Source organism: Mesoplodon bidens, assembly GCF_964165515.1.
Source record: "Mesoplodon bidens genome assembly, chromosome: 14".
NCBI classification, from domain to species: domain Eukaryota; kingdom Metazoa; phylum Chordata; class Mammalia; order Artiodactyla; family Ziphiidae; genus Mesoplodon; species Mesoplodon bidens.
Genome location: NC_138170.1, coordinates 87,829,119 through 88,055,899, shown reverse-complemented (window position 1 = coordinate 88,055,899; position 226,781 = coordinate 87,829,119). Strand labels below are relative to the sequence as shown.

The 226,781-nt window shown below is 48.9% G+C and overlaps 1 protein-coding gene across 7 annotated transcripts; it reads right to left on the bottom strand.

Annotated features, from left to right (window-relative positions):
* Positions 1 to 15,417: 15,417 nt before the first annotated feature.
* On the bottom strand, positions 15,418 to 151,127 carry MYT1L (myelin transcription factor 1 like; the record flags this gene model as incomplete). 7 transcript variants are annotated; one of them, XM_081255098.1, is made up of 20 exons in its annotated part: positions 15,418 to 15,558; positions 15,873 to 16,016; positions 18,982 to 19,091; positions 26,855 to 26,946; positions 42,585 to 42,806; positions 44,110 to 44,193; positions 50,612 to 50,674; positions 82,097 to 82,165; positions 83,041 to 83,162; positions 84,914 to 85,150; positions 87,450 to 87,697; positions 94,670 to 94,881; positions 98,417 to 98,524; positions 100,157 to 100,247; positions 104,393 to 104,527; positions 109,087 to 110,064; positions 125,388 to 125,743; positions 150,586 to 150,648; positions 150,880 to 150,913; positions 151,073 to 151,127. In XM_081255098.1, the coding sequence occupies 20 exons, from the start codon at positions 151,125 to 151,127 to the stop codon at positions 15,418 to 15,420; spliced, it is 3,564 nt and encodes a 1,187-aa protein (XP_081111224.1). The 7 variants fall into 7 exon arrangements, with proteins under 7 accessions (XP_081111224.1, XP_081111225.1, XP_081111226.1 ...); XM_081255099.1 differs by having other exon boundaries at positions 18,988 to 19,091; XM_081255100.1 differs by having other exon boundaries at positions 18,988 to 19,091; positions 109,093 to 110,064.
* Positions 151,128 to 226,781: the final 75,654 nt, after the last annotated feature.

The window sequence follows — 226,781 nt, the reverse complement described above, 5'->3', positions numbered from 1 at the left end:
CCAAGCGCTTGCTAGAGTTTTCTCTCTGTCTCTCTCTCAGTCTCCCTTCCTATCTCTTCTCTCTCTCTCTCTCTCTCTCTCTCTCTCTCTCTCTCTCGGCCTCTCCCCCTCCGCGTATCTCTCTTGTCTGTCTGACATGTACAAACACCCGCTGCAGCAGGATCGGAGCCAGGGGTCTGAGCCCGTGAGGCCTGTTAAGCACCCAGGTCCTGGGCACTGCTGACCCCAGGCCACTGTTGGGAGCGCAGAAGACGTTTGCGTAGAGACCTGGGCGCAGGGCTTGGCTAGGTGGACTCTCAGTGTCCTTTAGTCTCCTCCTTTGTGGCCACACCCGGAAGAACCCCACCGGGCTTCCCCCAAGGGGGCCTTGCCTGGAGCCACCAGAAGACACAGGGGGCCGTGGGAAGGAGGTTGAGGCAGTCCCACGTTCTTGTGTCTGTCTGCAGCCCCATTCTAACGCTTCACTCGCCAGGATCCAGGCTCTGCGTGCCACAGTTGAGGAAGTCCAGGCTGTCCTGTGTCCAAAGACACATGATCACCAAGTCCCAGAGTCAGAGAGGAGCCTGGGTCTGTTCTGACCTCCACACTGTCGTGTGACCAGAGGGGCGTTCTACCTCAGGCATGCTTCGGCAGGACTGGGGTGACAGGGCGCTGTCCCGCTGCTGTGTCAGTAAACTCCTGTACCTACACGGTTCCCAGGGTCTGCCTCTGCGGGCAGCTGAGCTGGGGTCTGGCTCAGGCCCCTCCAGACGCTGCACGTTTGTCACGGAAGCTGTCATTCCTGTTTCCACAGGGAGAAGCCTTCCCAGTCCTCCAGCGACCCGGACCACGCCAGCCAGGGGTCCCGTGCTAACCAGTCACAAATCCCCCCAGGGCTCCACACTCCTTTACAAGTGCTGCCTGCTTGCCCCACAAGAATTTCAAACTTAAATGCAGAAATCCAAAACCTTACTTTCCCTGAAAGATGTCTGTTTTCTTCTGGATCGCTGATGTGATCCTCCAAACTGCTTTCTCAGACCCTCCAACCCAGAAGTGGCCTGTTTGGTGCTCACCACATGTAGGGAGTTGAGAAACCCTGTGGATTCCAGTTGTTCCTTGTGGCTCAGTCGATTTCTGTTCCTCCATCTTCCGTCCCATAACCGCTGACGGTCCTGGCCCTGCCCATCACCCTGGACCACCGCCAAGACGCCGCCCCCCACCTGTCTACCAGGTCCATCCTCCCTGCAGCAGGCAGAGAAGGCGCCACTGCTTTGACCCTGCCCACCCCCCCCCATCCGAATGTCTCTGGACCTCTCCAGTGTAAGTGGGTAAAGATCGAATTTCACCCACCACCTCGACCTCTGCCAACCCAGGCGCAGGCGTCCTGAGCAGCGCACAGTCTTAGCCTCTCTTTTCAGTTCAGCACGAGCTGCTGCTAATTTTCTGTGTCCAGTCTGCTGGGCTGTCACACCCCGTGATTTGATCAACCACTAATCCAGGTGTTGTGCTGAAGGTATTTTGTGGATGAGATTGACACTGGTGAACTTCGACAAAGAGGAGTTTCCTCCATAATGTGGGTGAGCCTCATCCACTCAGTTTAAGTTCTTTAGAGTAGAAACCGAGGCTTCCTGGAGAAGAAGTTCTATTGCAAGACCTCAGCATCCACTCCTGCCTGGGTTTCTAGTCTCCTGACCTGCCTGTACAATGTAGGACCTGCCAGTGCCCACAAGTGCGTGAGCCACGTCCTTAAAATCTGTCTATCCCTCCCTCCTCCTTCCCACCTTCCCTCCCTCCCTCCCTCCTGTCTCCCTCCCTCCCTCCCTCCCTCCTCCCACCTTCCCTCCTTCCCTCCTTCCCACCTTCCCTCCTGTCTCCCTCCCTCCCTCCCTCCCTTCCTTCCATCTTTCCTTCCATCCCTCCATCCCTCTCTCTCCACCCAGCCACCCACCCACCACCCTTCCATCCATCCCTCCAGCCGTCCGTGTGCTGTCTCCCTGAACATGTCTGTCGGGTACACAGCCACCTCCCGGACTCTGGATGGAGGTGTGGCAGCAGCGGCCAGGGCGATGACTGACGCTCAGGCCTGAAGGAATTCATGGTTTAGTAACGAATCTCTTACATGGAGCTGAGTGCGCTTCCCGCACCTTTTGTGCAGCACCTCCTGCGTCTGCCCTCTAGAGGCCCACGGAGGCCTCACACCTCCAGGAACTCAACCTTCCTGGGGAATCACGTGCAGACATCAAAGCCCCTCAAGTTTTCTGTTGCCCAAGGCCCTGGTGACTCTTCGCATTTCTCTCTGATGACCACTCTCCAAACCTCATTGTCTGCCCACAATCCTGTTATCTGTCCTACAGCAAACAGCCCTTTCAGGTGTGATTGTGCCGGTTGACAAGCTCTAGTTGTTCAGATGGGCAGACAAAGGAGCCAAGATTACGGCGACCGTCTGTTTTCTGTCGACAGTATCGCTGAGCTCTCCAGTGGACCAGGCAGCCGTGGGGACAGGAGATCCATCCTCCCGGTGTCTGAACACAGGCTCCGAGGCAGGGCCTGCTCACACCGCGGTGCACAGACACCTGAGCCTCCAGACATTCCTGAGGAGGTGTTACTATCCTCATTTTGCAAATGAAAAAAAAAAAAAAACCATATATACACTACCAAACGTAAAATAGATAGCTAGTGGGAAGCAGCCGCATAGCACAGGGAGATCAGCTCGGTGCTTTGTGACCACCTAGAGGGGTGGGATAGGGAGGGTGGGAGGGAGGGAGACGCAAGAGGGAGGGGATATGGGAACAGATGTATATGTATAACATTCACTTTGTTATAAAGCAGAAACTAACACACCATTGTAAAGCAATTATACTCCAATAAAGATTAAAAATAAAGAAAGAAAGAAAGAAAGAAAAAACCGAGGCTCAGCAGAGAGAGTAACATGTCCGAGGACCTGTCACTCATCCAGGGAGGGAGGGAGGGGAGGGGACAGGACGCTGACTGACCTGCGAGCCTCACCTACTGCACTGGACGGGGTTGGGGACGCCCCCAGACGTCACTGGGCCCCTGCATGCCCCCCCACCCCCCAGTGGCTGCCGACCTTCTCCGGAGACCTGCTAAGGCTGCGAGGGCTACGGGGCCGCGCTCCTGGAGGTGCCGGGCACTCTGCCCCCTTGTGATGCCGCCCGCAGCTGCAGACACAAGTCAGCCCTCAGACTGCAGGGCTTCCTGGGCCTCAGGCGATCGATGGCCAGTGTCTCCCCTGCTCGGTCGCTGTCCTCACCCCGAGAGCCCCTTGTGCACCAGGCTGTGCTGAGAAGACACCTGCGTCTCCTCCGTAGCGCCACGGGGTCCCCCAAGGACAGGACGGTCCGCATTTTCTGCCACTTCTGGAGTGACGTTGCTCCTGTCTACCGGTCTGTCTCCCCATCTGCCTCTCCGAGGATTTATGAGGAAAAGAACGTGAGGTTTGGAACAAGGGAAGCCGGGAGGCAGCCCCCCCAACCCCCGGCTCTGTGACTCCAGGCGACTTTCTCGCCCTCTCTGGGCCTTACTTTCCTGTCTGTAACAGGAGAAGACCAGTCCCTACTCGAAACGCAGGCTCTCTTGAGGACTGAGTGAGGGCTGTCGGGGGTGGGGGGCCTGCCTGGGAGCCGTCGGCCACGCCAGGGTGAGTGTTCTCCTTACTGGGGAGGCTTTCCGGCTCTGGGTGGCCCCCAGTCTGGAGGCCTAGGGGCCATTCCCAGACGGTGAGTCACCCCTGAGAACCTGGCTGTGCCTGAGGCAGCTCCCCTCCCCCCAGTCCCAAGGGCCTCTGCCTGCATCTCCCTGCCCTGAGCCCGCCCACTCGCTGGCAACCCAGGGGAGCAGGGCCCCCAGCTGACCTGGGTGTAACTCCAAGAGCCCTTTTTGGGGCCTGCTGCCACAAAGCATCACACTTGGTTGCCGCTGACCAGCAGAAACCTGTTCTCCCACAGTTCCGGAGGCCAGAAGTCCAAGGTCAAGGTTCCTTCTGGAGGCTCGGAGGGAGCACCCGTCCCAGCCTCCCTCCGGCTTCTGGTGTTGCCAGGAGGGCTGCCAACTGCCAGCCCGGCCCCGGCCCCGTCGCCACAAGACCTTGCCCCGCAGTTGTCCTCACCCGGTGTTTCCCTCTCCTTATGAGGACGTGCTGGCTTAGGGCCACCGTAATGCCGTCCTCCTGACTCTGGCTACGTCTGCAGCAGCCACATTTCCAGAGAAGGTCACATCCCGAGCTCCAGGGCGGGACTTGGGTTCAGGGGGACAGAGGCCGGGTGGTGATGAGCCCTGACACTGTGGCCTGGGGTCCTGCTCACCTAGGCTGCTCCTGGCTGGCGGAAGGGAAGGGCCCGGACCTTTATTCAGCCAGATTAACTTGAAACTCTAGAACGCAGAGCTGGTGTGAGGACCACAGGCAGACGCAGTAGCCCGCACACTCGTGCCCTGTGCCCTACCTCCAGATAAGGGCGTCGGGAATGCGGGGTCCCCGTTCCTCCTTTCACGACAGTCTGAAACCTCCATCCCGGGGATGAAAGCACAGCCGTGAGGACATGATTTCATTTTATCGTCATGAACTCGGAGACAACTTCTCAGCCAAATGGGTGTAAGATCAGCTTTTCCCAAGTTAAAGCCATTCCTGTTGACAAACGCCCCCGTGTTTAGTTGTAACCCCACACGGCACCCTTTCCTGCACCCCTTTTATCTTGAAGCTTTGATCAGCGAGTTATACTGTTTCCCATTAGGTCATCTGGAGCCTATTTTTTTACATTTAAATTTTGAAAAGAAGGCAGATGACTAAATACACCCACTTAGAGCTGTTTTAGACCGAAATCGGCACAGCCGCCAGTGAGCTCACACCCCTTTGGGAGCTGAAGTGGACGGAGGCACCATCCAGTAGGGCTGGGGCTTGGCCCTGAGCAGGCCGCAGGATGCCTCTGTGGGTCCCGGCACCCTGCGGGACCCCGCCCACCACAGCCCCGCCGTCACCAGGCCCAGGTGAGCACCCCGCCTGGCGGCACATCCCCACTGCCCAGGGCTGAGGCAGGGGTGCTCAGAAGTGGGCCGAGGTCGGCTGCAGATGAACCTGCTGGGTCCTGGCTGCCTTCAGCCCAAAATAACCCACATGCCAAGGCAGTGCATTTTGGGGTGTCACGGTCTGCCCGCCTTCACCTGCTTAGGCATGTCCTCCAACAGGAGCTACAGTATCTTGGGTCCCCACCCCGAGGGTTTCACCGCCCAGGATGACTCCTGTCACGGGACTGGAGACGGGGCAGCAACCCCACACCCAGACGAATCGTCACAAACCATCACCCCCATCCCAACTCCTAAGATCATCTTTTCTTTTTTTTTCTAAATTTTTTTTTCGGTACACGGGCCTCTCACTGTTGTGGCCTCTCCCGTTGCGGAGCACAGGCTCCAGACGCACAGGCTCAGCAACCATGGCTCGTGGGCCCAGCCGCTCCGCGGCACGTGGGATCTTCCCGGACCGGGGCACGAACCCGCGTCCCCTGCATCGGCAGGCGGACTCTCAACCACTGCGCCACCAGGGAAGCCCAGATCATCTTTTCTTAAAGCTCTCCCCTCGGAGGCCTGCATCCTCTCCTCTCCTCAGCGAAGACGCGCATAAACCCTCACGTCTCATTCACGCTTATCCTGTGAGGCCCTGTTCACGTTATATTAAAAGTTAACCGACGTCTGTGCCTCTCCTCCTGCTATAACCCGCCTGCGGTCCGTTCACTTCGCAGACTGGCCATCAAAGCCAGGAGGGCAGAGGGCCTGGTTTTACTCCCACCCCGGCTTTGAGCCAGGATGCGATGCCATAACAGGCCACCTGCTCAGAGGCCACAAAGCCGAGGAAACCTCAGCTCTGTGTGGCTGACTGCGTACAGCCCACTGCAGTCTGGAGTCTGGAGACCATAGGCCCATCTCCTCCCAGGGGTCTGGACAGCAGGCCTGGGTCCAGAGGGTCACAGTCAGAGAGATGCTCTCATGTCCTGGGGAAACTGCCAGGAGGGCAGAGGCTTACTTTAGCCATTAGGAAGATGTACACACATTTGAAAAGGCCCGAGAAAGATTTCTGAAAGAAAAGGGAGACGGGAAGCCGTTGTCTTCCACAGGGAGAATTATGCCTCTGGTTCTACCTCGTGTTCCCCTGACCCTGGAGCTGTCACAGTACAGACTCCAGAGGGCTCTGCCCAGCGTCACTGGCACACCCAGGGGGGCAAGTGCAGCCTCCACCCCATCACCTACACTGAGTGGAAGCCCTGTCTCTGGGTGGAAAGCATCATACTCCACCCTGCTGGACACCTGAGGAATGTTCCAGAAGGAATGCCAGTGTGGCTGCATGGGGAGGAGTGGACGGAGAGCTCCCGCTGGAGAGCTGGTGCCGAGGGGGCCCAGGCCCAGGCACGCGAAGAGCCCTGAGTGGGGCTGGAAGCCAGCCTATCAGTTGGCCTTCAGGTCTTTTTGAGAAAAATCTTAACAGGGCTCAGCAGGGTCATCGTCTGCTGCGAAGAACCAGGGTTGGAGCAGACTTTCTCTGGCTTCGCTTTAGATGTCGCTTTCCTAGGCTCCCCTTCAGACTGCTGCTGCCCCTGATTATTTCAGGGTCCCAGACAGGGCCTGTTCTTAGGACAATTCTCCCTCTGCCCTTCTGTTGCAGGTTCGTGTGCCTGACACACAGTGAGGCCAAACGAACTGAAACGTCGGAGTTTGGAGCAGAGAAAAAGGTTTATTGCAGGACCATGCAAGGGGAACGGGTGGCTTGTGCTCAAAAACCCCAAACTCCCCAATGGTTTTCGGGAAAGCGTTTTTATAGGCAGAATTTGGGGTGAGGACTGCAGGATGTGTGACTTTCTTCTGACTGGCTGGTGGTGAGGTAGCAGGTGGGGCTCCAGGAATCTTGAGCTAAGCCTGAAGTTACCTTCCTCCACCTGGGTGGAGGCCTTGGTTCCTGCAGAAGAACTCAAAGGTACTGTTATGTGTCTTCCCTGTGGAGGAGCCAGGACCCTGCCCCAAGGCTGCACTGTCGTTTGCTGACTGCCCTTCGGGTGCCCCTCCCTTCCTGGATTAGTAACTGTTGGAATCTACCCTTTGGAACAAAGGGAAGGTCTGGGAGGCTGAAGCCTTTTTCCTATTGTTACCGAGTCCAAGCTCACTCTGCTGGCCACACAACAGGCCAATAAATCAGGAGATGAGGTGTTGAGGCAAGGAATAGTGACTTTATTCAGAAAGCTGGGCATCCGAGAAGATGGCAGATTAATGTCCTAGAGTACTATCTTATCGGGGACTGGATGCCAGTTTCTTTGATAGAACAGAGAGGGGGAGGAGGTGAGAATGTAAAGTCTTGTAAAATATCTTCTGGCTTGGCCAGCATCAGGGAGGGGATGTATTAATTGCTTCTTTTCTGCAGCCATTCACAGGTGGGCAGGGTCAGGGTGTTTCCCTGTGAGCTGAACAAAGGCACTTTAGTTTAACATTCAGGCAGAGGGTCAGGGTTCCCCAAGGGAGGTCATTATGTATGATTATAATAACAAAAGCAAGGAGAAGCAACGGTTAAAGTCAAAGAAACAGATCCAACATGGAGTCAGATTTTGTTCTTCCCTGTTACACTACGAAGAACTGGGGGACTCGGAGAGGCTTTTGTACCTGGCAGGGCCACACAGGGTCCTGCTCGGTTTCACTCCTGTGTTCTTGGCTGGGGGCCTTGTAATAAAAGACTAATGAACAAGAGAAAAAAAAATCAAAAGTTTATCCAAGGGTGTGCCTACTGTACTCAGGGGTGACACCCAGGGAAGTGAGCATCTCAAAGAGGTGGTTTAGAACTCAGGTTTAATTACCATCTTCACCTAAATCTGAGGAAGAAGCATGTGGAGGCCAGTTATGGGAAGGGGACCCAGAACGGCAAACAGATAAGGCTGTCATGCAGATTTAAGTCAGGACTTCCCCGTGGATGAGGGTCTCTGGTGATTTGGGATGATCCTTCTCCCCAGGCTCAGAGAGGAAACCCCCTTACAAATGGAGATTTCCCTTGTCAGTGAAAAATATCACTGCCATATTAGTGAACAAAGGATGCTACAGCCATCCAGCCACTAAAGCTACCCCTATGCCCTTATGGTGAGCCTTGAGGGAACTCAGGATGGAGACAAACAGGCTAGGAATTATGGTTTATTGGGTGGACTTGCTGAGGACTTAAGCCGAGGACACAGCCTCTCAGATGCTCTGAGGGACCGCTCACAAGAGGTCGGGGGGAGCCAGGATCTACAGGGGTTTTTGCCACAAAGGCCAGGCAGTCGGAACACCGAAAGATTACTGTTAATTAAAGAAGCCCAGACATCTCAGGTTAAGGAATTTAGGGCTTTTCTATGTATGGGAAGATGTAAGAGTCCAGGCTCATTGCAATCGTCCCTTTGATCTGCACCTCAGCCACCCGGGGCCAGGGTCCTGTGCCTTCCCATCCTGAGTCCCCGCAGGGGCCACCGCGAGGGTGGCTGCAGCCCGTTTTGCCTCCATCCTGAGTCCTCTCTCAGTCCTCACCTTCGGGGCAGTCTCAGTGGCAGGATGGCTGCAGAGTCCTTGGTTTACTGATACGGCAGCAACGTTTTTCATTCACAACCCCACGAACATAGTTTTGTACCAGGGAGGTGAGATGCTGAGAACAAAGGCTGTGCTTCTGGAGATGCTCCAGACCTTTGCTCAAAGCCTGTCAACCCCCGCCTTTACATGGGGTGAACGTAAACCTTTAAGTTAAAGGGTCCAGAGACAAGAAAGGAAGCTACAAACAAATGAGAGAGAGGAAAAAAAAAGCAGATGGAACTGCTGCAGAAAAGAGTGGGGTGTGAGAGGATGGTCACGTTCCAGGTCACGTCCTGGGTCTCCTGGGCACGGCCGCCAGGTGAGGGTCCTTGGCTTTGTGCAGGAAAGAATTCAAGAGCGGCCATAGTAAAGTGAAAGCAGGTTTACTTAGAGAGATACACATTCCATGGATAGAATGCAGTCCAGCTCAGAAAGTGAGAGCGGCCCTGGGAGAAACACAGACAGACTGTGGTCCATCTCAGAAAGCAAGAGGCCCCCAAATATGGGGTGGTTAGTTTTTATGGGCCGGGTAGTTTCATAGGCTAATGAGTGGGAGGATTATTCCAACTATTTTGGAGAAGGTGCAGAGATTTCCAGGAACTGGGCCACCGCCCACTTTTTGGCCTTTTATGGTCAGTCTCAGACTGTCATGGCACCTATGGGTGTGTCATTTAGCTGATATGTTGCAATGAGCGTATACTGAGGCTCAAGATCCACCTCTTGGACCTAGTTGGCTCTAATCAGTTCATGTCGTGTCCTCAGTGGCTGTCATTCTTTTAAAGGTTGTGCCCTGCCCCCTTCCTGTCTCAGAACAAGGGCCCAGATGGAGAGGAGTCTGACCTCCAACAGAGCCCCAGTCTCCTTATACACTGATTTTACTACATTCGCATATAAATGACACACCTACAGGGTGGGACATGATCAGACAGAAAGGACCAGAAAAGGATAAAAAGGGGATGGCACCCCGCTCCCTTGGTTGGGGGGGAACCCCACCTCTTCCCCCGGTAGGCTAATGCATACACCTCCCCATCATCAGCCTCACCCCGCTTCCCTTTGTCTTTATTGGTTAAAGTAAATCTCTCTGGCCAGGTGGGCAAGAAGCTTATCTGTGAATTTAGTTCGTCTTCTCCATATAAAGCTTGTGCTGTGTTGATCTCAACTTTGGTTTTGCCTGCTCCACCCTGAAGGGAAAAAGAACCCTCTCCTGCTAAGGCAGGGAGCCTGGCTGGGGCCTGAGCAGGGTCCATACAAATCACTTTGGTAACACATGGAGGACAGCAGCCAGAGGAAGGACCAGAGATTGGAGGAGAGGCAGCTTCAGGTGGGGCTAAGACACCAAACCCTTTCATGTATCAGAGAATGAGACAGATAAGATTCATATCCAGACTTCAAATCCAGAAATCCAGAAAGGCTTTCTCATTCTGGAAAGTGAAAGGGATTCTCCCCTTATTCAGCAGGAATAAAAGAACTTTAAAAATGTGACCATGAGCTAATCTTTGCATCAGATAAGCCTAAAGTATTTAGGAATATTTTCGAATCAACACTTCATTGGGCTCCGGGAAATATTTTTGGCAATACAGCAAATGATAAGATGTAATTCACCAAGCAAGTGAACTGCAGAGCCTTCCAGCTCTTCTAACCCTCAGGATGGGAACGAGGAAGCTGGAGGTCTGGCTGCTTCTAGTGTAATCAACCAGTCCGGTCACAGCAACGTTGAACCAGATGGAAAGCAAGGTGAGTCAAAAAAGAAGCTTTCAAAAAAAAAAAAAATAAAAAAAAAAAAAAAAAAAAAAAAAAAAAAAAAAAAGAAGCTTTCAGGGAGGTGCTCTGGGGTCAGTACTGGCAGATACAGCTCCAAGGGAGCTGTGAATATTAATGTGGAATAAAACTCATATTTTATGGCAAGACAAGAAAAATTTAAACCTAAAAAATGTTCTCTACCTTTTGGCCACCTCTTTCCCCTGACTGTGCATTGTGTATCTGCATTAGGCGTCAACCAGACCTCCCCATCGGGAGCAATACCTGCTCAACCATAAAAAGCAGCATTCTCGCAGCATCACCTAGAGAATTCCTTAAAGAAAGCAGTTTTTCTTGATTTTATAAGGGCTCACATGACCCTCCACGAAGATGATGCTTAGATTTGATTATGTCGATTTTACACCTCAAGAAAACTGGGGAAAAATGAACCCTATAAAGCAGGAAATGAACAAGGCTCATAATCTGATCACACGGAGAGAATCTGTATGATGGTTTTTGCGAATAAACTTCTAGATCTAAGGCTGTGTGAATGCAAAAGAAAAAAGACAATGAATAAAGTTTGTTTTTCTTGATGTATATTTTAAATTGCTTAAGGCCCAAGGCTCTCCTGCTTTGCTCTGCATTGCTGAGGAGTCCACACGGACTGGAGCTCAGGCTGTGGAGGGAGAGCTCTACTCATGGGAGCCCTGAGCGCACCCAGGTCTCCCGCAGCAGAAATGGCCCCAGATGAACGGTGCAGGGACTTAGGCCTTCGGGGAGCTGAGATGCTCTGGCCATCAGTAAGGGCTTCTCCTGCTCCTGGAGAGGCTATCTCCCGAGGAAGAGGGGCATCACTTTCCTTCCTGGTGATGGGGCTTCCGGGAGGAGACCGAGGACAGAACTGGACAGACGCCCCTTCCACAGGCTTGGGGGCGGGCTGGGCCACGAGAACTGTGGGTCTCTCAGTCACTAACACAAGTCGACCTGGCCCAGCCTCCTGCCACTCAGCTGCTCCTTAGCGTGTTTTCTGTACTGTTCACTTGCTTTATCATAAGCATCTTGTTAACGAGTCTTTATAACCAGCGTTTCTAGGAACACCATAGCGTTCCGTAAGGTGCATTTGCCATCAGCTGCTCAAGCCTTCCTCTGAAATAGGACTTTGGGGTTGTTTTCACTTATTTCAATGCTTTTACAGTTGCTTTGGTGTTTTTAGGGGGACTTCTGGAATTACTGGGTCAAAAATTTGAATTTTATAAGATCTTTGGTATTATTGATAAACTGCTTTCCAAGATGTTTATATCAACTCTCAGGCAAGGGCAAAACGGCTTTCGACAATCAGGTTGAAAGATTTCAGTCACTGCCAGCAGCTCCTTGACGCACCACCATCTGCTTTAACTCCATTTGATCCTGAAGGCGGGGCTTTTCACCGAGGTGCGCCCCAAGGTATGGAGAGACAGAGGTGGCAGGGTCCTAAAAGCATCCCTCCGCCCTCCCCCTCCGTCAGCCCGGATGCAGCTGACCAAGCTGTTAGGTATAAAATACCAGCAACACTCGCTAGGAAGAGGGGCTCAGATGGCCTTGAACCAGCAGAAGACGCCACTGGGACTCTGTTGTGGAGTTAACAGAGTATGGCGGGGCTCTAGGGGACTGTGTCTAGCACAGGTGAGTGTTTCTGGAATTTTAGGGGTTACTTTTACTAACGAAGGTGATGGGCAGCTGGGTAACTCATCGTTTTTGGATCACATTTGGGGGGTAATTCAAGGGCTGTGGGCGATCCTTGCTGATAGCGTGGAAGGAACGGTGGTGATGATGCTCCCAGGGGACCAATCACAGGGCGAGTGGCCCCAGGAACCCCAGGTGGGAGGTGCTGGGAAAGACGCAGCGTCTTCCTTGGAACTGAACCATCGCACAAAGCTGACCAGCTGGACACCTCTCAAACCTCTGTGTCCTGCAGACCCGGGAAGGCAGGGGAGTGAAGGGACCAGGGGTGGGAACGTGGTAACTGGAAGCAGCCTGTGAGCCCTCGTGACACCAGATCTGTAAAAATCCGTACAGGACGTTCTTGGCTCAAGCGGGAACTTTGGGACGTGGATGCGTGTTACGCAATGACGATGTCATATCTAGGGGGATAACTGTAGTAGTGAGGATGTCCCTGTTCTGGGGAGATGCCTGCGTGTGACGTGACCTTGGGGGAGAGAGCGGGGTGACGGCAGATGTGGCAGAGCGGCTTCCAGACAAGCTCCATGCAGGCACCCCCTGAACTGCTTGCATCTGCTCTCAGGGGCCTCGGAGTAGAGAACTAAACCTCCAAAAACGTTACAATAAAAGCATCCAGCACTGGGGAGAAATGTTCCCCGGGGGTCCCGCTGGGGGCCCCGGACACCAAGCACTTCCAGACTCCAGTGAAGATGCACAGCTGGTTAGAGACCCATCGTGCTACAAATGTGGTAACACCTTTTTTATTTAGAGTAAGATGTGTTAACATCCAGCATGACAAAATTTGTACAAAGTTCACAATTTAAAAATGAATATCACCGCAACTTGTGATTCCACACATTTATAGCAAAATTAAAGTGTCAACAAACCCATGCCGTGTAGTACAAAAATAAATCAAACTTCAGTTCCACAGAGAGCACGATAAATATTTATACAAAATTCTGTCTTAATAAATGATTACTTAAATTAACTTAGAAATGAATATGAACAATAAGTTATAATAAATAAACTCTGATGACTCACAATAATTCCATATGAAAGGTCAGCATTCTAATATGTGACACTTTTGTGATCCTTATATAATAGTCACAGATAACTTTTGATTTGATATTATGTACCAACGTTAGATGAGCAGCAGATTTGTGCTTAAAACCCCTTTCCATTGTACATAGGTGAGAACAATTAGAATCCCAAACTGATACTACCTATTACTCTACCAAAAGCATCACTATATTGGCCAAGAAGCTGCAGACACGACGGGGCGGGGAGATGCATGTGCCGATATGAACAACGGGGGCCCCCCCGCAAGGAGGCCGGGGCCCTGGATGGGACATATGGCCGCAGGTGACGCGGAGCACCTGGCTTCAGTTCTCAAAAAGGCAATTCTGAGCAGGGCAGCTACAACTAATCACACGACAGAAAGCGGGCTCTCCAGAGAGGGGCTGCAGAGCCCAAGTCATGACGTAGTCTTCTCCCAGCTGATTATGAAGGTCCTCCTGGAAAACTGTAAGCGTTTGTACAGTGAGCAGTCTAAAGTGCCGCTGGGATGTACATAGATTTATACATATATATATATATACCGAGGTTGAGTATTGTATCAGAGTTATTTGCTGTGAGGTCCCTGTAATCTCCCTTAGCATCATCGGGTCAGCCGGGAGGCCTCCTCAGATTCCTCCAGGGTCAGTGTCACGAGGCTACTGACACGGGAATTGCACACCTCCGTACGGATATATAGGACAAGGTAAGTGCAAATAGTCGACTGGCACGTGTGGGGACAATGACCCTGTAAGTCCTGTTCTGCTAAAAATATTTTTTTTTATTTTTACAAAACCCATCTTTTTTTTTTCATAACAAAATTTTAAGTACTTTTGTACTTCCTGCATAACATCAAGACATGGAAGGAAGAATGCTATTACATGTAAATCAAGTCAACGGCAATCGGAAAACACGACACACGTCGTCCCAGGGACGAGCGAGCGGGGGAGAGTGCAGCCGTGGAAAGTGGTCTTATGCATCACGTAGTGCAGTCGTCGGGTAAAACAATCAATCTCCAGGGTGCAAATGAGTCTAAGATGATCTAGTGTAAAGCAAAAAAGTGCTGAAGTATATTTAGTTACTCTCAACATCTGATTGCATTCATTCTTAGAGAAGGTCATGACAGATCAAACAAGGCTACGCAAACGTTCTATGGTCAACTGGTCTCCAGCGGACGGGACGGGACAGTGGAGCACACGCGTCCTGACTCTGAATACGACCCGGGCTTATTCAAAGTAAGCGTGGGGTGAGGGCACTTCTCGGAGCTGCTGGCCCACGCAGGCCAGCAGACAGATCAGCCCAGTCACTCGAGGACTCACAAATCATGTGCCTTCATCCCCCATACGTGAAATCATAACAGCAAACAACAACGGTAAGAATAATTCTTTTAAGGTGGAAGGGGAAATAAATAGTCTTAAATGATCTTTGAGCGTAAATGAAAACACACAGATTCTGTTAGACAGTTCAGAGGGGCACGGAACTCTTGGGGAGGTAAAAGAAGTTTGTTCCAAAGGGTACTGAGAATGGAAGAGGAAGTCTTCGGGTCATCCACCTCTAACAGGCCCCTGTCTTAACTGAAGGTCCCATAGTCACACCATGTAAGTAATGCTCAGGAGTTAGTTTAAAAAGTGCTGTTTAAGCTGCTTTGAATCTTCTGCCAAGTTTCCATGGCTTGATGCTGTCTTACAATAAATTACTTATCTCATTTCTTACAGTTAATCCATATGCCATTTCCTTGGAATGCAAAAAACCTCATTTATTGCCCCACCATACACCATCCTCCTAAAACAAACAAACAAAAAAATCACATAATATTTCCAAGCATTGTTCAAAAATAAAGCATTTGTTTTTTGCAACCAATTCTTGCTATGAAACAATATGCACACGAAATGTTTTTCTTAAATTCCGTAAAATCCTCCAACATGAGGCAAAATGATAACATCTAAAAAGTGGCTGCGGGACCACCAAATGATCATTCAAAGCTGTTTTTGTTTTTTGTCCATTTCAGTCCAAAATACTAAAACATTTAATCACTAAAGCATTAAAAAGAATTTACACTCTATTTATTTTGATCGGCTTACCTCTTCAGAAATATATATACCCTCAAATGTGCATACATTAGCAGCTATAAACATTACATGGCATATCACACTATGTCAGCTTATATGAAAACGTACAAAAATGTGAATGTATTCCAAAACTATTCTGCAGGTACTATCTTTAAAGCAAGACATAAAATCATTATGAAGTCTTGTAAGCATAACACTGTTTCAAACAGAAATAAATATATAACACTTTCTGGTAAATTACAGCAGCAAAAAACAAGAGGCATCCTTTTTTTAAGCAAGATTCCATCACTACAGCAGCTGTTCAGACCTGAATTCCTCTCACAGCCTGCTTTATATTTTCCAGTAGAGCTTTATTTTCTGGGCTCTGATAACGATCTTGATTTGTATACATGTCCGTCAAAGTAGTCACGTATGCATCAAAATTTTGTTCATTGATTGGATCCTACGAGATATTAAATAGTAGTTCATATGCAACTTTTAGTTTCTTAATAGGATATTCACATCAGCATAAAATAGTATCATAGCATAATGCCACTGTCCTTAGTTAAAAGGCCTTTTCAGAGAGACTTAATCTTAGGGGATTTACTGGTTCAGCCCCGCCAGAGTCTCTAGCAATTAACGTTATGGTTTGGGGGAGGTAACCGCAAATATCCAAAGTTTGAAGAACGGTGAAAATAGGAAAGAAAAAGGCATCTACTCTGGGATGCGCACCGCAGGAGGCCTCCGGTGGCCTGCTCTGGGCGGTCAGTCACTTACCATGTGCGGGAGCTGGATGTTGGCGAGGCTGTGGATCAGGGACTGGCTCAGGTTGGCGAGCTCGTGGAGGAGGGACTCATTCTGCTGCTCAATCACTTTGTTCTCCTCCTCGATGGTCTTCAGGCTGCTCTCCATGGTGGTGATCTGAAACGCACAGACGCGTGGGACATGTAACACAAGCCGGCCTGGGGAGCACGCGCCCGCTCCCACGGGGAGAGGCCCCAGCTCCCGAGGCAGAGGGAGAACCTCTCTGCTTAAATCAAGAGGCTCCCACGTGAATGACAGGTCATTTTCAGGGTCATCGTCTTGTGTGCATTGAGTCATCACACTTGAGCACGTGGCAACTGGACTCTAAGGGCTTGTCTTTCTGAAAAGGGATTCATGCATTAGGGTGGGCTAGGTTCCTGGGCTGTGTCGACGTTCACTCAATTTTTTAGAAAGTTCTGCTTGTCATTGTGCATACAGGATCACATGACGACCATGTCCTTGTCCCACCCTGGCCTTTCCGCTGGAGTGATGGGATTATTTATTTGGATTAGTATCTTATGCAGTGCGGGGGCTCATACGCCTTCTTTTTAGCCTGAACTTAATTCTGCACAGATAAGTCTTGAAATATTGATTTATTTGTGAGGCACGTCACTGCCCTCCCCTTAGGGTCGAGGCAGGTGTCTCTACCGGCAGGTATGACATCTCTGCATCCCTCTGTCGGATAAAGGTTGACCGTGGCTTCCTGGGCAGCTCTTCCTTCCTCTAATACTCCAGAGAGAATTTAACAGTTGCCGTGGCGCCTTCTGGCCTCCACCTGCCACCAGACAACCAGCACTTACTACACGGCCCTGCAGGAGAGCTGCCCCCATCTGCATGGGTTGCAGGGACACAGTCGTGGAAGCGAATAGGCGGCTTGGATGCTGTAGTCAAGGCTGGTTACACGGGTGCAGGGGCTCCCGGCAACCACAGAGTGTGTGCCAGGCTCTGTGGGTCCCCTGCACCTGTGTAGCTTGGCAGTCGCAGACCAGCATCATAGGGGATGCACAGAAACAAGACAGAATTGCCAGACGTGCACCAAGCTCACAGCCTTAGCGCCCTCACACTGTAACCACTGGCTGCCCCGAATCACCTGAATCTCTGCTTCATAAACTCTAAACTCTGATGTCTCAGGTAGGGTTTCCCTGCTCATAGCCAGGGGGAGGGCTGGGCACGCAGCTGGTTCTGTGCCCCGGGCCTTGGCTCACGGCCCTCCGCCCCGGGGATGGGGAGCTTCCCCCCCTCCCTGCTGTTGGCAGCATGTCCTCCGACTAAGTGTTTGTGGGGCATCTCGTTTCCGGCAGTGCAGGGAGGAGGCCGCTAGGATGGCGTGTGTGTGTTTATACGAAATCTAGACCTGGCTCAGGATAAAGATACGATTTATAAGAGACAAACATAGAGCTTAGCAATCACTGATTTGATGATATGAAAAAAATATATAATTCTTCATACTGTTCTGAGCATTTTGTTTTATTTTTTATTGTTTTGGCCATGCTGTGCGCCTTGTGGGATCTTAGTTCCCCAGCCAGGGATCGAACCCCTGCCCCCTGCAGTGGAAGTGCAGAGTCCTAACTACTGGGCCACCAGGGAAGTCCCCAGTTCTGAGCATTTTCGATGGAGAGACCGTGAACTCTGTCCAGGCTCTGGACCTGGGACCCTGCGAGGACCCTGGTCTCCCTCAGTTTCTGCAGTTGTAAAATGAGAGAGGTGTGGGTCAGACTGACCATTCAGTGCCTTTGAAGCAGCAGAATCAGAATCTATTTTTACACTGAAGGCTCACTGGAGCCCTCAGGTAACACAGGTAAGAGTGGGGCTCTGACCGCTGGGGCCTGGGCTCCGGGGCTCTCAGGCGCGGTGACCGTCGCTCCCTAACTATCCCAGCGGCCGTGCTACAGGGCTTTTGGGGGCCATGCACGTGCCCTGTGTGGCCGGCGTGTGCGGCCTGGAGAGCTCTGTCTTCACCTCCAGTCACTGGACAAAACGCAGCAGCACGGTCCTCTCCCTCCCGGTATCGCTGACCTGGCTGGAGGTGAGGGGTACCAGAAAGCCCAGCGGCAGGGCCTCCACCCCTCCCGCTGTGGTTTTGGATTAAAGGTAAGGAAAACCCTTGCCTGTCTCAGGCACGCCTTGGGCTGCAGCACGGCCGGAGGTGGGGCTGTGGTCAGCAGGTGGGCTGGTGTCCAAACAAGTGGACAGACGGCCAGGCAGAGAACCTCAGCCTCACATTCGCCCGAGGGCACGAAAGGGTAGCCCTGGAGTTCCTGTGGTGACCCTGGTGGGGGCATAGCTGGAGGGCTCCCCTACCTGGAGAGGCTGTGCCCGCAGGGATGGGGACCAGCAGGGACCTGTCCCTGCCCCCTAAGCCCATGGGCAAAAATCCCACGAAGGCTGTGATGCCCCAAGGGGATGGCTGGGGCGGGACAGGTCCAGGCCACAGAGGGCGTGGGTTCGAACAGGACAGGAATCCCTGGCCTCGCCTGTGAGTGGCTGCAGTGCTTCCCCATTCCCAGAGCCTCCGGAGCCGGGGCGGGGAAGGCCTTTGGAGAGCCAAACTGGGTGCGCTGGGCCCACGGCCCTGGCTGAGCCGCTCCAGATCTCAGGTGCAGCGGGAGTTGTGGACACTTACCATGTGGACCGCTGTGGGCACCTGGGCTATAGGACCAAAGCCCCTAGGATGGGGCATCTAGTAGGTGCTCAATAAAGGCTCCACCCCTCCCCTCCCAGCAGGCTCGTGAGGCCACGGATAGCAGCGGCCCCCGGGAACCCAAGGAACAAGCTCCCTGTTCCTGTTTACCGAGTGATAACCTTAGGGCCTTTGCATCCCGGGGGGAACGAGCTCACCCGCTGCAGGAACAGCACTCCTTGGGACCGTCTACCATAACCACGTGTCATTAAAAATACCAACACAAGAGGGAAAACTAGTGGCCGGCGGCCCCTCTGTCACAGCAAGAAATGATCTCAGCAGAAGACTGAGAAAACAGGTGAATAAGTAAAGGGAAAACTGGGCAAAGAAACAGGCAATGGCGGCGCCCCTCGTCTCCCCGGCATCAGCGCAGGTGACGGCTCGATTGAGGGCCTCAGAAACTGTTACCTGAGTTCTGAGCTTGATCATGTCGGCTTCCATCTGGGAGTTGGATTCATTCAGCTCCTTGATTTCCTCATCCAGCTGCTTGATCTCCTCATCATTCTCTATGCCTGTAAGGGCGGAGGGGAGGGGGTTAGAGACACGGCACCTGGAAACACTACAGGTGGAACCTGGAGGTGTCGTTCTTTCTAGATTTGGAACCGAATTTGCTGGGAGAGTGTACTGTTGAATTAAACCATACAGTCACAGTTTGTGTGTCTTCTATCCCCACTGCCATCCTCCTTACAATTAAGACACCTAAAAACAGAAAAAATCAACTGGGGGGGACACAGGCCCCCCAAACTGAAAGGCTCCATCTCCCTGGGACGATTAACCAGAGCCTCAGGGTGTGACCCTCCGACTCCAGCCGAAACCATCTTTGTCCTGGACGTGGATTTACCCGGTGCAGCCCATGAATTGTCTCCTCTGTTTATTCTCTGTCCCTCTCCCTCGCTCTTTCTCCCCCATCACTCTGGGAAGGAGCCTGCTGACATATCTGAAAATGAGGCCAACAGGGTCCCTGCCCTCCCCAAGCCTAGATTTTGGGTAGTAACCAAAAACCCGACTCGGTGGGTGCTGAGGTAGCCATCCCCTGTGGGAGGATGAGGCGGCAGTGACAGACTTCAGGCGGGTGGTCACAGAGGCTCTCTGAATATTGACAGCTAACTAATAAACACGCCCCCCCATCTGAATGGCCAGGGTGTGAAGCTTGGCTGGGCCGCGTCCTGGGGGAGAGGGGCTGTGCAACTGCCAGCTGGGGCCCTGGCTGGGCTGCAGGGGCGATTGTTAGGGTTTACAAGGGGCGTTTTCGAGGCCAGTTCGCTTGGCTGACTGCTGGCAACCTGGCCTCGCCAGTGTCAGAAAGATCCCGATCCTCCTTGTGTTTGACACCGGTATCCCACGGTTGAGCATCCTTAGGGCAAGAGCAGAAACCCGGCAAGTGCAGGTACGGGACGACCACACCTGTCACTTGCACGGCACCTGGGGGAGCTTGTGGGGCCGCTGTCCAGCTCTGTAGAGAGAGGGGTCCAGTCCGCCTGGGACGGAAGGCCCCAGACAACCTGGAATGCTGCAGACCCTCCAAGGAGGGTTCCTCCCCTCCCAGGACTCGAGAAGACAAAGCAAAGAGAGACTGGGGGTCTGAGTCTTAGCTGCTGTTTTCAGTGAAATGGAAAAAAAAAAAAAAAGATTCGCAAGAGTAAAGCATCTTCCTGCAAAGAATCACATTTCTTCCACGGCATTATGTTTCCTCATAAAAGTAGTCAGGAGGAACATGCCATTGTGTTCGATTTAATTTCCCCTTTAATAATCCTTCCTTCTGAATCGTTTCTCCCCCTGGATCTGTCTTAGGTGGGAAGCGAGGCTCACGGACGAGCTGGTCTTGAGCACCTGCCCGAGTCTTCCCTCCTCCCCCTGCTGTGCTCCCACCGTCACCCAGGGGGACCGGGGGGGACCTTAACCAGAGTCATGGCTCTCTCGTCCATGACCCCTGATCAGCCTCTTAGGTCCTCAAGGTGCTTCTCTGCCAGAGTCTTACAGGGTCCAGAACATCAACAACAAAGTCTTCCTTTTTATCAAATGCACCCCGAAGCCAGGTCAAGGATATAATAAAAAATACTGCCAGGAGTGAAACGAGGTTCACCCTTTCTCAGGTGTAGGCTGCTATTCCCCCACTTTTTATATGTGACCAGGTCTTCATGGCAATCTCTCACAATCAGGGGATAGGATTGACGGAGTTAGGGTATATAAAATCCCGGCACGCGGGAGGGTCTCCATCAAGGCTGTACACGGGAGGCCTCCATCAAGGCTGTGGCCAACGCAATTATTCTTCCGTAGTTGAAGTTCAGGTACAGCTCACGATAAGAACGCATAAAAATAATTAAGATAAGTGCATAAAAACCCTGACTTGTAAGACAACTAAATCATGAGTCAGTTTATCTTTTAACAAGGATTCGCCACACATTCCTCTAAATTGTCAGTCTTCCAACCGCACAGAGAACATCTCTTGTGTTAACTGAATCCTTGGGCTGTGAGGGTCGTCAGGTTTTCCAAGTGAATTTCTGTTAAGATTTCTGGACAAGCTCTTCATGTCATATTTCTTCAGCTTTTTAGATTTGAACAATTTAAAACTTTCTCTTTTTCCGGGTGTGTTTTGCAGTTTCTGTTGAAGACCAGCCTTGTGAAGAGAGGGTTATCACATTTTTCTAAGAAGCACAGAAGTTCTTCCTCTGTTCTCGGGCCCTGAGGTGCAGCTGCCTTTTAAGATTTCCCGATCTTTGTTTGGATTCAGGCTCTTTTTGAAGCCACTGTTACAGGTTCTAATGTTCTGCCGTGCGGGCGCTTGCTGAGAGAGGGGGCACGTCTCCACAAGGCCCCTTAGGCAATGGCTCTGATCCTCTCTGTGGTGTAAGAATACATTGTGCAAAGGAAACGCATCGGTTAATATAGGAGCAGTCTTCTCTCACATATTAAATAAAATGTCTAATTCTTACTTGCATATGGCACTGAAAGTGTCAAAGAGCAGACCTGACTGCGTGTCACGAAGGTAACTCCTGCCAGAGTCTGTATGTGAGGCTGGGGTAGCTCTTCCTGGGGAACTACCCCCTGTGCATCCCCAGAGCTATTTGATCAAGAGATTTGATTTTGGATAATCATGATAAGAAGGGTGAAAAATGTGCTCCGCAACTGCCTGATTCCAACACCGAGATTTCATGTTTCCCTTGAGAAGTGAGTGGAATTGGGACCAAAACAATCCATTTCAGGGTTGGCGGTTTGAAGATCACTACCCTATTATAAAACCCAGAGAATGGTGGGAAAGAATAGCACGCCTCGAATTTCCAATTAAATCACCTTAATTTGCTTGTCAGGAGCACTCCATCAGCGGTACCTAATATACAGTGAAGCATATAAAATCCACAGTCATGTCAGCATCTTTGTCTTGAGGCTAGATTCCAGCAAATGGAAACTTAGAAGAATTTTGATAAAATTATGAGACAAGAATGCGGTCTTTCTGGAATATAGGTGAAATCTTGGGAGCCCATTTCACTGGTTTGAATTTTCATGAAAGAGTTTCCAACAATTATTATGTTCTGTTTAACTTTTGTGGAAAACCAACGTCTAAGCAGGGGACAGAGATCACGGTACTGGGAGATTTCCTGAAGTCTGGCGGCATTGCTTTTCTTTTCATTTTTTTTTTTTTTAACATCTTTACTGGATTATAATTGCTTTACAATGTTGTGTTAGTTTCTGCTGTACAACAAAGGGAATCAGCTGTATGTACACATATATCCCCACATCTCCTCCCTCTTGCGTCTCCCTCCCACCCTCCCTACCCCACCCCTCTAGGTGGTCACAGAGCATGGAGCTGGCGGCATTTCTGAACTGCCTTGATGGGAGGTTTTAGAAGTCTGAGGTTTAGCGCTGGGTTTGGAAACATGACAGACCTGGAATCTGAATCCATATCTTGCTACTTAAGAGCCCTGTGATGAGTACTTTCCTTAACTCCTAGAAACCTCAAATACCTCCATCTAAAAAGGTCCCTATCTGTCACAGTGGCTGTAAGAAATAAGCTAACTATATAAGATACCTGACCTATAGCGAGACTCGCCAAACAGGGGCCAAAGAAAAATGTTAAATGCTGTGTTGTCTGAGCAGCCCGACAGCACCGGGGTGTCTGCAGGCTCATCTCTGCTCCAACCGGAAAGTAGCACAAACTGGTTCTGTCCTGCTGACCCGGTCCATGTGAGTCGACAAACAGTTAAAAGAAAAGACAAAATACTGTATGTGGTCTAGTGCAGTGGGCTTCGATACTTGTTGAATTAAAGAATTTAAGAAAAGACACACCTCTCCCTCACAAGTCCTGAAGTTGCCATCTGATGGTTTTTACTGTGACTTTAGTTGACAAAAATGTATATATTTCTAGAAAATTGTATGTTGCAGAGTGCTTTCAGTCTATTTTCATCAAAGCCTTGGACTGAGCGTTTAATTTATGAAAAAAATCTACTGTGTAAACTAAGTGGCCAATCAGGCTTCATTATCAAAACGATCTGCAGATCAGATCAACCTTCCAACAGAGGTCACCATAAATCCAACAAAAGCACTAGCCAGGGCCCCCATGATGACCTTTCCATCTCTAAATTTTATTCTAGGAGATGGACGGGTGGATGGATGGATGAAGATGTGAGTTTTGGTCTGGATGAACTAAGGAGCACAGGCTGCAGCACTATTTCCTCCTGAAGCTCTTGGACCTGCCCTCCTGCCCTCTTGGGAGACCCCTCAGGAGCCCAGCATTCGCGAATGGTTCCTTGTTAAATGCCTGCACGTGTGTGAGTCCAGGACTCAGGAGCAGCCTTTCTTCCGTGACGGTGGGGAAGCTGGGGAAGAGCTGGCAGATGACAGATGGATTCTCAGACTGTCGGATTCTAGTGAGTCAGGTGGAATTCGAGGGTCTGGAATTAAAGCCATCCCTGTGGACGTGCCCCCAGGTCACCCTTGAGAGCCCCAGGGCACAAGTGCCTGGCTGTGAAGCCCACTTCTGCAGAGGAGAGAGCGCCAGGTATGCTCATTGGTCCCTCTGTGCCACTGGGGTACGGCGGGGCCCTGGCTGCAGGTGTGCCCTCACAGGTCGCCTGGCACCGCTTTCACCTCTTCACCGCTTTGAGTTTCCTCTTCCTTCTTGGTAAAGGGGAGCGTCAGTACCCACTCTTGGGGCTGCTGGGAATGAATATAAATGAATAAGTGCATGAAACTCCCACACAGAGCTGCAGGCAGGGGAGGGGGCCTTCCCTCAGCTCACCATCCCAGACAGTAGATGAGAAAGGCAGAAAAACGTTATTTCTTTTCCTTCTCTCCTGAAGGCTTGGCCAAAAACGAAAAACAAAAAACAAAACCCCAAAGCCGCCTGCAGCCCAACTCCGGGCAGAGACGCTCACAGGCCTGGAGTGACCATGTGCAGAGGGTCCCGGAGGAGACCCCTGGTAACTGCGCAGAGCCCCGGCTGCTCGGAGAGCCGAGAGCTGACCGACACTGTGAGATCATTCGGGGGAGACACAGAAGAGTGAGCGTCTTTGCGGGGAAGAGATGGGAACAGACTCTTCTCCAAAGTTCAGAAAGAAGAAAGAACCTTGGATTTTAGAGCCGGAAGGAAACCTCAGAGACTTTTAGATGCACTCCTTTCTCTTCAGATAGACACTCGGGAGAAAAAGCCGGATCCCAGGACAGGAGCGGCCCGGCCCGAGTCAGCCCTAGGGCTTCAGGTGGTCCCTTGGCCGCGGTGCTCAGTCACCGTTAAGAGGACACATTGCACATGGAGGGTGAGTGACCTCGGGTAAGGTCTGCACTCAGGATGTTCAAGAGATGAGAGGGTGAGGGATGGTCTCTCCCTCACACAGGGTGAGGGCCACGCCTTTGGCCGTGAAGGTTGGGCACAGCTGCAGGCGGCAGTGACCACTGAGCTCCCGTCCCCCAAAGAGCAGAAGTGAAGTTCCCACAGTCCTGCCCTTTGGTCAGACACACACAGGGATGAGGCCATTTATCCACGGGATGACTTGTGCTCTGGGTTTACTAAGAAGTGCCCTGATCTTGGCAGAAAAGGTGTCCCGACAGGTGAGAAGCGAGGGGACTGCCAGCCCTGGGCTCCAGCATGGACTGGGCTTGGGAAGGCCTGGGTTTGACCCTCTTCTGCTGCTTCATCTCCAGGTGACCTGGGCTTCCCAGGGTCCTCGTCTGTGGACAAGCAAGTGACAGAACCTACAGCAGGAAGAAACATTCCGAAGCCTAAAATCAGGAAGCTGAGCTCAGATGCAGAGAGGTGGGTGGATGGCGACTCCACGGGCGACCCCACTGACCAGGGTGGAGCCGGGAGCCGGGTGCCCAGCCTGGATGAAGGCTGGGGTTGCTTCCTCTCCCAGATGCCATGAGTCCTTTCTGGTTAACAGCTGTGACTGGCAGTTACAGAAGGAGGACTCTGAATGTTGGATGCCCCCATGAGAGATGCCAGCCCGGGGGACTCCCCGCTCTCCCCGGCCCTCCCGCCCGCTGGGAAGCCTCCTCCTCTGGGTGTGCAGACCTGCCCTCTCCACTTCTCTCCCTGCTGTGTCTGCACTGCCCTCCATCTATCCGGAGTCATAAGCTGGCACAGACTCCCATCAGTTTGCAGAAGGAGTTTTGCTTTAGCCCTGGGGATGTTTTGCGGGTGAAATGTCACACTAAATATTTTGGAAAGAGCTCAGTGGATATTGTTTTCTCTCTGGCAACGTGCCCTGCCGCTCGATGGCTGAGTGAGAAGTGACATTGGTGACCCTGGCGTCTCGGGATGGGCTCCTCACGCTGGCGGGTGAGTCTGACAACTTCCGTCTAACTGGTGCCCGCCCCCCATCTCCAGCCCCCGGGCTGCCTTGAGCGGAGGTGGGGCTCACGGGACTTGAAACTTCAGGTGGAAGCGTCGTGGCCCTGACTGTCTTCCTGGTAAATGACGGGGGCCAGGATGACGCATGTTTCCTGCTGAACCCCTCGTGCTGTCCTCAGGACCGAGAATGAGTGTCCGGTGAGCCATGGAGGCTTCAGGACAGCGGCCGGGCCCCAGGTGTCTCCAGGCTAGGAGCGCATCAGGGCTGGGTCCTTGTCTGCGTGGATCCTGGTTGCGGGTCAGCCCAGGAAGTGGAGGAGGAGGGGTCGGCCCTGTCTGCCACCCAGTCTGGGGCCCGAGCTACCTGTGGCGGGTCCAGGCCTCCAGCACGGGGATGACCCGTGTTTCTCGGCACTTGGTTCCTCGGGGAGCACGGAGTTCGGGAGGCGCCTTGCCAGGCTTCAGTGTTTTCACCGCAGGTCCCGCTCTGACCGAACCCCGTCCCTCACAAAGTCCCCCGAGGGGCTGGGCGGGGGCGGCTCCCACAGGCCATCCTGCTGAGGGATTACGACTGCACTGGCCTCCGTAAGCGTGAGCTCTGTCCTCCCGATCGCTGCAAACACTGCACTAGTGACCACCGGACCTCAGCCCCCAGGGACACACGCGGTCACGGCCCTGCGAGCCTCTGGTGGCAACACGGGCGCCAGCGCATCAGCGTGTGTGTTTCTGTGAAAGACACGTCCCCACTTAACGTGCGTACTGATTCATTAACACTGGAGTCTCGGCCAGCAGCCTGTCGGACGCGGGTTTCCTCCCTAAGGCATGTCATGGCCTCCTTACGCCCAGGACACCAGACGGCACCCCTGTCCTGCTCTGGGGGCCTTTTCAACAGTGGCGTCTCCAATGGGAAAACACAAAAATTCAACAAATGCAGCGCCCCACAGACCGTGAAGGGGACCCTTATTTATGGCTGAGCCACGAGGAGAAGGCAGAGAGGCTGGGCATCGCGGGAAAGTGGCTGGAGAGTCAGGCTCTCCTCCCCTCCCCGCGGCCCTGAAAGCACCGCGAGCGCTGGTCTGGGGTCACAAACTGACTGTAGCGTGGACCTGGGGCCCTGAGGCCGGGCTGGGACGGGCTCCGAGGCCCGAGCCCCCCGCATGCGCTCCGCCAGCATCTTTGCGCACCTCCTGCGGCGGGCCAGGGAGCGTCTGGAAGGAGGGCTGCGCAGACAGACGGACTCCAGCTCCCGCCCCAGAGTGAGGGCGAGGGAGACAGCCGTGGGCTGCGTGTGGCCCGAGGGCCCCTGACTCAGCGCCCGGCGCGGAGGGCCGTGGGGAGACCACCTCCCCCCGGGTGGACCGGCTTTGCCCGGGCGGGAGTGACCGCTGCCCCCTCCCGAAGGGACGAGGCCGTGCTGGGGCTCCGCTGGGGCCGCGAGGACGGCCGGGCTGTGGCCGCGGCCCTGACGCGCTGGGCGCACGCGGTTACCGTTGCTGGCCCGCTGCCGGATGGTCAGCATCTGCTCTCCCGACAGCTTCGCCTTCTTCATGGCCGACGTGGCCCGCGGACATCCTGACAAGCTGGGGACGAGACGGGAGGTGGAGTTAGTCGCAGGTTCGGGGGGCCCCCGGGCCTGCAGGGAAAACTGCCGCGAGCTGCAGGTCCCCACGTCACCCGACTGGGCTGGTTGCCGGCAAAGGGCCACCTGCACATGGGAACCAGAGCGGAAGGTGGGCAGGGCCGGCTGTGCCCACAGGCAGGTGTCTGTGGATGGTGGACTTCTGGGCGGACACGCAGCACAGGGCCGCAGTGTGGCCTGGGGCAAGGTCTGACCGCTGGGGATCGGGTGGGAGGGAGATGAGCCCTCTGAGGGCCCCTGGGACTTTTAGGGAGCACCCATCTCACTTTAACAAACTTCCTTATTGGGACTCCCCTGGCGGTCCAGTGGATAGGGCTCCTCCGTTCCACTGCAGAGGCTGGGGTGCGATCCCTGGTCGGGGAACTAAGATCCCACATGCCGTGCTGCGCGGCCAAAAGTAAATAAAAATATAAAAACTTCCTTATTGTGGAAAGTCGCAAACTCACAGAAGGGTTGGATTCAAAACTTAATGTCAAACGTGCGAAAGTAGAAAGGGCAGAGTGATGAGATACCACCCAGTCTCACATCCTGACTCACCAGGGCCCCTCCCCGTAGTTATTTGGGAGAAACCCCCAAACAGAGCCTCAGCCTCAGTGTCTCACCTGAGGGTCTGAAAGGTGTGCCAACACCCTCACCTGTCGGGGTCCACACGCCCCCATCTGCTTCCTAACCTCGTGAATGGTCGTCCGCCCGGGTCCGCCTGTGCTCTGCGTCCTAAGCTGGGACCTGGTCTGAGCAGCGTCTCTGCAGGACGCCTCCCTCCCTCTTTCTTTCTTTCTGGGTCCATGTTGAGGACAGCGATCTGAGCACCTTCCACGGGGGCCAAGCCTGGGCCTCTGCACCCCTCGCCCCTCACCTGGCTACGACCTCAAGTGGCCACACAGGAGGACCCCACTACACCGTTGTCAGGGTCCCTCTGGTGCTTCATACGCAGGTGAAACGTAAACCAGTGTATATGTACAGTATTTTACGTATATTCATACCATGTGTATCATTTTGTATTTCGTCTGCATTTTCAGGGCTAGATGGACCCTGTCCTCAGAGAGTGACACTTACACGGTCACTAGGCAACATCCGTGGGACATCTGTGTTTATACAGGGAGGGCTATGAACGCCTCTTCAGATACATTTTCTAGTACTTTTTCTGATGGGGATTTTAGCAGGTGTTTTGGGGGAGGACACCTTCGTACAACAAATGTTTTCACGAGGAAGTTCTGAGGTGCTGGTTCGAGGAGACGTTTGCATCTGGCAACTGTGCAGGACTCTCCTGAGAGGCCGAGTAACCGCTGTGCCCACTGCTCTTCCCGGAACCTCCCCGGGCCCTGCGCTCGCTCGCGGAGCTTCTAGGTTTACAGGGGACGGGGCAGTGGGACGTCACCCCAGAGGGTGACACAGCATCCTGTTAGTGCTCATGGGGCCAGCATCCCTGAGGCCTGTTGCTCGGAGGCCAGCACGTCGCCAGGCGTGCCCGGGGGCTCCCGGATGCTTGTGGATTGGAAGCTGTGCACAGTGGGGGACTGCGCACCCCGATGCTCCTACCTGAACAGAAGTGGGAGGGGGGCTACAGAACAGAGCGAGGGTGGAAAGTAACGAGAGGGAAGCCCAGTCGCGTGGGAGCCAGCGCGTGAGGGACTCGGGTGTCTCCACGAGTCATCCTCCTGTCATCACCAGGCTGGCGGGGCCCAAACCCGGATGTGCAGCAGCAGGATGGCCTGGAAGCAGTTTAAAACACAGACTCCCGGACCCACGTTGAGGGTCAGAACTGGATTTCAGTCTCCAGTTGCTTCTCCTTGCTTCCAGTTAACTGAACTGCCAGCCGAGAATGACAAACAACGATGTCCTTCAGCCAGAGCTGGGAACTAAATTAGGAGACACAGAAGGATGTGTTCTGTGCAAACACGCCTGCACTGTGTTCCTCCCATTCCGATCCAGTGACTGCATCCCAGCCTGGGTCAAATTTGGAAGTGTCCAGAGCCGGCCGGGCGCCCGTGCCGGGCGGCGGGTGCCCGACGAGGGCGCAGTGCCATCTAGTGGCGGCCCGAGCCAACCGCACCGGGTGCCCTGGGTCTGCGCTGGTCCAGGATCTCAGGCCAAAGTCCCCTGCCGGAGTCCTGCCAGGGAGCGACCCCGGGGGGATCTCGGTGTGGTGAGAGGAGAGTCCTGAAGCGGAGACCCAGTGGCCCTTATGGAGACGCTTCTAATTAAAACCAGACTTCAGGCTCCAGGCAGCAAAGAGTTAACCTGTGTCTGCACCAGCACCCACCTCTGGGGCCCCAGACGTCTGGCCCAGGCTCCACCAGGAATTCCTGGGAGGCTCCGGGCAGACACTGCCAGGGCTTCAGAAAGGGACAGAGGAGATGCAGGCCCAGCGTTTTATGAGGACATCCCCCCGAGGGGCGCTTCCTGCAGGAGAACATCACCCCTGAAAATAGCTCAATAAGCAAAAATTTCTGGGAGGGGGTGGTTAGAAAGACTCTGGAGTCCACTGGGAAGAAAGTAAGTCGAGAGCACGTGGGGTGTCTTGCTCTGGTGTTTGTTCACGGCCCAGAGTGGCTCGGGAATCGAGAATACAGGACCCCGATGTGAAAGGCCCCTGTGACTCAGTCTCTCTCCCGAGAAGTGCGGGTGGGCCGTTATGTACCTTGTTTTTTTCACTATTTACGATTTCACCATTGATGTTAAAATCCTCTAGTAAGGATGTGATACCTCCCTGTACAGCATAAATTCCTATGCTAATGCCACCCTCTGTATCGTAGCACTGTGGACATGTCACCAGCTGATTCCTGGTGACGGGCACTGCACTACTGTTACGCTCTGCGTCATAACATTGGGGACTCTCGGGGGCGGGCACTGCAGGCAGACGCTGAGCGAGGGAACCGGCGTTAACACGGAGGGCACACGTCACGCTCACCGGAGCAGCCAATTTTGAATTTGCTTCCTGAGACCACAGGAGGATGTGTTGGGCGCACAGGGTGTCCTCTGACACCCATGGAATTTCTGCCCCCAGATTATTTGTCTGAACTGCTCCCATCTGAGTGCGAAAGGGTGTCCTTGTGGTTCCTTCTCAGCCCAAGATGTGGATTTTGAGTTTATCCCCCCGCAACGTTCTGAGTTTCTCCAAAAACATATTTGGTGTCGAAAGCATGCCCTGAGCCATGGAGGGAGGGAATCGTTAGGGCAGGAGCCTCTGTGCCCACCTGGACCTCAGGACAGACGGGGGTCTCCCAGTCGCAGGTGTTCATTTGCAGGGGCTGTGGGTCAGACAGGAGAGTAGCAGGCTTTGCAATCGCTTTATTTCTCCTGCTTGATTCCGCTCCATCCATGCATTTTGATAGCATTATGGAGGAATTAGGCTTTAGCGGGCATCTGGGTCCCAGCTGGTGGGTATCACAGGATCGCTGGGGTCTCTCCCCGCCGAGGATGCGGGACTGAGTGGCTCACGCGCTCCTGGCAGGGGCCGCTGTTGCTCATACTCTTCTGACCCCCTTTCTTGCTTGGAATTACTGCTGAGCCTGAGGGCGCTCAGTACCACTGCTGGGCAGGTGAAAGCAGGTATGGAGCCAGACAACCTACAGGGATGGCCCTTAGGAGGGTCTTTCCTCAGGTGTTCTTTTCCTGACAGTGTTGTGACCGACACTGCTGAATCGAGGAGGCTCCAAAGTTCATCTCTTGGGCGAGTGTCCCTCTGGTGTGGCTGAGAATGACGTTTGTTCATGACAGCGAGGCTGGTACTTCCGGCAGGGAGGCCTGGGTGCTGGGGAGGGCTGGTCCTGCAGTGCCCAGGAAGCGCCCAGGCTTCTTCTGTGGCCGTTCCTCTGGGGGCAGCTTGGCCGATGGGGTACCTTCCCTTCACTGCACTGGTTACTCGCGAGGTCTTTCTCAAAACTCAAAAACCCAAGATCTTCTCAAAACTCAAAACTCTCAAGCTCTCAAAAACTCAAGACTTTTGGTCCTGGAGGTTTTTCTGGTTTCCTTCTTCCATTTTCTCTCGTCTCTCTACTTTTTCAGAAACTCCTAGTTGTTGGTTATTAAATCACATGAATTGTTTCTCTATTTTTAAAGTATTATCTTCTTTTCTCACCTCTTTATAATTTAAGGGAGAGTTCCTCAGCTTTGTATTCTAATTTCTATGTGGATTTTTAAGTCTTACTTACCTTTTTTTTCCAAAGAGATCTTTCTTGTTCTCTGAATGTTTTTTGAATTATGAATATCATAACTTATAATATTCTTTCTATCCTTTTCTGTCTGATGACAAATCACAGTTTTTTTTTTAAAGTCTTCTCCTTCCAGAAATGTCTGTTTTCTCTGAGCTTTTTTTCCTTTTCTGTCTTCTTCTAAGTGTTCTTTATTTTGCTTTCTGTTCTGTTACCTGGCGCATCCCTTAAATAGCTGGAAATCCTAGGCTGTTCATTCCCATTCTCCAGACATCACACCTTTCTCTGGGACCCACTGGTTTCGGGGGTGGAGCACCCCCCTGTCTGAATGGGCTCGAGTGGCCACAGCGGCTCTGAGACAAGCTGGGGGGTGGCGGGGCCTCCACATTTCACTTAATGCCCCTGAGTCCAGCACAAGGGACACCCCTGTGTCCAGATGCTCCTGGGGTCCCAGGCCAGAGCTTCCCACTCCACTGGGGTGACGGGGGCATGGGCTGGACATCTAGGGGTCAGGCTGCTTCTTATGGAGACTTTGAACTAGTCCTCTGTTTTCAAGCCTTCTCTGAACCCCCCCACAGAGGGCCCACTGGTCTGTGTGTTCCGTGGGATCCGCAGCCCCCCGAGCTCCCCCTTCACCCATGTCCCCCGCCACCCCTTCCTCTCCCGGAGATGCAGGTCTGAGTCATTTGTCCGTCAGCTTTGGAGCTCCCAGGACTTGGTGGACGAGATGGAATTCACTTCTCTTTTAAAAATTTTTTACCGTTTAAAAAAAACTTTCTGGGTTTATAAACTGAGAGTAGGTCACTTCAGTGGAGCTTTGAGATTGGCGGAGATGACTGTGTTCTCAGCCTGTGGCGTCTGACCAGGACTTTCCGTAGAGATGCCCACTGCGGTCCGGGGTCCATGGGCGCTTTGCTGTGACGTGCGTGCTCTTGCCGCCCCTTTCCTGGGGGCCAGTGTGGCGGTCTCTCTCTCCTGGAGTGACGGTGGCCCTGGTGGCCAGATCCTAGGCACACCTGGTCCAGGGGGCGGAAGCTTGAGTGTTGCCATGACACCCGGGGGAGCATCCTCAAAGACAGACCTGTTCTCCATCCAGCGACAGAAGCAGCCGATGCTCCCAGGGTGAGCGGGGTGGGGGTGGGGGGTCAGAGGGCAGAACCACGGGGGATGGAGCCGGGAGCCGGGTCAGCCCTGCCGGCCTGGGCCTAGTGACGTGGGATCACACCTAGTGACCTAGTGTCCCCACCGCCCTGAGCCCCACTCGTTCTCCTCCCGCATCCTCGCAGACGGCAGGGACCCTGCTTCTCTCTGTGTTTCTCCTTTTGCTTGTCTCTAGGAAGCCCGGGGCTCACATTCCTGTAAATCATTGCTGGGGGCTGATTGTGTCCCCAGAGAAATGCTGACACCTTAACATCCAGAACCTGTGACAGGACCTTATGGGAAATGGGGCCTTTGCAGATGCAGTTGAGTCAAGATGGAGTCGTGCTGGGGTGGAGGGCCTCGTCCCGTGACTGGGTCCTTACGAGAGAGACACAGAGGAGGCCGGTGACGACGGGGCAGAGACTTTGGGTGACACCCAGGATTGCCGTCCCCTCACCCCCCTGCCCATGTTGTGACCTCTGTCTTCCGACGCCAAGAGGATAAATCCTGTTGTTTTAAGCCACCAGTTTGTGGTGTGTGCCAGGCAGCCTAGGAAACTGATCCCATCATACGTGTTAATTAACTTTGGACTCCTAATCCAGATGTTTCCCCATCTCCTATGATATTTCTATCAGTTTTTCGATACGTGAACATAACTGTTCTGTAAATATATGAGTTTTTGCCATGAGCTCAGGCGGCACTGACGCGTTGCGGGGGTGACAGATGATAACAGAGGAGACCCCCCCCGGCGCTAAGAGCTCAGGGTAAAGGCGCCGCAGGAGAGGGGTCCCGGGGCCCGGCCCCCTGGCCAGTGGTGAGAAGTGTGGCCAGGTGTGTCCTCATCCAGATGGGCCCCTGGCTGCACAGGGGGACTGTTCAGGGTACGTTCCGGGAGGGAGGACCCGGCATGAGGACGGCAGAGGGGGACCCCAAGGGACACGGAGCCACAGAGCTTTGGAAGGGGGACCGGCCGCAGTGGGTCGGGGCCTGCAGGGCGTCCAGGGTGGGAGCCCCCAGCCCGCGTGGGTCACATTTCAGCTTGTATTAACTGAAATCAAACAACGTTAAGTGTCATGGGGACTGAACGTCAGCCGTGGGCCTGGCAGCCTCACACGTCTGGTGATGACAGAGCAGCCAGAGGGACACGGCGGCCGGTCACGCATTCTGTGCCGGGGGGCGGCATCGGCCTTCAGAGGGGCTGTCGGGAGAGCCCCGGAGTGTGTCGTCATCGGTTCTTCAGAGGAAGCGAGCCTTCTCTGGGGGCTCGGGCAGGTTTTTGGAGACAGGGTCTTCTTGCAAAGGGAATTCAAGGAGGAGCGGGCGACCGTGGGCAGACATGTTAAACTCACCTTATGTCTAAGACTCTGTAGCATGTGCAGCAAGGACTGGAGTGGCCCCGCAGACTCTCTCAGGGGTCTGAGGTCACGGGGGCATTTTCTCCCCATTTCTCTAGAGTCACGGAGGCTCATGACCTGCCAGTGACACCACCCGCGGGGCCAGTGCACAGGGCTCTGGCCTCTTGTGCTATTTGGTTCCCAGGACGTTTCTTCCAACTCCACGCTGTTCAGGGGATGAACAGAGGACACGACGTGCCGGGTCCACGCAGGCCTGGACGGGGCGCCCGGGGGGCCGGGGCAGCTCGCAAGGAGGACACTGCCTTTAGAGGGATGAAGACATGATGGGCTCGGGGCCAGCGCTGCCTCCCAGCAGGCCTCGGCAGGAACACACCAACGAAGACAGTCTTAGTGTGAGCGTTTCTCAAACCGTCGTGAGGACCGGAGCACGGGGGTCACAAGTTGTGTCCAGGGGAACGAGGCCAGGAAGGAGGCGGGGGGCTCGGGGGGGTTCTGGCCCAGCTGCCTGGCCCTCCTGCTATCAGCACGTGGAGGGGACGCTCCCTCTGCAGGGTGTGGGCCTGGTGACTCATCCCAGCCTCATCTTTGTGCCCTCATGTCCCTGCGGCCCTAGTGTCTGGACCTCAGGGGTGCGGGGAGGCCTGGCCATGTCGGGGTGCCCCCGAACGCTACCCTGCTGACCGGGTGGGGCTGCACGGCACCCACCAGCTGGGGGCTGGGGTCACTATGGGAAGCCGTGCGTGGGAACCATTGTTCCTTAGCTGATGCGTTTTTTTCGTTCTTCCTCTTTATTTCACCACCGGCTTTGCTAGAAGGAGAAGCATGTGCTGCCTTAGAGCTGGAAGCAGAGAAAGGGCTTGTGAGTTTCAAAGTCTCAGTGTTTTGGAGATGCCGGATCCCAGAGTCGGAAAGAAGTCAGCGCACAGGCTGTGGTTCTGGAAGAATTCATCCTGGCGAGATAAAGATTCCTAGAGAAGGGGAAGGAGAAGAGATGGAGGAGCGAAGAGACCTGAGATGCTGGTGGTCCGGAGAGGAGACCCACGCCCGACAAGAGACGGGGCTGCAGCAGAGACCCGGCTGCCGGCGACAGACTCCCCGGCCCCTCCCCCGAGAGCAGCCTGGCTGGGAGAAGCCCCCAGAGGCCCCACCACCTCTGCCCTTCAGAGGCCTGGGGAGGCGGATGCTGGGGGGAAGCTGGCTGGAGAGGCCTGGCGGTGCCAGGAATACCGAGGGCCAGCCACGTGGGCTGACGGCCAGACGAGATGACCCGGGAGGCCCCAGGCTGCCCGCTGGCCGGCAGGGACACCCTTGGTGGATGCAGGGGCCACAGGTGCTGGAGGCCCCAGGCTAGGCTCTCGTCCCACACTGAGGACAGGATGGAGAAGGTCACAGAAAATGGGCGGATGTGTGGACTTTGGATTTCTTACAACACAGTCACATTTTAGAAACTGCTGAGTTCCTGAAAACCTACTTCAGGTTCGCTTAAGAATTGAGGGCGAAGCTGTCCTGATCGGAAATGATCGGAAGAGTCAAAAGTTCCACGTGAGTCTGTGTGTAACTGAGATTGAATCACACTCTGGACCTGAAAGCTTTGAAGACTTCAGTTTCTCCATCTGTTTGTCGGAGAGAAGAATGACCTTGTGTGTTCATATTGTTAATTTTTTGTTTGTACATTGCTTTTCCCTATAAAACTGTGACAGGCCAAGCTTCTTGGGGCAGGACTGTATTAAGAGATTTATTTCTCCACAGACCCCTGCACTGTGGCCAAAGTAGCAAGCTTGTGGGAGGCCGAGTTCTAAACCAGCCCTTGGGTCCCTGCGAGGTGCTCAGGCCAGGTTAGCCCCATCCTGGAGAGAGAGGTGCTGGCGATGGGGTGGCCCCTCCCATGACCAGGTGACGGGGCGGCCCCTCCCGTGACCCGGCGATGATGCATAAACAGCCCTGGACGGCTGGAGGGGCCTCTCCCCCTGCCGTATTGTGGGCCGTGTGGCCAGCACCTGAGGGAGCCTCCAGCACTGAGAGCCACCCTGGTCAAGAGCAGGAAGATGGGGCCTCGGTCCTGGAGTCTCGAGGAGGTGAATTCTGCCAAGACCCGGGTGAGCTTTGGGGTGGGCCCTGGGCTGTGCGCTGGCTGGGGACGCACCTGCAGACACTTTGGTTCCAGCTGGTGAGGCCCGATTCTCCACCCTGCAGAGTCCGATGGAGCAGCAGCGTGGTGTGACTTTGAGCCCCTGCATTTGTGGTTCTCTAGGGAACTGGTGAGAAAATGTCCAGAAGCCTGTGGGGGAAGCAGCCTGGGCGCGTGTGCCACGGCGAGCCCAGCTCCAGGTGAGGCGGATGCTTAGGTGTGTTCATCCAGTCTTTGTCGGCTGCGTCCCAGGCCCGGGAGAGACAGGCGGGGGGACGTGGATGCGCTCCGGGAGGAGGAGCCTGAAGAACATCGAACGAGGTGGTGCTTCCCCAGCAAAGCCTCTGCTCAGGGCCGCCTGTGGTCTCAGGCCCAGGACGCTGGCAGCTGTGACCCCGGCTCCTAACCTTCATGGGCCCTTTGGGTTTCACGGTTTGGAACAGAGGTTGGATCTGAGCTTTCCCCTCCTTAGTGCTTTTCGTCAGATATTGGGATGCGGAGATTAAACAGTCGGGACGCCTGAGCTGCTTTCGGGGACAGTGGTCGGTGCAGGGTGGTGCCCAGGGGACGGGCCGAGCTGTCTGATGTGGGGCCTTTCCCAGGGGGGCACCTGGACCAGGGACCCGGCGGGAAGCTGGGCTTTTAAGGGCAGTGGATTCAAATCCCCTGAAAGCTTTCCCATACAGTTGTGGGACCAGTAAGGCCAGTGGTCCAAGGAGCAGCTCCAAGGAAGCGGGTGAAACGGGGGCAGTGAGGCGCGTGGCCGTGGTGACCGTGGTTTCTTGGTGCCGGCGGCTCAGCCCTGTGCCCCTCCTCTGGGGGTGCCGGCTCCGTCGGGGCAGGAGGCCTGCAGCCCCGGGAGCCTCTCCACGGAAAGGCTTGGTCCCTCCGCGGGGCCTCACTGCACCCCTCCGCTTGGGGGTCCCACCCCCGCGCAGAGCAGAGGGCAGCCCCCTGCGGGGGGCAGGGGGTGCCGCGTGCCCGGCCTCTTCCCGCATCAGAACCAAAGCAGAGCACAGGGCTGCTCAGTGTCCCTCTGTCCTCCTGACGGGCAGCCTGGTCGGACGACTCAGGCTTGCGGAGTGAAATGGGGGCCCAGCTGGCTGAGTCCCGCAAACGCACCAGAGCAGCACGAGGTCTGCTCTGCATGCAAACGTTCTCCACCCCCGACAGCATCTACTCCTCTGGAGGGGCCGCCTCGACCCTCCACCCTCCTCACCTACTGCAGCTCACAGAGAAATCCGAAATGGAGACGTTTCCTGTCGTCGCAGAGTGAAGTATGATGTTTCCAATATGCTTTTGTCAAACAGAAGACCACCCGCGGGTCCGGGGGGCCCTGTCCATGCCTCCTGTCCACCCCCCTCTGGCCAGGAGGCAGCAGGAGCAGGAGGGTGGGGTTCAGAGAGGGCGCGAAGGGGTGCATGACAGCCCCGGGGGCTGGACGAGAGCCCAGGAGGCAGCAGGGGCAGGGCTGGTCTGCAGCCGGATCGCAGCTCCTGGGCTGCGACACTGTCGAGTCTGGATTTACCGTCAGCGGGTCTTGAGTGAGGAACTCTGGGGCTGCTTCAGTGTCCTCCATCCCCACGTGTGGCTTGGACGAGCATGGCCCTGGTCTCAGACTGAGAGGGAACGCAAGGCCCACCTCCATGCTCCTGGGCAGACATGGACCCGTCCTCAGAGGCCAAGGGCAGTGGGCAACCCTCCTGGTGGGATGGCTGGGCGGGACGAAGAGGTCAGCCCTCTTCACTCCCTCTCCCTGGGCTCCAGCCCATGAGACCTGATTTCTTCAGTACCTGCCCTGCGGCAGTCCTGTGTTTGGTCTTGCAGATGCACAGACAGACAGACAAACAGACTGGGATACAGATGGTCCACGGATGAAGCCCCCAGACAGTCCTTGGCTGAATCCAGCTTTCTCCTTACTGGCAGTAGTGTTCTCCTGTCTAAAATGGGAACTATGCAGATCTCAGGGAGCTGTGGTTGCCTGTTTATGTAGGTTTTGGTAAAAGCTATGGCTTCCCCACATTACAGAGAGGCAGGTGCCTAAAGCCTCGCTCTTCTCCTTGGGCTCACAAGGACTACCTTCCCCAGCATCCCACATGAGCAACATTTCCCAGCATCCCAGGTAGACTGCATTTCCCAGCATCCCTTGTACTAGGTGATGCTATGAACCTGCTTCCACCTGTCGGATGTAAAGGAAGTGATCCGTGCTCCCACATCTCCTGGGTGGATCCTGCATGTTCTTTCCCTCTCTGGCTGTGGAATGAAGACCACCCTTGGAGAATGTGCTGAACGTGGCCGAGCCCTTTTCTCCTGTTGCCTCATCCAGTTCTGTCACGTGAGCAAGAGGTAAACTTCCACTCTTTGGAGCCAGTTTGGGTGTATCTGTTAAGGCAGGTAGCCTATCCAGCTCATATTTACATTAGACAGGATGGTTGATTGCAAAAACACCTCATAGTAAGTACTCAATATGGTGACTCATTTTTACCACCGTTCTCTTGGAAAGTATCAAGCACAATAAACATCCTAAAAAAGCCTATCTACTCATTTATAAAGAACTGTAGAGGAACTGAAAATAAATAAACTAGGTCATGTGGTTCAGGTGGAAGAGGTTTAAGGGGGTCTGGGAGGTAATTTTTAAAACAATTATCTTGGTCAAGCTCAGTGAGAGATGACTTGCTTCTAGGATTATTTATTTCTTTGTGAGGGTTAGACTCATGGCTTTCATCTGGGAGACTCTTCCTGACCTACATAAAGTGGTCAGACTGGGGTGATGGCACAGTATGATCAGCACACCCGCACACAGAGAAGCGGTTCCACAGGCAAAGACCCCTGCCCACGCCCTCCCTCCACCCCACCTCTCCCTCCTGCCTGCCTCCCTCCTGCATCACTGGCCCCCTAGTGCACACAGCCCTGACACCTGCACCCAGGCTTGGGGGCTCTTCCCGGCCAGCTGAGCCATTGCCCCCTGAGCCAGCTGAGACCCTGGAAGAGCATCGTCTCTCCTGTCCTTGCTCCTGACACCTCTAACCCTGACCCTGGAATCCCGAGTCCCTGTACCCTTTCGGGCACCTCATCGTGCCTCTGAGGAGACCCCAGTGCCTCGGTCTGCCTCGCAAGATCTGGCCTCATCAAGTCCCCGTGACCACTCTGTGCCTTTAATTCTTTTCACCCCTTGGTTTCATTCCTTCGGGTAAATCTCGTATCCAGATTCACCCCTCCTAGAAAACCCTCCCTTGCTCCCGAGCCCCTACGAGCTACTCCCAGGTGTTGTCTCCCACCCCACCGCCGTTTGTGACACAGCCAATCCTAACCATAGTGTAAGCCAATCCCTAGTCCTTTATAGCAGATCTGTCCGGGAAACAGGGACCGGGAGGAGGTCCTCCCACCCATCCTTACACGGAAGAAATGAGTGGAAATGATTTTGCAGCCAACAGGGACTGTGGGAGCTCAGGGCACTTGTCACCTCTCAATGTCCTTTTCCCAGAATATCCGTGTGGTCACCTCTCAAAGAGGAAAGTGGGGCGAGTGGGCTTCCCGGGACCCGGAAGCCAGGGCGGGTGCTCCCCCTTCATCCACGCACCTTAGGAAGTGATCCTTTATCATCTCGCTGGGTGGTCACAACTTGGAGGGAAAAAGGCAATAAAACAGGAATTTCTGTTTCCTTCTACTCTTTTCCTGATTCTAAAAGCTGCTTTGCTTTCATGGCACATGGGTTGTACAAGGAGCCCTGCATCTCAGGGTACCACCCATGTCTTTCTGGGATGCCCCTCCTCACTGAGGCCTTAAAGGTCTGGGGAACCAGACGTCCGACGGGTCCCGGGCCTCCGGGGGAAGAGGCGTACGGAAACCCTGCCAAGCCCGTGTTTGTGCCCAAGCCACGTTCCTGCCCAGGATTTCGGTTCTTACACCTCCAGGGAACAACGTTTCATCTACACAATAAAATAAATGAAAACTTGTTCAACAGTTGAAAACTGCAGGCTGATGTGCAACAAGACATGATTCAGCCTTAAAAGGCAGGCGATTCTGGCACAGGCTACAATGTGGGGGGACCCCAGGACGCTATGCTGTGCGAGATAAGCGATCACGGGTCAGACACCATGTGATTCCACTTAGGTGAGGACCAGAGAGTCAGATCTGCTGGACAGTGGGAGCCAGGGGCCGGGGGCGGGAGCTGAGAGGGCGTGTCTCGTGGGGGCAGGGTTTTCCTGGGAAGGTGAAGGGCTCCAGTAGCAGTGGCTGCACAGCAGTGAGACTGTGCTCACTGCCCCTGAACTCACACTTAAACATGGGTAAGACGGTAAATTTTATGTTATGTGCTTTTTAGCACAATTAAAAAAATGCAGGTCAGCTGTCTCAGGGTCCTGATCGTCTCTCTAACCACTCCACCCCACGCCCGCGCCCTGCCAGACAGATTCACACGCGGAGGGAGGGCACCCGCCCGTCACCCGACACCCCTGGGTTCCCAACCATTTCCACGCAGCATCTACATAATCTTCCTCCTCAGAGGTGACAGGTAGCAGGTCAGACTGTTCTGATTAAGCTTCACAGTGAAATAAAGTATCAAAGTCTCTGCGCGGCTCTGCCCACCACAAGCAGGGCCCCCATGGAGCTGTTTCTGAGATGCTCTGAAGGTCCACCCTCCAGCTCCATCTCACGGTGGAGCTGTGGTGCCCTGGACCAGAGTCCCGCCTCTCAGAACAGGCTGGGCAGACCAGGCTGGTTGGTTGTTCCCTGGACTCGGGGAGCTCCTCCCAGGCCCCTCCTTGGGGCTCTGGGTGAGCTGTCTGCAGACCCAAGGGTGCGTCACGGGGAATTCTAGGTGAGAGAGATTCTGCCCAAGTCACAGGAGTCACCGGCTGTGCCTGTCTTCACTAGACCTGTCCAGAGATTCCCTCCAGCTGCTCAAGGCAAAGGCGCCTTTGAATCAACACCCACCTCCTGACCAGAGGCCCTGGGGAGATGTGTCCCTTGGGGGAAAAGAAACAGAGAAGGCCAGGAACAAGGAAAGCCTGGGTGTCTTTACTAGATCACCTCTGTCCTGGCACTTGGGTGTGAATCTGGAGGGTGATCAGGTGTGTGGGGTGAGCCCAGCAGCATGGGGGGGAGGGGTGAGCCCCGAGGGTCCTGCCTGGTGGTAGCAACTTGAGTCTGGGGCCCTCGAACTGTCCTCCCTGCGAGCCCTGAGGACGCGCTGAATAACCAGCCTGCGAAGGCGAGTAGGATCTGCTGGGTGGCTCTGAACAAAGGGTTATTCTTCCGACTCTAAGGCAACAATCCAATCAAAGGCTTGGAAACGAGCAAACGCCACACAGGTGGCAGTTACGCGTACGCCCCCCTCTTCTGCTGTAGTTTCTGGAAACTGAGTGCTTACGTTTAATCAGAGAAGTGGAGCTTGTCTTCATTTGTGTCAGATTAGCCAACCAGGTATACCCTCATCCATAGGTCATGTGGGCAGGAATTTTAAATTTTTAAAAAATTTTATTGATTGCCCAAGACTTAAGGAAGTAGGCAGTTTTTGGAGGACATTTTGGCACTTCCTATCAACATGTAAAAACTAGCATTTTTGCTTCTAGGACGGTACCCTGAAGACACTCTGGCACAGGGACACTCTGGTACAGAGGTCAGCAGAAGGGAGTTCCCTGCCGGGTAACATCCCGTCTAGAGTGGAGACTGGGGGCCGCAGGCCGAGCCCTCCCTCTGAGCAGGAGTGAGACGTTTGCCGGCCAAGGACACGCCTGCTACCAGCTGGGCCCAGGGCTGTTCTGGCGAAGGGCCAGCCCTTGTCCCATGCAGACGCCTAGGAAACACTGGGATCTATTTCTATCAGAAAGAAGAAACCGGAGTGCCATGGGGGTCAGGGGTCTCTGTGCCCCTGGGCACGTTAAGCCGGGCTGCGTGCCTCTTTGCTCAAGGGCGCTTTCTGATGGGGGGACGCGGGGACTCCCCGCCTTGGGGAGAGTCAGGGAAAGACACTCACGTCTCTCTTTAGGCCCCTTCGTCCCGTCTGAGTCTCTACCCGAGCAGGAATTTCATTTACAATAAAATCACTTCCTAAAACTGTTAAGGCGCATCGTCATGCATCATTCCGTTTAGCTCATTGTGTATTCCATGCAGTTTTTCAGATGGAGGCAAGGCGCACGGGGTTTGTGGTCGGAGAGGCTGAGGGAGCCCCGTGGGTTTACGTTGCATGTGTGATGCTGTGTCCCCCCACCTGGATCCTGGGAAGCTGGGGCACGCCTGTGATTTGTCCACGTCAGTCACTCATCCTGACTTCTACAGGGAGCCACGTGCTTCAACAGAGCAAGCCTCTTCTTCTAAGGCAACGTAATCGCATATATAGATATTTTACAATTAAGCAAATAACAATCAATGGCGATGATTGGCCCTTCTGTAGGTTTTCTGATGTATCTGATGAGGCCCCTGTAACCAAGTGCCACCCACTTTCCTCGAGTGGGACCTGCCTGCAATATTCAGCCAAAACGAATAACTAAATCCACAGGTACTCCTGTGAGTGTGTGTCGCGCACGTGTAAAACGACAGCCTATTTCTTTCTGCGGATCCTGATCAAAGACATTCGGAAACCTCTACGTACATACAGACGTGGTAGGACCAGTGTGTGCTTTTCAAAACAAATTTGTTTGTTTCTTCCTTTCCCGAGCCTCAGAATGTCATGAGTTGGTATCATAGTCTCCGGGGTCTCCTCTCTCAACCTGAGGGGTGGGCGTGGCACCATCGCGGGCCAAGCGGCGCCCCCGGCCTCCCCACGCCGCCCCCGGCACAGAGCCTGGGCGGGCGCACTCACCTGCGGTGCGTGAGGAAGCTCCCACTGACGTGCCCGGAGCCGTCACAGCCCGGCGTGGGGCAGGACATGCCCTCCGTCTTGACGGACTTCCAGGAGAACTGGGAGCCGTTGAGGTACCCGTCCTTCTGCCTTTTGGCCGCCAAGGGGCAGCCGGACGCGCTTCGGTGTGAGGCGTACTTCCCGGTGATGTGGCCCTGGCCATCGCACCCGGGCACGGGGCACCTGGGGGACAGACGGGCAAGCTTGGCTGTCTCGCCACCCTACGCCTGGTGGCCCCCCAGCAAGGTCAAGTTAACCTGACAGGAGAGACAAACCAGCATCCTCTACTGCAGCAGAAGGAAAGAAAAAGAAAAGTCACGAGAAGACACCACCTAGTGGAGCCGTGCAGTAGTTCACCCTCCTGGAAACCCTGGTCCAGGCCAGGTGGGAAGGTTTCCGGGAACAGACAGTCCAGGCTTAGTGAGGGATGCAGATGCCGTGCGTGAAAAGGAAGAACCAGTTTGTTGGAGCAAGTGAGATGCGGGCATCTGTTCAAGAGGCGAGTCACAGCTTTTATGGTGGAGATGTGCAAAGTCAATGGGAAACTGCAGGATTATTTTTAAAAGATTGTCGTATAAACCTGTGTTCTTCTCAGGAGTTAGAGAATATTCATTTGTTTGGCTATGTTTTCTGAGACCACAGGATACCCCTCCAGCTAGATAGGTTTTTGAGCAGCAGAGGTGGTATTTAGTTAAGTTTCCTGGCATAGCTTTGTCACGAGGTACCCCAGGAGCACCTTTTTTTTTTTTTTTAATAAATAGGAAAATCATTGCTTGGAGCTAAGGTTCAACAACAGGGTAATTAAATCGTGCTTCTGAAACTTCTCTATTGCAGGTTATGGCAAAGGGCTGAGGACTCACAGCCAAACCGCAAACACATTTTAATTTTAATCAAAACTTTGCTCCAAAGACACTGAATGAATGAGATTAAAATTTCAGGAAGATGGCAACAGGTTTATCTCACAGACTTTTGAGACCCAGGCTCACCGGGCAGCGGTTCGGGGCAAATGCCTGTGGGGAGGGGGAGGGGGCTAGCCTTCTATCCACCGTGCTCTCCATCCCCCCTTAGCGAGAAGCAGAGTACAGACAGCTAAGCCACCTTCCTAAGCTGGAAGTCAGCCAAATGTTCACTTTAGCTGTTGTAGTTAATAACTTCCTATGCTCTTATGGACCTGCCTTTCCCAGTAAATTACACTGCTTTTCCCATCCAAGGTAGAGGGAACTTTCTTATACTTAGGTTACTCAGAGCATCGGATGGATGGATATTTGGTTATCACCTTACCTGTCATTTAGAGGATGGTTTTGGTCAGTTAGCAGGTGTGCATGGTCTGGTTTCAATGCTGTGACCTCACGCTTGACCGACCTCTCCAAGCCTGACCTCCCCGCCAGCCCCCAGCTTCTCCTGACCCACCCCCAGGCCCCCAGCTTCCACTGACCCCGCCCCCCAGCCCCCGGCTTCCCCTGACCCCGTCCCCTGGCCCACACACCTGATGGGCTCCTGGTCTTCCTTGTCCTCTTTGCTCTGTGCTATCCTGATGCCGCTCTTCTTGGCTCTCGGGCAACCTGAAAGGCTAAGGAAGAAGCGTGATTTCAGGAAGCGCCCACGCTGTGCACCCTGCAAGCCCCTTTCACTGTGGATGGGGCTTTGACGCAGTTTCCTCCAGCAGTTGGTGCTTCTTGGCATGAAAACGATATCCTGGGGGCAGCTCCTCTGTGCTCCCCCTAGGCCTTCAGACACTGTCAGGCCCCCGCGAGGGCGCCCAGAGCCTGGGTGGGAGAAACTGGTGTCAGGAGTCGCCAGGAGAAGCTGGGCTGACTTGCCAGAGGGGGATGAGCTTTCTGCACAGAAGGGGCCACGGGGAGGAAGAAACACACACCTCCCCATTCCTTCTTAGTGGCGTTCCTGTGGCCAGATTCCAGAGCCCTTCGTCTTGGGAGGGGGCGTGTCTTGGGCATCCGTCCCCATTTACCTGAATAGGGCTTCCCGTGGCATCTGCAGAAGATGCAGTGCAAGTTGACCAAGCTTATTCTAATTAATTTTGGAATTTTGGAAATAGTGGCTCACGTTGTCTAAAGGAACTCTGCCAGCTGGAATGTCTAGATATGAGTTTTTATCTGTTCAACAACAGCTAACTGTAGGCTATTAAGCTATTAGATGTGAGATTATATAGAATAAGCGGGAATTTTTGCAGAGAACTGGAGAACCAGGCACTGGACCGTTTCTGGAGCCCCCAGGGAAGTGTGGCGGCAGAGGCCCCAGGGCTGAGCCAGGGCGGGATGTGCCATCCGCTCGATCGTCCTGACCTCAGTACGTGCTTTCCCGCCGGGTCTGGCTTCTCTCTGAGCACGCTGGCCTCAGGCAAGGGCCTGGCTGTCTTGGGGGGCACCCCCATCACCCCGTCACCCCATCACAGCCGTCTCCTTGGTGCTGCTCCACGTTTGTGCAGGCGCCTGGCTCCTCTCTGTAAAGTTGCAGCTCCCGGCAGGGGCGGGGCAGGGTCCGGAGCCCCCCGCCCCTCACGTCCCCATTTTCAAGCGCTCCATCTCCCCTGGCACGTGGCCTCCCTCCTCCGCTGCTTCACCTGTCACCCTCTACAGGACAGCAAAAGAGACAGGGTGCGTGCGCCTTGATTCACTCTCTCCCGCTCCCTCCATCTCTCTCCTCCTTTTTTGGATAAAAATTTAGAAAGTGGGGGCTGTGTTTTCACGCCTCTGGCCCCTCCGGGGTCTTCTGTGAGAACTGCTCTTATCCGGGCGGGTCACGGGGGCCCGCGGGAGCCGGGACGCTGCCTTCACACTGCAGGACCGGCTGCAGCTCCTGCCGCCCTGCTGGGGCCCGCGTCCGGCCTCGGCTCGATGGCTCCGCGAGCTGGAAACTCCCTGGTCCGCTTGGCTTGCTCTGCTCGTGCCGAGCCGGTCCCCCCGCCAGACCCTCCTCTGTCCTCTTGCTGCCACGGCTCCTTGGTCTCCAGGTGCCAGGCGGCGATGACTCCCAGCTGCCCCTCTGCAAACCGTGCTCCTATGGCCGTTCCCGGGTTTTCTCTCCCACGAGTCCTGTGGCTCTTCCGTCCTGAGTGCCTTCTGAGTCGATGTCACTCCTGCTGGTAGGATGAGGTGTCAGAGCAGCAGGGCTCAGCTGCACGCACGTGCGGTCTGCTCAGTCTCCGCCCGCTTCCGACTCACTTCAGGATGGGCCCACACCCCTGCACGCAGCACCCAAGGCTCCTGGTTCGGGCGCCGCCAGCCCTGCTGTCCCTGCCCCACGCGGGCCTCATGGAGGCTTCCGGCACGTCCTGGTCCCGGCCAAGCCATCCTCGGGCCTCACATCCCTCCCCGTCTGCTTGGCCTCAGCCTGGACGGTCTTCCTCCAGGAAATCTTCTCTGCCCACCTGCCATCCTGACAGCAGCCCTGGGGCTCTCACGGCCCCCGGACCCCGTGGCGTCTCTCACTCCATCCTGGTGACTGTCCATTCGCTCGTCCACACGAGTGTCAGTTCCCTGTGTGTTTATTTTCCCTTCTTCCTCTGATTCCCAGGCCAGCGCCTTGCGCAGAGCAGGTCATTGTTAGATGTTTGTCGTGAGTTAATCAGTGAATGACAAGAAGGGGTGGGTGGGACTCGCGGATCCCGCCCGGGAGCCCGTCTTTCCTGCCTGTCCCCAGACGGGGACCTTAGTGGTGAAGGGAAGCCACAGGCCGGGACGCTGGCCAGGGAGCCTGGCCCTGTCCTGCCCCCGCCTCCTTCACCCTGAACTTGGGAGAGAGGTGAGGATCTGCGTCCTCACCGACACGGAGCTGGGAGTGAAAATAAACTGGAACAGAACCAAAACCGAACAAATAGCACAGCAGGGAACTTAGTGTGGACCCGACTCTGACTCTGAGGAAACCTTGGCTCTGACACGGGCTGGCCTGGAATCCCGGCATCCTTGTCTAGGTGAGGAAGTCCACAGCCAGCTCTCGCAGGCCAGTCTGGGGTCACCGTCACCTCTGAGCGTGGGTCCCGTGCGCTGGCCCCTCACATGCCCTTAGGAGAAAAGCAATACTCGGAGAGTGAGATTATACATGCAGATGCTCTTGGTACATAGTGAGTGCTCAGTACAGCTTGTCTTTTGTTGTCAGAGAACATTCTGGAGCCCGAGGGGTGCCACTGCTCTACGAGATGAGGAGGGGTCCCGAGGGAGTCAGATTCGTGCAGCATCACCATTTGTGAAAAACCTGGGTGCCACCTCTGCCTCGGAGCACCCGCTCCAGGCCGTGGGGTCTGCTGTTATTTGCAGGTGGGAGGATGGCATCGGAGGAGGCCTGGGGAGGCCACAGGAAGGACCTGGCCAAGAGGTTGCTGTGCCAGCCTGTCTGGAAACTGCAGAAACAAGCCAGCCTGGAGAAGGGTCAGGAGAAGAGAAAAGAGGCCTGGAAATAGGATCCTTGAGGGAGAGAGCTGAAGCAATGGGTTTTTCTATCGTGGTCTGAAGACACGAAGACCAAGACACAGCCTGAACTCCTCTGTGTGCGATGCTGAGTGAGGTTTCTTTGCTGAGGACAGAGGGGAGACAAAACTTCTGAGGATGGGGATTTTTTGATAGAACATCAGAGATGGTCAAAAATATTGATTAAAATGGACTTAAAAAAGCTTCAGAGGTGATGTTGAGACAGAAAACCACATCACCATTACAGCCCAAACAAGAGCAAGGCAGACCAGACCCCGCCCTGGGGGCGGTGGGGTGGCCCTCCTTTCCCTGTGTGAACTTCGCAGGCCTCCCAGGTGCAGAGGTCCGTCCACGACCAGACGTGTGACACTGGCGGTGGCCACTCGGCTGAGTTCTCTCTCCGACACGTAATCGCTCAGAGCCTGTTTCCTCCAGTGCAGAGAGAAATGAAATTACCTGCTGCTCAGGGTGGCTCTGAGGCTGTCAGGGCCAAGTAGACTTTCCTAGCTCCCGGGACAGTGCCTGGGACACACAGTCCTCGGTGGCAGCTACAGCAGGGAGAAGGGACCTCCTGTAATGTAGAGAGCATCTGCATGTGTGCATTCGGCCTGGGGGCCGGGGATGGGGGAGTCCCAGCCACAGTTGCTCAGGGGGACCCAAGGGTCCTCGTGCTGTGACTGCTCTTCCCCCTGGAGCCTGAGGATGGGCGTGCAGACCTCTTTCTGTTGCGCTTCGCAGACCTTGCCTTTCTCACCAGCTGAGGGTTGTGGCCACTCCGAGTCAAGCAGGTTCTTTTGGCTCCATTTTTCCAACAGCACTCGCTCACTTTGTGTCTCTGTGTCACATTTCAATAGTTCTCGCACTTTTCAAGCTTTTCTATTATTGTTATATCTGTTATGGTGAGCTGTGATCAATGATCTTTGACGTTACTATTACAAAAAGACTACAGCTTGCTGAAGGCTCAGATGATAGCTAGCATTTTTTTAGCAATACAGCATTTTAAAAACTAAGGTAATTACGTCATTTTAGACATAATGCTATTATTGCACACTTAATAGACTACAGTATAAACATAACTTTTATATGTACTGGGAAACCAAAAACGTGTGTGACCCGCTTTATCGTGGTCTTCGCTGTATTGCAGCGAGTGGTCTGGAACTGAACCTGTGGTATCTCTGAGGTGCCTGTGGCTGCCAGGTATCCTGGCACAATTTAGCAGAAGGCTGAGGAATCGGTCCCTGAGAGGAATTTCCCTGTGGTTTGCATGTAGGTAACATCGCCTCATGTTCCTGGGAATGGATCAAGTAAGAGTAACCCTGAAAGGCGTGTTTCTATGTGTACTTACGACCTTCAAGGGTCATCGGGCCTGGGGGGCTGCTTCTGTCTTTCTGCAGCGTCCAGTGTGCAGAGGACTGTTACCCTAGCTCCACTTCTGCTCAGCCAAGAGCTCAGGACCACTCTAACTTCTATGCGTGGAAGGTATTCTCGGATAAATGATACTGCGAAATGTGCTCTACTTTTAATATGCCACCCCCTGTAGGGCTGTATGTAGCACTGAAATGTGCTGAAAGCCAAATCAAATTTACTTTCCAAATGTACAGAGCAATCCTGGTGCTATTTAGTCCAGGCACAGAGTATAGCTTAAATTACGTTTCATTCACAAGTTTACGCTATATGAATATACCCACCATTCTAAGATGTACGTTAAATGCATGCACATGTTTAAATTATGAATAAATTTACATGATGTCAAACCAAAGAAAAGTAGTAAAATAGACATTTGGATATGAAATGACCAGTAAATGTTCACTTTTAGTTTGCAGGCATTATTCAGTGCTGGAAATTCTAAGATAAATTAAAATAAAGAGTAGCATAGAATGTGCTTGACTTAGATACTTAACTAGAGCTTTATTTTATTTTATTTCATTTTCTCTAAACCAGTGATCCTACTCTGGGGATCCCTTTTGGAATGTATTCACCCTGGTTCTATATTCACAATACAGCAGCTGGCTCTGGGCCGCCCAGTAAAACCAGCAAGACAACCTGGCAAGGCTCCTCTCGACCCTGTGGTGCATGGCAGTGGCCCTGGGAACATTCGGACATGTCTGCAGACACCTAGTTGTCACGAATGGGGATGGAGGTGCCACCGGCATCTAGTGGGTGGAGCCAAGGATGCTCCCCACCATCCTCCAACACATGGGACGGCCCCCAGAGCAAATAATGATCTCACCCCGAGTGCCCACATTGCCCAGGTGGACAGCCCTGGTCTAGAGAATGCGGCGTTTTCATCAAGTCAGGGTGAAGAATCCACCCATAAATCGAATAATCCAGTTCTCCTTGTTGGTCATCATAATCCCTACTTTCCCCAGACCTGAGCCACAGAAATGATGCTCCCACATGGTTGGAAAGTGAACACAGAAGCCTGTGGCCTTAAGGAGGAAAGAGCCCACCCTGCCAGCTCCGTCTCTAAGCCACGCTGAGCCAGGCAGCCCGGGGGCACCCCCTGCTCTGAACGCCGGGATCTGGTCACTCGGGCGGCCACACGGTGTGGACGCCCCGTGACCCACACAATCCACTCTGCTTGTGGACGGTGCACGGGCTGTGGGGTGACCCACACCACCTGTCCTGACTCCCTCCCTCCCTCCCTCTCTCCTCCCCACTCCTTTCTCTCTTCTCTTCCTTTTTGTTGCTGTTTGTCTTGGGGAAGCATTTAAAGCCGAAGGGCTCACCCACATTCCGACTGCCCACTTTATAGTCTGATTTGAGAGGCTGGCGAGGAGACAGCTGTGCTGTAACAGGGCTTGTTTGTTCGCTAGACGCAGTGCCCCTTCCCGCACTGGAGACCTCGAGTTACGGGGCTCTCCGTTCAGAAAGGCTCTTGTCCTGACCTTGGCTTGTGGATCCTGACTGAACACGACAAGGAATTCTGGCTCCTGCCCGCGGGGTCTAGACCCAGCTTTGTGCAGATGTTGTACCAAAAGGCTCTTTCAATCCACTTCTAACGTAGGGCCTGGTGTGCGACAGACGTTTATAAACTATTCAGCGACCGTGGGCCGCTTGCCGTCTCGTACGACTGACTCCTCACTCTGTCCTTAGCAGCTCCCTGCTCTTTGGGACCGGCGGGGCCTGGGATTTGTAAGGTCAAGCATTTCTGTGTGTTCAGCTCTGCTGATCCATGCTTATAGTAACCGAACGGCTTTGGGGCTCAAATCTCAATACTTAAGGGATCCACTCTCAGTGGGATTAGCATGCTTTCTCTCAATGGCTGTTCTCTGGCATCTTATAACATCCTAGCTCTTTTTCTAGTCCCTTTTCAATTTAGAAAGACGTGCTCCTGGGTGACCGGAGAGACGTTTCTTGCAGATGGAGCCGGTGGCACCATGAGGAGGACGTCAGAGGGGGGCCGTGGTCCCGAGAGCTGGTGTTCTAAGTGAGGCCCCTGGGGACAGCCCCGTTTTGTGGGCGAGGGTCTCTAGACCCTTAATTCACCAGTGGAGGCAACCCGAGCCCCCGTTAGGGGTCCCGAGCATGGAGGGGGTGTTTGCGGGAGCGAGCCGTGCATACCTCCGATGGGAAGCATAGTTGCCGGTGATGTGCCCGGAGCCATCGCAGCCAGGAGTGGGGCACCTGCAATTACAAAGGCACATTGAAAGGCATCAAACCCCTGAACAAGTCACTTACTTATTTATACAGTTCCAAAGTCTCTTTAATGCTGAGCCTCCCTGGGTGAGGAGGTGAGATGGAGCTGGAGGGTCCCCACTGGGCTCGTGGGGCGTCCCCATCCTCGTCCACCACCAGGTGCGGCTCGGACCCCTTCTCCCCTCCGCGCATAGCGGTGCCGTCCAGGGACCAGTGATCTCGGGGCAGCTGCCCCTCCTCCACAGCCGTGCAGCACCTTGGTCCCCAGGTGTTCACCCCACGTTCCCACCCCTTCCGTTATTACTTTAAGTTCAGTGGAAACAGTCACCGCAGGGCCTCCCCACCATCCGAACACAATGCGAGACTGTTCGTGAAAAGGCACACACGGTGGCCCGAGGCTGGTCCCCGTCTAAACTCAAAACAGCAGCGTTGCAACAGGCCCATCACAGTGACCCCTCCCAGCCCTGCTCCTGGTTGGCCCCGGAGGCCGGTGCGGGCAGCCCCCTGTGCCAGCCCTGGGAATTAGACTAGCTGTCTTTCAGACCATCATCGGGCACACAGGTAGCTTTGATTTACCTTAAACTCCTTGTTACTTTTAACTGACTTGAGTAGGGAGTAGGGCACAGATCTCTCTCAGTCAACAAGCCAAGTCAGCTGACACGCTGAGATTAGTTTGGGCACCTACGCTGCCTGTGCTTAAACCTTTCCAGGAAACTCCGTGCAGCCTCTTAACTACCACATTGCCACTGTGCTAATGGGAGCAGATGTTCTTAAAAAGAGTTTTATGATCATTGCCCTCCGTGGAACTTCTTAAATACGCCATCTCAGGAATAAGCCGTCCTACAAAGACACTTTCACTTCAACCTACATCAGCTGCATTTGCACCCACCAGGAATGTAAGAATTAAGGACAAAAATTAAGAAAAAAAATTTTTCTTTTCACTAAATTTTAACTCTCAATAAACCAGGATGAGATGATTTAGTGACAATATTACCACCCAGCAGTAACACTCAGATCATGCCCTGTGCTCCTCCCCACCCCACTCAATGAGCATCTGAATTCCTGGCAAGGACAAAAATCACAAATTAAAAATGGTTAGTAAATGTGAATGCTTCTAAGATAGTTCAATTTGCTTTCCACTCAGAAAGCCACCCTGGATATTGGATGTTGGGTTAAGGCCAGCAGATTACTTGCTTACAGACAGACTTTCTCAAAATCAGTGAGAGTGTCAGGGAGTATGCTGGGCATTCATGCAGCTGGGCTGAGTTCAAGGGTGTGAGTGTCACAGTTTGACAGTTAGATGTGCAATCAGTTGTTGGTATTTAGAAACTGCCAATTTTCATTTAGTCCTGAGAAAAGGAACATGATTACAGATCTCAGGTATAGAGTTGATACTTGGCATAGCCTATGAAGGGTTTAAGTTTATAGACTGTGCTGTGGGAGAATAAAAAAGGCATTGAGGGAAAAAGGGTTGAGAAATTGATGATGTGTGTAAGTGGAATCAGGGTTTAAAAGTAGGAGTTTGAGGCAGAAGGAGTTTGACGCTGTCCTTACATCAAAACAATACCCTGAATCAGATTGTTGGCCTGACTGTCAGTAAAGTAACAGCTGTTCATGAACTGAAAGTTTGATCTCAAGACTATTCCCTCAATAATGACTTAAATGACTGAATTTAACTGATTTCCCAAATGGCACCTCATGTGGAGACACCCCTAACCCCAGAGGGAGAAAATTTTGAAAGGAATAAAATCATTCTAAGAGAAGCCAATCTCCGTGCGCATTTCTGTTTCGAAAATGTATCAAGAAGCAGAAATGTTTCCTACCAGCCAATAATATACATGTGGCCTTGCTTTTTGGTCAAAAGAAAAAAATCCTTAAAGTCTTCTTAATTTAAGCGCCTAGTGCAAATTTATTTAAAATTTTTTTATTTAAACACGAGTAGAAATTTTTTAATGTCTTTTTTTTTGATAGAGGCAGGAGGAGGTTGACATATTCTGTTCAAATTTAAGTAGGCATTTTAATCAAAATCATGCAAATGAAAACCAGAATTTACTAATTATAAACAAAAGGAGAAAAGGATTTTGGAGTAATTTATGTGTGTTTAAGCCATTTACAAATGCATCATCTGATAAAAAAGAGGCTTTTAAAATGTCCTTTGTCACCATGAAAACAAAGAAAATGTTATTGGCTCATTTTCAGAGCTTTCACAGTGTCAGGAAAGAATAAACATTCCCAGAAAGAGGCCTGGCCTTCTTGAAAGGTTTGTTATTATTTTCAGGGTTTCAAGTTCGACTGATGGGGTTCAATCCCTGGCCTGCCAATTGCTGGCTGCGAGAATGTGGGGAAATTAAACCTCCAAGGTCACGCCCCTCAGCCGGGGGCAGAGGATGGAGGAGGGGGCTTGTCGGTGCTTGTTCGGACCCTGCCGTCCCCTGGAGCTTCAGGACCACAGGGCTCCGTGCAGGCTGTGAACGCACGCTCACAACACCCACCCCTGAAAGAGCCAGCTCTGGTTTCTCGAGGGTGTTAAGTTGGCGTTTTCATCTTTAGATGGTGCTTCTGGACCACACGAGGCAGCCCTGGATGGGCCCTCAAATATTCTTTCTTCTACCAGCTCTATGGTGTTCATTTTCATGTTCCTGTTCAAGACTTGAAGGCTTTTAGAAACTCTGAGATGTACACACAAATGTCCTCGCTTTAATAAATCTCATCGTTCAAAAATGCACAGTTTCCTGAAGTCGTGGATGTGACAATTCATGCAACAAAAGGGGTCTTTGCTCCAGGACCCTTGGTAAGAGGCTGCTGTAAAATCGATGCACAGAAATTCGATTTGCACCTCCCCATCTAAGAGCACGTCTTTTGCATGAAGGGAGGCCCCTGTGGGATCTTCCATATCCCCCGTGGATAAAATCAGAGAGCAGCATGTGCTGCACAGCTTGGGTTTAGAAATGGCAGCAGAGATTGACTGGGTTTCCATGGAAACTCCCGACAAGGCAGGCGCTGGTGCTCGGCGCTCGGCGCCTGGCACCTCGGGGAGGCCACCCGAGCTGATGGTCCTCCCTGTTCCCTGCCAGTTGTCACCGATACTCGCACCAGGTCTATTTTAAGTTCCTATGGTTAGAGATGCAAAGTTGTGATAAATAAAACACTTGCTTCTTCATTTTTTCCTCTCCACTCCAAGGGTAGTATTGGTAAAAACACTCTGAGACAGGAAATGATGAATACATAATCTTAGAATCTCTGGAAATTCCAGACAAAAATATTGGTGATCCTTTGCCTTGTCTGAGATCTTGCATTTGCCTTGGAATTTAAGCAATATCGAGAGAAAGTAATTTGGGGGTAGTTCATGTTACTATGTGGCTGGAAAAATTGGTCTTGTATAGACATTTAAGAACATCGATAGAAAAATCATAATAAAATGCTTTAAGCCATGTTTACATTTTTGCAGAATCCAGGCAAAAATCTAAAAAAAAAGAAATCAGGACCACTGACAAACTTCTGGATTTCTGATTTCCTGGAACTAGCCCTTCTCAGTAGGAACAGACTATATTTCTGTGGCTTTTGTAGGTCTAGGACGTCAGAAACATCTCTGAGCCCGAACATCCTGGAAGGCCCTTTGTGCTCATGACTTTCTCTTAACCACCTACCCCCAAGAGAATCATTGCGGCTCACACCTCCACAGGGGTCTGAGACGTATCATCAAAGGGGAACTTACTATGTGCGCATTACAGTACGTACCGTGCAAATCCTCCGATTTGCACAGGTGCACATCACACAATGTGGCCACAGACCAGCTTCTCCCCTGTGCCTCTGACTCATCCTTCTGTAAGACAGATAACCCCTTCCTGTGATTTTTCTCCCGTCTACAAAACCACGAGCCTGACACAGGGTAGCAGAGATGGAAACAGTTCCATCTACTGACTGAAGTCCTGAGATCACCTAAGTATCACATTCCGTCATCCTCTCTCTCTTTTGAAATGAAATGAGGATTTGATAAGTAGTTGTATTAAGGCATTTAAAGTACAGCTTTTTTTTTTTTTTTTTTTTTTTTTTGCAAGAGGAGGGCCTCTCCTTAAGCGATGCACACACTGTGCCCTTGCTGCTGCCTGTCCTGCGCTGACACAGGTGGGTTGTCACATCGGGCCATCGACAGGGAGGCAGCGGACTCCCCAGGAAGGCGTCCAGGGCAGCCTCAGATGCACGTCCATTTGTTCTCAGCAATCAGGGCTGCCGGACATGATGTGGGCAAGGAAGGACCCAGAGCCGGGCAGTCTCTCTCCACCCACCTGGAGGCCAGCCTCGCCGGCCACGCAGCAGGACCCCTGAGGGTGTTCGGGCCTGGGAGTGGTTGTGGTCCGGTGTAGTCCTGTCTGCCCCATTGCCTGCTACACCGGCAGGATGGGGCAAGGGTGGCCGGTCTCCCCCAGAGCCGGTTTGCAGGGAAAAATGTTTTGAGGACACTCATGTTCTTTCATCTTGATAAAGTCAATTGCTTATTTTTAAAAATCTTACAAATAAAGGGTGAAAGCACTGCTGCAGGTTTGAACTGTCCCTGGGGCTCACCTCGCCCGTTTGAACCCACCCTACGAGGTCGACCTGCAAACGTGCCCTGATTCTGAGTGTAGTAGCTGAAACAGACAGAAAAGTGCTCACTGAACATGTGGGATAATAATTTAAAAGGTCACACTGAGATTCTGGGAGTTCTTTGAAGAATTTCATGGTGCGCTGCTTTAATAGCCTTTTTTGTCCCTTTCTTTCATGACCACTCTAACAGGAGAACTTGTTAAATAAAACACAAAATACTCTCAATTTTCAATACTCTCAATTTTAAAAGAAACCATGAAAATGTAAAATTAGGCCTCGTCTAGAGTAGGAAAATATATTTGTAATATGATTCAGGTCACCTACGTAAAAGACTTGTCCCGTTTATATAAAAAGTTCAATTCAAAAACATTGTTTTGGCTTAAAGAGATGTGGTCCTAAAAATTTATATCTTTGTTGTGAATTTTTTGTCATATAAATGGGAAACAGTAAAGAAATGCAGAGGAGTGCAAGAAAAAGGTACTTTTAACCGGAAAACTGATACACGCTGATTCTTACGCGGCTCCTCTGCAAGTTTCTCTCCAAGCAGAAGGAAACCGGGTCACTTACAAGCAGTATACGTCACTTCTGTCCAATTTCCTAGGTATATGACCAGAAACTCTGAGGAAAGCCAAGATCTCGAAAATCACTTCTCAGTTTGTACAACACCCAGTAGGTTTCTCTTTTTTTGGCATTCGGTATTGAGTATGCATACTTTGACCTTTCTCCCCCTCTGACCCCTGCCAAGCACATCTCACTGGGAGCCTCCTGCTGTCCACGCCCCCCCCCCCCCAGGCCCCATGTTTCACCTGGTCCCTTTTCCCGCCTCCCGTTAAAAGTAGCAGGTGACACGGGAGCACCGAAGACACGCGCTGAGGGCGTGGGCACAAACCCATGACGCCACTGCGGGTTTCTGGGATGGCAGCTTGTGGGGGACAGGGGTCCTGGCCAGTGTTATACCACCTGCACGGCCACTGCTCGCCTGCAGGCGGGTGCCCCTCCCTCCCCGGCCCTTGGGAGAGGTCTGGGGGAGGCTTCTACAGACTGGCCTCCCACCTTCCTCCCCAAGACGCACCCCAGTTTCTCCTGTTCCCAAGAGTCAGGTGAGGGCCTTTACCCGGGATGCTTGCAACCTCCCAGGATTTTGAATTTCTACACATTTCAAGTTCTGATATTAGTAGACTTTGGGTGAAAGTCTTGATTGCAGATAGGACATGTAAACCCAAACCACCTTTTTCTTTTGGTTCCAAGTACTTTTCTTTTTAAGCAACACTCAACTACAAACAAATAAATGAAAAAGAATTATAAAAGTACCCTCAACATAATGTTTTTTTAAAAATTTCATTTTGGTGATTCAGATACCATTTTGGAATGGGTTGGACCTCAGGTTACTAAGAGAGCAGAGCGTCATCCTACAGATAAAGTTCAAAGTTGTGGTTATAGGGGACCCAGGGCTGCTAGAATGCCCACGGAGCCGTGGGGTGGGCATGGGTGGTGGCTTGGTGGGTGCAGGGGTTTCACCAGAGCCACGACGCCCGCTGCCTGCACTCACCAGAGCACAGGCTCCGTTCTGCAAAGACCATTTGGGTGATACGCTTACCATCCAACCCGCTGATAAGCGGTGTTCACTAGTAGGTTTAAATTCTGACTTAGAGGCTCACACGCCTGCCATCAGCCTCGGGTCACCTCTAACGAGAGCCGCGAGCACCCTCTCCTGCCCATGCCCCCACTCAGGCCCCAAGGATGCCCTTGGAGTGTGGATGCTGCCCAGGCCCTGGCTGTCAAAGCTGGACCATAAGGGCTCTGGGGTGCTGGCCCCGGCCAGAGCGGGGGCTGGGCCTGGCCCTCTCCTGGGTCCATTTCCGGGGGCCACTCGAGGTGCAGGTCTGGCTGTTCGGGCAGCGGGGCGGGAGCTGCGACGCCAGTTCTGCTGTCCATGCTGCATGCAGTTCTGCACTTTCGATTCATGCACCGGTGTTGCTCATGCCTCCCTGTCGGGGCGGGAGCTAACTTGGACCCCTGGGCACCACACTGAACCACTCGCTGCCCGCTGCCCGGCGTCCCAGGTACATCCAGGGACAGGCTCCTGTCCAGGGCGGCCAACGTACCTAGCAATCCTGACGTCCCTCTCAATAACGGGATGTGTCCATGGGGCACTGCTGCCGGAGCACATGCACGTCCAGCAGCAGGGGAGCGGCTAGACCAGAGCTGGGGCAGCCGCGGTCAGAATTGGAATTGGACGCGGAGGACCCATGCAAAAAAGAACATACAAAAGGTGACTGTTGGAGAAACCGCCGCTCCACCCCGCCAGCCGTCCACGCACCTTGGGGCCGCCGCGCTCGCCGTGACTGTGCCGCGGCTGGGGCTTCGCGTCGGGCATGCAGGGGCCTGGGGGGCTGGGTGCGGGCTGGGCCGCCAGGGGTTACTCACCTTCCCCGGTTACACTGAGCGCTAGGGCAGTCACACCATTTACATGGCGTGGAAACCGGGCGTTTAGAGACTCGTGTGCCCTCGGGGCGGGGGCTCCTTCTGGCCCCAGAGCGGGATGGGGATGTGTGAGGGTCCCCGCCGCTGCCCTCACAGCCTCCTCACCCATGTCCCCCACCTCTCGGGCGAGAAAGTCCGTGACCATATCCAACTGGTCTTTAGTGGCAAGAAGTCGACCCTGGACTGGTGAGTGGCCGGTGGTGAAGCCCACCGACCAGGATGGGGTCGGGGGGAGCTGCTGGCTCGTCCAGGATAATCTTCTCAACACCACGAACCAATGGGATGGCACCTGAGACGGAGACGGATGGCCACTGCACCCGGGGAGGCTCCAGGCTTCATGCACAGGTCACGCCCCACTGCCCGAGGCCACGGGGACAGGAGGGGCGGCTCAGGACGCCAAGGCCAAGTGTGAGGCCCAGCGTCGCCTGCCAGGCGGACACGGACTTCAGTGGGACCGCGCCACGGGGCCACGTGGCTGTTACTTGCGGACGGTCACAGCCACGCTGACTCTGTGGCCTCCATCAGCTCACTTCCCTGTCCACAGACGGTTTAGAACTCCTCTCGAGGTATCGGAGGAAGGAGGCTGATATAATTTAAAAGCAGGCCCGTTTCCTAAGCTGTTGATGGCAGCAAGCATCTGGGAGGCAGGTCGTGCGGGGCAGAAGAGGCGCGGGGACCGGCCACGTGCTCCCTTGAAACTGCAAGCTTGTGCCTACTTTTTGTGTTCTCACTTTTTTATGGTTGTCATGGTTATAGATCTTTTACTTTTTAAAGCCTCTATGTCTTTTCATAGAGAAAGTGTTTTTTTTCTAAGCAGGAGAAATTTAAAAAGATTCCATGCTCCGTCTGCTACCTGAGTAATCCTGGGATTCTCTGTAATTTCTCACGTTTTATGTTTTCTCTCTTCTTGTCCGCGAGCCTCGCCTCCTGCCCTGTCCTCCTGTTTACGGCTATCTGGTTTTAAACCCTTTTCCATTTATTTTCTCCTCTCTTAGTCTCTCTGGCATGTCCTCCCTTCTTCTGTGGAATCTGCCTTTTCCCCTGTCTCACATCTTATTTTTGGTCAAATTTTAAATGATTTAATAGAGACACTTAGTTTCGCAAAAGTTTTTAGAAATAGATTAATCAGATATCCTTGCTCTAAAGGTAAGAAGACAAATCCAAACAGGTGAACTATGTGTTTAAGGTCACGCAAAGAGGGACACACCTGAGATTAGAACAGAAATCTCTCCTCTTCTGGTGCTTTTTTACTCAAATAGACTCTTTTTAAATGTCCTCTTTGTATCAATAATTCCTAGCCTACGACTGTATCGTATGGTATAGTGCTTATTTGGGGGGAAGTTCATTTGACTGTAAAGACACAGGAGTTCACTTGTTCCCCTATTTGCAGTTCACTGACCCACAGGGACCACTCAATGTCTCCTAAACGGGGCAGAGTGGAGGGTGGAAACACATTTCTATGATCTCTGTATCCAGGGCACAGTCACAAGTGGTATCTAAGAGTCACCGATTGTCCTAATTTCCCTCCGACTACGAGGAGGGACAAGAGCGGAAGGGGCCTCAGAGCATCGACAACCCATGTGGTCCTGACGTGCTGACCCCGTGTGCAGGTCTGGAATCGGGAAGGTTCGTTCCTCTGAGGAAGAGCCCAGAATAAGTCAGGATGTTCCTGGGCAAGTCAAGAAGGAGAGGCCTGAGACTGTGGGGACGGGCAGAGGAAGAGAAGGAGGGCAGAGGTGAGGAGGAGCTGCTGTGCAGGGTGCGAACGACCCAGGGTTCCTGGACACGCCTGTGTCCAGCCCAGGGCCACCACGGGTGGTCAGGTAGGGGGCCCTGGGGGCTGGGCGGACACTGTCCCCTCTCTGACCTCCGCACGTCTGGGCGGGGCGCACTGTTCGCGGGGGTGGGGGAGCACAGAGGGGAGCCTCTGCTGCCTTAGGGCCACTGAGCCCATGAGCAGGCGTCCGCGCCAGGCGCCTGCTGGAAAAGCAGGGGGTCCCCCACCCGGACGTGTCTGAAAGGCAAGTAGGGAGAAGCAGCCGGAGTGAAGGGAGAGAGAGATGCCAAGAAGGACAGAGGCGAGAAGTGGACTGAGATGAGCCGACGGCGTGAGTGAGACGCGGCCGCCCCGCGACCCGCCACCCTGATAGGCCGCCTCCCCCAGGGCCAGGCTGTGGGCCCAGCCATGGACCCCCTGCGCCCCGAAGACCCTGGCACTGCACAGACTCCTGGAGGGAAGGTCCTCCATGTGTTCTGAGGGCGACGAGGTCATGAGGCCTCGAGCCAGGTCACCTGGGAAAAAGCACAAGCATTTGGAAACATTTAGCTTGGAGAAGGCTCTAGGAAACAGTCCTGCACTAGAAAACCCAAGAGGCTTTCTTGAGGAGGACGGACCTCTGGTTCCGAACTTTCAGGAAGAGTTTTCTCAGGGGGCTGCTGTAAGCACAGGCGCTCCTGGGGGCCAGAGTGGCCACGGGGAGCAGGGGGCCCCCCTGGGTGGGCTAGGCTGGGCCTGCCCGTGACCGTCCTGAAGGCCCCAGGGCCGAGGTCCCAGGTTTCCTCCACGGCCTGGGATGGCCCAGAGGGTCCGCGAGTGTCCACCCCTCAGGGAGACCAGGACCCCTCTGCAGGGGTTTCCAGGGGGCCAGCCACTCTCCAGGTGATTGCACACTCAGGAGAGGTCTTCTCCAAGCCCCTGGCAGGAGGACGCGGGTCCGGGTCTCCTGGCATCCCTGCCCCGGGCTGCCCGTCCCCACCGGCCCCTCTACACCATCTCCTCTGTCTGCTTGAGCCACAGTCTCACCCACCGTGGGAGCCTGCGCTCCCCAGCACGCCCCCCAGGTCCAGACCCTTCAGTCCTCCCGGGCATCACGGGGCCGAGGGTTCCCGCCACCTCCTCCTGCCAGGGGTCTTCCCGGCCACCCTCCCGAGAGCTGCCCCCTCCTCTGCCCCTGGGTGCCCTCAGCACGTGGAAGCAGGGCGCTGTCCTCCGTGTTCCTGTCTCTTGCCGGTCTCAGGGCCCAGCAGCCGGCGCTCCCCGTCTTGGGCTCCGTGTCCGTGGCTCAGGTGGACGTGGCGAGGGGGCGTCTGGCTTCTCCTTCCCAGCCTGGACCTCGGCAGCCGATCCATGCAGCATTGCTGTCCTTCTCAGGTTTCTGATTAGCAGACTAGGTGCTGAGCGTCCCAGCGCTGGTGTGGATGCTTCGGTGTGCGGGCGTGTGGGCTCGAGGGGCCTGTCCCAAATGCCCTTCCTGGTCTCAGCGGGTCTCAGTAGCCAGGGGACCGTTCAGCTGTGGCTCAGGATGCGAGCCCGTCCTCCACGTAAGCGCCGGCTTTCTTTCCAGCCAGAGTTGGTGAGCTGCCTTATCCTCTCCTTGGTCTGTGGGCCCCGGCACTGCCCGCCCAGCTACTCTTGTGGGGGAGGAGGGCTGAGGATGCTTTCTGGGGGGGCGTCAGCCTGCTGACCAGTAAGGCTGTGGCACTGACCAGGTCATAGGTCGGGAGCATCTTTGTGTGCAGTGCTGGGTGGGGGATTCTGCGCAGAGGAGAGGCGAGCCCAGCGCCCGGCCCCTCCCCTGACCCCGGCCCTGAGGTCCAGCTCTGAGGCAGAGGAGGGACAGGATGGACGGTGCCCAGCAGCACTCAGGACCTTCGTCAGGAGTAAAGAACCAAAGTAACACAACTTAGCTGTTTTTTTTTTTTTAAAGGTGGGCTGGGTCACAGAAATCCTGCATCTCTGTGAGGCTGCTGACCTTTTGCCACTGGCATGGAGGACAGGCCCGGAGCCCACTTAAGCTTCAGTGCAGTGTGGTTGTTAAGAATGGCCACTCTCACTGACCCCCATAGTCCCAGGCCATTGCAGGGCGAGTGCCAGCGGCCACTAAGGCCTGCACGAAGCAGCGGATGATCTAACTGCTCACCTAGGCTCCCCAGCAGCCCCGGGTGCTGGGTTCCGCTACCTTCACCCAATCTCACAGATGAAGCAGGCACAGAGGTGCCCAGGATCGGCCCCAGGCTGGGCTTGGTTGCGAGCTGCTGGCTCGAGGGCCAGTGGGTTTAACCTGCAGCTGGTCTGATGGGATGCGCTTATGGGACCGTGGCAGCAGGTGCAGCCGGAAAAGTAAGAAAGGACGTATTTGAGGGAGGCTCGGAGTGAGCCTGGGAGGGCAGACTGGGGTCGTGTGGGGATAAGCACCCATGGGGCCCCAGGAAGGGGGAGGGAGGCGGGGAGGGCTGGGACCTGGTGGGCGACAGGGAGGGACCCCTCACAGCGGGCACAGTCACGTCCCCTGGACCAGTCACTGGGCGAGAGAAAGGGAGGTGCAGGTACAGGTCCCGCCCTCCAGGCGTGGCAGGCTGAGGGGACGTGTGGGCAGCAGCCCTGGAGGGTCCGCACGCACGGCCGCCGGTCGCTCGGTCCGGACGCCCCTCTGCTCGGCTCACAACCATCTCTGTGCCTGTATCCTCCTGTCACAGGGTCTGGTTTGGACGCGCCGGGTCCTCCTGAGCGCTCATCACCAGCGGGGACAGGGGTCCTTGTCCTGGGGTGTGGCATTCTGCCCGGGGCAGGTCCCGGGGGGCGCCTGGCTGTCCTGGGAGCGGGCCTCAACTTGCAGGGGGCTCCGTGGACAGTTCCACTCACACCCAGGACGCCGCGCGGAGCTGTGGGCAGGGAGGTGAGCTCAGAGGCGGAGGTGCTCGTTAGGGAGATAAACAGACCCCAGATCCAGGTCACTGTGGACGCATTGTCACTGCATATTCTCCATTATTACGTGCATGGAAAGCTCTTCCAAATGAAACCATGTTGTGGAGTCTGCCGATTGTGGAAAAAGTAAATGTCAACAATATCTCTGTGTGTTTAACGGAAGGCAACCTGGATCTGATTTTTAAGAAAATCATTTAAAAATATGGTTGTTCCAGAGCATATTTTAATGGAAGCTTCACTTGCCCAAAACCAAAAATGTGTTTCATAGGAAATGAATCACATTTAAAAATGATTTTTGTTATGTAAGCTGTAAAGGAAGAATCAGAATTATTTTTTGTTAAAAGGAAGGAAGGAAAAAGAGAAAGAAGGAAAAAGAGAAAGAAGGAAAGGAGAGGACCTTCTTAACTGGGAACTTTTAGAAGACCAGAGGAGTGCAGTAATTTTTAATTTTCCCGTTTCATCAGCAATTGCGTGGGGAGATCTCTCGGGGGGGTGGGGGGCATCCTTCAGCGCAGAAGGCAGGGCGAGTGTCACCAAGCTGGGAAGAATGCTGTCTGGAGGACATTCCGTCCCCCCTGCAGCATTGCCCTTCCCCACCCTGCGGCACTGCAGGGTTGCCTGACACTGGGAGGGACCGCAGGATGAGGGAGGGAGTTGCCATAGCAACTCCCTCCCTCAGTCATCCCCATGTTGCTACTGGTTCTCTGTGTGCAGGAGAATTGGGAAAACCTAGTTCTGAGCAGGGAGAGCTGAGGGGGAGGGGGAGGCTGCCCCAATGGCTGGGGAGGGGTGGGGATGCCGGAGAGGCAGGGAAGGCCTTTCACAGGGTAGGGCTCAGCTCAGCCAGCCTCTCGCCCGGATGGCAGCACACGACCAGAGCCAGGAACTGTTGGGACACACACTGGCCTTCAGAGCTTCAGGAACCAGGGTTCTGAGGGCCTGGAGGGCCGGGGGCCTCCCTGCAGCCGGCACCCCTCGGAGCCACCGGGACCGTCTGAGTCACAGTGACTCAGGGCTCGGTTGGCACTTCTGTGTCCCAGGACGTAGATCAGAGTCCTGCGCTGCTACCATCCTTTCCCTTCAGGCTACTAAGGACGACACACTGGGCTGGGTGTGCACGTGTGTGTGCAACACACCCACAGGCTCATGGAGGACAAGCTCCCGTGGGGCTGAGGGGAAGCGTCTTCTCCACAGGTGGGAGGACCACGGCGTCCTCGGGCTCTGTGGCCTCTGTGCTCCGCAGCGGGGACCTGCACCCACCAGGCTCTGACACGTCCCCCCTCTTGTCAGCCCTTCCCAGACTTACCCCGTGGCTGCTGTCTACCTGGGTCTAGAGATAAAAGATGTCGGGTCAAAAAAAGCCACGTGACTAGTCCAGGCTGCCCGGCTAGTAAGTGGCCAAAGTGGGCTGTGACTCTAATTTGCACGGACCCGGAGCCTGTGTTTGCCTCATTATGTGGCAAGGACACTCACTTCTTATATCAGGAAAAGAGCTCTCGACCTAATAAGCTGTTTAAATTTAAAGGACATTAAAAATAAACGAGCTTCATCCTTTGCTTGTCGAAGTAAAAATAAACGAGCTTCACACTTTGCTTGTGGAAGAGGCCGTGGGGGGCCTGGTACATTCTTGCCTCACATGCTTCCAGGCCGAGGTGTCAAGCATGGGGGTTGTTTCCTCCACCTGTAGGATGCCAGTTCTTACAGAGGCTCCCGGACATACTGAAGCCCAGTCATAAGACTTTGTTCATTGAGGTGATTCACTGAAATTATTTCCTGGCCCAGAGAAGACTGGCTCCCTTGCCAGAAAAGCGCCGTGAATTCCAGGAAGTCCTCACGCTCTGTCACCATTTGCCGCCTGGGGACTGGCCTTTCTCTGGCTGTTCTCAGCTCCACTCCCCTCTGTTGGACGAGGGACATGGAGAGGTCACGGCTTTTCCACCTCCTGGGGTTCCCCAGAGAGAAGCAGCCTCCCAGCTCCACGGGGCCCCTCCCCGGCTGTGCCAGGAGCCTGCTGTCCGCTCTGGGTTGGGGGGGGCTCTACCTCCGCAGAGGGTTGCCGAAGCATCCCAGCCCTCGCCTCTGCCGCCCGTGGCTCTCCAGCTGTCTTTGGACCAGACTAGCCACAGGTAGAAGACAATGAAAGCAGCTTTCTTCTGGACCTGGGCGCCAGCCTTGCCTCAGATGCAAGTCCACCGTCAACTCTGAATCACCTGCTCTGGTGGGATTCTGACAGGGGCACTTTCCATGACTTTTATCTTTCATTTGTGCAATTTATCAGCGCCTACCACACACCAGAAACGCTGGTCACATCATTTTCTCCTCTGGTTTATGGGCGATTGGACCGAAATCCTGTCTGTGCGAAGAGCGGCTTGGAAGTTTCAGCTGAAGTGTGATACTCCAAGTCGCGCAGCATTGGAACTGCTTCCTCTTGGTGGAATAGTTTCCAGCATGTGGAAACCCATTCCCTCAAGGTACACCTGGGTTTTAGATGGTCGTTTCTTCTCCTCTGGTCTTACCATTTTATTCACCCTGCCCCCCGCTAGAGCTATTTGTTGGTGAAATGGATACATTTGGTATTTTGAGTCTGCACCGAAGGGCAAGAAAAGGGCAGCGAATGGCTATTAGAGGAAACAGTAGATGAGGAGCTACCAGGTATGAGACGGTCCCTTTATTAATCCTGCAGCCCTGCTCGGTTTCTGGAATCAGTGAACCTGCTTTCCAAAGAGTGTAATTTAGCCTCACCCAAAACTCGTTATTTTGATGAACTGAAAACCACATGCCTTAGAGTCTAAATGGAATCCTCCTCTATTAGGCAACTTCCTTAACCCCGAAGGCCGACCCCTTAAAGCGATTTGGAAATCTGGACGTGCCCCAATGGAGGGTCTGCTGGGGGCTGCTGGAAGGGACACCGGCCTGGCCGACAGGTCCCGGTCCGTTAGCTGAGTCTCTGTGATGCTGGGAAGGTCGCTCAGCCTCCCTGCCCCCTACAGCCTGCCCTGTAGGAGGGTCGTGAGCGCCCCTCCTCTGCTGAGCTCAGCACCCCCAGCCTTGCACCAGCACCAGGCGCAGCGTGACCTCGGGGGGCCCACACACACATCCTGTAAGGTCGATGGAAGACATCACACTCACTTTTTCTAGATAAGAAAACTGAAGGTCAGAAGTCTAATCAACTCCCTGAAGACCACGCCGCTAGACAGAATAAAGGATCTGAACCGACGTTCTGTGGCCCCAAGTCCCGTTCCCCCCTCCTCCCTCTCACCTGGCCCCGACGCGCCGCTGGCCTTGCACCCTGAACGCAGCTGCCTGCCTTGTGTGCCTTCAGCCTCTCAGGGCCGCCATGGATGCCGAGATCGTCGGCTGAATGACAGCAGAGCGCTTGGAAAGAGCTCAAGTGCCAGAAAGTGTACGAGATGCTATGAAGTGTCAGAGGGCTTGAGAGGTCGAGCAAGGCTTCAGTTCTGATGCTCCCCAAAGGCTCCCTGGAGACCACGCCGGAGACAGAAGTCCAGGGAGAATCAAAGTGCGTCTGCATGAGATGAGGTGTTGGGGGGAAAGCTACAGCACGGTCCGTGGTACGCTGGCTGATAACTAGTCCAGGGGACGGGGGTGCAGCCTCACCCAGGTGGAGCCAGCATGTAACTAGGAAAGTTGAAATGCTATCTGTTGTAGACTAGACTGCCTAGGACATCGGGGTCTAGTCTGCTTTAGATCTACGAAACGGGGAGACAAAAAAGAGAGGGCTTCTCAATATCTCTGGCACTGTTCTGACCCACAACGATGCCCAGGGAATAGAACTGCCTCTGTTTCCACCATGTGCTCATCTTAAAACACATGTCATCCAAAAAAGGCAAGGGAACTGAAGCAAGTATTCAAGGCACATTGAAAAATAAAGAAATGACAGAGAAAAAGATGATCAAAATATGCCAGTTGGGAAAATGTTTTAGAATTCAGAAAGTGGGGAGAAGAGAGTGAAATGAGTAAGGGGGGTGAGATCTGATGTGAGTTTGATGGGCTGATGGACATTTTTATTGGATGATTTTAAACCTGATTTGCAAGTCTGATATGAGCATTTTAAAACAATACCATATTAGACAAGAGAGAGAAAAAGACATATTAGGAAAATGGAATCCTTTTATCTTTGAAATATTTTGATCTCAGTTGTTGGAGTTTCAAACATAAGAGGTTCCGTTTCATTCATTTGTTGCTGGAATTGGGTCAGACTTTGGGGGTTGATTATCTTGGTCTTTCTTCCCCTGACCTCCCTTACCCCCAACCCAGCTGGCCTCACGTCTGCGGAGACGCCCTTGGCCTGGCCCACCAGGCCCCCATGGGCCGTTCCTGCTTTCCTGTTTCCTCTCAGACCTCAGCCCTTCACGAAGAAACTCTTCTCTCTCTTTACTCTGGGAGCCGGCGCTGTCCTGAGACCTCAACAGACAGAAGCCCGTCTCGTCCTTACCGTGAACCATCAGGTGGCTGTCCGCATTGCCCGGCTCTGGATGTAGACGGGAGAGGTCACCCCACGGTGGGCGGCAGGGCTGGGCCCTGGAGCCAGGAGGCCTGCTGGGGGTCCTCGCCGCTAAGCCCTGGCCCTGCCCCTGAGTCCCCGGAAGGGTGCCCGGGACCACCCAGAGGTGGGAGGAGGTCACCTCTCGACACTTACTGCCCTTCTTAGGTCGCACTTGTGAAAACCCGAAGGTGTGAAAATGTCTGCCGGTATCTGAGGGGCCTTTATCAGTGCAACGCGAATGTCCCGCCTGGACTTTTAAAAGGGTTTTACAAAGAAAGCAGTTAATCGACAGACCTCAAATACTCACAATGAAGCAATAAACAAGATTTTAAATTATTTCTACTTAAAAACTGGCTCCATTTGATAGCCCCGAGGAACTAAAAGCCAGAGACAGGCATTTTCAAGGGCGAAAAAATCTTGTCATGACGTGACACGGGGAGAAAAGCAGAAGCACCTGAGAGAGAAGGCAGACACCTCAAGTATACGGCGAGAGCGTGACCAAGTCACTGCGGGATGATTCTGACAGGAAGATGTGGCTGAACCGAAACAGACGTCCCTTTGGAAAGAGGCCAGAAGTAGCAAAAATGACTGGAGTTCACTTCACTTCACTTCACCAAGGACCTGTCCAGTGCCGAGCGTGACCCAGGCCCCGTCCCAGGTGCTGTGCTTGCCCCCAGCCCAGCCCTTCTGAGCCCACCTGCCTGTGGCCCCCAGGGAGCCCTGACCTCATGCGGTGAGAGAGCTAAACTGAAAACACAGCCCATTCCATTTTAAAACAAACAAACAAAAATGGAAAGTCCAGTGAACAGATACAGATTCCTTGGGAGTCAAAAACTTTGGAGAAGAGAGCATACGCAAGGTTATTTGGCCTAAAAATGTACGAACTGAAAGTCTCGGAAAGGGCAAATCTCTTCAATCTAACACACGTCACAGGTGCTGGAGAGGGACCGCCAGGGACGGCCAGAGATGGCAGAGGGGGTGGGGTCTATGGGGGGGCTTGGCAGGAAGAGAGAAGCTACAGTCAGGAGGGAGGAGGTGGGGGGGGGACCACGGGAGGCGCCCCGATTCCCCCGGCGAGAGGATAAGCATCTCACTGCCTTCCACAAACAGCCATGTCTTGCAAGCAGGTAAAACTCACTTTCTTTTTCTTAGACAGGTCTTAAACGTGGGGTGGGTAGACGTGGAATAACGCAAGCTGTCCCTTCCCGTAAGTCTTAGGTCCTCAGCTGTAAAGGGGTTGTCTGCGCCCCTCCTCGCTGCAGACTAAGTGGTCTGGTGGTCGGGAGAGAGGAGTGCTTCTTCTTCCCCTTTGCAGAGTTGTGCTCAGGCCCTCCAGCTCCACTGACCTGTGGCCAGTGCTGGCCGGGCCTGGCTCTCGTCCTCCGCACCCACCCCTGCCCCCCGCCCCACAAGGACGCTGCGAGTCTGCACAGGGCTCAGGGCACAGCTGACGGGCGGCTTGGCCTCCCGCTGGACAGTGATGCTGCTTCCTCCCCCGCTTCCCATCCAGTGGCCAAAAAGGTATGTCTTTCCTCCATTCCTCACTTGGAAATCGCCGTCCTGGTGCAGGAGACGCCATGTGTGTCTGGCAGCAGAACGTGTGCAGAGCCGTGCCATGCATGTGCCACCAGGCTTTCAGCTCCACACGGCCCTGCCACTGATGCCGCCCACGTGCGGCTCTGTCCCCTGTACAGAGGTGACCTCATAGGGCTCGCCCGCCACCACTGCCTCCTTTGCACCCAGGGCAACAGTGTTTCCGAATTCACCGGAACCTTCTAGGTCATCTGGCCGAATCCCCTCCCTCCACAGTGGAGGCCTGGGGCTCAGAGGCGTGGCTGCATCTGCCCAAGGTCACCTGGCTGACCTGCCTGCAGACCCCACTGCTTTCCCTTTGCAGTTCTCCCTGCAGAATTCCTGGGCTTTTTACCGGGCTGTGTTGTACAAGTCAACTTGTTCTGATTCGTTGACTGATTTACTCAATGGCTTGGGTTCCCAGCACAGTGCAAAGTGCTGTTGAGCAGGAGCCGGATGCTGAAGGCCCGAGGGGTGTCCTCAGGAACCTCCGCTCTGTGTCTGGTCCACGGGACCACACAGCCACAGCGTAAGATGGAACATGATGTCTGCAGAAAGAAGCCAGGGCGCCGGCGTCCTGGGTGTGGGATCTAAACCCAGGTGAGGGGATTAACCAGCTCAGCGAAGGGCTGACCTGGCTCCATGGCTGGGCTCCTGTAGACAGGGTGGATTTGGATGGAGAGGAGGGTCAAGGAAGGTCACCTCAAGGGGACGTGCCTGCTTTGCAAAGGGCCAAGAGGGGGAGGGCACCAGAAAGTTCTTGTACCATGAAGTATGCATACACTGTAGACAGTTGTTTGAAGAATTCAGAAATATGCATCTCAGGATCTCTCAAGCCATCTTTAAGCCTCAAGGTGAAACAGTCTGCAATCTACGTTCAGGGTGAAACCAAGGCTAGTCTCCCACGCAAGGGCATCCAGCCTCACCGTCCTCCCTCCGTGCCCGGCGCAGAGCTGGGGGTCACCCGCCTGAAGTGTGGATGTGATCCTCACGGCAGGAGTGGAAGCAGCACCATTTGATAATCAGATCATCGCCGGAACCAACTTCTCCGAAAGGCCCTCGTTTTCTCACTTTCCCAACTTTCTCCCAGTGCGTCCGTTCAGCCTCAGTCTGACTCATCCAAGGAGCCCGGCAAGATGCGTGAGCGTCAGGGGAAAGTGGGCAGGTGAGGCCCCTCCCCCGATGGAGGTCCTGTCGCGCTGACAATGTGTTAAGGAAAAATCACATCATCACAGTCACATTTAAATAGTCCCCAGTGGTTACACTATCTTCACAAGTCAGATATACTGTTTCCGTCTTGAAATGTCGCTCCGTCCAAACACAGCCCATGGTGAGATCTGAGGGCTGGCTGCCACCGTCAGGAAGTGGGGAATCCTTGGTGCTGCCCTATTCTGTTGGGAGGAAAGGGGCCTGCCAGACATCGGAGGGAATGTATTTGTGACGGGACTTGGAAGTTTTGTGATAATTTCCGTTTCCAGGAAGTGACCAGGTTATCCCGGGGCTCCTCCCACTGAGTTAAAACAGGAGACCCAGCGGCTGGGTTGTGGTCCCGGTCCTTGTCGTCTCCGCCGACCCTCACTCCTGGTGATTCATTCTGCTAGTTGGGCAGCTTTAATCGCCATGTGTATGTTGACGACCTCCACATCCAGGTTTCCAGCCCCCGTCTCTCCCGAACTCTGCGGGTGCTCACACGACCGTCTCCTGACCGCCGAGGACATTCAACCCTCGACAGCCTGGCCCCCGACTCCCCCGCAGGCTCCTCCTGTTTTCAGAAACTGCAGATGCAGGGGGCACCTTTGGGTGGCGCTCATGCTCTCACACTCACGCCACATCGCGTTCCTCGGGCAGAGCCCCCAGATTCTGACCGCTCCTGCAGCCGGCTTTGCTCCTGAGCTCGCCTGTGGGATCATCTCCAACCCGGACGGTCGCCAAGGCCTCCCAATGGGCCTTCCTGACCTTCTCTTGGCAGGAACTGGAGCGATGAGTGGAAGATGTCAGGTGGTGTCTCTGCTGTGCCGAAACCCAGCCCCCTCAGAGTGGAGATCAGAGTCCTGCCAGGTCCTGCAGGCCTGATGGGATCTGACCCCTGACGCTCTGCTTCATGTTCTGGAACATTCCCTTGGCTGTCCCTCCTCGGACCCCCGGGTGTCCCTGCCAGCATGCGGGGGCCGTGCTCCTGCTGTCTCCCCACACATGGGGGTTTACACGCAGACCCCAGGAAGAGCACACGCCCTTAGCCTGTGGTCCTTGTTTCAGGCTCAGCTACGGGAGCTGTCGGGTCTGTAAAGTGAGCCATATACGCGCAGAGCTCATCACCTCACTTCACAGGGTACCGTCCGGTCCCGTCTGTGATCCACCCGAGATCCTAACTGGGCGGAGACGCCCTTGTCAGCTCACGGGGCCGAGGCCCCGGGGGACCGTGCACGCGCCAGCTGCCCGCGTTCCCGGGGCTTGGGTCTGTGTTTGCTCGTCGTTCCAGGCCAAGAGGGAAGCTACAGAAACATCCCCTCCCGCCCCAGGAACATTATGCAGCTATTAAAGATTCCATAACCTACACAGTACACAAAGAAGCAGGCTTCAAGATCCTTGAGGGATGTGATTAATAATATAATTAATAATAAATAATTAATATTTATCAGAGAGATGAGATTATACATAATTTTTCTTCCCCCACTTTCTCAATTTTTGGAGCTTATGGTAGCTTTGTTTCCAAAAATGTCATCTAAAAATGCCCTGGTCTTGTTAAAATCACACTCTCCCCCTCTTTGCCAAGAGCCCCCTTACATGTGCCAGCGATGGGCGATTGCACATCACAGTGCAATTCATCTCAGCAGAAGGCAGCATGTAGTAAAGCACCACCACTACCTGACCACAGGAGGACAAGAGCAGAGGGCATGCGAAGCCGCCATTCACGTGCCCGTGGCGGGGGCATGAAGCAGGGAGGTGCGTGGCCCTGTCCCGCGGAGGCCAAGATGGAGCTGCCCTCTGCGGCCCTGGGGCTGAAAGCGAGCTAAAAGAAGCCACCAATTTGAGCCCCAGACTGTGCACCGTACTTTGTGGTGGCATCCTCAGGATCCAGTCGCTAATGGTAATTGGGATGGGGAGGGCCTGAAGGTCACTTCCGTGGAGCGGCTTTCCCCACAGGTAGGCTAATTAAGGGCAGAAGCCAGCTTGAAAGAGAAGTATTCCAGCTACTAGTGGCGAGCAGGCTTCTAACAACTTGGATGCCCCACGTATTAAGAATGCGTATGCTAATTATAAGCCAGGCTTACTTAGTCCTTGGGGGGCCTAAGGAGCTCTCTTTGGTGACACCTGCTTTACTAGATTTGAATCTCTGTACAAGTTTGGAAGTAATAAAGTCAAACATATTTTTAAAATAACATAACAGAGGCTCTCCCCTACCTTGTATTGAATACTGCCCAAATGGTCCGAAACAATGAGGTTTTGGTGTAACATGCAAATATTCTACTCTGAAGACACACTGTGAAGCTTATATAATATTTAGTTTTAATCTGTCTATAAATGGCATTAAATTAAAAAGAGGACAGCATGTAAATATAAAAGGGCTAACCTCTCTGTCAATGGCTTAATAATATAACAAAAATGTTGAGGACACAGACGCTAAAAAAATCATAAACTTTTCAGTTGTAGGACTAAAATATTCCTGAATGTGTATTAAAATGGAGTAAAACTATATATGATGAACAGTATCCATGAAGTCTAAGGTTCTGTGTGGCACTGTCCACTAAGAATGTCCGCTTGACAGTGGGGCTATTTAAATCTGAATTCATAAAACGAAGTGCAATTAGAAATGCGTTCCTCAGCCCCGGTGGCCTCACGCACTCAGGAGCCACGTGTGGCTGAGGCTGCCCTCCTGGACATCCCCATCACCCCACAAAGTTCTGCTGGACAGTCGTGTAAGTGTAGAAACTCATTTTGTAAAGCCAGATCACATTTTCATTTTGATTATTAAGAAAGTATTTGCACTTAATTTTTTTTTCCTTAAAAAGGTCAGGTAAGAGTGGGACTTCTCATCTCTCTCTACTATCACAATATTCTCTAATTCTCTTTGAAGGTAGCAGGATTATTGTGGACAGAGAACAGGATTAAGCACCCGGACCACCTGCAGACAGCTAAACAGAATCCACAGGTGTCTGGAACACGCCTCTCTTTGTAAAAATACAAAAAAGAGAGAATAGAATAGAAGGGATGTGATTTTCCTTGAATTGTGGCTCCTGGAAGATCAGGGACCATGTTCAGGGACAAGTACACAGGTACGTTACGTACACAGACGGGTCAAATGTGCAGACAGGTGGGATGGTTCCCTACAAGCATCTCGGCTCCCCAGAGCTCCCCGGCCCGTCAAACGCCCCCCTCACACGCTCAGAGCCGGTCTTTCCAATCAAGAAAGAAACCCAAAGAGGATGGTTCTCTTTCCTGAAATTGCTACCAAAAAATGCCCTCCAAGATCCTTGCTGGTAATTTCCCAAAGGGAACGTCTACTTTATTTCCAGTTTCGCTCATTTTGCTCCAGGGAACTATAAATTAGTGAAGTGTTTACGGGAATAAAACCTCAAATTTACAATTAAAGGCCGACGTAACCTGCTCCTGGCTGGTCAGACCTTCATTCCCTTCACAGAAGCAGCTTCTCCTGTAGCTCAGGGCTGGGGTGGTGACCAGCCGCTGAGCTTGAAGGAAGGCCATTTGTCAGAACTGCCCCAGAGGAGCCCAGAATGAAATGAAAGTGGGACCAGATTCCCAATCATTAGGAAAGGCCAAATTTAACTAGATGTAACGTATGGAGAAGGCTCAGCCAATTCAACATGTTTTGTGAAGGGCCATGTGTCTGGCTTTGAATCCTGGCCTGACAACACAGGCAACAAAATACATGTATTCACATAAGTGTGTGTTGACACATTGACATACAGCATATTTAAATACATATGTCCATACATTTAAAATACCTTTAAAATGGCAGTATTTAAAATTGTAAGGAAAATATTTTTTTCCTTCTGTTCACATGCACCAAATATGCTGTATGTTTTATATTCTTAATTGTATAAAGAAAAGTAATTTTGCAGTTAGAAATTAAATTTATTCAAAGAGTCATTTTCAAATAGTTTGTATTAGGTGGATTATTTTAGCTTGGATTAGATGACAAATTGTGTTCTACTTATTTAGAAATAGTATGATTCAGTACTGTCTGGTATCTGTATTAAAATTTCACCATTTCAAAACGGAGGAATGGAATGCTAAGAAATATTTCGTAAGGAAGGCCTTTTTCATGGCCTTGTTCTGGATTTAAAACCTTCCCCAAGTTTGTCACAATAAAAAAAACATGAAAATCTCAAGGCCAGCTTTAAGTTAGCTATTCAGCGCCATCCCCAGGAGGGCTTCCTCTCAGGTCAGACACAGTGGCCACTGCCAGCTGGCCTTTAAATGGCCAGTGTATGGACTGTTCAGGTGACAGGAGAGATTGGTTTAGCCCAGAAGACAGCAAGTGAGGCAGGTTGAAGGTGAAGTGAAACACGGATGCCAGCTGAATCCACACCTGAGTTAACAAAAAAGGACGCTGCCTCTCCAGGGCCAGGGAACAGGGGTTGCCGCAGTGAAACCCCTCGACCAGGAGCCCTAAGGAGGATGGTTCGGATCTACAGAGCTTTCACACAAGACTTTAATTAGTTTGTGACCTGGCTGATAGTGGATCGGGGATCTGGTCCACATTCATCATGTTTCAATGAAAATGGATGATGAGGCACCAATGAACAACTTAAAAATTCAGTTTCTACGAGCCGACGAAGCCCAGATTTTAGGGCAGCCTTTCGGCTCACCCAGCAAATCCCTCATTTTGAGTGAGAGAAGGGATCCCTAAGAGCGCAGGGGGCCAAGCCAAGGCACCTTCCCGTGGGGCGATGCTCGGTATGACAGACCGCCTGCAATGAGCCTTGCTTCGGCCTGGACGGCTGGCTCCCCTCTGCTTCCACCCCCATTCTGGCTGAGTGGGGCTCGGGGCTCCGGTCCCCTGCCCGGACCATGCTCCCCGCAGCCAGCTCTGCCCGGCCCCTCGCTTGCCCCTCCGCGGCCCCGACCGCACGTCCTCCTCCCGTCCTCAGTGCGTCCATCTGCTGCCCGCGCCTGGACCAGCTGAGCTCAGGCCCCGGCCCACGACCTCTGCTCCCCAGCCGCCCCCCAACCCCGATGGTCGCCTCCCAGGATGCCCTGCACGGGACTGGCCACGGTGCCTTGAGAGCAGAAATGGTGTCTTATCTCTGGGTGCGGATTACAAGTTTTTAAAACGAAAGAATGAAACAGCTCTGTTTATGGTTTTCCGGGAGATGCCCTCTCCCGGTTTTTGCTTCTCACTCGAAGCTCAGGGACTTTGCAGAACATCCCTCTTTACTGAGGGGGTGTGAGCACAGAGGGGCGGAAATGATTCCTGGGGCAGCAGTACGCTGCCCACACGCTGATGGCGACAGCCAGACGTGAGAACACCTGTGCTGGCCCGCAGATGAACACGTGCACACCTGCATACACGCACGTGCACACACGCACACATGCACACACATACGCACAGGCACTGCAGAAACATGGCAGGGAGAGCCCAGCACACAGGCACCCCTTTCTGCAATCACCGCCCACCCCCGGGGTTCCAACGGATGTAACTGCTGCAGTGTCTTTCTTCTCTTTATTTTTCTTTCTAAATTAAAGGACTTGCTATAAAGTCCTCCAAAGCCAGAGGCTCAGAAGATTCTGGAGTGAATTAAAGTTCTCCTTATTTCAGGGGGGTCACAGAAGTCATTAAGTAAACGTTAAACTAACGCTTACATTTTCCTCCTTTGAATTCTGTTTAGTGTTGGCACAAAACCCAGCAGTTTAACAGGAGCTGTGGGACTTGTGTGTGTTGCCATGGTGACGATGACACTAACTGAACATCTACAGTGAGCTGGGTACCAGGACTCTCCCATTTCCCAGATGAGGACTTGACGCCCTTCTGACGGGAGAGGCCGGTCTCTGTGTTTTGTTTTGCACAAAGAGTTTATTGACACAAAGCTGTGTCTTGATTAGTCAACTTCCCTCCTACACCTGTGCCTTTCTTTGACGACTGAAGTCTGTTTTTTCACTCTGCAAACCTCCTCATAACCTGCACCCAAACCTGGAAGATGGTGGAGAATAAACAAACCAAAGACAAACACACCTAGACTGCATTCAAATACTGCCAGAGAACTCTACAGATGCTTTTGTAAAGCACAGATCCCTTTATAAAATAAATTAAATATCAATGCTTTTCTTTTTTTTTTGCTTTGTTTTGTTTTTCATTGATTTGCATGTGAATATGGTTAAAGGTGATTAAAACATAACCCCAGACTCAACCCCCTGGAACTCTCCCTTAATAATCTGGGTCTAGGGACTTCCCTGGTGGCGCAGTGGTTAAGACTCCATGCTCCCAATGCAGGGGGTCCAGGTTTGATCCCTGGTCAGGGAACTAGATCCCACATGCCGCAACTAAGAGTTCACATGCCATAACTAAGGAGCCCGCAAGCCGCGCGAAGGAGCCCTGGAGTCGCAACTAAGGAGCACACCTGCGGCAGCTAAGACCCGGCACAACCAAATAAATAAATATTAAAAGAAGGGATTTAAATAATGAGTCTAATGTCGGCTATTAGAAAGAGAAGAAGCAGGAAGGGAGATTCTTGGCGGATCCAGTTACAACAGCAAACAACCCAATGACACTTGGCAGCTGGGCCAGCATCCAGGGAGTTGGGCCCTATGACGCTACGTGGCTAAGTCCGCCTGTTCCAGAAACAGAGAGAAGAACCCAGGCTTTCCCCCCAAACCCTTCCTTAATAAGAAACTCAGCGAACGCAGGCCTGAGCCATGCGGCATTGCTTTATTCACTATATGTTTGTGCATTCATTCATGGGAATGTGAGTGTGTGAATGTGAGAGCTTGTGCATGTGTGAGTGTGTGCATGAGTGTGAGTGTGCGAGTGTGCACACGTGTGTCAGCATGTGTGTGAGTGGGTGTGTATGTGATTGTGTGTGCGTGTGTGTCAGTGTGTGACTGTGTTGTGTTAGCGCGTGTATTTGTATGTGTGAGTGCATGCACGAGAGTGTGTGTGTGTGCGTGCAAATCTATGCGTGTGATGTTGTGTGAGACTGTGAGAGTGTGTGCGCATGTGTGTGAGTGTGTGTGTGCATCTGAGAGTGTGTGTGTGAGTGGGAGACATGTGATTTTGTGTGCGTGTGTCAGTGTGTGACTGTGTGTGTTAGTGTGTGTATCTGTATGTGTGAGTGCGTACGCGAGTGTGTGTTTGTGTGAGTGTGTGTGCGAATCTATGCGTGTGGGTGTGAGTGTGAGAGTGTTGTGTGAGACTGATAGTGTGTGCATGTTCATGAGAGAGTGTGTGTGCGTGCGAGTGTATGTGTGTGAGTGAGTGTATGTGAGTGTGTGTGTGTCCGTGTGAGAGTGTGTCCGTGTGTGAGTGTGTTTGCGTGAGTGTGTCTGTGAGCATGTGTGTGTCTCTGTGGGTGAGTGTGTGTGTGTGTGTGTGTGTGTGTGTATAACTGGAGTCATCCTCAAACATCTTTATTGTGGAAGTTTTCCTATATTGTGCTCCCCTGAATTTCCTATATGGGACTTATTTTAAATTGACCTTACTTATGGTTAAATGAAAATCTATCTGCCGCAAGCTGTATTTCTTAGGGTATTTTTAGAAAAGTGCTGCAGCGCAGACTTTATCAACATTTTACAGATGTTGAAACAGAAATTGTGGGACGAGGTTCTTCCTGGGGATGACAAAACCCCTGTGAACAGTTTTCCACGACTGCTGGTCATGTCCCACCTGGAAGTTTAGCTTCACAGGACCCAATCCCCTGTTTAGTCCCCCGTGTGGTTTATGAGAAAACACTGCATGAGACCTAAAGCTAAAAGCTTCAGAGAAAGAAACTCAGAATTTGTATTTTTATGTAGTTAAGCATAAACCTTTAATTCTCCATCGAAAACCAACACTCCTAAAGGGATACTAATTTTGAAACGGTAGCATGAAGTGTGGAAAAGGCGCTTGGGCCAAGTGTGGTGACGGCCACTTACTGACTGAGCTGCCCAACTGCCCAGACTCAGTTTCCACATCTGAGAGGTAGGTCCAAGCCCCCCACCTTCTCGAGGGCCAGGCGCGCAGAGAAGGCTCCGAGTCTCGTCTAAATCTCAGGTGTGCATTGCTCATCGGGTCCCAGCAGGTCGTGTCTATGGTGTGACATGCGCCCCAGATGCCCGAGGCTGGCGCCCTTCTCCCCCACAGACACTCACACGTATGCACCAGGTGTGCTCAGGTGGCTCTGCTGCTGCAGAATAAAATGATTTTCTAACTGAAAGGAGGTCATCCGAAAGGTACTCCTTGAAGTGAAAGATCACGTATCACATGCCTCCCCCAACACGAGGGCCAGAACCTCAGCATAACTTCTGCCGTAAGGAGTTAACTGTACAGAGGGGTCCACACATCCTTCCACGCGGAGACACGTCCTCTGTGAAGGCCACAGCCCTCAGTCCACGGCAGTTGTAATTCACAAAGTCTCCTGGATTTACTACTGTGAACCGGGAAGGCAGAAGATGGTAGAAATGAGGATCAGTTCTCAGAACCTGGTATGCAGTGAAAGTGGGTGAACTTCCTGCACCCGAAAGAGTGGAAGCTGTGGGCGGAGTGTGGTTCTACTAGACCCTGGTAAATAACCCTCCCAACGCCAGCACGACACGCATAGCTGAAGAAATAAGCCCTCGGAAATTCTAGAAATAAGGAGCCCTTAGAGAAAAGTCACATCTTGGCCTAAGTTCAAAATTTTAATTCTTTTATTTAAATAAATGTAACCAGGTTTTAAACAAGGTTCTTTTTTTTTTTTTTTTTTTTTTGAGTATGTGGTTAAAATTCCTCTATGTCTAAGGTGAAAATACCTGGGAGACATACCTCGGAAAGACAGAACACACGAGAACTATTTAAATGTCAGAGAACACAAAGGAGGACCCCACCCACCCCACGAGGATTAAATCAAAGTTCAAAGGTGAAGAAGTAAAGAGAACCAGGGACGGACAATTACTTCTCCTGCAAGGGCCCTCATTAACCAGGGATTCTGGTTCTATAAGACAAAGACAGGAATGACAAGGGAGAATCTAAATGTGGCCAACTGAGTATAAATGGAAGCCAATTTGGGGGCCTGTTTTTAGAGCTAATTGCCTCTGATTTAAGTCAGTTTTTAATCGGTTTAAACCGGTCATGGAGGTGGCGAAAACACCTACATCATGCCCGTGCTGATCTTGCATCTGGAAGTAGGAAAAATAATTTCTGGCTGGGAGGATGTGGTTTCTTAAAAAAAAAAAAAAAAAGGCTGAGGATGATGCGATGTGATTTGCAAGTTCTTTCAGGTTGCTACTTTCAGGGGATCTTAGCCAATGAAACTTTTAGAGAAGAAACTTCCCTCATGTTAGGCAGAGTCCTCACCAAAAAAATCACATTCCTTTGGACAATTTCATTCTTTTGTTTTTTTCCTGGCCTGGGGTCTCAATGAACCTCACAGTCAGGAGTCCTCTAAGGGGGGCGGCTGTTCCTGGGCATCTGTGTAGCATCATAAACATCAGCCTGAGAGGGTCTGCTAGTCTCGGGGCCCTGGGTCGCGGTCATCTCGGGTTCCCTCGCCTGCCTCTGGGGCTCCCTCCACCAGTGCTGGCACCTGCCTCTGACCCAGCCACCAACCTGTTTTCTACGCCAGACGGACCAGGGACAAGAAAGCAATAGTTGCAGAGACTGAATGATATTCACGAACACATTACATTTTAATACAGGTTCAGTTTACATATTGTACATAATTCGACAACACGATCGGCTTCTTTTTAAGACTATCCCACATGTGCTGTTCTGGATGAGAATGGAGCAAGGTCTTATCTCAGGAAGTTTAAGAGGATGGAGGACCCAAGACCCAGAGAGTATCTGGCAAAACTCGTCTGTCTGAGATCAAGAATGTCCTGTTAACGGCCAACTAACAAAATTCAACATCAGAAGTGACAAGAGGAACATTCCCAGGAGGTTCTATTTCTTAGCTGATGCAGAAGTGAGAAACATTTTTGAGGCAATTGGGACCCACTTCCTAAGGTGTCTCTATGAAGAAGTGGAGATCACTGCATCACACAAGGACTCTCTCAATCAGGCAAGAGGCTATGCAGTGGAAATTGACCAAAGCTTTTAAAATACATATGTGAAGAATAAGCTATTGAAAAGGGCACATGCATGAATCATTCTAGAGAAAGCAGTTGCAAATCCTAAAGGGATTCATCTCTGCTCCTGTGCACAGGAAAGCCTTTGTGACCCGCATGAAAAAGCCATGGATGGAGGGCTGTCATCAATTAAAAGATTTAAAAAAATGCATTAAAATATATGGTTCCCTCAGTTGAGAAAGACTTATCATCAAGTAAAAAATGGTCATTTAAATATCAGATTATTTATAGTAGACATGTAAGTGAAATCCCTAGTTTTGAAGATCAATTCTTAAAAACAAATCATTTCAGAAAATTTGTCAAGTTTGGATTTCCCAGAAAAAGGGTCAATTGAAGTGGGATTCACTTGCTGCAAAGACAAGTTACAGGTGACTGTGGCCTTTAGATCAGCGTAAATCAGGAGAAGCCACCGCCCTCTGGAAGATACTCACCTCCCACCCCGACCCCCAGGAGGAGGGAGGGAGGAGGGAACAGACGGCCTGACACCGCCCAGGAGGATGTGAAGAGCGCTCTGAAGATGCGGATGGTACGGACCATCACACCATCTTCCAAGAACTCACGACAAGAAGAAAGTGCCAACACCGGAGGAGAAGCAGGTCTGCCTGGGACTTCAGATCAACACGACCTTCCAAGACCAAAGTCAGAGGGTGCAAAGCCATGAAAACCAGACCCATCAGAAGCCTACTCTGGTCTCTGGGGTCTGGAGACCACCAAGGAGAAGCCACACCAGATGCAAGTCGTCCACAGGCTGTTTCCCTGTTTACAGCGGGCCTGTTGGAACTGGAGATGGCAAAGCATTCCTCATCAAGAGAGTCAAAGGGAAGTTGCCACGTTCTGATGTTAGCCAAGTTCCAAGTGCAGTTAACCACGTTTTGATCGTGAGGGGAATATGGTTTCAAGCCATGGAAAAAAGAGGTCTTAACACAGCGGCCTGGGTGGCTCTTGCTAATTCTGTCCATCTGAGGTTCTAAAAGCTATTTGTCCGTCAGGCACCGCGAGGACGGCTACAGACTTTACAGCTGTTAAGTAAGAGGACGACCTCCTGGTGTTTACACGCCATGAAGAGGACTCCCAGGGTCTCGTGCCGGAAGGGCTAGTTCAGTAGGTCACTGAACATGAGCAGGTGATCTATGGCGCTAGGGCCCTGGACAGGGATCCTGTAAAAAATGACACGGTGTGAAACAGAACCCGCACTCTGTGGAGGCCCTGGTCTGTCTCGAGGGAGTGGGAGCAGGGGGTGGGGTCCTTGGGAAAGGAATCCAACGGGGTCTGAAAACAGAATCTTCTCTGCATTGGAAATAAAGCCATTTCCAAACAAAATGGAAGCCGAGCAATTTGACGTGATGATTTTTATAACAGGCCAGGTAATTAAAAACAATTATTTGGGGATCTTGGTTCTCATTATGTTCTGGAATGTTCAAGTCTTGCTCTTCTTTCCTTACAGACACCTGAATATCCATTCTAACTAGATGACCAGAGGTCTTAATCTGCTGTCTATGGCTTGGACTGACTTCTTCCAAAACCTGTCTAGTAACTGAATATGGATGTATATATGTGCATATGTATGTGTGTGTGTGTGTATATATATATATATATATATATATATATATATATATATACGTATATATATGTGTGTGTATACACACACACACACACACACACACACAGAAGAAAACCCTTAGTCTGGTGGTGTAAATGTAGCTGACCAGATTCATGCTGAAAAGATAGAGAAAATTACAGGCTCAGAGGAGAGAGAGGGCCGTGTTGTCTGTGCATTGGTAAAAGTCTTAGTTAACTGTGAGTTATCACTGCCCTAAGGAGTCTCGATAGCTATAACCTCAGTATACTGAAGGAATTAGCTACGGTCATGGTGGGTTTTTGTCATTCGTGCTATTTAAATATCCATTTTTAAAGTGATCATATTAACTACTGACTTTTAAGAAATCAATTTTTGACTTTTTACATTACAATCAATCACTGCCTAAAAGTTTGAGTAACTCTGTAAAACTTCCCTTCCACGTGCATGCATATTTAGAGAGAAAATATCTATGCTTTAGAAAATTCAAGATAGAAGAAGGATACGATATGAAAAAGCTGGAGGTAAATGAGAGGGAAAAGGCAGATGGATTGTCCAGAGAAGTGACTAAAATCCTGAAGACCAGTCATGTGTGCTGAATTGAGGCGCTGACGCACACAGGTGGCTTTTTAAAGACATTTTTTTCTTTTCAAACGACACGTCCTTTTTGTTACTACCAAGTGAATAGATTTTAGAAAGAGAAGGATTTTCGTTAAATCTTACTTGAGTTCTTGTGAGCTGGTGGCCAGCATACTTCGAATGCTTTTGTCAGCCAGCGGGCAGCCCGACAGACTGTAAGACAGGGCGGGAGAGTCAGGTGAGTAGCCCCGAGGCCCAGCTTACGTTCCCGAACAAACACAACATAAAACTGAAATTAAAAAGTTGAATGCAGAAAAGCGATGGGGCAAGTGCTGTATATTGAATTTTGTTGGTATAATTAACTAATTCATGTTTACATAGAAATTTAAGGAAACATGTCTTTCCAGAAACTTTAAAAAATAAGATTCAAATATTTGTGTTCTTTGGTCTCAATGTTTGTAAGTCATTTTCCAAATTTAGGTAGTTTGTTTCAAAATAAAAGACATTATACAACACGTCACTTAGCATGCTTTTGAAGGTCAACATATAGCACTTAAAGGGGTGACACATAATTCAACGTTTGTACTTGGACAGCATTGTTGAGGTAAGCTGAAAACAATAAATTGAAAAGACAGAATCCACCATGAGAAAAATGAAGGCACACCTTCTATGTGAGGCGTAATTACCAGTCACATGACCACTCCCATCACACCTTGGTGTTGGACATCTGCCACCAAACAAAAACAAAAACAGCCAAAATAGTAAGTATGTTTCAAAAAAAAAACTTGAAAAAAGTTTCATTGTTTCCAGTTTAGCTGCAATGTCTGCACAGGGATTTAAGCGCCCTGAAGAAAAGCTGCAAAATGCACAGGATTACATGGAAATGATGTCTCCATAGCACAGAGCATCGCTCAGAACAAGCGCGTCCACGGCTGGCCTCTCGCTCTACCCGACTGGCAGTTGGGGACATTTGTACGCTGCGCATGTCGCATGCTCAAACGGCAAGGCATATACAGACCCGGTTTAAAGATAAGCCAAAGAAAGGGAAGGTTTAGAAGAGTGATAATTTCACCTCACGTCATGCTTACGTTATCAAGTCCTTCTTGCTCTCCTTGCACTGGGGGTACTTGGGCTTGGGGCTCGGGATGGTCACCTCCCCCGGGTACCTTCTTTCTTCTAGAGCCTCCTGGAAGGGATCCAAGTCTTCCGGCTGCGGGCAGAACACAGCTTCAGGGCCACACCGATGACGGCTGGATACACAGACCAGAGGCTGCGTCCCCCCAGGGGATGGCTGCCCGGCATTGTCCACCTCTCCCCACCTTACCCTTAAAGTCACAATGCACCCTCACCCTGAGGATGCAAACCCAATTTCGTTCAAAGAGTATCTCTCTCTTTGGGGGACTTTAATTTCTCATCACTTGCTCTAAATTCCTAAACTTAGGGTAACCTGTCAGTGGGCAAATTCAAATTCCTTATTCAAATTCCTGAAGCTGTACCGACAGGAGGGACAGATAAGCGGGCTGGCAGGCAGAGAGGCTGCTCGGTGGACCTTGCTCACCTGGGTTTAAGACCTACGGCACTTTATCCAACATCACTGGGAGGAGCTTAAGCATTTTTACCCAAAGATATTTTAGACTCGGGGGCTTCTAACAACCTCTGGTAAGTATCCTACACTACAGAAGTATTGTATGTGCTTTAAGTCCCAAGGCAAGGGAAGCCCAGTTTAGACTGACACTGTGATTTTACAATACTCTTAGGCAACCCTTTTCTTCTTTTCTTTTCTTTTCTTTTTTTTTTAATAGAATGTACCTACTTTGGTTAACTGGGGCCCTTGCAGTAACCTAGAAGTTCCTACAGGTGGCGATGTTCAGCAAACGTGTTTCTGGAGTGCAAGGGTTTTCACTTGTGTGACACCTTATGATGGAAACAGTGCTGTCCTTTTATGGGGCTTAATTTTAATTAAAATAAATTCGAAGATTCAACTACCATGCCTTATTTGGTAGTAACGATTTAACACTGTAGGAGAAAAAAATACTTTGGAATTTAGCTTGCTGCTCAGATTCTATTCTCCTTTAAGATGCCTGGATACTTAAATCAGTTTGAAGAATAAGCATAATAAGCTTTTGATGTAATGGCCTTATAAACAGGTGCCTTCCCTGCCAATTCCTACAAATAGCTAATGTTTCCCTTTTCTCCACCTCCCTGTTTCTGTAAGATGCTACTGCTTGTATGGTGGTCTCCCTATTATGTTCAAAAAGAATTTTCATTTTTCAGAGGATAAAGAAGATGTCATAATTTTCAGAGTTGAACACTGGAGGAAAAGTCAGTCTAATAAAGAACATTTTTTTTTCATTTATTTTCTTAGCCTAAAGGATAACTATTTTAATGATCTGAATTTGAAAATTGTAACTACTTCAAAAATATGTTCTTGACATAGGTGTTTTGGTAATATTATAGTCAACAAAGATTTAGGTGACGGTACTAAAATGATTTCATTCTAGGCTGGGGTAGGTAGGCTCTTCTGCATATTTTAGGTTTCTTAGAGAACAGACCCTGTCCTTTGCTTCAATGAGCCAGCTAATTAACCGCACAGAATTAATCATTTTAAGTATTTAAGAGTCTCATTATAATTCCTTACCTGCAAGGAAAGCCCTGCATTCTATCAATTTATCACCCAGAAAAAATGAACTAAGTAAGCTGTTTACACATTTTCCTACAGAAATCGTTTGCAACAAAACACACTTGTTAGAAAATAAAATTCATCATTTAAAGGAGGCAACGGTTTGTTTCACTCTGATCAGTGTTAGTGCTAAATCTCTCCTGGGTCAACCAAAAATGTCTTCTAATCCCTAGTCAGCTAAAGGTCATTTTTCAAGAGGAAAGACATTTTCTGTTACGGCGTGTGCCAACTTCACATGCTGAGTGGACGGGGTGGGGGGGCAGTCGGTGAAAAGCACGTACAGTAATCTCTTTGGGCTCATCCTCATCTATCCTCCGGGGCTTCATTTTGGTGTAGTCCACGGGCAAGTCCCAGCAGTCTCCCTCGCTCAGCTGGAAACACCGGCTGTTCATCACCGCCTGCTGCTGGGGGGACATGGGCTCCAGGGGCGTCAGGATGGGGCAGCAGCCCTCTCGCGGCCGCTGCTTGTTCATGCTCAGGTCCAGGGTCCCGTTCTCATCCACCTCCATGTCAGGGTTCTGCGGAACAGAAGGACGCAGGGACCTTGAGAATCCATCCCCCAGACCACAGCCCTGCCTTCCGCCAGGACACAGTTCAAACTGGAAACTGCTCACTGCAGCCTCACGTGTATAAGCGCCCAAGGCGAGCGCACGTGGCCCCCCATCTGCCTTGCTCCCCACGCGCAGCTGGGAAATTGGCTGGCAGAGGCAGGCACGCATCCGTCTCTCTGTTATCTACTAATCACCCATCAGTCTCTTGCTCTCTTGTCTCTTATCGACTCTCTGTCTTCTCTCTATCACTTACCTATCAGAGATCTATATGTTTTCTTCCTAATACATTTTTGCTTTTAGAAATAAGCCCGGCCAGAAGACAAACAAGTGCCTAATTTCAATTCTATTCCAGTTCAAAGACCTCTTAAGAGATCAGAAATGTATGTGTGTGTACAGATTATACATAAATACCTAAAATTGTATACATATTAAAATGCTCCTTTAGTTTCACGGATGCTAATACTCCAAGACTTGGAGTGGAGGAAAACACAAGAATTTAGAAGAATGGAGGAGAGGAACTAGAATTTACTTTCTTTTTTTTTTTTCCATTTTTTGGACAAATATTTATTGAGTCCTATCAGGCACAGGCTCTGGGTATATAGTAGGAATCCAAACAAAACAAAAATCCCCACATAAACTTTACTTTCTAATACAAGACCTATGATGCAGAGAGACGTTTCCATTTTAAGTGGGAAGACGTGCAAGCGCAGTCCAACACGCCACCGCTGCAGCGATCACGGGCTGACCTGCTCTATGGTTCAGCAAACCTGCAATTTAGTCAACCAGCTTTAGAAAACACGAAGAGGTACAGGGTGTTTTTTTTTTTTTTTTTTTAATGAGGCTTTAAACAGATCAAGAATTCCTCAGAGCCTGCCTCTCAGGAGGAGGGAGAGAAGGAAGGGCAGATGGAGGGCAGAGAAGAAAAAACAAAATACCTCCGACAATCCTCCATTTTTTTTTTTTCCCAGAGAGTTACACTCTCTTGAGCAATTTGATTTCAGAGCTGGCGTGAAACCTGCTGCCTACTCAGATGTCTAGCAGCTCTTTCCTCTGAATGTAATAGCGGAGGGGAGATGCTTGGAATGAAAACCCCATCCTTTGGGCTGTTACCTTGATAAATTATAGCATATTATTCGCCTGAACTCTTCTTGTCAAAGTGCACTCCTGGTTTCCAGCTTTCATACTAACTTAGCCTTCATCGTGTTGGATTATAATTCTGCCTGTCTTAGTTTAAATTTAACAAAGTGAAAAAAACTGGAAGGGGTTACTGTCTTTTTCCCCCCCTTAAGCAGAATCTCCTCCATGCCAGCCTCGCATTTTAGCAGCCCTGATCTCCACGGAAACTGCATGCCCCTGACACTCCTCCAAAATCTAGGAATAAAAATACTAATAGAGAAGAAAGCATTTGCAAAACATAAAATTACTGACCTCTCTCCATTCATACAAACGACACTTATTTCTAACAACTACGGTCAGTGCTGTGAGCTCAGGCGCACTCCCAGCAGCACTTGGCGATGGAGGGACCCTTTGTTCTGGAGAGGAGGTGCGGGCCGGCGAGCCCGCTCACCGGCCGGGAGCACGAGGCGCCCGCGCCGCCGCCTGCGTCCCCGGCCCCCTAGTGGTCTCGCCGGGCAGCCCTGCGCGCTGCGGCGGCCGCACAGCTTCCTCCCAATGCCAGGAGCCCATCGACGAGGAACCGCCCTAAGTATCGCTCACCGATTTGGCATCTATGCTGTTTTGAACTAATGGAAGCCGGCGGTAATTGCCTGGCTGGGAACCCGTGGGGAAACGGGATTTCTGCACTGCCTTTGTTCCCCAGGCTGGGCGGGAGGGAGCAGTCCTGCGTTTCTCCTGACTGCGGCGCTGCCCACCCTCCTCTGCTTAAGGTCCAGGGCGCACGGGTCCTCGAGCTTCCTATTCTCTGTGCAGCTCTCGGAACCGCCAGGGGCCAGCGTGCTGTCCTTCTGTTTCCAGAAGTGACTCTGGGTCCTAAAGAGGAGGGTCCCAAATGGACACGTTCATCTAAAAGACCTGACGATTTCTCCTGGTCTGGAAAGTGTGCCCCCAGGACCCCGCGCTGTCAGGCCTCCTCCGAGCAGAGCCCAGCGGGCGCACGGTCTGCACCGGCCTCTGGAGGGGAGGCGCCTGCGGGACCGCCGGGCCGAGACCGCCGGGGGCGGGAGGTGGAGGTGGGGATGCGCCGAGGCCCCGCCCACGCCCGCGGCCCCGCCCCCGGCCCCCGCCAGAGGCGCCGCCGGGCCCGTACCCGCGCGGCGCACAGGTCCTGCGGCTTGGTGGACAGGTTCTGCGGCATCTCGCGGCAGCGTGTGGACAGGTTGAGGATGGCCGTGGCCGCCATGTGCGCCGCCTCCATGTCGTGCGTGTAGTCGAAGCTGCTCTTGCTGCACGTGCTGCTGGCGCTGCTGCCGCCGCCGCAGCTCAGGTTGCTGCTGCTGGGCGCGTAGGTGCTGGCGGCACTGCTGCTAGGGCTGGCGTCCTTGCAGTACCGCTTCGCTGGGGAGACAGGGGACAGGGATGACTCGGGGCCCCCGCCCGGGGCCACGGCAACAGAAGAGCCGCCCGCGCCGCCCGCCCTCCCTGGGCGCCCACGCCAGCGCGCAGGTACCCAGGGGGACGCGGAGCCCGCCGACCCGCTGATTCCCGAACGAAGAAAGTCTGGCTTTCCCCCCTTTTTTCCTCTTTTCACATTGTGTATGTTTGGACGGGCAGAGCTGGGGACCAGCGGGAAGAGCGCATACGGCTCTCAAGCGGGAGGCAGGGGGCCCACTGCGTAACCATTAAGGGCGCGCTCCGGTCAGGGAGCGGCCACCGAGATGTGGGGAGCGACTGGCCGCACCAGCCTGATCACCGCCGGAGGGAGGCTCCCCTTATGACCGCTCATCTGCTCGCCGGGGTGACGGGGACCCTGTAGACCCCTCATCCCGCTAGAGACCGGATGATCCGGCCGGCCACGAGGGGCCACAGTGGCCATTTGGGGCTCACTGTCCTGTGCAGGCGACCCAGCTGAACAGGTAGGGCCTCTGCGGGCCTGCGAGCACCTGCGCTTTGGGGAGTGGCATTCCAGTCAGGGTGCAGGCGAGACCACGACAGAAACCCCTTCCCTCTGTGATTCTAATAAAGAGCCACCCGGGGGGAGGCCCAGTGACGGGGAGAGAGCCGCACACACGTGTGGACTCACATAAGCCAAGGCAAATGCTCAGGCGTTCAGGGCTTCGGGGACGGGCAGATGCCCGTGTGCCGCCCGCAGCCCCACCCTTCGTGCGGGAACGACCGTCCTCCACACGCCCCAGCTTCGCTTCCCGGGTCCTTCTGAACAGCCAGCCTCCCCGACAGTCCAACAGGCCCTCAAGAGCAAGTATGGTTGCTAGAGCTGTTCACAACCTCTTTTGACACAAGGACGGGAAGATGATTGCTGGATGATGGATTAAGATGGGCCCTGGTCATTAAAGGCACAGGATGCCCTTTGCTTAGGGATCAGCGGCTCACCTGACCCTGCAGAGGGAGGAATTGCTCTGCAGGGAGAGCCTGCAGGGAGCCAGGAGGCCCTTCTGCAGCACCGGGACCCCTCCGGCAAGCCACCCTTTCGTGCGGCACAGGCGTCTCAGCACCTCCTTCCTGCCCACTCAGGTATGGTCTGGAAGTGACCACAACCTCACAGACATCACGGGTGGTCATCACAGCACCACCAAGAACTGCCCCAAAGCACCCTATTCCTATACAAGTGATAGAAGAGCTAAGCTTTCACTATTGATACCTTTTGACCTTGGACGGAAGACTGAGCTTTCCTGACATCAAGGATGTGGCTTGGCAATGCTCTGAGCGCGCGGCGGCCTCAGGGAAGCTGTCGCCGTGTCGATGTCCCTCGCACGGACCCGGAGGTCACTTCCACGCCCTCAAACCCGCCCAACGCGAAGAGTAACTCGTAAGGGAGTTACTTCTGTTCTGCTAATCAGAGTCATTTGAGCCCTGAGGACCAGTCCTCACACTGTCCGTGTGTCTGTCCTTCCCTCCTCTCTCCTCCATGAAAGCCTCACGTCAAAGCAGCAGCCAGAGCAGTGGGGAGACGGGGGTCTCACGTCTGAGCAGAGACCGGGGGTCTGGGGGCAGCGTGCAGGGGGACCAGCCCACTGGGCTCTGTAAACCGACCAGGGCAGCAAGGCCACTCCACAGCTCACAAGACTCTCCAAATTGACTAAAGTTTGCGGCTTTACATCGTTTACAATTTTGTTATAAAAATAGGAAGATAAAAACTGTGGGAGAAATGATCTAACACTTATGAGGGAATTTTTCCCCTAGTGAGGGCTAGACCCCGGGTCGGTAAAAGAAATGTGGTCCCCATAAATAAGGAAGAAGTTTTGTTTTGAAATGAAGGAATTTCAGTTCCTAAAGCAAAGTAAACAGGACACGTGTGTCTACGCAGCAAATTGCAGCAAAGTTCTGGAAAGTGCCTCTACTTTACCAAATATTTAAATAAAAAGATTCTACGTCTCCTGGATTACGCTGAGTTGATGGGACCCGTCCAGAATTTTAGCAGGTGGTGGGACTGTGGACAGTTTATTGATGGGCCTGTCAGCTCACGCGACCCAGGAGGAAAGTGAGGACAGCGTTCATTTCACAAGTGTCCTTTCACTAAGGGCCATCAATCATGTACTACTTTGTTCTAAAAGAAAATGAGTCTCTATACTTCAAATCTCTCGGGTAATGAAGGTCTTTGGTTTTAATAATTATCGCCTGTTGGTAAGACATTTATGAAACCGTTAGTGTCACTGATTTTTATGACCAGTCACAGTTTCTGGGGCTCGTTGCGTGGACACCACAGGGCGCCGCAGAGCGGGGGGCACTGGAAGGCTGCCGCTGCCCTTGCCACCCACTGCCCAGAACTGAGGAAGCCCCCCACCCTTTAACAAAGTCAAAACGCACTTTCTTTTTCTTTCCACGCACAGAGCTATTTTCTATCAAAACTTTTTCCAATCAATCCGCGGACAAAATGTGTTGCTGTCCCTCCAGACACCAGCACATCGCTGAACTCATGCGATGGAACTGCTTTCCTTTAGAATGACACCCTTGCATTTACAGCATCAGAGGTCCTCCCGACCTTACACCGTACTGAGAGATACCTCTTCAGGTACCCTGTCCTCTTGTGCAGGAAAAAGAAAAACGACATGGGATTTATAGTGATGAAATATGACAAATGAGAAAAACAAAACAACCACCTTCCACCTTATTAATCTACTCGGCCTGTAAGAGTCTTACTAAGTGGGTGCGTCTCAGTTTCTTCTGAAATAACGTTTCCTGTAGGGAATAGATAACTGTGTCCTTCCAATCTGAATTTCTGCGAAAAGCAGACAAAACCAAATATGGCCCAGAGATGTGCCTCCTGAGGATTTGTGCTGCCGGATGGGGCCTGGCCCCGTCAGGTCTGGTTGGACTCAGGGGTCCACGCCGCGTAACTTGTAGCAGCGACTCCTAGTCTTTACGTGGGTCCACAGCTGTGCTTTCCCATAAGTAAAGTGAGATACAGATGCAGAGTCCTAAGCGGAATAAAAGCCACTTCTTCGTGAGAATGCCCTGTTCGGTTACCTCTGAAGGCAGTTTGCTCACGTGGTTTATCGTGTCTAATCAGAGTCCGGATTCTTTGTTGGTCTCACATGCGCTTGCTGGCTGAGTGTTCTCTGCACTCTCCTGTCTGTCCTGCTGGCACCGGCCTGTGGGGTTCAGGGCTGACCTCAGAAGCATGTGCCTGTGCCCCTCATTCTGCACAAGCAGCTCTAAGGAGGTTGGGAGGAGGCTGCTGAGTGCAGGCGGGCATCTGTCCGAGAGATCTGGCTGTGGGAGAAGCTTCTGGAAGCAGAGGTGAATGTGGGAGAGCATGGAGGCAGGAGAACAGGGGTGGGAGGGCAGGTATTCTCAGGAGAAGCTGGCCTGGTGGCAGGAGGTGGGGGAGGTCGGGAGGCCCAGCCCAGAGGATTGGTCCTGGGGCCCTGGAGGGCCAGCCCAGGCCACCTGGTGATGAGGCCTGGACCAGGGGAGGGCAGACAACGGTGGGTGTGGTGGGTATATCAGAGACAAGGCTTTGGAGGAGCAGAGGGGGCTTCAAAGATGATCAAGAAGTGTTGAGCTCAGGAGAATTTAGAAGCTGGGAATAACCAAGAGGGGGCTCATGACAGGGGCCCATTCAGGGCTGGGAGCTTCTAGGTTTTAAACAAAGCCTGAGGGTGGTGATAAATTGCCCAGAGACACAGCGAAGATGGCTTAGACCCGCTCAGAAAATTTTTCTGTGAAGGGCCTGGCAGTGGTCGAGCCTTGGCGGCCACGGGGTCTCTGCTGGGACCGCACATCCGGCTGTTGTCCTGGGAAACAGCCACCGGCCATACGGGTGATGCGGCCCTGCGCCAGTAAAACTGCTCTGAACGCTGAGATTCTAATTCTCCTTCTTTTGTTGTTTTCCATCTGTTTTAGAATGGAAGGGCCATTCTTAGCTCACCATAAAACATAGACATGGGGGGAGAGGCTGGGGAGATGCCGGCTTGGGGCTCCCGGGCGCAGGGTCTCCCGGCTTCCCTTGGGTGTCACCTCCTGCACACGGTGTCTGTGTCTTCCTCCCCGAGGCAGGCAACCCAAAGCTGTCTCCACAGTGCCTCAGGGTCATCCTGTCCCTCCTCTCATGCATCTAAAGTGCAGCCTCACCAGCCTGCTGGCAGCTCCCACTCACCTGTGGGTTTCCTGCCCTCTAGTAATTTCCACTCAAGCTTCATGACCAAGTTTAAAATTTGCCACTTTGGTAAAGCTCATGCTAACTCCTCCAGGCAGAATGGACGCCTTGCTTCACTGTGCCTGAGTACGTGTTTCACTGTCTTCTCTTTACCCACAATCTCTTCCTTGAAACTTGTCATAGAGAAAGAAAGAAGAGAGAGATGATGGATAGATGTATGATAGATAGATAGGTGGGCCCATGGATGGAGGGATGGAGGGATGGATGGTGGATGGAGGGATGGATAGGTGGGCGGGTGGACGGATGGAGGGATAGATCTATAGACATGTGGATAGACAGACAGGTAGATGAGACAGACAGATAGCAACTATTGAGTGTCTGGAAGAATGCAGGTGGATAAATCAATGTTTGCTGAGTGTTTCTGATCACAGTTGGTGGAAGCCGAGGTATGACGCGCAGAGCCTGAGGCAAGGGTCCTGCTTCTCTATCCCACTGTGCACGTCCAGACCCTACTCCTCGCTCCCAGGCATTATGCTCCCCTGCCCCACAGGAGGCTCATTTCACTGTTTTTCTTTGGGAGCAATGGCCCAGTTCACTGTGCACCTGAGGCAAACCTTGGAGACAGCCCTCTGGGGTTGACTGCAGACACTGGTCACTCTGTGGTGTCCACTGCCTGCCGCCCGGGCACAGGGATGGCTCTCCCCAGCTCACACCCTCCGAGAAACCTAAGCCTACCCATCTCATCCTTAATGGGCACCTCCCTTGTTGTTTTGACTGTGGATCTTGTGGAAGAGGAATGGAGTTGTCTGTTTTCTTCTCAGTAGATTGTCGTAAACGCTGACTTCCCCTTTTTCTTAGTTTCTCGAAGATCTAGCATTGAAGTTTCTGTTCTGTGTTCTTGTTTATTTGTGGGTAACCTGAAGAGCAGGGCTCTGCCCACTTCCAACAACAGGTGTTTTTTCTGGGGGTGAGAATAGATGCCAGTGATACTAACATGCGTGAGTTCCCCTCTTTAGCCTTGTCTGCTGAGCTTCGCGACAGCCGCACGCGGCCAGCAGGCGGGGAACGATCGCTACCTCTGCTCTTGGGGAAACTACCACACAGGAAGATTAATGTATCTAATATCACATGGCTCCTCAATGGAAGACCTGAGGAAGCGCACTGTGACCAGACATGTGCCCTCCTGGTCACGACTTCACCCAGATCCAGCCAGAACAATGGGGTGAAGGAAATCAGGTCTCACAGGACAACAGCAACAAGACGTATGTAGCAATGACCACCTGGCAAAAGTGCCCATCAGATCACTACAAAATGTCAGTGAACTGGGAATCCTACAAGCACAATCCTTAATTATGTGGATTCAGATTCTTTTGGGCCCTCATTTGCAATCGAATGAAGTTATAACAAAGCCTGAAATTGGCAAATTGTTATGACAAAAACCCAAATTATTTTCTGTTATACCCTAAGCCACTCCCTTTTCCCACTTCCATCTTTGTTCCTATATATTTAGAATTGATACATGCAAGGGTAATCAATCTGAGATACATCAAATAAATATTACATTTCATTCACCATACAAATTAATTGTTATTAAGGCAAAGAATGACTAAAATAATGTAGAATTGTAAAAAGGTTTTGGAACTCCCAAAGCATTCAATTTAAATGTATTTTTTTTTTTGAGTGTTGTGATTTTAATTAAATATCTTTTCCAGAGAGCAGCTCCGAGATCTTTCAAACTCTCTCTCCTCACCTCTGCTGGTGAACACCAGGATGAGACTCCTGAATCACCCAACTCATACAACCCACATCCCCATTGGTAAAATCTGCCAACTAAGTCCATATATCCTAGAATTTAAAGTAGAAGCGTGGTTAGATAAATAAGTAAAATCACAGAAATGCAGTCTTCCCCTCTGTGCTTCAACTACTTACCAAGTTAGCTCTGTGAATGAGAACTAGTCTGTTTAGAGTTTACACCCCAGTAGTGGGTTCACATATGCATGAGTTAAAATAAATGATCTTGTCCTGTGAAACACGCAGTGTTTATCTGTTTCATGGGTTCTATTTTTGTAGTGGCAGCTACAAGTGAGGCCAGTGACAAAGTTACAAAGCTAGGACAGGGGGCTCCCCAAGGCCCACACCTGGGTCCGAGCCCACTGGAAGGAGGCCGGTGGGACCCACAGGAGTTGTGCACCCCTGGCTGCATGTTAGAATCACTGGCTGACTTTTTTAAAATGCTGCACACAGGGAATACCTCCAGGGAGCCTGATTTACTTGGTCTGGGGTGCAGCCCTGGGCATGAGAATTTAAAAAGTCTCCCCAGATGAATGCGACATGCATCCCAGCTTGAGAACAGGGAGGGAACACAGAGCTTCTCAAGAAATCCAAGGGCTCTGGGCAGCTACCCCTGGCTCTCCTGGTTTTGTCTGTGTTGGGGCATCTACTAAAGGAAGTTAGTAAAGATAAGGACACCGTCTCAGCAGCACAGCAGCATGAAGCAGACGAGCCCACAGCTGTCTGCCTCTACGTCCTGCCAGCAGCCGGTTGCTCTGCTCTGGGGATACTGGGGGAAGGGCGTTGCCCTCCCTCCCCCAGGGCCTGCTCTCCCACACCTGGGGCTGAAGGAACCAGCCTAGGCTGCCAGCGTGCATCGAGTGACCCCCATGCTCCACCAGTTTGTAGGAAATGGATATACACAATAACAACATTATCAACGGCAAGCGTGACTCTCATGTATAAGAGGGTGCACCTCCTACCATCATATCCTTTGGGGGATATATCCCTGGTTTGCACCTTGGGAGCTATGGCCCGCTTGCCATAAGTATGGCTGTCGTAACTGTTGTATTCAAACGAGGTCTTGGAATATTTCTCCAGCTCTTTGGCCAAGTTGGAGCGAGGCGTGGTGGTGGGGACGCTGTTTCTGTAGCCGTAGTGAGGGATCTCGAGCTGCTTTACGAAGCACATGGGCCTGGAAGCAAAAAGAGACAGTGCACAGCTGGCTTTCTCATGGCTGTGCATGAGACATGGCTGGTCTTAAAATTAAAGCACCTTGTTGCTTAGCTGTGTTAAGGAACCAGACCTCTCACTAAAATCCCAATTCTATTTTCCTGAGAAGAAACCAAGTGTGCTGTAATGATATAACCTCAAATCAGCTATCTGCCTAGATGCCAACTTCGGAAATAAAAAGAACAGAAAATGAAATACTTAACCTTTTGCCCTTTTTTTCTTTTTCTTTTCAGAGTCTGGGGAGGTACGATAAAGATATGAGATGTGAACGTGGGAAAGAATCTCACATCCGTGCGTTTTCTTTTGCAGGGGTTGCAGAGAGTAAGCATTACACACAGTGAAGTGAGCTATTAAGAAACTCCCTTAACGAAATACGAGGAAATGAAAGAAATACTCTTAAGGACGTGGAGATGAAGCTAGATAAAAACATATCCTGCTGGACGATAAAATGGAACACGTAGTGATGTATTTTGACAAATATTAACATGCACTCTCAATATTGTTACCTGGTAGTCATTCATTTTTCTATACTTTGGAATAAAATATTAAAATGGAAGAACTCTCAATTACATATGCATTAATATCCTATCTTGTTTCTTCTGTGTGTCCATCTATCTATCTCATAGGCAGAATTTTTTAAACTTTTTTTTGAAATGATTTTAGATTTACAGAAAGTAGTGCAGATATTCCTTTAGAGTTTTTACCTAAAACTTCCCCTTACGTTAACAACTTTATCAAGTTACCAACACGTTTACTTTGATTTCATTAATTTAGCCTATTTACTTCTCCTCAAATCAACCAAATGATGTAACGATCAGTTAAACGTCTATTATTTGAGGCATTTTGCCAGGCAATGGGCAGGGCGGGGTGGGGGGTGGTGCTCATAAATGAATGAAGCTGTAGGCTTTGCCTTCAAAGGTCACCTGGAATGTGATCTTGTTTTAGGAGGCCGAGCTTCTGAGAATCCTGGCGAATGGAGGACACTCCCAGCCGTGAGATTCCATTCAGTTTTAAGGGAGAAGGTGGCGTTTGTCAAGGTTAAGATCCAGGGTGGTGTAGGAAACACGCCAGGAAAGTCGAACAATGGGAAACATCTCTGGGGGAACAGCAGGAGACGGGCTGGGTGGGACCAGGTTGGGACCCTGTCCATTTGTCCAGCAGGCAAGGCCAAAGGACTTGGGTAGGGGAGGGCACGACCCCTGAGCCTTCAGGAGGCTGGGACCAGCTCCAGTGGAGGGTAAGCTGGAGCAGAGACATCGGGAAGGGACACTTGGTGACAAAACGGCGCCGGGATGCTCCCGGTGATGGAGGCCGGGAGCTGGGAGGCTGCAGAGCGGCTGCGGCCTTGGGCAGGCCCGTAGCCCTCACCTAAGTCTTGGCGTCCCGTTAGACAATCTGCCTAAAGACTCAAAATCTTAAGTAATTGAACTGTTGGTTGAAATTATTTTTTTCTTCCTTCCTTCCGGTCTTCCTATCTTCCTGCCTTGAGTGAGCGTCCCCTGCGTGGAGACATCCCGGGGAATGTGAACATGACGGGGATGGACACCAGGTCCCCCAGACCTGGCTCACGGCCGGGACGTCAGTGCCTAAGCTGAGCCCTCGGGGGCCGCACAGCCCAGCCCCACGCCTCCCCTGTGGTGGGCGGGGTCCTTCTTTCCCTCCGGGCCTGTCCCCATGCTGCTTCCCCACCACTCAGCCGGAGGCTCGGGAAGAAAATTGTTTGCAGCTGCGCAAGTCTTGGCCCACGATCTTCTGTTCTGTTGTCACTCGACAGAAGGTTTCCCACTGCATGACATGAAGAAAGGGTCCCAGGCTGTGAAGTACAGGCTCGGGATCAGAGCGGAGGCTCTGTGTGAACAAGGTGATGTTTGCCATTTCAGATGTATCTTGTCCGCGTCAAGCGGCCAACGGAGCTCCTTCGTGGAAAGTAAGCTTGACACTGATCCCAGGACAGGCGTTAGTCACTTCGTGGCCACCCCACATCAGAAGGATGTGGGCACGGGGATCTTTCCAGCTCTCAGGGGTCTGGCCCCAGTGGGGGCGGGAAATTAACAGAAGTCCTCCGCCTCAACTCTCTCTCCCTTTGCTCAAACTTTCCTTTGGTTACTAACTATTCCTTCTCAAATGCACACAGCCCGGGGGCCTGGCGGGGAGGTTGTCATGCTCCCAGTAACCAAGAGTGCGCTGAGGGGCCCTCGGGGAGGGCCTGTCACGTATTTGGTGTCAGCGCACCTGTAAGATGAGTGAGTTACAGGCACCCTGGGGGCAGGTTAGGTCGGCAACGCCCACGCATAAAAATAGCTAGAGGTACGCACCCCAGACTTTACTGAGGGTTTATCTCTAAATGGTAGGCTCACAGATGGTTTTTATTTTTGTCTAGTGAAACATTTCTCATTTTCTCTAAAGATTTTAAATTTTCTGTTGCGAGATAAAAAGGAGTTTAATGACAGTGGTAAATTCCTTTCAGAAAGATGGGAAATAATACAGGAAAAAACCGAAGAAGTGTTCGTATCCTTTGCCTAGTGTTTTTTTCCAAGTGATTTATGCCAAAGAAATAATTTAACAGGAGCAAAGTTGTGTGTGTGTGTGTGTGTGTGTGTTACTGCTTTCCTTTTAATAGTAAAGTTGGACTCACACTAAGTGTCTCAGGGCCAGAACCCAGTCCCAGCACAGATGGTGCCTCCCCAGTGGGTACCAGCAGCTATGAGGATGACAGGTACGATTCTTACACAGACGAGGAAGCGGCTGGCGTGACACTGACTAAACGGGCAGCATACACAGAGGTCGTCACGGTTTGCACGTGGATGAGGGTTTGAAGGGGACACGCGAAATGAGCGCTGAGGGAAGAGAGCGTTCCTCCTCCACCTGCCCTCCTGATAACCATCCTAACTGTCCGGGGGGCGAGTGGGCAGCATCTTCGGCGTCCCCGGCTTCGCCACCTGGGACTGAGAGGCTTCCGGGAAGGCCTCTCTCCCCTCTGCGCCCTGGTTTCCTCGCTCGTCAAGGGGGGATAATGGCACCATCCCGCCCGCCTGCCGGGAGCATCTGAGGACGAGGCTTCTCTGCGCGCGGGGGTGGGGATGCTGTTACCCCGACGTCCTCGAGAACACGAGGCCCACCCCGCAGGCTGGAGCGGTGCCCTCGCCTCCAAACCGAGGTGAAACTACTCGGGGCACCTCATGTACTCTCTAAGCCTCCCTTTCAGCCAGCCTTTACAGAATCGTGAAGCATCAGGGCCAGAAAGAAAGCCAGACACAGCTCTGTCTGCTTCTCTTGTGCGAACAGTCACACGGGGTCATGGAGACCCGCGGGTGACGAGCCCTGACCCCGCACAGCCCCCAGGATGGAGCCGCAGGTGAGGGTCGTGACCCCGGCGAGGTCTTCTAGCTGCACCGGCTCCCCTCCGCTCCCACTGAGGGCGGCCGCCCCTCATGGAGCAGCCGGGCGCCTGGCCCGTGGGGACGGCCGTGGACGGACCCCGAATGTGTGTCTGGTACCTTAGCACTCGGTCCGAGGCCTGGTTGGACTTGGACACGTCACAGCTCTGGTGCTTTTCTTGGGCCTTTGCCAATTTCTCCGCTGCGGCAATAGGGCATCCGGAGAGGCTGCAATGACAGGAGGAATCTGAGTGTGTCCTCCGAGGCACTCCGACAGCAACCCCATCGCCTCCCCCCTCCTCTGCCTTGGGCCGCACCAGGCTCCCAAGCCTGTCAGGGGACATCACGGTGTTTGCCCCCGGCCTCCGGCAGACCACGCCGATGGCCGTGCCGTGTGTGCAGGACACGCGGTCCTTTCCAATGACAGCAACACAAAGGCTGTATCGTTAAAGGGAACATGAGATTTTAGACACCGCTGCCGTTCTGGGACGCTTGCGGTTTCTGGAGCTGAGGAATTAACCGCCTGGGTAGGATGGGTTTCTAAAACGCCTGCGAACAGGGCTCTCTGGCAGCTGCTGACCCCAGCACGGGGGAGGCAGCGTGACCAGCCGGTCTACAGCCTCCCCAGGAAGAGACACAGAAGGGGGAGGAAAGCAGAATAATCTCGAGGCTGCAGGAAAGTGCTTTCTGTCACTAAATATTTACGGGAAGAGACAACAGATGTGCTCTTTGGTGTTTAAGCTGATTCTTCACGAAACCCTGGTGTCTGCTGTTTGTGTATCTGTATGTGTCTCTGCACACAGTGCAGAGGCTTAATCCACATACACACAGCGTCTGGAAACTGTGCGATTCTGCGGAGGTATGATGGACGAGCTGACGCTGTAAACCCCGTGAACAGGGCTCAGGAGGAACATTGCCAACCCATCCGTCATGCCCCCTTCTCCAGAGGACGCCCAGGAGCATCTCTGAAGGGCACAGGTTGGCGACCTCATTCATTATAAATTTAACACAAGCAACCAAATTTACCGGAGAAGCAAAAATTACAGTGAAACTTATAACAGTTTAGATATACTCTTATGCGACTTTGTGAAGCTGAAACTATAGGCAGTTAGAGAAAAATCTGACAGAATCACTTTCAGGCCACTGGGAAAAAAAAAAGGGAACTGATAGGAACTGAGTATTAGAAGTAACTTAGCGAAAGTCAGAATAAGATAGGAAAAGGGAACTGGAATTTGTCCAGAACAAAAGTGTGACTGCAAGCATGTGTAACTGCAGCCATAGCCCAGGAAGGGAGGGTCTGCCTCCTTAGCCCCCTTTCCTGCGGTGTGCTCTCCCACCAGCACCTTTGCACCCCTGCCAGCACTTTGGTGATGCCCACGCTGATGACCAGTGTTTCAGTGGGGATCACGGGGGCGGCCGGCTGGGGTCACACACGACTCAGCCTCATGGTCTCTAGTCGCCGACCTGTCTGAGTCAGACAGGAAGGGCCCCCTCGATCCCTGGAAGGTAACGGAGCTTTTACTGCCTTCCTTGGAGTCGCTGCAGATGGTTATGGTTCCACCTGGGATCTGACCTCAAGGAGGACACCTGCTGGGGGACTGTCACCCCATCACAGCAAGGTCGGGGGAGACAGCTGAGAAATTCCACTCTGCAAATGAGGGATCTAAGCGTTGGGCTTCACCGCGCACCCTGGGCCGGCTCAGCTCGGCTTTCCCCACTCCCTGGCTCCCTGAGAGAAGTCCCCAGGTCTCCTGTCCCCTGGGGCAGGTCATGTAGGGGCCGCACCCCTCTGGAGGGCGCGGGAACAGGGTTGCCGGGGATCTGCCCCCCTGCAGCCCAGAACGCAGGAGCTCTGCTTACCTTCTGTGCGAGTTCCTGTTGCTATTTACATGCCCTCGCCCTGTGCAGCCCGGAGTAGGACACTTGAGAACATTTTCATGCATGGCAAGAACTTGACAGGGAGAGGCAGAGAAAACAGCCTAGCGTTAAAACACAGAAATGGTCCCAACACAAGAATATGCAATCATTTTAACAAAGGCTGGGTTAGTTCACAACAGACAGTCCTACACACGTCTGTGATGGGCATGGGCAGGGAAACACATGTAGGAAGAAAAAGAAGGTTGTCTCCACCTGACTCTGACTGGCATGCAAAGCGGTGTGCGCTGGGCAGGAGCTGTGGACCCGGGAAGCGGGAGCACGGAACTGCTCCCAATGGGCTAGGAAAGCAAGGGCCTCCCCGTGGAACTCCCAGCCGTAAGCGCGGAACAGTGATTAGCCATGTAACAGCTCTTCGATCGGTGGTTTTAAACACATGCCTCTGCTTTGGAAGCACGCAGTATTAGGAAGGTGTGGTGGTCATGGGCAAACAGAGAGCCCAAACCTGATTCTTAAATGCAGATAGTTAGATGATGACTTTCCATCTAGGGACTGGGTACCTTCTTAGTTATTCTATGAGGGAGGGAGGGAGGACGTGCTCTGTGGGCCCCCATGTAAGACCGGGTGGGAGATGGAAGGCGTGGTCCGTAGGGCAGGGAAGCTACTGCCCACTGTCCGGAGACCGCATTCAAATTTCCCCGCCATGGTCATGGGCCTGGACTGCCTCCTGTCTTTCCCTTTCTGGTCCTCAGTGACCACTCGCTGCTCTGGACTGTGGGGGCGGCTGGGGGGTGAGCAGTGCTGCAGGGTCGAAAGAGCCGATCCCCAACAGGCCCCAGCCCAGCGGTCTCCGAGCTCCACGGCATAAGCTGCAGCGAGGCTGCTGGACCTTCCCTGAGGCGAGGGTCACCTGGCAGCAGGTGACCACGATCTGCCCGAGCTCGTTACGTAATTGTTATTTCCTACAGTTTCTCTCATCTCCAGAACAACCTCCCTCTTTGCCCTGAAACCTCCCTCCTATTTCCTCCCCATGTGGCCCTTACACCTGCTCTCCTCAGCCCTGGCCAGGTCCAGTTTGGTTTCATCTTTTCAGCTGTCACAGCTGCATCGTCTGTGCAGGTGGTCGATGCTCCATCTGTGGAGAGCTGATCCAGGGCTCTCTCTGTGCTGGGACCCGGCTGGAGCGGGCTTTGGGGTCTCCTGTCTGGGGGACCCTCCCTCCCCTCCCCAGTCTGCGCTCTGACCTGCCCGCCCTCCTCCTCGTCCTCAGGGAATGACCCTTCCTTCCCCAGCCTTTCCTGACGCCCTAGCATCTCCTTATCACACCACACAACCCTCCCCTCAAATTAACATACATCGTTCCTTTCCTTTTATGCTAAGCTCTTCAACTATTAAGGCTCCCCTGGGGATGGCACGCACCTTCCGTGCTCGCCTGCGGTGTGGACCGCCCTGTCCTGCCGACTCCCAGTCGGTCCTCACCCTGGCCGGCCCTGGGACGGGGACTGTGCTGCTCTGTGCCTGCACGTGTCCAGCTGCCCTGCGGCTCGCGCCTCTCTCTCTCAGGTGTCAGCTGCCAGCTTCCCCAGCAAACCCACCGCCCCCTGCGCCTTCCTCAATCTGGGCTGCTCTTCAGCCTCCGTCGAGGTCTCCTCTCTAGGCAGTTTCATCCCGTTTCTACTAACACTGCGGAGGTCCGACAGGGCCACCTGTGTGCCTGGCCTCCTCCAGGTGTCCAGGCTGGCCCTCCAGCACCCTGCGGGAATATCACACACAACTTCCAGCTTCAGTCGGAAAAATCCCAGCGTCCGTTTCCCTCCTAGCTGTGGCCCTGGCTTGAGGACCGGTTTACTACCCTTGCCATGGACCAGGGGGGCTTCTGGACGTCCTCTCAATCTCCCTCCCTTTCTCCTTCTCACGGCCTGTCCTGCCAGCCTGTCTATGGGGTGGTCCTTGAACCTGTCCCTCTGCCACTGCCTCCTTTCTGCCCTGGTCTCCCGTGTGGACCGTTACGACAGCTTTTAGAAAATGCTGTGGGTTTTCTCTCTCACGCAGGACCAGCACAAGTGTCGCCCCACTGAAGTCTGCGGGAGGCCACAGTCCCTGATGCGCAAAGCAGGGGTTGGAGCTCGGTCAACGCTGTGGCCATGATGTCTCATGCCCCCTCCTCAGCTGGGTCGGGAGTTCCGGGGGGAGGCCAGAGCTGTGTCTCATCCATGGTGTGTCCTCTGTGTATCTAACACAGTATGTTTCAAACTGGGTGCAGACTACTTTGTGGAATTCAAGTGGACAGAAATGTGAGTAGGGGACACTAGCCCAGAAAAAGCTAAAAAATAAAAAGTAGAAAAAGAGAGACATATCTTCTATGGAGTCCTTTAATTCTTTTACATTTTTATGGTACTATAAAAAATTGCATATGAGTAAATCCTTAGAAACGATTTTCTGTGGATGCTCTGGGAGGTATCTGTAACACTGGTGTCAGAGCTGAGTCCCCACGTCACGTGAGCAAAGGTGAGGCGAGGTGTGATCTGACCGGGGCTGTGTGAGCAGGTTCAGGGTGCAGCTTGTCAGGACACAGGCCTCGTTTGACTGCATTTAGATGTTTCTTGTGAAAATATGGAGTCAGGAGGATTGTTCAGATGAGAAGGAACTGATGTTCTACTTTGATGTCTCAAAGAAAAAGTGCACAAAGAAGCTCTTTCTTCTTCAAACATTAGTGCTTGGTCCTAATGCCTTCTTTGTAGATGAGGACAAGAAGCACAGAGCGTGTCACCTGCCCCGCGACACACAGCTTGTTAAGACTGAACTCGAAACGTCAAACCCAGGTCTCCGTGGAGACAGATGAGCTCAGGGTTGGGACAGAGGCGGGTTTAGGTCTGAGCTCAGTTCTCTGCTCAGACCAGCTCAGAAAGCTCTGAGCATCTTCAGGGCGCTGGGTGCTGTGCTGATTCCCGGGAGAGGCGGTGACCATCTGGCCTTCATGTCCCTCATCTGACAACAGGGCCAATACCCCCTGCAGGGTTTATTGGGATTAGATGGGTGCCAGCCAGCAGGGTGCCCGACCGCAGGGGGTGCTGGGGCAGAAGCTGCTGTGGGTGAAGCGAGCTGCCCCTGCTCATGTAACACACGGGCGCGGCCCCTCTCCAATCCGCTGCGGCCGCAACACTGCGCCTTTGCCCGCAAGACGGTTCTGAGAAACATGGCTTTATTGTTGCCAGGGGCCACTTGCAACCCTGGAGCCACAATAGCTTCTACAAATACGTCGCCTGAAAACACTCTGCTAAACCTGCTTCCAAAGCTGACCATTGTGATGGGAAAGCAACATCACCACTCATCTGGTCATTGTCACAAACAAGCCGAGCTATGACATTCCCCCCCGTAGAAACCGTGTCTCTCGGAATGAGGAAAATCCCTACCACCTTAGACCTGAAGTCAGGATCTGACACGGAGCCATTTCTGAAAATGTGCCTTTCTTTTGAGCCATCCATCCTAACTCTACCTAAATAGTCGTCATACTTTATATGCCGAGAGAAAGATAAACAGAAAAAGGGCACATCATTTCAGTTCTAAAAGAAATTTAGTTGTCTCCATAGGTCAAGTGCACATTCTCAGAACTTAACTAATTAAAACGGATGTGTAAGATCCAAACCCTCCCAAGTTAAACCCTCTTACTTAAGATTTTATTGTGTAGAAATGTTGGGACAACATGAAATAGATTTTACAAGTAAAATGCAGTAACACGTAAGTACTGGTTCATGGAAATGGAGAAGTTCAGATAACTGGGCAAAAGACATCTCGAGGCCATGTTCCTTAGGGATTCATAGCCATGTGGTGCTGGATGGATGGCTCAGAGACTATCTAAATTCAGTTCTACAATTTGTGAGGAGAAAAGGAGAGAAGTGACTGGCTTGGGGGTCACAGAGCAAGTGAGAAATGAAGTAAGGACCAGAGCCCCGGCCAGCTGCCTGGGGCCCAAGCTGCAGAAGGCAACACCGGATGGTGAGCCCGGGTCCTGGGGCAGGTCTATGGGGACCACGCCGAGGAAATGCTGGAGGCTGCGGGGCGGGGTAGAGCCCTGGTCCTGGCTGAGCTGCCCTCCCGGACAAGGAGGGGACACCTAAGTCAGGTAGCACTGACCAGAGATGGAAATGACAGAGGCGAGGAGGATGCAGAAACGAGTCACAGGTGTGCGCGCTCCAGGGCGCTGGTGAAACACGGACTTACTTTCTGGAGGGACCCTATCTTTGTGCGGGCATCCGGACAGACTGCGGTGATGCGGATAAAGCCCGGTTACGTGGCCCGTTCCATCGCACCCGGGGGTGGGGCACTTGCTCTCTTTCTTTTCTGCTCTCGAGGGATCTAAAAGCGACAACAGGTGTCAATAGAATGAATTTTTTACCAGCTGAAGACAAATGTGAAAATTTAACAACCGAAGAGACCTTGATCAATAAAGAGACAAAGCAGGTGTCGGGGACAGACTGTGACATCCGTGGGTAGTTCTTTGGTTTGGGGTGATATTTTAACCTTAAACAGTGTAATCATGAATCATAACATATTTTACTTTCGATACTAAAGAAAAAAAGGCTCTCCCTACCTGAACTCTTGATTAATTGTTTCCCGTGTGTTACATGATAAGCCGTTGCTCAAAGAAATCAACATAAATAATGATGAGACAGTGACCTTCTCAGAGAACAAAATGTTTCCGTGATCCTTCAGCAACTGCTTTGTGACATCCAACCAGGAAACATAATGCCATTTAAGCACTCTTGAGCAGAGCTTCTCTCTTACTGAGCGAGCGCTCTGATTGCATGTGCGACTAGTTGCACAGTTTTACTGGTGCTGAGACTTCTTCTCCTGAAACACTGTCCTTAGCACGCCAATTCAGTGCTTTTCTCAAGACCAGCTGAACTCTCAGAAGGCACTGCAAGCAAATGACCGAAATGGTGGAAATCCCACCTGGCAGAGGTGATGGGCAATCAAAAATGTTTCAGAAGCTGCTGGAGCAATAATTTGTTTTGATCTCCTCGTCTGTACTTGGAACCAGAGGCAGGCTCTGACAGCTGTGCGAGCATGCACAAAACTAAGAGGTGATGCTTCTAGGCAGCCCGTGGGCTCTGCAGTACCAGTCGGGGAGGGGCAGAGCAGACATTTGGTCAGAACTCGAATGGCAGATGCCAGAAATGCAATGACATTGCTAACAAAATTCTTTCTACATCCAGAACTGACCACAGTTCATAAATGTGCAGAAAATAACTCCAAAAACCCAGACCAAATAGTCACATGAGTGTGTGAAACACTATTTTTGAGCCAGTTTTCAAAACCAGGTGCACAGATGATCGATAGATGGCGGTTACCAGGAGTTTGGCCCAGGGATGCTATAGTTAAAATTTCTTTAAGGCTTTAATATTTTTATAGTGATATCTCATTAATCAGGCCAATCGTGATCACTGTAAAATAGATGTTTTACTTTTGGCAAAGAATTCATTTTATATCGAGAAAAAAGATTGGTTTAAAAATTTTGGAACTTTTATGGGCTTTTTTCTCAAGTCATTCATGTGAACTTGAAACAGACAAAGGACTCACAGGAATATATAAAGACTTTTATGTTTGTATAAAAATCCCTCCTTTTATTTTTAGCTAACATTCTATTCTCTGAAATGTGTCTTTAAGGTCCTGGAATCTCTTAAACCAGTGATGGCATTGAGGGTAGTGTCCTAGATACAACAGTTGGCTGCTTCCTACCATTATTTATAGATAATCATCTCTGAAGACAAATATAAACCTATGCTGTTGTGACTTCATTTCTAAATATCTTATTGGAGCTTCTCTTACATGTGCAACCAAAAAGCTCAGCATTTTATTGCCTTTTGAGTAATTTCATAATAATAGTGGTACAACTGAATGAAGGCAAATATAAAATAGTGCGCAGTAACAGCTTCAAGGAAAATATTATTTAAGATCATAAACTAGAGATATAATTTGAAACCATAGACTAGATATAAAGGACTTTTAAAGGATAAAACATAAGTTATAACTACTAGTAATCATTGTGACTCTTTTTCACGAGTATCTTTACAGTTTCCTAACAAATTATATTATTTCACGATTTCGAAAGTGTTCTGAAGTTAAGTGCAGATTTGTGCAAACACCATGTGGCTTTGTCTACTGCAGTTTTGGAAACACCAAGTGTGTACTCTCCTTTCAATGCCTGCATCCCGGTGGAGGTGGGTCTCCTCTGCCTTCACCAATAGTCCCAACCCCCTTGCTTTCTCCCTTCTTGCAATCCCAGTTCATCTTGAAAGCAAATCTTTGAACAAACGTAAAACAACCAAGCAAGCAAACAGGCCAACGATTCAACCAAAAACCCTGCAACAATGTCTAGAAAAAACTGTGTGCTGTGTTTAGGCTGCACCCTTCCTCCCTTTCCGGGAGCTGCTTGAGGAGAAGAAAGACAAAGGACGTTTTGTGATGAACTTCTTTTTTTTTTTTTTTTTAATATCTTTTGGCCGCTCCACGCAGCATGTGGGATCTTTGTTCCCCGACCAGGGATTGAACCTGCACCCCCTGCATTGGAAGCTCAGAGTCTTAACCACTGGACCACCAGGGAAGTCCCAGTGATGAATTTCTTTTGTTTCAGCTCAAGCTTTTGGAAAGGTTACTCAGTTATAATTTAAATAATTTTGAAAAGATTGTGTATGAATGAGAATTGGTGTGAGTGTTCTCTCCATGTTTAATAAAATAGCAGAGAAGTTGACAATAGATTGGTAATGTGCTATGTGCCCGTGTTGGTAAGAGAGCACATAGCTTTTTTTTTTTTTTTTTTTTTTTTTTTAATAAGGAGGGCATTCATCTCTTTGCCCCATTTTGGTGTCCTTGCCTGGCTTTATTTATTTGGTTTTGAATATAACTACGGACGTCTTCAAAAGAAATTTGGGAGTGATGTGGAGCACACTGATAAGAAACGGTGATTCACTTTGATCAGAGAAGGAAGATCTGGAAAAACTGGGGAGAGGCAGAAATCAGTGCTTTCCAACTCATTTGGAAAGTCCAAATCCCCAACCCTTCCCCCATTACGGGGGAAAAAAGCACATCCTGGTTTTGGGGTTTTACTGTTTGTTTCCATTCTGTCCCCATTTATTTAGGGGAAGCAAGTGATTTGAATTCCACTTCTTGCCAAAAACAGAATAAAAGAAAATAACAAGAATAACAAAACAAAATGAGTCAAAATCTATAGCAAGCTGCTGGGTTGAAAGGAACCACAGAAACCAAAGAAGGCACGGCAACATCGGGTCTGCATGAGCCCGCGTGTTTCCTCAGTAAGTATAGCACTGCTTTCTTAATGCCCAGACTCAGTCCTGAAATGCACTCTGCAGAATCCCAAACAGAACGCTACCACATTTGTCCACCTGAGCCAGCCCATGAGAAAGGACACTATTTCTTCCTAACAGTGTCTAGTTCCTATGTGAGTCTCAAATATCCAACTAAAGATTTCTAAGAGATTGCACTCTAGTTATAGACACACAAGCTGCGTCTCCTGGTCTTGGCAACACCCAAAGCAAGCTTGATGCCTCACTCCATGGCCTTTAACAGATGACCCTTCCTCAGTCTGGCCTGCACCTGTTTACTGAAACGATGGTCAGCACCCAAACACCGGCCACATCCAGAACCCGACGGGCCTCTGGCTAAGGTTCATCTCCAGCTGGGGTTTGGTTAAAGCAAAGCCCAATGTGCCCCTGGAGGTACGTGCACACATGGAGAGGAGAATACACACCTGTGTAACCACAGAAAAAGGAGGTTCTGATCCTTTGATGTTTCTGTAGCAACGGATTTTCAAACCAAATTCTTGAACCTCATTCTAAGGAAACTCAATATTCATCAGAAATGGGACAGTATACAAAACAGAAAAACATTTTGGTACTAATATGGAAGAATTTAGGGAATCACCAATTTCACCCTTGAAGGTGCTTCTCACTTAGTTCTGAGAGTCTTGTAATTGAAATATTCACAAGGTCCTACACGAGGTCAAATTATCATCTGCCTCATATTGAAAGTGGACGCAACTGTTACTGGAAGCATGAAATCTATCATTCATGGTGGAAATATACATATTAGGTGTAGTGACTCTGTATGGATATGGTTGAATTTACAGATCTATGCAAACACGTGCCCACAAAATTCATAGGTGGAAACCTGGTTAGAACTATCACAGTGGATGGTTTTGAGTGTCTCCCAAAAAAGCAAGCACCATAACTGTTTCCACAATGGAATGGAACAGTGAGGGGGTGAATATACTAAAGGGATGGCTATTGATCTGCACCTGGAACACACCAGGCCATGCGTAGCAAACGGCTCCCATTCCTCACTACCTTAAGATAATGAACGTGCAGTCACTGCCCTTGTCTTACACTATCAGTCATCCTGTTACTGTTCAATTTCTGTCAGGGGTGTTTTCTGTGGGGGAGGTTTCATTGATAACTGCCATTTGATGATCGTTTTATAAATCATGATGCCACCTACTCAATGCAGTTTACCAAATACGTGCTTCATCCCTGATGGACTTTTTGTCACATAAACCCCCGCCACTCCACACGGATTGCGGTTCATCTGTAAGAACACAGGCTCACCCTAATATTTTCCCTCACGTGTTGGACTTGTGCTCTGACCCTATCTTTCCAAGGCATGCATTTTCCATTGAAACACCATGTTATCCAGCTGCTTTGTGTATTTCTCAGACAGATATTTCATTTGCTCTTCAGAGACGTAATCACAAAATATAACTCTGGAATCAACTCTAAGAAACATGCGTGCATGATGTAATGGAGTGGGATGCACCCCGGCATCGTAGCCTCTAATACCCCTGAGAGCTTTACCCTAGTGCACGCTTTCATGAGGCAACTTACGTTAGGTAGAAATATTACCTTTACCATAGTATGGCTTTTTGACATGGCTGTCACCGGACTTAGGCTTCCTCTCCTCCCCGGGGAGCGGTCGTGGTGACTGGTCCTCGTAGGACCTCAGACTGTCCCTCCTTCCCGCCTCCACCGCCATCTTCTCCCTCATGGCCTTGGCCCGCTCAGTTTCCAGGGCGATGGCTTTCTCCAGGAGGGTCAGGTTGCCCTTGGTCATATCGAACACCTCCTCTGACCTGTCCGAGTTCACGGAGGTGGCGTCGTCCTCCCGCTCATGGTACCCATCCTCCTTGACGCAGCTGGAGAAAGTTCTGGGTCTGGGGCTCAGCTGCTCCTCCAGCCTCATCAGGTTCATCATGTCCGAGTAGCTGCGGTCAGGCGTCCTCCCTGGGAAGTCGTCGTCCTGGCGGCCGTGCGGGCGGGGGCCTGTGCCGGGCTGTGGAGGCCGCTCCTGGGGGCTGCCCTCACTCAGCTTGCGCGCCAGGTCGAAGCACTGGTTGCGCAGGCACTCCAGGCTGCTCAGACACACCTCCTCATCGCTCTCCTCCACCAGCTTCTCTGCCAGCCCGTTGTTGGCGGCCTTGCCCAGTGTCCCATAGTTCAGGCTCCTGCTCTCGGGTGGCACCAGCGCGTCCACATAGCCGCGCTCACCCGTGTGGTCCCCCAGCACTGCGCCGTGGCCTTGGGCCAGCAGCTTCAGCGAGTCCACCGTCTCCCTGACCACGTCGCTGTCCAGGTCCAGGCTGAGCTCGCCCTTCCGGCCGGGGGTCTCGTTCTTGTCGCTGTCGTCCTCCAGGCTGTGGGACGTGTTGCTGTTCATCTCTGACTCCGTCCGCGCCCGGTACGCCGCGTCCTCAGCGATCTTGCCCAGGTTCAGCAGGGACTTGGCCACCAGCTCATCATAGTTGTCGTACTCGTCGTTATTGTTGTCATCCTTCTCCACGTCCTGCATTATGCGAGTGCTGAGACAGTTCAGTTGATGGCCTTCTGCAAAGAAAGTGAAAAAAAAAAAGGACAAAGAAGAAAAGAAGAGGAAAAAGTGGCTAGAACTTGCAGCTGCAATAGTGCAGATGGCGAGCTCAGGGCACGTGTTACGCCCGGCCCGTCGCGTCACAGGGCCCGGAGGCCCACCTGCAGGTCCGAGGACAGTGGCGGCAGAAAGAAAACGCGGTGCGCTCACAGCACGGTAGGCCATTAAAACACCTGCTGCAAACGACGAATTTCCTGAATTAATATTCAAAGCAACCACTCTATAGGATAAGTATAATTTTAAAATATTACTCTTCCATTACTTCTAAATTTTCAGCATCACGTCTTTTATTGGCCTTCTTTATTGACAGCCCAACCAGATGCATAATAATTATGCTCATCGTATGACTAGGCTTTCTAAGAGTTCGTGAACTTGTCGCCGACTTGTAAGCCGATGTGCACACCAATCGCTTTTAAATTGTTTTCACAGTGATGCTCGGGCAGCACAGAAGAAAGCCCGAGGTTCTGGAGTGTCCTGCAGGGATGCACCGACACTGACTCTGGGCGGTCAGTGTCAGGAACACATGCTGGCGCTGGGAGTGGGTTTGAATTTTCTACCTTCGTGACAACTTATCAAGATACACAGTGAAGCAAGAGGAACTCCCCAGCAAAAGCTTAGAAGGGAACTCTGACGCACTGTGATTCTTTATACGTATCTCAGCAGGTTGGAGAGGGTGGGTGGGGAAAGTATGCAGTGACCAGATGCCAACGAAAAGCAGGACTCTGATGACTCGGTGGCACTGTGACACACTACCCAGCATCCACCCCACAGCCTCGGGAAAACTGTGGTGAGCTGGGGGAAATAACCCGTGAATAAGTGTCATATCCAATCTCAAAAAATATTTAGGAAAACTCATTAAAAAAAGGCCAAGTTAAAAATTTCATGAAACCCCTGTGTTTCATCTGAAATGTATTCCGTTCAACACTAAAGGCATAGCTGGGACGATCTCTCTCCCTCATGTTACGTGATCGCTACCACGTATACTGCAAAATATAGATAATACTAAGTGGATTCTCAGATGGACCCCTCCCCTACTTTAGGTTGGATTTGGTTAACTGCCTGCCATTTTCAAATATACTATTTGTTTCTATGATGAAATCAACCAGAGTAAGAAGAACTTTAAAGCTTATTCATGAGGAAACGAGGCGTATTGATTCGTAGAAGATGTAGGCTGACTCAGAGCTGACTCAGGGACCCCGAGTGTTTTCTTTATGGATTTTGTGCCGTCTCCTCGAACAGGCTTTTTTTGGTGAACCGGGCTTGGACATCGGCACATCAATAACAGAGAACAACATCCTTGCTAGCCCACACACAGAACCAGCACATTTTTGAAATCTAACACATCTCTCCAAACCTCAGCAAATCAAATTTGCCATGTATTAGTCAGAGAGCACCAAACAAATATTGTATCTCTTCTGGATAATTCCTAGGAATCAATCTCCTTAGAATAAGGATACACATTTTCCCGAAGAGTGTCAAGAGGGAGGAAAATAAAACCAGAGAACGCATCAGAAATACCGTGGAAGTGTTCACCCAACATGCACACCCGACACGGCCCAGGGCTAAGCTCTCAAGACTCAAAGGCACCCCTGCCTTCAGGAACCCTTGAAAGTGTAACATATTCTCCTTTCAATTTATGCACTTTGGTCTTTATATTTGTGGGCTGATCAGAGAAGCGGCCTCTAGATAACCAGGCTGCGTTACCTCTGCACGAAACTAGCATTTTTGGGGAACCAGCACCACTGCACCCACCAAGAACCAACCACCAGATGAACCTACAAGTTGTGGTTTGAAAACAAGGCACCACGTGCAACCGCTAGAAGCGTTTTGAAAGTCGATTCTGAGCAGAAGCCAAGTCAAGTAAGAGGTGGCATTGTCCTGATTTCCTTGTCACTCTCTCCTGTCACCTGAAGAGCTTGGAGTAGGTGGAAGTCAGTGAAAGGAGAGACCAGGGCAGAGAGGCTACGCCCTCCACCCCCACCCGTCTAACCCACAGTGAAGGCTGCATGGGATCCTGATGCTGATGAGGCCCACAGTTTATGGAACTCCCCACCTTCCTACCAAACCTGTCATCTGCATGATTTTCATTAATTCTCCAAATTCAGAATCTCAGGATGATCTTCATTTCATTTTCCCCAAAGAGGAAGTGGTTTCCCCTCAGTGTCACACAGAAAAGGGACACGGCTCAGCTTTCCAATCATTATGCACCTGTTCATGTCTCCACTCCTTGCTAGGTGAACTTATCGCTTTACAAGGAGATTAAAGGAAGGTGGACAAGCTTCTTCACACGGTCTCCCAGCCACACAGGTGAGGGAGCCTGCGAACAAGCTGGGGGGTCCTTTCCCTTCTGAAGACCTGGACCCTGCAGGCCGCCCCTTGCTGAGTAGCCACATCAGGGTGACAGTGACAGGGGAACTTATACCTCCTGGTCCAGGCTGGGCCTTTGCTGTTACTGGCTGGGTGACGCTGGCGTCCCGAGCCAGGCCTGAGCCTTTACTGGAACCATGAGAATTCTGTGCCACATAAAGACCCTCACAGTGAACGAGCCCTGCACGCCTGGTGGCAGGTATCCGGGGAGGCTGGGCCCACACAGCAGATGTGGAGGACTTTGCGTACTTGTAGGAGAAATCTGGGTCATCAAGGAACACTGGGTTAGTGTCTGACTGAGCAAGGCCTGGCTCTTCCTCCTGGTCACCAGCCTCTGTGCCCTCCGAGGCTGCCGGACCCCCAGCAGTAAGACTGGGGGTGTCTGGAGAGACTGCATGAGAGGCTGAAAATCCTGGTGGGTTAATGGACGTTTTCAAGTTATTGGTATTTAACTCTTTCAAAACGCATGTGAGATAAAGTCAAGCCTTAATGATGTGGACGGATGGAAGGGATCCATCAGGCAGCCTGTCAACAAGCAGGTTCTAAGCTTCAGCCTCCAGAATTCAAAATCATTCACAGCGAGCTTTTGGAATTCCATCTCTGGTTTTGTGCTTTCAGGCAGTTTACCCTTCTAGTTATGTCTTTGCTGAGGCTCATAATGAAATGGACCACATGTGGAAGTGGGCCGTGGGAAGCAGGCCAGAGTTTTCTGGGCCAGCCAGGCATTAACAACATAGTACCGACAGTCCAAAGACTAAATTTCCAACCCAAAGAGATTCAGGAGTCAGTGGAGGAATTCTTCATGTAATCAGTGATCCAGGAAACAGGGAGAGTGCATTTGGGATGAGAAAAGGCATTTTACCAGAAAGTTATTTTAAAGTTCAGGCCCACATTCTAAATAAAAGAACACAGCTACTCAGACAGAGGTTTAAGGAGAAGGCCAAGGTATCTCAGTGTCCTTTTGATGCTTTTCTATCTCGAGCCTCTTCTCTGGCAAAGCTGTGTGGTAACAGGAGGGAAAGGTACCTGCCAGTGGGGGCCGGCCCAGGGGTTCGCCTTTGGGAGGGGCTCACAGGATGGCCACACCTGGGTGGAACTTGGAGGAGACCCGGCCCGCCCCTCCAAGGGGAGGAACCTGCGCCCAGAAGCACAGGCGGTTCAGTGGCTCAGGGTCTCCCCAGTGTTTCCTCATCAAACAAGACCCTTGTTTTTACTGTAATTACATGCATGTTTGGATTCCTGTGTGAGCTCTGTAAAATGTCGTAGGTCTGAATTTTATCTCCTTTGAATCAGATTGTTATAAACAATTTAGGCTCAGTAGCTACAATTAGAAAACCAAAAACATTTCTTTAAAAAAATGGAGCCATGTATGGTATTTTGTCTCCATCTTCATGACCGGAATTTGCTGTGGTTAGAACTCTGTGGATTATAACTTTATAAATACAAGCACTGGCTTCATTTAGTATTTTGTCTCTAAAAAATATGTCTGATGCACCTTTTAATTCTTTCAGTGTCTAGTCCTAAACCTGATTGTGTTACTACTGTTCTTTCTAGTCATTAAAATAAGCCATAGGCTAGCAAATAGAAAACTGACTAAAATAAAATAAAATAAAATACAAGAACAAACAGAAAGAAGACACACTTCTTCAAAGCAGAAACTGCTCTAGATTTACCAGGTCAGAGAAGACGTGGTCTAAGAGTCCACCCTCGTGGGTTTCAAATCACCAAAGGCCACAGCTTCTTATGGCATTAATAGGAGTTTCCTTTTTGACTATAGAAATAAATATCAACATTCATTTTTGACTTGTAACTACAGAAATGTGATGATATATTGGATCCTAATGAGAAGATGATGGCGTTTTAATAGCCGCAGCAACTACAAGAAAGAAGCAAAAGTGGTGATCGTTGCACAAACCCCATCGAGTGAACACAGAATAACAGCCCCAGGGGTCAGTCTCGTGGCCTGTGGCTGTCAGTCCTCATTTCATGCCCACAGGGGCCCTGTGAGAAGGAGGTGTCACCTACTGTCCTTCCGAAGGTGACAACACGGAGCCCAAGAGAGGCTGGTGTTTTCTCCACATCATCTTGTTGCTAGGTGACAGGGCGGGATGCCATCCCAGGATGCTGGGCCACCACAGCCCATTCTAGACTAGTCCCAGCCGGGCGTCCAGCTCTCCATCCACCACAGTTGCTGCCTGCCAGCCACTTGGAGCTGCTGTTGCTGTTCGGAGCCTTCCTCCTCTACGTTGGTTTGCTGAGGTTTGAGGGCTAGTTATAGCGCCAGGTGTTGAAATGTCTGCCGGAATTACCAGCTCCGTTGACCTGTCACCTACGAGGGTCCTGACTGGCGGAGTTTAAGTCCATTCTGATACGGAGAAAAGATTTGGAAATTAGGAACATCTTGGACTGGGTTCATAGGACCAGCGTCCTGGGCAGCATGAGGGAACCGAGTGGGTAGGAAGGTGGGAGGGTCAGGGACACCCAGGCATGAGGTTGTGCAGAGACGGGGAGGGAAGGACCAGAGGACAGACCGACCCCCTCTGTGATCCACGGACTCGGACCCTCTGATGACTCATAACTCCTGCAGCCCATCCCCAAGACCAGACGGAGCAATGTGAGTTTGGTCCTTCTGCAAATACCCCCGACCCTCTTTGAGATGCTGTGGACCCTTTCCCTCTGTGGTAGGAGAGGCCTTCCTGCTTGCCCAGGCGCTGCTCGCACTACAGCTTCTGCTGTGGAGGCGCCAGCCTCGGCCGCCTGGGAGGGAGAACCCTGGCCACAGCCCTTCTCCCGTGGCCAGCACTGGGGCCCTGGCAGCCCTTCCTCCTCAAGCTCCCTGCCCCCCATCTGGGCAGCCGGGTGCAGAGCTGGAGGATTCCCAGGACCCCTTCACACTCACCCCCCAAGTTCATTGTGAACGAGAGGGGAATCTCGAAGGTGAGAGTGGAACAGACGGGTGACGTGGCTGGAAGATTCAAGGTTTGTCACCTCTCTAGACTTACCTGTCACATTTTCTAGTTCCAACTTACTTAACAGCATTGTTGTTTGTCTTGTTTTCACTTTGGCGGGGAATTTCAGACTACTCCCATCTATTTTCACAGTTTTAACAATTTCACAGTTTCTGGGTGATTAGAGGTAGTTGCTTTGTTCTCACTGGTGCGCGTCGTGAGGGGGGGATGATGTGGGTGAAATGTATGCAGTTCCCAGCCCTTTTTTCTGAGCTGTGTGTTGTTGCTTCTGGGCGTTTCTGGGCTGTGGTCTCATCCCCACGCCTGCCTGCACTTGGAGCAGCTGGACCTACTTCTCCCCAGAGGAGCTGGCTTACTGGGCTGGGATTTGCTCCCGTCTGTGTAAATCAGCTGATCCTGTGCAGCAGGACACAGGGTCCCCTCCAGCCCCTGCTGTCCCCGGGCCCGGGGAAGGATGCGCCCCGGCACAGGGTCGCTTCAGGAGCCTGCCAGCCTCCCCTCTGAGCCGTGCGCTTCTAACGTGTTCCCGATATTAGCTCCCGGCCTGGCCTGAAAGCCTTCCTTAGCCCGAGAGGAACCACGTGGGAGAGACCCGTGCATCACGTCCGTCGTCTGAAGCAGAGCGACCCTCGGGGGCAGGCCGGGGCCTGGGAAGGGGCAGCCGATTCACTGCGGCTGCGCGGTACACGGAGGCCGGGGGAGCTCCGTCCGTCGGCATTTACTGGGTCAAATATCGGCATTTCGAGATATCTTCCTCCTACTTCAAGATGCAAAAACTTCGGAGAGGACGACATGGGACACGTTTTTACCAGAACACGGACAGATGTTCTAATGGCCACAGTTTTGCTTAGGCCAGTTCTGACAGGCCTGTGGGACACGAACAAATCCAGCTTATTTATTCACTTCACTGATGTTTGGAGCGGAAAGATGAACCCAGGATGCGGGGACGCCACCGCGTAAGGGCCGGAAGAGAAACACACGGAAAATAACTGTGATCAGTGATGTTGGCTGGTGGCCTGTGCTGTGAGGGGTCAGGGGGCCAGGACAGGGGTCACTTCAGGTGCAGCTGGGCCAGGCTCACTGAGAAGGCGGCCTCTGGGCAGTGACCTGAGAGATGAGGGGACCGCACCCCGGGAGGAGGGGCTGCGGTGCAAAGGCTGCTGGGTTTGAGGATGTGGAGTTTCAACACTATGTGATTTCAATTAATTTAAGTTAAATTCAAACTCAACATATTTATATTTAAACAACCCCGTGTGGCCAGGGGCTACCACGTTGGCCCGTGCAGGGCCAGCACACGGAAGTTCAGTGGGGGCTGAGCTCTGATTTTGACTTTTATAAAAGTATATATATATATGTGTATATATATATATATATATATATATATATATATATATAATTTATACATGGACTTAAGTAACACAGATTTGATATAAACCACCCACCACCAGATCACTGTGCAGTCGAGGAACAGCTCCATGGCATCTGGGGCCCTGCGATGGCACCTGGCTTGGAAGGTGATAGTCTGGTCCCGACCCAACTCCCGAGAGCCGTGTCTGCAGTGCAGGAAGGACGCCCCGAGCACAGAAGGTGGTCCCAGCACATCTGTTGCATCATCTCCAGGGGAAAGCCCGCTGTCTGGGCTTGTGGTGGAGGAGGGTAGCCCGTGTCCGCACGCAGGCCCTGTGCATCTCTAGTCCGACCCTCCCTGTCACCTGCCCCGTCAGCACAGGTGAAGGTCACGGCCATGCATCCCCTTTCACGTCCCGAGTCAGACCTCACGCGTGTACAGTCAGCTTCCCAGGCCCAGAGCGAGGCATGGGGGCCCGGGCAGAATTCTCCCAGCTCAACAGCATCCAAAGCACAAAGCACAGGCTAACGTCACTACAACAGCTCAGAGGAGGATTGTTGGTTTCTTGATTCTAGAAGTTGTCCATTTCATAAGCTGAAGCATGATGTAAAAATGTCCTTTAAGCTAAATGAGATAAACTGAAGGAAAAAATAATGGTTTTCACAAGGGATCCAAGTTGCATAATAATTTTTAATGTAGAATGTGTAAGTTATGCTTCTTGAAGTTTTTATTCATTAGTGATCTTAATTAACGGAATGTGAGTGAATAAAGTTTTATTTATTCGCTAAGTTTTGAGGTCCTTTCTACTTGATGACATTTTAGGTATGTGGTTTATCTAAGTTTGGAGACTAAGAAATAGAATAGTCATAGCCCCCAATCCAGACAAGAGCTATTTGAAATCAGTAGTTTTCAGGCTGAGACGGGCTGAAACACACGAATCAACCTCATCCCTCTCTCACTCTCTCTCTCTCTCTCTCTAATCACACACGCACACATGCGCGTGCTGCACACACAGCTCGGAAACTTTCCAAATTAACTGGACGACCTTGAACATCCCTGGCCCAGCAGACCAAGGTTGCTTTTGCTACTGCTGATGCTGTAAACCAGGGAGTGGAAAAGAGTCTGTGAAAACTTTGGTCCTCCCATTTTACATACTGGTGTGATGTGGCCGTTCCAATGAGTATGTTTGATTGAGAGGAACTTGGGAGGCGCAGGGCGCCCGTTCTTCTCTTCGACCGTATTCAATCCCCATCAGACAGAAAAGAGCTTTCAGAAACACTACCATTCTTTGGTAACCTAATCTAAAGCTCAACAATCTTCAAATATGAAAACTTTTGTTCTTGTTTTCAACTCAAACCTTTAAAGCCTCCATCTCGGCTTATGGCTTCTAATTCTGCCCTTTGTAAAGCACCATTACATATATATTTTCATGTACACACTCCTCTTTCATGCTATATTATGTGCATTTCTTTTTGGCAAAGCGTGGTATCTATTTAGTTTTTGTGTCCCCATGGAACCCAGTGCACTTCTGTGTACACAGAAAACACATTCCATTTTTTTGAAGTGAGCTGTCACCACGCGCTGAGTCTTTTAAATTAATGCGGCTTTGATGTACATAATATATTTGCTTGGTATCGCCATGGACCTTGGGTTCCATGAATTACAGACAAGCTTGAGTTTGTGCCTGAGAGAGGAGAACCGTGCAAAAGCCACCTGAGTTACGGTTGCTACTTTGCAGCTCTGGATTGCTCGCCTCTCTCCAGCATCTCTCGGGACTACACCTGCTTTAAAGCTTAGCAACCAAGCAGTGAGGTGAGCAAAGGGCAAGTGTTACCATCCTAACCTCTGGAGGCCAAACCAAAGTCCAGGGAGAGCGAGGGAAGCAGGGCAGCCAGAGCTACAAGACGCACCTTTTCCCACCTTTATCCCGCCCTCTGCCAAGCTAGCATTTGGAATAAAAATCAAATTAAGGGGCTTCCCTGGTGGCGCAGTAGTTGGGAGTCCGCCTGCTGATGCAGGGGACACAGGTTCGTGCCCTGGTCCGGGAAGATCCCACATGCGGCGGAGCGGCTGGGTGCATGAGCCATGGCCGCTGAGCCTGCGCGTCCGGAGCCTGTGCTCCACAACGGGAGAGACCACAACAGTGAGAGGCCCGCGTACCGAAAAAAAAAATCAAATTAAGACAAAGAAATAAGCTGGCCATCCCTTTAAGTTGACCTTAAAAACAAAAGGAATAAAAAGCATTTACTGGACGAAGTCATGTTACCCTAGTGGTTACTTGCTTGTGCGTTGCCACACTGTGTTATAATTTGCTTCATTACCTTGCTATTTGATACATAGTGTGCATTTCTCTGTCACTGTAATGGTTGTAATGATGATTTTCATCTTACTGCACAATCAAAATGGCATTGATAGGCATGAACTCCAGAGGCTGGGCCTGAGCATGGAGGTGGTCACTCAGGCCTGGTGCTCAGTCATGTGACCTGTGCCTCTCGACTTGTGCCCTATCTGTTAAATATATGTGATGTCATTAAAAGCTTTTAAATTAAAAAATTGAATAAAAATGTGTTAGATCTACTCTCTTACATCTATTATTTCTTATTATTATGTAAAAAATTAAAAAACCCGTACTTTATGCATGTTGCTTGCGTCTCAAATGTACATGACTTCACCTCGTTAGCAAGTTTTCTGGTTTGTATTGAAGAGTCTGAAAATTTGTGAAACATAACATATATTTTCTAATTACGCAAAATTAGTTTGCAAGAAGAAAGTTTAATTTTCATCATAAGATGACACCAAGAAATGCCTAATTCTGCCTTTACTCGTTTCTGAGGGGTGGAGCCATCTACTCAGTGTATTCACATACTAAAGTGCCTACAATAACGCTTTCATGGATGGAGGGAGAGATCAATTTTTAGGAGGATAAAAAGTCATCATATTCTTTCTCCCGACTGTGCACAGTTGAGACCTTGCCTACTAAACACACCTTGGTTTCTCCGCTGGTCACAGAACTCACTGCGTTTTCTGCTGACTGCAGGAGAAAGCTGGGGGGCGAATTTTGATGCACAGTCCGTATCTCAACTTGCTTCCTGCATCAGGGCCGTTTCCTGAGAATGAGGTAAGAGGTAACTGGCTGATCAGTGTGAGTGCCTCATCGAAAGGGAGTTTGGGGAGCTCAGGGGCCACAGTGAGGGACCCTCACCCTCCTCATTCTGTCCTGTCTTATGGAAATTCAAGCCCATTGGCTGCAAGTTGTCATGATGCTTTAGTAACATGGCACCTAGGGCATCATCCCGTGTGGAATAAAAAACACCCTGGACACTTGGTAATTAAAACAAAAGTTGTGTCTGTGAGGGTGGGTTTTGTCTTGAGTTCCCTTCAAAGACAGTTGAGTTTCTGCAGAGAAGCTGGATTATGTATGGATTTGCTTGCTGGGGAGGGCGGTGCAAACAGAGCCCAGAGTCAGAATGTGACAGGCCCTGACCACACCATTGTGAAGGTGTCCACGTATGGGAGGAGAGGCGAGCTGCAGTGACCTGACCAAAGCATGCTGGGCTCCACACCTCACAGGCCGCTCAGCCTCTGGCCAGCTCACTAAACCCTGTCCAGAGAAGCTTTGCTGTACACTGTACATTCTCAACGTAATTATTCGCATTGCCCTTCAAACCCCCCAGTTCCTTCTTAGAGGTGACCTTCCAAGGAGGCCACCACACATCTGTGGCTAATTCACACATAGAACAGAATGAAGCCAGAAAACCTCTAGAAAAGGAAGGCGTTTGCATTTTTACCTAATTTAACCCAATGGCCAAGTCAATTGTCTTCAAAGTTGAATTGTCCAGAAAGTCCCAAGATTCAATAAAGAGTAAGCAAAGAAAGGACCTTACATATTTACAAATGTATTTCAGAAACAGAATATATTAATAAACAGTTATGCAAACTTATGGTTACTGGGGTTAAGGGGGGATAAACTGGGAGATTGGGATGGATATATGCACACTACTTTATATAAAATAGATAGCTAATAAGGACCTACTGCATAGCATGGGGAACTCTACTCAATACTCTGCAATGGCCTATATGGAAAAAGAATTTTAAAAAGAGTGGATATATGTATATATGTAACTGACTCACTTTGCTGTACACCAGAAACTAACACAACATTGTAAATCGACTATACTCCAATGAACATTAAAAAAAATAAAGTTATAACCAGAGCAAATCACACAAAAAAGAAACAGTTATGTGTTAAAAATGGCAGTGGACATGAACATTTTCTGTCATCTGGACAACAAATTGCTATGTTCTTCCTCACGGAATTTTCTTTCCTGTCAGTGGGCAGATACAATATATACTCATAAGGAGATTTAAATACATACACTTATTTTATACACACATATGTGAGTCTATCTATTATTTAAAGATGTATTCTTTTTAGTGGGCTGTAGTGTGAAAATAAGTGTAACTTACTAGGCATTAAATAACCATTGAATCTATATTTCTCAAATTATAAGACTCTGAAAAGGTACTTACTATATACCATGTAAAAAATCTGCTATTAGAAAAAGCTATGACCCCTGAATAATAACTTTCTCAACTTTAGGATAACGAGGGAACTTTAAGCTCATAATTACACCTTAGACCATTACATGCATTTTGAAAATAAAATTCTCCATGCAAAGGTCAACTGGACAAAATATAATTCTGATTAATTAGTGATGCATTTAATGTAATCTGAAATGAGTTACTCAGATAGCATTTCCTGTTCTTCAAATGAGCAGAGAGTGATAAAAAGAACATGAGCTCTGAAGTAAGAAAAGCCACCAACAGAGTGTGACCATGTATCTGTCACCTGCTGAAAATAATCTTATCTTTCTGAGCCTCAGTTTCTAATTAGCACAATGAGAGTGAAATAATTTCTACCCTGCCCTGTCTTGCACAATCACTGTGAAGATCAAACATAGTGTGTACATTACTATACTGACTGGACTGGAAATGTACATTATTAGTAATATTTTGGTTCACGTGTAACTACAACGCCAGAGGATCCTTGGAATTAGAATAAACACCTAATTTGCAAGTTATAAATAATAGTCCTTCTATAATCGGTGGGTTCCTATGTAATAATTTGGTGGTTTATAAGCATTTGTTTTCTCTGTAACAAAACCTCTCAATCAACTTCACATTTCAGTTTATAACCGAGGTGGAGAATGGTAGAAATTGTCTGAGACTTTATAGCTACTAGGGAGGCTGAGGGCAGCTTAAGCTTTGTCCGTGCAACTCCATCTGGCTGCCCTGGTTTCCTTGGGAGACCATCAGCTGCCGTGACGGACCCTATGATCAGCCCCTCGGCACCCGAGATGCCTCCGCGCACCCAGTCCTGCCTGCCTTGCTTCTCACTCTGTTAACAGTCAGTCACCGTCTGTGCTTCAGTTTACTAAGAAAGAGGCACAGTCCCCCTTGGAAAGGATCAGCTGCTGGCTCAGCCATGCAACAGCCACCAAGAGTGTCAACAAGGGACACGCAAGACCGACTTTGAGATGCTGACCCAGAACTCTGGTCACCAGACACAGAAAGTACCTTCCCCAGTTTTTCAGAAACAGTTTCTGCCAATACAAGGAGGGGACAAAGACATGCAATGTGGGGTGAGTTTCTCATGTTACAGACACGGCTATGGGGGCAGATACTCACACAGACTGAAAGTGATTTTGGCACTAAACATAGCCATCAGGTAAAATAAAATGCATTTGGGAGGACATGAAAATGGGAGATGGATGGACACATGCCTTTCAAAACCTGATTGTTGTAAGTCACACACAGCTAGGAGTTTGATCATGTAAAATAAGCACTTCATCAGCAGAGCTGTGTCTCCTTGATCTAGAACCTTCCTGAAGATTCCTGACCCTGGGGGTATGAAATAACCCACTGGATAATCCACCTGGCATATCTTTGTGTGATATTGGCTACATGGGGTCTTGGAACACCTGTCCATGTGCTCCTCCAGGGGAGATTTCTCCCTGTAACAGAAAAACTTGGTGAAACCCTCTGCAGGAATCAGGCCTTGGAAGTGGTTTCTTCTTAGGAGGGATGCTTTTGTTTGACTTGGAAATCAAGCAAGGCTTTGGGCCTTCCTGCACAGAACTTAGAGCAATCAGAGCCACAGTTCAGGGTCCATCACATGGGCTACCTTTGATCCAACGACTCCTTGGGACTTAGGACTTGATGAGAGGCTGTCTAAGAGGGAGTAGCTTATTACACTTTGCTGCCAAAGTATTTGGTAAAATGGACCTATTTGTCTTACAGCAGAAGAGGTAGCCTGATGATCCATAAATGGCCACCACAGCTGAACCTCTCTTTAGTAGTTTTAGTTGATTCCTTTAAAGTTCACAGAATAGATGATTCTAGAAGGTGCTTAGCTGGAGAATCCAGAGCTGAATATGAATTCTGCCACCAGAGACCAACAGTTGATCATTCATCCTCCTACTGGGCATTTTCTTTCTGGAACCAACTTCCTTACATGCCTCCGACTTGGGCTTCGTGTTTGCAGAACACTGAGTGCTGGTCACCAGGCAAGGTGGGTCACATAATTAGGCATTCTGGGGCCGAAGTTTTAATTATGCAATTGTTTCATGGCTGTATCATGCCCCCTTGATTATGCCCACTTACATGAATTTTCCTAGAAAAATGTCTTTATCTTTGGTTTACTTTCTCACTTTTTAAAACAACTCTAAGCGTTCAAGTCAGAGTGAATGAAGCCAGTGCAGTCACATGCTAAAGCTGTTTCAATAAGCCTGTGAGCGCTTTTTCAAAATATGTCATTTTGCACTTTTAAAAGTAGATTATTTAAAATATGGCCCTAAGTAAATTAAAATTGAAAGTTTAATTCTAGCAAATGGAGAGCAGACCCTAGACTCTGGTTAAGGCACTTGGTTAAATGATGCATATGTGCAAATATCTCCCACCCTAATTCACCACACGCACAAACCTCTATAACTTCAAATGTTAATGTCTACGGCTTTCTAAACATAGAAGGAGAATATGAAAGAGCAGTATTTTATACTATCTTCATAAGAAGCCATGGTTAACCTACAAATCATGAGTCAGCCTCAACAATGAATGATTTCACCCAGAACTACACACATGTAATACAGGGTCCAGAAATAATTTGCCAAATTGGTCGATTCTCCAACTTTCCACATATTTTATTACCCAGAGCTGCTGTTTTTAATACTCAGCATGAAAGTCCCGTCATCTCATTAATGACACCACAGTCTGGTTAGCAGAGCGAACGGTGTGTGTCTGTGGGTGTGTGCTGATGCTACTCCTTAGGCTGTCTCCACACCACGATCTATAATAACAAGACAAGAAAAGTAACCTGGGGAGACCAGATTTTAATGCATGAAGTTTATGCATGTGTGTGTGTGCCTGTGTATGTGTGTATGCATTTATATACAGATACGTTTGTATTATCCATGTAAGTTAAGCAGTCAGTTGTTTTCATAAGGACCCTAAACTACAGTAACAATCGAGGATTCTTTCATAAAAGCCAGGTTTCCTGGAACAAACTAGTGTAACCCGTGAAGGAGGAAAGTTGATCCATGCTCTCTCCACGGGATTAGCAACAACCAGTTCCCACCTGCCTGATCTACAAACTCTCCATCGGCTGAAACCACTGTCCTTTGTGTTGAGGAATTAGCCTTTCTCAGAATTCAGATTCTTGAAGAGGTTTGAGCCCAAGGAAGAAGTGTAAGGAAAAGATATTCCCTTCACTTTTTAAACCTGCTTTGCCATTTCTCTAAGGCAAACTCTGAGCCAGTAAAGCCTAGAACTAGACTCTTCAGTGACCTCCCACGTCCTTCTAGAAAAGAAAGGACTTCTGTGAAGGGACTGGCTTTGAAGTCCTATTTCTGAGTCTGACACCAACAGTAAGCTGGATGTAAAAGCAAAACCATCTGAAAATTTTGCCCCAAAGATGCCACTACCCTGCACAGCGTGCCCTTCATGTGTCTGTCTCCCTGGATCTGAAAACACAGCTCTTGAGCATGGAAGCAGATGACGGGTTGATTCATTGCTTCCTCACAGCCGGGTTCCTCCTCGAACCCATACCTGACGGCCACTAAAGGAAAGCCTTGGCCACTGACGGACAGACCTACTTCAGCAGCTCATGCAGCGGGGCTCACACAGGCTTCCAGCTCCCGAGAGGCACGTGGGCTGCCCGTGCCAATGCCACAGCCGCCGTAGCGGGTCATGACGGGATCTCTCGGGTGGAGCCTCCGAGAAAAGGCAAGCTGGACTCTCTCGATAAAAGTTGCCAAGCTAAACAGACGTGCACACCGCAGATATTTCAGCAAACTTTGAGGATGACCAGTCTGAGTAACAACGTGACCGAAGCAACATCTAATGTCTGATGGATGATTTAAAGAACTTCTCTAAAAGGAAAGGGAAAGACACGGACACCCGCGCCTCCCAGCGCTGCCCCGGCCGCCTAATCCCGTGGGCATCAACCACGCATGCGCCACGACCACTGGCACCGGAAGGCCCTCCTCCCGGAAGCGGCCCCGCCCACCGCTCGGTCCTCGGCTACCGCGTTGAGGATTACCGTTCTCGTCCTCCTCGTCCTCGTCGTCGTCCTCATCCTCCTCGTCCTCGTCGTCCTCCTCGTCCTCCACGTCCTCGCCGTCCTCGTCCTCGTCCTCGTCCTCGTCCTCCATGTCCTCCTCCCGGCCCCCCTCCTCGTCGTCGTCCTCGTCCTCCCGCTGCTCGTCGTCGTCGTCTGAGTCGTCCTCCTCCGCGTCCTCCTCCTTCTCGTCCCCATCCTCCGTGCCGTCGCTGTCGTAACACTCATCCACCGACGAGCTGTCCACTTTCACCGCAAACGGTTTTCGCTTGGGAGCAGGTTCTTGGGGCTGTTTATCTTGTGTTTTTCTTTTTTTAGCCAAGGGGCAGCCGTACACGCTGTTAGAAAAGAGAGAGAAGATCTGAGTTACTATCTGAGGATCAGGGCAACGGGAGTCCTGGATGAAGAGGCTGAGGCTCGGCACGAATGCAGAAAGGATGTGAGCACATGGACTCCCACGAGTGTGCCGGCACCTGTGCACAGAGTGATATTCCACAGAGACACAGCTGGCTTGTGTCTGAGGCTGCTAACCTTTTCTCTCCGCTCCTCGTCCCTTATCACTACCATCCACATGATCGCACAGGGATCCTCACAGCACCCCCGGGGATGGTTTACGAAGCACGTGCACAGCAACATCATGTAATTGACAACACAAGTTCACTAAACATCTTACCAAACGCACACGGTGTGCAACGCACATTTAAAAAAAAGAATTAGTTCATGCGTACTATATTAACATATATACATTTTTGTGAAATACGAAAATACAGAAGTTGCAAAAAAGCTTTGGATATATTTGGATTTGTACATTCTCAAGATAAAGTTATATCTGTAGACAGAATGACCACTCAAAGAAGATGGACCGTACATGCCTTTGATGGGAGCAAGATTCAAACTCCGTAGAAGGTGTCAGTCCTGCCCTGGCGTCACAGAAAGCAGACTTGGTGTATTTGGCAGTCAGCACTAATCATGCTAAAATTGGCCCAAACTTGGGTAAGACCCTTACAGCAAGAGCTCATAACCTTTCCTTAAAAAAGGGCAATTTTCCAAAGCATTGTTGCTAATTGGAGTCTTTTTCTTCCTGGAAACTCTATATGTGTATATATATACTGCAAGGAATGGGGAGAAAAGACATACGGGAAAATGCTGTTGGCAATTATTCTGTGTGTCTAAAATGAGATGTGTGATCATCATCACTAAGTGAACACTTTGATAGGGGATTCCTGCAGACTATGATTAGCTTTACTTTTGGACCTAGGAATGGTAAAATATTCATTCAGTCATGAACCCACCCAGTGTGTATTTATCTTGGGAGCCTCCTCTTTGCTGGACCCTGTGCTGTGCAGGAGACTCAGAGGTGAAAGGTGCAGATCCACCCTTCAAGTCACTTACGGTCCAAAGGGGACTCAGACATGGCAGTAATTCTGCTTTAGAACCTCTGGCCACTGTTTACCACCATGCACCAAATGCCCGGGGAGTCATGGGCACTTATCCAATAGTTGTTGAGTGAATAGAGAGTGTGGCAGACACTATGATAAAAGTATAGAGAGGGCACTACATCATAAAATAGAGGGGCAGCCAGCCAAGGGAGCTGGGGCGTCCCCAGGAAGAGGCTACGCTGGAGACAGGCCTCAAAGGAGATGCCCAGATGTCTGGGAGGGAGTGTGAGGATGGCGCGAAGACCTGAGAGCCCTTCGGGGTCAGACCATCCTTGCAGGCTAATGACGGCAGTTATTTGAGTTCCTTCACGCAGTCGATGATGCGATCACAGTTGCATGTTGGGAAGCTGACAGCAGGTGCGGTGAGGACAGATTGAGGGCGTGAGAGACGAGATAGGGTCCGGGGTGGGGGGGGAAGCAGGCAGAGCTGCCACCCGTGAAACACAGAGTGATGAGGCTTCTGCCTTTTGACTGTTCTCATATTGTAAAAATACAATAATAAAACCAGATAATGTTTATTATAATCAGAAAAAACTGAAGGAAACAAATTTTGGTCTAGAGAGTGTTTCTCATAGGAAATAAACAGGTATCTGAGATTTCTTTTATGTGAACATTTACATGGATTTGGGGAGAGTCTGAGTCAATAATCTCAGCCAAACATTCCATAGCACTGAAGAACTGAGTCCTCCCTGCCTCCATCCCTGACAATTGGTCAAGTCCAACTTCCATTCCAGCGAATCTTCTCAAGACGTGGTCCTGGATCTGAGTGGACTTGTTAGTGTATTCACTCTGTGTTTATCTGAATAAATTATAATAAATAAATAAGTATTCTTTTTCTTCGGGCTTTGTCTGTGAACTGGCAGTTCATGAGGACTATTGTTACCTTCCCAAAACTCTTCTCTCTTCTCTTAGTTCATCAACAAATTGTTGGATGTGTCTGCTCTGCATCAATGCTACCTGCACGCCGGGTGTTCACTGAGACAGACAACTGGCCTGCTTTCACTATCGGACTCATTCAGATGCTGGGAAATGATGGGAAAACAGTTGATCTTGTGCTATTCAGTCATGTTACTCAAAACGGCCCCACCTCCACTTGGCAATGGGAATGTCTGTAGATGGTGTAAACCCAGCACTGCGGTGGGCTTCTTGTTGATTCTCTCCCTTCTCAGCAGCCCCAAATCGCAAGATGCTAACGGGAGCTCAGACCTTAGACAGTAGGGTTGCAAAATTCAGAGTAGGAGAATGGAGACTGCCTTTCTGTTGTTACCTGAATTGGTTTTACTTCCTTATCCTACATTTTGTAAACCATTTGGATTCATTTTTTCCAACTTTCAGGAATTAGCTGGCCTCAAGCTTCCAGTGTCTTCTGCCAGTTCACATGGTTTGATGCTCAAGCTTTTTTCTACAGCTACTAATGTAAACTGGAAATGAAATTGCGCTCTTCTTACAAACAGATTCATTTTGTCCCTTCTCTATTTGACCCATTCACACTGACTGTGAGTTCCTGGTATCTACTTTAAACACGACCACCAAATTCAAGCCCACAGGACAGATTTCACTTTACTTGTTCCAAACAGCTCCTGGATGAAGAGCCCACTCCCATAGACAGACACTTCCTGGTCTATGAAACCCAGTGGTTTGGAATGTTTCAAAGTGAAGCCTTGGGAAGTGACTCTGGGACATGCATTGGGGAGTGTGGAGCCTCCCAAACCCATATGTGGACCTCACATCTGCTGATGGGGTGGCCAGCAGGACAGAATTTGCACAGCTGAGGAAGAGCCAGTGTTGCTTCTCTTCCACCTAGCAGGTGCTGCTGGTCCAAGTGCTGGAAAAGCCAGGCCGCTTTCCAGCTACAACCTCCTCCAGATTCATCCAGGCTTATGTCTATCAACACACACGAGTCTTTCTAAAAAACCAGCAACCCCCCACAGTTCTGGAATGTCCCTAGCATGAAACAAATGGCAGAGTCTTAGGAAAAATTGGGAATCTGGTGCCAACATGAAACCCCAGGTAGAGAACTTGGCAGGCGCCATGGCTGGCCCTTCACCTGCGCAGGAGGGTCCAAGTTTCACTTAGGGTTTGGAATTCATGGTCGGTATTGCACTCCTCCATTCTGCTTCTCTGCACTGTCGTCAGGCCTCCACCATGGGAGCAGCTGCCTATTTCCCATAGCAGCGAATGGAACCTTGTGTTTGATGGCTACTCTATGAAATTGTTGAATGAACAAACCATGGTTTTCTCCACTTATTACTAATGAAAGCACTTATCACATCCTAGTGTGATTATCGGTTGACATACTGTCTTTCTCCTTCATGAGACAAAGAAAATGGCCCGTGTTTAAGGGATTGTTCTATTTTTAGAGCTGCAGTATCCAATACAGTAGTCACTAGTAATATGTAGCCAATTAATAAAATTAAAGGAGATTTTTAAATGAATTCCTCAGATGCACTAGTCACGTTTCAAGAGTCCAATAACCACATGTGGCTAGTGGCTACCATACTGGACATAGTAGGTTCTCAGTAAATATCTACTGAGTGAGAAACCGATGGGAAGGCTTCTCACTGGACACTGAGGGAAGCTGAGTAGGGGACAGGGAGGGAGGGGCTGAGCTTTGGGAGGCAGCTCACAAAACTGTCACCGCAAGAAAACCCAGTCTTCTGGCCCAGCCACTCAAGGGAATACATGCTGTATACTTACAGCAGACTCAGACTCAGCCACCTCTGAAGGACAAGGGTGCTGCTGGGGTGAATGTCTCTGCTGATCCCTGTAGCTGAGCCACTTCCGGTGTAAGTAGCTGTTGGACCTGCCGGGTCTGCCCGCCTCCGAGCTGAGAGGTGAGCCGGGAGGCCAGGTCGGCGTCTGCAACGTACTGACAACTACCTCTCCTGCATCCTTATCACTCTATATAATGCGCAACATTCGAAGATGACAATAAATCCATTTATATGTTTCTCACACAGTGGAAACTTCAAAGTGTCAGTATGATGACTCATAAGATCACGGCAGCTCATGCTTTAACCTCCTTGAGTCACTTAAAGTTGCAAATCAGCTTCCAGGCTTTGCTATTCTGCAGCTCCTCTACTGGTTTGGGTGTCTTGGTAGGTCATTTAGTTGCTGTAGCTTTTACAGTCCTTTTGATGTTAACTTGACTTAAACAACGTTTCGTCTTTTGTGTCAGGTTATTCTAGAAAATTGGTTACCTGCCATGGAGTTTCCGGAGTTTCTGAAGTGAACACATATATACAATATTGTGTATCACATGCTCTCGAGGCCAATTTCTATGTTATTTTTAATGGTCTTTTGCTTGACATTTTCACGTCTCCGATTTTAATACAAACAGGGGACAGGGTCTCAGAAACTGAAAAACACGTTTGGCCAAGTGTGCCCTGCTCACAGCCCTCTTGTTACAGCTGCTGACAGGAGACAAGGATGTAGGATGAGATGATCTTGGCTCTGGCCTCTCCCAACTGAGGGCGATGCTCGTGGAGCCTAGAAAGGCCACGGTCACTTCCGAGGCTCACGAGGGGTTCTTCGTGGTCTCTGCTCTTATGGGTGATATTTTCCTTGTGTTGCTTGAAGAGCCTCAATGTGTCAAGGATAAATGACTATTTGGGAATAATAGAAATTCTATTTGAACACGATTCTGGAGTCCTGGGTTCCACTGTCAGCTCGGCTAAGCCAGCACCACTCACAGATCACTGACTATGTGCCTGGTGTTTCCTAAAATCTTTACATATATGGATCCATTAAACTCTACAATGACCCTGTGAGACAGGTGCTATTATAATTCCCATTTTGAGGGGCAGATCCTGAGCTCCTTGCTGAAAATCTCAAGGCTGAGTAACACTAAACAGGTGTTGACACCCACCCCGCTCCCCCCGTCTTGGCTTCTGATCTCTAAAGAGGGAGAGACGCTGTGCTCCTTCCTCACTGGGCTCTAGTGAGGATCCACGGACACACTTGATTCTCTGACATCTATCATATGGTAGGTAGGCTCGCCATAAATGCTGCTGAATGAATAGATTGATTCTTTTGTTCAGGAAACGTTCCCTTGAGCAGTGCAGACACAGCCCTCACCTCACAGGACAGGAGCAGAGAGAGTCACCCTCGTGGACAGGACGGAGGGTCAGGAAAGCTTCAAAGAGGAACCGATATGGATGGGGCAGGAGAGAAAGACACAGAGAGAGACAGAGACAGAGAGTGGTGTGACTGCATCCGTGGGATTTTGAGGGACAGCCCTGAAGGTGGAGGTGCCCATCACAAGGTGGTCAGTGGGAAGAGTCCTACAGGGCGTCGTTTTCGCACTGTAAACACCCTTCCTGTGGCTGCAGTGCAGTGAAGAGGCTGGAGGAGCCCGGCTCACGCCCACTGATGTGGAGGGTGTGGAAGACTCTGGGTCTTGTTGGGCTTTTTGGTGGAAGAGGGGAAGGAAGATCAGGCTGACACGGGTGGGCTAAACGTGCGGGGTCCCAGTTCCCATAGCAGCAAGAGGGGTGGACTCAGGAGAGAGGTCTGGCTGGCAACACTGGTTTGGGGTGGTCAGTGCACAGCGGGATGGAGCTGGCTTCCTGGGGAAGAGTGGAGAGAGAGGACTGACAGACCCGTAGGAAGACGGGCATTTGAGGAAAGTGAGGGGGGCTGACGGAAGGAGATGCAGAGGACAGAGGACTGTCCAAGTGCCCTGAGGGCTCCAAGGAGGCCTGAGCTGCTCCCCCGGGGCTCCCTGGCTGGCTGGAGGGGGTGGGATCAGAGAAACCTGCAACCCTGGGACAGCACTCGGAGCCCCCGGGAGGCCACAGGAGTGGGAGAAGAGTGACCTGGGCCAGGATGGATGTCGCAGCAGGAGGTGGGTTTTGAACCTGGCCTGGAAGCCTGGGCCGTATCTACACAGATGGCAGAGGGTCCAGGTCATCACACATGCGGAGAGTCTGTGAACAGCATCAGAGCTACATAAACACAAAAGCGACTCTGCTGAGAACATATACTTAAGTAACTTGCTCAAGATTACACAACTGTTCAACTATGGGCAGCTTATTTAATCCCTACCAGCCTCAATTTCTCCATCTGTAAGATGGGCACAGTAATACCTAATTCAGACTCTTGGCAGCAAATGAAAAACATAAAAATATATATAAAACACCTTCTGACTACGTGGAAGGTGCTCCGGAAACCTGAGCTCTCTTTTTGTTATTTTCTCCCTCCTCTTCTCTTGTGTACAGTTGACATCCCTCTTTATCGCTGAACTTTTAAAGGGCTGTTCCTACATGTCTTTAGAATATATAAAAGTATTTTAAAATACTGCAGAAGTAACTTAATTCACTGAATTATTCAATTAAATGGCTGGCTTTCCAGACATCTTCCTGATATCTTTTCAACAACATATATATTAATAAAACCAATTCAGTTTTGACTACATATTGACATATTTCCTTAATTTTGTCCTTTTATTCTCTGTAGAGTATTGTAAACAAGAGTCAGACCGATTTGAAAAGTACATATTTTTAACTTAAATGTGACATAAATGTTCTAGGCATTGTAAGACATTCAATGAATAAATTTTCAAAATATTTACTTGACGTTATGGCTTTAGAGAATTAAAAAAATTCTGTTTCTGGAAGGCAGAGACTTGCTTTATGGGTTTTTCTTTTATCATTTTAAATGATGTAGCCTGTTATGAAATACTTATTGCCTTGAATGGCAGTTTAAAGATTCAAATAAAACATAAAATAATCACTGTGTAATTTATTTTGACTCAAGAAGAACACTTCCCCAGGGGAAGGCAGCAGCCTGGTGGGTCAGTGGTCCACAGGGCTGACGTCCACCAGGGAGGATGGGTGGAGACACAGAGAAACTAGCACCCTTTTCCCAAACCCACTTTCCAGGAGATTTGGTTAACTGGCTGCTGAGACCGTTTCTTGTATTTTAAAAGAAATCTTGAAATCCTTACAGTATCCTCCTCCCATTTTTCTTTTCACCTGAAATAACCTGGGTTTCTCTGTTCTTCCAAAGTCAAAAGAATTCAACTAAAGCAGCCCTGGTATGAGCGTAGCGCCTGCAGCACCTGCTTTCCCCTCCTCTCTCCCCCCCTTCCTCCCCTCCTTCCTTCCAGCCCTACTTCTCTATTTCCTCTCACGCTGACCCTCCCAGACCATGCCAAGTTCTGCTTTTTCCATAAAGTCACTCCTGGTCAGTCTGGAATTCAGGATCCTCTGTCTTTAAAAACTCTGCACCATCAGATAGTTAGCACACTTTTTGTAACTATATTGTTACTGACTTTTTCATGTGTGTTCATTTTATCATCTCAATTTAACTGTTTCCTCCTTGACATTAGGGTGTGCCATAGAATTAATTATTCTAAATTGCCACTGTGCCAGTGAAGGAGTGGGTGTTCAATACATTGCTTTCTATTGACTGATATTACTGATGATTTGGCTATGAGCCTCCTGGTCTTCAGGTTGGTTCCACCAGCACCCGGCTTTCAATGAAATGCTTGCCCTCGCCTTTCCATCTGCAAAACAGCATTTACTACACCTGCCACTTACAAGACTGGAAGGGGGAGAATGTTGAGAATGTCAGATAAAATCGCCCCAACAGCCCGTGTACTCCTTGGCAGTGAGATCGACGAATTAAACTGCTCTATAAATTCACTTTGACTCCTCCTATTTGAGCTAAAAATCTCGGATGGTTAAAAGGGTTCCTGAAGTGGCCAGTTCATGACAGCCTGGGGAACCACGTGCTGGGGTACTCCTAAGGCAACACTCTCAGAACAGCAGAGTCTGGAGGAGAGAGGACCCCAGCAATCACACCCCTTCACCTAGAAAAGGAAGAAGCTAAGGCCAGAGAGAGTCAGTGACAGGCACTAGGTCAGAATATGAATGGACTTTCCACCTGCTATGTGAGCACAACTCTGCCAGGTCAGGAGAGAAGCCTCTTAAGCATCTTACTTACATCAGCTTAGAGAACACCTCCAGAGAGGAAACTGCTGGAAATGAACACCGTGTGTGCTTAGGCTGTCAACAGCGTACTGGTTTCAACTTTATCGGTCTTGATATTTATAAGTTGACAAGAGTGCTCTGAGTCACATTTAACAACAACACAACAACGCGGACGTTTTGGTCTGCATTTAGTCCAGACGAATTGAACACTGGAGGCAGCAACTGTGACATCACTAGCAAGTGATTGTGCCACTTTGTGCTAGCACAGGTACTAGACACTGCAGCAGTACTTAATACCGTAGCAACAGCTGATGCTGCAGGTATACTTAGTACTGCATTCATGCTTAATACTACTGTGATACATGCTTAATAATACTTAATACTACATGCTTAATACTTCTCAATACCACTGTGATACTCAATATTGCTGTGATACTCAATGCTGCTGGGATACTCAGTACTGAAGGGACACTGCGGAGCTCCTGAAGTTGCACCAGTGCTGCTACCTTGAATTACAGGAGTTAAGATTGATGGGAAGAACTGAAAAGACAAACCACAGAATGGGAGAAAATATTTGCAAACGATGCAACTGACAAGGGATTAATCTTCAAAAGATACAAACAGCTCACAGAACTCAATATCAAAAAAACAAACAACCCAATCAAAAAATGGGCAGAAGACCTAAATAGACATTTCTCCAAAGAAGACATCCAGATGGCCAAGAGGCACATGAAAAGATGCTCAACATTGCTAATTATTAGAGAAATGCAAATCAAAACTACCCAACGAGGTATCACCTCACACCTGTCAGAATGGCCATCATCAAAAACTCTACAAATAATAAATGCTGAAGAGGTGTAGAGAAAAGGGAGCCCTTCTACACTGTTGGTGGGAACGTAAATTGGTGTGTAGCCATTATGGAAAACAGTATGGACATTCCTTAAAAAACTAAAAATAGAGTTGTCATATGATCCAGCAATCCCACTCCTGGGCAAATGTCCTGAAAAAACTATAACTCAAAAAGATACATGCACCCCTTCGGGGCTTCCCTGGTGGCACAGTGGTCGAGAGTCTGCCTGCTGGTGCAGGGGACACGGGTTTGAGCCCTGGTCTGGGAGGATCCCGCATACTGTGGAGCAACTGGACCCATGAGCCACAACTACTGAGCCTGCACATCTGGAGCCTGTGCTCCGCAACAAGAGAGGCCACAATAGTGAGAGGCCTGCACACCATGATGAAGAGTGGCCCCCGCTTGCCGCAACTAGAGAAATCCCTCGTGCAGAAACGGGGACCCAACACAGCCATAAATAAATAAATAAATAAATAAATAAATTTAAATTAAAGATACATGCACCCCAATATTCAGCACTATTTACAATAGCCAAGACATGGAAGCAACCTACATGTCCATTGACAGATGAATGGATAAAGGAGATGTGGTACATATATACAATGGAATATTACTCAGCCATAAAATAGAATGAAATAATGCCAGTTGCAACAACATGGATGGACCTAGAGGTTATCATACTCTTTCTGTTTCTCATAAGTGAAGTAAGCCAAAGTCAAATATCATATGATATCGTTTATATGTGGAATCTAAAAAAAAAAGAGACACAAATGAACTTATTTCCAAAACAGAAAGAGATTCACAGACATAGAAAACAAATTCCTGGTTACCAAAGGGGAAAGACAGGGGAGAGGGATAAATTGGGAGTATGGGATTAACATATACACACTACTGTATACAAAACGGGTAAACAACAAGGACCTACTGTATAGCACAGGGAACCACATTCAATATCTTGTAATAACCTATAATGGAAGAGAATATGAAAAAGAATATATATGTATAACTGAATCACTTTGCTGTTCAGCAGAAATTTACACAACATTGTAAGAAAGCTATACTTCAATAAAAAAAAAGATTGATAGGAAGAACTGAGAATCAAACTACATAAGAATTTATGATTTTGCCATTTACATCTTTGCCCCAGGGACCAATATATAAGAAAATACATGCAAATGAAAAATTAAAGATTTCTTACTCTTCCTCAAATACATACTAGAGTCCTCTTTTTCGGATGCTCTAGGACAGAGTACTTTGTCTTTCTATGGCTGGTAAGAAATTATTCAATTGTGGAATATTTAAAATCTAGGTAGTTGAAGCATTGAGATGTTTATATGTTCAGCTCGGTTCAGGTCGTGCAGGAGGTCCACGAGGGGCCTGGGAAGAAGAGCCAGCTGTGCTCGTCCAGCCTCGGTGGGTGAGGGCTTCCCAGCTTAGGAGTTAAACCACTGCCTTCAGCTCAGCCATTGGTCGGATGTAAATGATGTTGCTATGTTTCATTTGTCTCCATATTTAACAACACTAAATAGATGAGAATTTTTCTTCTTTTCTCTCAGTTTTCTCAGGCAGTGCCCACCTCCCCTCCCTGTGAGTAGACAGATAATTCTCAGTCCTGCAGGTGCAAAGGTTCTCAGACGTCCTGGTTGGGAACTGAATACTGGTCTGGACCAGAAGAGCTGGATTTGACGCCTCCTATTAATTGTGTGACCTTGAGGGGGTCGCTCCATCCCTGTGCGTCACAGGTCCTCGTCTGTAGGAGGAAGGGGTTGGTCAGATCCCCAGGGGTCTTTAAGGGCGTTTTCTGGAACCTGGGCTAGAGACCAGGTGTCTCGGAGCCCTTGTTCCCTGGGGCCTCCCTGTCCGTGGAAGGCTTCTGTGGGCAGGGGCCTGGGGGGCTCAGCTGCTTGCCTGATTGCTAAGGGCTCTCATTCCAGGATTCCGCGCTGTTTCTGTTCATGGTTCCTACTGAAACTGGGTTCCTCACATCTTTTTTTTTTTTTTTTTCGGTACGCGGGCCTCTCACTGTTGTGGCCTCTCCCGTTGTGGAGCACAGGCTCCGGACGTGCAGGCTCAGCGGCCATGGCTCACGGGCCCAGCTGCTCTGCGGCATGTGGGATCTTCCCGGACCGGGGCACGAACCCGTGTCCCCTGCATCGGCAGGCGGACTCCCAACCACTGCGCCACCAGGGAAGCCCCCTCACATCTTTTTTTTTAATAGGTCATTCTCATTAATTAAAAGCTCTCAGGTACTACAAAGACATGAGTGAGGATCCGTGTACAGAACGTGGACCCGTTTGAGAGCATTAGCTTCTCAGAGTTTGAAGGATGCTCACATGACAATTGATGACAAGAAAAGTCACAGGTGTCAAATGGCCCCATTGCTGGAAAAGCAACAACAACAACAGAACCTGAAACAAAAGGCTGCATATAGGTCCCTTCAAATGAATGCGCGGTGCTTCCCAGGGCCCCATGCCTTGCGATGCACCTGGAACTAACCTCAGCCCCCTTTGGCCACGACCACCTTGCTCAGACCACCCCGTTCCTGCCCCGTCTCTGTCTGCATCTGGGCTGCGTGTCCCTCACTGAAGTGAACTCCAGCACAGAGGGCTTATCTCAGCCTGTGATGCGGTCCAAAGGCCGGCGGCCTCGTGGAAAGTGGGCAGGGCTGGGGATGGGAGGCCTGGCCTGCTGGCCAGTGACCAGCCCATCACCTGGACCCCAGCAGGGCACTCGGCCTCTGGGGTCCAGTTCTCACCACACAGCATGGGGCAGACAGAATGTTCTCGCACACAGTAAGGTACATGCAAGCTGCTCACGCGTGGAGTAGCCTCGGACCACAGAGGACTGGAGATGAGCGTGAAATTGTCGGCCGTGCAACATAAACCACATCGAGCGCATCTTAACGTGTTGTCTGCCTCCCGGCTCCTTCTGTTTGTACTGAACCTTGGGCCCGAGGACGCAGGACCTGAGTCTCCCGGACCCTCTTCCTCCTGGTTCAGCTCCCCCGGCGGCTCTGAGTCCTGCTGTGTCCACACCCTGAATGTCTCCAGTGTGTCCTCCTCTCCCTCCAGTCTTACCCCGCCTCCGGCCAGGCTGGCTTCTGGCCCCCTGGTCACCAAGAGCTTTCACTCCTATCTCCGCCTCCAATGCACAGACTCCTGCCTTCCTCCCTCCATCCCTCCCTCCCACCCTGTCTCTCTCTCTCTCTCTCCCTCCTGAGAGGACAAAACCTGACCCTGCCTGTGCACATACGGTCCTCTGTGACCCACTGGGCCACATCCTGAGGCCGCGGCTTCCACATCCCCTTATCCCCATGGGGCACCTTCCATGACTGGGATCTTCTTATAACCACAGCCTCCTTCCTAGCTGTGCTTTTCTCCCCCCGCCCCCGCTGGGGGTGACCACAGTCCCACTGAGGACCCTGCCTCCTCTTCTGGCCTCCCTGGGCCCCCTCCACCACCCGGCCTCATCAGGCTGGCTCCCCTAGGCCTGAGCTTCCATGGGCTGGCGCTCCGTGTCTGGGTCTGGTGCTTTTCTGCTCGGGCTCTGAGTCCATCCAACACCGGGGACCTGGTCTATTCCTACGGATACCCGGTCTGTACCTACGTGGATCTGGGCACTTGGCACAGTGCTGCTTAACAAAGAGCTCAGACTCACCAAGTGAAAGGGTGACTGATCACGCGAGCCCTCCCGCTGTGCCCTCCCCTGAGGGCCCCCTTCCCCCCACTGGCCAGGTGGAGAGTCTCCCCCTTGGGAAGGCTGGCCAGCCCAGGGGGATGGAGCCCCTTCCTTCTCTGTTCCCTGGTCCCCAAACAGGACTCCAAGGGCCCTTGGGACATTCTGTCATATATGTGTATCCGCGGGACAGCTGGCCTCCTCAGGGGAGGAATCGCTTCCTTCCCGTGATGCCTCTGTGTCCGACCATGGTCCTGACTCATGGTGTGGAGGTGATAGATGTCAGATGATAGTCAAGAAGACTTCCTCCAAGGAGAGGACAGTAAGATCCTACTGGTTATAAATTTAGGTAGAGCTGAACCTAAGCCAATGTTTTTGCTTGTAGAAATTGTTCTTCTATCTTTCCAATCATTTTCCCTCTTCAGCATCCTTTCATTACGTCAGTAGCAACATCTTCCAGCAGGTACTAAATGAACGGCCATTGTGAGCCGAGGAAAGGGTGCCTTGGGGAGAGAAAGAGAGAAGTTTCCTCTGTCTTCTGAGGAGCTGATGACAATCCATTTAGGAAGAAAATTTTACATCTGGGCAGAAACTGTGCGGTGGTGACAAGTGTCTAAGAAAGTTTGTGTGGATCGAAGATCCTGCTTCAGATGTTGTGTTTCGACTGTGGGAAAGAGATCTACTCTTTAAAGGAAAGTTGTGATGAATCCTTGTGTAAATAACACAGGATGTAGACGAAACATGGGTGAAATCTGAGGTCCTGCCCGGCTGGAGCCAAAGCTGGGACTCAACAAAACTCTTCCAACTTCCATTTTCCAAGATGTTGCAAATTGGGAATGTTTGTGTCCATGCTGTTCCTTGGATAAAGGTGGGCATGCATAGTGCCCAGGAAGGAAGTGAGATGATTTGTCCCTCTGGCCCTGTCTCCTGCTCGGTGTTTGGGGGCACACGGCAGAGGGCTCAGAGGAGGAAGACTCTCACGGGCCTCGTGTATCCAGTGCTCCTCCCAGGACCCTTCCTTCTGTCTCCCTGGTCATACCCTCCCCTGCATCCTGTATGTCTGGACTCATCGCTGGCGTGGGCCACACGTCTTAAGTCAAAGGGCAGGGTGTCCCTTTGTCCCCAAATATTCCTTCTGCTCAACGGCTGTGTGTGCAGTGAACACTCAGTAATTAGTCAAACAGAGCATCTTTGAAGCAGTCTATAGAGTCCTGTTCTACCTGGCCACAGAGGTGACCACTTCTCACTTGCCTCTGCACATTTCCCTAAAGAGCACTGTACTTTCTGAAATAAGGCAACTGGGCGAGTTTCCCCAGTGGGGTGAAATCCAGCCCCTCCACCTGCTTGCTCCTTCCTGGTCTCAGGGCCCCGTCTACACGCCCACATCCCCTATGTGTTTGGTCAGTGGTAACCATCCGACTGTCCGTTTGCCTTTTGTGCCATTGGCGTGTGTGTCTAGGGATGGTTGCTAAGGGCAAGGCTGTGCAGAACGCCACCCTCGGTTGGACCCCAGGGCCTCTGCACGGCAGCAGCCCCAGAAATGTGTGCTTGGCCACTCCCAGCTCACCCACTTGCTGCGCCCACACTTTCAAGTGGAGCTCTCGACAGCCACAGCCAAGGCTCCTGGCTGGTCTGGAGGAGCACAGGGCAGTGAAGACCCTCAGGCCCTGATGCAGAACCTCTGCTGCTCTTTGCTGGCCTGAATTTTTATCATTCTAACATCTAAAGACACTTTTATATAAAGTTCAGGCACAGTTTCCTCCCTCAGGGGCTCTGACCCTGCCCTGACGCACTTGGCTGTGGCTCTGGTGACCGGACACTGGCTTCTCCTCTGCTCCTGGGCTTGGAATGCTGAGGCTGGTGGGTGGCGAGAGGGGGAACCAGGTGACCGAGACAGAGAAAGATAGCCTTTCACCTTCCGCCCGGCACGAAGCATCGCCCCTCTGCCTGGAAGCCTCTTCCTTACTCAGCTCTGGAGGGCCTCACCCCAGGATCAGTCTTGGGGGGTGGCAGCTGGGGTCCAGCTCACCTGAACACTGACAAGTGAGACCATTTAAGAGGAAAAAAAATGTGGCTTAAATTTCAAACCATGTCTTTTTCTAGAATTTTCTGGCATTAGCATTGTTTGAAAAATGACCAATCCTTTAAAAGTTTATCCTTTCACAAACACACTTTTTTTTTAGTAAGAAGGAAGTGTTTTAAAAACAGTTATTCCATATGACTTGCAGAAGGAAACAGGGACACCTTCCCTTCTGCTGCCGGGAATGCAAACAGGGCCCATCTTGCTGGAAAGAAACTCTTAGAATCATTTCTGTCCTCACGTCCTTCAAGCCAAGGCTCCTCCTTGTGAAAACTGCCCCAAAGAAGGAGCCAAAAGCCACAAAAGCTGTCTGCAAAGACACTTAGCACACATGATCTATAACATGGGAAAGTTAAAAAAAAACCTAAATAAATAATTTCCAATAATAAGAGTTGCATAAGTTACAATGTCACCACAGGATGGAAGTTAGTCATGAAAATTAAAATATTTAGTGACATCAGAAAACGCTCATGTTATAAAGTTAAATAAAAATTTAAAAAATACAAATTTACACTTATAACATGAGACTAAGTAAAATGCATTAAAAATCCAAGGAAAAAGTCTGATATTCTGGGCAAATGTCACGTTCCCTGAACGGAGCACAGTGACAAGAACGAGACAGATGTTCATGAAAATCTGCCACCACTTCCACTGTTCTTTCTTTTGTAATCCCATTTTTAGTCCTTATTTAAGGAAATGAGCATTTCCCACCTTTAATCCTAAATCACCTTTGTGCGCATGCAGTATTTCTTTTGGTTTCTGTTGTCAATAAAAATTCCCTGGGAGGATCAGTTAAGACAATTTGAAAAGCTAACTCCTTTTTATCTTTTCAAGTCCTGAAGTTTCAAAGCTGCAAGTCCCAGGCCTTCTTGCCCCATTTCAGGGAGAGGCCGCGGCCGGGCTGTGCGTGGGCTCCAGGGGCAGCATCCACGGGCGGCCCAGCCCAGGGATATGCGGGCTGTGCATGGGGTCCAGGGGCAGCATCCACGGGCAGCCCAGCCCAGGGTTATGCGGGCTGTGCATGGGCTCCAGAGGCAGCATCCACGGGTGGCCCAGCCCAGGGATATGCGGGCTGTGCATGGGCTCCAGGGGCAGCATCCATGGGCGGCCAACCCCAGGCGTATGCAGGCTGGGTGGTGCTGTTGCCTGGCAGACGGGGCTCCAATGAGAGCCTCGGCCCCCGAACCCCCTCCCCTCTGCCTACACCATCACTTATTAGAAATCGCTTTGGGTTAATTTAAGAAGCATCTCTGGCAAAACCATGCTGCCTCAGGGAAAGTTCAGTCCATTAGTCACTCAAGGTGGTGGCTTTGTCGTAAGCATCTGATCAGTGTCTCCTGAGATGGGGGGCAGGCGAGGGGCTGTGGTCCAGAGAGTCTGTTACTACAGTAGCAGTAGGGGGGCTCTCTGCCCCCTCCTGAGGGTGGGGTCTGCTCCTACATGCAGCACCAAGAAGCCGCTCCATAATTAGCTCCCTGACATGTGCGTGAACCATGGTGAAGCCACTCGGTCGCACTGCGTGCAGCACAGCCTGCACCAGAGACCCTGGCTCCAGGATCGGGGTCTGCCCGATCCCCCCGGTGGCCACTGCTGCCTCCCTGCCCTCCTAGCTCTCAGTCCCGCCCTGGTGCGGGGGTCCAGAGGACTCTCAGGGGGGCCAAGACAGTTCATTCAGAAGCACAACCCACCATGGGATGGGCTGGAGGCTGGCGGAGCGAGTTGGGAGCATCACTGCATCCTAATGCATCACTGAGGAATCAAATTTCTTCTGAGCTGCTCACTCCCTACTCTCCTCCCTAGAGTTTTAGGAGATGCATCCAATCCTGTGGGAAGCGTATCACTGGCCATGTGAGATACAGCATTAGGTAGTATTCATGGCCCGCACAGCGGCTACTAAATTACAGTGAGTGGATCTTTTAAAATCTGCTGAATTATACAGGGGGAGCTCAGAGCTTTCCCTTACCAGGAAAGGGAAGGTGCATTTATCTTCCTGCTCCCAGGTCCACAGGGCCTCGCGGAGGCTCACAGGGCCCAGGTAGCCCAGTCGGAACGAGGGAAGCAAGCTCTCCACGGGTTGTGCACAGTCTCCAGGGCACGTCCAGATTTTCTTCCAGCCGAGGCACTCTGGATTTTTACTGCCTGTGTGCTCCCGGCCACCAGGCTCTGCTCAGGCCAAGCATGCAGGGCAGAACTGGCCGGTGACCACAGAGCCTCGCTGGCCCAAGGGACAGGCACAGGGCAGGGCTGGCTGGGGGCTCTGAGCAGCCGGGAACCTCTGCATCCCCCCTGCACATGTGACCTGAAACTCGTGTTGGATCTGGGAGGGGGTCCCCTCACGGGACAAGGCTGAGCCTCCACAGCCCTGACCTGTCCACACCAGGCCATCCAGTCCTTCTCCAGACAGATGGCCACTGAATATTTCCTCGACTGCCAGCTTCACACATAATTTGGCTTTGTTTGCTGGTTGCTCGCCCAGGACACAGCCTCTCTTTACATTACCTGAAAACCCCACTAGAGCAGGTGACTGTCTTTGGCACACACAGGCCTGTGCCCTCGGGAGCCATGACCTCACACTTGGGGGACATGTGAATCCCCTGGAGGGGAGGGAAACAGACAGCAGGGACACTGACACATCTTCTGAGTTGGCAGGTTTGGGGTGGGGCATGTAGCCAGGATGCTTCCTTTCCAGGAAGTTCTTGGTGATACTGATGTTCCAGGCTTTGGGGAGGACGCCCGGCCTGAGTGGAGCTGATTCAGCCTTCAGCCCAGGGATGGCTTGGCAGTCAGAGGGCTCAGGCCCGGCTGTGGACCCACTGGAGCACCAGAACTATGAGGACGGTGTAGGTGGCTTATCCGGAGCTCCTCTTCACTGGACCTGACCCCTCCGGCCTCCTCTGGACTTTGGGGCCCCGGCAGGCAGCCCTGGGATGAGGTGAGAACCAGGCGTGGGGGTGATTGCTGGGGAGATGCCGGACAATGGGGCAGAAGTGAATTGACCTCAATTCCCAGTTTACGTGATGATTCATTCTGTACCGTTTAAGCCAGTCTTCAGTGGGGTTTCCTTTTTTTTTGTAGTTGGAAATGGTCTAAGTCACACAGAAACTTTTTCAGACTAAAACACTGCAATCTCATCAAACTAACATTACAGCTAAGAGGGCAGAGCTTCTCTCCTCTAACTCTGTCACGAGTTTTAGCAGGAAGAAGGTTCGGGAGTTTGGGGGTTCAGTCATTTCTTGGGGTCTCATCTTGGAAGCCTTGTTTTGTCTTCAGGACCTAAGATCCGAGAAGGAGGAGAAGCAATCACTTTGCAGAAGGACAAAGGTCATCCTTGTGACTCCTTGGGCTTCTCAAAGTGTGGGTGTAAGTAATAATACTAACGACGTGATTGCTCTCAAATGTGGATTTGAAGAGCTGGTCGCAAGGCTGACTTCTCCGGAATCACGGGTTCTGACTGCAGATTCCAGGCACCTGGAGTTGCTGCCTGGACTTGTCACCTGAACACGCTGGACTCAGTGTGAGGGGCTCACACGTCCGTCCCGTCCACCCTCCCCCATCATTCACACCTCTCTGAGGACCATCCAGCAGCCACTGACTCTGGGTGTCGCCCCTCCTGTCCCTGGTGGTGTGGACGTGCAGGGAGCCCGCACACAGGTTGGGGAAGACCAGCTAGGGGCTGCGCAGCCAGCCGTCGGCAGGTGTGAGGGGCTCCTGGTTCACAATCGCCCAGCGGGCCAGCCCCCCCCCACCCTCACATCAGGACCCCCTCTCCGCCCACCAGTTCTGAAACATGGCGGCTGCATACCTGCTAGAATCCCAGCGCAGACTGTGGTCATCGGAACCGGTAAACCCTGAAGGTAGCCGTACCACACACTGATTTCTGCTGTGTATTTTGGAGATATTTCAAAGCCATGTTTACATATCTTTAATCACTAGTCAATAAATCAGACCGAGATTATAATTCCTGTGTTTAGTTCTTAACCAATACAGATTGTAAATATTAGAGACTCTCTAAGTATACTTATGTTTTAGTTCCTACCTGAAAATACCTATATTCCTCCTCTATGAATGTGGAATTATTTTAAAAGTATACTGAATTTTATAAAATGTCAAAAATCCACCCTGAAATGCATTACCTATTTTATTTGCAGTTTTGAATACACTGAATCAGTCACACTGTCTTCTGAAATATGTTAACAGACTCGGCCAGGGCCAGAGATCTGTCCATTTGGGCAGACGTGCTATAGACAAGCAGCAGGCACATTGTTTTCTTGGGATAATGGCCAGGAAGCTTTTTTTTTTTTTTTTTAATAGAGGATTTACTGTGACAATGAAGGTTAACTGCCACCCCAGTCTGGAAAGACCATGCCTGAATTTTGTGTTTGCACACATACAATTCACAATAAGGCATCAAGCAATGGTGAGTCTGGGAAACCCACTTGCTTTGAATCTCCACTTCAGACAGATAAGTCCCGAGATCACAACATTTTTGCTCTCTCTGCAACCGGGCAAGCTATCAAATTAATGTTAAAATCGGTGTGCCCTAACTTCTGATTCATAATATTAGTGACAAATAGTAAAAAGGACAGGCATGCCGTAAAGTTTATGCAGGGGGTGATGCACAGCGATGCCTCATAAAGAATGAAGGGGGAGGTGTTGGTTCTCGTGGCTCCTGGCTGGGTGGCTGCGTGCTCAGAATTCTTCATAAACGCCCCAGAGTGTGCCCTGCTGCACAGCAGCCATACATTAATTAGAGCATAAAGCCGACACTGCAGTGTTTCCACGCACCCAAGTGGATCTTCATTTTTCACATGCGGGACCCTACTAATTAAAATCAGCTTTGCAATTAAATGTGGAAAATTGTGTTAAACTTTCAAGCGTGGTTAGGAAAAAATGCAATTATTTTTAGGGTTTTTTATTTTAATGCAAATGGAAATTCTACCCATGTGAAACCAGTAAAAGGGAGGTATAGGGATCCCTATTTCTCTTTCTTCTTCTCTGTCTCTTTCTTTCTTTCCTTTTTGATTATCGATTCTCCTCTCAGTTGCACGTTGAAATGCTCCACTATCTCTCCCAGTGCCTGGCTCTCTTCCAAGGCTTTTAGTGAGAGCTCTTTGTCAAGGCATGAATAAAACAGCCCCCAGGCTGCTGGCAGCATCCAAATGAGGCATGCATACATCAGGAAGCAAGCCCTCAGCTCCAGGTCCAGAACAAGCTCCCGTGAAGACAGGCAATTATTCACCCGCGGCTGCCGCCATGGCAATCACACTGGTAGGTGCAAAGGTATATGAGATGGAAAAAAATCTGAAGAAGGAACGTACACCATAAGCCAGAGAGAATTTAATAATTTTCTAATAAAAAAATAAATCTACCATTTGGAGCTTTTAATTTTAAAGTTTCAAGATAAATTGATTTGACTCTGAATTTTCTAAATGGGGAAGGATTTAAATATAATACCAAAGCCATCCCCTGGCTTTTGGGGGATTGTTGATTGTGCAAGTCTCTCAAGCTAGATTTCGGATCAAATATCTCACCAGAACCTTATGCTCAACAAACAGTAACTTAAAAAGCAGCTGTGAAGGGTAAATGTAAATAAAATCCATTAAATTTCAGAAGTAAATTCAGAGGGTTCACAAAACCAATGATGTGAAGAATGAATCCACAGTAAAAGTTCTCTTTCCCTCTCCCCCTCTCTCTCCCCCTCTCTCATTGGAGGCTTATACAAAAATCACCATTCAGAAAACAATAAGTAAGTCCAATTAATTCTAAATGGCCCAGTATGTATATAACTATTATGAGGAAGGCTAAAATTCAAATTCCTCTACATTGTTTAATATTTATTAATCTGAAATAGATACTAATATTTTTATTATTCCTATTTTTAAGTTTTATTGGGACTTCGATGATGAATTTAGTGTCTATATATTCATCCCTCTGTAACATCAAGTTGCACTGTATCTTTAACACAAATAGTATTTTATATCAATATAAAGGTGTTTTAGGGTTTTAAATGCTTACAGGTCACGAGTCTGCCTGAACACTGGGAAGGAGGTGGTCCAGGGAGGAGAGTGGGGCATCCAGGACTCTCCCTTCCCTGAATTTGCGCGTCTAAGAACCAAACTCTGGAAAACTCACTTAGGATGGCGGAGGGGTAGTTTTGCACCTGCAAAGAAAGCCTGGGATCGGCCCCTGCATTTGAGATGCAAACTTCAGCTACCCATAAATACCAGTTTAGAAAAGACGTGTGCACTCAGAGCACTGGACTGTGTGCAGTCAGGTGTGCAGAAGATGTGAGAGGTGAGTGGGAAAGAAGAGGTCGGGTTTGCTGTGTACAGAAAAGACTGAGTTGGTGTTTTGTTTCACGACAGGAGACTTACTTCTGGCCCTGACTGCAAACCCGTGATGTTCTGTCGTACTCATGTGCTAATAATATAAAACCTAAAAAGTCAGAGTCATGTGTCTAGACACTAATGATGTTTCTGAAGATAACGGCTGGTGATATTGTTCTCTTTCTGGAGGCCTGGCCCTGTTCACATGCATCAGGGCAAAAAATATTGACTGAGCTCGGATCCCTGCTGGTCAGTGTGCAGGGATTCAAAGAAATGGACCTTCAGTGCCAGGAGGGTAACCCCTCTGAGGAACTGGTGTGCTGCCTGCATCAGATAATGAGGCTCTGTCATTCTTCTTCCTCTTTTTTTACCTTGACTGCCCAGAGACTCAGCACTGAATGGAATACTGTATCAGAACTCCTGATACATCCTGGGTTTCTGGTAAAATTATGTTTTCATTTCCCTTATGTTTTTCCTAATTTATCTTTTTGATTCAACCTTTAACTGTGCAGTTGTACATGTGTTTATCAGGCACCTCAAATTGATGATGAACTATTAACACAAATAAATACCCATGAATAGATTATCTTTAGTTCAAGGACATAATTTTTGAATAAGGCAGACCAACCAATAAAGTAAGTATTATAACTTTAATTCCTACCTCTCAATTTTTAACCAGGATCTTAAATTGTGAATGCCTTGTGCATTCAGATTATTGTTTAAATTCACAGGTCTTATCTGATGATTGATCCTCCTCTATCACCTATTCCCCATTTCTTACAAATCCACGACCCTACCTCTATCACACAGGAAAAAAGCCATCAGCCTTAGAAGCTATCACGAAAAGCCAAATCCCCATTGAAGCAGCAAGGCCACCCACCAATGTGCGTGCCCTCCAAAGCAATAAGAAGGTACACTGAAACTGTGATCAATATTTGACTTCCTTAGAAATTTTCTTGTGTTCAAAATAAAGATTAACTGAGAGGCATCATTTTACCACTTGATATCAAACTTCCTAAAAATTTTATTTTTTATTTTTTACATTGTTGATTCCCCTCACCTGCCTCCAATTAATTTTTGCATGTTCAAAAAAATAGATACTTCAATATACTAAAAGAATGCCTTTTTATTTGGCTATGAACTGGTATGATATGTGAGTAAAATGAAATCGTAGCCTTAACGGGAATATATTCATTGGAAAATGTATCTTTAAAAGACCGAAGTAACGGGCAGTTTCATCAAGACCTGAACTGAGGCTGCTGCTCTTGTCCTATTTGAAGGGGCCTCATGTGCTCCGAGTATCAGCAGGGACAGGGCAGCGGGCAAGGTGACACCTGTGTTGGTGTGGGTGGGTAGTGCAGGTATTTATGTGCATGAGCAGCTGTCAGAGAGGAGAAACTTTCATTTAGGAAATCTTTTTTTTTTTTTTTTTTTTGCGGTATGCGGGCCTCTCACTGTTGTGGCCTCTCCCGTTGCGGAGTACAGGCTCCGGACGCACAGGCTCAGCGGCCATGGCTCACGGGCCCAGCCGCTCCGCGGCATGTGGGATCCTCCCAGACCGGGGCACGAACCCGTGTCCCCTGCATCGGCAGGCGGACTCTCAACCACTGCGCCACCAGGGAAGCCCCAGGAAATCTTTTAAAAAATAGAAAAAAAAAAACAAAGCCAGATATAATTGAAGCCTCACAAATTTGAAATAGCACTAGTCAAAAGATGTTGATGTATACACGAATCTTATCTATTACAAAGAGCCCCTTTTCAGTCTGAGCAATTCAAATGTCACCCCTTCGTTAAAAATTGCTGATAGTATACAGACATGAAAAAATAAAATTTAGAAAGCCTCACTTGATACCTCAGTGAGATTCCTTGGAGAGAAGTCTTATCTGTGACATAAATTTTGAATGGTAATTAGTTTTACATAACAAAGTCTGCAACTTTCTCATTATAAAACCGAGGAAATTTGAAGTCAATACATGTTAAATAATCCACCCAAAGCCCCTTGAGTAATTAGTGGCAAAGGGGAAACGAGGCCCAGTGTCTGTGTACTGGGTTCCCACAGTATGCCTCCCCATTCACTATTTCTATTAAAACAGTGGGAATTCCAATAATTGCAAACACTAAGACTCATGGTAAAAAATAACATTTTAAATTTAAAAAATTGAAATTATTTTGCTGTAAAATTTTCCAATTTGGCTGTTTCTGTGACTCCTCTCTAAAATTCCGCCTACTTCACTCCTGAAAAATTCAGGGTGTTCTGTGCTCTCAGCAGCATCAGGTCTCAGAGGAGGGTGGAGCCCAGCTGTCTTCGCATTGTTCCCAGCCTAAGGCTGAGCATCATTTTCTGAGCAGTGGAGGAGATCCCAGGGAGAGCTGTGCACACACACTGCATCCCACAGGGCCCATCAGTCCACAGCTCTAGGGGATGCACCTTGGATAGGAATAGAAACGCTTGAAACACTTCTTTGGGAACTTCATGATTTTTCCAGCAAAAGCGTGGTTATGACACCCAATTAAAACTAGCTGACACCTAATTAAAACTTTTTAGTCAAATTTAATTGTTCTTTCTAGTAGCAAAATAATCAGATTTAACTATTGTCTAGTGAAGCGATGATTAGGGGAAAGAATCCACTGATGGTTGGCTAACTTGTTTTCCATTGTAAACATAAGCAATCCAGTTTTTAAAAACTGGATTTTTAAAAAAGAATTTACATATATACTCTTCCATAAAATAACAAATAGTTTAAAAAACCCACATATTTAAATTACATACTTCAATAATTTTTCATAATCAAATAATATAATAAATAAAATATAATAATTTAAGCCACAAAATTCTCTTAACCATGGCCTGTCGTCCCTTTGGTATGAAACCATTTCATCATGGATGCCCACTGAACATCCCCTGCCTCCTTAAATGCTAGCGTGGGTATTTTGGAGGACTTTGTAATTTTCCCCTTGATGTTGATAAAGGACTATCACAGTCATTGCTTGATTTCATCCGTAAATGAGTGTCCAGCTGTAAAGGAAATAAAGTGGAAAGCAGCGAGGGACGGTCACCCTGGGGTGCTCAGGGCACCTGCTCTAGCTCCCGAGCTTTGGGTACCTGGGCCTGGCCCCTGATGGCTGCTTGGGCTGAATGGCTTCAGTCCTCGCACCCTTGTTTGTGGGAATTAGCCAAAAATGTGTCACGGCCTGTAAACATTTCTAACTCATCATAACCCAAACCTTCCACTGAAAGGTGAAGCTGCCTTAATACCACAGGGAAAGGGATCTTGGGGGAAGTGAATCTCAAGCCTGAGCTAGCTGCACGTGACTCGCAGTCTTGGTGTGAAGGATGCGATTCCGTTGCGGCACATTCTAGCAGCAATTACCTGCCTATCCTGTGCTCCAGGTGTTGCCACCTCTGTCACGGACATGAAATGCCGGTATTTACGAGCATCATCTCTAAGCCCCAAAGCCTCACGAGCGTGATCTGTCTGGACTTTCCCCTCCTGCTCGGACTTTCCCCTGCAGCTGCCCGGTGCCAGCCTGGACCTCCTTTCCCAGGATAAGCTGAGTGCCCACAGGAAGATCAGGAAGTTCACACTTTACTTTACCACCGGATGTTTACCATCCTGAGCTACGGAAGGAGAAAACGAGGAGGAGGAATATGGCTCCCAGTGACCTAGGGGAGGATCCCAGGGAGCAAGTGGGGAGAGGTGCAAGGCTGGTCCTCAGTCGTCACCCCTGGCGTGGGGTGAACACTACCCCAGAAGGAGCTCAGAATGTCTTACAAGAGCCCCACGTCCGAGGAGGACAGGAAAGCTTCCCCAAGATGGTCCCCATTCACTGTGCCCATGAGTCACTCAGCATGGCGTGAAAAACCGAGGCCTTACCTTCTGTGTCTCGCATATTTTCCGCTGACGTGGCCACTGCCGTCACAGCCAGGGGTGGGACAGCTGCAAGAGGAAAGGATGGGTCACTCAGGTGCCACCTGGACGGGAGGAAAGCGGGGGACGCAGACAGACAGGGAGGACTGGAAACTGGGAGGAGGGGGCTGGGGTGCAGGCCCTGGGTCCCCCGGGAGCGCGAAAGCCCCGTCTCTGTTACGACGCACAGTCTCTGACCGCTGCTGGGGATGCATCCTGCCCGCTCTCCGAACAGGCTAACTGCCCGTCCTGTTCACTGACCTGAACAGCTCCTGTATGGCCGGCTCCACAGGAACTGCAGAGAGAGGAAAAGAGACAAATTGATGATCGATCCCAAGAGCCCCTCTTCCACAGACAGCTACCGAGAGGGTGGTGTCCAGGCCGGGTCTGAGGGCTTCTGCAGGACAAAGGGGACCCCAGCAGGGGCCCCAGGGACCTGGAAGCAGGGACGTACCTCGAACCCCTTTGGACCGCGTGCGATGCCGCTTCTCCTCGGTGTCCACCTCCATCTGGGGAGAGAGGAAGGTGGTCAGTGTGCTTTCCTGCTGGCAGCTCAGGGACGGGTTCCCTCTGTGAAGGGGTGCTGCTGGGGAAGGACCAGGCAATCTAAACGTGTTGTTTAAAAATAACAAAGCAGACCTCGTCTTGCAGGGCCCCCACAGTGGAAGACTTTGATTAGGACACACCTGGGTCGGTCAGTCTGAGTTGTACTTTGTACCAAGAATATAATGGATAGGGCTGAAGTTTGCAGGAAGGAAAAAATGCATATATTAATGTCTAGATTCTCCTTGTAGTTGAAGTGTTTAACCTGATCAAGGAGTCACGGCGGGGAGGAGGGGGGTGTCACAGAAGGACACGTTTTAGCGTGCGGGCTACTCTCGCCATGGTCTAGTCCTGGGGGACAATTGCATCTACCTTGATCTAAATTGTCAGGACACTTTCCAGGGTCACAGCAAGGCTCACACTTGGAGATGACAGAGTGTTTCCATCTATTACCTTGCAGGGTCCTCACACGATTCTGTAAGGGAGGTGTCTTTATTACACTTCCTTTACAGCTGTGACTTGCCCAAGATCATTCGAGGGGCAGCTTTGGTGCAGGATCCTGAAAAGAGCCACTGTCTACACTTCCTCTTTAAACCACAGGAACATACTGCCAGGTGGGTGAATGTGAGTAATTTATACACAGCAAAACCACATCATGGGAGAATTCCACTCAATGCATCAGAGGGGCTGACAAGAGATGAGTAGTAAAGACGACAGCTCCTCTGACCAGATTCCAACCTGGACTGTGTCATTTTTCACCCTGCCCATTGTGGCCAGAGCTGCATTCTGGGCAGAAGATGGGGACGTCGTAAAATGTCATGTATTGGGGTGTGTGTGTGGGAGAGATGGATTGGGGGTTTGAGATTAGCAGATGCAAACTAGTATATATAGGATGGATAGACAACAAGGCCCTACTGTAGAGCACACGGAACTATATTCAATATCCTGGGATAAACCGTAATGGAAAACAATATGAAAAAGAATATATATATCTATAACTGAGGACAGCAGAAATGAACACAACATTGTAAATCAACTAACTATACTCTAAAAACAACAACAAAAAAGTCACGTATGCACAGTTCACTTCTTTCACAGTTTATGACAAGAAACGTCAGAATTTGAGAAAGAAGACTGTAGTTGGACAATTGTGGTTCTGCTTGGTGACATTATAGAAAAGACCTGGGTGGATCTGCTATTGAAATAAACCATAAGCAAGGTGAGATCCTGCACAGAATCTGATTTAATGTTCTTACCAACTGACCAACAAATATTTATTTATTACTCTTGTGTGTGGAATAATAAAAATACCTATAATAAAAAATGTAAGTTCATTTAATGAGCTTAATATCTTAATGGGTGAGGTATCTGCACAGACATAAGATTTGGCAGATTTAATAAAATAAGAAGAATTTCAGGAAAGGACGAGCCCACGCGAGGTGAATCACGGAGGGGGAATTTCTCAGGGAAATTGAGATACTTCAGGACGACTAGTTTAGGTGTAGAAGGAAGAAAGGACTTACACACCCATCGTGTGTATAGATACATGCAGAGGCTCAGCTGACACGCAGATGCTAGAAATGTGTACTTGGATGGACGCGCCAGTGAATGAGTTGGCGAGTCCGTTTGCTGGGGAGATGGTGGGTCAAGGAGACGGCGGGAACAAGGTGGAATCTCGGGGTGACGGTCTTGGAGGAGCAGGGAGCGCTCGGCCACAGGGAGCGTGGGAAGGGCACCCCGGGGGCCTGGACAGACTTGGAGGGTCACTAGTGACCCAGAGGTTAGACAGCTGTTGTTGGTTCTTGAGCGCGGGAGGGATCCCTCACCAGCATATTTATAAAGAAATGAATTCAGCAGCAGTTCGAGAGAGCGCAGAGGGGAGCAGAGTGGGCCAAGAGGAGACGACCTGCCCGGGGAGGGGAGGGTCTCCACCAAGTCGGCCTGCGTCCTGGGACGCAGCTGACCCTGCAGGGAGGACGGACGCAGGGAGACGCGGAGGAGCTGGGAAACGTTTCAGGGAGGGTTGACGTGGCGCGCGGTGCCGGGCCTCCTTGGATGGCCGCCCTCCCTCTGCTGCATCAGCCCCGCTCAGGGTGTGGAAGCCCGGAAGGCAGACGCAGTGTGAGTCAGCAGTACCCCGGGTGGCACGTCACAGCTCTGAGGCGGCTACTGCACCTGGAAATCCTCTCCAACGCTAACAGTTTAGCAAAGCGCACAAACAGGGCCCACACGCCCCGGGACGACAGGTGACGGAGGAAATGCTGGGTCCTGTTCTGTGCAAGTGGAGCATCTCCCGACACTGCACACCTGTCGTAGGACCAGGGATGCAGAGACGACGGGATGGAAGCCTGTTCTTTAAGGAACTCAAAACCGAGTGGAGACGTTGTGTCAGGGCCCTGAGAACATAACAGAACACAGACGAGCTGAAGGTAACCCTTCGGGAGGTGGACAGAGGCTCTCAGGGAGAATCAAAATATGCGCCGTTTTCAAGGAAAATTACAGGTTTCAGGTTAAAAAAGGGTGGGGACAGATGTTCCAGGCAGAGGGAACAGGACACGCAAAGGCCCTGGGGCACAGGCACGTGGGGAGTTCCGGGGGCATCTGGGGGTGCTTGGGGTTCACTGGGGGGCCTCCTTCAGCTGGCGTGGGCTCCTTGGAGCTTCAGAGGGACGCGGCCAGTCACGCTCGGGAAGCCCATACCCTTGTCACGGATGCTTGTGCAGCATCTGAAATAAACTCCGGCCGTCGCCCAGGAGAGGGCTTGTCACCAAAAGGGCATTGAGGTCATTGCTCTGTGGGTATAAAGTTGAAAACCTTGGCTTACTAGCTAATTGCTCATATGGTTGCCTAAGAATTGTTTTATTTTTTACATTTAAGTTTTAATCCATATTTTTTACATATGGGGACAACCTTATTTTCTTCTAGATGGACAGTTAATTCTGCCACTAATCCTTCAATTAATAAATACTAGCTCCACCCCAGCCCCAACTAAAATACACCCTCTTGCTGTGCTAATTTCCCACCCCAGCTGGGTCCCGTTGTGAACTGTTCTGTGCCACTGCTCTGTTTATTCCAGGGCCAATCCTGTTTGAATTCCAGGCTCTGTAGTGGGTTTTGCTCGCTTGTAAATAAGCCTTTAAGGGTGGGATTAACATACGCACAGTACTGTATATAAAATAGAAAACCAACAAGGACCTACTGTACAGCACAGGGAACTCTACTCAATATTCTGTAATAACCCATAAGGGAAAAGAATCTGAAAAGGCAAAGTAGCAAAACAGACTCAAACTTCCTTTTCACACTCACGTATCAATGTCCGGAAACTGCCGGCGAGGTTCAGATTAGGCAGAAAGCGTACAATTCACAGTGGGAAATACGTGAGGAGGTTTTTCCATTTTCCAAGCCTACACCTGCGAGTGTGGGCAAGGCCCCCGACTCCTGCAGGCCCCCCTGCCTGCGTCCCCACTCCTGCCTGTTTTCACCCACCCTTTCCCCCCTGACGGCGTCTTCCTCGGAAGCATCAGGGGAGCTGTGTGTTTGAATTTGCTCTTCCAAGGGGTCTGAGACCTGAGCTGCAGAAGCTTCACTGGTGATGCCTGAGCCGTTCGTCAGCAGCGCTTTCTAACCTATGGGCTCTGGTCTTGCCTGGGCCTGGACAGTAGCAACCTGGTTACCTCTGTCTGGGTTTCTGATTCCCACTCTAGTGATTCACATTGAGAAAAGTCATCCTTAAGGAACTACTACAGCATTCATTCTTTTATTTGTAAGCCCACTGTTTATTTTAAAAATCAAGAGAGGTTTTCTTAGGAGCTTAAAATGGTTTTATACTTAAAGTCTAGAATTTTAAAAGTTTACTTTTGAACCAACAGAAGCCATCAGAATGACTCACTGAAGAGAGGGCAGTGAATTATGTTGTAATATGTAAACTCGAATCTGGAAGCAGGATTTATTTTACTATTGGATTTCCCCCCATCCTCCCCACCAGTAAAATGCACACTCTGGTCAGGTTGAGCCTTAGTGAAGATAACAGAGTATTAACTATACCCAAAATCGCACATTGGTAGATTCCTTCAAGCCTTTGGAGGCTGAACAGGTTCCAGGCCACAGCAATGCCCCTGGGAGGGGCTGGATGTGGGGTCCTGGGACCGCGAGGGCCCATCGGTGTTCTAACCCATGTCTCCATTCACCGTCACTGGCTCTCCCTCTGCAGGGACGGGGCAGGGGGACCCTCGGGCAGCAGTCTGCATGGTGGGCAGCTGGGACTCGACACAGAGCCTGAGCTCCCTCCTCCTCCCCAGCAACTCCCCAATCACTGGGGAAGTAGGGGTCACTTTGTCATCAGCCAGGCCCTACCTATCACCTGCTGCCACCCAACCTGCGGTCACTGACTGTTCATTAGCATCACCGAGGAGGGAGGGTTGCAGGCAGGCGGCAGCCCGAGTTGTGTGACAGTGAGAAAGTCGGGGAAGGTATAATGAAGGGAAACTAGAAGCTCTGGTAAAACCAAGGGTGCAGATCAAACTGCGTGCAGCTGTTTCCCCGAGAGCTTTTATGCCCGGGGTCACCGTCTCCTAGGTAACCGAGGTCTCCTAGGTAAAGAGACCGGCTCCACGCAGCTCCACGTGATGGAAGCTGCTTCCTCGTCTCAGTTCAGACGCAGGGAAGTTTTGCTTCATAAAAAAAAATCCACCGGGAAAGATCAGCGAGAATCAGAGATTATGTATCATAGGCATCCTTGAGTAGAGTTTAAAAACATACTGTAACAATTTGAAGTGTTTTCCAAAATATGACATTTTCTGCTTTTTAGTGAATTTAACGTAGTGCAAATATGTTGAGATTGAGGATTCCTATCCAATATTTATATTAAGACAAAGGATAGCGTTATTGTCCAAAGGTTACAAAATTAGAAGAAATAAAGGGGTTTATGGTCCACGGTTTATAATTTTTCAGTTTAGTTACCCCACCTCTTAGGATGGAAATAAGGAAAAATTAGACAAATAAAACACAGACGAAGCCTTGGGTTTTCCGCTCCTAACTTTTCCTTTACTTCCTCCTCTCCTTTACCCGGTCACGGAGGAGGGTACCCAGTCAACTCCCCTCAAAGGAAGGAGACCACGGCTCCCACCGCTTCACCCCAGACGCGCATGTTTGCAGAGGGACGGTTGGTGCTGACAGGCAAGAGAGACTGAGACGAGAAACCAGGAATTCTCTGGGCAAACACGAGAAGGAAGCCGCTGGCCGCTGCCCGCATCCTGGTCCTGACTGCGGTGTGAGCGGGGCCTTGCCCACCTGACCCCCATGTGAGCCGCTGCCTCCGAGCTCGGGGACCAGAGGGAAAGCCACATACACTCCTCACTCCTGGACGATTCTGTGAGTAGCAGTTTTGGGGGAAATCTAGCATAACAGAGGAAGTAGCATATTTGCAGTTCATTGGAATGAGGAGGTTTGGAGGCTGATTAGTTTATGAACAGGTCAATAAGTACTTAGTAAACGTCAAGCAATTCTTTGTAGCCTACAAAGAATTCCTAAAGTCATTGTAAAACACGGCATTAGACACATAACCATGACCTGCACTGGAGCAGGAAGCAACACCCCTTCCTTGAGGCTCTTAATACATAACACATCGGACTCACACCTAAAACTCTGGAGATTTCATATCCAAATCTGAATTCCTGACTTTTTTCTGGAAAAATCAGGGGATCTGGAAACATTACTCTCTTGGCAACAGTTGGCTGGTGTGGCTGCGTTCCACGTGGGAGCCCCATGTCCATCCCGTACCTTGTGTGTGACCCCCGCCCAGCCCTGGGGTGTTTGACTGTGTTGCTCTTGATCTGGTTCCAGTTGTCTCAGAAGAGGGGCTCCGACAATGCTGACAGCTGTGTCCAGGCTGCCTGGGGCTGGGTCTCCCTGGGGGGTCCCTGCTCCTGCCCAGGGCTCTCTGCCCTGGAGGATAACTGCGTTTGAGGACAGCAGAGCAGAACATCTAAGTTCCAGGGCCTCTCAAGAGTCAAGGAGAAGCCAGACCTAAAATACATGAACGTTGTGGGATTTTATGTAATTTTATAGGAATAGTACCCCATCCTAGCTCCAGACCCCGTATCTGTCATCAGGACTTCCGTGGACAGTGGGGGCCTGAGGTGTGGGTCTCAGAGGGCTGGATGGATTTGCTGAAGGTTCAGAACATGGCAGCCTCTCCAAAAGCCACCTGAGTCTCTGGCCAGGAGCTTCGGCTCAGTGTTTAATGACGTATTTAACTTCCTCTCCATCCCTCTTCTTGGAGTATTTGTTCTTTAGTTTCCCAGAAAGTTCCTGCAGATAAGTTTGCAGAGACTTTGTACTTGTCTTCAAAGGAATTACACTCTTGTCTTAAGGTGCTTATTTAGGCTTCCATCTTCCCCAGAGACACCTGCACCTCCTGCCCCTCCCAGGGAGCCAGCACTCAGCAGGGACCCACCAGGAGGGTGGATGGGGGCTGGGCGCAAGGTCCTGTGCGGCTCCTGAACGTCTCTGGGCCCTGCAGACAGTGGGGTAATCTTCTGACTGTCGGCTCTCCTGATGGAGGGGCTGGCATCCTGGGACGCCTCTGTGTCAGCAGCGATCCTCCCTCATCTCTGTGGATGCCCATCTACCTGTGCATGTGGCGAGGCAGGTGCATCTCAGAAGCAGGTGGCCCAGGTGTGACTGTGGCTCCACGTTTACTAACAAAGTGAATCTCAGTTCTGTCATGTGCAAAATCCCTACTTATCCCACTGGGTGGTCAAGAGACTTGGATGGAATGATTTTATGGGAGAACCCGGCCTGGTGCCTGGTACTCAAGAGATGCTTAAAGATGTCTGTGCATCCTTCCCAGCTTGGTTTTCTAGGTGTCATGTTTTCCCAAAGGCACGGAAACAGAAATGCTCATAATACCCAAGTTAAGGACATACACAACTCTTGTGATGTAGGGTAAGATGATGTCATCTGTGCATTTTTAACTATCTTTTCCTAATACCAAATATTTTACTGGCCTTTGAGTATCTGAACCAGCACCACGGTGCGTAGCTTCAGAGTACAGTCTCCATAATGACTTCTAGAGCCCCAAATTTGGCTATATTTACAAAACTTAAAACGTGTGTGGGTGTGTGTGAAGAGGTGGGGAACACAACTTTCTTTTCTAGTTACAAGTATTTCTCTTGCACTTTTGACAATCTTCCTTAATCCAAGTATTTTAATAGTTTCTAGATTCCTAAGTTCCCTGGACCAGGCTGGAGAACTGCTATAGTCCTGGCACCTTGGGACATGGGGGCATCTCAGACCCACCTGTGCACGGGTGGACCTGGCCCCAGTGAGCGGTGCCAGGCAGTCTGGGACAGAACAGTCGTGTCGGTCTCTGGTTCTTTAGCTCCTGGCACGGTGCCTGGCACAGAGCAGTTGCTCGGTGATAAATATTTGCTGGGTTGTACTAAATAAAAATACATAAGCTCCCTTAAAGATTCTGTGGACATTGGGCAAACTTTCTTGGCAACGTGGGGAAGGAGGGAAGTTATTTGAGGGGCTTTGATGTTCTACACAGTAAAGGAAAGGAGGGAAAAAAAGTGCATCATTTCCCAGAACTCAATATCCCTCCACAGGAAGGGGAGTCTTCAAAAAAGTATAGAATGAATATTCAAAAGAGACAGGCTGAAGATGGTTTCGGGGACGCCTCACAGGGTCCTCACGGTGACTCTGGCTTCTGCCTGGAAGCAGCATCACGTGGTGGGTCAAGATTACAAAGTACAGGACTTTCAGAGGGTCAGTCAGTGACTTGGGCCAAGGTCAGGCAACTAGAAAAGACAGCGGAGCTGGAGGTCACAGCCGAGTCCCATGCTCAAGCGCTTGACCACCGCCATCTGCCCCCAACTTCAGGGCTGTGAGGCCACTTCCTGGGGGTCCTGGGCTTCTCCGTGCCCACCCCTGCCCCAGCGAGTTTAATCTGTTCCTCTCACGGGCCCTCCTGCTCCCCTTCGGCTCAGGACCCCCACCCGGCCTGCTGACTTTGGTGACGGTCCCATCTCTCCTTCGCTGTGAAACTTCTCCAGCGGTAGCCTTTCTCCCAGCCACCGGAGGACGTCACTTCTGGAACCGGCTTCCGAGGTCACTGGGGCCTGTTCCCTGACTCCCCAAAGCCGATCTGACTCATCCCTCAGCAGACACTCACACTACCGCCCCCTTTCCCCGGATCACTGGCTCCTGGTCCCCGGCTCTGTCTGGTCCCTCAGGTCCACACACGCCCAGAGCAGAGGTGTCCACTGCCCTGCTGCCACGGCTCAAGCCAGCATCTCTAGTCCTGACTTCTCGTTTCAACCTCGAGTCCACGCTCTGGCTGCTTCCAAGGTATGGTCATCTCATAGCAAATTCATCTGAAAACCAGCCTCATACACTTCTGTTCAGTGCAGGGCCCTCCCCTAAGCATGCGGTTTCTGCCTGTTTTGCTGCTATTATTGCTCTGACTTCTGTCCTCCTCAGCATCGTGTGCATTTCTTCATTAGAGGTTTGTTTCTCTGCACCATGGTCAGAAGGCGTTCCTGCCTTGTTTTGTAAGGTCTTGGGAGGAGGGAGCCTGTGAAAGCCTAGAATCGGTCCACTATTTCTCAGTGGTTGTTTACGGATCAAAGGAAGGGGTCATTCTTTCAGTCTGAAACCTTAAGATCATACTTGGACTTTTCCTAGTCTTCATTTCTCCATCAGGTCATTTATCACGTTCCACTCTTTGCCATTGTATTTTTTCCCCACTTTTTTCCATCTCCCTGGATACCGCACCTGTTTAAGTCCTTACCTTTTAAGACCAACTCACTGCCATCCTCTCCTAGAGGCCTGACCCCGTGTCAACCTTTTACATGCACAGCCATGATGCTACCCTATTTCCATCATGGAAGTCTCTGGCTTAGGAGCCCAGAACAGTTCCCGTTGACTTCCTTAAGTCTGAGCAACAATGCCTGCCTTCCTTTTCTTTACTTCTTCTACATTACTGGGTTGAAAAAAATCAAAAGAAGTACAGCGACACATCAGCTCTGTGGTGGGGATACAGCAACAGCTATAGTCTCTTCATCCAACTTCCTCATCCCAAGATTACTAACCTCCTCTCTACTCTGAAAACATAATGAATAAATAGAGCAGGTTTCCCTTCGTATGCGTATTGTTTATAAAAGCTGGCTCCATTACGCACAAACTTTTCTGTACGTTGCTATTTTTCACTTATTAAAAATCACAGCTATCTCACCAGGTCAATGCCTATGGCTTACACTCAATATGCTTTAACTGAAATATAGTTGATTTACAATGTTGTGTTAATTTCTGCTGTATAGCAAAGTGATTCAGTTACGCATATATATATTTACAGTCTTTTCTTTTTTTAATAATCTTTTCCTTTATGGTTTATCATAGGATACTGAATATAGTTCCCTGTGCTATGCAGTAGGACCTTGGTGTTTATCCATCGTATATATAATAACTTACCTCTGCTCACCCCAACCTCCCACTCCATCCCTCCCCCAACTCCCCACACTACCCTTGGCAACCACAAGTCTGTTCTCTACGTCCGTGATTTTGTTTCTGTTTTATAGATAGGTTCATTTGTGTTGTATTTTAGATTTCACATGTAAGCGATAGCATGCGATATTTGTCTTTCTCTGTCTGGCTTAGTTCACTTAGTATGATAGTCTCTAGGTCCATCCATGTTGCTGTAAATGGCATTATTTCATTCTTTTTTATGGCTGAGTAATATTCCATTGTATATATGTACCTCATCTTTTTTATCCATTCCTCTGTTGATGGACATTTAGACATTTGTTTCCATGTCTTGGCTATTGTTAATAGTGCTGCTATGAATATAGGGGTGAATGTATCTTTTTTAATTATAGGAGCCCAGGAGTGGGATTGCGGGATCATGTGGTGACTTTATATTTAATTTTCTGAGGAAACTCCATACCGTTTTCCACAGTGGCTACACCAACTTACGTTCCCACCAACAGTGTAGGAGGGCTCCCTTTTCTCCACACCCTGTCCAGCATCTGTTATTTGTAGACTATTTAATCATGGCCATTCTGACTGGTGTGAGGTGATACCTCATTGTAGTTTTGATCTGCATCTCTCTAGTAATTAGCAATGTTGAGCGTCTTTTCATGTGCCTATTGACTTCTTTGTAGAAATGTCTGTTTAGGTCTTCTGCCTATTTTTGGATTGGGTTGTTTGTTTTTTGGTTGTTGAGTTGTATGAGATGTTCTGTTTGTATATTTTGGAAATTAAGCCCTTGTCAGTTACATTGTTTGCAAATATTTTCTCCCATTCTGTAGGTTGTCTTTTCCTTATTTATTTATTTATTTATTTTTTTATGGTTTCCTTTGCTGTGTAAAAGCTTGTAAGTTTGATTAGGTCCCATTTGTTTATTTTTGTTTTTATCTCTATTGCTTTGGGAAACTGACCTAAGAAAACATCGGTACAATTTATGTCAGAGAATGTTTTGCCTATGCTCTCTTCTAGGAATTTTATGGTGTCATGTCTTATGTTTAAGTCATTAAGCCATTCTGAGTTTATTTTTGTTACACTCGTTTTTTGAATGGCTACATAATATTCTGCAGCCAAAAATTTATCCAACCATCTCTGTAAATTCCCCTACTAATGGATAGTTAGGTTGTTGTATTTCATTTATTTGTTTTATTTCACTATAAAAAGGTGCAGTAAATATCACACACATCTTTGTACACATTTCCATAATATGGTTTTCTTAAAAGATATTGTCAGTACTGTTAGAAAATGTAAAAATCCATGCACTCGTTAGTAAAGTATGATTATGCCCATTATCTAAGTGCTTATCTCCAATGGATCCCACCAGTCTGTTATTTTTACTGACTGAAGTTACCTGTCACATGGTTGCTTACATTTTTCCTTCTCCAACCAAGAATGAGGGTCAGTATTTTCCAGATTCAGCCTCCTAAGTTTCCCCTGCTAGGAAGTTCTTATTCTCACTTTTTGTCTATTTTTCTTCTTTAAAAAATTTTCACATCAATTCATAATAGGTCTTTGTATGTTTAAGGTGTTAACCCCTTTGCCCATCTTATCTGTTGCAAGTATCTTCTTTTTTTTCCTTGCTAGTGGTGTTTTTCCCAAATAGAAGCACACAATGCAGGTCATCCCACGGTCATCTGGACAGAGTCCCAGCGCTCTATGGCCGGCGTGCCTTCCCCACTCAGCCCCGTCTCCTGGAGGTCCTCAGCCTGCCCACCAGTGGACCCCGGTCCCCTGGGCCTTCTCTGGGCTCAGTCCCTCATGACGTCGATGGGCACAGTCTCCTCCCGCCTGGCATGTCTGGCTCACTTCTGGGGTCTGTTCTATATCCTGGGCCGTGTGTTTGTGACCCGGCCAAGAAGGATGCTCCCTTGTCTAATTAACACCTGCCTCAGCCAGACAGGCCCCTTGGGTGGGAGCAAAAAAGAAGAGAGAGACAACACATCCCTTTCTGACAGTGGCAAAACCACAAATGTGATGAGAAAACTGCTTTGAACAAATAGTCAATAATGTTCTATATTCAAGCAGATCTATAAGTCTGCTTCTGAGACTATATATCTGGTCTATATTCAGCATTTTCCAACTTTCTTCCCAATTTAAATTTTGATGAAGTGGCACGAAAAATAAAATTCAAAGATTCAAATATGTTATGACATTATAACCATTAATAAAAATGTTCATTTATATAAAGATTTGAAACTATCCGAGTGATTTTCTAGTTTATAAAAATTTTTTAAATCCAGTTTTCATAAAATTATTTTACTCCTTTTTGTTGGGGGAACACTACTTAATGAATAAAGAACAGAAAAATTAGAGAAGCTTATATCTACAAGTGAGAGAAAGTGTAATCTGTGAACTAAGTTTGTGTTCAGGGGAGATGAAATACACAATTCACTGAAAATTTCCAGAAATTAAAATATCTTGGAAATTATTGAATAGGCAACATATATGAATTTTGGCATTTAGTTTCTCCCACTTACTGCACATTTTCACCCTTCAAGACTCAGTTTGATCATCTGCACAAACTGCGCAGTGAGAGGAGTGTCTTCCTGCGAGCTCAGCGCAGGGTCGGAGGGGTGTGAAAACTCAGGATCGCCTTGGGGCTCTTTAAACTGTGGAGTGCCGTGCCCACGTAAGGAGGGACGTTGTGTCCTGACTAGTCCTGTGACTTCATGTGTCCATCTCAGCAGGAGGAAAACACCAGGCGAGACACACCCCTGACCTCAAGGAGCTTTCAGAGATCGAAGTAAATGTACCCGCAAAAGAAAAGTCACCCAAATTGTAGGAAGAGAAGCTAAAGAAACAGCACATAGCAGAAAGTGAGAGAAAGTTCTAGAAGGATGTAGGAAGGAGTATTGAGTTGGGACCCCAGGGTGTGAGGGGGCACTGTATGCAGTCCGCTGTTCTGACACTGACCACACTGGGAAGTAATCAGGAGGCCGCGGGTCAGTGTGGGGAAGTTTCATCCCTGGGGTGGTGGGATGCGGGGCTGGATGACCCCTCTGACCCCTGATGTGGCCTGGGCTTGGTCTCGGGAGACCAGTGGTGGATTTCTGAGACAAGTCCCAGGAGAAGGGTGGGACCACAGGCTGGAGGCCCACACACCTGCCGTGGACAGGCCACGAAGGTGGCCCCTCCAGGCCTGGCCTCACAGGCCCAGGGGTGAGACAAGAGCTCAGGGAGGGTTGAAAGGAGCTTCTCTCTCTTTTCTAAACCCCTGGGATAGGGTTGGTCAGCCCATGGCAGGCGGGGTGGTAGATACGTAAAGAGGAGAAGACGAGGATGAAACAAAGGTCTTGAAGAAGAGGCCGTGGACGGGGTGGGGCCGCGGAGGCCGGGGGCCGGACGGCCAGTGTGATCACGGAAGGACGCAGTTTGCCGACAACGGCCTAGAGCAGACATCTGAGCTGTCAGCGGTCCACGCACGCGCAGTGCACGGCCTCCTCATGGACCACTCGCGGCCGGTGGGGCGGGGGCGGGGGGTTACCTTGCAGGAAGTCTTCTCTCCTAGGAACGGAGGCAGCGTGACTCCGTGGGCAGGACACAGGCCCAGAGTCAAGTTCTCTCTAAGTTCTAATCCGGGTCCTCCCCAGCCTGTGACTGCGGCGAATTCACTTGATTTCTCTGTGCCTCGATTTCTCCATCTGCAAAACAGAGACCACAGGGTAAACCACCTAATGATTTCATGACGACACCAGGAAGCAGCGTGAATAGAGAACATGCCCTCGGCAGTGACCGTGGACCCTCCTGCTTCTCCCAGGGACCACGTCTTCTGTCCTACCCACATACAACGGTGCCCTTGAGAATTACTCTCCTGGTCTTGGGTCTGCTGCTTTGTCTCCGTGAAAGGGTCTTCCCTGGGTTCCATCTGGGAAGACTTGTTCCCTGCCAGCCAAGTCAGCTGTGCAGACTGTGGAACATTCTGCCCTACCTGAGGAGGTTCTAGAACTCTTGGTACAGGGGGACCAGCATCCCTCCAGGCTGGTCTCCATAGTGTTTGTGGAGCTAGATGACTTTACAGCACCTTATCCAGTATGTTATTTATCCATCAACCAAACTCTGGTGCCTTTCTGAATGAAGAAACTGACAGAGAGGTTGAGATATTTGCTCAAAGCTACCCAGCTAGTCAGCGGGAGAGTCATACAGGAAACTGCACCCTCTTGACCCCAAATCTAGGACTCTTCCCAATGCAGCTGGGCTGTTCACACCCCCCCACCAGGAGAACCAGAGGGGCTGAGACCCAGGACCAGGAATCTGAGTCCCAGAGTCCTGCACGAGCTTTTGAGTGGTGACTTTGGGTGCTATTCCCCCAGCAGTTGCTGTGGTATTCATTCACATGGGTTCATTCATTCCAAAGGGTCCAGTGCCTCTTGCTCATGTGGTTTGCTGGAGTGAAAACCTCTGGGCACTGACATTTCAGAAAACCAGCTTATCACAGACAACCAGCAAAATGCTCAGGTATGACACCAACTTTCGTTGTAATTCCTCATTTGAACTACAGGAAACTAGATAGTTGAGTCAAATAAGAAAGAGCGGGAGTCACTCGGGTCCTTGTCCTTGGAACTCAGCCGTCCCTCCTGTTACCTGGGAGCCAGCTGCCCTGTCTACTCCCATCCACACTTAGGGCTGAGCTGTAAATCCTTTCCTTGAACACTTAATCTTCCCAAGGCCTGATTTGATCCACACAGACAAGGACTAAGAGTTTGCTCATATGTGTCTTGCTAGGAACACAAGGACATAAACCACAGGAGATTTAAACTCATAAATTCCCAGAGAGAGAAAGGAATTAGACCAGATTTGTCTTTCTGCTTTTCAAGTTTGCCATTTAGAACAAAGAATGTCTCCCCACTTCCTCCTTGGGGTTTAATAACTTCCCCTAAATTTTCCCAGTTCATCTGTCTCAGGGCTCAGCCCTTGGGTCCTCGTGACTCTGGAACAGCCAAACCCCTGCCTTGTCTTAGGTGCTGCAGGCAGGGGCTGGTTAATACAGCTTTGTTGATAGGAAGACAAAGAAAAGAAAAAAGAAAAAGAAAGGAAGGGAGAGACAGAGAGAAAAAAGAAGACAGCGCTCCTGTGGACCCACACAGGAGGAATTTTTGATCTAATTGAGTGGATTGTTACACAGGTGACCCAACCAGCCAGTAAAATGTTTAATAGTTAAAAGATTTGGAATCAGATGGACTTGGGTCACAAAAGCACTACCACTTACTACTTCATAACCTGAGCTGGTTGTTTATAAGCATTCATTTCCTAGAATTTTTCAATATCTAAAGTAGTTAATATACAAGAAGGATCTAGCTAACCATAAATGCTCAGTAAATGGTAGTATGTTTGTATATTATTATCACTGTATATCTATTTATTAATATACCTCCATACTATCTCTGAGTTTCAGTTTCTCACTTATAACCATGATGATGTAGACAGCTCCCTAAATAGGGAGGTCTTTAATTAACTCAACCACTATTTACTGAGGGCTCGCCTGCCTGCACTCAGCTAGACTTGGGTGACTCGGTATGAAACAAGACAGGTAAGACATTACTACATAAGTTCAAAGGAAGAATAAAAGAAAGAATAGCACAGAGTTAGGATCAACACAGTTGCAACCTTCAATATGCAAAAAATAATTTTGGGGGGTGTAAAGAAAAAGAGAAAGGATGAAAGAGTAGAAAGAAAAAAACCAAAAAGCAGTACGTTTGGGTAAAATAGAAATTCCATACCCATCACTAAATTTATCAAAGAAACCCCAATAATTGAGACAATACAACATAATCTACTAAAACACAAATTAAAACAGGTTAATACATTGACAACACTCTCAGTTTTGATACTGTGACATATGTAGATGCTGGCCTTTTAAAATAAATTATTTTATAAAACTATAGCTATAAAAAGCACTTTTTAAACAGCAAATATTCAACTCAGTGTGAATAATATTATCCAGAAATATACATATAAATAGCTCATAATATTTAAAAATTAAACAATTAAATTATATATGAATGAATGACAAGCAAACTGTTAATTATGGTTCAACTCCTGATCTCAGCATAAATTAAATTAGATTTGAGATTCCTATTTACTACAGTTGTCACATAAACATGCAGCACACTCGTCTGTGGGTTTTGTGTTTTGGTGACAACAAAGTTGTGTTAGACCACGTCCCTTACAGAACCCGTGGGAGAGCAGGGGATGATGATGCCACAGAGTGAAGTGTCCCCTGAAAGCCTCACATCGACATTATTTAATCCGAGAATGGCTTCCGGTGGCTCGGAGCAGAGTACTTATTGCACAAAGACAGAGGTTCCCTCCCTGGGCAGCACAGGGATGAGCCAAGTCCCACCCACAGCCCAGAGGCCGAGGGGGGTCAGGAACCCTGCCAGGTGGTTCCAGGGTTCAGAACCGATCTGAACCCCTCTTCTTTGGGACCCAGTCTGTTTCTTTTTCAATGGCAGAAATTCCCTCTGGGAAATTAATTTTAGGAAATCAAGGTCTCAGACCTATTATTATTTTTTTATTTGCTTTTGAAAAACGTGCATTACAAGTGTCTGTATTGAGAGCCTGAAGGCAGGAGAGACTGCTGGGTGTTGAAGGAGCCCAGCGGGCCTCACACGGCTGTGTCTGCCATTCCTCCCTCTAGATGCAGGGCACAGCAGCTGTTTATTTTCCAGACCCCAAAACAGTCTCCTCCCTGGGCTTCTCCTCTACCTTGTTGACACTCAGCCCAGGCATCTTTCCCAGAATGAGAACCTACAGGAAAGTTTCCCTCTGAGATCTTGCATGTCAGGAAATGTCTTTATTTCGCTCTCAGGCAGGACTTCCTAAGTGTAAATTGTTTCCCCAAGACTAGAAGGCCAGGCTTCCAGCGTGGGCTCTGCCTCTGAGGTCACTCTGATGCCACTTCTCATCAGAAGCAGTTCTCCCTCACCCTCACCCTCTCCCTGGGCTTGTGTGTCGCTGTGGGAATCTGTTCTCCACTCTTGCTGCTCAGCACTGAGTGCACACACGACCTGAAGCCTCCTGGTCGCTGAGAAGTTGCTTCTCCCTTCTTTGATAACTTCTCCCATTTTATTTTCTTTATTGTGTTTTTTTTTTTTTTTTAAAATGTCTACCAAATGGATTTGTGTTGTCTAAATGTATCCTACAGATAAGTTGATCCTATTGAGGTTGGCTTTTTTTTTTTTTTTTTCATTCTTTTTCTTTCTTCTCTATCTTTTGGAAGGTTTTTTCAAATTTATCTTTGAGTTCTTCAATTGTATTTTAAAATGTCAAGAATCTTATTTTATACGCCTAAGTTGGTTTTTATCACAGTTATACATTTGCATTTATTTTGGTGATTATTTGTCTTTACAAGAGATTTAAGACCAGGCCTCTGGTGGACCATTTCTCTCCCTTTGACTCAGTCCCTATCATCCTCTGGGAGAAGCTGAGGGGCACCCCAACACCCAGGCTGGCTCAGGTGCCCTCCTCATGCTCCTATGGCATCTTGTGTTTCTTTTTATCACAAAATTTATTTATTTACCCATCCATTCATGTCTTCTCTTTTGTACCTTTTCTTATTTCAGACAGAAAGCACATTGTTACATGGTACTGTAACAGTTTGCTTTCTCTTCTATTTGAAGTGGTGCAAAACCCCTCCTTTCATATTTTGGGTGTTTACAGCATAAAACAGAGAATGTGCCACATTCAGGTCCATTCCGGCAGGCATCCTGACTGGATTCTCCCATCCCTCCCACCACTGTGGCTGCTTCTCTGTATGGAAGGTGCCAGCAGGGAAGACGTACAGGCAGCGGGAAATCAAGAAACCCCATTTCCCTGTCCTGCTCTTCGGATCTAGGTGAAGACATTCAGAACGGAACGGGGGGCTCAAGGTGACCCAAGAAGTTATGAGTCAGGTAAGCTGGAGGCTGGCTTTCTCTTGGGAGGTTCTGACCAGCTGTGTGGAAGCTGTGTTGGGTGGGTTAGAAGTGTTAGGTGTTGTCTGCTAGACCAGGGCCTGATGCTGCTCAGGGTGAAAGGCATGATGGTGTCACAGGCATGTCTTGCCTCTCTACGTGCAGATTCATTACCCTGGGTCAAGTCCTGGTACCTCTTGGAGTCTTCAGGAAGGTCAAGATGGAGTTGGTTCAATGAGGTAATGATGCTCCTGCAGTAAAACTTCCCCATCACTGGAAATACCCAATAATGGCTCAGATGTCCCTTCTAGGAATGAGGTACCATAGAAAGAACAAGGATCGAATCCCAGCTCTGATATCTATGAGCTTTGTAACCGTTAAGACTCAGAAGATATACCCACAGCTAACATCACACAAAACAAAGCAAACTCACACTTTCCAATTTCAAAATGTACTACAAAAAATAGTAATCAACATAGTGTGGTACTAGCATAAGGATAGACATATAGACAAATAGAATAGAATAGAATTGTGAGTCCAGAAATAAACTCATACATCTTTGTCAACTGATTTTCACAAGGGTGCCAAGACCATTTAAAGGGGAAAGGATAGCCTTTCCAACAAATGATGCTGAGGCAACTGGACATCCCCACACAAAAGAATGAATTTGAATCCCTGTCTCACACCATGTAACAGAATGAACTCAAATTGTATCAAAGACCCAAATGTGAGAGATAAAACTATAAAGAACTTAGAAGAAAACATAAGAGTAAATCTTCATGACCTTGGATTTGGCAAATGATTCTCAGTTATAACACCAAAAATACAAGCAACTACAGCGACAACAAAATAAATAAATTGGACTTCATCAAAATTAAAAAAAATCTTTTGTGTTAAAAATACACCATTAAGAAAGTGAAAAAGACAACCCACAGAATGGGAAAACATATTTGCAAATCATATATCTGATAAGGGACTTGTATCCAGAATATATAAAGAACTCTTATAACTCTGTAATAAAAAAAGACAATTCAATTAAAAATGGGCAAAGAATCTGAATAAACATTTCTCCAGAGAAGATATACAAATAGCAATAAGCACATGACAAGACACTCCTTGACATAATTAATCATCAGAGAATTGCAAATCAATACCACAATGAGATACCACTTGATACCCATGAGGATGGATAGAATCAGAAAATCAGGTAATAACAAGTGTTGGGGAAAACGCGGAGAAATTAGAACTCTCACACACAAGTGGTGGAAATGCAAATGGTGCAGCCATGTCAGAAAACAATCAGGCAGATCCTCAGATGATTAGTCAAAAAGTTACTCTATGACCCAATAATCACACTCTTAGGTAAGAAATGAACAAGTACACACAAAAACTTGTACAAGTATGTACACAGCAGCATTATTCATGATATTCAAAAATATGGAATCAATTAAAATTTCCATCAGCTGATGAATGGATAAATAAAATGTGGTCTCTTCATATATGGAATATTCATCAGTCATAAACAGGAATAACACACACTACAACATCGATGGGCCTCAAGCACATTATGCTGAGTGTAAGAATCAGGTCGATAAAGATCACATATTACATGATTCCATTTGTATGCTGTGTCCCGAATCGGGAAGTTTATGGAGACAGAACGTAGATTAGTAGTTTCCTAGGACAAGAGGGTAGGGAGGGAAGTGGGGCGGGAAAGCTGAAGTCTATGGGGTCACTTTTCAAAGTGATGGAAATGTGCTAAAATTGACTGTGGTGACAATTGCACTTATCTGTGAATACACGAAAACCTGCTGAATTGTGCGCTTTAAATGGGTGAAATGTGTGGTAGGTGAATTATATCTTAATAAAGCTGTTAAAAATATTCATAAGACACCCCGGACAACACTCAGGAGTTACCAGTGAACCAGCCGGATCTTCTGAGCCACCAGGGAGCAGACCCCATGCCTGCCTCCATGCCTGGGGCCGGATGCTCTCGGGCCCAGGGGCGTTTTCTCCCTGGGTTTAAGGTGTGAGACTTCCCTTGTATGATTCTGGGGTCTCCCATTACCAGCCCTGTCCTCCCAGTTCACTGCTTCTCAGATGGCACCTGATAGTATACCTGACTGTTGCCGGCCAACAAGTTGGATTCTGACTGTGCCGGACCTGCTAGGGAGTAAGCAAATCGGACTCCCCCTGAGGCCCGGGGAAGGGCTGTGTTGGGCCCAGCTCACAGCTGGTTGTGGCGAAGCCGGCCAGGACCTTGGTCTCAGAGCCACCAACCCGCACACATGCCGAGCGGGGAGGTGCTCAAGTGACGCTGCCTTCCGAGACCTGGCGTGCCGTGGTTTGGGCTGATCAGCTGGCCACCTGCAGGGGGCCCACTGCCAGTGCCTGGGAGTGCCCTGCAGCACTTTGGAAGCAGGCTGCCCTCCCACTCCAGCTTGATTGTTCTCACAAAGGAGAGAGTACAGGACGCTCTCGAGAAAGGTGAGATCTTAGTTCCCAGAGTGGCTCCGGGCGGGTGACCGAATTGTGTCAACACAAAATGCCCCTGCAGTGTTTGCAGTGTCCTCATGGCCCCTCCCTGGTGTGCGGTGGTGTAGGGCCCCCCACGTAGACCGTCTGGTTGACCAGTATTAGCTGAAGGCATCACCATGGCAGCATCTGACCAAGATACTGGATGCTGCATCTCTTCTCTATGCACCAAATTTACCTGGTAAATAACTAACTGTTGAAGAAGGCCCGGATCCCTACCAGACGGTCACCCTGTTCTTTGACAGCAAGTACAGTGCATCCTAACTGATGCTATTTCATTCTTCACCAGGGGGCGGGATGTGCAGGAATCCTGTTTTCCTCCCGAGCAGTTGGGAGAGTTGAGTTGCTTTCTATCTAGCGGCAACGTGGGCATTTAATACTTTAATAATCAGCCCATGTCCTCCTGAGCCACCTTTCGTGGGAGACCTCCAGGTTCATTCCTTACCCACAGTCACTTAATTAATCCCCACACAGCTCTTCACAGCTGAAGGGGCCCCGGGAAGGTGAGTCGTCCTGGAGGATGTGCAGCTCTGCAGGGCCCAGGGGAGCCTGGCTGGGGCGGAGGAGGGGGGAGGCTGTCGCTGGCCCTGTGGAGGTTCCGTCCCTCCTGCACTGGGGGAGCAGGGCCTCGCGTCCCTCCTGCACTGGGGGAGCAGGGTCTCTAATTGTGGGCCTGTCACAGAAGGGACATCTGTACCCAGTCTTCTTCCCATTTGTGACGTAGGTGCTGACAGCCTGGAGCTCAATCAGGTGAAGGACAGATACAGATGGGGTGCATGTAGGTGGAAGGGAAGCCAGCGGGCGGGTGGACAGGAAATGCTTGGTGTGGAGAGAGGGCTGGGGCCGGAGGGGTCAGGGAGGGAGATACTGCCCACGCGGACCCGGGGGAAGGAGATTCACCTGGAACCTCGTGCCGGAAGAGATGGAGGGCACGGGGCAGAGTCTGCGCTGCAGGGGAGCTGGGCAGGGCAGGTGCAAGAGCCCCCAACACCAAAGGAGGGGATTTGGGCCAATTCCTCTCACGCATGCTGACCTGCTTGCCCTGGAGCAGCGCAGACCACAACCCCAAACTATGTTGTAGGTGATATTGCTGATCCTAACGTAAGATGCAAGTTATCGAGTTGGGCTGGGTCTTGCATTTTGAGGAATCAAGAAAGGACGTGGCCTCCTGGGTACGTGGATCACAAATGTGCCCACGTGCATTTACCAAGGGCACCAGGGTCCTCAAACACTGTGATTCTACAGGGGTGTATGTGAAGGCCTTAACAAGGGACTTAATTCGGGGTTCAGTCATAATGATGCAAAACTAAAAGGTGTGCAGCACTTGGGAGGTTCACGAGAGCTTTCACAGTCATCTGTTTGGCCCCTGCAAGAAACCCAGGCATTGGAGGTGGCTGCTGTCCCGTCACCTTCGGGGATCCAGAGCCGGGAGAGGCCGGGCCACTGCCCCGGCAGCAGCTGGTGACCTGGGAAGGTCCCGCCCTCTCTGCACCTGCACCGTCTCAAGGGCAAAGCAGGAGCCTGTCGGACCAGCTGTTACCGTGTCTGGTGCTCAGAGCGTCGTGTGGCTACTGGGCTTCCTGCACGCTCAGGAGGCTTCAACATTATTCTAGAGAAAGGAAAACCACACGGAGGGGGAAAGAACAGGGAGGGAGTGGCCGGGAAGAAACTTCCAGCGAACAGGTGTGGCCTCTACTGTGCGCTGCGCCTCGGGCCCCTCCTTCCTGACAGTTAACCGCCCCTTCCTCTCAACAGTCCTGTGAAGTAGCCTCCTTAGTCTCTCCTGCAGATGACACTTCACCCAGATGAGGGTTGAGCAGCCCCACTGGGGTCCCAGCATCCATGTGGTCACTGCAATCAGATGATGCCAGAATTACAACAATGGACAAAAGGCTGGTAACGTGGAGAGACATGCACCACATCCTTCGATGAAAGGCCAAGTTAGAAAGCAGCATTTACACTGATTGTGGTTCAGATGGAGCCTGGTAAGGATTAAGTGACTTGCTCCTTCAGCAATTAGGGGCAGAGACCGCGTCTGAGTCAGGTGTCTGTCGGGTGCTGGGGACACAGCAGGGACATTGCTCAGGGGACCCAGAACCAAGGCAGGAGAGATAGTCCAATCCTGGGTATTCGAGATGTCGGGGGAAGGGGCTGGGGAGGGCAGGGGTGACCCCTGGGGTAGGCTGGCCAGGAAGGCTCTCCAGGAGCTTGGACAGACAGGCAGGGAACTTCTTCCTCCTGCCTCTTAAGCCCTGACACAAGCCTGTTGGGAATTTAGGACAAGGACAAGGAGGACACCCACTCCAGGGCCCCACAGCTGCAGGGGCTGTCTGCATCCTACAGGGCACCCAACGGGGCAATTCATTGGGGGTGCAGGATAGAAATAAGGGGAATCCAGCGCCTCCCCTAGTGTGGCTACTTCAGCTGCTGATGGGCAAGACAGCTTCCAGGGGAGGTGGGGGACATGCATGAAGGCAGAGTTTAAAAGACAATAAAAGAAAGTAATACTTAGAATCAAGAGAGAGAAGCTGGCCTGCTGGATGAGAAGAGCAAAATAATAATGTAGAATGCACACATATATACATACATACACACACCCATATTTATTTACGTGATATCAGACCATGAAGCCACATAGGACCAACCATTATACGTGGCCAAAGTGTCTGATTCCCTGACCTGTCAATCTCAGCTCTGTTGTTCTGACGCTTACCAGCGAGGTTACATCCAATTAAAGCAGACCCTGATTGTCTTGGTATGGATTTCACTACACAGATGGCAATTAAAAAACATCTACCTGCTTAAATTACGATTTAAAGGAGGTGGTGATAATTGAGTCCACAGGCCCCCAGCAGCTGTGCCGCCTTCCATTTCGAGCAGCCGGAGCAGTGAGGGGGGGTAACCTGGGGCTTCGAGCTGAGCCGGTGTCTCAGGAGGGAGACCAGCGGGTTACTGTTTAGTTCTGAGGCCTCCAGGACTCAGCTCTGAGTCACCTTGGGGAGCAGGCCTCAGCCTTCGCATCAACCAGATGAGGCCCGGCTCCCCGAGCACACCTGGCACCACACACGTCATGCAGGAGAGTGGAAAACGGAAAGCAGCCTCATTCCCAGCAACACGGACGGTGACGGGGTTCCTCATTCATCCGCTTCCCAGAGTGAGGGGGGAGACTGTTGATTTTTGTCAAACAGCCTTGGGCTCTGCCTTGATCCAACTGCCAGCTTCGGTCTGTTGACCCAACTGCTCTGAGTCCCAGGTTCCCTTCCTGATGTGGGCTAATTCCTGCCCATTAGGTGGTGGGAAACTTAAGTGAGGTAATGGCTAAGATGCCCAGCACAGAACCAGTGCCCAATCCCTGCAAGCCTTTCTCCCCACGGAAAAGAATTGTAGCACTGTTTGAAGTGCTTACGATGCAATTTTGAAATAAATATTAGGTTGCCAAAGTACAGGTATAATATGCTCCTAACCAAAAACACCATGGAAATGAACAAATACTGGCAAGAAATAAGTACAGATGTTGATAATACCTGTGATGGGGTTGGGGGGGGACTTTGGAACACGTCCTTTTTAGCCACCAGATTTTCCCTCCTGTCTCAGACCCTTCCAGGGAGACAAACATGTTTATTAGCTTTGCTTGTATCTGCTGTAACATGCTCATCTAAACACAGACACACAAACACACACTTTACCTAGACATGGTCAGCTCTACCAAATATGTAAATGCATAGAACTACTCATTTTTAAAAATAAATTCGATCACATCTTACACATTCTTCTACAAAGTTTTTTTTTTTTTTGTTACCATTGGAAACATTTCCATGTGGGTGTAATAAGCTTTACTTCAAATTTCATGATGGGTGGTCATTATTCCATAATATGGCTACACACAATTCATGAAACTATCAAATGTCTTGATATAAGTTCAGATTGCTCTCCGTTTTTCACTAAAAGATGCTGATGCTCTAATAAACCTTTTTGTCTGGTCTCCTCCTCAGGCACATGGACTGATATTTCTCAACGTTTAAAATTTAACAGATACCAGCAAGCTGCCCTTCGAAGTGGCCAAATCCATCCACAACCAGTAAACGTATGGATGCGACATTTCCAGCCCATTTGCAGTAGCTTGTGTTACCCAACTTCGCTGATTCACAAGTGACTTGAGTCCGAGCTGACTGCCATTTCTCTCTCCTCTTCTGTGATTTAGTTGATTGTTTCCTTTACCTTTTGGATTATGTTTTTATATGTATTCCGAGTATTTATGTTTTTTGTGTTACACACGCAGCAAATACTTCTCCCCAGGTTATCACTGGCCTTTTGCTCGGTTTGTGCCTGTTTTAGACGTTGACAGGGTTACACTCAGTCTTTCCTCGTGTAACTTATACTTTTCATGCTGCATTAAGACGGCTCTTCCAACTCTGAGGGAAAGACTTACCCCAGGATGTTTTCCTAAATCCTCCCCAACCACAAACAGCTCAAGTCTGTTTGAGGATGTGCCTGGTTCCAGGGACCACTGTGGCCAGGAGCAGCCGCCCTGGGACCGTGAACCCCCTGCTTGGGAGCCCGTGAGCTGTCTGCCCGGTGCGGCAGTAACACTGCGAGTTCTGTGCGGAGGTGGGAAATGGGCAAAGGGGTGACGCTCGGGAGGGAAGTGGCCGGGGTCTCAGGCAGCAAGAGGGCTCTTTGCAGGTCGGGAACCCTGCTTCTCTAGCGGGTGTGTGAGGTCAAACCCGAGGGAAGAGGTAGCTGGTTGAGGATGGAGGGGGAGGGGGCACAGGTCCAGGGAGAGAAAGAGGTTGGGGTTAAAGGGACAAAACGGGCAGGGCAGGTCCTCACGGCTCCTGATGATACAGAATGGGCTTCGTTTCTGTGATGACCGTGGCAGAAAGTCGGAATTCAAGGAGGGGGCACGTGATCCAGTTAAGTTCTGAACAGGCCCCTCGTGCCTGGTCCTCAGTGGGAATCTGATGGTTCTGATGGTCCTCATCTGGGAATCAGAGTGCAGCCCAGAGCAGCCCGGGTCCCTCCTCTTGGGAAACAGGCCGTTCCCCACAGGTCTGACACCTGCTGATGTTTAGGCCATGGAGGGACCGGTGATATGGCTTGTACTTGTGTCTTTGATGGTGTCCATATCCTGAGACCCTGCCGTGAACAAGCTCCGCCTTCGTGCAGTAGAGCGCCAGCCACCAAACTGTACTTCCAGAAACTTCTGAGAGTCAGCAGATGTGGGCTGAGTTCCCCACCTCAGGGCTTAGGGTTCCAGGGCAGACAGCCCTGCAGGTGTCCCAACTTCACTCACGCGCTTTGCACAGTGCTTTGGTCGTAAACGGAGCAACCTCTGAATATTGTCTTAACAGGGCTTGCCTTTGCCACGAAACCCCACAGCGCAGCTCTACTGAGAACACACAGGGCCCCTCCAAGTCAGGGGAGGCCTTTGCAGGGTATGAGCTGTGATTCTTCTATCTCCAAACAGGTAAGAGCCCCTGTCCCACCCCACGAGCTCTGACACCCACCTCCAGGTGGTCTGAAACTACAGTGTAAGCTCTAGGTTGGTTAATAGCCTCTTTATTTGATGCAAAAGTAGTTTTCCTTTGTCACACTCAGAGTTCCATAGCATTAATTTAAAATAATTTTTTATAAGAAGAAACGCAAATTCAACCAGGTGAAAGGTGACAGAACTTGTAGTAGAAGATATGTAAATCTTTCTTTTACCCTCTTGAGAATCTCTGGGGAATCAGAGCTTCTGTGGGGTCAGAACCAGATGCAATGTGTTGATGAATAAGGTCAACCTTCATCCTTACTTATTCATCCAAAAATACCATTATTCAGCCTGCAAGCTGACATGGCCACATCGGTCAGATATGATAGAAGACGGATCATCCACCCATGTGTGACCAAATCATGCCAGGGATGTTTCATCTTAAAGTACGACTGCTGCTGAGAACTGGCAGCATGTCTGAGGGGCTGGAGCAGCCAGTGTGGTCCACGGCCAGGGCTCACTGCCGCGACCAAGGGCTGGGCAGACTTCCTCACCGTCTGGAAGAGGAAACAGCCTCCATGGCCGTTGTAGGACCAGCTTCCTGTGCTGTGAAAGCAGTGCCACCATCATTCTGTAAATGTCGTTTCACTCAACCTAATTGTTAGGGTTGAGTTGTGTCTCGAAAAGTCATAGGTTGAAGTCCTAACACCCGGACCTCAGAAAGTGACCTTATTTGTAACCTGAGCCATTGCAGATTAAATAAAGGAGGATGAGGTCATACGGAATAGGGTGGGCCCTCATCCAGTATCACTGGTGTTCTTATAAAATGGGGAACTTGGGTTGCAGCGACACAGGCAGGGAGAGTGCCTTGTGACCGTTATTCAGGGGTCGGGTGAGGCTTCTACAAGCCAAGGATGTTGAAGATCGCCAGCAAACCCCCAGGAGCTGGGGGAGGGGCCCAGGACACGAACTCCCCATGGCTCGAAAGGAGCCAGCCCTGCCCACACCGGGGTCTCGGTGTGAGTCCATCCTCCAGGCTCTGAGACAGTGATCTTGTTCTTTAAGCCCAGCACTGTCAAAGCAGCTGAGCGAATGCACAGATATCATTGCTCTGCCCTCTCAGAGGATCTACCCCTGGCCAGCCTGGTGGGTAAAGTGTTTACAACATTGGGATCCAGGGAAGAAGGCTCTGACCCTCCTCACTCCATTCCTGGCTCTTCAAAGCCACTGCTGACAATCCCTTGGGGGCTGTTTATTTGGAAGGAGCTGAAGGTCAAGGGCCATAGCCACATCCAACCATGAGGCCCGTCACCCTGGCTCCACCTTCCAGGATGAGGGGCATTTGGGGAAAATTTCAAATTGCCCTTTTCCCTTCAGATCAGGGCCCAGAAACTGTCCAGTTGTCTCTGTGGAAAAGTGGGATGTGTCAAGTGAATAGTAAACCTTGGAATATCATTTTTTATCTTTGTTTTCCACATTTCCCTGTATGTCAGTCTGAGCCCCATGACTGGAAGGGGGATTAAGGTCACTGCAGCTGGAACCCCAAATTACGATAAATCAGTCAATGCTCAGGTATTGTGACCTCTGCAGTAAGTCCTTGAGCGTCAGAAGGAAGGACGGAGGAAGAAGGGGTCACGGCGTGGAGAGAGAAGCGGGGCACAGGTGCAGGTCACCGGAGGTTGGGGGGAGGAGGGCAGCAGGGGGACCTTGCAGGGAAGCACAGGGCAGGGGCCGAGGCACTTCTGTGGCCCTGGCCGTGCTCTGCGGAGCTGCCCAACCTGGGACCCCAGCTGCGTCCGCCAGAGGGGCTGAACCACACCTGAGCATCCTGGGCGGCCCTTCAGGTTCTCAGCTGTGCACAGGCTGCCAATAAAAAGAGGGGCGTTTCACCCAGGGCTGCCGGGCACTGCCTAAGGGTTTTCCATGCCCTGAGGTCTGTTTGTGCTCTGGGGCCTGGCTGACTTCCATGCAAAACTATGGGACAATTTCGTTTCTTTTTATGGCTGAGTAATATTCCATTGTATATATGTGCCACATCTTCTTCATCCATTCATCTGATGATGGACACTTAGGTTGTTTCCATCTCTGGGCTATTGTAAATAGAGCTGCAATGAACATTTTGGTACATGACTCTTTTTGAATTATGGTTTTCTCAGGGTATATGCCCAGTAGTGGGATTGCTGGGTCATATGGTAGTTCTATTTGTAGTTTTTTAAGGAACCTCCATACTGTTCTCCATAGTGGCTGTACCAATTCACATGGGATAGGGAGGGTGGGAGGGAGGGAGATGCAAGAGGGAAGGGATATGGGAACAGATATATATGTATAACTGATTCACTTTGTTATAAAGCAGAAACTAATACACTATTGTGAAGCAATTATACTCCAATAAAGTTGTAAAAACAAACAAACAAACTATGGGACAATTGACCTGCTTTTCACCAGCTCTGGCACTTCTATAAAACCCTCTCCAGCGGAAGGTGGTACTTAACACCCTCAAGGTGCACGAGGGAGTTCCCAGTACCTGCTCGGGGGACCTGGTGGAGGCGAGACACTTACACCTTCACCATCTGGTAAAGGGCCGGGCAGAGTGGGGTCTCCGGCCCCGAAGACACAGGTTTTCTTTTGTTCTTTTTCTGGACAGCAGAGCAGCAAGTAGTTGGGTGGAGTGGAAGCTGAGAAAGTTCCTAGTGAGTCTTCCCTCCTTCTCGGAGTTTCTAGGACCGTCTGGTCTCTGACACAGAGGAGCGTCCAGACTCACGGTAACTGACGCTTTCAACCACAAACATCAGAATCAACATGGAATGTATTTCCTGAGGTGAGACCTCCCTTTGAAGAGAATTGTAAAGCCCTGATAAGATTAAACATGATTTGCTGCCTTAGGTGTCAGGGCAAACGTCTTATCGCCAGCTTGCTGTCCTTATGTCTGGAAAACTTGGACTCTCTTCTGAGAAGATATTTTACATTGATTTAAAAATATTTGCCTCAACACAAAAGCCTATTTCAAATAATTCTGAAATTTTTGATCTTGACCGTAATCTCAGCATTAACATATTGTATCTCCTGTCTGCTCTTCCTGAGATGATCTTCTTAAACCCACCCAATCCAGGGGTCTTTCTCAGGCAGCACTGGGCACGATGGGTCTCTTACTGGTCTAGAAACCCCTTCTTTCTGTGGCTGATGCAATTCACTTCTTAATGTTCAAGCTGCTCTTCCTACCCCCAAATTAAGACCTTCCCAAGATTCTGTTCCTGAGCCTCTAGTCTCATTCTTGGCAGTTTCCTTCGCGGCAGGAATTTAACCTTTACCTCTAATTAAACAACTCAGGAAGTTTTACCTCCGAGCCTGTTTTTCTACCACATTTCGCCCGAATTTCAAGCGTCTGCCCCATTCCCCCACCCAGACATCCAGGGGCTCCTCAGACTTAGTTTCTTTCTCTTCCAACCAGCCACTCTGACTCCCAGGTCCTTCTACGCCATCCGGACCTTCTCAGTCCCCTTTCCTTGAGCAGAAAACCACCGTCTACTCGCTCCTTGCCCCCATGCGAATTTTCAATCGGTTGCAAGGCTTTGAGGTCTCTCTGTCTTAGCTCTGAGATGACTCTGACGTTCCCCCTTTGGCTTCTACCTGTTCCCACTGCAGCTCCCTGAGCCTGGTCTGCACCATCTCGGCGTTGGACTACCTCATCAGCTTCTAGAGTCTAAAGCATCCTGTGTGCCTTGTTGGTTTTCACATAGGAAAATTTTTGTTTTATAAATCTTATGCAAAAACCCCACGTATAAGATGCATGGAAGGTCCGACCCTCTGGATGACGTGGGGTGAGGGGCACAGGGTTTTACTGGCTCTCTAAGTGAGGCTTAGCAGAGCACAGCTGAGCAGCCCCTTCTGCTTAGAATCCTGGGGTGTTTCCCCCAGCCCAGCATTTACATGGAACATTCCCCCTCTGGAGATCGGAGCTCCAGCTCCATTGCAGTGCTGCCTCCTGAGCTGCGAGGTCCTGGAACTTGAGGGCTGTACTGCATTTACCCAGCACAGTGTTTCACGGTGAAAAGCGCCCAGTGGTATTTACTGAGTTGAAACCAACTTAAAAACCAGCAAATGTAAGAAACATGTAGGCTGATTTCTATATAAAAGAAAGCACAGATAACTTGGAAGATCACCAGTGTGATTTTTCTCATCCACAGGAATAGTCTGGGGGAATTGTGAGATCTTTTGAGAAAAGCTATTGGATTGTTTTCAACGGGGACATAAATATGCTGCAGTCGTCCTGAGCTGGCAGTGCTCGGGGCTCCCTGGCGAACTAACCTGTGAGGATGTGACAACCACTTCACTCACCTTCGGGCTGCAATGGGACATTAGCATCCATTTACATAAATTTACATATAACATTCATGTCACCCCCAGCTCCCAAACCTACATACTGGATAATTGTTTTAAAAAGGTAGTGTGACCTATGGCAATTATATTCAAACCCGATATTCAGAACAAGATACACGAAGCAAAACAAAAATCTAGACCAATCAATTACATGCCTGATTAGGACAAAGACAGGCAGAGCTTCAGGGAGAAATAGAGGAGCTGGCAGCCGGGGCGGTATCTTCTCACACCCTGGGTGTTAAAGCACGGAGGCAACACACAGGCCCTCGTGCTCAGACACCTACTGGGCACCACGGCGAGCTAGGCTGTGCATTAGGCTTTAATGCTTGAGTTCCAGTTTCACGGATAGAACAAAACCAGCAGGGGTCTCGTCCCTACCGTCCCTACCACGAACACCCTTGGTCACTCGGAGCCCGCGTTTCTCCAGGCTCCCTGCAGGGGACAGTTAGATCACCTCTGTTCCCTCTGTTGTTCTCCTGACAAGGTCTGAGGAGGGTTGGGTGGGTTTCTGGGGGCCTGCTAATCAGGAACTCCCCCTACCTGTGCCACGGAAGGGGGTGTCAGGAGGGGCTGGACAAGGGCCTGAACGGAAGCATCGGGAGGGCTGGGGTGAGAGCAGGTATGTGTGAGCCTGTGCAGGGGGATCCCAACAGTCGAGTTCTCTCAGGCTCAGGGCCTTAGTGAAAAGCAGCTTCTCCCTGACCTCCTGGGTCTGCTTCTGGTGGTCTACCTTCCGTCCCTGGGTCAAGTGCCATGGCTGGGGCACTGCTAATCATCAATGTCAGCATTTCCTGACCCGAGGCTGGTAGGTGTGGGGACCTCTGGGTCCCCCTGGTGACCTCTGTACCGTCCCTGCTGCTGGGGCAGGTGTGGTGTTGGCTGTCCCTGCTCACCCACGCACCCAGTGCCCTCATCCCCCCCGAGCTCTGCTGCTGGCTGAGCCCTGTGGATAGGTGTTGAGGAAGCCCACTCCCCTGCGCCCTTAGGAAGCGCAGAATCAGACTTTGTGAGTTTACGCTTTGGTGAGTAAACGGGATGGTGAGTGCTTTTCACTGAGCAGGAATGGTCAAGCCATGACCAGCTGAGCAAAGAGGACAAAGACCCTGGAGGGAGGGATGGGGTGAAGCACACCCACATGTTATATGCAAACTTCCCCTTGTCATCGCCGGAGGAAGGTCAAAAATTTGGTTGGTAGAAAGTACAGAAGTTATTGTACATGACAGCTAGCAGAACATTTTTATATTTATATGGAAGATGTACTAAGTAGACTTCTGTGAACTGAGTCAACTTGTAAAATAGTATCGTTAAGATTATATAACAAAAAGTAGCTGTCACATATGAGTTGACTATGTTAGTATATTAGGAATACAAGTTAAGAAAGAATGCGATGTACAGGAGAGGTTTGAAATAATCACCAGCGACACTGTTTAGAAACTTAATGTGGCAAAACCAGCAAAGTGTCCAAACCCGCCAACCCAGTGCTCCCGTTAGCTGTGATGATGGCAAAGTAGGTGACATTGCTGACTGTCACTGCGGAGCTGATACGGTCGGGCTGAGAAGTGGTGTCCGTGCCCAGAAAGCTCCTGAAGGAGGCTCGCACAAATGGTAGCTAAGTTGATGGTTAGTCTAGAGATTAGAAACCACAGCAAACGTGAAACTGAAGACAGTAATAGTGGCACGATGGCTTTTGCTTGCTTCCTCACAGCCAGTCTCATCATCTGATAGAACTGAGTTTCTATCATATTTTGGGTCATAACACTGGGTTATTTAAGAAAACCCTTTCCTAATAATCTATTGTGATGCTCGGCCCATAACAAAGCATCCTCTCGGAGAATAAGAAGAATGAGACTGTTGGTCTGGCAGGGAGGTGAGCCCGGTGTGTGAGCCCATCCAGGCCCGAGACCCTGTGGGGGGCCGGGGTCTAGAGGGGCAGATGCCCCATAAGGAGCGTGGGCTTCATACCTGGGTGACCGCTGGCAGCTGAAAATTTGTGGGGAAGAATCGAAGGGACTGAGTGACAGGACCAGTAGCTCCAATCACTGTGAAGGTCAGAAAGTGACGAACAGAAAGGGAGGCTGTAAATCTGTGAGGAAAGGGAGACCATGTGAAGAGCAGGAAGAGAAACGGAAGGTCAGGCAGGACCACGGAAATGGCAGATTTTATCCAAGGTCTACACTTTAGGGAACTTTTTTAATGGAAGGAATATTTTGTGTGTAGTTTAAAAAGGCTAGCATCATGGCTCCAAAAGATGCTCTTGGAAGGCATGTGGTGTAACACAAAGACAAGACTTTGTCTGGAGACATGGCTGCTAACCTTGGGTTTGCTAAGAAACCTTCTTTCTTTTCTTCCTCAGCTCTTACTGGAGCCCAGGCCAGCTACCAGGGACACAGGGCAAAGCACCTAAGCCTTCAAGGATCCTGCAGTCTAACGGGAGGTAAAACCCAAATCGCTAATTAACCCAGAAGAAGAGCACCTGAGCCAGAATAATGGGGCGTGTGGGTAAGGACACCCCTGAGAGGAGGGTGATTAAATGGGTTCTTTTTGAGTAAGTCCCTCTGGGCCTCAGTTTCCTTATCTGTAAAATGGAATCCTAGAACTGATGATTTTTAAAGTCTTTTTCAACACTAATATTCTAGAATTTTTGAAAAAGCTTCTAGGTGTTCAATAACTCAGAGCAAAGGACCCTGTTCTAAACGTACCAAAAAGAGAAAGGTGGTTTTTTACAGACCTGTAATTACCCAAGTCAGCCGTTTCCACTTTAGACTAAAGTGACAGTAAATTACATGAATGCCTAGCTGACACATGTGTGTCCACACCCATGTCACATGCATGTGCACAGATGCACAGATTTGCTCGTGGGTACACACACGCAAAGGTGTTACAGATTCGCTTAACCGGTTCTCCATGCTTCGTATGATTTGGAGTTGGAATTACCTTCATGTGCATAAAATAATCTAGGTTCTATTTCATTAAAAAGAAATCTAATACATTATCTTCAAAACTGACAACTGAAGAAACTGCGTCTAATTTAGAAAATTATTGGCCTCTGACAATTGTTCGTGTGTCAATATATATTGGCCAAACACATATTTCTGGGTGTAAGACTAGAGAAAACTAAATACACACAATCTTACTGTGACTTACCAATTGCTTATCTAACATTTAACCATGCTTATTTGTATATTTCATAAGGTTTTTGAATTACTCACTTCTTCCCTTCTAAGGCAAAGGTACCAAGAATAAATTATCTTCTGGTGGAGTGCCAGTTACAGCAACAATTAGCTCACATACAATTTAGCATGTCTTAAAGTATCCAGATTCATATTTTGTTTCTAACACCTTTGATCCTTACCTATCATGTGTTCACTTGCTCATCCGTGTGTTTTTTACTCTCTAAATACAAAAAGAATGCCTGCTATTTGCCAGGCTTTGTTCTTGATGCTAAAGATTTATGAAAATGAATAAGAGGAAGCAATTGGCTTAACTATAATTTAAACGCATATGCCAATTTAAGATATTTTCTTCTCAACTTTATTAGAAAGTTATTTGTAAGCTGAATGTATATCCTTAGATATTATTCAGGAGTTACAAATGTAGGTTTCCTCCAAAGTATATTGAGGTAAAAGTTCATGAACTTGTAATAATGTCCCTGAAAGTACACTGTAAGTTAATGGGAAACCATGGCACAGTCTGAACTAGTATGATTTATATATCATTTTAGTTATATATTTGGCCAGCCTTAAGCTATGTCTCTGTTTCAACTTCTAACCAGAGGGACTATACAGTTTGGTGCTTATGGCCCCAATGTTTTCACTTTTCGAACCTGAATCAGATTTATAGCATCTTTATTGAATTCTGACAAAAGCATTAGTTTCTAGTGTCTCACGTTGTGAGGATGTAGCTATTTCTCAGATACTTTGCTTTTATATTAAGTATTTGTAGGACTGACTTTTTGAAATAATGGACCTTTCATCACCAGCTACAATAAACAGTGTGGCTACTAATTTCCAACAAACAAGCCTCTAGCTTTACAAGTTAACTTTATGTTTCTGTGGTTTTTAGAGGCGTGGCCTGTGAGCATCACTGAGCTCCAGGGCACCTCGGGCCTGGGGGGTTACCCTCATGATGCCTCCTCAGCTGTGATGCTGATGTTGAAGAGAAGCAGCAGCAGACACCGGGGGGAGACCCGGGGGCGGGGGACACTCAAGACTGAGTCCAATCAGATCCGATTAATCACCTTTTTACAAACCGCTAGGAAAAGGCGGGGGACTCAGATTCGGTGAATCTTCCCGGGCGCAGCGGCCGGTACAGAAAGAAAGGCCGTGCATCCCTCATTCCCTCTGTCCCAGGGCAGCGAGACAGGACTCCGCCCTGGACGCTGAGGCTTCAAGGCCAATCTCTGCGCAGGCCTGCTGAGTGAAAAGCACTTTGATATCAAGAGAAAAACAGCCTCGTTTTTCAATACGTGAAGGAGACACCAGGAATTAGCATTTTAAAAATATTCTAGGTTTCACTTGGCTACAGAAATGTGGTTTTAAGTCACTAAATTCTAACAGAGATGACAGGTTTTGGGGGGATCTATGGGATGAAGATGATTCACTGTCCTGGCTGTTTTGTCCCCCATTCGGAATGTATGGAAAGACACAGTGACTTGACCAGCTTGGCGGCCCATGGTGGGTGGTGCGCTGTGAGCCCTGCACTCAGTGTCCCATTTGCAGTTCCATTCACAGTCACATCGTGGAAATGAGGAGGGTTACTCAGAGTGTGGGTTTAATCCCCACAGATGGATGCACCTGTGTTTTCAGTGCCTGAGCGGGGAGTACACAGGGTAAGAGACACGAGCCTGGGCTGGTCCCGGTTCTCCCTAAGTACCTGAATAACCGCAGATAAGCTGCTCAATTCCTCTCATTTTAAAAGTGTGATAGAAGGATTAAAGCTTATTAAGTTCTCTATGATTTCTAAAAGCCCTACAAACACTGAGGGGAATTTAGCTCAGAAAAGAACGTTAGCATCAACACAATACCAACATTCAGACACTTAGATATATACTCTGAATGTGATGTCTGATCCCAAACTTCTTGGGCCCGGAATGGAGCTCCTGATTCCTATCCCAGCTTCTCTCCCTGACACCATCTGTATCCAGATAACAGAATCTGTCCACATGCCTGTTCACATCAGAAACAGGGTCACTATTCATTCCTCCCTTCCTCTCAAATATCTACAAGTTTTTACAATTCTATCTCCAAAACACATCTTAAATCCTTTTTTCTTCATCAACACACTTAGTCCAAGTTACATAATCTCTCACCTGACCAATGAGATAATCTAATTGTCTTCTCCTCACCCTCCCTGCTCTTTGACAATCAAACCTCCAGTCTGTTTCAGTACCAAATTTGAGATATAAATACATTCTGGGCTTTGCCTTGTTTGAAACCCACCAGTGGGTTTCCATTGCCTTAAGACTTCAGACCCCTTCTGACTGTGACAAGGCAGCATGGAAAGGCTCCTCTGCAGCCTCTGACCTGCTTTACCCCACGTTGCCCCGCATCCCCCGGGCTCCAGCATCTTCTCTGGGTTCCCCAAATGAGCTGGTACAGTCCTGACCCGTCTCTGAGGTACCCTCTGCCTGAAAGTCTCCCCACTTTTCTCAGTCTCTCCTCTACTATCTGCCCAGCCTCACCGCCATCTTCCCAGCAGAGGAGTTCCCAAACCACCCTGTGAGAATGGATGGGGCAGGGCTTCATCTTCTCCACCCACTACCTGTCCCCTGCTCAGCAGACTTACTGCAACTTGCAGTCGCTTTCTGTGTGTTTGCTTGTTTTCTCTGGGCCCTGTCCCTCGACTGCATGCTCCACGGGAACTGGAGCTGCCCCATCCTGTCCCCAGTGGCTCTCCCCGTCCTGGCACAGAGCGTGGTCGGCAGGTCTGCGGGACCATCACTGCAGCTATGAGACTCGAAAGTACCTCTTTCTCCAACTACAAGGAGGGGGTCACCTGTCCAGGACAAGTAATAGTGGGGTTCAGGTGATGAAAAATGCTGGTGTGGTCGAGTCCCTGAATCACTGTGCACCTCCCCACCCCAGCACTGATTCTACACAGCCCTGAAAAACGAGTATTTTGCCCATTTGCCTTGTTTTCCTTATGAGATGATAGGGTCCTTGGGAGTTGGGTTAGGCCTTAGTGACCTCGGCACTCCACGTGGGTTTAGTGAAATCACTCAAACACTGAACATCTGCTGAGCAACAGAACTAGGGGTTCAACATGTTTGCGGAATTAAACGGCATTATTTCATGACATACGCGTCTCTTAGGGGAGTGTTAGAAGGGCCGGCGCTGTTTAAGACTCACTTAATTAGAGAATGTGCCCCCTTTTATCATGTTATTATTTTATTGCACTTGAACTCCGTGTATAAAATTTTGAGATGCCTTTTTAACATAAGGTTAAACTATGTAAACTTGAAGTGTGACCTTGGCTGAGTGGGGTCTTCCTGCTCAGGAGTGACCAGCCAGACTTCTGCCCAGCCCCGTGAGTGGCTCCCCTACCTGAGCTGTGGTCCCAGCCTGGGACTTTGACCCCTGCCTGCTTCCCCTCTTCCATGCCACCCTCTGTCCCTGATTCCCCAGTGGCCTGTCCAGGCTGGCTTGGCTCCCTGCATCTCTCCAGCCGCCCATTCTGTCCCTCCCGCCTGCCCTCTTGGTCGGGGGCTGTATTTATCTGCCTGTGTTCCTGTGTGTAGCCTAGTGCTTGGTCTTGCCGCCAGACACATCTCCTACTTGCTGATTTACCTGCCGTGGCATCAATCACAAGGATGACATGTGTATGGTCCTGCAGCCTTCAGAACAAAGTCCAACCCCCGACATGTCCTGCAGGGTCATTTGTGATGAGGCCAACCTCCTCCTCAGACAAACCTCCTCTGCAGGAAACGCCAGGTTTCCAATGGCCACACACTTTCCCCCACCCTCTCTTCCCCAATTCCTTCTTATTCAGGGGCTGATGCTTAAGCATCACTGTCTCCACCTTTATGCTGGGTCCATTCTCCTCCACTAGACGCACCTTTTGTGACGCCCCGACCCACAGTGCTGTGTACCGAGTCATCCACCCCGCACCCCACCTGGTGACCTGCACTCAGTATGTGAGCTTCTGCTTTGTGAGACCCTTTCATTCTCATAGCCCCAGTACCTGCTCGCAGCCGGTGGTCAGTGAATACTTGTTGAAAGAACAATATTTCACTGAGTTCATTTTTCCTAATGTTAATAAGTAATCATTGGGGAGCATTCTGTGGTTCACGACTCTCTCTCTCTCACAAATATTGTAGCATTTTATCCTCACAGTACCACAGTGATATTTGATGAAGGTTCAAAGTTGGATTTACAAATGGAGAGAAATAGGAATTGTTAAGGATGAGCATGCTTATCACTGAGGAATAGATAGGACTTTGGACCCACAGGAGCTCCAAAGACAGAAAACCCCCAACAGGAAGCTAATGGGCTTTGATGAAAAGTAAGATGCCTTTGGGCTCAGAGTGGAGCATCTGCAGGGCCAGGGTGACCTGCTTATTCTCCAGAAGCATAGCACCTACTCAGTGGATTACGGGCTGAGCCTGGAGACGCGAGAAGGAACCAGGAGGTCTGTTCTGAGGGAGGTCGTAGGGGAGGGAGCACGGAGACGACTAAACCTGGCTATTGTTACTACTGTGAGTCTGAAAGCATGTGAGTGATTATGTGTGTGAAATGCAGCCTTGGGTGAACTTTATTGGGTGCCCTGTCTGCAGTATGAGCTGATCACAACCTGGTGACCTGTACAGGTGTTGCCATTTGTCTCACTGCATTTGCCCTGGTTTCTGGGTTGATCCGGCCTCAGCGGGCTGTGGGACCAGGGGTCCATCGGCAGTGTAATCATCGCCCTTAGCACTTCATCTACGTCCGCTGGATGCGTGGGGAGTGAATGAATATCCATGTGCGCCCAGCACATACACCTACACACACCTCGTCCATCCGACAAGTCCTTGTGAACAAATGTTCCCTGGAGGTGCAGGGTGACATCCCCATGGCATCCTGGTGAGCTCTCTGGGAGGAGGGGAGGGGCTCCGAATACCTGCATCTCGCAGCCGAAGCAGACGGTTTCAAGTGCGTCATCGGCAGCTGTGTCCAGCCAAGATCCTTCTTAACAACCAGCTTCGCACTTGAACCATCATATGCGGTAACTGAGAACCTGAAGATTCTCCGGCTGAAGGAAAGATTTTCCTTTCTGGTGAGATTGCATGGTACACGGATTTTATTTTTTTTAAGTCCTTGCAAGGAAACGTTTCATGCAGCCCCTCTCCATCCCTCTAGCTCTGTTACCAAATAAACTTTCCTTATGTCAACCTTATTTGTGGACTTTGTTTTCAAGGCGGTTGTAATGTATCTGTGTTGACTGTGAAGGATACTTAAAGGGCAAACAATGTAAAGAACATGTGTGATACACATGATGTTTCCCTGAGCCATTAAACGATTTCTGTGCCCAGAGTCACAATGTTACACATCATGGGCTTAGTCACACTGATCCCTTAATTTTCTTAGGAGCCCCGCTCTAACATATTAGCTATGATTCGTGCTAAATCACAAAGGACATCCCATGAACATCCCTCCGGCCTCACGTGCCAGCCTCACCCGCCAGCGGCCCTGAGGTCGGCACCTCCTGTCAGGCTCCCAGGTGACCCTTACTCAGTTTCTAAGCCTCATATGCTGGGCATTGTCCCCTTCCTGACACCACCTCTCATGCCTCAGTCTTGAAATCATCCCAAGGCAGCCTCTGGAGCTCAAGGTGGGCAGCAGAGCATCCTGCGTATTGCCCTGCCCCAGGCCTCTGCACCCCGGGAGGCCCCCACCTGGCAGCCCGCTCCTATCCTCCCTAAATCCCTCCAGCCTTGAGTCTCAGGTCACCCTAGACTCAGAGAGACTCCCTGACATACCAAAACACGGGGACCTCACCCCACTCCTTGAGGATCACAGGATGATCTCCAACCAGCCCACAAGGGCCTTGATAATTTCTCCACCCACATCACCCATCCTTCCATAATCCTGGCCTCTTGACTCCTGGACCGTTTTTTCCTGCTTCAGCCTCTGCTCCATGGCCTCCCCTCTGTTTTCTCACTCAGACGCCCCCCTCTCTGGCTGCCACCTGGTGCCTTTCCAGCTCCCTCCCTCCAGCTCCCAGTCTCCAACCGGCCTTTGGACAACTGCACAAGGACCAGCAAATCGCCCACTGACCCCACCATCTCCTCCTCGACCCCCCGTCCTCCGTCCTCCCCTCCTGCGCACTCACACTGGATGGACCACGATTCGCTGCTCTTCCTGCGCTCCTTAATCTGCCCACCTGTCTCTCATCTAAATTTCCTCCCGTGGGAAGGTTGGCTTCGCGTCTGCTTTGTGCCAGCCCTCCTCCAGAGAGTGGCTGGAAGGAAAGACGCAGCCCTGGCCGTCTGGTCTCACCTCAAAGCATGACGTGGCCTCAAGTGGGTCTTCAGTTCCTGCTGGCAATTCAAGGTCCCTGTCCCCTCCTTCCTTCCCTCCATCACATCTCCTCCTCCATACCTGGTCCCTTCCTCCCCTCAAGCCCATGGAGGACCTGGCTTCCCACCTCATCCAGAAGCCAGACACAGTTCAAGACAGTGACCCCAGCTCCCCAACATCTACACCCTGTCTTCGCCTCCTTGGAGCTGTGACTGGACCACGTCTTCTTCTTTGAGGTCACCCTCTCTCTGGAACAGAGCCTTGCTCCCTCCCCAGAAAGGCTCCTTTCCTTCCCCGTGTCACCTGCATCCATCTTCCTGAAAGACAAGCTCAGTGAGGGCAGGGGCTCTGCTCTCTGAAGCATCCCCAGCATCTAGAACAATGCCCGGCATTTCATGGGTGCTCAGTCTTATATGTTGAATAAGTGAATGCGTGAATGTGGACACACAAAAAACTATCCAGTTATCCACACTGTGATCAAAATGAACATCAATTTACAAATAATCTCTAATAAAGATGAGGCCAAAATTTTACTGAAGGAGAATTTGATTAGAGAGGAAGACATAATTTTTATCATTTTGGTTAACAGAGAATGATTCCATCAAACGGATATTTTTTCTAGAAAATGGATTGATGAAGAAAAAGCTCAGAAAGTTACTTTGCTTCTGTTGTTAACTTAACCAATTGAAGTATTGGTTTCCTGGAAAATTTAAAAGTTAATATTTTTTATCTCTTTTTCCTATTAATACACTAAAATCTTCTATTAATCTGTCTGTCTCACTCACACACATGTTGCTTTTATGCATTAGCATGTTATCCATTTACATATACATGGACATATACTATAGACAATATCTGCTGTTAATGTCTATCTGTAAATCATACACAATTTAAATTACAAAGAAAAGGTTTTTCTATCACAAGCCACCACACTCGTGACTTGCCCTCCGAACTAGATGTACCTGAAGTCATCGTGGTTACCTTTTGTCAGCAGCTACATATGCAAATGTTTAAATACAAATAAAGTGAACCTATATAATGTCAAAGTCCTCCACAACCATCTCCCACCTCCCAACAGGCAACACTCCACAGCTCTGAGTGTGAACATGATGGGAAGTTGGCATACGTTCAAAATAATAACGGAAAGTATTCAACGAGCTTTGAAAAATGCCAGTCTCCCACTCAGACGCAGGGTGAAATTAAGCCTGTGTTTGTTAGTTCAGATGTCCTCTTGGAAACAGCTCTAACTCTACATGTTTGCCTTGATATTATAAATGGACCCACAACTTAACAGACATAAGGGAAGGGATGGCAATTGAGCGACAGGGGCCAGTCTAGCCTTCCTCCCTCCAAACCCAATCCTAGCTTCAGAGATAGGCTGGCACTTTAAAAAGGACAGGGATCTGTAGTCAGTTTAAAAATAATGCAGTTCACAACAAGGACTCAGTGTTGCTTTCCCTCTCCCCTCACCTCTATTTTGGGATGCAGGCCCCGTTATCACCAAACAGAATGACATTCACAGCAGGTACAACTGACACATGGAAATTTGTTGGATCAGTGGCACTAATTGGGTATCTGGACTTGCAAAAATGACGGCGCAAGTAGGAGGCGTTTAAACATGTGAGTTCAGAACCCTGTTTAGGGTCCATTTCCATGTAAATGAAGACCACCAGCGTCTTCCATGCAAGGCACGTGGTAAGACACCCAAGCCAGCCCCCAGACTGCAGGAACGAAGCCTTAAGCAAGAAAACCGAGAAAGAAGAAAAGAAAACCGGCTTTTTCCTTACCTTCCCGCAAGTAAGATTTATGCAAGAAACTCCCATTAGCACTAATGAGACTTATGCATGTAAATCTCCCATGAAACGATGGGAGATTAACCTCATCCATCACCCTGCAGACAAGGTTTCTGGGGCAGGCTTCTAACAGACAGACTGCCTGGCTGCTATGGGTTCTGCCTGCCTTTCCTTAAAGTGCTGAAGTAGCAGGCCCTGGAGAGGCCTTGGGAGGATGGGGCTCCTGCAGAGCCACACGGGGGTGGAGGGGGCAAAGCAGCAGATCTACAAGAGTGTGAAGAACTCAGAGATCACGGGCAGTACCACCCACCTGCTCACGATATACAGTATTAGCAAAATGAAACCAATAACCCGTATCAGGTGGATGGAATACTCTGCCCCTCATAGTTTGGCATTTTTTCGTAGGAGAGCAGGCAATGTGTTTAAAAGATGTTCCCAGAACCAGCTTTCCCCGTTTTCCTGTCCTCTGCTCATGCAGTTGAGCTCTGTACACACCAGAAATTAAACTCATTGCCTCTTTTCCAGGAGGAACCTGGGATTCCTGCTGCGGTGCCTTTGCTGGTGCTGGCGGAGGATCCCATCTCCACCAGCCTCTCAGGTCTGAAGAGCTGTCTGATCTCCAGGACACCTCTCTTCTCCCCTGAGTTTGGCACTGGTATTGCCCTGTCCACTCCTTTCCCACGAATCTGCCCCAGATCCATTCTGCCAACTTCTCCGGGAACATCTGACTGGGAGTGTCAGCTCCCCCAGGGTCACAGCCTCTGCCGGCTCCACTCAAGTCTCTCCACGAATGTTCAGTGAATATAGACATCGATCACGAATTTCAAAGGGGAATAGACGTATAGAGGGGGCAGCACGATTAAGGTGTCCACAGGCGTACAACGAGGAGAAGAAACTCCTCCCCTGCCCAGTCAGCTAACTCCTAACCCTGAGGCAACCTTGACTGTCCTTCCTCTGATGTTCCGGCCCTGCAAGCATCTGTGTGCAAACACACTTTCAAAGTATACAAATGGTAACACTCACGTGGTTTTGCACCCTGCGAGTTTTCATCTCATGACATATGCTGGGCTAGGTTCATACAAGCTCCCGCCTTCAAAAAATAATTCATAGTGTTCTATCGCATGAACACAACATAATTCATTTAACGAGTCTTTTAAGGATGAATAGTTGTTTCCAAATTCCTGCTCTTACAAACAAGTCTATAATGTGTAACAAAAATAGCCAACTCTTCTAAAATGCTCACTATGTGACAAATGCCATTTAATTCATCCAGTCCTTCTCACAGCACTCTAAGGTAAATATGCTGTGATCATTCCTGACACACATAGAAGGAAACAGACTGGCAGAGATTGTAGATTGTCCAAAGTCATGTTTGGATATGGTCCCTTCAGAGGCCGTGCTCCCTGGGCACTGCCTTGCTGCAGCTTCATAAATACAACATATATTCAGGTCCTGAGTATGAGTATCTATGCACTAAGTACGTGGACGTGGAAGTGCTAATATGAAGGCAATATCCTCTCTAAGCTTCACTGATGTTACCAATAACTCTGTCTGTAAGCCACACTCCTCAATACAGTTTGAACATGGTTGGTAGGTAAACGATGCTATGACATTGTCAGTCTGTGGGTCACACGGATGATGCTGATGAGGTTGAACACTTTTTCTAACATAAAATCCACTTGCATCTTCTCTGAAATATCTTTCCATATTCTTTGTCCATGTTTAGTTAATATTTGTTGTCAAATTCAATATGCTAGTAAGTCACTATCTACCTTTTTCCTGCTCTGTTCTAATGGGGTTATTCCTTGTTTGTTTGTTTGTTTGTTTATTAATGCAACCCTAAAACAAGGCAGGCACTAAAATTTCCATATTTTGAAAGTGATTTTGATTAGGGAAGATTTATTCATTTAACTGCTATATTATCTGTGTTTAAATTTAACACCACTTTCAAAACTGTAATACGTTATTCATTATGCTTTGGCAAGTGTCTATTAATTCCCACTCATGAATTTTACATTGGATTTAAATTGTGCATGAAAGCTACCCATGAGATAAGGGCTAACATGATTTTTATTCTGGTCAAATGAGAACACATCCACAAGGCAGATGAAAATGATACATCTGAGGATAGTTGTATTTCCTCCCCCAAAGAAAAGATACATATACCTCCAATGGCCGTTCTAGAACATATATCTCCAATGGCCATTCTAGAACCTCCTATGGAATGTGGGCTACTTGAAAATTCTCTTCTAGGAGTGAGGAGAAAGCTTATACATCACTAAACATCACTACTTTGGTACATATTACACAAGGCTCAGGCTGTCGAATCAAGTGGCAAGTTTCCATTGTTTGGAAGGAAATTTAAAAGCTCAACATACTACTTTTCCATGATAACAAAAATTCCACTAACTCCATCTAGAAGGAACTGTTGACACTAGCAGACTAAGAGGTTTAATTATAAAAGCTTCAGTGGAAGTTGCTACCAGTTATTTAAGCAGAATGTTCTTCTCTAAACATATTAGTAACGGTAGATCTTTATAAATAAAATGGTGCACAATCTTTTTGTCAAACAAACGTTAAGACTCAAGGAAAGGATGTAAACTATGATTAAAGAGGAAATATAATTAAAGAGGAAATATGAAAATGGTAAATAATGTCAGCATTAGGCTTCGACCAACTCCACAAAATCTCCCAGCAAGACCTCAGGGCACAAATTTCTCACGCATCACAGACTTTCAGGCGATAATTGCATTGTTAGTCTCCCCAGGGATTTGTGCAGGTCCCTGCCGTGAGTGTCGGGCTGTCCAGAGAACATCGTGGAGTGTGGGGGACCTCAGACTGTGAGTGCATGGAAGGCACAAACACGCCAGACACACAGCACCTGCCCTATAGGTGTTTCTGCCTTTTGGGTTTTTTGAGAAATTTATGATATACTGTCTGATGTTCAAATCTCCTGGTGCCAGTGACCTCAGGGGTCACTTTAGCACCCTGCACTACTCTATTCTCCCTGAGAAATAACTTAGAAAGCGATCCTGCTGAGGTCGGGGCTGAACGAGCTGCCTGAGATTCACTGAACTGAATGTGCAGCTTCAGCAAAGCCCTGGGCTCTCTTGGCACCTTTGGCTTTTCACGTCTTCCTAGTTCTGCTCCAGGGGAACAGGAGGGAAGGGCACTCCGACTCTGAAACTCATGTGTGGAAAACACACTTCGCTCGGAAGCTTTCATAAACCCGCGGGGCGTCCAGGAAGCAACCAGTCTCAAGTCACACAGGATGCCGGAGGAGCCTGAGGTCACAGAGAAGGGGCCCCAGGCTGACCTCGATCGCAGCGGCAGCACCTCCACTGAGCCAAGAGGAGCTCCTCTCTGGTGAGCTCCCCGCCTGCAGGTGGACTCTGCCTGGCAGAAGCCCCTGGATCTGATGCCCCTTGTCATCCACACCCACACACGACCCGCCTATTCCCCAACTCGGCTTCAATCAAAACGCCCACGGATGGAGGCAATCGTTCTCAGCTGGGGAGAGAGCAGTGTCATCGTCTGCCGTCCCCGTCACACTCCAGGGAAGGGGAGAGGGATTAGTCATCTGCATCCTACTTTCCAAGAGAGTGGTGGTCCAAGACTTTGAGACAAGTCATGTAAAATGCAAATTTCCACTATCTCCTAAAGTCCAGAAAAATCAAAGCTCAAACCCTTTTATTTATTTTTCACTACCTGTGCTATTTTATAACATTACATTTTATAAACATTGTTATAATGGCAGGTAACAAAGGTCATAAAGAAGATTTAAGCAATACTGATGAATCACTATGAAAACGATTGAAAAGCATTAGGTCATGAATTAGGGATGATCTTGAGAAAACATGACTCGAAATTATTGGGTTGTTTTCTGAGCAAGGGGGCATGAGAGTGAACTCAGAATCATATTAACAGCATTGTTCCTTTTAGGCAAAACAGTGTGATTTAGTGGCAACCTAGCAGTTTTACAAATTCTTGGTGTGTAAGCATATATATACACACAATACTTTACATGCACACACCAATAATATATATTGTAAATATATGTGGAATAGACACAAGGATAGCAATATGTGATATTTGCATAGGGCTTTGGGAACATGGCAGGGGCAGGTCCCAGCAGTTAAGAACATTGGCCAGGAGCTGAAACGCCCACGTAAGTTGAATTCCATCCGTGCCATTTACTGTGTAATGTTGGGCATTTTATTTAGCTTCTCTATACATTAGTTTCCTCTGATATAAATTATGGATAAAAATCTGGACAAGAAGAGTAACACAGGGTGTTTCGAGGACTACACTATATAGTGAGTGGTACTTTGAGAATGGAGCTTGGTACATTGTGGATACTTCATGAATACTTAGCTACAATCACCATCATTAGTAGTTTACAGTATTTTCATGTAATCCATCACACTTGATCTAGCCCTTTATCCTTATTTTACAGAAAAAGAAAGACTTTGAAGGGATTTGCCCACAGGGATACAAATGGTAACTGGCAGTGCTAGGACGAAACTAATAGTATTTGTCAGCTGTTTTAAATAAATCCGTTTCAAAGGGCCAAAGACCACAGATTTATAAAGTTAGAGCTATTTCAGCAGATTCCTCCTTCTGGACACACGGTACACTTTTCTTTAAAATAGTCGCCATTCAGAACACAATTCATGAAGTTTTTTGGGAAACAGATATTGATTTTATTTTAAGTAAAGTCTTTAGCATAGAAATTGGATGGGAGTGTGATTTTCTCTTTGGGCTCTGGTTCAGAGGAAATTGGATTTCCTAGAGCACCAGCTGTGGGGAAGCCACAGGTGCTCAACTCGGCAATCATGGTGGCTAATTGGGACACATGGACAGAAAATGCCCTAAATCTAAATCTTTTACCACGGCACTTTCATTTCTCCCATAAGAGGAAGCCCCAAAGTCCTTCTTGACTGGGGTTGCTAAGGGAAGCAAGGGCTGAGGACAGGAAATATGGCCCACAGGGAGCCGGTGGTGGCCACAGGGTGGGGAGGGGCTGGGAGTGCGAGGGCTGCAGGACCCGGGCCGTCTGTATTCAACTGCTGCCGGCTTAGCAATGGCAACGGGACCATGGGCCCTTCCACCTGCGTCCGTCTGACTCTGAGTTGCAATCTAAGGAGTAGAACCAGCAAAAGAACAATCCTGGGAATCCATAGTTCAAACAACCACACGGCAGCTGGTAACAAGAATCTGGATGGTTGAATATGATAATGCTGGACATTGGAAGTAGAAAGGGTGGTGGGCAAATGAGTGAGAGCAACTAGTAATCAGTTTCTGGGATTGAGAGCCCTGGAGTGGACCATTCTATACCCTCCATCTGAAAAGACAGGGAGATGGAGCCATATCAAGTTCTCTCTCCTGTGGACCACAGAAATCACAACTGTTTTGCCAACACCAAACCCAAGCTGGGAGGAATTAAGTCCTTTGTCCTAACAAGTAGCTGTGCGTGCCAAGTTACTGGTATCTATGTCTATGCCCTGAGTTCATCTCTGGGTTTTGTATTTTTCTTCTACATGGGAAATCACTCCCAATTCATCCATCTAATGAACTAATCTTTCGAGACCCAGTTCTGGGGTCACTTCCTCTGCAAAGACATCTTTGGCCCCTCTAATCAGAGCTAAGACCTCTTCTCCATCCTCCTAAGTCATCTTAGCCAGACCTCTGTTGATACCATGAGAAGTGACTGAACTCCTTACAGGGCCGGGAAACATGCTTGGCTTTGGAACGCGGAGGGACCAAGCAGGTGTTCTGCCCTGAAGGAAGGGCCTTCAGGCCTGTTAACTCCTGGTCCTTAACACGTCCTTGTGATGCTTTGAGGACGGTGCCCGTGCCTCATCCACTTTATCCTCCAGAGTCTAGAAGGGCTCATGGAAAAAAATAGGTACTCAACAGTGTAGAGAAAATGGGAAACAGATGAACATAATGATTAATACACAATTATCCCTTTGTATCGGGGACAGAAAGGGTAGTTGTGAACAAAACCTTTCCTTTGAGTCCTTATTTTGCTGTATCTATTCTACTGCTAACTTCTGAACATTTTCATTTGGTTTAGAAATAGACTTGGATTGAAGATTGAAATTTGAAGTCTTCTTGGAATTAGTGATTTGTGTCAAATGTAGATCTCTAAACAAAATTCCTTTCTATTCCATTGTCAGCCACCTGAGTCTGGTGCAGTTACTGTCTTGGCTACTTATTAATTATGTCATCTTAGCATAGTCACTTACATTCTCTAATCTTCCCTTTACTGAGCTCTGAAGTGGGAAGGATAATCTCTCAGTCTAGCAGAATTTGGGAGGAACTTAGTGCTTGCCTGGTGTTGGCGTGTGTGCTAGAGCTTGATCATTGGTAGGTTTTGTTATTTCAAAAATGACGCAGGAGTGTGATTAATCACTCATTCAAATATACTGTGCCTCTCCACATTGTTAATATTGACCATGGTCTTGAGTGATGCTCCATCATACCTAAGTTTTGTATTAGGCTCTTATTATAAATAAAGAATTTCTGAATGCCAGATAAGCTTACCTTTGATGGCAAAGACTATGTGAAACATTCCATGACATTGGTGGTTTTCTACTAAGGAATTACTGATTTCAAAATTCTGAGTTTTAAGAAATTCAACAGAAACTGTCTCTTCATTCTCAGTGCAGATTTGTGTAAAACTTTATAGTTAACATTCCCTACAATCACTTATTGTTCTTCAGACCAGGATCAGAAAAAATAAAATAAAATCTTAATATTTTTCACACTGAAAAAAAATTTATTTAAGGTAATGGTACATGCTCAAATTGGGTAGGAAACTTCACTACCATAAAACATTGAAACCTCTATTTCTGTCTGATTAAGAAACTTAGCCATGCAATTTATAGCTTTAAAGCAATCCCCATCAAAATCCCAATGTTGCTGTTTTGCAGAAATAGAAAGATCTATCCTAAAATTCATATAGACCATAAAGGAACCCCCAAATAGCCAAAACAATCTTGAAAAAGAAGAACAAATTTGAAAGTTTCATACTTCCTGATTTCAAAACTTACACAAAGCTACAGTAAACAAAACAGTGTGGTACTGGCATAAAGACAGACACACAGACCAAAGGAATAGAATAGAAAGCCTACAAACAAACCCTGTGCATATGGTCAAATGATTCTTGTCAAGGGTGCCAAGACCATTCAATGGAGCAAGGGCAGTCTTTGCAACAAATGGTGTTGGGAAAACTGTACACTTACATGCAAAAGAATGATACTGGACCCTTAACTTACACTATATACAAAAAGTAACTTGAAATGGATCAAAACCCAAAAATAAACATAAGAGTTAAAACTATACAACTCTTAAAAGAAAATATATAGGAAAATCTTCATGATGTTAGATTTGGCAATGGTTTCTTGGATCTGATACCAAAAACACAGGCAACAAAATAAAATAGCTAAATTGGACTATGTCAAAAGTAAAATCTTTTGTGCATCAAAGAACACGACCAACCAAATGAAAAGGCAAACCACAGAATGCGGGAAAACATTTGCAAAACATTTATCTAATAAGGGCTTAATATCCAGAATACATAAACAGCTCCTACACTCAACAACAAAACAGCAACAACAAAACTACTTGATTAAGGCAAAAAACTTGAATAAACATTTACCCAAAGAAGATATATAAATGGTCAATAAATACATGAAAAGACCCTCAACATTACTATCATTAGGGAAATCAAGTCAAAACCACAATAAATACCACTTCACATCCATTTGAATGGCTATTATTAAAAACAAAACAGAACAAAACAACACAAAAAACAAGAAGCATTGGTGAGGATGTAGAGAAATTGGAACTCTTGTGTACCGTTGGTGGGAATTCAAAATGGTGCAGCTGTGATTGAAAACAGTATGGAAGTTCCTTACTGTTAAAAATTAACATAAGATCAAACAATTTCACATCTGGGTATATACACAGCAGAACTGAAAGCAGGGATTCAAACAAATATTTGCACACTCATGTTCATAGCAGCATTATTCACAATAGCCAAAAGGTAGAAGCAACCCAAGTGTCCATTGACAGAGAGGGAATAAACTAAATGTGGTCTCTACATACAATAGAATCTTCTTGAGTCTTAAAGAGGTAAGGAATTCTGACACCTGCCACAACATAATGCTGGTAAAATCAGCCAGTCACTAAAGGACAGATACTGTATGATTCCACTCATATGAAGTCCCCACAGCAGTCAAATTCATAGAGAAAGAAAGTAGATGGTGGTTTCCAGAAACTGGGAGGAGGTGGAAATGGAGAGTGAGTGCCTAATGCGGATAGAGTTTTAATTTTGGAAGATGAAAAAAGTTCTGGAGATGGGTGGTGATAGTAGTCGCACAGCTACATAATGTAAATGTACTTCATGCTACTGAACTGTACACTTGAAAAATGTAAGGAGGTAAATTTTATGTTCTATATATTTTACCACAATTTTAAAAATTCTTAAAAAAGGACATTAACCATATATAACTGGAAGTTTGCAAGGAGTGTGGTTCTGGAGGTTCACAGCAGCACTGAGAGAGGCTTATCAACAGTAATTGACAGCAACCTATGAGGACCTTGGGCTATGCAAATGGACCCTAATTAAAGAAGAGCTTAATTTCCTTAAAGATAAAGGGTACCTAAATAGACGAATAGTGGAAAGAGAGATCTGATTTTAAAGGGACTCTGTACGAAGCAGCCTCTGTACAACTGCCAAAGGGTGAACAGACCTATTAATATGGCTATGAAATTACTCTTTGGGTAATGTAAATGGATAAAAGAAGACTACTTGAGTCTATGTTTAGTAATAGATGATAAATTCTGACTTTGTACTGAGTTTGTTTATTAAGATTAGGAACGTTGAACTCTTGATCAAATACAAAATCCTCCATTCACAAACCTGTCTTTATGCTTTTTTGAATTCTTGTTAAGGTAATATACAAACATTTGTTTGCACATAGAGCCTAAAGTAGGACACGGGATCATTACCTTTATGTGGCTGCTTGGATCGCCATACGTCTGTGGACCAACAGAACCTTTCCTGACGGGGTGTTGCTGATAATTTCAGAGACACAAACACTGGATTGGATCCAATAACTACATTTTTCCTCTTCCACGAGATGCAGTCACTCTAGAGAAGAATAAAAGGGCAGAGGAATGCAGTTGATTATCATAATGCGACAAGGATCCTACCTGCGAGATCTAATCACCAGGGAGGTTTGTGCTTGAGGACAGCAGGGTGATGACAGCCAGGCTGTTTGCACAAACACACGGAGACACTACGGGGGGACCTGGAGATCATACCACAATGCACTGATTTGTGATAAATGATTCCTTATAAAAATATCTTTAGAAAATTAAATTGCTGTTTTTGATGTAAAGATTACACAGACTGTTAACACGGAGATCATATCACAATGCACTGATTTGTGATAAATGTTTCCTTATAGAAAAATCTCTTTAGAAAACTAAATTGCTGTTTTTGATGTAAAGATGACACAAACTGTTAACATGTTCTCAATAAAACTAAGTGTAAGTTATCTTTGATTGAGTCTGAAAAGTATTAAGACAGTATGAAATATTTAGAAGTGAATTAGGGAAGCATAGTGATGTAACTGCATGTCGATACAGAGCTTTTATCATCATAGTGTGTCAGATGTGTTTTTATTTTTATCCTTGTCCATTCAAAAGACAGTAAATAAGCTACAGTCCTTTCCATATAAAAGGTTTTCTAAGGACATCTTATTTGCTAATGAAAAAGGAAAACAAAATACAACCTCTTAAGTATTAATTTAAAATTTTCATTTGTTATAACTATAAAGCAACAACAAAATGCAGTGTTTAAAATGGCCTTTGTGCATAATCTTCTATGGTGAATATGTACTTAGTGGGCACAGTTATTTTGAAGATGTTCTGAGATGTTACTAAATTGGCTAAGAATGGTTTGAATGGTATTCAGTGCAGTGGTTTTATGAAAATGCATCTTAATTCTCATGATATGAAGAACATCAAGTAGACAAATTTAAATAAATCTTATAAACAAACCAACACAAAGCAAAGCAATTAAGTGATTGGAAATATATGAAAAGGATTGGATATCAATGATCAAAGCCACTCTATCTGATATAGTGCCAACACTTTGTTAAAAAATCACATTTTAGTGAAATATTGTTATATTAATTTACATGTTTTACTTTTCTGATAATCCTAGAAATTCACCTCTATCGCTTTAAGCATTTCATAACGTACTGTGGATTCATCACATGGATCCCCATCATTCTGGGGACTCCGTGGGGTTCTGGGAAGACAGCAAGGACAAAGACCACCGGGCTCACCTGTGAGGGGCAGGTAGTCAGAAAAATGACAGGCTTTTCATTAAAGTGATTAAGGTCTATAAGATCGAATTTTGTGGACAAAGTTGTATTTGACACATCCTCTGTTCTCCATGCCCACGTTCACAGATAAGTCAGGGAGTTGAAAATGCCTTTTTCGTTCCCCATATGGACAATGCCCTCCTCTCAGCATTCATGGAGCTTCCTCCAAATATTGCTGTGTCTTGATCCTTGTGACAGTGACCTTGATCCTTTCCTTGTTCCCTTGAGCTCACGGGGAGCTGGGGCTCACCCACAAATACAAGACACTCTGCCCCCCTTTTGGAAGAAGGGAACTTATGGTGACTGTCAGCAGGAGACACCACCTCTTGTCCAAGAGGTATTTTCACCCCAGAGTCATTTATCAGATGTAGATTAAAAACGGATGTCTTACAGGTTAAATGCCTTTGGAGAGCAGTTGATGCTTCTTATTAAATGTATATATATTTTGATTTAAAACAACTGAGGTATAAAATAGAAATTTCTTCTTTAAGGCAGAATTTTTAAAAAATGAATGAAAAACTGAGCTTATGATTCTTTGAAAAAAACACCTCTCATTATGTAAGAACCCACAGAACCATCTACTAATGACGGAGTCCCTTAGTGACGTGATTTTATAAGACATCACCTTTTCCCAATTACTCAGGTACAAGATGAAGGATTATGCTCCTATGGTTCTGGCGGTTTACAGTTCTCTGTCACATATGCTGCTTGTGATCATTTGTAATGGAATTTCCAGGATGAGCTCTTAAATGAAGTGTTTAGTGGGTAGCTTAGTTGCAAAACACAAATGACGCAAATAACACTAGCAGGTGGTGGTGCCTTCGGATGTTCAGCCCCACTGTGTCCTCAGGTACAGCTTTACTGGCACCTTCCTCTCATCCACCATCACTCAGATGAGGATCAATGGGGCTTTCTATAGCATTGGCCTTTATGTGAAATTATCATACATGTTTTACTTTGTTTTAAACTATTTGTTTTGAGATAATTGCAGATCACCTGCAGCTGGAAGAAATGATACAGAGATCCCAAGTGCCCTTGACCCACTGCCCCCGGTAATATCATCTCCCCAGACTCTAAGATATCATCACAACTGGGATATCAACACCCATTCACTCCACTGATCTTGCTTTACTTGTGCTCCCGTGCATGTCTGTGTTTAATTGTATGTGACTTGATCACTTGTGTATGTCCACGGTACACCCGCACAGCCAAGGCACAGAATGCCGTCACCACAAGTGTGGCCACCCTCTTATAAGCTCACCCACTTCCCTTCCCTCAACCTCGAATCTGCCTTCCATTTCTATAGTTTTGAGAATGTTCTATAACGCAGAGAACAGACTGGTCTTTTCCAGAGGCGGGGGAGAGGGGTGTGGGTGGGGCTAGGTCAGACGATGAATGGGGTCAAAAGCACAAATGTCTATTTGTAAAATCAATAAGTCCTGGGAATGTAACGTACAGCATTACATCTGTGTACATTTGTGTAGTATATGTGAAAGTCACTAAGCGAGTAGATCTTAAAAGTTTTCATCACACACAAAAAACTTTGTAGCTATGTGTGTTGATTATGTTGACCTTTTTTGTGTGACTGAACTGGGTCTTTGTTGCTGCGCACGGGCTTTCTCTAGTTGCAGCGAGAGGGTTACTCTTCGTTGTGGTGCGTGGGTTTCTCATTGTGGTGTCTTCTCTTGTTGCGGAACACAGGCTCTAGGCGCACAGGCTTCAGTAGTTGTGGCACACGGGTTCAGTAGCTGTGACTCACGGGCTCAGTAGCTGTGGCTCGTGGGCTCAGGAGTTGTGGCTTGCGGGCTCTAGAGCGCAGGCTCAGTAGCTGTGGCTCATAGCCCACAATGCAACAATGGAGACACGGAACGGTTGCTGAGCAGATTCTGCCAGACTGAACAACTGAGCCAATGATGAGCTAAACCATCAAACACACTTCTGCCCGGCATCTTGTGGTGTTGACCAGCGCTCGGCACCTGGTGGGTCGGGGTTGAGGGACTGGTTGGGGAATGTCCACACAGGGTTTCAGTTTGGGGCTGTTGGAGTCCCTTCTCAGGAACCCAAATCATTTCTGCATTTTAACATAGTATGTAGTAGCATGTAGTAAAGAAGTGGTTTTAAGTAAAACTCAGTTTTAGATCAGTACATTATAAATGGTTGCATTATAAAATTCATTTTAACTTTACCTTTATTAATATTCATGATATAAGACCAATTTTGAATTTCCCCATTTAACAAGAGTGTGTATTGCTTAATTTTTAGATTAGTTATGTAGTGAATAAAAAGCATTGTTTGTCCCCGATTCAAGAACGATTGATTACATCATATTTGGTTTTTAGACCGATTATGTATTAAGAGACAGATTGAAATTTAGTAATTTATCTTGTCATGAAAAATAGACATAAATGACCTCCTGTTTGAAATGTTTGCATTTTGGGCGAAGGGAAACCAGATTTCTTTGTTTCTTCCCTCCCTTCCTTCCATCTTTCTTTTGTTCTTTTTAAAATTTGTTTCCAAATAGTGAGGTAGAAGAGAATATTCTAGGCTGATATTTGTAAGTACTTCTCTAAATATAACATATTATAAACGGGGTTATCTTTATGTTTTTCCATTTACCATTTTTAAACGAGTATCAGAGAAATTGTGACTGGCAATACGAGAAATATGATCTATGAACTTAACTTTCGGAGCTGGTGTAGACCATTTTGAGGCAGGTTTGCTCCTTGCTAATTTGTATGTTATTATTAGTACTCCTTCTGCTTTTTGTTTTTACTAATGGCTCGTTGTGGATCTATGGCTTACATAGGACGCGACTGCACATTAAAGAAACATCAGCAGTGCACCCAGGCCCCACAAGCCATGTGGCTGAGGAGGGACTGCTGAGAGGTGGCCCTGAGCACACCCGGGGGCATCCAGGGACAACCAGAACCCTCAGCAACCCAAGGCCCGTTTGGAGCCCCACAGAACACTTCTGCTGGGAGCCAAGAGTATCTTTATTTGACTGGTTTTAAATATAGACAATGAAACAGCTGTGTTTAGTGTCTTTGTTAACACGGACCCCGCTAGCTCAACAACATTGAACCCCTTGGGAATCCAGCAGCTATTGTGGGAACACACTGTTATCAAGGGGTGAGTGTTTGTCAGTCACCAAATGTGCTGTCACCAGAGAAGCATGGGGAGGAGTGGCTGGAGAGCTGACCTGTGCCCTCCTCCTGGGAGAAACAGGCCACTCTCTCGCCCAGCGCAGCTGAGACATGGGTTCCGAGAAGTGCTCCTCCAATTCCAGGAACTGAGAGCCTTCAGCTTCCACTCCAGACCGTCTGTGCTCTGAGGACTGCAATTACCAGCCATCATGATGAACAACAGGATGTAATATGACATATCAAAAAATGTATTATGTGTGCTCACCAAAGTTATACACATACATAGTTTAGGGGTCAGGTAGCTGTACATGGCTTGTTATGGAAAACTGTTCCCCAAATACCACCCTCATTCTACTCCCAGCTCCCCAGAGGGCAGGGTTTTCAACTCTTTCACCCTTTCTTTTGACATTGACCTCCATCCACATCCCTAACAAAAGCTCTCCCTCCTCTAGGGGCATTATTTCCCACCCAGAAGCGTTCATCTGTCAACTTCCCAGCTTGGAGAAGAAGACGCTTTCCAACACGCACACCTGCCGTCCTGTCTCAGACACTTCTGTCCCAATGCAATCACACGGGACATTACGTTAGATCATTAACAACGTTACGTTGTCATGACTATGAAAACACTGTGGACGGTGGATCGTAGGTTTTACCACATCCCTCATCCGCAGTCAGCAGCTGTGCTCGTGCACTTGTATCCTTCCTGTGTGCTTCCCAAGAGTTTATCCTCAAAGTCTCCCAATTAAGTAGCCTCCTCTCACTGCAAGCAAACACTGGGTGTCCATTTGGGGCCCTGGGCGACATCTCAGGGAGCTGTCCGTGAGCTCCCATCCGGCTGTTTTACGTCAGGCCACCTGAAGGGCTGGATGGTCCCTTCTCCTCCAGTCCAGCCAGTCCACTCCTCCATCTCCTGTTTACTGCATCCCCTGCCTTCCTCTTTCTTGGATGGATCATCATCCATTGCTTCCCAAAGAAAGGTTCTTGGGAGATCTTTTTTTTTACACTATTTCCATAATATTTGTCTGAGTACAAGAACCTAAATTGGAATAATTCTTCCTCAGATGTTGGAAGGTTTCATTCCATTATCTTCTACCTCTTGAAGATTCTTTGTAGAATCCTTTCCACTAGATGCGCATGCCCAGAATTATTAGGACTGTCTCTTGTTCCATGTGTGTTGTGATGTTCCCGTAATGGGTGGGTGTGTGGATCTGTTTCCCTGATCATGGTGGGTGCCCTGAAGAGCACCCAGGGATCTTCTCTCCTCTTCTTCTCTTTCTGGAACTGCTACAGCTCATACAGGACAACCTCTGAGTGTCTCTCTCTTGGTTTCCATCTCTTTGTGCTTTTTTTTTTAATTTAATTTTATTTATTTTTTTATACAGCAGGTTCTTATTAGTTATCCATTTTATACATATTAGTGTATACATGTCAATCCCAGTCTCCCAATTCATCCCACTACCACACCCCCACTACTTCCCCCCACCTTGGTGTCTATATGTTTTTTCCCTACATCTGTGCCTCTATTTCTGCCTTGCAAACCAGTTCATCTGTACCATTTTTCTAGGTTCCACATATATGCATTAATATACGATATTTGTTTTTCTCTTTCTGACTTACTTCACTCTATATGACGTCTCTAGATCCACCCACGTCTCTACAAATGATTTCATTCCTTTTTATGGCTGAGTAATATTCCATCATATATATGTACCACATCCTCTTTACCCATTCATCTGCGTCCTTTTGTTCTAATCACGTTTCCTCTATTTTACCTTCTCACCCTTCTAGTGAGACTTCTTAAAATGTAAATTTCAACACTCATATTTTTACTTTCAAAGTGAGCGCTCTTGGTTATTTGAATCATCTTCTCCCTCTTCCACTTAAGAAATATTTTGTTCTCCTTTAGTAAATGCAATAGTTTTCTCCCATAATCTGAGAAAGTTAATGGAAGTTTCTTTTTTCTTCTTGTATACTTTCTATTTCCTCCTATTTGCTTCGATCCCTTTTCTGTTCTGTTTGTTGGCTTGTTCTGGTCTCTTTCATATTACGGGATTTTCTCAGGCATCTGGGGTCCTTGGCTGTTGCTCAGACTTCCAGGGGCAACATCAGAAATTCTCCTAGAGGCCCTGCTCACATGGATGATGGATCTGGATCTTGGGCTTCTGTGTAGGATGTTTGACAGGCTCTTCCCAGGGCCCATCAGTTGCGTGTAGTGGGTGAGAGTGGGACTCTGCATCCAGATGGCATGTGCTTCGATTCTAACCCTTCCATTTATTACCTGTGTGCTCTTGGTGAGTTACTGAGTCTTTTCTCTGTATCAGTTTCCTCATTTGTAAAGTGGTTACCACTGAGGAGTTTATAAAGCTATTTTTTTAAAAGTGTAATGTCATCGGGATTGTGTCTGATACATGGTAAGTGCTGTAGAGGTTAGGGGAGGGATCTTGAGGGGCTCAGTACTCAATATCTGAATTTCCTTTAGATCCAGCTTTCTGAATAGCATCCAGCCCTCAGATATTTCTATCATCTCCCCAAAGAGACCCTCTGCTTTATTCCATCAAAGAGTAAACCTGGAGTTTTCTGCTGAAAAGAAATTATCCCTGCTGTCTACTTGGCTTTTAACCTTTCAACCAATCTGCCAGTTTCTAGTCCAGCTTCACCTTGCCTCCCATGCGGCCTGAGTCTGCCAATCCTGGAGGGACCGAGGGTCCTGAGAGGGGTTCTAAGCCCATCTGCCTCCTTGGGCTCTGCTACATCACTTCTTCCTGTCTCTGCTCTCCAGCTTTAAATGGTGCCACCATTATCCCCTCTCTGTCCTCCTTCTTCTTCTTCTTCTTCTTCTTCTTCTTCTTCTTCTTCTTCTTCTTCTTCTTCTTCTTCTTCTTCTTCTTCTTCTTTTGATAAACATGACTCTTCTGTCATTTTAGTGAGATTTCAGGAGAGAGAAGAAGCTAATATGCTTGGATCTGCCATCTTTAACTGAACACCCAAAGTCTAACATCTGTTCATCTCTTTTACAGGAAACCTGCATTCCAAGAAAAGTAGAGACAACACAGTACGTTTCTTTAAAAACTTTTTCCTCCTAAAGAATAGTCATCTAAAACCCCATCTTTATTTTGACTTGACTCTAAATAAGATTTGTGTGTTGAATACTAGCATTTATGCCTAAAACCAATGAGTAAAATGAATTTTCTCATTTTTGTCTCAGTTGTCTGTTTCCTGGGTGATTAGCCCACAATGATTTCCACTTGATTGCTTCTCTTTTTCACCACATACCACCTTTTTCCAATCCCATCTTTCTTCCCTTTGACACAAACTCTGCCTTTTGATGTTACCGCCTCTTCTTTCTCTTCTGCGACCCTCCCCTTGGGGGTATGATTCTTACAGGAGTAAGACAGGAGGCTTTCTCATGGGTAGAACTGCTTTACTTACATTTGTATCTTTAGAATGCAATGCAACAGAAAATAGTTTGGCAAAAATTACGCCTCTGCAAAATGGACAACTGGTAAATAAAGTGCGAGCCTTGTGTCTCTCGTGGCCCCTCACCCTTCCGTCCTGCGTTCTTCTCTGTGGTGCCTTAGATGTCAGTGCCCAGCACATTCCTCTCTTCACCTTTTAACAGTATAATTGCTTATTGGATTCCTGAGCCCAAACTCCTAGCCACAATTTTGTGCTCCCCTCCATTGCTTCCCAAAGAAAGATGCTTGGGAGGTCTTCTTTCTTTTTTCCTATTTCCATAATATTTATCTGAGTGAAAAATCTAGACCGGAGTAATCCTCCCTTGATGTTGGAGGGTTTCACCCCACTGCCTTCAACCTCTTGAGGATTCCTATTGAGGCCCACCCCGGGCATCCCTACTGCCTCCCCGACTTTACCAGCATTTAGGGGTGCTGCCCAGGTACCCCCACCTTGCTCGATGTTGGGGTTCAGGGAAAGCACAGGCTTCCCTCAATGACTCACCCAATCGGCCTTGCTGAGATTAATATATAAAATATGTGATCATTGGCTGTAATAAAATCAAAATTATGAAATGGATAAACTTCTAAAAACTCATCAAATTACAGATAGCTACAAGGTTCAAATAAAAGGTTAACAAAAACCTCTTATGGTATTCAGAATTCAGAGTTACATATGTACAAAGTCACAAATATATTCAAAGTTAAAATGTATAGCATTATTAAACCTTAACAGTCTAACCATATCTCCCACCTTGCTAAGTGTATCTTTTTAGGTAAATATTTGATTAATTAATTAGTTTATGTGTATAAGTCCTTAAGTTTTTAAAAAAATTTTATACAATTTTTAAAGGTTCCACCACATTTTCAGTTATTACAAAATATTGGCTAAATTCCCCATGTTGTAAATACATCCTTGAGCCTGTCTTACACCCAATAGTTTATATCTCTCACTCCCTCTCCCCTAGATTGCCTCTCCCCACTGGTAACTAGTAATTTGTTCTCTATATCTGTGTGTCTACTCCTTTTTTGTTGTATTCACTAGTTTGTTGTATTTTTTACATTTCACATACAAGTGAGATCATACAGTATTTGTCTTTCTCTGTCTGACTTACTTCACTTCCCCTCTGCCTGTATCAGTCCTGTCAAAGAGGCGGCCCTTCCTAAAGCAACTGCCATTTTATAGAATTGATAACTTGCCTCAAACTGTCTTGACATTTTAAACTATTCATCCAGGTGGGCTTGGTTTTACTCCCCCTCCCCCAACTTGAATTTACCGACCTCCATAACGTTGTGCGTTTCTCTGCACTTGTCCGTAAAGGAAGAAAAAAGTCCACCCTTGGCTTTGCAGCAGGCATTTGTTTCCTCCCTAATAATTATCTGCTGCATTCTATGCTGATGTGATCCTGTATTTATTTACCTAATTGGATCAGTTGACACTGTTTTTTAATGAACCTATAAAAATGCTGCTTCTTTTAGGCCTTAATAATTTGCTAAGGTTTATCAAACTCTTTTACACATACACACACACACACACACACACACAATTTAGAACCTTAGCTGGAAGTTATAACAGAAAGAAGATATTAGGCACAAAAGAACAGCAAGAAAACTCATATTCTGATGTTTTGAAAGAATGCTTTATTCTTTGCAAAACTGTATGTTTTCCTGGCTTCTTGTCTCATGTTATTTTCCAGACCAACCCTCTCCCATAAATTCATCTACTTTCCATTATAATTCACTAGTTTAAATTCTACTCACTTAATTAGACCCAGCTCAATTGTCACTTTCTCCCACAGACCTTCTTTCAATTCCCCAAAATGTAATCTACAGTTTTTTAAAACCAAAACCCTTTTTAAACTTTTCATGTAACACCAAAATTATACCTTGCACTAAGGTTAGATCCATTTCCTATTTATCTCATTAAACTGGGTATATGTGGTCAAAATTAGTATAGAGTAATAGGATGATAATGATAACAGAAAAGCTCCCAGAGCACGTACTAAGTCCCAAGTATGTTCTCAGTAATTTATAAATATTAATTCATGCAAACCCTGGGGCAGGGCTGTTGGAATCCCGTCTTACAGAACAGACTCTGAAGAAGGCTCTGATCCTGACCCGCTGTGTGGTGACAGGCACATCCCTTGCCCTCTGTAGATCTGTTTCTTCATTGTCGAAGATGCTATTGTCCATAAACCTTCTCTACATTTACTGTGAAGTTAAATAATGTTCTGTTCTCATTTTTAGCAAAGCGCTGAACTAGGAAGACCACTGAGTCTACAGAAAGACCAATTCCAAAAGGCACTGTAGGAACAACACCCACACATGAAGACAGTAGGGTGGGGGGCTGTTCAGAAGTGGCTTGTGTGGTGGTTTCATCCAGGGTAGGGGCAGGGCGGCCCTCCCAAGTGTGGGAGGATGAGTAGAGGGGGACCACTGGAGACCTGATCTCGTTTCCACTGCCACTATCCTCAGAAGGACTGACAGACATGGACCAGGGTGTAGTAAGGTGGTTGCATACGTACTGTGTAACTTACAGGAGTATCATTCAAGAAAGAGGTTATGTTAGTATGAGAGAATATAAAGTAACTGATAAATTTAATGAAAGATGTGCAATACCTGTCCAGGGAAAATGATAAATCTTTATTAAGAGATGCTAAAGAAGATGTAAATCAATGGAGAGACAAACCACATATTGTGATGATGTCAGTTCTCCTCAAATTCATGGGTCACGCAATTTCAACCAAAATACCAAATGGGTTGTGTAAGAAACTTTATATTTTTATATAGAACAGTAATGGGTAAAACACCTGTGAAGAAGAAATCAGAGAGGGGCAGATTACTAACTAGACATCAGGACTTGTTCTGAAGGTGTAATAATTAAGCCTGGATGGCATTGATGAGTGTTAGCAAATTAACCTATGAACTAGGATGAAGTCTGTGAACAGGCCGGTGCCTGTTATGTAATGGAAGTTTGGGAAGGAGAAGCCTTGTCAAAAGAGGAAAAAAGGAGACACACTCCTATGAATGGAATAGAAAAAACTGGTTGTCTGATGGTAAAAGATAAAGTTGGATTCTTACATCTTCTACAAAGTAAACTCTTGGTGGATTGAGGAGTTAAATATTAAAAACAAAACCTCAAAACTCTACTTAAAAATATAGATGAATATATTTTTAGGTCTCAGAGTAAGAAAAAAAACATAAGACACAAAAATCATTGACAATAAAATAAAAGATGGATGAATTTGACAATATTAAATTAAGAACTTGTTATCAAAAGACACCTTAAAAAGGGGGAAAGTCAAATTATAAACTAGGGGAAGACATATTCTTGATTTGCATAAAGAATATATAAAGACATAAAAATAAATAAGAAAGCATACTCAGTATGATGAGAGACTGGGCAGGAAGCATTAACAAGCATTTTGCCAAAGAGGAAACACATCCATCATAAATATATGATGAGGTTGTTAACAATTATTTATCAAAGATATGCAAAGATGAGATACTATTCTACTACAACTTGACAGCAATTTTTTAAAAGGCTGACGATGCGATGTGTTGGAGAGATGACGACCACCAACTTCTTAGAGGTTTAATTTCATATCAAGAGAATAGCTTCAGAGAATGTTAACAGTTGAAAAGATCTGAGAAGTCACCTAGTCTAGTGAATTTTACCCTGTGATCTCTGATGCCCCCATGGTTTGGAGGGGGTAGGGTGGTGAGTGGGGATCCAGTGGGGATGCCTAAGCCCGACCAAAGGAACCCCACATATCATACTATATACATATAGATATGTCTATCATACATATTTATGATAATTTATAAATATCTGTATATCAGTAAATCTTCCTGTGTTACAAAGAAGAGCCCCATGGCTAAAAAGTTTGAAAGCTCATCTACGAAAGCACACGCACTACACAGATGAGCAAATAAAGACTGGAACGGGGCCGGAGTCACAGAGCAGGTTAGCATAGCAGGATGGGAACCTGGTACCATGCTGCTGTGGCTCCCATCACCTCCCAGTCCAGTGATGGAAAGCGTTCCAGGAAAGAGTTTCACTTCCAGGAAAGAGTTCACCGGAAGGGAATAAGCATTGGATCTTCAAATCCACTAAAATTCTGAAGGGTGTGCATTGTGTCTTCAACAAATATAAATGTAAAGTATTACTTGCTCTGTACATAAACATGTTCCTGAAAAATTTACCTTAAAGTACGTGTCTGAAAGATAATAGTATTTCCTGTAACACCACCAACATGAAAATAATCTCAACATGAAAACTATATTCTCATCTTCAAAATTATTTGGTTAAAAGGAACCCACGTTTTTGGATAAAACAAGAATGCCACCTAATAAAGTACTTGACAAAACAATGAGTCAGAGCAGACAAGATTATTGCCATGTGTGACAAGTTATTTATAAAGTACAGACATTCCTGAGTGGAATACAGTGACTTAGAAGCCACTCGAATGGAATGAGCACTAGATATATTGGTTTCATCTACATGATTATTTATTTGGGTGTCCTTGGAAAAGTCATTTAATACCTATTTGGATATCTATGTGTGGTAAATATCTATAATTATACTTTATCTGCAGTCCTAATGAATTATTTTGAAGATCAAAATGAGACAAAAATGATATAAACACTTCAGAAAGTATGAAATGATACTAATACAACGTAGGAAGGATTAATACTAGTAGTGGTGTTAATACCAATATCAGTGTGAAAAGAAGATACGGGCTAAAGTTTGAAAAAATAAAAGAGTGCTACTTTAGAATGAAACGCACAGATAAATCCAGATCCTCTGGTGGCTTTCTGATTTATGCCATGGAAATAAAAATGTTAATATGTAGTAAAACCTCACAAATCCTGGCTAATTGGGGGAAAGCCAATTTGAATTTCTGAAAGGTTTTAAAAGAAATGTCGTCCTATTACTTTAAAATGCATATAGTCATAGGAGCCAATGGTTAATAAAACCACTTTGAGATCTCCACTCATAATTAGATTAGGATAATGTTTAATCATCATTGATTCATTACTTCAATCAAGTATCCACCCAGTGCTCATGTGCTGTATTACAAGCCAGGCCCTGGGGAAAAACACAGAAATAAAGGGCTGACCCTGTCCTCAACAAATTCGCTGTCCACTGTGTGACACTGACAAACAAAAGTGTCATTAACACACAGTATCACAAATACTACTGCAGTATTGGGACCACAGGCTGCTACGGGATCAACCTGGAAAGACAGACTTCTCAGTTTTGGAGGGGAGGGAAGACTTCTCATAAAAAGTAGCCCTATATTGAGACCTATGGGGTAAGTTGGAATAAGCTGAAAAAGAGGGTGGGGAAGGTGCTGAAACTTTGTCCTAATGCAAAGCAGACTGACCATGAAAGATTTTCAAGTATGTAGATCATAGACTTTGCATTGTCTGAAGTTCCCTGTGGCTGAAATGTGAAGAATTGATTGGGAGGTGGGTCTGGAGGAAGGCAGACTCATTCAGAGGCCATGGCAACAACCCAGGTATGGGGTCCAGGCCCAGGACCTCGCACTGCGCATGGGCAGTGAGGATGGAGATTCACAGGGACCAGAAGCACCGGAGAGTCACAAGTTAGGAGAGGAAGATGAGTTCAGTTTTGTTTGGTTTTGACGTAAATCTGGGACTTCCACATGGAGACGTGCAGTCAAAAGATGGATGCACAGAGTTGAAAACAGATTTTAACAACCCGGTTCCCTGTCACATCGTCGGTTACTACACACCTTAAAAAGAGTTTGTGTCAAGCTTCCCTTGGAAGGTTCGCACAATTACCCAAAGGACACATTCTGTGAAATCCGCCCTATGCTGGCTCCCGTGGGAGCCTTTGGCCATCCCCCTTCCATGGCCTCCACGGCCCCTTGGAAGCATTGTTCCCCCAGGTCTGTTGCCTCGGTCAACTCTTCTCATCCTCCCTTGACATTGGCATCCCCTCTCAGAGTTTTGCTGCCATCTAAGCACTGACAATTCTCAAGCGTGTCCTGAACACTTCAATGAATTTCATATTTCTGGATCCAAATATCTGAAATGACCTACCTGGATGTTTCCCGGGGTCCTCAGGTCCACCATGTTCCAAGCTGAGCTAATCACGACCCTACCACTCTCCCCACGGAGGGTCCTCTTCCTGCCCTCAGTTCTGCAAAGGACCAACTTCCCCACCAACCTGAGACATGATGGATCTTTCTTCTCCTTCACACTCTTGGTCAATTGATGTTCTCCAACCAGCCCACCTTCTCTGGGCCCATTACTCCTGCCTGAGTCCAGGGCCTCACTTTCTCTCAACTAGCGGCTTTGTCCTCTTTTAAACTCCCTCAGTGGGTTCATAGAAATCAATCAGTCCACGCTCCTTGGCTCACCGCCCGGCCTCTCCATGCAGGACCAGAAGCCCCTTCTCAGCCTCGCCCTCCAGCCCCCTCTGCTCTGGACAACACATCTCAGTGACTCGCCCGCACACGCCGTGTGATTAAGCATCTTTGCCACGCTCACATTTTTCTTCTGTTGGAATGTCCCTTCTTTCACCCTGACTCATCCTCCAGGGTGTAGCTTAGGTGTCACCTCCATTTCCAGGACAGCCTTCCTTCATGCTCTCCCTGTTCCTCGGGGGCTGGGGGCAGGGCTGCTTTCTGCTCTCCTGCAGCTCTGTCCTCGTGATTTACCATCTGCACAACTTCCACTGAAATTACTTGTCTCACCTACAGGGGTCTTAAGGTCCTGACTATATGATAGCTTCACAGGCTCCAAGCAAGGCACAGGCTTAATGAAAAGAAATCACTCAGTGAATGTGGATTAAATTATACTCTGTTTGAAAAGCTAAAGAGCAATAGAAATAGAAATAGAATAAGCCAATTTTATAATTATTTCACTTATCTTGTGGGTAATTGGAAAACGTCTGTGAACCATTACAGGAATCTCTCCTACTTCTATAACCTGGGCCAGTTAACAGTCCTTGCTCTTAACCAATTTATTTAAAAAACATGCCAGCTATTTTATTTTTATTTTTTCCCTTTACACAAAAGTTATATTCTTTTCTTTGAATTGTGCCTATTCAGTCTCAGTCAATAGAAATGATAAATACTCACTAAAGTTTCCTACTAGCTGCCCTAAAAGTCACGTCCACTGTGAGTTTGAGTTTATTGCAACATACATGGGATGTGCTCACATCTTCATTAAATAATTGCTTTACAAAATGAATGGTAAAGTCTGTGTTATAGATAAATCCAGAGAAAGAGATATCAACCTGTGAATGAAGATTTCAGTTAAGGCTTGGAGAAACCCATACGTTAGCTGGGATATGGTTAGAAGTAAAAGAGAAATTTTCTATCAATCTAGTTAGAAGGAATATGTTAAACAAAGATAGAGAGTCACAGATATAGAGATTATGATTACAAGGCTATAAGAGAGGTTAGGGATACATTGAGAGATTGGGATTGACATATACAGACTACTATATATAAAATAGGTAACTAATAAGGAGCTGCTGTATAGCACAAGGAACTCTGCTCAATACTCTGTAATGGGCTATATGGGAAAAGAATCTAAAAAAGAGTGGACATATGTATATGTATAACTGATTCATTTTGCTGTACAGCAGAAACTAACACAACATTGTAAAGCAACCACACTCCAATAAACTTTTTTTAAAAAGAAAAAAACAACAAAAACAACAAACAAAAAAACAAAGGTAGAGAGGCAGATGTGAGCCTAAAAGACCACGAGATGAAACAGCTGAACTGGAGTCCATAAAAATACTAGAAAAAGTTGTTCAGATGGAAGAGACACATTCAGTTAATGAAGAAATCAGGAATCAGCCTGATAAAGTTCCATCTTGTGCAGGAGGCCATGAGGGGAATTTGGAAACCTGAACTGCACAGTGGCATAACGATCAGAGATCACGTCTACTGAGAGTCTGTTGTGTGACAGACACAATCTCATTTAATCTTTACAACAGTGCCATTGAGGTGTCCCCACCTTACAGATGAATAAATGAGAGCACTGTGAGGTTAAGAAACATGTCCAGGGCCACATGGGCTGTAAGTGGCGGAGCTTGGTTTCAAACCTGCCCAGTTGGGCCCTGGAGGCCATATGTGTAACCCCTGTCCTGCGCAGGTGTGTTTTATGGTAGAAACATGTATTTCTGTGCAGGAGGGAATGGTAGGAATGAGGGAAGTAGGTACCGGGGGAGGGACGCTCTCTTTAAGATGAAAAAGTGATTGGCCACTCTGGTGAGTCAGAAATACAAGGAAAGGAAAAATATGTTTCTACTGCAGAAGTTCTATTGGAGGATTTTAAGCATTTTTGGGGTCAGTCATCCTTCTGACTTTGATGAAACTCTAGTGTTTCTTGATGGTGGGAATAGAGTATCCACGTGCCAGACACTCAGTGTATGCGGCTGGTTCCAGTGAAGTCACAGTCACCTGGGGACCACTCTTCTCCCAGGTTAAGAATCTCCAGCCAAAGCTGTAGAAGTGGGAGGAGAATGTAATATGGGAACCAAGTTCTTGAGGAACGTTCCATCTGGTAGGAAAGACTGAAGCCTATCACAACGGGAGAGAAAGACAAGGCCAAGGTATCCTCAGGTGCGGAGTCCTGAGATTCAAACTGTAAGATCCATGGGAGAAGAAGAAGCAAAGCTTTGCTCGGGACCTCTATTGTATTATTTAATCACATATGATTCAAATGGCAGCTGGAACTATATGATGAATTACACTGATAAAAATCATGAAAACATGGAGAATTAAAAACCTATGAGTTGGCAAGACAATAAAATCAACCATTCAGAACTGGGGTAATTAACCAAAGCCATGGAATAAACTGAGGATTGTCCAACCAAGAGAAACCACTGAATTTTGGTACGATCGTGAAAGTCAGTGACATTTTAACCGGGGTCTGTTCCCACCCCTCCTCCCAGCTCATTGGCACAATAGCCAAACCCAGACAAAAATGAAGATAGAGAGTTGATTGATTTGGGGGTCCTTGAAAAGCACCCCCCTCAGGGCACAGTCAATATTTTGTCTAGACTTGCTCTTCCCTGAGGAAGCTCTATTCTTACCTGGCAGTAGTGGGGAAGACCTTCCTTCAGGGTGTCACCAAAACAATGGTAAATGCTGGGAACAGCTCAGCTACCCGAGGCTGTGATCCAGACCGGCAAAGAGAAACCCGGCTTGGAGTTTAAAAGGCCGTCTGATAAACCATAATGGAAAAGAATATATATAAGAAAAGAAAGTATATGTATGTATTACTGAACCACTTTGCTGTACAGCAGTAATTAACACAATATTGTAAATCAACTATACTTCAATAAAAATTTTTTTTTAATTAAAAAAAAAAAGGCCATTTGAGAGAAACCCTCGAGAACTGGTTAGTAACAGGGAAACTCTGGAAAAGCTCTGGCGCCTAAAATGCTGTGTGCGCATCTGGGAAAGACTAGACAAAGGAAAGACATCACCCGCTGGTCTCTGAGTGACCCTGAGGCTTCACACAGCAGGGACAAGAACTGAGGGGGCCAAGGGCTGGCCGCGCCCCCCCACCCCACCAAGTGTGCCTCCAGGGCATAGTGATTATTTTGAATTAAAGTTACCTAATGGCCAACACAAGAGGGACGCTGTGACTCTCTTGTCTGTCTCCCTGCAGCAGGAACTAAATCTCTCCTGTGCATCTGAAGGTAGAAGGAACCCTTATCACCAGAGAGGGGGAATTCAGCCCAGAAGCTTGTATAAAACAAACTTTGTCACCTCTTTAACTTACCTCCCCCAAGCCCAAACTCTGTTTAGATTCTTCCCTAACTGAGCACCCAAACGTAAGTTTCTTTGTCCTGTCAATTTCTCATAAATGTATTGTTTCTTTGTATAAGAAGTATAAACGCTTCTTGCTTTGGCCACTTCTCAGGTCCCAAATTCTATGATACCTCCTTGCACACGAATTTCTTTTTCTCCTGTTAATCTGCCCCGTGTCAATTTTGTTAGTCCAGCCACAAGAACTCAGGAGGGCTAGAGGGTGGAATTTCCCCCTGCCCACAGAGTCAAAGGCCTGGAGGTCGCTGGCAGTCTCCTCACATGGAGTCCTCGGCAGAGGTCAGAAGATAGCCACACCATGCATTTAGGAAAATCTTGGCATGACCAGTAATTTATACCGACCAGGCTTGACACCTAGGAATTCAGGCATAAAAATAAACATAGGAGTAAAAAAACAAATAAAAAATTCCAAGAATGTAATAAAAAAAGATAGCAGAGAATTCAGTGGCCACACAATGCAGGGTATACCAAATGTTCAGAATTTAACAAAAGAGGGCAAGATATATACACTAAAAACTACAAAATACTGTTTCAAGAAATTAAAGATCTGAGTAAATGGAAAGCCATCCCACGTTCATGGATCAGAAGATACAACATTATGAAGAGCACAATACTCCCAAAATTGATCTACAGATTCCGTGTAGACTCTATCAAAAGCCCAGCTGTTATTTTTTAATGAAATTATTAAGTTGATCCTAAAATTCATATAGAAATTCAAGGGTCCAGAATAAGCAAATCAGTCTTGAAAAGGAAGAACAGAGTTGGAGGAATCAAATTCCTTAACTTCAAAAACTACTTCCAAACAAACTAAAGAAGTAACTGAGACAGTATGATACTGGTTTAAGGATAGACCTGTAGATCAGTGGAAGAGAATTGAGAAGCTAGAAGTAAACCATAACATTTATGGTCAATTTATTTATTTATCATTTATTTATTTATTTATTTATTTATTTATTTAGGCTGCACCGGGTCTTAGTTGAGGCACACGGGATTTTCACTGCAGCACGTGGGGTCTTTTAGTTGCGGCATGCAGACTCTTAGTTGCAGCATGCATGCAGGATATAGTTCTCAGACCAGGGATCGAAACCAGGCCCCCTTCATTGAGAGCATGGAGTCTTACCCACTGGATCATGAGGGAAGTCCCAAATGTCAACTTATTTTTGACAAAGGTGCCCAAACTATCTAATGGGGAAGAACAGTCTTTTCAATGAATGGTGCTGGAACAATTGGACATCTACACACAAAAGAATAAAGTTGGATGCTAACATCACACCATGGACAAAAATGAACCCAAAATGGGTCACGGGTCTAAATGTAACAGTGAAAACTTTAAACCTCCTAGGAGAAAACTTATAAGTAAATCTTCATGACCTTGGGTTAGGCAATGGTATTTTAAACACTGCATCAAAAACACAAGCAAAACAAAAATGTAAGTTGAACTACATCAAAATTAAACACCTTTGTGTGACAAAGGACACTGTCAAGGAAGTGAAAAATCAAGACAAAGAGAGGAAGAAGTATTTGCAAATCATCCTTCAGACAAGGGACTTGCATCCAGAGTATAAAATAATCCTTTTATGCAAAAATAAAAAGACAGCCATTTTAAAAATGAGCAAAGGATTTGAATTGACATTTCTCCAAAGAAGATAGAAACATGGCTGATAATCACACAAAGAGATGCTGGACAAAATTTGTCATCAGAGAAATGCAAACCAAATCCACGTGAGATAATACTTCACACCCATTAGGATGGCTACTATATATTTTTTTTTAAGAAAAAAAAGGAACAGAACAAATGGTGGCAAGGATATGAAGCAGTTGGAAACCTCACACACTGTAGGTGAGAATGTAAAATACTGTAGCTACTTTCGTCAGAACCTTGGCAGTTTCTAAAAATGCAAAACCTAGAATTAACATATGACAGCAATGTCACTTCTATCCAAGAGAAATGAAAACATACCCACACAAAAACCTGTACATATATGTTCATTGAAAAAGTATTTGTAATAGCCAAAATGTGTGGGAAATTCCAATTTTCATCAACTAATGATGGCATAAATGAATTGTGATATATGCACAATGGAATACTACTCATTCATAAAAAGGAATGAGGTTCTGATACATGTTAGACCAGGGACGAACCTTGGAAACGATGCTGAATGAAAAAAGTAAGTCACAAAAAATACTCATATTGTTTGATTCCGTTTATGTGAAATGTCCAAAAGAGGCAAATCCATAGAAACAGAAAGTATATTAGTGGTTACTGAGGGCTGGGGAAAGAGGGAAAGGGGAGTGGGGCTAAGAGTAAGGGGTTTCTTTTTGGAGTGTTGAAAAGATCTAACCTTCGATTACTGTGAGAGTTGCACAGCTCTGTGGACATAGTAAAAATCACTGAGTTACATACTTTTAATGGGTGAATTTTATAACATGTGGAATAATTCTCAATAAAGGCATAAAAAATATGGGTTCCCACTGTGGAGAGAGCAGGGATAAAGGGGGCTCTTTCTCCAGTCAGTGGCATTTTCGATTTTAGTTTCTAAACTTCATCAATGGCCAGAAAAATGCTCCTCAATTAGGCAGTGGTCCTGACTTCCACTCCTACTGTGCCAGCTGTCCCTCAAAAAAATCTGGGCCTGATCCCAGATGGCCTGAAAATTTGCCACCTTGGTGGCGTTGCTGTCACCATCAATGGACTCAACATGGGACTCAACCTTTGGGCTGAGTGGCTTTTATGTGTTTTTTTTTTTAAATGTCATTTTTTAAACAGTTTTTATTTTATGTTGGAGTCTAGTTGATTAACAATGTTGTGTTAGTTTCAGGTGTACAACAAAGTGATTCAGTTATATATATATATACATGTATCTATTCTTTTTCAAATTCTTTTCCCATTTAGGTTATTACAGAGTGTTGAGTAGAGTTCCATGTGCTGTACAGTAGGTCTTTGTTGGTTACCGATTTTAAATATAGCAGTTTGTGCATGTCCATCCCAAACAAGATGGTGGAGTAGAAGGATGTGAGCTCACCCCTTCTACGAGAACACCCAAATCACAACTAACTATTGAACAACGACTGACAAAAAAAATACTGGAACCTACCAAAAAAGATACCCTACATCCAAAGACAAAGAAGCCACAACAAGATGGTAGGAAGGCCGCAATCGCAATAAAATCAATTCCCATACCCACTGGGCGGGCGACCCACAAACTGGAAAACAATTATACCACAGAAGTCCTCCCACAGGAGTGAAAGCACTGAGCCGCATGTCAGGCTCCCCAGCTTGGGGGTCCAGCCAGGGGAGGAGGCTCTTATGCATTTTGAATAAAGTTAACATATATGGTTCCATCACTGCCTGCTGGTTGTTTTTTTTTTTTTTTTTTTTTGTACATTCACTCATTTCCTTCAAGCTTTACTTCAGCAAACGATTCTGCAGGTAACTATGTCAGTCATAGGCATCTCTTGTGAACGCAAGACCACACATCAGAAACTCTGACTGGGGCAGAAATCCTGCCATTAGTCAAGAATGTTTCTTTTTAGAAATAGCTCAGAAATTATTTTAGAATTAATCACAGTAAAAGAACAACACCCCCGCCCCCCATGTAGTGTATAGCATTCTAACGTTCAATGATCATAAAACGATAACATGGAAACGCTTTATTGGAACTTAACAACCAACAGTCATGCTTGTGAGGGTACAGAATTCCAGAAATAATGCTCCGTGATTGTATCATAATGCCATTCACGTAGCCCAAGCTCACGCTGTGGTCAGATTGTCTTATAACCATTCAGAAAACCAGGCGACATCTCCAGGAGTTTCCCGTAGAAAAGGAGGGTCATTTCATGATTAGGAGTAAAGCCCGTGGCTCCCAGATGGGCTGAACAGCACAAGCTCCGGAGCTCTGCCCCCCGAGCAGGTTTGTCCTCTTGCAAGACCCCCAGCCCAGCCTGTGGCAAAGGGGCATTGGGAGGAAGCGGTTGCTGGAGCCTTGAGAGCCTCCCCTGCCACCCCTCCCATCAAGACATCTTGGCAGTCTGACTCTGAGCTGCCTCCGGGACACTGGCCTCTGAAAGTGAGCTCTCAGGAGAATCCAGCGGCCTTGGTGGCTCAGGCACTGTGAGCCTGCCCCCTGGGAAGACCCCATCATCACTGTAGAGACAGTGTGGATGGTATCTCCTTGAGTTTTCACACAACACCCTCTAAGCCAGTTGGGCTGCAACTTTGCAGAAATACCTGCCGTCCCCACCTGCTGCCGTAAGGCTATGATGCTCCCGGGTGCCGGGCTCTCCCAGCTCTGCCTGAGCAGCAGCTGGTTAATTGATGGGCACTGCCAACCGGTTAGACTCCTGACCCACGGTCTGATTGGCTGCGGGATGCCCTGTGCGTGGGGCGTGGGCTGCGGGATAGGCAGTGAACTGACACCTCTGGTGTCCCCGCTCTCTAGGACGGACAGACACAGGCAGCCCAGGCAGAGAGCCTCATCAGTGACTCTGCCTGGAGTCGCTGAATTAACATCAAACTGGGTATCATTCTGCCCATTTCCAGCAGCTGCCAACCACCTATCCAGAAATCTAGAATCCTAAAATGTCGCAGAGTTCAGCCCCGAGGAGGAAAGGGACCTGGATACTTTCCAGGAGAACAGGATTGATCAGAAAAGAGAAACCCAGCCTTGGTGCCCAGAAAGCAAGAGCGTGCGTGTCAGGGAGGATGTGTGTAGATCAGCAGAGAAGCCGACGTGACGATCACCTATATGCACTCTGCTGGGCATTGTGTCGGAGGGGGACAGGAGACCTCACTCCTGCCCTCGAAGAAGGTGGTTCTCATCCTGCCGTGACCCCATCCCAGGTGTTCTTATGGCAACGGATGCCCTTCTCTTGGTGGGATGGGCCCAGGGGACTTGCTTATCAAAACAGAACACAGGAAAAAAAAAAAACCAAAAAAACAGAACACAGCAAGAGAGGAGGGGATGTCCCTTCCAGGCTAGGCCACAGGGCACCAGAGTTCCACCTGCTGCTGGTCCTCAGCTCTTGTCATCTGTGAGCTCTGATGGGACCACGTGGCTGGAAACAGAGGGCGACATTTAGCCAACCACAGCATGGAGCTGAGGCCTCAGTCTAGCCTGCCAGGGACTTACCCTCACCAGCACCTCCTGAGGGAGCTGGGGTGTGGGTCCTGCCCCAGGTGAGCCTTGAGGTACCTGCAGTCCCAACCGGCACCTTGCCCACTACCTGCGAGAGACCCTGAAACAGGGTCGAGCTCAGCTGTGTCCTCAACCCGCAGACACTGAGACCATCAAGGGGCAGGTCCCTGAAGTCACTAAATACTGTTGTGATTTGTTACACGGCAACAGACAATGGATACAGAGATGTAATTGTGAAAGAAAAAATTGGCAAAAGAATAATCTACCTTCTAACCCAGTCCAGACGCTGCAGGAGCAAAGGTTGTTCTTGACAGACACCCAGGCACCTTCTGGAGCAGTGCCCACACCACTGCCCATCCCAGAGCTCCACCCAAGCTGTGGTCAGCAGGTCTCTGGGGTCAGGGGGCTCCTCGTGAGAGCCTGTTAATGCGGAAACCACAGCAGGCATGAAGACAGGTCTGCTCTGCCTCCATGACCTGGCCTTGGCCATGTACCAGCTTTGTGGTCCTGGTCAACTTGGTGAACTTCTCTGAGCTTTCTGATGGAAGCTCAGACAATCTCACTTCTACAGGCAGGCATAAGTATCCAACTTTCAGGGCAGTTATGAAGAGGAAACAGGAAATAGTCAACCTAAATGCGCCCAGCAGAACGGCTGGCATGTGGTGAGCCGTAAGTAAATGTTACTTATTGCAATGGTAGAGCCGAGCCGTGTGCAGCATGAGAGGCGCAAGGCCAGAGGGGAAAAGGCCCTTTGTGGAGAAGACTTGCTTTTATCAGCAGGGGCACCCCACCCACCAAGGTTAAGTGATGAATGAACAATGTCTCTAGAAGACAAGAAAAAATGCACCAGAAAATCAGCATGGGAAGCATGGTTGAACATCATAAGATTTTGTCCTCTTGAGAAAGTTCACCAGATAAAACCAAGAAAAAAAAATTCACAGCAAAGAATTTTATTTTAAAAAACACTCAGTCGTGTGATTTACAGCACTGTGTTCAGGACACTAAACTCACAGCAGGCTGTGGCCTGGGTGTCGCTGGGGAGCAGTCAGCCCAACCTACTCAACTGGCACCCGGTCTGAGAGCATCCCGGCTACCGGATGGGGAGGAAGTAGCCACAGTCGGGTGGCGGCGCTGCCACCTGTGTCCAATCTGCACTAAGAGGGGGTCTGATTAGAAGTGGGCTGACTGATGGGGACAAGCGACAGTGAGCTGTAGAAGGACAGTCAGGGAAGGTACGACGGATTTTTACATCATTAGAGCTTCAGCACACGTCACCATCCCTAGTGACGCGTGCACTGATCTGAAGAAAGCCCATCATCAGCAATTTGAACTTATTAATCACAACCAGCTCTGTGGGGTTTGTGCCCTATTAAAAGCAGTGGCGGAGGGCCTATCTCACTGATCTATCAAACAACAAGAAAATAATCCTTTCAACTATCATCCCAATATATAGTCGATTCCACCTAGAAATATTTTCTAGTTTTTTTCCAAAATAAATTTGTTAAAGGAAGTATTTTTGTTATTTCTGTTAAATGTGAGTAGACACTTATCTAGTGACGAGGGTGAGCAAGAGTGGGGTAGTGATACTATCAGGTACAGACCAAATATAAAAAGCAATGATTTCCCCAAAAAGAGAGGAATCCTCCGGCTTCACACACGTAGGAAAGTAGGAAATGTGCTGTTACTTGGAATTTACAATAACGGAGTCAGGTTAAAGGATTTAACTTTGAACAATTCCTGGGATCTATTTGCACTATTGGTTTTTTTAAATTAATTTTTATTGGACTATAGTAGCTTTACAATGTTGTGTTAGCTTCTACTGCACAGCAAAATGGATCAGCCATACATATACATATATCCCCTCCCTTTTGGGTTCCCCTCCCATTTAGGACACCACAGTACATTATATTTGCTCTATTGTTAAAGCAATGGGATCTCACTCAAAACCCTGGTTGGTTAGGAGCAGGTTAGGTCTGCAATGAAGCCTGAGGAGGTGCTACGGGGGTACCATGTGCGCCCTGGTCACTGTGCCCGAAACTGCTGTCAACACTGCATATGGGGGGGGGTGTGCTGGGTGCCCTCCCTCTGCTCATTTCCAGAAACACAACTCTTGGCAACGCCTCCCCTGTCTCCTTCCTTGTGGTTGGCTTATATCTGGCATCAATTCATTCTTTCAAAGTTATTCGCGTCCTGTATCCACATCAGCCAATCGCAAATTTTCCAGACACACTTGACCCCTGAGCAGCTGGGTTTGAACTGCGTGGGTCACTTACACATTGATGCTTTCACATGGTACACAGCCCAGTACCACGTGATGTGTGGGTGGCTGAATCCCGACACGTGGACCGTGGATATAGAGGCCTGATATATACACAGATTTTTGACCACATGAAGGGTCACCTGTACCCACAATGCTTCTGTCTTTGTGGGCTGTGACTTAAGTTTTGCCCCTGACAGAAAGCAGCTGACACTTGCCGGCCTTTCATGGGGGGACGATAATGACCACGATGGAACTCTCTGAGGGAGGCCAGGACCAGAGCAGGGATGCTGGTCTTCATTCTCAAGTAC